The 220,000-nt window shown below is 43.6% G+C and overlaps 7 protein-coding genes across 16 annotated transcripts in view; 3 read left to right on the top strand and 4 right to left on the bottom strand.

Annotated features, from left to right (window-relative positions):
• The first annotated feature begins 32,427 nt into the window (after window positions 1-32,427).
• On the top strand, window positions 32,428-62,766 carry LOC106568314 (LIM/homeobox protein Lhx5). The gene is made up of 5 exons (XM_014138540.2): window positions 32,428-33,202; window positions 36,596-36,819; window positions 38,830-39,107; window positions 54,876-55,041; window positions 61,699-62,766. Exons 1-5 carry the CDS (start codon window positions 33,030-33,032, stop codon window positions 62,040-62,042), a joined length of 1,185 nt encoding a protein of 394 aa, XP_013994015.1. The 5' UTR covers window positions 32,428-33,029; the 3' UTR covers window positions 62,043-62,766.
• Window positions 62,767-68,470: 5,704 nt separating this feature from the next.
• mzt2b (mitotic spindle organizing protein 2B) lies at window positions 68,471-73,132 on the bottom strand. 2 transcript variants are annotated; one of them, XM_014138546.2, is made up of 5 exons: window positions 72,915-73,132; window positions 72,369-72,581; window positions 71,764-71,921; window positions 70,550-70,696; window positions 68,471-69,535 (listed from the first exon to the last, which is right to left on the bottom strand). In XM_014138546.2, the coding sequence occupies exons 2-5, from the start codon at window positions 72,560-72,562 to the stop codon at window positions 69,378-69,380; spliced, it is 657 nt and encodes a 218-aa protein (XP_013994021.1). In that variant the 5' UTR covers window positions 72,563-72,581; window positions 72,915-73,132; the 3' UTR covers window positions 68,471-69,377. The 2 variants fall into 2 exon arrangements, with proteins under 2 accessions (XP_013994021.1, XP_013994024.1); XM_014138549.2 differs by lacking the exon at window positions 70,550-70,696 and having other exon boundaries at window positions 72,915-73,131.
• A 228-nt stretch (window positions 73,133-73,360) lies between these two features.
• LOC106568315 (E3 ubiquitin-protein ligase TRIM23) lies at window positions 73,361-80,399 on the top strand. Of its 4 annotated transcripts, none has more exons than XM_014138545.2 (11): window positions 73,361-73,469; window positions 74,279-74,441; window positions 74,634-74,755; window positions 74,957-75,235; window positions 75,727-75,909; window positions 76,202-76,417; window positions 76,635-76,769; window positions 76,872-77,001; window positions 77,083-77,193; window positions 77,877-78,001; window positions 78,644-80,399. In XM_014138545.2, the coding sequence occupies exons 1-11, from the start codon at window positions 73,374-73,376 to the stop codon at window positions 78,821-78,823; spliced, it is 1,740 nt and encodes a 579-aa protein (XP_013994020.1). In that variant the 5' UTR covers window positions 73,361-73,373; the 3' UTR covers window positions 78,824-80,399. The 4 variants fall into 4 exon arrangements, with proteins under 4 accessions (XP_013994020.1, XP_013994018.1, XP_013994019.1 ...); XM_014138543.2 differs by having other exon boundaries at window positions 76,848-77,001; XM_014138544.2 differs by having other exon boundaries at window positions 76,181-76,417.
• A 578-nt stretch (window positions 80,400-80,977) lies between these two features.
• On the bottom strand, window positions 80,978-85,594 carry ppwd1 (peptidylprolyl isomerase domain and WD repeat containing 1). The gene is made up of 11 exons (XM_014138550.2): window positions 85,296-85,594; window positions 84,986-85,088; window positions 84,475-84,578; window positions 84,230-84,350; window positions 83,631-84,078; window positions 83,240-83,430; window positions 82,509-82,698; window positions 81,886-82,067; window positions 81,649-81,730; window positions 81,362-81,544; window positions 80,978-81,201 (listed from the first exon to the last, which is right to left on the bottom strand). The coding sequence occupies exons 1-11, from the start codon at window positions 85,426-85,428 to the stop codon at window positions 81,058-81,060; spliced, it is 1,881 nt and encodes a 626-aa protein (XP_013994025.1). The 5' UTR covers window positions 85,429-85,594; the 3' UTR covers window positions 80,978-81,057.
• A 69-nt stretch (window positions 85,595-85,663) lies between these two features.
• On the bottom strand, window positions 85,664-89,020 carry LOC106568318 (protein SREK1IP1). The gene is made up of 5 exons (XM_014138551.2): window positions 88,731-89,020; window positions 88,295-88,339; window positions 86,793-86,951; window positions 86,297-86,369; window positions 85,664-86,192 (listed from the first exon to the last, which is right to left on the bottom strand). The coding sequence occupies exons 1-5, from the start codon at window positions 88,741-88,743 to the stop codon at window positions 86,027-86,029; spliced, it is 456 nt and encodes a 151-aa protein (XP_013994026.2). The 5' UTR covers window positions 88,744-89,020; the 3' UTR covers window positions 85,664-86,026.
• Window positions 89,021-89,077: 57 nt separating this feature from the next.
• Window positions 89,078-138,364, top strand: LOC106568334 (spliceosome-associated protein CWC27 homolog). Of its 3 annotated transcripts, none has more exons than XM_045692500.1 (8): window positions 89,153-89,499; window positions 90,032-90,113; window positions 90,300-90,443; window positions 90,589-90,687; window positions 114,059-114,166; window positions 126,812-126,911; window positions 127,688-127,783; window positions 138,089-138,364. In XM_045692500.1, exons 1-7 carry the CDS (start codon window positions 89,492-89,494, stop codon window positions 127,738-127,740), a joined length of 594 nt encoding a protein of 197 aa, XP_045548456.1. In that variant the 5' UTR covers window positions 89,153-89,491; the 3' UTR covers window positions 127,741-127,783; window positions 138,089-138,364. The 3 variants fall into 3 exon arrangements, 2 of the variants coding, with proteins under 2 accessions (XP_045548457.1, XP_045548456.1); XR_006758409.1 differs by lacking the exons at window positions 89,153-89,499; window positions 138,089-138,364 and adding exons at window positions 90,787-91,065; window positions 91,191-91,431 and having other exon boundaries at window positions 90,090-90,113; window positions 127,688-127,705; XM_045692501.1 differs by lacking the exon at window positions 90,032-90,113 and having other exon boundaries at window positions 89,078-89,499.
• A 44,738-nt stretch (window positions 138,365-183,102) lies between these two features.
• The window catches only part of LOC106568319 (A disintegrin and metalloproteinase with thrombospondin motifs 6), a 190,635-nt gene continuing 153,737 nt past the window's right edge, over window positions 183,103-220,000 (bottom strand). For 3 of the 4 annotated variants that reach the window (XM_045692496.1, XM_045692497.1, XM_045692498.1), the window contains exons 21-24: window positions 215,240-215,369; window positions 205,751-205,955; window positions 205,395-205,571; window positions 191,030-192,239 (exon numbers count right to left, since the gene is read on the bottom strand). In XM_045692496.1, the coding sequence (XP_045548452.1) occupies window positions 191,826-192,239; window positions 205,395-205,571; window positions 205,751-205,955; window positions 215,240-215,369 (926 nt within the window). In that variant the 3' untranslated portion in view covers window positions 191,030-191,825. Of the gene's footprint in view, window positions 186,672-191,029; window positions 192,240-205,394; window positions 205,572-205,750; window positions 205,956-215,239; window positions 215,370-220,000 lie in introns of those variants that run through there. The other variant, XM_045692499.1, reaches the window with a different exon arrangement.

Raw genomic sequence — 220,000 nt, 5'->3', positions numbered from 1 at the left:
CTTACTTTTCTCTATTATATCCCCTTGCTCTTCTCTCTTCTCCCTCTCTATTTTCTCTCATCTTTTATCATCTCTCTGTATTTTACCATCAATCAGCCACCCACCTACTCTCTGAAAACCCCCGTCACAGACATGAAGCTCAGCATCTGATAAGACAAAGATATTTTACTGCTTCAGATGCATCTAATCAGACTGTTGGAGAGTCTATGATGTATAATGTGAACAGGCTTATGACACTGTACTGTAGTCAGTTGAAAGGTAGTGTTTTTATGTGTAACGCTGGCCTTAAGTGTGTGTCTTATACTACAGTTTGAACAGGGGCATGAACTGAACCATCAACCTGCTTGTCACGTCAAAGGACAGAGAAAGTGTGGTGTCAGAGAGATGAAGATAGAGACAAAGAAATAGAGGGAAGGAAAGAAAGAGAGAGAGAGAGAGACAGAGGGAGTGTGTGAGAGAGAGAGATAGAGGGGTTGTATTGAGAGAATGGAATCACTTGATTAATCTTTCTCTCTCTCTCTCTCTCTTTCTCCTGCTCAAAGTCCAATCAAAGCGGCGGTGGCGGCTCAGGACTGCAGCTCCGCGGGGCCAAATCCTCTTGTTGCTCCGGCGGGAGCATGAAAAGCCAGGAGGGGAGTCTCCTTTTGTCCTCATACAGAACAAGCCTAACACGCTTTTACAGGGACTAGGAATGGGAGGGCTGTTTTGGTGAGCTGAGAAACAGCCAACAAGAGGTGCGAATGAGACGCCCATTCATCTCCTGAGCTTTACACTAATTCCCCCACCGTCGCCTTTTCTTTCCCTCTCGTCTGCTCCGCCACAAAACAACAAACAGGGATAGAGGAGTGAAAACAGGGGGTCCGGGGGGCTTAGGACCACGTTGTAATCCCTCGCCACTTCTGACCTCTTCATTGAAGGGCTGCGGTGTGCATCTATAGGACCAGTGACCCTCCCACACACACATTTACACACACACACACACATAATCAGAAACACACATACACACACACACTCCAAGTCCCCTTTAGAAAGCTTATCCCCGGAATTCGTTCTTTGGAGCCGCTCGCGGGTGAAGGGAGGGAGGTGTGCTGAAAAGAGGGAGTCTGTGAGGAGTCTATAAGTAGGGCTAGCTCTGATCGTGTTTCTTTTCTCCTACCATTTAATTCATCTTTAGAGGCCATCTCGTTAACACGATCTTCCCTTGCTTTTTTCATCACCCCCTCCCCAACTCCAAGACTCCAGACCCCATCCCGCACCAAACTTCAAAGACCCTCGTCTGCCGAAGGAGAAAGTCACCTCTTTCTTTCACTCTATCCTCTCTAGCTCACTCCTCTTGCCATGGCTTTCTTTCTTTCTCTCCTCTCCTGTCCTCCTCCTCTCCTCTAAGCAGCTGTGGAGAAATCATTATCTCACTTTCTGCTGCTGCTTTGCATCTAAAAAAAGGGAGGGAGGGAGGGAGGGAGGGAGGGAGGGAGGGAGGGAGGGAGGGAGGGAGGGAGGGAGGGAAGGGAAGGAGGGAGGACAGACCCCTCTGCCACACACTGCGCCCCTGTCCCCCATCAGATCCAGAGGAAAGGCTCCAAGCTTAATCTGATACACATGTTATACTTCTAGAATGTTATGCTTCTAGAATATTATGCTTCTAGAATGTTAAGCATCTAGAATGTTATGCATATACAATGTTATGCATATACAATGTTATACATCTAGAATGTTACGCTTCTAGAATGTTATGCATCTGGAATGTTAAGCATCTGGAATGTTATGCATATACAATGTTATGCATCTAGAATGTTATGCTTCTAGAATATTAGACATTTACAATGTTATGCATCTAGAATGTTCTGCATCTGGAATGTTAAGCATATACATTGTTAAGCATCTGGAAGGTTATGAATCTAGAATGTTAAGCATATCAAATGTTATCCATATACAATGTTATGCATCTAGAATGTTAAGCCTCTACAACGTTATGCATCTGGAATGTTATGCATATACAATGTTATGCATCTAGAATGTTATACTTCTAGAATATTATACATTTACAATGTTATGCATCTAGAATGTTCTGCATCTGGAATGTTAAGCATATACATTGTTAAGCATCTGGAATGTTATGCATCTGGAATGTTATGCGTCTGGAATGTTATGCTTCTAGAATGTTAAGAATCTGGAATATTATGCATCTAGAATGTTAAGCATCTGGAATGTTAAGCATATACAATGTTAAGCATTTGGAATGTTATGCATCTAGAATGTTAAGCATCTGGAATGTTATGCATATACAATGTTAAGCATCTGGAATGTTATGCATCTAGAATGTTAAGCATCTGGAATGTTATGCATCTGGAATGTTAAGCATATACAATGTTAAGCATCTGGAATGTTATGCATCTAGAATGTTATACATTTACAATTTTATGCATCTACAATGTTATGCATATACAATGTTAAGCATCTGGAATGTTATGCATCTAGAATGTTATGCATCTGGAATGTTATATATCTAGAATGCTAAGCATATGCAATGTTATGCATCGGGAATGTTAAGCATATACAATGTTATGCATCTGGAATGTTATGCATATACAATGTTACGCATCTGGAATGTTATGCATCTAGAATGTTAAGCATATACAATGTTATGCATCTGGAATGTTATGCATCTAGAATGTTAAGCATATACAATGTTATGCATATACAATGTTATGCATCTAGAATGTTATGCATCTAGAATGTTAAGCATATAGTATGTTATGCATCTAGAATGTTAAGCATATACAATGTTATGCATCTGGAATGTTAAGCATCTAGAATGTTATGCATCTAGAATGTTAAGCATCTAAAATGTTAAGCATATACAATGTTATGCATCTGGAATGTTATGCACATACAATGTTATGCATCTACAATGTTAAGCATCTAGAAAATTATGCATCTAGAATGTTAAACATACACAATGCTATGCATATGCAATGTTATGCATCTAGAATGTTAAGCATATACAATGTTATGCATATGCAATGTTATGCATCTACAATGTTATGCGTCTACAATGTAATGCATCTCGAATGTTAATCATATACAATGTTATGCATATACAATGTTATGCATCTACAATGTTATGCATCTAGAATGTTAAGCATATACAATGTAATGCATCTGGAATGTTATGCATCTAGAATGTTATGCATATACAATGTTATGCATCTAGAATGTTATGCATCTGGAATGTTATGCATCTGGAATGTTATGCATCTGGAATGTTATGCATCTGGAATGTTAAGCATATAGAATATTATGCTTCTAGAATGTTATGCATCTAGAATGTTATGCATCTAGAATGTTATGCATATACAATGTTATGCATATACAATGTTATGCATCTGGATTGTTAAGCATATAATATGTTATGCTTCTAGAACGTTATACATCTACAATGTTATGCATTTAGAATGTTATGCATATACAATGTTATGCATATAGAATGTTAAGCATATAGAATGTTATGCATCTAGAATGTTATGCATCTAGAATGTTATGCTTCTAGAATGTTATACATTTACATCCCTATGATTAAGTATAGTCTGGCCCAGGAGTGTGAAGGTGAACGGAAAGGCTGGAGCAACGAACCGTCCTTGCTGTCTCTGCCTTGCCGGTTCCCCTCTCTCCACTGGGATTCTCTGCCTCTAACCCTATTACAGGGGCTGAGTCACTGGCTTACTGGTGTTCTTCCATGCCGTCCATGGGAGGGGTGCGTCACTTGAGTGGGTTGAGTCACTGACGTGGTCTTCCTGTCTGGGTTGGCGCCCCCCTTGGGTTGTGCCATGGCGTAGATCTTTGTGGGCTATACTCTGCCTTGTCTTAGGACGGTAAGTTGGTGGTTGGAGACATCCCTCTAGTGGTGTGGGGGCTGTGCTTTGGCAAAGTGGGTGGGGTTATATCATGCCTGTTTGGCCCTGTCCGGGGGTATCATCGGATGGGGCCACAGTGTCTTCTGATCCCTCCTGTCTCAGCCTCCAGTATTTATGCTGCAGTAGTTATGTGTCAGGGGGCTAGGGTCAGTCTGTTACATCTGGAGTATTTCTCTTGTCATATCTGGTGTCCTGTGTGAATTTAAATATGCTCTCTCTAATTCTCTCTTTCTCTCTTTCTTTCTTTCTCTCGGAGGACCTGAGCCCTAGGACCATGCCTCAGGACTACCTGGCATGATGACTCCTTGCTGTCCCCAGTCCACCTGGCCGTGCTGCTGCTCCAGTTTCAACTGTTCTGCCTGCGGCTATGGAACCCTGACCTGTTAACCGGACGTGCTTTTTGCACCCTCGACAACTACTATGATTATTATTATTTGACCATGTTGGTCATTTATGAACATTTTAACATCTTGACCATGTTCTGTTATAATATCCACACGGCACAGCCAGAAGAGGACTGGCCACCCCTCATAGCCTGGTTCCTCTCTAGGTTTCTTCCTAGGTTTTTGGCCTTTCTAGGGAGTTTTTCCTAGGGAGTTTTTAATAGCCACCGTGCTTCTTTCACATGCATTGCTTGCTGTTTGGGGTTTTAGGCTGGGTTTCTGTACAGCACTTTGAGATATCAGCTGATGTACGAAGGGCTATATAAATACATTTGATTTGAATGTTATGCATCTAGAATGTTAAGCATATACAATGTCATGCATCTGGAATGTTATGCAGCTACAATTTTAAGCATATACAATGTTATGCATCTAGAATGTTATGCATATACAATGTTATGCATCTACAATGTTAAGCATATATAATGTTATGCTTCTAGAATGTTATGCATCTGGAATGTTAAGCATATACAATGTTATGCATCTGGAATGTTATGCATCTAGAATGTTATGCATCTAGAATGTTATGCATCTGGAATGTTATGCATCTGGAATGTTATGCATCTGGAATGTTAAGCATATACAATGTTATGCATCTGGAATGTTATGCATCTAGAATGTTATGCATCTGGAATGTTATGCATCTAGAATGTTATGCATCTGGAATGTTATGCATCTAGAATGTTATGCATCTGGAATGTTATGCATCTAGAATGTTATGCATCTGGAATGTTATGCATCTGGAATGTTATGCATCTAGAATGTTAAGCATATACAATGTTATGCATCTGGAATGTTATGCATTTGGAATGTTAAGCATATAGAATGTTATGCTTCTAGAATGTTATGCATCTAGAATGTTATGCATATACAATGTTATGCATATAGAATGTTAAGTATATAGAATGTTATGCATCTAGAATGTTATGCTTCTAGAATTTTATACATCTACAATGTTATGCATCTAGAATGTTATGCATTTAGAATGTTATGCATCTAGAATGTTAAGCATATAGAATGTTAAGCATATAGAATGTTAAGCATATAGAATGTTATGCTTCTAGAATGTTATACATCTACAATGTTATGCATCTAGAATGTTATGCATTTAGAATGTTATGCATCTAGAATGTTATGCATCTAGAATGTTATGCATTTAGAATGTTATGCATCTAGAATGTTATGCATTTAGAATTGTATGCATCTAGAATAGATAACTCCGTAATCTCCATTGCAAGTTTATTTGTAAATCCTTGAAATTGTTGGATAATTCCCAAATGCTCCTTGCACATGTGCGTGCACACACACACACACACACACACACACACACACACACACAATATCTTAATTTGTTCATTCACTAGGCAACTGATGGTTCACAATGCACCCCATGCACGTTCACTTCTCAGTTCAATTCTAAATTCTATTCCAATATTCTACGACGGTACGTAATATATAGCCGTGAAGCGGCGACAGACAGGCTGAGCCGGAGCGTGTCTAAAGGTGCAGTGTGTAATCCTGTAATATGTAGAGAGAGCAGTGAGGAGAACTCACCCCCCTTTCCCGCTCTGCTCCCTCGCCCTCCAGGACCCACAGCCTCTGATGCACAGATAACACCTCCCTGTTATCTCTAAAGAGCAGAGCCGTTTAACACACACACACAGAAATACAGACACACACACATACAGAATCACACACACACAGAAACGCACACACGCACACACACATCAATGCAGACACTCATCCTAACGCACATACATACACACACAAAAAAATCCACACAGACACATGTGGAATGGTAGACACACATGAAACTGTGCCCAACATATACAACACATAAAAATGCTATTGGTTTAGTCTGCGGCAGCCAAGATTGTGTGTTTAGTCTGGTTCTGCTGTGTGTAGAGGATTAAGACATTTGGCATTATTAGGTCTGGTGGGACTTTGACTGGTTTTGATTTCATCTTTGATTCAATTCTGGCTTGTATCATGATTTTAGCTGGCTGTATGTAGTTCTTTATCCCTGTTGATTGTTTGATAATAGTCTTGTTTCTGGTTTTGTGTCCATTGTTAGAAGTCCAATACGTAGATACTGGCTAGTGTTGGTTGTGGCCTGTTCTATATACACTCTTAGAAAAAAGGGTTCCAAAAGGGTTCCTCTGCTGTCCCCATAGGATAACCCTTTTTGGTTCCAGGGAGAACCCTTTTTGTTTCTAGGTAGAACCCTCTTTGGAAATGGGGACAACGGAAGATCCCTTTTAGGTTCTATATAGCACCTTGTTTTCTCAGAGTGAAGCTGTAATGCTAATCATTCTGCTTGTGTGTTGATTCCTTGGCCCTGAATACAGTCCACTAGCTGTACTGTTGATGTTGTTGTGTAGGATGATTATTAGCACCAGATTCTGGACTGTTTTACTGTAGATCTTGGCCATTGTGTTGATTCTGGTATTGTGTTGACTGTGGCGGCAGCGCTAGCTGTTGATTATGGTACTGTGTTGACTGTGGCAGCAGCACTAGCTGCTAGCTGTTGATTCTGGTATTGTGTTGACTGTGGCGTCAGTGCTAGCTGTTGATTCTGGGGTTGTTTTAATTCTTCCTCAGCCCTGTAATTGTACTGTTGACTCTGGTACAGTGTGTAGTGTTGACTCTGGTGAATGGCTAGCTGACGCTAGTTGTTGATTCTGCTGTGTACATCTGCTGTCAGCTCTCCCAGCAGCCTTCTGCTGAACGGGTAGTGTCTGGATGGCGAAGGAGGGTTGTTTGTCTGCTTCCAAACATATTGATCTCCTGCAGAAGGGAAAACATTAGCAATGGTGTCTGCCATGGCGAGAAGGGAGGACGGATCCAAGGTGGGTAAATAGCTTTGTCAGGTCTGGCGAGGAAAACCTCCTGAGAGAGAGAGAGAGCGAGAGAGAGAGCAAGAGAGCGAGAGACAGGACAGACACAACCACAGGACATCACAGCAGCTCCCTCACTCACTATACTTTAATGTGCTGTGTGTGCGCGTGCGCACCCACACCAGAAGCCTGTCCCTACTCCACTCGGCATTGATGTGAACTCAAAGTAACAGAATTTGGACTGCTGTGGGATATGTGTTGGGGGATGTGTGTTGTGGGATGTGTGAAGTGTGCTGTGGACAAATACTTTTTCTTTAATTAGTCTAACGCGAAGGATATAATGCTGCTCCTGGACAAGGCCCAAATCCCTGTCATTCACATGAAGTAAATAAGAAAATACAGGGGGCGCAGATCAGGGTGCCTTGTGAGAATTTGTCGGTGAGTGGGTAATCCACCTCTACCATCCGTTCTATTGGCCAAAGTGCAATCACTGGAGGATAAACTGGATGAGCTCCGTTCTCATGATAAGTTGTAGACCACACTATCTATATTTTTCGTAGCTGTCTATTTACCACCACAAACCAATGCTGGCACTTAGGCCGCACTCAATGAGCTGTACAAGGCCATAAGCAAACAAGAAAATGCTCATCCACAAGCGGTGCTCCTAGTGGACGGGGAACTTAATGCAGACAAACTTAAATTTTACCTCATTTCTACCAGCATGTCACATGTGCAACCGAGGATAAAAACTCTCGAAAACCTTAACTCCATCCAGAGATGTGTACAAAGCTCTCCTCCACCATCCATTAGGCAAATCTGACCATAATTATTTCCTCCTGATTCATGCTTACTAGAAAAGACTAAAGCAGGAAGTACCAGTGACTCGCTCAATACGGAAGTGGTCAGATGACGCGGATGCTACACTACAGGAGTGTTTTGCTACGTACACCACGGTCGTAGTTGAAAACAGCAGGTCTGGGACAAGGTAGCACATCCGGTGAACAGGTCAGGTTTCCATAGCCATAGGCTACGCTATGGTCACAAGACGCAGGCATCCTTACTGTCTGTAGCAGGCATCCTTACTGTCTAAGCAAACAGCCAGAGGCAGGGCTTTCTCCTATAGAGCTCCATTTTTATGGAATGGTCTGCCTATCCATGTGAGAGACGTCGACTCGGTCTCGACCTTTAAGTCTTTATTGAAGACTCATCTCTTCAGTAGGTCCTATGATTGAGTGTAGTCTGGCACCGGAGTGTGAAGGTGAACGGAAAGGCACTGGAGCAACGAACCGCCCTTGCTGTCTCTGCCTGGCCGGTTCCCCTCTCTCCACTGGGATTCTCTGCCGCAAACCCTATTACAGGGGCTGAGTCACTGGCTTACTGGTGCTTTTCCATGCCATCCCTAGGAGGGGTGCATCACTTGAGTGGGTTGAGTCACTGACGTGATCTTCCTGTCCGGGTTGGCGCCCCCCCCTTGGATTCGTGCCATGGGGGAGATATTCGGGGCTATACTCGGCCTTGTCTCAGGATAGTAAGTTGGTGGTCAAGATATCCCTCTAGTGGTGTGGGGGCTGTGCTTTGGCAAAGTGGGTGGGGTTATATCCTGCCTGTTTGGCCCTGTCCGGGGGTATCGTCGGATGGGGCCACAATGTTTCTCTCTAATTCTCTCTCGCTCTCTTTTTTTTCTCTCTCTCAGAAGACCTGAGCCCTAGGACCATGCCTCAGGACTACCTGGCCTGATGACTCCCCAGTCCTCCTGGTCATGCTGCTGCTCCAGTTTCAACTGTTCTGCATGCGGCTATGGAACCCTGACCTGTTCACCGGATAAGCTACCTTGTCCCAGACCTGCTGTTTTCAACTCTTAAGAGACAGCAGTAGCGGTAGAGAAACTGAATGATCGGCTATAAAAAGCCAACTGACATTTACACCTGAGGTGCTGACCTGTTGCTCCCTCTACAACCGCTGTGATTATTATTATTTGACCCTGCTGGTCATCTATGAACATTTGAACATCTTGGCCATGTTCTGTTATAATCTCCACTCGACACAGCCAGAAGAGGACTGGCCACCCCTCATAGCCTGGTTCATCTCTAGGTTTCTTCCTAGGGAGTTTTTCCCTAGGCACCGTGCTTCTACACCTGCATTGCTTGCTGTTTGGGGTTTTAGGCTGGGTTTCTATACATCACTTTGTGACATCAGCTGATGTAAGAAGAGCTTTATAAATATATTTGATTGATTGATTGAGTGATTGATTTTGCTAGCACAGACTAGAATATGTTCCGGGATTGATCCAATGGCAATGAGGAGTACACCACCTCAGTCACCGGCTTCATCAATAAGTGCATCGACAACGTCATCCCCACAGTGATCGTACGTACATATCCCAAACAGAAACCATTGATTACAGGCAACATCCGCACTGAGCTAAAGGCTAGAGCTGCCGCTTTCAAGGAGCGGGACACTAATCCGGACGCTTATAAGAAGTCCCTCTATGCCCTTAGTTGAACCATCAAACAGGCAAAGCATCAGTACAGAACTAAGATTAAATCCTACTACACCGGCTCTGACGCTACACCGGCTCTGACGGAGGGCTTGCAAACTATAATGGACTAAAAACGGAAACCCAGCCGCGATCTGCCCAGTGACACAAGCCTACCAGATGGGCTAAATGCCTTTTAAGCTCGCTTCGAGGCAAGCAACAATGCATGAGAGCACCAGCTGTTCCGGACAACTGTGTGATCACGCTCTCCGGAGCAAGACCTTTAAACAGGTCAACATTCACAAGGCCGCAGCGCCAGAAGAATTACCAGGACGTGTACTCAAGCATGCGTGGACCAACTAGCAAGTGTCTTCACTGACATTTTCAACCTCTTCCTGACCGAGTCTGTAATACCTACATGTTTCAAGCAGACCACCATAGTCCCTGTGCCTAAGAAAGTGAAGGTAACCTTCTTAAATGACTACTGACCCGTAGCACTCACGTCTGTAGCCATGAAGTGCTTTGAAAGGCTGGTCATGGCTCACATTAACACCATGATCCCAGAAACCCTAGACCCAATCCAATTCGCATACTGCCCCAACAGATGATGCAATCTCAATCGCACTCCACACTGCCCTTTCCCACCTGGACAAAAGGAACGCCGATGTGAGAATGCTGTTCATAGACTACAGCTAAGCGTTCAACACCATAGTGCCCACAAAGCTCAGCACTAAGCTAAGGACCCTGGGACTAAACACCTCCCTCTGCAACTGGATCCTGGACTTTCTGACGGGCCGCCCCCAGGTGGTAAGGGTAGGCAACAACACATCTGCCATGCTGATCCTCAACACGGGGCCCCTCAGGGGTGTGTGCCTAGTCCCCTCCTATACTCCCTGTTCACCCACGACTGTGTGGCCAAGCACGACTCCAACACCATCATTAAGTTTGCTGACGACACAACGGTGGTAGTCCTGATCACCAATAATGATGAGACAGTCTATAGAGAGGTGGTCAGAGACCTGGCAGTGTGGTGCCAGGACAACAACCTCTCCCTCAACGTGAGCAAGACAAGAAGATGATCGTGGACTACAGGAAAAGGAGGGCCGAACATGTCCCTATTCACATAGATGGGGCTGTGGTGGAGCGGGTCGAGTGTTGCAAGTTCCTTGGTGTCCATGTCACCAACAAACTATCATGGTCCAAACACACCAATAAAGTTGTGAAGAGGGCACAACAACACCTTTCCCCCTCAGGAGACTGAAAAGATTTGGCATGGGTCCCCAGATCCTGAAAAAGTTCTGCATTTGCACCATCGAGAGCATCCTGACCGGTTGCATCACTGCATGGTATGGCAACTGCTCGGCATCCGACCGTAAGGCGCTACAGAGGGTAGTGCGTACGGCCCAGTACATCACTTGGGCCAAGCTTCCTGCCATCAAGGACCTATATACTAGGCGGTGTTAGAGGAAGGCCCAAAAAATTGTCAAAGACTCCAGACACCCAAGTCATAGACTGTTCTCTCTTCTACTGCACAGTAAGCGGTACCGGAGTGCCAAGTCTAGGTCCAAAAGGCTCCATAACAGCTTCTACCCCCAAGCCATAACATTGCTGAACAATAAAATCAAATGGCCACCTGGACTATTTGCATTGACATCCCCCCCCTCGTTGTTTTTTCCACTGCTGCTACTCGCTGTTTTATTATCTATGCATAGTCACTTTACCCCTACCTACTAAAATTACCTCAACTGACCTGTATCCCCAACATTGACTCGGTCCCGGTACCCCCTGTATTAATTTTATTGTTATTTTTTTGTGTACTTTTTACAATTTAAATTTATTTTACTTTAGTCTATTTAGTAAATATTTTCTTAAAATGGCATTGTTGGTTAAGCATTTCACAGTAAGGTCTACATCTGTTGTATTTGGCGCATGTGACAAATACAATTTGACTTGATTTGAAAATAATCCATTATCCACATTTACATTTTGATGGAGAGGGAGCGAGAGAGGTAGAGTGTAAGTGAGAGAGACAGAAAAAGAGAGCGATATTAGAAGTCACCCCCCCCACACACACACACACACACACACACATATGCGATGCCAACACCCTCCCCCCCCACACACACACACACTCACCACACACAAACAAACACTCCACACAATCACAAACACCCTCACACAGCCAGGATATGAATATTGAACAGTAGCCTCTGTCTGGGCGGCGAGCCTGCCAGTCATTGTCAAATAGGACTTAATCTTTTCAATTTCTGGGTGCAAATATTCACACTGGCCGTTGTTTGTCCCTCAGATTAATGAACCTCTCTCCCATAATCCTTGGCTGCTAATTCAAGTGGCCGCCAGAGCGGTTAACCAGGGGAAGCTGGGGAACATACATAGCCCAGATTATTCACACTCTGGTTTGGGATTCGGCACCCCACTACCCACACACACATCAACACACACACACAGGCGGACATCCTGCCTCCCAACCCACTCCTTTACCAAGTCTCTCTCTCTGGAAGTGTGAGGCTGCTCTGATACTCTGAGGATGGGGTTCCTGAGGTGCATCAAAAACTATTGTGATTAGATTTTGTAATATGATTTTGTGAACACCGGTTAGAGGGTTTTTCAACTCCGTCGGTGGAGACTACTGCAGGAGGATAATGAACTGGATGAATGTTACAGACAGACCTGATGAAATCATGTCAATCGTGAGAAAGAGACAATCGACCTCTCTCTTTATTTCTCCATCTCCTATCTGTCGCTTTCATTCCCTCTCCCACACGCACACAAACACCCTCTCACGTAAAAACAATATATTTCAAACCCCACACACCTACACAATAAATCTATTTCTCCCCCCCCCTTTTTCTCTCTCTCGCTTGGTGCCACTGTCCTTCACTCTGACTGCCTATATAAATGCCTGTCACAATCCCAACCTATCGTGGGCAGCTATAGATAACCAGCTGAACCCTGACCCCTCTCTCCAGGGTCACTGTGAGATTATAGGTCAGCCTGACACACTCAGAACACACACCATCATAAATGAGGGAGGCTTACTTTTCACACACATACATATAACACCTGTTACGCACGCCTCTTGGAGGGAACACAACACCCTGCTACACTCAACTCCCCGTGGAGTGAAAGCGGTATGTGATTGTAGGTGCAGGAAAGGATGACAGAGGCAGAGAATATTACCGTTTACTGGGAATTTATTTCCTTAACAAGGTAATGTGGGGAAAAGGGTCTGGACGGAACCAAAGCAAAGAAAGTAAAAGAGTCCTCTCTCCTACCTTACCTGCCTACCCAGCTAACCTTATCACCACCTGGCGCGCTAACCAAACTACAGGGGGTGGTGCGCCCAGGTCTTACCTAGTGTGCATAGACAGAGTACACACTACGGCTATATGTTTGCCTGCGGGCCTCTTGCCTAAGCACTCCCTGGGTGCCTTCCCCTTCCCCCCTGGGAACAAATGAAACAGAATAATAACTAACGTAAAGTGAACAATTTCAATAATCAAAAATACTGAGTCCTACTGACACACGTACCTCAGAAGTAGCAGCTACAAACTACTTTCAACAAAACTGTCTCTGAGCAACAACCAACACAGGACATCCAAGAAGCTCTCTCTACTCAAAGGAACACTGGATTTTCAAGCTGCAGAAGGAGTTGGTAATTGCAGACAGCTGTATCTCCTGACGAGAGGGTGGGGTCAAAGCTCCAATCTGCAATGGGGCTGACCAATCAGCTGCTTTGGACTTCAGGAAGCCATTTCCTGAAATACACACATTCAAACACATACAAACCCGTAACACAGAAACTGAGGAAAGTAACACGCCCACTCCACAACCTGCAAACTTCCAGTTTGCAATAACAAAAACCATCACGCATCCCCAGTTACTAAACCCGTGATAGAGCATCGGCAACCACATTCGCCGAACCCTTCACATAGTTAATCTGTATATTGTATCCTTGTACAATCAGATCCCAATGCATAAGGCGGCGGTTCTGACTGTGCATTTGCTTCAAAAACACCAATGGCTTATGGTCCGTGAAGACCAGTACAGGCAAGGCACTGGAGCCCACATATACCTCAAAAAACTGCAAGGCTAGCAATAAAGCTAGCGTCTCTTGTTCAACGGTGAAGTACCTTGACTGACACGAGTTGAACTTACAGGAGAAGAAACTGACGGGCCGATCTATCCCCTCTTCATTTACCTGCAAGAGAACCGCACCCACCCCCACTATACTAGCATCTACCTCCAACTTAAAAGGCTTGTCAAAGTTGGGGGCGGCAAGCACTGGGGCACTACAAAGTAACGCTTTGGCGGACTCAAAACATAGTTACAGTCCTGGGACCACTTAAATGGTACTTTGGGACTAAGCAGAGATCTCTCCTCTCCTTTTCTTTTCTCTTCGCTTCTTTCCTCTTCTCTTCTCCTTTTCTCTCCTCTCCTCTCCTCTCCTCCCTCTCCATTTCTTTCCTATTCTCTTTGCTTCTCTCCTCTCCTCTCCTCTCCTCTCCTCTCCTCTCCTCTCCTCTCCTCTCCTCTCCTCTCCTCTTCTCTTCTCTTCTCTCCTCCCCATACTAACCACCATGAGAGAGCTCTTTAATTAAAAGCACCTTCCATCCCTCGGTCTTTCCATTAGCACCACCAGATGGGGGAGGTTGTGTGATGGCTGCTGACTGTTTCTCCAGTCTGATTAATGGAGTAGGTGAGGGCAGAAGTGCGGCACACCCCCCCGCTCATTAGCTCATTAGTATGGGCCAGTGGCGGGAGGTGATATCCCTCATTAGGGGTCAATAACAGGGGCTGAAACTCTGAGCCTCGCAGGGTGACATCCACTCACACTTGATTTTCACTCTTACTCACACCTCCATCTCCACCTCTATTCCCACCTCTATCTCCCCCTCATCTCCCCCTCATCTTCACCTCTATCTGCACCTCTATCTCCACCTCTATCTCTAACTCCATCTCCAGCTCCCCACCCATCTCCATCTCTATCTCTACCTCCATCTCCACCTCCATTTCCACCTCATCTCTACCTCCATCTCCACCTCTATCGCCAACTCCACCTCCCCACCCATCTCCACCTCCGTCTCCATCTCCAACTCCATTTCCACCTCATCTCTACCTCCACCTCCATCTCCACCTCCACTCCACCTCCATCTCAACCTCATCTCCACCTCCACCTCCCCATCCACCTCCATCTCAACCTCATCTCCATATTTTTATTTACCCAGGTACGTTTTTTGAGAACAAGTGACCTTTCACAATAACAACTTGGTTACATACAGAGAGGTGTGGCAGACAAGTCTGTACACCTGTAGGGGATACAGACTAAAAAACAGCTTCTATCTCAAGGCCATCAGACTATTAAATAGTACCCTGCCCTGAACTTATCACTGTTAATTATTTTTTTAACTAGGCAAGTCAGTTAAGAACAAACTCTTATTTACAATGATAGCCTAGGAATAGTGGTTTAATTGCCTTGTTCAGAACAACAGATGTTTACCTTGTCAGCTCAGGGATTTGAACTAGCAAACTTTCAGTTACTGGCCCAACACTCTAACCACTAGGCTACCTGCCACCCATAGCCAGCCAGCACCCCGTACTCTACCTTGCACCTTAGAGACTGCTGCCCTATGTCCATAGTCATTTAACGCTGGTCACTTTAATAATGATTACATACTGTTTTACCCACTCAATATCTATATACTGTATTCTATTCTAGGCCTATCCTATATAACTACTGCTGCTGTACACACCTGTTCTATTCACATATCATCCCTACAGTCTTTATATGAGGCGGAAGGTAGCCTAGTGATTAGCACATTAGATAAGTAACTGAAAGATTGCAAGATCAAATCCCCAAGCTGACAAGGTAAAAAATCTGTCTATTGCGAACAAGGCAATTAACCCACTGTTCCTAGGCTGTCATTGAAAATAAGAATTTGTTCTTAACTTGCTTGCCAAGTAAAATAAAGGTACTATATATATATATATATACACACACAGTTGAAGTTTACATACACTTAGGGGTGAGTCATTAAAACTCATTATTCAACCACTCCACAAATTTCTGGTTAACAAACTGTAGGTTTGGAAAGTTGGTTAGGACGTCTAATTTGTGCATGACACAAGTAATTTTTCCAACAATTGTTTACAGACAGATTATTTCACTTATAATTCACTGTATCACAATTCCAGTGGGTCAGAAGTTTATGTCATGGCTTTAGAAGATTCTGATAGGCTAATTGACATCAGTTGAGTCAATTGGAGGTGTACCTGTGGATATATTTCAAGGCCTACATTAAAACTCAGTGCCTCTTTGCTTGACATCATGGGAAAATCAAAAGAAATCAGCCAAGACGTCAGAAAACAAGTTGTAGACTACCACAAGTCTGGTTCATCCTTGGGAGCAATTTCCAAACGCATGAAGGTACCACGTTCATCTGTACAAACAATAGTACGTAAGTATAAACACCATGGGACCACGCAGCCTTCATACTGCTCAGGAAGGAGATGCGTTCTGTCTCCTAGAGATGGTGCGAAAAGTGCAAATCAATCCCAGAACAACAGCAAACGACCTTGTGAAGATGCTGGAGGAAACAGGCACAAAAGTATCTATATCCACAGTAAAACAAGTCCTATATCGACATAACCTGAAAGGCCGCTCAGCAAGGAAGAAGCCTCTGCTCCAAAACCACCATAAAAAAGCCAGACTACGGTTTGCAACTGCACATGTGGACAAAGATAGTACTTTTTGGAGAAATGCCCTCTGGTCTGATGAAACAAAAATATAAATGTTTTGTGCATAATGACCATCGTTATGTTTGTAGGAAAAAGAGGGAGGCTTGCAAGCCGAAGGACACCATCCCAACCGTGAAGCACGGGGGTGGCAGCATCATGTTGTGGGGGTGCTTTGCTGCAGGAGGGACTGGTGCGCTTCACAAAATAGATGGCATCAAGAGGTAGGAAAATTATGTGAATATATTGAAGCAACATCTCAAGACATCAGTCAGGAAGTTAAAGCTTGGTCACAAATGGGTCTTCCAAATGGACAATGACCCCAAGCATACTTCCAAAGTTGTGGCAAAATGGCTTAAGGACAACAAAGTCAAAGTATTGGAGTGGCCATTACAAAGCCCTGACCTCAATCCTATAGAACATTTGTGGCCAGCACTGAAAAAGCGTGTGTAAGCAAGGAGGCCTACAAACCTGACTTAGTTACACCAGCTCTGTCAGGAGGAATGGGCCAAAATTCACCCAACTTATTGTGGGAAGCTTGTGGAAGGCTACCCAAAACGTTTGACCCAAGTTAAACAATTTAAAGGCAATGCTACCAAATACTAATTGAGTGTATGTAAACTTCTGACCCACTGGGAATGTGATGAAAGAAATTAAAGCTGAAATAAATCATTCTCTCTACTATAATTCTAACATTTCACATTCTTCAAATAAAGTGGTGATCCTATCTGACCTAAGACAGGGAATTTTTACTGGGATTAAATGTCAGGAATTGTGAAAAACTGAGTTTAAATGTATTTGGCTAAGGTGTATGTAAACTTCTGACTTCAACTGTATATATATATATATATATATATATATATATATTTATACTACCGTTCAAAAGTTTGGGGTCACTTAGAAATGTCCTTGTTTTTTAAAGAAATGCTTATTTTTTGGTCCATTAAAATAACATAAAATTGATCGGAAATACAGTGTTGTCACGGCAGTTTGAAAGAGCAGACCAAGATGCAGCGTTTTCATAGTTCCACATGTTTATTTAAATCAGTGAAAGCGAATGCAACAATTAACACTTTAAGTAAATACAAAACAACAAACCGTGACGCTGGAGGAACATAAACCTCACGAAGAACAATCACCCACAAACACCTGTGGGACAAACCTAACCTTAAGTAGGACCTCCAATTAGAGACAACGACAACCTGCTGCCTCTAATTGGAGGTCGTGCCAAATAACACCAACATAGAAATACAAATCTAGAACCAAAACATAGACATACAAAAACCAGACAAACACCCCCTGTCACGCCCTGACCGAATCTACCATAGAAAATAACACTCACTATGGTCAGGACGTGACAAGTGTAGACATTGTTAATGTTGTAAATGACTATTGTAGCTGGAAACAACTGATTTTTAATGGAATATCTACATAGGCGTACAGAGGCCCATTATCAGAAACCATCACTCCTGTGTTCCGATGGCACGTTGTGTTAGCTAATCCAAGTTTATCATTTTAAAAGGCTAATTGATCATTAGAAAACCCTTTTGCAATTATGTTAGCACAGCTGAAAACTGTTGTCCTAATTAAAGAAGCAATAAAACTGGCCTTTATATAGACTAGTTGAGTATCTGGAGCATCAGCATTTGTGGGTTCGATTACAGGCTCAAAATGGCCAGAAACAAAGAACTTTCTTCTGAAACTCGTCAGTCTATTCTTGTTCTGAGAAATGAAGGCTATTCCATGTGAGAAATTGCCAAGAAACTGAAGATCTTGGACAATGCTGTGTACTACTCCCTTCAGAGGACAGCGCAAACTGGCCTAACCAGAATAGAAAGAGGAGTGTGAGGCCCCGGTGAACAACTGAGCAAGAAGGCCAGCATCCCGGAGTCACCTCTTCACTTTTGACGTTGAGACTGGATTTTGCTGACAGCCGTGGTATATACCCCGGGTATGACAAAAATTTCATTTTTACTGCTCTAATTACGTCGGTAACCAGTTAATAATAGTAATAAGGCACTTCATTTATATATATATATATATATATATATATATATATATATATATATGAGAAGAGAGAGAGATGCTGTATATATTTATATGTACTCTATATATTTATACTCTGGATATTGTTCGTTATGATATTTTTACCTTTTATTTATTTTTGGGGGATTATATGTGTATTGTATTGCTAGATAATACTGCACTGTTGGCGCTAGAAACTAGCATTTCCCTGCACCTAAGATAACATCTGTGTACGCATCCAATAAAATTTGATTTGGTATGTGATCGTCATGGTGGTGATCTGACTTCCTGTGTGCCTGTGCCTTTATGCATGTCAATGTTTGTATCTGTGTGTGTGTGTGAAAATCAGTGTGTGTATCAGCGTGATGAGATTCCCCCAGGCATGTGTGTTTGCCCTGATCCACCCCCTGATGAGACATCATTAGTTTGTCCCAATGTCTTCAAATTATGGACGCATACATTTATTTAGACTTGTGCAAATGTCTCCAGAGTGTTTTCATATGTGGGTTGTTAATCAACTACAGTATCTGGTAAAAAGCTTGACTTTTTGCATGACCAATGTCTACACAAATTGGGCCTTCTTATTTCTGCCTTTTTCATGAAAAATGTAAATACAAATCTAAAAGAACAGAAAGGCCCACTCACTGTTTATGCTCCCAACTAACTCAAGACTCCTAAAGTAGAAAAAAATACAAAGCTGTGGTGATAAAAGTTCTGATCAAGGCTGGAACGCACTCAGTCCATTTGACCTGAAGAAGATCCTTGTGGATTGAAATGTTGTTCGTAAAGGTGTTAATAGGGGCCATATACACTGTGCAGGCCTCTCTGTTATTTTCCTCTCTGTTATTTTCATGAAGGCTGGAACTCACTACGGTCAAAGAACGAATTTGGAAAGCAAGGTTTTCAGACTTTCATTCAAGCTTTAGAAAAGCCTATACTACATTATCTTTTTGTCTACTTGGTATTATGGACAGTCTATTTCAGCAGGTAACATAATGTGCTCTCTTTATGTAGATATATTTTTATCTACAGTCGTGGCCAAAAGTTTTGAGAATGACACAAATATTAATTTTCACAAAGTCTGCTGCTTCAGTTTGTATGATGACAATTTGCATATACTCCAGAATGTTATGAAGAGTGATCAGATGAAAGTCCCTCTTTACCATGCAAATTAACTGAATCCCAAAAAACATTTCCACTGCATTTCAGCCCTGCCACAAAAGGACCTGCTGACATGTCAGTGACTCTCTCGTTAATACAGGAGTGAGTGTTGACGAGGACAAGGCTGGAGAACCCTCTGTCATGCTGATTGAGTTCGAATAACAGACTGGAAGCTTCAAAAGGAGGGTGGTGCTTGGAATCATTGTTCTTCCTCTGTCAATCATGGTTACCTGCAAGGAAACACGTGCCGTCATCATTGCTTTGCACAAAAGGGCTTCACAGGAAAGGATGTAGCTGCCAGTAAGATTGCACCTAAATCAACCATTTATCGGAGCATCAAGAACTTCAAGGAGAGCGGTTCAATTGTTGTGAAGAAGGCTTCAGGGCGCCCAAGAAAGTCCAGCAAGCGCCAGGACTGTCTCCTAAAGTTGATTCAGCTGCGGGATCGGGGCACCACCAGTACAGTGCTTGCTCAGGAATGGCAGCAGGCAGGTGTGAGTGCATCTGCATGCACAGTGAGGCAAAGACTTTTGGAGGATGACCTGGTGTCAAGAAAGGCAGAAAAGAAGCCACGTCTCTCCAAGAAAAACATCAGGGACAGACTGATATTCTGCAAAAGGTACAGGGATTGGACTGAGGACTGGGGTAAAGTCATTTTCTCTGACGAATCCCCTTTCTGATTGTTTGGGGCATCCGAAAAAAGCTTGTCCGGAGAAGACAAGGTGAGTGCTACCATCAGTTCTGTGTCATGCCAACAGTAAAGCATCCTGAGACCATTCATGTGTGGGGTTGCTTCTCAGCCAAGAGAGTGGGCTCACTCACAATTTTGCCTAAGAACACAGCCATGAATAAAGAATGGTACCAACACATCCTCCGAGAGCAACTTTTCCCAACCATCCAGGAACAGTTTGGTGACGAACAATGCCTTTTCCACCATGATGGAGCACCTTGCCATAAGGCAAAAGTGATAACTAAGTGGCTCGGGGAACAAAACATCGATATTTTGGGTCCATGGCCAGGAAACTCCCCAGACCTTAATCCCATTGAGAACTTGTGGTCAATCCTCAAGAGGCGGGTGGACAAACAAAAACCCACAAATTCTGACAAACTCCAAGCATTGATAATGCAAGAATGGGCTGCCATCAGTCAGGATGTGGCCCAGAAGTTAAATTACAGCATGCCAGGGCGGATTGCAGACATCTTGAAAAATAAGGGTCAACACTGCAAATATTGACTCTTTGATTCAACTTCATGTAATTATCAATAAAAGCCTTTGACACTTACGAAATGCTTGTAATTATACTTCAGTATTCCATAGTAACATCTGACAAAAATATCTAAAGACACTGAAGCTGCAAACTTTGTGAAAATGAATATTTGTGTCATTCTCAAAAGTTTTGGCCACGACTGTATGTCGTTTACATTTTTATTCAATATATCTTTATTGTCCCCAAAGGCCAATTCACTTTGCAGCATAATATAAAACATGAAAATGCAGGACATTGTGAAACACTGTAGACACAATACATAGCAGGGGATGTGTTACATAGAGACAGTGGAGTGTATACACAATTTCACATTGTATCTTTTAACCTGGCAGGATTTGTGAGTACATCAATGGAGAGAGTGGGTGTATTAAAATAATGGCGCTGGAGGGGATGGCTGCATTTTACGAGCTCCTGTGCTATTTTGTATGTTTTTTCGCAATGTTTGTAACTTATTTTGTATATAAAGTTGCTGCTACTGTCTCTAATGACCGAAAAGAGCTTCTAGACATCAGAAAAACAATTACTCACCTCGAACTGGACAAATATTCCTTCTTTAATGAGTCCAACGCGAAGGATATACTGCTTTCCAAGCCCAAATGCCCATTAATTCACATGAAGAGAAGACAGAGATACACAGGGAGAAGGTCGGGGTGCCTTGTGAGGATATATTAAAGAATTCTCGAGGTATTGCTCGCCTGAGGTAGAGTACCTCATGATAAGCTGTAGACCACACTATCTACCAAGAGAGTTCTCATCTATATTATTCGTAGCCGTCTATTTACCACCACAAACCGATGCTGGCACTAAGACCGCACTCAACGAGCTGTATAAGACCATAAGAAAACAAGAAAATGCTCATCCAGAAGCGGAGCTCCTAATGTTTTACCTCATTTCTACTAGCATGTCACATTTGCAACCAGAGACAAAAAACTCAACATTACCTTTACTCCACACACAGAGACGCATACAAAGCTCTCCCTCACCCCCCATTTGGAAAATCTGACCATAATTCTATCCTCCTGATTCCTGCTTACAAGCTAAAACTAAAGCAGGAAGTACCAGTGACTCGCTCAATATGGAAATGATCAGAATTCTACTCATAGACTGGAATATGTTCTGTGATTCATCCAATGGCATTGAGGAGTATACCACCTCAGTCACCAGCTTCATCAATAAGTTAATCGACGACATCGTCGCCACAGTGAGCATATGTACAAATCTCAACAAGAAGTCTTGGATTACAGGTAACATCCACACCAAGCTAAAGGCTAGAGCTGCCGCGTTCAAGGAGCGGGACACTAATCCAGACAATTATAGGAAATCCCACTATGCCCTCAGATGAACCATCAAACATGCAAAGCGTCAATACAGGACTAAGCTTGAATCATACCACACCGGCTCTGACGCTCATCGGATGTGGCAGGGCTTGAAAACTATTACAGAGTACAAAGGGAAACACAGCCACGAGCTGCCCAGTGACGCGAGCCTATCAGATGAGCTAAATGCCTTTTATGCTCACTTCGAGGCTGTAAGGATCTACGCTAGTGACGAGAATCAGGTACAGGGAGTGAATATTTAATAACCACGGACAGGAACAGAATACGGACAGCGTCTGGACAGGAGAAACGGAAATAACTATAATGCTGACACGGGGATGAAACAGAGAAAACAGACAGACATAGGGAAGGCAATCAAAACGTGAAGGAGTCCAGGTAAGTCCAAGGACCGCTGATGCGCATAATGATGGTGACAGGTGTGTATAATAAAGGGTCTCCTGGCGCCCTCGAGCGCCAGAGAAGGGGAGCGGGAGCAGGCGTGACCGAGGCAAGCAACACTGAAGCATGCATGAGAGCACCAGCTGTTCCGGACGACTGTGTGATCACACTCTCCGTAGCAGATGTGAGCAAACCTTTAAACAGGTCAACATTCACAAGGCAGCGGGGCTGACGGATTACCAGGACGTGTAGTCAGAGCATGCGCAGACCGACTGGCAAGTGTTTCAACCTCTCCCTGACCGAGTCTGTAATACCTACAAGTTCCAAGCAGACCACCATAGTCCCTGTGCCCAAGAACGAGAAGGTAACCTGCCTAAATGACTACCGCCCTGTAGCACTCACATCGGTAGCCATGAAGTGCAATGAAAGGCTGGTCGTGGCTCACATTAACACCATCATCCCGGAAACCCTAGGCCTACTCCAACTTGCATACCGCCACAACAGATCCACAGATGACGCAATCTCAATCGCACTGCCCTTTCCCACCTGGACAAAATGAACACCGATGTGAGAATGCTGTTCATAGACTACAGCTAAGCATTCAACACCATAGTGCCCACAAAGCTCATCACTAAGCTAAGGACCCTGGGACGAAACACTTCCCTCTGCAACTGGATCCTGGACTTCTTGATGTGCCGCCCCCCAGGTGGTAAGGGTAGGCAACAACACAGCTGTCACGCTGATCCTCAACACTGGGGCCCCTCAGGGGTGCGTGCTTAGTCACCTCCTGTACTCCCTGTTCACCCATGACTGCGTGGCCAAGCACGACTCCAACACCATCATTAAGTTTGCTGACGACACAACAGTGGTTGGCCTGATCACCGACAACGTTGAGACAGCCTATAGGGAGGAGGTGAGAGACCTGGCAGTGTGGGTCGAGAGTTTCAAGTTCCTTGGTGTCCAAATCACCAACAAACTGTCATGGTCCAAACACACCAAGACAGTCGTGAAGAGGGCACGACCACACCTTTTCCCCCTCAGGAGACTGAAAAGATTTGGCATGGGTCCTCAGATCCTCAGAAAGTTCTACAGCTGCACCATCGAGAGCATCCTGACCAGTTGCATCACCGCCTGGTATGGCAACTGCTCGGCATCTAACTGTAAGCGCTACAGAGGGTCATAGACTGTTCTCTCTGCTACTGCACAGCAAGCGGTACCGGAGCACCAAGTCTAGGTCCAAAAAGCTCCTTAACAGATTCTACCCCCAAGCTATAAGACTGCTGAACAATTAATCAAAAGTCCACCTGGACTATTTACATTGACACCCCCTTTGTTTTTACACTGCTGCTACTTGCTGTTTATTATCTATGCATAGTCACTTTACCCCTACCTACATGTACAAATTATATACAGGGGGTACTTGGTACCGGTACCCCCTGTATATAGCCTCGTTAATGTTATGTAATTTTATTGTGTTACTTATTTATTTTTTACTTTCGTTTGTTTAGTTAATATTTTCTTATCTCTGTTAAGGGCTTGTAAGTAAGCATTTCACGGTAAGGTTTACACCTGTTGTATTCTACATTTGTGTGTATGTTTATGAAGATGGCAAGTCTGTTGTCCTATACAGTATTTGTGTGTAAATATGTTAAGAAAAGCATGTTTTGTTTTTTATGGTGGGCGGGTGTGTTTATATGTATTTACAATGCTGTCCATATCTACAGAGATAGCATGTTTATGTTTGTGTACATAATGTTTGACAGTCTATCTACTCACTCATTCTCTCTCTTTTTATTTATCTCTCTCTCCCTCTCTGCAGAGCTCCAGTGGTGGGTTCAGCAATTCAAAACAAGGCTCAGTGAGGGAGAGATAGTGAAGGAATGAAGAGCGAGAGGTAAGGGAATGGAATGGAAGGAAAGGGAAGGTAGAGAGAGAGACAGAGATTGCGAGAGAGAGACAGAGAGAGAGAATTGAATTGAAATTGAATTTAGAGAGAGAGAGAGAGAGAGAGAGAGAGAGACAGAGAGAGAAAGAGAGAGAGAGAGAGTGAGAGAGAGAGAGACAGAGAGAGAGAGAGAGAGAGAGACAGCCCCCCAGGCATGTCCGGGCAGTGATGGCTCCCCTGACAGCCTCCCCAGTAATGGCCTCTCTCTCTCTCTCTCTGAGTGCTGTGAAATTGCAGGCCTGGTCTGTGCAGCTGAGGACTCGCAGGTGACAAACAGCCTTTTAATTCAGAGCGTGGAGATGTGGAGGGAGAGGTGGAGAGGTGACGGAGAGGGAGGCCCTAAGGGAGGCCTACCAATCACACATCAATCACACTAACCTCTCCCCTGGGAGCCGCCCTGACGGAAAGGGGACATGGGGGGCTGGAGAGGTGGGATGGAGGGGAGCAGGGGAGATGTGGGGTGTATGGGGAGGGGGAGTTGGGGGCATGCATATATTTGCCAGAGAGGGAATCTGCCTGGGGTCAGGGGCTGGAGGGATGCTGAGAGGGTGTATGGTGGGGTGCGTGTATGGGGCTGTGTGTATTAGGTGTGTGTGACAGCGTGTGTAAGAACTTTGGGGGTGGAGGGGAGGTGTGTTCCCCCTCAGGTGTCTCAGCTGTCCCTCTGTGAGGTATAGGGAGCAGAGGGAAGGGGGAGGGATGGAGAGAGGGAAATGAAAGAGTGAAGGTGCTCTGCTTAGTATTGAACCCCGGGACACAGAGAGACGTCTGAATCGGGCCTTCCTTCACCTCCAAGTGTTATTCTCTCGCTCCCTCCATCTTCATCTCTCCCTCCCCCGCTTTCTCTCTCTACCTCCATCTCCATTCCTCCATCCTATTACTTACGCTCCCTATTGCCTACATTTTGAATCAAAAGTTTTCTTTCTGCAACAGTCTCAATAGACAAGTCAGCAAGGTACGAATATTTATTGAAAATGTATGTAGTGACGTTCACCTCTGCTTGGCCCTGTGAACAAAAAGTGTTTTCCATTTGATGTTTTGATCAGTGAATGACATTAAACCACAGTAGTTGAACAACTATTCACACATGCATTCTACTATTCTACCTCAGTTGTTGCTATCAATATGTATTTGAGACACAATTTCCTCTTGTCTCATGACTCAAACATCTTGCAAGGACATGGTCAGATTGTGTGTTTTGTTAAGTTGAACTATTTTAGTAAAAACCTAAATCCTGAAGAAGACACTGTGTTGCTGAAACGTTGGTTATTAAGATGTGTGACTTTCTTTTATTTTTATACAACACTGAACAAAAATATAAACGCAACATGTAAAGATCCCAGAAATGTTCCATACACACAAAAAGCTTATTTCTCTCAAATGTTGTGCACAAATTTGTTTACATCCCTGTTTGTGAGAATTTCTCCTTTCCCAAGAGAATCCATCCACCTGACAGGTTTGGCATATCAAGAAGCTGATTAGACAGTATGATCATTACACAGGTGCACCTTGTGCTAGGGACAATAAAAAGTCACACAAATGTGCAGTTTTGTCACACAAGATAATGCCACAGATGTCTCAAGATTTGAGGGAGCATGCAATTGGCATGCTCACCCCAGGAATGTCCATCAGAGTGGTTGCCAGAGAATCTAAAGTGAATTTCTCTACTATAGGTTGCCTCCAACGTCGTTTTAGAGAATTTGGCAGTATGTCCAATCGGCCTCACAACCACAGACCACGTGTAACCACGTCAGCCTAGGACCTCCACATCTGGCTTCTTCACTTGCGGGATCGTATGAGACCAAACACCCGGACAGCTGATGAAACTGTGGGTTTGCACAACCAAAGAATTTCTTCATAAACTGTCAGAAACCGTCTCAGGGAAGCTCATCTGCGTGCTCGTCATCCTCACCAGGGTCTTGACCTGACTGCAGTTCGGCGTTGTAACTGACTTCAGTGGGAAAATGCTCACCTTTGATGGCCACTGGCACACTGAAGAAGTGTGCTTTTCACAGATAAATCCCAGTTTCAAATGTACCAGGCAGATGGCATCATGTGGGCAAATGGTTTGCTAATGTCAACGTTGTGAACAGAGTGCCTCCACGTTGGTGGTGGGGTTATGGTATGGGCAGGCATAAGCTACGGACGATGAAAACAATTGCATTTTATCAATGTCAATTTCAATGGAGAGAGATACCGTGACGAGATCCTGAGGCCCATTGTTGTGGCATTCATCCGCTGCCATCACCTCATGTTTCAGCATGATAATGCACGGACCCATGTCGCAAGAATCTGTACACAATTCCTGGAAGCTGAAAATGTCCCAGTTCTTCCATGGCCTGCATACACACCAGACATGTCACTCATTGAGCATGTTTGGGATGCTCTGGATGACCATGTACGACGTGCGTTCCAGTTCCCGACAATATGCACCAACTTCGCACAGTCATTGAAGAGGAGTGGAACAACATTCCACAGGCCACAATCAACAGCCTGATCAACTCTATGCAAAGGAGATGTGTCGTGCTGAATGGGCAAATGGAGGTCACACCAGATACTGACTGGTTTTCTGATCCACACCCCTACCTTTTTTTTAAAGGTATCTGTGACCAACAGATGCATATCTGTATTCCCAGTCAAGTGAAATCCATAGATTAGGGCCTAATGAATTTATTTCAATTGACTGATTTCCTTATGAACTGTAACTCAATAAAATCTTTAAAATTGTTGCATGTTGCTTTTATGTTTTTGTTCAGTGAATATAAACAGTTTAAACACTCATCCTCCTCTCTTCTCTCTCTCTCTCTCTCTCTGTTTACCATCTGTAAATGCTTGTACTAAGCTGCAGGAGGAGGGCTGAAAGAGGAAAGTTAAAGAAGTCAGGAGGAGCAGAGTGTTTCTGAAAGAGATGCCATTTTCCCTCCAGCTCCCACAACACAACAGAACTGAGGAGAGCAGACTCAGATAGACACACAGACACACACACGCACAAAGACCGACATACACACACAGACAAACACAGACACACTGACACACACACGCACACACAGACACACAAATCAAATCAAATCTAATCAAATTGTATTTGTCACATGCTTACTTACAAACCCTTAACCAGTTTTAAGAAAAATACCTAAAAATTTAAATAAATAAAAGTAACAAATAACTAAAGAGCAGCGGTAAATAACAATAGCGGGGCTATATACAGGAGGTACCAGTACAGAGTAAATGTGCAGGGGCACCGGTTAGTCGAGGTAACTGAGATAATATGTACATGTAGGTAGAGTTATTAAAGTGACTATGCATAGATAATAACAGAGAGTGGCAGCAGCGTAAAAGGGGGGAGGGCAATGCAAATAGTCTGGGTAGCCATTTGATTAGATGTTCAGGAGTCTTGTGGCTTGGGGGTAGAAGCTGTTTAGGAGCCTCTTGGACCTAGACGTGGCAGTCTGGTACCGCTTGCTATGACTAGGGTGTCTGGAGTGTTTGACAATTTTTAGGGCCTTCCTCTGACACCGCCTGGTATAGAGGTCCTGGATGGCAGGAAGCTTGGCCCCAGTGATGTACTGGGCTGTACTCACTACCCTCTGTAGTGCCTTGCGGTCAGAGGCCAAGCAGTTGCCATACCAGGCAGTGATGCAACCTGTCAGGATGCTCTCGATGGTGCAGCTGTAGAACCTTTTGAGGATCTGAGGATCCATGCCAAATCTTTTTAGTCTCCTGATGGGGAGTAGATTTTGTCGTGCCCTCTTCACGACTGTCTTGGTGTGCTTGGACCATGTTAATTTGTTGATGATGTGGACGCCAAAGAACTTGAAGCTCTCAACCTGCTCCACGGCAGCCCAGTCGATGAGAATGGGGGCGTGCTCGGTCCTCCTTTCCTGTAGTCCACAATCATCTCCTTTGTCACACAGACACACACACAGACACACACAGACACACTCGCACACACACACAGACACAGACAGACACTCACAGACAAACACAGACACACACAGACAGAGCAGAGCTTGGGTTGTGTGTTGTATATGACCAAGGCCACCGTGGACAAAGGGGACGGCTGCTCAACCTGCCCTGGATGGGAGGCTGCAGCTGGAGGAAGAAAGTCCTTGAAAATGGTGTGTGTGTGTGTATGTGCGTGCGTGCGTGCCTGCGTGTGTGTTCTTCCAATTCCACACTTGCTTATGTGCAGTATTTTGCTTATTGTGCTGTGTAACAACGTGTACCACCTTTACTGGAAAGACAGTGGTATTAAGGACACATTGTAAAATGTTTCTAGAGCTTTATTCCCATTGTGTGGTCACGTGAGTAGACTAGTTCCTCTCTCACATCCAAGGCTTTTTTTTGGCGTATGACATCCTGCCCAGTTGTATACAATTGTTTTATAAAGATACAGTTTATTTTAAACAGAATGTATCATTGAAAGATATTGCATTTGGGAATCAGTGCGTCTTCAAGAAATGTTGATGCATGCATGACCAACAAGTTCTCACAAAATCACTTCAGAATTAGTCTTTCATCCACGTTCTCCAAAAGTCCAATTTCGAAGTGTTTTTGTTGCTCCTGCTGCACTGTATCATTCCATTTTTCCAAACATCAAATTTCTAATTTAATGGTTAAGTTTAGGCACTCATTCTGAATGGTTAAATTAAGGGTTAAGGTTTGGGATAGGGTTAAAACCAAATATATAAAAAACCAGTGTCCATGACTGGGATTCAACACACAATCGTCTGAGCCAGAGTCATGGGATTACGCTCGACAACACCCTAGCAAAACCCAAGGCGACATGATGGAAATAGCGCTCACTGTTGTCCCTAGTGGCCGGTTTTGAAAGCATTTCCCGACGTCCTCAGGACATGGATAGATTCCGACTTCGATGTTTATCTTGAACGACCTGGCTGTGCATGACGCCTCAACAGATTCAAATGTTGAAAGCCTCACCCGATTCAGAGTTGTAAGAATGTTTTCTGCTGTTGCAGAAGATGTACAACCCATGAATCATCATACCACACCTGGACAATCATAATAGAATAGCATAATAACAGAGCACGCCAGTGTAAATTGTTTACTTCTGTCAATACATTACAACACCTAATCCCTTGTTGATAATCTGCATATTGTCATAAAATCATATCATGCATCCCAACGCGTTTGATTGATGGAGAAAACAAACAACTAATTCATAGATTCATATAGGTCACTATACAGACCTATTCAGAATCAATGCTCACTACTTTTAGAAATGCTAAACAAGAAATTGGCGTGTTGTCTAGCTTCTGCACCTTGGACGCTTCCTCTCTCTCCAGGAGTTCCTAAACCTAGCGCGATGGCTCGGATAGGTATGGCGCGGCACTGTTTGGCTTGCAGGAGAGAGAGAAGGAGAGCGACAGAACAGTACGTGGTGGGATAAAGGAGAGAACACAGCTCTCTACACAATAAAATGGGTCCCTATACAATGACCTGTGTGACGCAAACAAGAGGCGAAAGAGAAGCTGTGGCAAGAGTTCTCTTTACCCAATATGTTCTTTTTCCCACGTACAGGGTGATAACGCTTTGTTTGTCCCCAAAATAAATTATTTTTTATCTAAAATCACCGTTTGTATTATTATTTGGATAGGCCTATAGCATACGACTATCTTCACACACCTTATCATATACGTGAATACCTGGTTGGATTAATAGGCTATCATCAAAGGCATAAAGGGAAATATGAGGTAGATACAAACCCATGTTGACTCCTCAACAGTTGGCAGGTTGAACGAGAAATTTAACCCTTTCAGAAGTGTGAAATGAGGTGCCTGTGAAGTCTACAATTTGCACCTTATTTGTTTGTTGTTGACAGGGCACTGGAGAGTTGGCCTATAGGTTGGTAACATTCGAACAAAATGTTAAGGAGTTTTTAAACGGAGAGTCAAGAAAACAAGACTCGGTGAGAAAAATAAATAGCAAGCCCCAAAAGCTTTGGGATTAAGACCGTGAGCGGGGCCAAGCTTTGCTGCCACTGTCGCCTGCCAAGAGCGGCGGGGGTCCCCTCGGGCGGCCCGGGCTCTCCCTTTCTCTCCCAACAAGCTAAACGGCCTCCCCCCGACTACAGAAATTACTGCTTTATTATCATGTAGAGTCACCAGTTAATACTAACCAGCACCACGGAAAACATTTCACATTCTACAATCTTCAGATGGATGGATGGATAATCATGCATGCACGCGCTACAACTTCACTGTGGCTATCATGTTGTTTTGTTGGCTCAAGTTTAGGTTCGGTAATAACATGACAGTATGCTATGGACCTGCTTTTATCACTGTGATATGGTTTTGGTTGAAAAAATGTACTGATGATGATGATGATGAGGATGATGGTGGTGGTGGGGATGATAATGATGATGATAGTGGTGGTGATGTTGAAAAATTGTGAGGATGAGGATGTAATAATAATAATAATAAAACTCATACAAACTCACACAAATATGATGATGGTCCTTTATTTTGCGTAAAAACATAAATATTGGTAGCTTCTTGCCATAAATCAGACTATTTACACATTCTTCTTAAACAAAAGGCTACTTTTCTTTGAATAATTGTTGAATTGACCTTAATAATTCACTAATTTCTTCAGACGAATTCTTAGACGAGTTATTTATGTACAGCAACAATGTGCGATTCAATTGATATTATTATGAATGCATAAAGTTGCCAATGTTGTTGTAATTGTTAATGTTGTTCTTGTACTGATTTTAAAAGTTATCTTAAATGAAAATTTGCAGTGGGTCAAAATGAACACCTATTGGGCTACTTAACCAACTCATTATACAAAACAATTGCTCAAACTTAGTTTTAAACCAGCCTCGCCTCTCCACTAACAACCATTAGTGTATGCATGATGTTTGCACTGCCTCGACTAACTTAAATGATGATCAGGGTAAATATTGAAATTCCCCTCGATTGGTGGCTATACTCTGTTAAAGCGGCGGGCGACCAGGCTCTCCCTATTGATGAGGCCCGCTATCTTAATCCTTTGCATTTCCCTGTAAATAGCTTTCTGTATGAGAAAGGGCATGCCTGGGTCCCCCTCCCCTCTCGTTCCCTCCACTCCACACACACACACACGCATACTGTAGAGAGCCAAATGACAGCCTAATGCAGGAAGGGTTTTGTAGCCTTAACTCTTGTTCAGCTACTCCCGTCTCCCATTGCATCCCATTCAGGGTCATTTAAGGCGGGTACATGTCATGTAAGACGGCCCCCTCACTTTGTAGGCCGCTTTAAGGTGATGGCTGTTGGCATCAACTCCACTAAGTCATCTTGTCACAGACAGAGGACGAAGAAGAGCTGAAAATAAGAATTAAAATGGAAGATGATCCGCAGGTTTTTGTTCTGTGCCTTGGTGTCATCAGAAGTTTAATTTAGATTAAATTGAAACAATCAAAGCTTTAATTTCACCTAAATAACATGTCTAATTGGCATAATTGTATCAGAGAAAGATCTTGTTGATTGGTGATATTAGCCAAAAAGCATGTTTGGTTTCGTATAGGGCCCAGCCGAGGCAGTAAGCTTAGCCATTATAATTCGTCGGTTGGTGCCCTAGTTCTTGAAGCGTTCCATGGGGATAGTCCCTAAAATCCATTCACCCCACGAGTTTGATGGGAGCTACAGCAGGAAAATAGAAAATGTAAGATTATAGACCTGTTTACGCCGTTTAGGTCCATTCTGTAACGAGGCAGTAACAAAACGAGAGTGACCATCATTTGCCAATGTCTTTAAAAAAAATCGTGTCCCTCTTAGCAGAATTAAAGTTTATTAGCCTATTTATGCTAGTATGTTCAAGGTTTAGGTCGACCTGAAGGTAGGCTACCGACCATTATTTAAATTGATAACCATGACAACTGAGTCCTGATTGGCCACCCAGGCACAGGAATTAAAGGAGAGCGTCACCCAATCTGAATACGGACGTGCCTCGCGCCAGCACAGCCGGGCACAGTGATGCGAAAAGTGTCCACGTGAGGTGAGCGGAGGCGAAGAAGTGGAACCTAAAAACAAAAGATGACAGAATAATAAAAGAAAGGGCTGTTTACAACAGCAACAAAATAATAACTTTGCTACAGCCCATGCAACGTATTCTCTACAGCGGGGATGAACAGGCTTTTCAGGTGACCATTTTTACGCAGCCCGTCAATGAAGAGGACTAGGTGCTTTTTAAATTCACCTTTCTATCTTCTGGATTCCGGATTGTGACAAGTGCCAGAACAGGACAGGGGCGTCCAGAACCAGAAGTACAGAAGAGGAACTTCGGGGAGTGTTCACCTATAGCCTGCCTTTAAACGGTAGGGGATAGGGTCTTCTCACCGCCCACCCACCTGACGGAACATTCGCGTCTGCTTTGTCCCAAACCCCGGAGCCAAGACGTTGCTGCGCAGAGAGCCGTGTGGCCCCAGACCCAGCACCGGAGCCCGCGTGGGAAGGTCGGCCCTCGGTGTCCTCCAGACAGGCGGGATGATGGTCCACTGCGCCGGGTGCGACAGGCCCATCCTGGACCGGTTCCTACTTAACGTGTTGGACCAAGCCTGGCACGCCAAATGCGTCCAGTGCTGCGAGTGCAACTGTAATCTGACAGAGAAGTGCTTCTCCCGGGATGGGAAGCTCTATTGTAAAATTGACTTTTTCAGGTAAGGATTCAGAATGGGGATTCAGGCGTAAAAGCAGGGCTTGCCAAAAACTCAGTAAGGAGAATTATAAACATCCTGCTTCTGAAGGTTGTCATTCTGGATTTTGTTTTCTTGTTTTTTGTTCGTCAGTGTATTTGTTTCAAATCAAATGCTGAAATGGGATTTCATGTCACAATGCTCAAAATAGCTCTCGTTTAAGCGTCAATCACATAATTAACCAGATATTATTATGTAGGCCTACACATTGTTTTGTGGAAATGGATATGGTTTACCAAGGCCTATTTCACAGGATGTATTTCCCCTATAAGCGACATAGCATACATATAAGTTACTTGAAATGTTTAAGAATGTCACTTCAAAATAATAATATTTATAGCCAAAATAAGTAATATTGCAGCCATGGCACATTGGCATCTTGGCAATTAGTGTCACATTGGTTTTGCAACAAAAATCATATAATTATTAGGCTAATAAATAAATCATAGTTATAGGTTCACTTTGAATACCACAACAATATTTAGCATTTTGACAGAACCATATAATAATTGCCTAATATGGCCACGTTATCACTCTTTGTCCGCATGATGTGTGTTTTTAAAGAAACAAAGTGTGTGTTCTGACAATACGAAGCATTAACTTATAATTGAAATATTTTCAATTCCTGCATTTTTTTCGTTCTGGAGGCGACTCCATATTGATGAGAGAGAGATTACCAAATCAGCATGAGGCGCATGACGAGGTTTCTGGCTCGTGATGAGGTGGATTAGGCCTATTTATTAGGGGGGAAAAAAATGTATGAAATGAAATGTATGCATTCACTACTGTAAGTCGCTCTGGATAAGAGCGTCTGCTAAATGACTAAAATGTAAATGTAAATGTAAGTTGCTCTGGATAAGAGCGTCTACTAAATGACTAAAATGTAAAATGTAAAATGTTAATAATTGTTATTATGACACCAATAATATCACTTGTATTTATAAATTCATATTATGGGAATATTCTAAACATTATGTGGGCTTGAATATTCAAACTTCTCTTAATCCATTCATGCAGACATGACAGTTTAAATCTATTTCTAAATCAGCTCCACTTTCCTCAAACCCGTACTCTGTTTCCACTTTTGTTTGTTCCGTATATATTTTAAAACCTCTCCATTAGACCTACACCATCCGCTCAGTTCTTCAAAGTGTTCCATGTAATTCAGTGATAAGTACAGGCCCTTGTTTGTAGCATCATAGCAATTATTTATGTGTCAGCTTTTTCCCGTCTCCCCAAACAAATTGTTTAATGACATGTAAGGCCCAGTGTTTAAGCCTTTGTGATGGCATTGTTGCCCCCAAACGACCTTGACCATCATATTAGCCAGCTCCCATCAAGCAGTGGATTTAAATGGCCCAACCATTAGCCAGGAGAAACAGTAATCACCCTAATGTGGCCATTTGCTGTGTAAGTAGAGCGGTGGCCTGCACTCGCCGCACCGGAGGAGGCTGGGCCCGGGCCGTCCATGTAAAAGGCTACAGTGGAGCGATACTATTGCAAATGGATCGAGAGAGAGATTCCGTAGACTACATTAGTGTTCAAATAAAGGGGCTTGCCTGAACCGCTCGTTCAGTAGTGCCCTCGTGCAACCGCTTCCCAAAATCCAAAACAACAGCCCCCCTCTCACACCCTCAAACACACGCTATCTCCAACACTCACACCCTCAAACACAGCTATCTCCAACACTCACACCCTCAAACACACACTATCTCCAACACTCGCACCCTCAAACACACACTATCTCCAACACTCGCACCCTCAAACACAAACTATCTCCAACACTCGCACCCTCAAACACAAACTATCTCCAACACTCGCACCCGCAAACACACACTATCTCCAACACTCGCACCCTCAAACACAAACTATCTCCAACACTCGCACCCTCAAACACACACTATCTCCAACACTGTCACTCTCAAACACAAACTATCTCCAACACTCGCACCCTCAAACACAAACTATCTCCAACACTCGCACCCTCAAACACACACTATCTCCAACACTCGCACCCTCAAACACAAACTATCTCCAACACTCGCACCCTCAAACACACACTATCTCCAACACTCTCACCCTCAAACACACACTATCTCCAATACTCGCACCCTTAAACACACACTATCTCCAACACTCGCACCCTCAAACACAAACTATCTCCAACACTCGCACCCTCAAACACACACTATCTCCAACACTCTCACCCTCAAACACACACTATCTCCAATACTCGCACCCTCAAACACACACTATCTCCAACACTCGCACCCTCAAACACACACTATCTCCAACACTCGTATTATAATTGAAATATTTTCAATTCCTGCATTTTTTTCGTCCTGGAGGCGACTCCATATTGATGAGAGAGAGATTACCAAATCAGCATGAGGCTCATGACGAGGTTTCTGGCTCGTGATGAGGTGGATTAGGCCTATTTATTTCACATCCGAGAGAGAAACACCAAAATAAGGCTTCCCATTCTCCATCACTTTATGTAGGCCTACATTAGCATACATTTTCTTCCAATGCAACACAGGCATTTTCAACCATTTACCTTGTCGAGTTATCCCTGGAAATGTTGAGACGTTGAATTACGCTATTGTATTCGTCTGTCTATCTAAATAACAAAAATCTGTCCACCAAGGTTTTTGCATGTGAAGAGGGTGAATGTGGATTAACAGGAGATTTTCACGGTAAAAACGTCCTATTCGGTTTAATCCTCGGATATCTCCGTGGTCACATTGTGCTGACTGTCACTAATGCGTTAGCGTGGGTTTATTAATATAACAACTCCATAAAGAATGTGAAAATGTATGGTTTTCTATTCAATGTTGAAAATCTGTCTAGCGCACATTGTAGGCTATTTCGTATCAAGTAGAATGTTAGATTTGAACGAAAAGTATTTCGAAATAGGCTACCCTTTCTTCAATTATGGCAAAGATGTAATAGCCTGCAATAAAAAAATATATTTAGTATGTTATTGATTATTTATTAAGATGATGGTTATTGTTACTACTATTGTTATTATTAGGCATATTATTATTAAAGGCTATCTATCTATCTGTTGTCATTGTTGAAACAGGCATTTTATCTTGTTATGTAAAATCTCTTTACGACAGATTTAGTTAGATTTCGTGGTTGCAATTTTAAATTCAGGCTACTCACAAAAACATATAGGCCTGTAATTTTCCTTTCTTTATTAAGACTCACGCTGGTTGAACGCCGTCTACTTATTTCCATAAGTAAAAACTGTACAATTTCCTGCTCAAATTCAGGATGTTGATTAGTATTTTAGTCTCAGAGTGATTTTACATCAACATGCTTGTTGTCTCTGTCCTCTCGCTTTCTTTTCAGGAGGTTTGGGACGAAGTGCGCAGGATGCCTCCAAGGCATCTCTCCCAGTGATCTGGTGCGCAAGGCGCGCAGCAAGGTGTTCCATCTCAACTGCTTCACGTGCATGGTGTGCAACAAGCAGCTGTCCACGGGCGAGGAACTCTATGTCATCGACGAAAATAAATTTGTTTGTAAAGAAGACTACCTGAGCTCAGGGGCGATCAAGGAAGTCAACTTGAATTCAGGTAATTATTCTTAAAGGGCCAGTGCAGTCAAAAACGTGATTTCCTGTGTTCCACACTATGAAGTTGGAATACTATGAACTTGTGAAAAAGATTATAATGCCCATTTAGTGGAAGAGCTGTTTGAAAATACATTTCAGCCTGTTTTGGTGGGATGGAGTTTTGGACTGCCTGGTGACATCACCAGGTGGTAAATGACTTAATAGACAAATAAGAAAGAGAGTTCCAAACCTCTCTGCCAATAACAGCTATTTTTCAATTGTCTCCTCCTCACTCAGACCACTCCCAGACAGTCCTAGCAAAATTCTTGCTTGAGAAGAATAGCTAAGAAGCTATTTTTGTTTCTTTTTTTTACCATTTTAATTTAAAACAATCACAGTAAGGTACCTAATTGTTACCCAGAGATGATTTGATTTTGAGATTTAAAAAAAAAACGGCTGCATTTGACCTTTAAGGGTTTCAATAGTGAGTCTTCTTATATTACTACATGGATACAAACATATCAATGTTCTGTTGGTCTTGGAAAATGTCTATAGGCCCACTGATGTCTGAAAATAAGGGACCGTTTTTCTTTGTTGATTTTCTGATTGTTTCAACGTGGGATCTCGTTACCATACACTGGTATACATCCAATCAAACCAAAACCATAGACTGCTTATGGTGGAGAATGAAATGACTTGTTCATGATATGAAACGCCACTACTGCTTGGATGTATTTGTTGGCATCCTGAAATGGGATAGGCCTATATCACATATTTACAAATCCCACGGCAAACTAAGATGTATGAATTCGAAAAACTATGTTACTCACCTTTAAAAAAAAAAAAAAGAAGTATCCAGAGGCATAAGCTATATAGCCACCGGCCGCCGTAGCCGTGTTGAGTCTACACACCTCGGTCAGGAAATTCAGAACCATGGACAGGGTTGGTGTCTGAGCGTTAGCTCTGGCTCTGCATGATTTGGGGTAGGCTGTCGCCTGCGTCCAATCTCACCGCTGTTGAAGTAGTCTTATATATGGATACATAATTTTTTATTCTATTCTGTGTCGTATAGCACCTAACGTCACATGGTCAAACATGTGTAGGCCTATATGGAGAATTCGTCTGCAAGTGACTTCTCCTCTATTTATCTCAAAACAAATATCTCAAAAATGTAATTATTTAAAGAAGTTGATATTGATAAGAGATTACGCCTATATATTGGGTGTTTGGAACCAAAATTGATAGGCCTAAGTCAACAACAACAACTGTCGGAAAAGCGTATTGTGTTCGAGGAGTTGTCAGGCTCCCATCACTGGCACTCGATTTTGTCTTTAGATCAACAAGGTGACGGATAACATGTGTATCATCGAAAGACGTGACATTGATTTTAACCCCTCGTTGCGTGTCTGTTGCTTCAAATATGAACAACATATGACTACTGACATTCTTGCCGGCTCAATGGACCGCATATAGAGCATGTGTAGCCTAGTGTTTGATGATGTTCCAGAACAAAGCATCTCCGCGTCGCTGAATGCATCTGACCATATAGTTAAGGCTTATCAATGCTATAATATCCTGTTTGGTACATTTCTCAAACAGCCATCCCCTCGGACAATGGCATGCTGTTATCGTGCGACGCAGCGGGTCCTTGGGGATCCTAGCTCCCTTGAGCCTAGCTCCCTTTTTTTGTTTCACGTCACATGCATAATTTCTATTTCCATATGTCGATCCGCTTCAGGTCACACGCGGGCAGGGTTGAGTTAAGTTGGTTACACCTGTTTTATTTGTGACTAGATTTAAATGGGTAAATCCAGGCATTTAGACTGTTTCATATGGACTTGGTAAAGTGTATTTTTTTAATGTAAATGACACTCAAAGGGCTTCCATAGGCTATTTGTATTTTGTGAGGCATCATTGTTCCACGTATTCTGGTTTATTTCTGATTAGACAGACTACAGAATTAATCTAGCGGCACACAGAAGGCCTCATGATATCTCCGATTGAGACCTTTCCATTCTCTCTCGTTCCCCAGTGTCATCATGCACAGACAGAAGTTTATCGCCGGATCTCCAGGACCCGATGCAGGATGACACAAAAGAGACGGACAATTCCACATGCTCAGATAAGGACACGAACAATAACGAGAATGAGGAGCAGAGTTCGGGTACGAAGCGGCGAGGTCCGCGAACCACCATCAAAGCCAAGCAGCTGGAGACGCTGAAGGCTGCCTTCGTGGCCACGCCGAAACCCACCCGACACATCCGGGAACAGTTGGCCCAGGAGACGGGACTCAACATGCGGGTTATACAGGTAGAATAGTATTATATACTTTACTTGAGACTATACATTTTTGGTTGATAAAGAGCCTGGTTTTTATTTGGCCAAGTTAGAATTTCTACTCCCATATGGAATAGAATACAATTGAATAGAATAGAAGCTGGGTGGATCTGTTGATTTCCCAGGTCCAGTGGAGAAAACGGTATGGGTTTTTTCTATTTGTGTTTGATGAGCACCGCTAGGTTTTGATAGACTACTGGTGTTGTAAGCAACGTGGGCCTGTCTGCTGTCTTCGACATTCTTGATGAATTAGAATAGATTGGATTTTAATTTTCCCTGAAATTAGAGCGAGATTTAATTGAAGACTTAATTGACAAAGTGAGAGTGAGAAGAAGAAATGTCACAACAGGTTACTATGAGGTTATTATCTAGTCCAGATCCCTAAAACTATGTGTACATTGAAATAGGCCTATAACTGATCTACCTTTCTATGGAGGGAAAAACATATTTTGAATAAAATATGAGAAAAATACCTTTTAATGAAAACGTTGAAAACAAGACACATTCATATGAAATGTTGATTGACAAATCCATAGGATCGTCATAAGATCAACTCGAGAGTTATTGAACATCCCTCCCTGGGAAATAGGAATGGGGTCTAGAAACCACAATATTAATTCGAGATGTTTATAGCGTTTGGGATATTTTTGTAATATTTTGCTACACTATCATGCGATAAAATAGCATAATTGAGATTGCTATTTCTTTAAAATACATTTTTAGTAATCACACATTGGCAATTGGCTAGGCTATTTATCTTCTATTGTATATTGACTTCTGTTTGATAGTTATTGTTCTTTAAAACAACACAGAAATGATGATTTGAATAATATGAATGAAAGATGGAAGACGTTTGTTTTTTTAATAATATGACAGGAATATTATATTTTCTGTTGATTTCTTATTTATTCTTAAAGAAAGTATAATGACCAGATGGCATGCACTGTCAAAAGTGGGACAAGAGGCTTTGTATAAAAGGCATAGGCATTCCAGTATGTACATATTTAAATATGTATCTGTAGCCATAGTCATTTAAATGTTGGAAATATCATGCACTGTTAATGGTTTTAACAGCCAATAATTTAACAAGTGACATTACAAAAAAAGCCCACAGCACTGCACAGAAATACTGTGAACAGGTGATACAGGAAGGTGTTATAGAGATATAGTAAAACAGTTTATTAACATCCCAACCAAGACAATGGAGATGTTTTAGGGAGCAGTAGTTCAGTTCAGTCAAGGAAGTGAAAATACTCCTTTATTTTCAATAAGGATTTCTCACTTCCTGAATTGACTGAAATGAAAACTGAATTGACCTCTGTTAGGGAGAGCTGATGTGAGATCATGATCACTGTGAGTGAGAGGGACATAACATTACTGTTTACGTCCTAGAAGTGGAAATGTGGAATTTATCATCACTGCTGCCCAACACACTCAGGTCTCCAGGCTTTTAGTCTTAACCTCTATAATTCTCTGATCTTTGTCACACACATACGCACACGCATGAACAAACTCATGCACAGACACACTCTCAAGCACGCACGCACGCACGCACGCACACTCACACACACTCTCTCTCTCTCTCTCTCTCTCTCTCTCTCTCTCTCTCTCTCTCTCGGTGTCTGGGTTCAGACTGTGTTAGGGTGATTAGCACCGTCTCTGCCAGCTGAGATGTGGCTTTTTGTGCGCTTACAGTAATTATCACTGATTTCCCAGATTTACATATCGTACACCCCCCTCGCTCCTCTCTGTCCTCACTCATTTACTGCCAGACAGTCTCCTCTCTTCTCCTCTCCTCTTAGACCAGGCCATGCGTAGTGTAGCATAGCACCTTCCCAGTTTCATGTCTCCACAACACTGAATCGATCCCATTCATCTCTGATTAGCAACATCATAATGCACTGTGATATATAAAACCAAGATGGTGGCCAGTTTCATGGCCATCATCTCCCCCCTCATTTGCTGTGTAGTAACTGCCGATGCACCCTGAGCAGGGAGCCCTCTGGTGTGTGTGTGTGTGGTAATCCCTAAGAAATGCTCTCTCAAGGGGAGTGAAAGCATTTCCATAAAAATGTACCCAACAGTTAGACAATTGTTCTCAATAGGCAGGTGTCGTCTTTGATGGGAAAAACATGGAGAGGAATGTGTGTGTTTTGTTTGTTAGCCTTCCCTGTAGCTCAGTTGGTAGAGCATGGTGTTTGCAACGCCAGGGTTGTGGGTTCGATTCCCACGGGGGGCCAGCACAGAAAAAAAAAAAAAATGTATGAAATGTATGCATTCACTACTGTTAGTCGCTCTGGATAAGAGCGTCTGCTAAATGACTAAAAAAAAATAAAAAAAATGTTAATCTCCAACGCAGTGGGATTGTGCCTTTGGTGTAGCCTAGCTGGTGTTAACATGCATTATTATGCAGTGCCGATGCAGAGGCACAACAAGAAATGGGTTATGTTTTTAGAATGCGAAGCTCCATATGTTGGACATTTTTACATGTTTCTCTTCTCTTTTGTTCCCGTTCAAATACTTTATTTGACTCCAGTGATGAATGTGTTTCATTTCTCTGCTTACTAAGTTGTGTTGAGTTGAGGCCTGCTGAGTTGTGTTGTTGTAATAAGGCCCGCTGAGTTGTATTGTTGTAATAAGGCCTGCTTAGTTGTGTTGTATTGAGGCCTGCTGAGTTGTATTGTTGTATTGAGGCCTGCTGAGTTATTGTATTGAGGCCTGCTAAGTTGTGTTGTTTGATTGAGGCCTGCTGAGTTGTGTTGTTGCATTGAGGGAGGCCTGCTCAATTGTGTTGTTGTATTGAAGCCGGTAGAGTTGTGTTGTTGTATTGAGGCCTGCTAAGTTGTGTTGTTTGATTGAGGTCTGCTAAGTTGTGTTGTTTGATAGAGGCCTGCTGAGTTGTGTTTTTGCATTGAGGGAGGCCTGCTCAATTGTGTTGTTGTAATGAGTCCTGCTGAGTTGTGTTGTTGTATTGAGGCCTGCTGAGTTGTGATGTTGCATTGAGGCCTGCTCAGTTGTGTTGTTGTATTGAAGCCTGCTGAGTTGTGTTGTTGTATTGAGGCCTGCTCAGTTGTGTTGTTGTATTGAGGCCTGTTCAGTTGTGTTGTTTTATTGAAGCCGGTAGAGTTGTGTTGTTGTATTGCGGCCTGCTAAGCTGTGTTGTTGTAATAAGGCCTGCTGAGTTGTATTGTTGTAATAAGGCCTGCTGAGTTGTGTTGTATTGAGGCCTGCTGAGTTGTATTGGTGTATTGAGGCCTGCTGAGTTATTGTATTGAGGCCTGCTAAGTTGTGTTGTTTGATTGAGACCTGCTGAGTTGTGTTGTTGCATTGAGGGAGGCCTGCTCAATTGTGTTGTTGTATTCAAGCCAGTAGAGTTGTGTTGTTGTATTGAGGCCTGCTAAGTTGTATTGTTTGATTGAGGCCTGCTCAATTGTATTGTTGTAATGAGGCCTGCTGAGTTGTTGTATTGAGGCCTGCTGAGTTGTGATGCTGCATTGAGGCCTGCTCAGTTGTGTTGTTGTATTGAAGCCGGTGGAGTTGTGTTGTTGTATTGAGGCCTGCTCAGTTGTGTTGTTGTATTGAAGCAGGTAGAGTTGTGTTGTTGTATTGAGGCCTGCTCAGTTATGTTGTTGTATTGAGGCCTGCTGAGTTGTGTTGTATTGAGGCCTACTGAGTTGTGTTTGATTGAGGCCTGCTGAGTTGTGTTGTTGTATTGAGGCCTGCTGAGTTGGGTTGTTGCATTGAGACCTGCTGAGTTGTGTTGTATTGAGGCCTACTGAGTTGTGTTTTATTGAAGCCTGCTAAGTTGTGTTGTTGTATTGAGGCCTGCTGAGTTGTGTTGTTGCATTGAGGCCTGCTGAGTTCTGCATTTGTATTGAGGCCTGCTGAGTTGTGTTGATGCATTGAGGCCTGCTGAGTTGGTGTTGATGCATTGAGGCCTGCTGAGTTGTGTTGTTGTATTTAGGCTTGCTGAGTTGTGTTGTTGTATTTAGGCATGCTGAGTTGTGTTGTTGTATTTAGGCCTGCTGAGTTGTGTTGTTTGATTGAGGCCTGCTGAGTTGTGTTGCATTGAGGCCTGCTGAGTTGTGTTGTTGTATTGAGGCCTGCTGAGTTGTGTTGTTGTATTGAGGCCTGCTGAGTTGTGTTGTTGTATTTAGGCCTGCTGAGTTGTGTTGTTGTATTGAGGCCTACTGAGTTGTGTTGCATTGAGGCCTGCTGAATTGTGTTGTTGTATTGAGGCCTGCTGAGTTGTGTTGTTGCATTGAGGCCTGCTGAGTTGTGTTGTTGTATTTAGGCCTGCTGAGTTGTGTTGTTGTATTTAGGCATGCTGAGTTGTGTTGTTGTATTTAGGCCTGCTGAGTTGTGTTGTATTTAGGCCTGCTGAGTTGTGTTGTTGTATTGAGGCCTACTGAGTTGTGTTGTATTGAGGCCTGCTGAGTTGTGTTGTTGTATTGAGGCCTGCTGAGTTGTGTTGTTGTATTGAGGCCTGCTGAGTTGTGTTGTTGCATTCAGGCCTGCTGAGTTGTGTTGTTGTATTTAGGTCTGCTGAGTTGTGTTGTTGTATTGAGGCATGCTGAGTTGTGTTGTTGTATTTAGGCCTGCTGAGTTGTGTTGTTGCATTGAGGGAGGCCTGCTCAATTGTGTTGTTGTAATGAGTCCTGCTGAGTTGTGTTGTTGAATTGAGGCCTGCTGAGTTGTGTTGTATTGAGGCCTACTGAGTTGTGTTTTATTGAAGCCTGCTAAGTTGTGTTGTTGTATTGAGGCCTGCTGAGTCGTGTTGTTGTATTGAGGCCTGCTGAGTTGTGTTGCTGTATTGAGGCCTGCTGAGTTGTGTTGATGTATTGAGGCCTGCTGAGTTGTGTTGTTTGATTGAGGCCTGCTGAGTTGTGTTGCATTGAGGCCTGCTGAGTTGTGTTGTTGTATTTAGGCCTGCTGAGTTGTGTTGTTGTATTTAGGCCTGCTGAGTTGTGTTGATGTATTGAGGCATGCTAAGTTGTGTTGTTGTAATAAGGCCTGCTGAGTTGTGTTGTATTTAGGCCTGCTGAGTTGTATTGTTGTAATAAGGCCTGCTGACGTGTGTTGTTGTATTGATGCCTGCTGAGTTGTGTTGTTGCATTGAGGCCTGTTGAGTTGGGTTGTTGTTTTGAGGCCTGCTGAGTTGTGTTGCTGTATTGAGGCCTGCTGTGTTGTGTTGCTGTATTGAGGCCTGCTGAGTTGTGTTGCTGTATTGATGCCTGCTGAGTTGTGTTGTTTGATCAAGGCCTGCTGCGTTGTGTTGCATTGAGGCCTGCTGAGTTGTGTTGTTGTATTGAGGCCTGCTGAGTTGTGTTAATGCATTGAGGCCTGCTGAGTTGGTGTTGATGCATTGAGGCCTGCTGAGTTGTGTTGTTGTATTTAGGCTTGCTGAGTTGTGTTGTTGTATTTAGGCATGCTGAGTTGTGTTGTTGTATTTAGGCCTGCTGAGTTGTGTTGTTGCATTGAGGGAGGCCTGCTCAATTGTGTTGTTGTAATGAGGCCTGTTGAGTTGTGTTGTTGTATTGAGGCCTGCTGAGTTGTTGTCTTGAGGCCTGCTGAGTTGTGATGCTGCATTGAGGCCTGCTCAGTTGTGTTGTTGTATTGAAGCCGGTGGAGTTGTGTTGTTGTATTGAGGCCTGCTCAGTTGTGTTGTTGCATTGAAGCCGGTAGAGTTGTGTTGTTTTATTGAGGCCTGCTCAGTTATGTTGTTGTATTGAGGCCTGCTGAGTTGTGGTGTTTTATTGAGGCCTGCTGAGTTGTGTTGTTGTATTGAGGCCTGCTGAGTTGTGTTGTTGTATTTAGGCCTGCTGAGTTGTGTTGTTGTATTTAGGCATGCTGAGTTGTGTTGTTGTATTTAGGCCTGCTGAGTTGTGTTGTATTTAGGCCTGCTGAGTTGTGTTGTTGTATTGAGGCCTACTGAGTTGTGTTGTATTGAGGCCTGCTGAGTTGTGTTGTTGTATTGAGGCCTGCTGAGTTGTGTTGTTGTATTGAGGCCTGCTGAGTTGTGTTGTTGCATTCAGGCCTGCTGAGTTGTGTTGTTGTATTTAGGTCTGCTGAGTTGTGTTGTTGTATTGAGGCATGCTGAGTTGTGTTGTTGTATTTAGGCCTGCTGAGTTGTGTTGTTGCATTGAGGGAGGCCTGCTCAATTGTGTTGTTGTAATGAGTCCTGCTGAGTTGTGTTGTTGAATTGAGGCCTGCTGAGTTGTGTTGTATTGAGGCCTACTGAGTTGTGTTTTATTGAAGCCTGCTAAGTTGTGTTGTTGTATTGAGGCCTGCTGAGTCGTGTTGTTGTATTGAGGCCTGCTGAGTTGTGTTGCTGTATTGAGGCCTGCTGAGTTGTGTTGATGTATTGAGGCCTGCTGAGTTGTGTTGTTTGATTGAGGCCTGCTGAGTTGTGTTGCATTGAGGCCTGCTGAGTTGTGTTGTTGTATTTAGGCCTGCTGAGTTGTGTTGTTGTATTTAGGCCTGCTGAGTTGTGTTGATGTATTGAGGCATGCTAAGTTGTGTTGTTGTAATAAGGCCTGCTGAGTTGTGTTGTATTTAGGCCTGCTGAGTTGTATTGTTGTAATAAGGCCTGCTGACGTGTGTTGTTGTATTGATGCCTGCTGAGTTGTGTTGTTGCATTGAGGCCTGTTGAGTTGGGTTGTTGTTTTGAGGCCTGCTGAGTTGTGTTGCTGTATTGAGGCCTGCTGTGTTGTGTTGCTGTATTGAGGCCTGCTGAGTTGTGTTGCTGTATTGATGCCTGCTGAGTTGTGTTGTTTGATCAAGGCCTGCTGCGTTGTGTTGCATTGAGGCCTGCTGAGTTGTGTTGTTGTATTGAGGCCTGCTGAGTTGTGTTAATGCATTGAGGCCTGCTGAGTTGGTGTTGATGCATTGAGGCCTGCTGAGTTGTGTTGTTGTATTTAGGCTTGCTGAGTTGTGTTGTTGTATTTAGGCATGCTGAGTTGTGTTGTTGTATTTAGGCCTGCTGAGTTGTGTTGTTGCATTGAGGGAGGCCTGCTCAATTGTGTTGTTGTAATGAGGCCTGTTGAGTTGTGTTGTTGTATTGAGGCCTGCTGAGTTGTTGTCTTGAGGCCTGCTGAGTTGTGATGCTGCATTGAGGCCTGCTCAGTTGTGTTGTTGTATTGAAGCCGGTGGAGTTGTGTTGTTGTATTGAGGCCTGCTCAGTTGTGTTGTTGCATTGAAGCCGGTAGAGTTGTGTTGTTTTATTGAGGCCTGCTCAGTTATGTTGTTGTATTGAGGCCTGCTGAGTTGTGGTGTTTTATTGAGGCCTGCTGAGTTGTGTTGTTGTATTGAGGCCTGCTGAGTTGTGGTGTTTTATTGAGGCCTGCTGAGTTGTGTTGTTGTATTGAGGCCTGCTGAGTTGTGTTTATTGAGGCCTACTGAGTTGTGTTATATTGAAGCCTGCTATGTTGTGTTGTTGTATTGTGGCCTGTTGAGTTGTGTTGTTGTATTGAGGCCTGCTGAGTTGTGTTGCTGTATTGAGGCCTGCTGAGTTGTGTTGTTGTATTGAGGCCTGCTGAGTTGTGTTGTTGTATTGAGGCCTGCTGAGTTGTGTTGTTTGATTGAGGCCTGCTGAGTTGTGTTGTTGTATTTAGGCCTGCTGAGTTGTGTTGTTGTATTGAGGCCTACTGAGTTATGTTGTATTGAGGCCTGCTTAGTTGTGTTCTTTGATTGAGGCCTGCTGAGTTGTGTTGTTGTATTTAGGCCTGCTGAGTTGTGTTGTTGTATTTAGGGCTGCTGAGTTGTGTTGTTGTATTGAGGCCTACTGAGTTGTGTTGTTGTATTGAGGCCTACTGAGTTGTGTTGTTGTATTAAGTTGTATTGATGCATTGAGGCCTGCTGAGTTGTGTTGTTGTATTGAGGCCTGCTGAGTTGTGTTGTTGTATTGAGGCCTGCTGAGTTGTGTTGTTGTATTTAGGCCTGCTGAGTTGTGTTGTTGTATTGAGGCCTACTGAGTTGTGTTGTATTGAGGCCTGCTGAGTTGTGTTGTTGTATTGAGGCCTGCTGAATTGTGTTGTTGTATTGAGGCCTGCTGAGTTGTGTTGTTGCATTGAGGCCTGTTGAGTTGGGTTGTTGTTTTGAGGCCTGCTGAGTTGTGTTGCTGTATTGAGGCCTGCTGTGTTGTGTTGCTGTATTGAGGCCTGCTGAGTTGTGTTGCTGTATTGAGGCCTGCTGAGTTGTGTTGTTTGATTGAGGCCTGCTGCGTTGTGTTGCATTGAGGCCTGCTGAGTTGTGTTGTTGTATTGAGGCCTGCTGAGTTGTGTTAATGCATTGAGGCCTGCTGAGTTGGTGTTGATGCATTGAGGCCTGCTGAGTTGTGTTGTTGTATTTAGGCTTGCTGAGTTGTGTTGTTGTATTTAGGCATGCTGAGTTGTGTTGTTGTATTTAGGCCTGCTGAGTTGTGTTGTTGCATTGAGGGAGGCCTGCTCAATTGTGTTGTTGTAATGAGGCCTGTTGAGTTGTGTTGTTGTATTGAGTCCTGCTGAGTTGTTGTCTTGAGGCCTGCTGAGTTGTGATGCTGCATTGAGGCCTGCTCAGTTGTGTTGTTGTATTGAAGCCGGTGGAGTTGTGTTGTTGTATTGAGGCCTGCTCAGTTGTGTTGTTGCATTGAAGCCGGTTGAGTTGTGTTGTTTTATTGAGGCCTGCTCAGTTATGTTGTTGTATTGAGGCCTGCTGAGTTGTGGTGTTTTATTGAGGCCTGCTGAGTTGTGTTGTTGTATTGAGGCCTGCTGAGTTGTGGTGTTTTATTGAGGCCTGCTGAGTTGTGTTATTGTATTGAGGCCTGCTGAGTTGTGGTTATTGAGGCCTACTGAGTTGTGTTATATTGAAGCCTGCTAAATTGTGTTGTTGTATTGAGGCCTGCTGAGTTGTGTTGTTGTTTTGAGGCCTGCTGAGTTGTGTTGCTGTATTGAGGCCAGCTGAGTTGTGTTGTTGTATTGAGGCCTGCTGAGTTGTGTTGTTGTATTGAGGCCTGCTGAGTTGTGTTGTTTGATTGAGGCCTGCTGAGTTGTGTTGTTGTATTTAGGCCTGCTGAGTTGTGTTGTTGTATTGAGGCCTACTGAGTTATGTTGTATTGAGGCCTGCTTAGTTGTGTTGTTTGATTGAGGCCTGCTGAGTTGTGTTGTTGTATTTAGGCCTGCTGAGTTGTGTTGTTGTATTTAGGGCTGCTGAGTTGTGTTGTTGTATTGAGGCCTACTGAGTTGTGTTGTTGTATTGAGGCCTACTGAGTTGTGTTGTTGTATTAAGTTGTATTGATGCATTGAGGCCTGCTGAGTTGTGTTGTTGTATTGAGGCCTGCTGAGTTGTGTTGTTGTATTTAGCCCTGCTGAGTTGTGTTGTTGTATTGAGGCCTACTGAGTTGTGTTGTATTGAGGCCTGCTGAGTTGTGTTGTTGTATTGAGGCCTGCTGAATTGTGTTGTTCTATTGAGGCCTGCTGAGTTGTGTTGTTGCATTGAGGCCTGCTGAGTTTTGTTGTTGTATTTAGGCCTGCTGAGTTGTGTTGTTGTATTGAGGCCTGCTGAGTTGTGGTGTTTTATTGAGGCCTGCTGAGTTGTGTTGTTGTATTTAGGCTTCATGAGTTGTGTTGTTGTATTTAGGCATGCTGAGTTGTGTTGTTGTATTTAGGCCTGCTGAGTTGTGTTGTTGTATTTAGGCCTGCTAAGTTGTGTTGTTGTATTGAGGCCTACTGAGTTGTGTTGTATTGAGGCCTGCTGAGTTGTGTTGTTGTATTGAGGCCTGCTGAGTTGTGTTGTTTGATTGAGGCCTGCTGCGTTGTGTTGCATTGAGGCCTGCTGAGTTGTGTTGTTGTATTGAGGCCTGCTGAGTTGTGTTAATGCATTGAGGCCTGCTGAGTTGGTGTTGATGCATTGAGGCCTGCTGAGTTGTGTTGTTGTATTTAGGCTTGCTGAGTTGTGTTGTTGTATTTAGGCATGCTGAGTTGTGTTGTTGTATTTAGGCCTGCTGAGTTGTGTTGTTGCATTGAGGGAGGCCTGCTCAATTGTGTTGTTGTAATGAGGCCTGTTGAGTTGTGTTGTTGTATTGAGGCCTGCTGAGTTGTTGTCTTGAGGCCTGCTGAGTTGTGATGCTGCATTGAGGCCTGCTCAGTTGTGTTGTTGTATTGAGGCCTGCTCAGTTGTGTTGTTGCATTGAAGCCGGTAGAGTTGTGTTGTTTTATTGAGGCCTGCTCAGTTATGTTGTTGTATTGAGGCCTGCTGAGTTGTGTTGTTGTATTGAGGCCTGCTGAGTTGTGGTGTTTTATTGAGGCCTGCTGAGTTGTGTTGTTGTATTGAGGCCTGCTGAGTTGTGTTGCTGTATTGAGGCCTGCTGAGTTGTGTTGTTTGATTGAGGCCTGCTGCGTTGTGTTGCATTGAGGCCTGCTGAGTTGTGTTGTTGTATTGAGGCCTGCTGAGTTGTGTTAATGCATTGAGGCCTGCTGAGTTGGTGTTGATGCATTGAGGCCTGCTGAGTTGTGTTGTTGTATTTAGGCTTGCTGAGTTGTGTTGTTGTATTTAGGCATGCTGAGTTGTGTTGTTGTATTTAGGCCTGCTGAGTTGTGTTGTTGCATTGAGGGAGGCCTGCTCAATTGTGTTGTTGTAATGAGGCCTGTTGAGTTGTGTTGTTGTATTGAGTCCTGCTGAGTTGTTGTCTTGAGGCCTGCTGAGTTGTGATGCTGCATTGAGGCCTGCTCAGTTGTGTTGTTGTATTGAAGCCCGTGGAGTTGTGTTGTTGTATTGAGGCCTGCTCAGTTGTGTTGTTGCATTGAAGCCGGTAGAGTTGTGTTGTTTTATTGAGGCCTGCTCAGTTATGTTGTTGTATTGAGGCCTGCTGAGTTGTGGTGTTTTATTGAGGCCTGCTGAGTTGTGTTGTTGTATTGAGGCCTGCTGAGTTGTGGTGTTTTATTGAGGCCTGCTGAGTTGTGTTATTGTATTGAGGCCTGCTGAGTTGTGTTTATTGAGGCCTACTGAGTTGTGTTATATTGAAGCCTGCTAAATTGTGTTGTTGTATTGAGGCCTGCTGAGTTGTGTTGTTGTATTGAGGCCTGCTGAGTTGTGTTGCTGTATTGAGGCCAGCTGAGTTGTGTTGTTGTATTGAGGCCTGCTGAGTTGTGTTGTTGTATTGAGGCCTGCTGAGTTGTGTTGTTTGATTGAGGCCTGCTGAGTTGTGTTGTTGTATTTAGGCCTGCTGAGTTGTGTTGTTGTATTGAGGCCTACTGAGTTATGTTGTATTGAGGCCTGCTTAGTTGTGTTGTTTGATTGAGGCCTGCTGAGTTGTGTTGTTGTATTTAGGCCTGCTGAGTTGTGTTGTTGTATTTAGGGCTGCTGAGTTGTGTTGTTGTATTGAGGCCTACTGAGTTGTGTTGTTGTATTGAGGCCTACTGAGTTGTGTTGTTGTATTAAGTTGTATTGATGCATTGAGGCCTGCTGAGTTGTGTTGTTGTATTGAGGCCTGCTGAGTTGTGTTGTTGTATTTAGCCCTGCTGAGTTGTGTTGTTGTATTGAGGCCTACTGAGTTGTGTTGTATTGAGGCCTGCTGAGTTGTGTTGTTGTATTGAGGCCTGCTGAATTGTGTTGTTGTATTGAGGCCTGCTGAGTTGTGTTGTTGCATTGAGGCCTGCTGAGTTTTGTTGTTGTATTTAGGCCTGCTGAGTTGTGTTGTTGTATTGAGGCCTGCTGAGTTGTGGTGTTTTATTGAGGCCTGCTGAGTTGTGTTGTTGTATTTAGGCTTCATGAGTTGTGTTGTTGTATTTAGGCATGCTGAGTTGTGTTGTTGTATTTAGGCCTGCTGAGTTGTGTTGTTGTATTTAGGCCTGCTAAGTTGTGTTGTTGTATTGAGGCCTACTGAGTTGTGTTGTATTGAGGCCTGCTGAGTTGTGTTGTTGTATTGAGGCCTGCTGAGTTGTGTTGTTTGATTGAGGCCTGCTGCGTTGTGTTGCATTGAGGCCTGCTGAGTTGTGTTGTTGTATTGAGGCCTGCTGAGTTGTGTTAATGCATTGAGGCCTGCTGAGTTGGTGTTGATGCATTGAGGCCTGCTGAGTTGTGTTGTTGTATTTAGGCTTGCTGAGTTGTGTTGTTGTATTTAGGCATGCTGAGTTGTGTTGTTGTATTTAGGCCTGCTGAGTTGTGTTGTTGCATTGAGGGAGGCCTGCTCAATTGTGTTGTTGTAATGAGGCCTGTTGAGTTGTGTTGTTGTATTGAGGCCTGCTGAGTTGTTGTCTTGAGGCCTGCTGAGTTGTGATGCTGCATTGAGGCCTGCTCAGTTGTGTTGTTGTATTGAGGCCTGCTCAGTTGTGTTGTTGCATTGAAGCCGGTAGAGTTGTGTTGTTTTATTGAGGCCTGCTCAGTTATGTTGTTGTATTGAGGCCTGCTGAGTTGTGTTGTTGTATTGAGGCCTGCTGAGTTGTGGTGTTTTATTGAGGCCTGCTGAGTTGTGTTGTTGTATTGAGGCCTGCTGAGTTGTGTTTATTGAGGCCTACTGAGTTGTGTTATATTGAAGCCTGCTAAATTGTGTTGTTGTATTGAGGCCTGCTGAGTTGTGTTGTTGTATTAAGGCCTGCTGAGTTGTGTTGCTGTATTGAGGCCTGCTGAGTTGTGTTGTTGTATTGAGGCCTGCTGAGTTGTGTTGTTGTATTGAGGCCTGCTGAGTTGTGTTGTTTGATTGAGGCCTGCTGAGTTGTGTTGTTGTATTTAGGCCTGCTGAGTTGTGTTGTTGTATTGAAGCCTACTGAGTTATGTTGTATTGAGGCCTGCTTAGTTGTGTTGTTTGATTGAGGCCTGCTGAGTTGTGTTGTTGTATTTAGGCCTGCTGAGTTGTGTTGTTGTATTTAGGGCTGCTGAGTTGTGTTGTTGTATTGAGGCCTACTGAGTTGTGTTGTTGTATTGAGGCCTACTGAGTTGTGTTGTTGTATTAAGTTGTATTGATGCATTGAGGCCTGCTGAGTTGTGTTGTTGTATTGAGGCCTGCTGAGTTGTGTTGTTGTATTTAGCCCTGCTGAGTTGTGTTGTTGTATTGAGGCCTACTGAGTTGTGTTGTATTGAGGCCTGCTGAGTTGTGTTGTTGTATTGAGGCCTGCTGAATTGTGTTGTTGTATTTAGGTCTGCTGAGTTGTGTTGTTGCATTGAGGCCTGCTGAGTTTTGTTGTTGTATTTAGGCCTGCTGAGTTGTGTTGTTGTATTGAGGCCTGCTGAGTTGTGGTGTTTTATTGAGGCCTGCTGAGTTGTGTTGTTGTATTTAGGCTTGCTGAGTTGTGTTGTTGTATTTAGGCATGCTGAGTTGTGTTGTTGTATTTAGGCCTGCTGAGTTGTGTTGTTGTATTTAGGCCTGCTAAGTTGTGTTGTTGTATTGAGGCCTACTGAGTTGTGTTGTATTGAGGCCTGCTGAGTTGTGTTGTTGTATTGAGGCCTGCTGAGTTGTGTTGTTTGATTGAGGCCTGCTGCGTTGTGTTGCATTGAGGCCTGCTGAGTTGTGTTGTTGTATTGAGGCCTGCTGAGTTGTGTTAATGCATTGAGGCCTGCTGAGTTGGTGTTGATGCATTGAGGCCTGCTGAGTTGTGTTGTTGTATTTAGGCTTGCTGAGTTGTGTTGTTGTATTTAGGCATGCTGAGTTGTGTTGTTGTATTTAGGCCTGCTGAGTTGTGTTGTTGCATTGAGGGAGGCCTGCTCAATTGTGTTGTTGTAATGAGGCCTGTTGAGTTGTGTTGTTGTCTTGAGGCCTGCTGAGTTGTTGTCTTGAGGCCTGCTGAGTTGTGATGCTGCATTGAGGCCTGCTCAGTTGTGTTGTTGTATTGAGGCCTGCTCAGTTGTGTTGTTGCATTGAAGCCGGTAGAGTTGTGTTGTTTTATTGAGGCCTGCTCAGTTATGTTGTTGTATTGAGGCCTGCTGAGTTGTGGTGTTTTATTGAGGCCTGCTGAGTTGTGTTGTTGTATTGAGGCCTGCTGAGTTGTGGTGTTTTATTGAGGCCTGCTGAGTTGTGTTGTTGTATTGAGGCCTGCTGAGTTGTGTTTATTGAGGCCTACTGAGTTGTGTTATATTGAAGCCTGCTAAATTGTGTTGTTGTATTGAGGCCTGCTGAGTTGTGTTGTTGTATTGAGGCCTGCTGAGTTGTGTTGCTGTATTCAGCAGGCCTAAATACAACAACACAACTCAGCAGGCCTCAATACAACAACACAACTCAGCAGGCCTCAATGCATCAATACAACTTAATACAACAACACAACTCAGTAGGCCTCAATACAGCAACACAACTCAGCAGGCCTCAATACAACAACACAACTCAGCAGGCCTCAATACAACAACACAACTCAGCAGGCCTCAATACAACACAACTCAGTAGGCCTCAATACAACAACACAACTCAGCAGGCCTCAATACAACAACACAACTCAGCAGGCCTCAATACAACAACACAACTCAGCAGGCCTCAATACAACACAACTCAGTAGGCCTCAATACAACAACACAACTCAGCAGGCCTAAATACAACACAACAAGGAGTGTTGGAGGCCACACATTTTCATGATGTGTCTGGGTTGGACAGTGTCCATGTTTGTTAGTTTACCTCCACCGCCTCCATCCCACTTTGTCCCTATTCCTCCCATTTCTCCAGTAATCTAAATTATATCTAAGTGGAGCCCTTTATTTCTATAGGTGATGTGCCTGAGTAAAGCTATTTTCTGGATTTTAATCTATTTGCTGTGTTGACACCGGTATCAAGACAGCAAACAAAACAAAAAACTATCATTGCAGAACGTACATAAAATGAGCAATGCTACAGAATTAGAATTCCTGTATGAGAATAAAAAGCATAGTTAAATAGCACTCCAAGTCTGTGGAAGGGACAAAACAATGAAGGTCTGAAATGAAGGTGGATTTAATTTGATGGTGATTTGATTTGATGATGATAGGAGTGGGCCTTTTAACTTCCTTGTCATTTAACTACCTTGTCATTTTAACTTCCTTGTATGTAGTTTTTAATTTGTTTTTAATTCTCTGCAAAGTGTGTTGTAACGCTAATGTGAAATGGATTATGAATACATCTGGTGAGGATTACTGTCCATTGTAGACAAGTAATGGACTAGAAATAAAGTTACATTTGATTCAACTTTGATTACGACATTCTGTGTGCTTGACACGCTTGTCTAAAATGCAGTATAAATAAAGTTGGTTCATTCCGTGAAAATGAAAATGATCTAAACTCAAAGAAAAATAGTTTCACTTAATTTGATCTGATAACAATCTTTGATCTTTTTCTTGGTCCTAGTTGTGTAACTCTTTCCTCTCCGTCCTCTTAGTTGTGATGTCATTTGATAACTCACAATCTCTTCCTCTCCGTCCTCTTAGTTGTGATGTCATTTGATAGCTCACTGTCTTTTCCTCTGTCCTCATAGTTGTGATGTAATTTGATAACTCACTGTCTCTTCCTCTGTCCTCGTGGTTGTGATGTCATTTGATAACTCACTGTCTCTTCCTCTCCGTCCTCTTAGTTGTGGTGTTATTTTGTAACTCACTGTCTCTTCCTCTCCGTTCTCATAGTTGTGGTGTTATTTGGTAACTCACTGTCTCTTCCTCTCCGTTCTCATAGTTGTGATGTCATTTGATAACTCACTGTCTCTTCCTCTCCGTCCTCTTAGTTGTGGTGTTATTTGGTAACTCACTGTCTCTTCCTCTCCGTTCTCATAGTTGTGATGTCATTTGATAACTCACTGTCTCTTCCACTCCATACTCTAGGTGTGGTTCCAGAACCGTCGGTCTAAGGAGCGGAGGATGAAGCAGCTGAGTGCTCTGGGGGCCCGGCGGCACGCCTTCTTCAGAGGGCCCCGGAGGATGAGGTCCATGGGGGGACGACTGGAGGACCCAGACATACTGGGCCCTGGGGCCTACGGATACTACACAGGTAAAATACACTCCCTGTTTGAGTGGTAAAATACACTCACTGTTCATTGTATTACATCAGACATTATGAATCTGTCGGTTTGGTCTGCGCGTTGAGTAAGAATGACACCACCTGTTGGAAGACAATGCTCACTGTTAGCTTACAAGTGATCCTTGGTGAAGATTTTAGTGATACACAACACACATTACCCCCGACATGGTTTTCGTCAGGAATGCCATTGCCCACCTCTGTGCTGTCCAGCTCTGTCTAAACTGTGGGGAGACAAGGGTGTCGAATGCTCATCAAGTGACCTACTGGAACAATGTAGAGGATTCTTGTCACGTCCTGACCAGTATAGAGTATATTTGGTTATTGTAGTTTTGTCAGGACGTGGCAGAGGGTAGTTTATTTATGTATTACGGGGTTTTTTGGTCACTGGTTTATGTTTGTATTTCTATGGGTAGGTTCTAGGTTAGTTTTCTATGTGTAGGTTGGGTGCTGGACTCTCAATTGGAGGCAGGTGTTTCTAGTTGCCTCTGATTGGGAGTCCTATAAGTAGGTGTGTGTTTTGTTTGTTCAGTTGTGGGTAGTTGATTTTGCACTGCTATATGTGAGTACCTAGTCTGTAAAACTGTCGGTCTGTCGTTCTCTTTTGTTTATTGTTTTTCCGTGTTCACGTTTAGTTAATAAATTATCATGATGAACACGCAACCCGCTGCGCCTTGGTCTCATCTCTACGACGACAGCCGTGACAGAACTACCCACCATAACAGGACCAAGAAGCGGAGGATATCTGGCGAGGACCGGGGAACACGGCTGATAAGGGAACCCGAGAGGCAGCCCCAATACTCTTTTTGGGGGGGGGGCACGTGGGCAGTTTGGCGGGGCGAGGATGGAGCCCCAGGCCAGCTCCCCGTACCCTTTTTAGGCAGAGACGAACTGGACAGGTCCCGTGCTTTGGGGTAATGGGTACGGTGGCGAGGCCGAGCATTTTCAGGCCAGTATGCGCAGTACCAGCGCCCCGCATGTGCCAGGGGAAAGTGGGCATCCAGCCAGTAGGGGTGATGCCAGTCCTGCGCTCAAGACCGCCAGTGCGCCTCTACGGTCCAGTGTTTCCTGCTACACGCACGAGCCTTGAGGTGCGTCAGCCCAGTCTGACTTGGCCTGTTCCCACTCCCCGCACTAGCCCTAAGGTGCGTGTGCCCAGACTGGCACATCCTGTACCAGCCCCACGCATCAGGCATCTAGTGCGTCAGCCCAGCCTCGCCAGTCTGGTGCCGCCAGAGCCGCCCGCCAGTCAGGAGTCGCCAGAGCCGCCCGCCAGTCAGGAGCCGTCAGAGCCGCCCGCCAGTCAGGAGCCGTCAGAGACGCCCGCCAGTCAGGAGCCGCCAGAGCCGCCCGCCAGTCAGGAGCCGCCAGAGCCGCCCGCCAGTCAGGAGCCGCCAGAGCGGCCCGTCTGCCCGGAGCTGCCAGAGCGGCCCGTCTGTCCGGAGCTGCCAGAGCGGCCCGTCTGTCCGGAGCTGCCAGAGCGTCCCGTCTGTCCGGAGCTGCCAGAGGGGCCCGTCTGTCCGGAGCTGCCAGAGTGGCCCGTCTGTCCGGAGCTGCCAGAGTGGCCCGTCAGTCCGGAGCTGCCAGAGTGGCCCGTCTGTCCGGAGCTGCCAGAGTGGCCCGTCTTTCCGGAGCTGCCAGAGTGGCCCGTCTGTCCGGAGCTGCCAGAGTGGCCCGTCTGTCCGGAGCTACCAGAGTGGCCCGTCGTTCCGGATCTGCCAGAGTGGCCCGTCTGTCCGGAGCTACCAGAGTGGCCCGTCGTTCCGGATCTGCCAGAGTGGCCCGCCGTTCCGGATCTGCCAGAGTGGCCCGCCGTTCCGGATCTGCCAGAGTGGCCCGCCGTACCGGATCTGCCAGAGTGGCCCGCCGTGCTGGATCTGCCCGAGTGGCTCGCCGTTCCGGATCTGCCAGAGTGGCCCGCCGTACCGGATCTGCCAGAGTGGCCCGCCGTGCCGGATCTGCCCGAGTGGCTCGCCCAGCCGGATCTGCCAGAGTGGCCCGCCGTGCCGGATCTGCCCGAGTGGCTCGCCCAGCCGGATCTGCCAGAGTGGCCCGCCGTGCGGATCTGCCAGAGTGGCCCGCCGCGCCGGATCTGCCAGAGTGGCCCGCCGCGCCGGATCTGCCAGAGTGGCCCGCCGCGCCGGATCTGCCAGAGTGGCCCGCCGCGCCGGATCTGCCAGAGTGGCCCGCCGCGCCGGATCTGCCAGAGTGGCCCGCCAGCCGGGCGCAGCCAGGGTCGCCCGCCAACCGGGCGCAGCAAGGGTGGTCAGCCAGCTGGGCGCAGTCATCGCCTCCCGCCAGCCGGGCGCAGCAAGGGTCGCCCGCCAGCCGGGCGCAGCAAGGGTCGGCCGCCAGCCAGGCGCAGCCAGAGACACCCGCCAGCCGGTCGCGGCAAGAATCGCCCGTCAGTCGGGCGAGGTCAGGGGCGCCACTTAAGTGGACTACGTCAGGGATGGAGCGGAGTCCACGTCCCGCACCTGAGCCGCCTCCCATATAGGTGGGTTGGGGGGGGGTGTAGCACTGTGCCGTCGTTGACGGCAGCCACCCTCCCTTCCCTCCCTTTTTGTTTAGGGGATTTTTCTGGTTGTTTTGGGGTTTTTCGGTGTTTTGTGTAGGTGCATTCCGGGGTCTGCACCATTGGGGGGGGGGAATCCCTCTATACTGTCATGTCCTGTCACGTCCTGACCAGTATAGAGTATATTTGGTTATTGTAGTTTGGTCAGGACGTGGCAGAGGGTAGTTTATTTATGTATTACGGGGTTTTTTGGTCACTGGTTTTAGTTTGTATTTCTATGGGTAGGTTCTAGGTTAGTTTTCTATGTGTAGGTTGGGTGCTGGACTCTCAATTGGAGGCAGGTGTTTCTAGTTGCCTCTGATTGGGAGTCCCATAAGTAGGTGTGTGTTTTGTTTGTTCACTTGTGGGTAGTTGATTTTGCACTGCTATATGTGAGTACCTAGTCTGTAAAACTGTCGGTCTGTCGTTCTCTTTTGTTTATTGTTTTTCCGTGTTCACGTTTAGTTAATAAATTATCATGATGAACACGCAACCCGCTGCGCCTTGGTCTCATCTCTACGACGACAGCCGTGACAATTCTGAAATCTAGAAGGGAAAAAGAATGTTAAAATTAAGGCAGAGCATTCTGGAATGGGCTGAAGTGAACAACCATAGAATGATAAAAACAAGAGCATTTGTTAGTTAATTGTCAGTACAAAGCCGAATTATTAGATTTTTTTATTTAACCATTATTTAACTAGACAAGTCAGTTAAGAACAAATTATTATTTAAAATGATAGCCTACTGGGGCACAGTGGGTTAACTGCCTAGTTCAGAACGACAGATTTTTACCTTGTCAGCTCTGGGATTCAATCCAGCAACCTTTCAGTTACTGGTCCAATGCTGTAACCACTAGGCTACCTGCCTGCTGAAGAGAGATGTGTCTGAGGAATGAGTCCTATACTGCAGGGGTTCCCAAACCTTTTCACTCAGGCCCCCCTTCCAGCATTGGGGAACATCCTGCACCCCTCCTGCGCCCGAGAGCACCATGTATATTTCTCTGGGCACAAGCACTGTTCATGACACAAACTGTTCACATCCCTCTTCTTGGCGGAGAGAAAATGTTGCAGGTTTAAACTTATTTCCTGTAATTCTACAAATCTTGTCATGGGGTGCAGATACATGGTTTCAGTTTTATAGCAAATTTTCATGCAATTCAATACATTTTGCCATGTCTAATGGGTATTCATGTGACATTTGAGTGGCTCAAACATTACAACAACATCTATGGGTTAAAAAAACCTAGCTAAACAACGTTAGCTGACATGGCTGACAAGTTATAAATAGCTCTCTCTAAGGTACACAATGACTAACATGACAAGAGGAACTGATGATGCACTTCCCAATTTACAAATTACACCTTGTAAAAAGAGTTCCTTAAAAAATGTATTATATACAGTATATATATATATATACACTGCTCAAAAAAATAAAGGGAACACTTAAACAACACATCCTAGATCTGAATGAAAGAAATAATCTTATTAAATACTTTTTTCTTTACATAGTTGAATGTGCTGACAACAAAATCACACAAAAATGATCAATGGAAATCAAATTTATCAACCCATGGAGGTCTGGATTTGGAGTCACACTCAAAATTAAAGTGGAAAACCACACTACAGGCTGATCCAACTTTGATGTAATGTCCTTAAAACAAGTCAAAATGAGGCTCAGTAGTGTGTGTGGCCTCCACGTGCCTGTATGACCTCCCTACAATGCCTGGGCATGCTCCTGATGAGGTGGCGGATGGTCTCCTGAGGGATCTCCTGCCAGACCTGGACTAAAGCATCCGCCAACTCCTGGACAGTCTGTGGTGCAACGTGGCGTTGGTGGATGGAGCGAGACATGATGTCCCAGATGTGCTCAATTGGATTCAGGTCTGGGGAACGGGCGGGCCAGTCCATCAATGCCTTCCTCTTGCAGGAACTGCTGACACACTCCAGCCACATGAGGTCTAGCATTGTCTTGCATTAGGAGGAACCCAGGGCCAACCGCACCAGCATATGGTCTCACAAGGGGTCTGAGGATCTAATCTCGGTACCTAATGGCAGTCAGGCTACCTCTAGCGAGCACATGGAGGGCTGTGCGGCCCCCCAAAGAAATGCCACCCCACACCATGACTGACCCACCGCCAAACCCGTCATGCTGGAGGATGTTGCAGGCAGCAGAACGTTCTCCACGGCGTCTCCAGACTCTGTCACGTCTGTCACATGTGCTCAGTGTGAACCTGCTTTCATCTGTGAAGAGCACAGGGCGCTAGTGGCGAATTTGCCAATCTTGGTGTTCTCTGGCAAATGCCAAACATTGCCAAACACCTGCAGAACCAGTCCTTTATTGGGGGTGTCTTGCTAATTGCCTATAATTTCCACCTGTTGTCTATTCCATTTGCACAACACCATGTGGAATTTATTGTCAATCAGTGTTGCTTCCTAAGTGGACAGTTTGATTTCACAGAAGTGTGATTGACTTGGAGTTACATTGTGTTGTTTAAGTGTTCCCTTTATTTTTTTTTGAGCAGTATATATATATATATATATATATATATATATATATATATATATATATATACCGTATATAATAATAATAATAATAATAATTGGGGGGGAACCCACAATCCCCCGCCGACCCCTCACTCCCCCAACGTGTTTGGGAACCACTGCTATACAGGAACAGAGCAGCGTCTGTCCACTGTAATTACAAGGGAGCCTTGAAGGATGGAACAGGGAGGGAGGGAGGGAGGGAGGGAGGGAGGGAGGGAGGGAAGAGGACAAAACCTTTATCCCTCGCTCCTAGCTCCCTCCGTTCTCAGCATTCCTCTTTTCAGCATTCCTCTTTTCACGCCCTTTTGTGCCTTGGTGGAGCAGTGGCACCTGTATTAGCACCACTACTCCCTCCATCCCTCTGGTCTTCTACTGCTCCTGCTGTGTGTGTGTGTGTGTGTGTGTGTGTGTGTGTGTGTGTGCGTGCGTGCGTGCGTGCGTGCGTGCGTGCGTGCGTGCGTGCGTGCGTGCGTGCGTGCGTCCATATGTGTGTGTTATTCTAACACCTCTCTCTCTCTGCCCCTCCCCCCTTTCTTCCCAGGGCTGCTTCAGGTTCAGGTTGATTCTCAAGGTCTGACGTAGCTAGCAGGGTTCTGTTTGTGGGACTCAATAATTAGCTTGTTTATTCAGTTTGGAGAAAAAAAACAGGGTCATCATTCCATTGCTAGTGGATTTATTCTTCCCCTCATTATCACAGTTTGTAACATAAGGTTGGCGTGCTGCTGATGTCGTAATGTAAAGGAGAAACATTTCTCTGTCTTGTTAGAAACAAAGCTTGATAAAATGCTGACTACATTTAACTGATCTTGACACAACGTGTGTGTGTGTGTGTGTGTGTGTGTGCCAGATTGATGATTTAAGTTGGATTAGGTAGTAAAAACAACATCATATACTATACAGTACATTAAACAAGACGTTCATATATTTCATGTGTTTTGGTTAATTATTTGAGCTCTTTCCCTCTGTAATACTGACATAAAGAATATCCACTAAAAGAAAAAGAGTATGGTGCCTAACAGAAATGTAGAGCATGTGATTTTAAATTCCTTTTTAAAGTGTAGTCGCTTTTAATAATAAAATAAGAACAACTCTAAAGTCAACTCACAAAAGGATGAGTGGAGCACTCAAAATCTTGGAAATATAGGAGAAAAAAATACATTTTTTTTAAGCGCGTTTTCACTTTAACAGAAAGAGTGAACCAAACCATTCCCTAACCCATTTCGTCCCTTCACCTAGTACCAGGGTGAATTTAAGAAGTATAGGCGTGTTTTGCACTTTTACTTTTCAGCTATACCAGTGAACTAAACCGCTCCCTTCCCCTCCTTGAAATGTTATAATGTACCTTAGGCTACTAAATAATGCAATTATTTACAAAATCTTGAACCTAGATGCAGGTCCATTTTTAAAAAGACGGTGAGATTCAATGTCAGTGATTTTGAATGTTGCTATATCAATTGCTTCATCTGTGTGCTGCACAATGAATTTCCTCATTAGATGATTTGTTTTCTAATCAAATCGTCTCTCCCCTTACAGAGTACCAGGGTGACTACTACGGAGGGGGAAACTACGAATTCTTCCCCCACGGCCCTCCCTCCTCTCAGGCTCAGTCTCCAGCAGAATCCCCCTACATCCATGGAGGGGCCATGGAGGGCTCTGTGTCAGCCCACCACCCCTCTGACGACCAGAGGTTCACGGACATGATCTCCCACGCAGACACCCCCAGCCCAGAGCCCGGCCTGCCCAGCTCCCTGCATCCTGTCCCTGGTGAGGCATATGGAGGGGGGCCCAGCCCACCATTCTCCCTGGCTAGTAACTCCAGCTACAGCACCCCCATGTCCCACCCTGGACAGGAGATGGGAGAGACCACCGTCTGGTAGACTAGAGCCTGGGTCTGGGTCTGCGAAAGGGATGAGGGTTTCGTTGGGGGGAGGGTGAACTTCCCATTTTCGATTCAATCAACACGGGAGATGAATTTGAAGACATTATGAATAAGTAGTTATGAATTAAAAATGGCGTTTATGTATTTGTTAATGGGGATTTTTCTATTCACGGATTGCTATTTTTTAATTGACTTGCTGAATTGATGGAGTTGAAATGGAATTGTTCCCCCTGACTCTTATCCTTCACGTGAAGGACTGAGGATGGAAGATGTGGTGGCTTCGCTGGACATATCTGAACTTTGTTGTGCTATTCGCTGCCCTGTTCAGCCCCGTTAGTAGAAATACACTCCCACCACCTCTGGGAAAAATGAACTGGGATTGGAGAAAGAAAGACGCTTCAGCGGTTGCTCTTGCCCCCGTATCACCCCACACCCTGAGAAGCGATCGAGGTATCCAATGATGGAGACTAAGGACACTTGATAAGAACACTTGATATTGCAGAGAGAGATAAAGAAAGAATACAAGCCAAAAGGGACGATTTATGTATTTAATTTTTTGGTTTCAAAACTGTCTTGGTTTTTTATTCTAGCCTACTGTTTCTTAAAGGCACAGTGTTGTAGGCCTAACTGGTCAGTTCCTCTTCTGCATAACAGATGTTTTACTGGTACACCAGTCTCCTATTGTAATATTGCTTCCAATACAAAGCTCAAATACAGACAAATACACTTGTTCGGTGTTTTAACTGTTTCTAAGCACAACCACCTTTGATTTTAGCTTCAACACCAACAAGATAAACCCTTCAGGGGGCTATAGTGCAGAGCAGATATCTGCTTGATGACAGAGATGACAACAGTCAGTTTAGTGTGAAGGCAGGAGAGTCATTTGCGGTAGCCAGATAAACATGTTAGATACCAAAGACATTCTCATTGACAACATTTATGTGATCCCTTTGATAGCCTTTGAACAACTCTACTGCAGCTTTCATAAAGGCTCATAGTGACATACATGAATTCTTCTGGAATTCTATACAATATACATGCACATACATTCCTCACCATGTTGACCATCAATTCTAGTGAGGTGTTCCTGATAGATGGTCTCACTGTTCTCGTATAGGATCTCTATATGGTTATTCAGAACACACACATGCATAAGCCGCGCATACACACACACCCACACCCACCCCTCTCTAATCAAGGCCCCCTCCACACACATATCCCTCACGCCCATCCAGGCACCCCTGTCAGTCCCTCTCTTTTCCTCTCCTCCTCTCCTTCTCCACTTCTCCTGATCTTCCCTTTGTTAGTGTCCCTTTAAAAAAAAGCATGTTTTAATGGAAATGATTTTCAAAAGAACATTGAAGCCATAATGGAGAACGTCCTTCAGCAGCTGAGGTCTCCTTCTTCAATAGACAGAAAACTAAAGGAGGAGCCAGACAACATCTGTGACTTGCTACCCATCTGTCTGCCTAGCAGCCTGGCAACCATCGCCACCTAGTGGTCAGATAAGACAACTAAAGAGAAGGCTTTCCATCAGCCGTGTGTCAAATCAAATCAAATTGTATTTGTCACATGCGCCGAATACAACAGGTGTAGCCCTTACAGTGAAATGCTTATTTACAAGCCCTTAACTAACAATGCAGTTTTAAGAAAAGAGAGTTAACAAAATATTTTTGAAATAAACTAAAGTAAAACATAAAAAATGTAAAAGTAACACAATAACATAACAATAATGAGGTTATATACAGGGGGTACCGGTATTGAGTCAATGTGCGGGGGTACAAGTTAGTCGAGGAGTGTTTGTGATGTGTGCGTGACTGTGTGTGTGTGTGATGTATGTGTGCCTTAGGACTAGGCTTCAGGGACGCATATTTAGGCATGCAGGGACACACACAGACACACACACACATCCAAACTGAAGGACGACAAATTAGCCACAAAATGACAAGTACTCTGTCTGGGCAAGTGACAAAGAAAATACCAACCGCATACACAGCGTTTGGATTTCAAGCAATGTAATGCATACTATCTGTTCCCTATGAGTTATTATATCTATCCTATTATTGAAATAATAACTTAGTTGGTCTCTGTATGGGATCAAAACGAACATTTATTGAGGTATATCTCCACAATGTAAATGAGAGAGAACAAGAGAGAGAGAGTGTGTGTGTGTGTGTGTGTGTGTGTGTGTGTGTGTGTGTGTGTGTGTGTGTGTGTGTGTGTGTGCGTGCGTGTGCGTGTGCGTGTGCGTGTGCATGTGCATGTGTCTGTGTGTGAGAGAGAGAGTGTGTGTGAGAGAGAGAGAGTGTGTGTGTGTGAGAGTGTGTGTGTGCGTTCGAGCGGCTGAAGGAAAATGGGTGGGGGGGTATTGTTTCAGTGTAAATAGTACTGATTATAAAACATCTCCTCTTGCACTACATTGGCTCTGGCTTTCTCAAGCCTCTGTTTGATACAAGGAATGGAGTCACCCAACACTTACTTGCTGGTAGGAGAGGATTCTATGCTATTTGGGCAAGCAATAATAAAAGCTCAACCTTTTCCTTTATTACTAACACCTAGCCAATCATTTCAGATCAACACTAGTGCCTAGGGGGTAGGGGCTAGGGGGTAGTTTGTGGACGGGGCATACTTCTCTTCCACCTGCTCAGGGTAGAATTTGTCCCTAAGGTACAGGTCTTGGATCAGCTTACCCTAACCTGAACCATTACGAGGAAAACCACAAACTTGACTTTAGATCAGCATCTAGAGGCTATTTCATCCCACTCGTAGTGGGGCACCAGCCTTATCCTCCTCCCTCTCTTTCACCCCTTTATCCCCTCCTCCGGCTGCATCCTTCTCTCCGTGGGCCCAGGTGGACTCACGGTGGCTTAGGTCTGCAGTAATTTTCCCCCCGACTGGTTTTAATGTAAGGGGTAATGTGAGAGGAGACAGGCTCCGCACACACGCAGACGCACACCTCCCCCCTGCAGGAGTCTGGAGCAAGCCGCGGTCTGCACACACACACACACACACACACACACACACACACACACACACACACACACACACACACACACACACACACACACACACACACACACACACACCACAGCAGTGGACATGGTCCTCACCCACCGCTGGGTCATTACCAGCGTCCCTCCATCCCCTTTATTTATTCCTCCTTCACTCCTGTTTACTCCCCTGAGCCTCTCCTCTCCTCCGCCCAGAACAGAGGCCTGTATCACTCCATCTCTCAGAGAGAGTGAGGGAGAGAAAGTGTGAGAGAGCAAGAGAGAGAGAGAGAGAGAGAGAGAGAGAGAGAGAGAGAGAGAGAGAGAGAGAGAGAGAGAGAGAGAGGGAGCAAGAAGAGAAGGAAGCAGCTGATTCTATAGGAGCACCAACACAAACAGTGCTGTATATAAACACACACACACACAGGCCGGGGGCTCAGCGACTGACCTGCTGCAGCGTGGCAACAAACACCTCGAATAACTTCCACCTTCTTTTCACCAAACATTCCTTGTTTACCATGTGCGCTGTGCAAAAAAAAAAGAACACTGGTCCTTTTTAATTTATTTCTTTACTGTTGTGGGAGAGAGCAGAGTAGAGGAGGAGCCCTCGTGGAACTGCAATAAATCACCTGCTTGTTCCCCCCCAACTTTCCATCCAACCCATCCCCATTCCAGTGGCGGCTGGTGGGAGGAGCTACATGAGGACAGGCTCATTGTAATGGCTGGAATGGAATGGATGGAAATGAGTCAAACATGTGGTTTCCATATGTCTGATGTGTTTGATAACTTTCCAAATATTCCATTCCAGCCATTACAATGAGCCCCTCCTCCTACAGCTCCTCCCACAAGCCTCCTCTGCGCCAGCCTCTTCTTGGTTCCCAGGCCCTAAACCCCCCTCTCTTCATCACATACTGATGGATGTACCCCTATCCTACTCCCCCTCGTCATTGCCGGCTGGGCGGGGAAATCGTTTCACCCTATGAAGAAGACACATTAAGAGTCTAATCCTGGTGGGGGGGGGGGGGGGGGTATTTTATTTTGAATTTTAAGACCCATTTTAGGTATATAAAAAAAAAATTGACAAAAAACAATTATTTGATAAAACATTGAATTAGCCCTTACTGCTATTAGCCCATAGAAACACATTGAATAACAGATTCATACATGGAAAAACACTTTTTTGCGGCGCTAAACTACTTCCATATACACTTCAATAAAACGTTTTAACTGGTACCTGCTACCTTCAGATGCTGCAACATGGTCTCAGAGCATTTTGTATTATTCTGTACGTAGCATAAATCTGAGACATGCCAAAGAGCCCCACAGTGGAGGTGCCATAATACCCATAAAACCTAGCGGTCAAACAAGGAAATGGTTCCAATAGTTTTTCCACAATTAATTTTTCCGAGAGGGGATTTTTAGAGACACTTAAAATAATGTCTGTGTTTCGTATAGGCTCAGCCTGGCATGGCATTTTGATAACCATGTAAATCTCTCTCAGACAAAGGGACTTTTATCAATATATTCGTCTCTATTTACTCTCAGATTCGAAAATGCTAATTAGCATCAAAGTAGACATCATGCAAAACTACAAATCCCTGCAAGCTCCTGCACGTCATCTCTAGCTGATACCTTTGCTAACAGGTATTGTGGCAATTTAAAACTTGCACAAGACAGTTCACCGAATGTAGCCTATCTTTTAATTTCTACATTTAGCTAACATTAGAGAGTTAATCCAGAGGTTCTTACCTTTGCCTCAATTCGTCAGTCTGGGCCAGATCATCATGGCATTTGTAGTTCTTTATGATAGCCACATTAGCAGCTAATTAGTATGCGAATATATTGATAAAAGTCACCTTGTCCTAAAGAGATTTACACAGTATTCAAAACAGGGTAAGCCTACACGAAACACTGCCCTTATTTTAAATGTTTCTTAAATCCCCTATGGGGTAAAATGTATGGTGGAAAAAAGATTGGAACCATTTCCCTGTTTGATCTCTAGGTTTTATGGCTGTATGCGGTGGATTAACACCAGATATCTATCTCTAGTTTAAACAAACAGATTTTTATGGGGATTATTTATTATGATATTTAGATTTCCGCAGGTGCGCAAACATCGACTCTAGGGGTCTTACACACACACACACACACACACACACACACACACACACACACACACACACACACACACACACACACACACACACACACACACACACACACACACACACACACACACACACACACACACACTTTTACGAATGTGCACACAAGTGTCCCTGAAACACAAATATGTGTAAACAAACAAACAAACACTACTTCCTTATACACAGACAAAATGTAGATTCAAAGTAATGGTCACTGTAAAGTCAGATAAAAGGCAAATGCTACAGAACGTAGAATATAATTGTCATGTAAAATATGGAATCGTGTTGGCCACACATTGGGCCACCACATCTGCAATGTTATGAATGTTTCATCTCATTGAATACAACCTAGAGCTACATAATATGCTTAGGGTGTGTGTGTGTGGGTTTACATTTTGGATTATATTTTTTTAAACCTTTATTTAATTAGGCAAGTCAATTAAGAACAAATTCTTATTACAATGATGGCCTAACCCAGCCAAACCCTAACCCAGACGACACTGGGCCAATTGTGCATCGCCCTATGGGACTTCCAATCACTGCCGGTTGTGAATCAGCCTAGGATCAAACCAGGGTCTGTAGTGACGCCTCTAGCACTGAGATGCTGTGCCGTAAACCGCTGTGCCACTCGGGATTTGGTGTGAGATTCCTGGCAGGCACACCCCATGTGCCTTCAGTTCCCCCTAGAGGCCAAAGAAACCAGAGACACATCTCAGTAAATGTTTGAGTCTGTCCCTGAGTGAAGACAATACAGTGTCTTCCATTGCCACATCACACCAGCCGTTTAGGGAGAGACCATAAGGTCACCACATACCTTACAGGCCCAACTCATTCAACAGACAATGTTGCACTGGCGAAAAGTCTTTATTAGAGTCAAATAGACGATGAACAGTACACATTTCAAACAGTAATAATCGTTGTCCTGTATACAAGATTCACTGGAGGATGTCAGAACCATGAACCTGAATAGATATAGTGCATATAACTTATCTATTCAGTATTTACAGACAGGGAGAGATAAAGGAAGAGGACACCTTTAGAATATCAGTGGTATGAATAAGAACATTATTGAATTGAACCAATGCTATACGATGAGGCATTGTTAAGTCCTAGAGAGGTGATCTGTGCAGTGCTTTGTTCTGTCTCTTCCCAGCTGTAGCATCACAAGAGACCGAACATTACAAAGCCCACCACATTTTACTCACCATCTCCTAGGTACACACATGATACAGTAGACTGTATTGTGATGGGTTTCATTATGGTGGACAGAGAAAAGAACACGCAGTAGCTCGTAAAAGGTTTCTTTTTTATTTTGACAACATTTTGGGACCAGCATGTGCAGCATTAACTGCTGCCTCTTCACTCACCTTCTCCTGGTGGGTATCAGGCAGAATACAACAGCAGTCTGTTGTGTTGGACAAGAGAGGCAACAGAATTGGCTGTACTCTAGTAACTCTCGCTAAGCGAATGGAAATTACAACAAGAGCCCCAGTATTGTGTTGGATTTCAGCATGGTAGACAAAGACAACCAACACACCTTGTATAGAGGTCCCCAAAAGTGTTCTTTTTTTTATTGTGACAAGATGGTATGAAAATGTTTGGTTCCACAAGTGCTGTAACGGTGAGCAATTTAGACAACTCTTCTATGTATGTTAATGGTATAAAAACAACAACAATCACAAAACATATCATTATAAAACAGTATTTTCAGATGGCACCCCTCTTATAAGACAGAACGGTTTATATCCTATCTAAAGTATGAGCCCATGGTACTGTACCAGAAAACGTTTCTGTCAACCCATATCCTCAACCCAACCATTATACGCCAACATATCCCAATGGACTCTGGACCCAAAGAGGCACTTCTCCCAGCCTTTTGGCAGGTCGAAAATCAGCACTGGTGATCAAGAGGTAAGCATTAGAGGTCAAACGGATTCTGACTTTCAATACTGTATCTGAAACAAGGTTCCTCCTCTACTCATCTGACGTGGAAGCATATGAAAGGTGAAAGCAACATGGTGGACTAGGTTCATACCTTCACTAAAAAAAACTGTCTTATATTCATTTATCTTAATTCAACCACGGAGGAGAGGAGATTAATTAGCCGTTAACGTAGATGAAGGAAAGAAGATGAGGAGAGGAAGCAACTTAAGACTTGTGAGGTGCCCCATCAGTCATCCCTCCTTCCTATGGGGTCTAGTTGGTGGTAGTTGGGGTGATCTGTGAGGAGGAGCTGCTGCTTCCAGAGCTCTTGGTGGTCTTCTGCCCCCTGGTGGCGCTGGGCTGGCGTGGCACCCTCTGGCTGGAGCCCTCTCTGCTCTTCTCCCCGTGGCCCGCACCCGCTTTACTACGCACTGCAAAAACAAAGAGAAGGGCAAGAGGGATGGTTAGCGTTGTGTGTGTGTGTGTGTGTGTGTGTGTGTGTGTGTGTGTGTGTGTGTGTGTAGCTGTCATGCAAGCCAAAATGGCTGTGTTTGGGGTGCAATAAGAACATGCAGATGAGCATGTTCAGATGAGAGACCAATGAGACACTTATGAGAGCATGACAGACAGCAATGAAGATGGAACACTTTATTCAGTCTCGACTCTTCCTAAATCGCCCTATGGGGAAAATGCCTCCCCCTCAGGCAGGTGAATCAAATTCAAAACCATGCAGTCAAAAACTTTTTGTCAAATATAGGGCTGCAGTCGACATGAGTAGAGAAAACACAAAAACAGCAAGATGAGGTTAACGAACAAACGCACATACACTCAGAGTCCAGTTTATTAGGTACACCTATTTAGTACCGGGTCGGACCCCCCTTTGCCTCCAGAACAGCCGGAATTCTTTGGAGCATGGAAATGTTGCTCAATTGGTATCAGGGGACCTAACGTGTGCCAGGAAAACATTCCCCACACCATTACACCACCACCACCAGCATGTATCCTTGACACCAGGCTGGATGAGGCCATGGACTCATGCTGTTTACACCAAATCCTGACTCTGCCATCAGCATGACGCAACAGGAGCCAGGATTCGTCGGACCAGGCAATGCTTTTCCACTTTAACATTCAATCGAACAGTAACTGAATGTCTCGATGCCTGTCTGCCTGCTTTATATAGCAAGCCACAGCCATGTGACTCACTGTCTGTAAGAGCAACCCATTTTCATGAACAGGGTGGTGTACCTAATACACTGAGTATACCTGAGTCCACACGCGCACACACACTGTGAAGCTCCTACACACTCTACAAGTAAAGTCAGTGCACAAGGTGAAGACATTGAAGTACTGGAGCCAGACGGGCAAAAGAAACTGAGAGGTTGAAGAGTTTCTGGAGAGAGATGGAGGGATAGAGGGAAGAAAAGGAGAGTGAGTGAAAAGGGGACCTTGAGAATGAGGAGAGGAGGTGTCGTAGACCATCTTAGAGTTGACCCTGGTGGGCCTGGGGCCAGCAGAGGAGGTGGTGGAGGAGGTGGTGGGGGGAGGTGCAGGGGGCTTAAAGCTTTTAGGGCCAGACACAACAGAGTCCTCTTCTTCAGCAGCGAGATAGATACGCACACAGAGTGTTTGTGCATACACACCACAAGTACACAGAAACACACATAGAGAAGAATTGGAGAGGAGTTAGAGTGCAAACTGAAATATACAGGTAACATTGTAAAGTTACTGTTTGACTGGAGACCAATGTATCCTATTCTCTTCTCCATTCATTTCTATTCAGCTGGCTGGCCAAGACCACAGTGGAGTGAAGTGGAGAAGAGAATAGCAGCAATGTATTAGTTAGTGAGGGGAATAGGAGACATTGGAAGATTAGGTGTAGAGACTCAGCTGGGGAAGTGAAAGGGGGGTATATCTTGTCTGAGCAGGATACAAGGGTTTAAGCAGAAAGCTGCAAAGCAACAGAAAGAGATCTATATTTTCTATTCCACCTAAATAATAAAAACAATAACTATCCGACAGACAGACATACAGGTACCGTTATGGTATGGTAGAGTCTCCCGTGGCTCTCCTTCCAAATCTTGTTGACTAAACTTGTGGAAGTCTGGAGAACTTTAGTATTGGTTTTTGCATTACAATGGGAGTGCTAGCATTCAACGCTCACATTTGATTGGCTTTGAGTAGAAATTACATTTCCCCTCAGGAGAGGTATTTCGTTGTGTCTCGGTTTTCCTACTTCGTCAGCCAACGTTTTAGTAAGCTATACGACGTTAGTTTTCAATCTTATGCATGTAGGTTGCAAGTCTGAAAATGTTTCAGAAACACAACTTCTGTTTGGAGCACCATCCACGCTAAATATTTAATTGGTTTGATAACAGGAAAACGCGACACTAGTTTCTATCTTGACTCCACCACATTCCACCCTTTTTTATCATCTTCATAAAGGGAAATTCCCAAGGCTTTCTAACATAACTTCTGAGGCTATAGAAACATTAACGCTCTTCCCTGTCTGTCCCTACCCGACAGACATGTACTGTTATGTAGAGGAAACAATGAGCTATATACTCTGGCTGGACTACCAGTGAGAAAGCAGTATTGTTGCAGAACGGGAAACCACAACCCCGCTTTAGCTCTCTCACCACCTGATCCAGACCCTACTGACCTCTGGGTTCTGTAGGGGCTGTGGTGGTGTTGGGGTAGGAGGTGGTGGAGGAGTCTCCCATGGAGGTTTCAGCTATCCTCTGGCCAGCACACATGGCCTTCAGTGTCTGGAACACAGCCAGTGGAGCCACGTTCATCTTCAACAGGTCCACAATGATCCTACAGGAGAGGACAAGGATTAAACTAAGAATACAGTGTACAGACTCGCTCTCTCACACACACACACACACACACACACACACACACACACACTCGCTCTCACACACACTCGCTCTCACACACACTCGCTCTCACACACACTCGCTCTCACACACTCGCTCGCACACACACTCGCACACACACACACACTCGCTCACACACACACACACTCGCTCACACACACACACTCGCACACACACACACAAAAATCAGTCAGTGTACTGGCCTGATCAATGCATTAGTCAGAGTCTAGGTCTGTAGTATAAGATGGGTTAAAAATAGCTCAGAATAATGTTATTGGCCAGACAGAAAGACAGGGGATTGTGTATTCAGATCAGAGGAAAAGGAGAGGATTGATGAGGAAAGGAAGCCAAGTTAGACTATTGAGATGCCCCATCTCAGACGTACTTGAAGACCTCCTGGTCCATGGCGATGCCTGCGGCCTGCGTCAGCTCAAATAGCTCACTCTCCTCGGCGTTGAGGATCTTCTTCTTCTTCATGGCATACTTGGTGACGTTGCCGCTGACCGTCACGCCCATGGCAGGGGAGTCTGGGGCCGTGGGGAGGGGCCCGGGGGCGGTCTGCTGCTGAGAGTGAGACATGACAGGTCACCTCAGTTACCTGGGGGCCAAGAGAGCGGGAAGAGATCAGTATGAAGGAATCTCATTAGCAATTCAATCAACAACAAAAGAATGTCATGCATTTGCTCCATTGTTCATTTTTTTTTGATGAGCCCACTCATTGGTGGTATGCACGCCTCTAGTATCATACAACATTTAAATGTAATTTTAGCAACTTCGTCAGCTAGCTAGCAATCTATGTTTGTTTGGCAAGAATTGTGAATATGGCTACGAAACGTAGCTAAAGTCGCTATCTAACTAACTTGGCCCTATTCGGCGCGGCGTCCGCTTGCCAATACCTCCTATAACATTATTGCAATGAAAAGCTTCTTACCTCAGCGCTAAGTGGGGGTAGACGTTATTGAATTAGTGTAGTACTTATTTAGGGGGAATGATCAGCCTATTTGCGTTGACGGTTGTCATTCGTATTGTTCAAAACATAGGCGCGGAATAATCACGTCACGGTTATAGAAAAAAGGAAAGTGCGTAAGTGTTGCAGAAAAAACGCAAGAGGACGTTAAAATCTAAAAACCCTGGAACCGACGCGAACAGATAACGGACTCTTCCATGTCCATATAAGGGGTTATGGATAGTCGCCAGTTTCATTGTACCTTTAAAATATATATATATAACCGAAACGTATTTTCTAATTCTTATCGATCCAACACAAAATAAGCACCAAAGTTACATTTTATAGTTCCATTTTGTCAAATTAACTTTGTGGCCTACAGATATTCCGTATATGCATTTTCGAATCCACACTAACTGTAAATGGTTTAGTCCTAGGTCTAGGATGGCCGCTGCTGTGGGTGTAAACAAGCAGGGGACCGCAGCAACGATGGACGTCTGTGTTCGGCACGTCAGGGGGGCCACAAGCAGCACGGTGAAGGTTGGTTGAATACTTGCACGTCTAAATAAGCATATAAACAACGTTTGAAGGCGATACGTCGTTTGCTCAAATTACCGACAAGGGCGCTCGGATCGGGGGAACTTTCAATTCTGCTGTTTTGCGGCCGGGCCGTAAACGCATTGTCAAACGATCGGCCTGGATTTTTTTGTGTGTATGCGTAGACAATAGACATGCAATCCACAAGATTACAGACAGAATCACCATCTGGGTTAAGTGCCATGATCACAGCTTTTTGTATCAACCATGCAACTGCATCAGCTAACTTCACCTCTCATTAGCAGCATAGCATGCTAACGTTAAGGCGCTAAGCCGCTAGCTATAGCTAACTACTGCTGATACCCAGTCTAACATTTTGTTAACTTGCTACTTCTTTGTGTAGAACATTGTGTGCCATCTGAAAAGTCACTAGCTGGGTGCAGTTGATTCAGGAATCACCCTCAAAATAACATTTAACACCTTCATAAAATTGTGCGGTTTTGCATGACAACTTCAATGAAATGGAGATTTCGCAGGCAGGCTAGTGTTGTCGCACTAGCTAGCTACGCACTTTAATAACAAACCACCATTGTGTAGTTAGCTGTGTGTCTTTTCGTCAACACTACACTAACCAAATGAGTTCCATGAGAAGCCAGATGAATTTACCAACGGGAAACATGACACAGACACCATCTCAGTCTATGCAGAAATAAGTCAATTTTGAATTGATATGCAATGACAAGGGGTCCATCTAAGTAAACTCAACCTATGTGTGCGGTTGACGCGACCTGCATGTGTGTTGTTGTCCCCAGGTGTTGGAGTGTGGGGTGTGTGAAGATGTCTTCTCTCTCCAGGGGGACAAGGTCCCCCGGCTGTTGCTCTGTGGTCACACAGTCTGTCATGACTGTCTGACCCGGCTGCCCCTGCATGGTAGAGCCATCCGCTGCCCCTTCGACAGACAGGTTACAGAGCTGGGTGAGTTCCGTAGGGTTTAGTTTCTATACAGGCCTTTTGTGTTCCTGTGTCAGTGAGCGTGATGTAACATCCATCACAATATAAGGTCTAACGTCTCACTTGTTTACTTGAAAGCTTTTAGTCCATCGCCTCTGGGAAATGTGTGAATGATTTGATGATGAATGAATGCGTTTTATTGACTGTCTCTCTCAGGGGACTCTGGTGTGTGGGGTCTGAAGAAGAACTTTGCCCTGCTGGAGCTTCTGGAGAGGCTGCAGAATGGAGCATCCAGCCAGTTGAGCATGGCAGAGGATGCACTAACAGGCATGGGAGAGGTAGGCAGTAGTTAGCCCCACCCTGGGTTCCCATCTTTCATCTGCAATTATCTGAAAACACAGAAATGATAGGTGAAAGCTATATGGGAATTGGCTTTGATCTGCCTAGTTCTTTCACATCCATCCATCCAATTCTCAAGGACACTTACTTAATGACAACGACACATGAAATGTAACACTATCGTATGTCCTCCCCTCCAGTCTATAATCCGCTGTGACGAGGACGAGAGCCACACGGCGTCTATGTACTGCACGGTGTGTGCCACCCACCTGTGTGCCGACTGCTCCCAGCTCACCCACTCCACCCGCACCCTGGCCAAGCACCGGCAGGTACCCCTGGCAGACAAGCCCCACGAGAAGACACTATGCCCGCAGCACCAGGTCCACGCCATCGAGTTCGTCTGTCAGGAGGAGCTCTGCCAGCCTGGGCCGCTCATGTGCTGCGTGTGCAAAGAGTACGGCAAGCACCAGGGACACAAGGTACGGAAGGTGGAGGAGGACGAGTCAGCTGGGAGTAGCCTCACTGGTTGTTGTATTTATTGACTGACAGGTCAATCTCTGAAGCAACGTTCCTAGCAACACTAGAGACAACAAGCAAATCAGAATAGCTAAATGAATGGTCACTTGTCGTTGTACTGGTTGGTAGTTCAGGTGGTGTGATTTAGGGCTGTGACGATCCCAGTATCGCAATATTTTGTCCATGGCGAAAATGATAGTACAAAGCAGACCAAACTCTTTGGTGCTTTAAAAACCTGCTGTATGTAAAATATTGTGTGATATACTGTAGCTAAATAAATAAATGTGACTCTGGATGACAACATAATTATGTTTGTTTTCAACATTAGGAATGTTTTCCTAAAGAAGTTGAATCCGCTTCGTGTTTTGTTTCCTTGCCACGATACTAATGAGGATTGTCCTGGCCCTACTATGATTGTGTTCATTTCTCCTTGCTGATTGCTTCTTTCCTGTAGCATGCAGTTCTGGAGGCAGAAGCCAATCAGATCCGTGCGTCTATCCTGGACATGGCCCACTGTATCCGGACGTTCACAGAGGAGGTGTCGGAATATTCCAGGAAGCTGGTTGGGATCGTACAGCAGATTGAGGGAGGAGAACGGATAGTGGAGGATGGCATCGGCATGGCACACACTGAACATGTAAAAACAGCTGGCTGTGGATAACAACTTTTTGCATACTAAACAACAGATTAACTTTAGATTTCAAAGTGGATAGATAGGCTATTCAAATGTAATTGAGGTATAATCGCTGTAAAGCTGTTACTGTATTTACAAATTATGGTAGCTACATCTCAAAGTCCTGGGAAACATCATTGTATTTCCTTCCAAAAAGTCATAACATTGCTTATGGTTTATCATAGTGTATATTTCATGATGCGGTGTGTAATCTGTGTATTCCTGATGGACTCAGTCGTCTGTGGGTGTTCCCCAGGTCCCAGGCACGGCAGAGAGCGCCCGGTCCTGCGTACGGGCCTACTTCGCCGACCTCCACGAAACGCTGTGCAGACAGGAGGAGATGGCGCTCAGTGTAGTGGACGCACATGTCAGGGAAAGGCTCATTTGGCTCCGGCAACAGCAGGAAGACATGACCATCCTACTGTCCCAGGTCTCCACAGCCTGCCTGCACTGCGAGAAGACACTGCAGCAGGTAGGAGCCAAAATGGGCCACTGGTGGGCATAACATCTCTAGAGCACACTGTAGGAATGCAATCTCTGCTTGCACTGGATGGTGCCCTCATTTTCAATAAGAACCACCAAGGTCTTCCTAAGGACCTTTTTATGGTCTGAAATCAGATATGAAAATCACATTTGCAAATGTGATTTTCCTAAGTCATGACTGATGTCTTCCCTGTGTCTCTCTGTAGGATGACTGCAGAGTGGTCCTGGCCAAGCAGGAGATCAACAGACTGTTGGAGACTCTACAGAAACAGCAGCAGCAGTTCACTGAGCTGGCTGACCACATCCAGCTAGACGCTGGTATCCCCGTCACATTCACCAAGGTACAGCACTCTGCTCTACTCTGTAGGAATACAAAATGTCATACACTCCATTGAAAAATAATTAGTAACTTCATTTAGACTACATTGTTTTCTCTGTTCCAGGACAACCGGGTCCACATCGGCCCTAAGATGGAGATCCGGGTGGTGACCCTGGGATTGGATAGTGCCGGGAAAACCACCATCCTTTTCAAGCTGAAACAGGACGAATTTATGCAGCCCATCCCTACCATAGGTAAACCCACAACAGTGTCTGTCATTAAAATGTACCTTAATTGTATTGCCACTAGCCACTCCTCGTCCTTGTCATCTGTAGGTTTTAATGTGGAGACAGTGGAGTATAAGAATCTCAAGTTCACCATCTGGGACGTTGGTGGGAAACATAAGCTACGGCCTCTCTGGAAGCACTATTACCTGAACACACAAGGTATCTGTTTACCTCTTTCTTTCATATTACATGGTTCCCTAACATGTACTGTATACTAAACGTTAGGAACACCTTCCTACTATTGAATTGCCCTCAGAACAGCCTCAATTCGTCAGGGCATGGACTCTACAAGGTGTTGACAGTGTTCTACAGGGATGATGGCCCATGTTGACTCCAATGCTTCCCACGGTTGTTTCAAGTTGGCTGGATGTCCTTTGGGTGGTGGACCATTGTTGATACACACGGGAAACTGTTGAGTGTGAAAAACCCAGCAGCGTTGCAGTTCTTGACACAAACCGGAGCGCCTGGCACGTACTACCATACCCCGTTCAAAGGCGCTTTACTTTTTTTTTTTGTCTTGCCCATTCACCCTCTGAATGACACACACAAACAATCCATGTCTCAACTCTCTCAAGGCTTAAAAATCCTTCTTTAACCTGTCTCCTCCCCTTTATCTACACTGAATTTATTGGATTTAACAAGTGACATCAATAAGGGATCATAGCTTTCCCCCTGGATTCACCTGGTTAGTCTCTCATGGAAAGAGCAGGTGTTCCTAATGTTTTATACACTCGTATATCAATAACTATGACAAATGTACTGATTTTGAAAAGAGAATTGTAAGGATGATTTGAGTGAAGAGGGCCCTGACTTGTTTTTTTCTGTCTCCTTTCGCTCTCCAGCGGTGGTGTTTGTGATTGACAGCTGTCACAGGGATAGGCTGATGGAGGCCCACAGTGAACTGGCCAAGCTTCTGACAGAGAAGGAGCTGAGAGACGCCCTGCTCCTCATCTTCGCCAACAAACAGGTACGCGCACACAACCCCTTGGTCCAACAAACAGGTACGCGCGCACACAACCCCTTGGTCCAACAAACAGGTACGCGCACACACAACCCCTTGGTCCAACAAACAGGTACGCGCGCACAACCCCTTGGTCCAACAAACAGGTACGCACGCACACAACCCCTTGGTCCAACAAACAGGTACGCGCACACAACCCCTTGGTCCAACAAACAGGTACGCGCACACAATCCCTTGGTCCAACAAACAGGTACGCGCACACAACCCCTTGGTCCAACAAACAGGTACGCACACACAACCCCTTGGTCCAACAAACAGGTACGCGCACACAACCCCTTGGTCCAACAAACAGGTACGCGCGCACACAACCCCTTGGTCCAACAAACAGGTACGCGCGCACACAACCCCTTGGTCCAACAAACAGGTACGCGCACACAACCCCTTGGTCCAACAAACAGGTACGCGCACACAACCCCTTGGTCCAACAAACAGGTACGCGCGCACATTGATTAATTAGCCCAGGGGGTAAGTATCCGAGCTGGTACTTAACCCTAACTGCTCCTGTAAGTAGCTCTGGATAAGAGTGTCTGCTAAATGACTCAAATGTTGATTGACTGATTAGCTCATTGATTCGTCTATCACCTGCAGGACGTCCCTGGGGCTGTGTCGGTGGAGGAGATGACGGAGCTGCTGAGTCTCCACAAGTTGTGCTGTGGGAGGAGCTGGCACATCCAGGGATGTGACGCCCGCAGTGGCATGGGGCTCCACGAGGGCCTGGACTGGCTGTCCCGACAGCTGGTGGCTGCAGGTGTACTGGATGTGGCCTAGACCTCCCCTTGCAGCAGGGGGGCTGGACGTGGCCTAGACCTCCCCTTGCTGCAGGGGGGCTGGACGTGACCTAGACCTCCCCTTGCTGCAGGGGGGCTGGACGTGACCTAGACCTCCCCTTGCTGCAGGGGGGCTGGACGTGACCTAGACCTCCCCTTGCTGCAGGGGGGCTGGACGTGACCTAGACCTCCCCTTGCTGCAGGGGGGCTGGACGTGGCCTAGACCTCCCCATGCTGCAGGGGGGCTGGACGTGGCCTAGACCTCCCCATGTTGCAGGGGGGCTGGATGTGGCCTAGACCTCCCCTTGCTGCAGGGGGGCTGGACGTGGCCTAGACCTCCCCTTGCTGCAGGGGGGCTGGACGTGGCCTAGACCTCCCCTTGCTGCAGGGGGGCTGGACGTGGCCTAGACCTCCCCATGCTGCAGGGGGGCTGGACGTGGCCTAGACCTCCCCTGATGACTGACTTCTGTTACCAAGTAAAACCCTCTTACCATAGATCCCAGAACGATCTTCTTAAACCATCCACACCATAAAGACCTGTCCACCATAGACCTGCACCAGTCACATCTACCTAAACCTTTTACCTGATGATTGGCTTATGGTATACCCAGTCCTACCAAACCCTAAATCCCATACCTTTCACCCCATACTAAGGCCTTAGCCCTATATTCTATAGCCGTTCTACCCTTCTCACCCCTAACCCACAGCCAGTGAATCCATCATTAGTCGTAATGCTTTGTACTCTGCTCTGCCGTGGGTATGCTAACAGGGATTCCCTCAAGCTTACTAAACTAACCTGCTTATAAGACTACACATTCCCATATTGCCTCAATGCAGATGAGATTAATTTCATGGCGAAACTCCATGTTGTAGATTTTTTTCCGTTGGTACCAATGTACTTGACTTGTGATGATTTCATGTAATTCAGCATCAGGTCTTGAAATGACACCGGTAGTGAGCTGAGTTCAGCTATTATTGACGTTGGTTAAATAGTGCAGTTGAGTGAAAAATCTATTTATGTTGGGTAGGTAGGGGACATTGTAGTAGCTGTGGTGGGAAACGTCTAAAGTGTTATATGAAACCTTTCTCCCACCTGTTTTGTGGAGTGTCTTGCATGCAGAATTCATTGGATGCACTTTTCTGCCGCTTTAATACATCTGGGTTGTGCTCATGAGGGTGCAATGTTTGACTCATGTTGCAGATGTATAGACTAGACATGATTCCTTCATCTAATTGACAGAGGATGATCTACACACTATATTTCTGAATGTTCCAGAATGTTGTGCCCTACAGAATGTGATACTGGCTTCTTTTGAAACCAGGACTCCTGGTTTAAATTTTTTCATCACAACCTGTGATGGTCTTCTGTTTTAGCCCATCTGTCTGGAGTGCTGATTGTTACATTCTACATTAACGTTACCCACATGTAGATGTGAAACTTAGTCAAAACATTAACCAAACACCTTTCAACTCCTGTTATTGTATGGAGGAACTATCCTTTGGTTTGAATTCACTTTCCTCATTGCTATGTTGTTACTACTTCTATGTAAAAATAAAATGCATGTGTGAAGAACCTTCCCTCTGTTAAAGGATCTCTCAGATTCTGACATTAGTTTTTGAAACATTTAGAAGCGCAGTGCAAATCCACACGTTACTCGTGGATTTGATAAAGGCTTTTGTAAATCATAATTAATGTGATGCTATTAAATAAACTGTCTGGATGTTGCTTTTTTAAATTTAACTAGGCAAGTCAGTTAAGAACAAATTCTTATTTACAATGGACGGCTAAACCAGGATGACGCTGGGCCAATTGTGTGCCACCCTATGGGACTCCCAATCACGGCCGCATGTGATACAGCCTGGATTCGAACCAGGGACTGTAGTGAAGCCTCTTGCACTGAGATGCTGTGCCATTTGGGAGCTTATATGGTCCAACCCATTCAGAAAAGTTGCAGCTAGATAACTAAAATGATTCTATATCCTGTCAGACTCCATTGCCAGTAACATGGACATTTCTATCTGAACGTTCTGTAATGAATGTTAATAAGACACTGGTTTATTCAAAGTACAGCTCTGTTGACAACTATGTTACTAAGCAACCAACAAATTCTTAATTTCTCACATCCAAGAGAAAAAAATGCAACAGGCGGCAAGATGCATTCTTGAATAATCCAACACTTTACTTTAAAAATGGAACGTAATAGTACACAACATACTGGTGAGATGGAAACATGATTACTTGATGGTGATGTTAATGATGCTGATGTCTTCGTAAGGTTTGTCTGTTTTAGGGTTGACTTTGAGGTTGGAGATCCGCTGAACCACCTCCATTCCTTTGGCACTCCTTCCAAACACGGTGTGTTTGTTGTCTAGCCAGGGCTTTAAAGACAAGTAGGGAGAGGTGTTCACTTAGGTTTCTTTGTACATAATGCAGAAATGTACAATACTTGATGAAACAAGGATAAAGATATTACTTCAACTGAAGGAATGCAGAGAAAGTAAAATATCAGACTTCACAGAAAATGAGCCCCTTAGTTACCGTTGGCACGACGGTGATGAAGAACTGTGATCCGTTGGTGCCGGGGCCTCCGTTGGCCATACTGAGTGTGTAGGGCCGGTCGTGTCTCAGCGTGGCATGGAACTCATCCTCAAACTCCCCTCCCCAGATACTCTCCCCTCCCATGCCCGTCCCTGTAGGGTCCCCTGTCTGGATCATGAAGCCCTGGGTGGAGAGGAAAGACAACAGTCAAAACATAGGAACTTAATCACAAGATGTGACGGACTACTACAAAGTCAAAACAATGAGCAGTGATTAAAATGTCCTACCTTGATGACGCGGTGGAATATGTGGCCATTGAAATAACCATTCCTGCTGTGAACACAGAAGTTCTCCACTGTTTTGGGACACCTGAGATACACAAAGTAGTCTATAAACATAAGTAAAATTGTCCAATAAAATATCATAATTGCAAAACTGTATAGGTTCTGAGGAAAGTTAACAGACAGAACCCATGGCATTGCAAATGGAAAGGAAGCCCTCTAAAACAACAGAGGGTGACCTACTCGACAGGGAACAGTTTGATGTGGATGTCTCCCATGGTGGTGTGGATGATAGCGCTGTCTGACACTCTCTTGGGCCCCTCTGCCTGGGTAGCAGCCATCACCTCCTCCTTAGACGGCTTCTCGTTGAACACGTCTCTGTCTGACTCGGCACTTTTAGTGTCCTCCGGCTCCCTCTTGGAGAACTACCAAGACAAAAGAAGGGATCGTGACAAAAATGCTGAGGAAATTATGTAATGCGGGTGAAAATATGGCAAAGAATGAAGCGATAAGGCACGAGGGGGTGTGGTATATGGCTGGTATAAGGGCTGTACTTATGCACGACGCATCGCGGAGTGCCTGGACACAGCCCTTAGCCATGGTATATTGGCCATATACCACAAACCCACGAGGAGCCGTATTGCTATTATAAACCAGTTACCAACGTAATTAGAGCAGTAAAAAGAAATGTTTTGTCATACCCGTGGTATACGATATACCACGGCTTTCAACCAATCAGCATTCAGGGCTTGAACCACCCAGTTGATAATAGCAAATAAATAGCACTGCTAGGGAACAACAGTAATAGACCATTTCTCTTTTGGACGGGCTACAATTGCACTGCAGGGACAAATAAAGTTGATTACCATGTAGAAGCGGTTCTTCTTGAAAGCAGTACAGAAGATGGTGGGGTCTGGCATTGTGCTCTGCAGGGCCGGGTTGTCTGATGCCTTCATCTCGATGGTGGGAGCTGTGTTGCATGCCTTGGCAACCCCCTGGAACAGGCTCAGCTTCACCACACGAATGTTCTCCAGCTTCCCCAGGATACGTACACACCTGAACACACACGGGTGGGAAATAAAAACATGTTAGACTAATGCTCTTGTCACTTTCACAAGACAATAAAGGGGTTTCATGAAAACATTGTTGGTGCAAGGGTTAGAGGCAGTCCACAACCCTGGCCCTAGAGAGCAACAGTGTGTGCAAAATGTTTCCATCCAGACTTAAAACATCTGATTAATTTAATTTATCATCAAGAAGCCACAGGTCTTCCCTGTGGCTCAGTTGGTAGACCATGGTGTTTGCAACGCCAGCATGGTGTGTGCAACGCCAGGGTTGTGGGTTCGATTCCCACGGGGGTCAGTACAACATTTTTTTTTTAAATGCATGAAATGAAATGTATGAAATCACTACTGTAAGTCGCTCTGGATAAGAGCGTCTGCTAAATGACAAATGTAAATGTAAGAACTTGATAAGTTGAATTTGTGTTTTTTTGGTGCAAAAAGCCTGCTCTCCCTGTAGCTCTCCGTGGCTGACAACCACTGTGTTTTTAGAGGATATTACTGTCTGAAGTCCATTTTGACCATTTAAACGCTACCTGTTGGTCTCCACATTGATGACCTTGATGCCCAGCATGGTTCCGTAGAGGACAAAGTGACCCGTCTCATCAAAGATGATGTTGGTCAGCCTGATGCCATCCACTTTCTCCAGTTCCCTCTCCACCGCCATCCTCCGGCCAAACTCCATGTCTGGCAGCTGTTGCTTCATTTGCTGCAGCTCTGTGAACTTCTACAGGATCAGGTCAGAGATGGGTCATGATGAGAGAAATGAGCACAGTTCAGATAAATGCACTGGGGAAATGTGGGAAACGGTGAATACTACGCTACCAATGTCAGTATCTTGTGATAAATTATAACAAGATGTAGCACAGTTTATTAATAGCAATATGAAATAAAGTAAAGTCCCGATTCTGAAAGTTGGACACTTACCGATAACGACTCATCAAACACCCTCATCAGTTTTCCCGTCAGGAAGCGGAAGATCCTGACTTTCCTGTCGGTTGCGATGGTAGCCATCTTCTTCCCGTCGTGGGAGAAGGCCAGGCTGGTGGGGTAGGTTTTGTTTTTGGCAAACTCATAAAGGTCTGTGTCAGTCTTATACTGCCAGTCCACGTGCCTGGGGAATTTGAACTCGCTGGGGAGGCCGGTCCAATACTCCAGCATTCCAGCCTTGTCTGCGGAGACGATAACCCTGTATCTAGGGTTGAGGCGGATCTGGGACAGTGGAGAGGAGTGCATCTTGTCAAAGGTGTGGAGCTTCTCGTTGCTTCCCCGTCCATCATAGACGAAGATCTTCCCAGTGGATTTCTCTGAGCAGGCCACGCAGCAGATGGCATCGCCTGGGTTGTAGATCCACTCACACTGGCCAGGGTGGAAACTACACAACACACAGAGCAGAGGAATGGCAGATCATAAACTCGTATGGTGTTTTTGAAGTGGGAGAAGGGATATCTTTTGGCTTTAAGGAAACAAGCTAAATTGCTAAACGTTTCACCTGAAAAAACAATAAGCAAAAGATGCAAACTCACCCCAGCTTCAGCATGTTGATCATGTCAAAGTTGACCACATCAAAGACTTTCATGGCCTGGTCGTCCCCAACAGAACAGAAGAGAGCTCCATCGGCACTGACAGAAATACACTCTATAACTCCTGTAACACATAGAACAAGAAGAACAGTGAATTATAGCCCTGAAATTACATTTCAGTCAGTCTAAAGCCCAATCTGAGGTTGCATAAAGATACATGTTAATTCATACAGAGGCATTATTCGTACCCAGATGACTGCGGAAGTGTTTGACAAACTCTACCCCCTCATCTTCTTTCTTTTTCCAGAACTTCACATGGCCGTCCTGACTGGCTGTGATGATGAAATCTGTCCTGGAAATGAAAATAATACAAGAGTTTATGAGGCAGACTGATCAACATTGGTGTGTGTGTGTGTAACATTTGGCATCCAGGAAAACACAAATCAATGTACCAGGAAGTAAACAAATCAGCACGTGAAAGTGTCTCATGCAGGACCAAGACGGAACCACAGCCTCAGTCAAAATTGGCAATATCGTAAATATTCATGAAAACCCTAATTTAAAGGTTAAGCATAAGATTACCTGTGTGGTTAAGGTTACTGTTAAGGTTAGGTTCAAAATCCGATGTTAAGAAGATAAATTGTAGATATAGGCAGGGTTTATGACTATGGCTGTGATAACTAGTGATGATCGACAAAGAGCCATATACCTGTAGCTAGAAAACTGCAATAGCTAGTTATCTAATGTTACAATACTTACTTGGAACAGACAATGTGCGTTATAACATCCCTATGCATGTAGCTCCTCTCGTACATGGCTGCCGATGGCAAGTTGTCCAAATACACACGTTCATACTCCAGCACTGTACAAAAACAAAAACACTATTGTTAAAAGCAAGCACAATGAGAGCAACACGATTTTCAGCTTTGTTCTGGGACATTGTTTTAACAATAGGCACTCTAGCTAGCTTAATAGCGAGGAGCACAGAAGTTAGCACACATCCAGCAATGCAACATAGCTCGCTAGCTCAAGTTGTTTTAACTCGCTGGTTAGCTTTTCCATCATAAACCTTTTCTCTTCTTGGTCTGTGTCGCCTCGCTTGGCATGGGTCCAACCCATTCCTCCTCTTCTCCGGCTTCTCCTTCATCCTGATTATCGTCTAGTTTTCGTTTCAGATCTGCGTTCTCTGTGGTGGCCGCCATAGCTGCCGAATTCACTGTTTTCCCCTCGGTTTCCGTATCCGTTCACCGCGGGCTTGGAGAAAAACTCAATAGCTTAATACCGCTCCCTGCAGTACTGACGTGGAATTAAAGTACATGGCTCTGCATCTATCCTTTCTTTCATCTGCCTTTTCCATTCTGGTAACTTACTTGAAAGATCAATACTTGAAAATAAAAAGTTCAAACGGTTTGCTAATAAATCAGATAATCTACAAGCTTTCTATGTATAGAAAACCTTTAATATACAAATTCCATCAATAACAAAAAATAAAATACTTTCAGCATTCACCAAAGTCAAACAAGTAACAGTAAATGTGGGTCCATTATTTCAATTGTAGCAGAGGCTATATTGACCAGACCTTGAATCTGTGAAACACGAGGGCCAGATACACTCAGTGTCTGCACCTATTATTTTCCATAGGACATAAATCATAGAACAAAATATCAAATTAAAGTTTCAAAAAACTATAATATTTTATGGTAAAGTGTGTCTAAATACATTTTCATGTCTTAGTTTGATTCCTCTGTTAAATGACAGGTGCAAATACTCAGTAAATCTGTCCCTAAATGTTCCATCTTCTCAATCAGTGTCAGAGGACCTGCTGGAGCTGTCAGATGAGGAAGAATCATGTTTCTTCTTCTGCTTCTTCTTGTGACGTTCCTTCTTTTCCTTCTTGCCATTTTTCTTGTGGCTTTTGTGCTTCTTTCTCTTCTTGCTCTCATCTTCGTCACTTGATGAAAAGGACCTGCAAAAAATTACAACATCCACAGTTATTAAACATACAACACCACTGAGACTAGACATAATTATTTCTCATAGATACTGGAATAAGAAGACAATGTGACGTACCTCTTCCTTTCAGACTTTCTGACTTTACTTTTCCTCCTCTTGTGTTTAATTTTCCTGGCGTCCTCCAGGGAACCTACAGCAACCAGGACAAATACACAAAACCATTCAGACAAAAAAAAAACACTTGAATAAAAGTGAGCGCAACACAGGTGATGAAGCCAAGACTAGGTCATATAACTGTGTATGTTATAACAGAGTAATACAGCAGTGCTAAGTCTGTTATAACATAACTATTGTTCTGTTATTTGTGGAACAAGCTTCAAAATGTTCTTAAATGTGATGTTTTGGTGCCTCTAAGACAATTCAGAAATCTTATTACTGATGAATGTGTTTATTGTTTATGACCGTGTTTTTCCTTCTGCTTGCATTTTGATGTGTGTATTTTCTGTAATTCAGGGCTCATCTGCAAAAGAGACCGTGGTCTCAGTACGACTCCCTGAGAAAATAAAGGTTAAATAAAAATAAAATAAAAAATTGTCTGTTGTACTGTATTGACCTTTTGAGTCTTTTCCTCCCCGGCCCAGCTTGTCGTTAGGCAGATCCTCCTGCTCGTCCTCAGTACTCTCTTCGCTGCTTGTACTGCTCACGTCCAGGACAATGTCTTTCCGGGGGTCCACACGCACAAAGTTACGGCACTCGAACGTCAGGTGGCCCGCTGATGAAATGACAAGGGTACAGAAGAGAGTAATGAAGGGAAGTACTTTAGAGAGCAGCTGTATCTAGCACAGTATGATTGTGACAAACAACATCTCCACTTCACTGATCCTCAACACTGGGGCCCCACAAGGGTGCGTGCTCAGCCCCCGCCTGTACTCCCTGCTCACCCATGACTGCGTGGCCATGCACGCCTCCAACTCAATCATCAAGTTTGCAGACGACACAACAGTAGTGGGCTTGATTACCAACAACGACGAGACAGCCTACAGGGAGGAGGTGAGGGCACTCGGAGTGTGGTGTCAGGAAAACAACCTCTCACTCAACATCAACAAAACAATGGAGATGATTGTGGACTTCAGGAAACAGCAGAGGGAGCACCCCCCTATCCACATCGACGAGACAGCAGTGGAGAATGTGGAAAGTTTTAAGTTCCTTGGCGTACACATCATGGACAAACTGAAATGGTCCACACACACAGACAGTGTGGTGAAGAAGGCACAACAGCACCTCTTCAACCCCAGGAGGCTGAAGAAATTTCACATAAAACCCTCAAACTTTTACAGATGCACAATTGAGAGCATCCTGTTGGGCTGTATCACCACCTGTACGGCAATTGCACCACCCACAACAGCAAGGCTCTCCAGAGGGTAGAGTGGTCTGCACAACGCATCGCTGGGGGCAAACTACCTGCCCTCCTGGACACCTACAGCACCCGATGTTACAGGAAGGCCAAAAGGATCATCAAGGACAACAACCAACCGAGCCACTGCCTGTTCACCCCGCTACCGTCCAGAAGGCGAAGTCAGTACAGGTGCAACAAAGCTGAGACCGCGAGACTGAAAAACAGCTTCTATCTCAAGGCCATCAGACTGTTAAAGAGCCATCACTAACACAGAGAGGCTGCTGCCTACATACAGACTTGAAATCATTGGCCACTTTAATAAATGGATCACTAGTCACTTTAATAATGTTTACATATATTGTATTACTCATCTCATATGTATATACTGTATTTTATACCATCTATTGCATCTTGTCTATGCCGCTCGGTCATCGCTCATCCATAAATGTATATGTATATATTTTTATTCCATCCCTTTACTTAGATTTGTGTGTATTAGGTAGTTGTGGAATTGTTAGATATTAGCGCACTGTCGGAAATAGAACACAAGCATTTCGCTTCACTCGCAATAACATCTGATAACCATGTGTATGTGACCAATAAAATTTGATTTGACACACTCAGGGGTCAGGGGACAGCAAAGAATATGGTGTAACTGTATTCACAAGGCTTGAATATGTAGAGTTAGAGACATGACATAAGCAATAAAGATTACTTACGATAACCACATTTCTTACACCCAGCTCTGATGTCCTTATTGGGACCTACAAATTAAGTGAGAAATCAAATCATTTAGAAATGTCACAACTTCTTGCTTTGTTGATGTGTAGCAAAAACGTAGGCCTGTAACGTTATATTCCACGCCTAAAATAATTGGATTACTTCTATGAATCACATTGAGACTAGCTATAACATAACACAACTATTATCAAATGAATAGGGAAGCTAAACTACCATACACAAACTATTGTCGAAATAACTTTAGCTAGCTATCTAAACATTGAGCACAATCATGCTAGCTAATCGGAGGTGCAAGGCAAGCTAACCTAGCAGTCCATAAAAAAGGCAAGTATTCGACAGTTAGGCTATAGCTAGCTAACTCCAATTGCCATTATAATATGACATCCGATTAGTTTTAAGTTGGATCAAACATACCTGATGCAGCCATTATCACACTTTATCGACAAAAACCTTGTTGCGTTCATAAATTTCAAACCACAAAGTTCCCAGTGGGTCCTCTACAAAATAGCTCCGGTAGGAAATATCAACTGGTTCGTTCCCTCTACCGTCTTTGGTAAAACCGCATTTTGAGCGGATTTCACTCACAACTTGAGAAATAATTCTAATTTACTAGTATTTTTGACTCTCTTCTTTTTCATACATCTTTCATAATGAGGGTTTTCTTGATATAAATGTGCAAGCCTCCTTCAAGCTAACTTATGTTCTGTGCGATGTTTTAGTGGGATTGTTTACAATGTAACACACGGACCACATTTTTGAGATGAATATGAAAATAATGATTCATCTATATTTTAACAGATTTGTGTAATTACGTCATTTTCCTACAAATATGTAATAATAGTTCGTTACTATTTGAAAAATATCACCCTCGAACTAATATTTGGGGAAAATGCTTCCAAGCATTGACTTGGCAAATACCCTTCACCTCCCATTGATTTGGGGTAAATAAAACACCCATGTTTAAACAACATGGCGGTTGACAGTAATCTGGGTTAGCAACAAATGTAGACATTTATCTCTACATCTTTGCAAACCACTGAGTGCTGAATTCTCGAAAAAAAGTAAATTAGCTATCTATTCTACTGCTGAAAAAATACAACGGATTTCCGGTTTCTAGTTGTTCGTTAATCTCAACGACAGAATGAGCAACATCTACATTCAAGAGCCTCCATCAAATGGAAAGGTGAGCGCAAGCATTTGTTCCCCTGACGACCCTTAATAATATCTCACTGTCACTACAATGGCTTGCATGATAATTTGTTCTGTATGATCATAGTTTATCTTTGTCTAGAAACCCGACATTGAATTGCATTGAATTCTACGTGGGGCAGAAATGAGCGTTTGTATCAGGAAAGTTTACTCTTACGACCTCTACAAGCCAGGTTGTTAAATACCCGTTGTCGGTGCGGTTCGGCCTTTTGGCGGTAGGGATTTGAGACAATATATCACAGGAAGGTATAATTACATCAAATGTTCAAAGCGCTGGTAGTACGTTCAGATTTCTATCATCTGAATTATATGCACAATATAAAATGCACGAGATGCATGCGTACTTGCCTAACTCGTGCACCTGTTTACATGGTTCTGCTAGAAATCTGAACTAGCACTTTGAAAAGTTGATGTAATTATACTTTCCTGTGATGTCTCACATCACTACCAAAAGGACCAACCGTATGGACAACAGGTTAAGTAAGTTAAAATATTATTCCATATAGTGGTGCCAGAGTTCATTGTCCAAGGAGGAGATCCCACAGGCACCTGGACGGTGGAGAGCCCATCTATGGACAGCAGTTCAAGGTTAACTTTCACTGTCTCCATCACCTCATTATCTCAGATCATGTTCAATCCCCCCAAAAGATAGACTAGACATAAACGGAACTCATCTACTTGGAACCTTTGCCAACGCACCCATACTACTGCTACTAATGATGAAACAGTGGGGCTGATTCTTGTTTTTCTGTTGGTTCTTTCCCATGTTCTCAGGATGAGTTCCACTCCAGACTGCACTTCAACAGACGAGGCCTGGTTGCCATGGCCAACGCAGGGCCCCATGACAATGGCAGCCAGTTCTTCTTCACCCTGGGCCGGGCAGATGAGCTCAACAACAAACACACCATCTTTGGAAAGGTAAAACGCCAAAAGAAGATCCATGCATGTTGTAAATCTTTTAGTATGCAGCATTTGTAATCTGAGCCAACTCAGTTGTAATTGCAGCAAACAGATTCTAGAAGCCATCTTTTCCTGTAAATGAATCTTCCTTTCCTCAATGCAGGTGACGGGTGATACAATGTACAACATGCTCAGGTTAGCAGAAGTGAAATGTGATCAGGAGAAAAGACCTTTAAATCCACACAAGTTACGAACCACTGAGGTATGGGTTGGGTTTACATCACACAATAGTATTTTAGCACTTTGACCATTCATTTGTTCCAATTCCGCCAGACTCTGTTTCCTTAAATCTTCTCTGCAGGTGTTACATTCTCCTTTCGATGACATCATTCCACGTGAAACATAAAACATCCCAAAAGGATGAAGACAAAAATAGGGCAAGAAATCTCAGTCCAAAGCAACAAAGTGTTTAATTTACTATTATACACACTTTCTCTGCTCCTCACTCTCAATCTGTTGCTGACTTGGAAGCGTGGCACTGTAGTTATGAACGGTCGACCATACTTGTTTTGTCAGGAACTTTAGTCTGTTGTCATTCGGAGAGGAAGCTGAAGAGGAAATGGTAACTCAAGTCAACCAGGTAATTAGAACATGACCTGTGTTATTCTTATTCTGCACTTCAAATCAAGCTCGCCGTCTTATGTATTGTGTCACCCCATCTCTGTCTGTCAGATATATACACCCACCTTGTTTCTTTTCATCCAGACACTGAAGAGGAAAAGCAAAAGCAGTCATGACCTGCTAAAGGATGATCCACTGCTTAGCTCTGTCCCCACAGTCAACAAGTCAGTACACTAAGACGTAGTACAGACAGCATTTTCTGCTGCCTCAACTTATCTTGTTTTGACAATGAATTAAATTCATGAGTTAAGCTGAAGAAGATGGAGGAGGAGAAGAAGAGTACAGACCCCAGCGATGAGGACAGAGGGAAGAGGGCCAACCGCAGGTAGATTACACAAAAATGATATACCATCCACAGCATAGCCTAAATGCCGTTTACACACCTTTTTTTAATTTGGGGAATGTTTTCTCACATGTTACGCTATAATAGCGTTGTTTACGTTACTTGTTCATCAGTGTTCAGAGTTTATGCCACTTTTTCTTAAACGCCCAATGCAGCTGTTTTTATATTTATTATAAAATAATTTCTGGATAACAGTTAAGTACCTTACTAGCTAGGTGTCCATCCAATTGTCGACAGATTTTTATGCAAATATTCTATTATTTTTGTTGCATAAAAACAATATTTTCCCACCAGAGATGTGTTTCCGTCAAATTGACTTGTTGCAGATAAAAGGCTGAGCGTGATGATGTAGTGCACATAAAAATACCCTTTGCGGTTAAATTTCCATTTACCCGGAAAAAAATAAAATTTCTATTGCATTTTCAACGCTACTGATGGATTTTCTCAGAATATGCTGTGTTATAGAGTGAGTATGCCCACTCTGGTATTGGCATGTGCACTCTAGCCAACAGCTCACAAATACTCTACCTGTATAGCCTGTATGATATTATTATGGACGAAGGAGCAAGATTATTTTTATTGGTCAAACGGCAGCCAAGCATCGATGGTCATGTCACCAGAATAAAACCCTCAATATTTATTGGAAAGGAGCATCAAGCTCATCACCATGCACTTTCACCACCCTGTGAAGTTCATTACTGACTTCATCTGTAGCCGAATAAACTGCAGGCTTTCCTGAGTCGTTGTGGGAGGACCTCACGTCATTGCGTGACTCCAAGTTTACTTCGATACAATGGTTATTATATCAATATTTGCACATAAAAGCATTTCAACCGACATTTCTCGCATATTAATTTTAGACTAAAAAAGATCCCACCTTCTCTAGCGTGTTTTGTCGACATTTGGAAAGTTTACCGAAACGTTTTCTGTTTCTATTAGGCCTGTTGTTAAAAAAAAAAAATATTCAACATGTACTTTATTTGTCAAAGAAATGTTTAGTTCTTTCACCACCACCCCCCTCTTCTGAGGACAAATTTCTTTTAGCTTTTGCTCAACATGTAATTTGCTCATATAAAAAGGTTGTGTAATAGATTTCCATTAAAATGGGCAAAAATAGTTTTTTAGCAGAGAACTATTTCTCAGGCAAGAATTTTGCTAGGACTGTCTGAGAGAGTTCTGTGGGAAAAGGAAAATGGAAAACTAGCTGTCATGGGCAAAAGTTTTGAACTTTTTGTTATTGGTCAGCAACTCAGGAAATAACACTGATCACATTTTTTTTCACACTTTTCCAGTTTTAGTTTCATCAACTCTTATACAATAACTGCTACATTTCTTATAAGAGAGCTGACTAGGTGTCCAACAAGTGGCGCTATTGTACAAGAGAAAGTGATGTCAAATCAGTGGTACGAGGTAGTTGTAATTCTGTAGACTAGCCATGCAGAGGTGCTGTTGTACTGCGTAGGCCTATGGCGTAGACAACGGAGCCCAGTCTGACAGGTTGGTTCAGTTCACAAGGAAATCAGCGATGAAAGACAGATCATTTCATTTGCTCTTTTCTAACAAAAATAGGTGTCCTTCAAAGGAATCTTGTGATAAACATTATGACGCAGTATTACTGAACACACAGAAATAGATTGAATAGAACTAATAATAGACTTGAATGGGGAAGCCTGTTCTATTCATTCTATGACTGAAAATACCAGAGGTCCTCTTCATAGAAATACAACAGTGTGGTTCAGCAGCTTTGCGGTAATGGCATTGGGCATCATTAATCCGATGGACAGGCTGCATGCCGACACTGATAACTCAACAATGACTCTTCACTCTCCACATTTAACATTTTTGTCATTAAGCAGATGCTCTTATGCAGAGCGTCTCAGGGCTCAGACACTCCAGTAGCGTTTGCTGGCCGAGAGTACTGAGCACCTCTGAACAGAGTGCGTCTGTCATTTTGCCAACCGAGTGCGCACCGACTTTTAAATCGAAAATCTGTGAAAAATGTCGGCTGTAAGACGTCTACAGCGGGTGATCCCTAAAACACTGTGCTGAATGATCGGCAGACAAACTCTAGATCCACATTTGGTGCGATGTGTGCGAGCCTTTACACTTAGCTACACTAATGTAGCAAAGTTCAAGATAATTACAATGACAAACACCATATCTGATTGATTGAACACTATCTGTTGTAAAAGTACACACTAACATTTTCAAGACAGTGGCTTTTTGGTGACCTTGAATGAATGAATGAATCAGAGGGTTGGCGGTACTGATGCTAGGGTGTTGATGAGGACTAGTGACACCCTGTCAGCCAAGCAGAACCCCCACCTCCCCCGCTGCTGCTGCTAACACACACACCTCGGTCCACTGGCCCCACATCAATGAACCCGGCCTGTCCACTGCAGCCAGTTCCTGCTAGGTGGAAGAGAAATGCTGGCACCCACACTACATGACTTACCCTGCTGTAGTAGAGAGGATGGCAGACAGGACCCCGAAAGGGAGCACGAGACCGAGAGAAGCCCCGACGAGGAGAGAGAGAGAAGGGAGTGAGAGTTGGGTAGAGAACCGTTGGGATAGTTTTTGTAATCTAGATTGAAAAGATACATCACAGACCTCGAGTTCATTGTCTAAAATCAGTTACTGAGAGAATCCTGTAATCCATGTCGTAATCTCACAATGCCACTGTGCTGATTGCCATACAACAGCAGCTTTATCAGAAACTCTGTTATCTAGCTGCGGGTTGTTTTGCCTCTTAACCCCAATGGGATAAGGATTCGGCCCTGCCAGTCAGCTGTGTGTGTGTGTGTGTGCGTGTGACTGACAGGTAGGCCAACGCTAACAGACTATAGTATATTAAACACTAGTGTAGATTGTTTGACTGTAGACCTGTACCCCAGCACCGTGGTTTGTGTTGGCACAGAATCAAAGAGGAGGCTGGTCGGTACAGTGTTGGGCCTGGGACAAAGGGGCAATTGTTGTAGAGCAGATCTCCTCTCCTGTCTCTTTTCTCTGAGATATTGTTTTAGACCACAAGGGTTTATTTTATTGTTTTGTCCACTGAGTTATTCCTTTATGTTCAATTGCAGGGGATAAAACTGAAGGACAGTTGTGCTGCACGTGTGTGTGTGTATGGCGTGAAAATTAGGAATCTCGCTGAAAAACAAAAATATTTTTCACATCTGCACAAAACGTCTTTACCATATTACCAGGCAATTGCTTCCCATAGTTGCCAAGTGACCAGACAACATTCCATTTACCTCATCAAGTGACGTAATCAGTCTGAGGTGTGTGCTATTTTCACAAGAGAGGTCATCATAATACAGTATATATTTCCAATGCCCGGATTGGAATTGAAGAGGAAACCTCAATTTGGTCCTGTACGTTACAGGAAAGATGAAAAACCTGCAAACCTCTCTAGATATACTCTGGTGGGGTGCAGACAGTATTTAATGTGAACTTAAAGAGCCTTTATCAAACTTACAACACAGGTATATACTTATCACATCATTATCCATTATTATAAACTGGGTGGTTCGAGCCCTGATTGCTGATTGGCTGACAGCTGTGGTATATCAGACCGTATACCACAAGTATGACAACATTTTACTGCTTTAATTGCATTGGTAACCAGTTTATAATAGCTATAAGGCACCTGGGTTTTTTTGGTATATGGCCAATATACCACGGCTAAGGGCTGTGTCCAGGCACTCTGCGATGCGTTCTGCATAAGAACAGCCCTTAGCCATGGTATATTGGCCATATACCACACCCCCTCTTGCCTTATTGCTTAACTGTATATCAACCTCATGATACAGCTATATACAGTGCATTTGGAAAGTATTGACCACCTGACATTTTGTTATGTTACAGCCTTATTCTAAAATGTATAAAATATTTTTTCCCCCTCATCAATCTACTCACAATACCGCATAATGACAAAGCAAAAACAGGTTTTTGCAAATCTATTACAAATAAAAAATGGAAATATCACATTTACATAAGTATTCAGACCCTTTACTCAGTACTTTGTTGAAGCATCTTTGTCAGTGATTATTGCCTTGTTTTCTTGGGTATGACGCTACAAGGTTGGCAGACCTGTATTTGGCCAAGACAACGGAGGAGTGGCTTCGGAACAAATCTCAATGTCCTTGAGCGGCCCAGCCAGAGGCCGGACTTGAACCCGATGGAACATTTCTGGAGAGACCTGAAAATGCTCCCCATCCAACCGGACAGAGCTATAGAGGATCTGCAGAGAAGAATGGGAGAAACTCACCAAATACAGGTGTGCCAAGCTTGTAGAGTCATACCCAAGAAGACTGGAGGCTGTAATCACTGCCAAAGGTGCTTCAACAAAGTACTGAGTGAAGGGTCTGAATACTAATATAAATGTGATATCAGTTTTTTCTAAACCTGTTTTTGCTTTGTCATTATGGGGTATTGTGTGTGTATGTATGTATGTATGTATGTATGTATGTATGTGAGGGGGAAAAAACAATTAAATTAATTTTAGAATAAGGCTATAAAGTAACAAAATGTGGAAAAAGTAAAGGGGTCTGAATACTTTCCAAATCCACTGTACATCAATCCCACTCACCTCCACAGTATTTGCCAGAGAGAGATCTGAGCTCAACACCTCATCACCATTCCTATTGATTAAGTCAGGTCTCAGTCTGTATGAAGTGCCTGGGGCCTCTTTGCGGTAGTTTGTTAAAAAAAAAAAAGATTATATATATATATACTATTGAAGTGAGTCCTAAAAGCAGGGCATGTGGTAGCCGCCACTTTTGTTAAACCCGACTGGGGAAGCAAAACGCTTCCATATGGGTCTATGTACACTATGTTGCTAACGAATAACCATGACCAGTCTTTTCCAATCTTAGTCATGGTTTAACTGAAAAATGTCTTGGTTAGGGGGTTCAAATCCATAGGATGTAGTGATCACTATATAATAGCCATATCTTGGAAAACCAAAGTTCCAAAGGCTGGGTGTAATATAGTGTATAAGAGGTCATATGAGAAGTTTTGTAGTGATTCATATGTTGATGATGTAAAGAATATTTGCTGGTCTATGGTGTGTAATGAGGAGCAACCAGACGCTGCACTTGACACATTTATGAAATTGCTTATTCCAGTTACTAATAAGGATGCACCCATTAAGAAAATGACTGTAAAAACTGTTAAATCCCCTTGGATTGATGAGGAATTGAAAAAGTGTATGGTTGAGAGGGATGAGGCAAAAGGTATGGCAAATAAGTCTGTCAGCCCAACTGATTGGCAAACGTACTGCAAATTAAGAAATCATGTGACTAAACTAAATAAAAATAAACAATGATAGTAAAAAGCTTTGGGGTATCTTAAATAAAAACAATTTGGGGGGGGGGGAGCCAAGTCGGCTCCATCATTCATTGAATCCGATGGCTCATTCATCATAAAGCCCACTGATATTGCCAACTACTTCAATGACTTTTTCATTGGCAAGATAAGAAAGCTTAGGGATGACATGCCAGCAACAAACACTGACACTACACATCCAAGTATATCGGACCAAATTATGAAAAACAAGAATTGTAGTTTTGAATTCCGTGAAGTCAGTGTGGAAGAGGTGAAAAAATTATTGTTGTCTATCAACAATGACAAGCCACTGGGGTCTAACAATCTGGATGGAAAATTACTGAGGATAATAGCGGATGATATTTCCACTCCTATTTGCCACATCTTCAATTTAAGCCTACTAGAAAGTGTGTGCCCTCAGGCCTGGAAGGAAGCCAAGTCATTCCGCTACCTTGTTAGACTTCAGTGCAGCTTTTGACATTATCGATCATAGTCTGCTGCTGGAAAAACGTATGTGTTATGGCTTTACACCCCCTGCTATATTGTGGATAAAGAGTTACTTGTCTAACAGAACACAGAGGGTGTTATTTAATGGAAGCCTCTCAAACATAATCCAGGTAGAATCAGGAATTCCCCAGGGCAGCTGTTTAGGCCCCTTGCTTTAAAAAAATAAAAATACATTTTTACTAGTGACATGCCACTGACTTGGAGTTTTCTAAATTTATTTTAAATTTCACCTTTATTTAACCAGGTAAGCTAGTTGAGAACAAGTTCTCATTTACAACTGCAACCTGGCCAGGATAAAGCAAAGCAGTGCGACACAAACAACAGCACAGAGTTACACATGGAATAAACAAGCGTACAGTCAATATCACAATAGAAAAAAAAGAAAGTCTATATACAGTGTGTGCAAAGTTTGGACAGACCTACTCATTCCAGGGTTTTTCTTTATTTTTACTATTTTCTACATTGAAGAATAATAGTGAAGACATCAAAACTATGAATTAACACATGGAATCATGTCGTAACCAAAAAAGTGTTAAACAAATCAATATATTTGAGATTCTTCAAAGTAGCCACCCTTTGCCTTTTTTTCAAAAACAAGGGCATTTCTAAGTGACCGCAAACTTTTGAATGGTTGTGTGTGTGATACATACATACATACATACATACATACAACTAAAGACACAATGTACACCTTTTTATTTTTAGGGGAGCTACTGGGTCGTCCTCGTGACCACTTTACAGTCAGTCAGGCAGTAAAATGCCACATCTAAATCAAGCTCCAGGGTTAAAGAATAACAGTCATTAGACTTTTATTCACAAAGATAGTCTACCGTTGTTTTTTCAGTAGACATTCCTTCAGCCCTGCAGACAATGGAACTCGCGCTTAAAGGGCAATTCCACCACTTTTCACCCTCATTTTCATTATCTCCAGCACATTACCAGTGTCTACATACACTATATATACACAAAAGTATGTGGAGACCCCTTCAAATCAGTGGATTTGTCTATTTCAGTCACACCCGTTGTTGACAGGTGTATAAAATTGAGCACACAGCCATGCAATCTCTATAGACAAATATTGGCAGTAGAATGGCCTTACTGAAGAGCTCAGTGACTTTCAACATGGCACTATCATAGGATGCCACCTTTCCAACAAGGCAGTTTGTCAAATTTCTGCCCCGGTGAACTAAGTGCTGTCTTTGTGAAGTGGAAACGTCTAGGAGCAACAACGGCTCAGCCGAGAAGTGGTAGGCTACACAAGCTCACAGAAAGAGACCACCAAGTGCTGTAGCACACAGCCGCACACAAGCCTAAGATCACCATGTGCAATGCCAAGCGTCGGCTGAAGTGGTGTAAAACTTGCCACCATTGGACTCTGGAGCAGTGGAAACGCATTCTCTGGAGTGATGAATTGCACCTCACCCTCTGGCAGTCCAACAGACGAATCTAGGTTTGGCGGATGCCAGAAGAACGCTACCTGCCCCAATGCGTAGTGCCAACTGTCAAGTTTGGTGGAGGAATGCTGTTTTTGGTCTGGTGCTGTTTTTCATGGTTCGGGCTTAGCCCCTTAGCTCCAGTGAAGGGAAATCTTAACACTACAGCATACAATGACATTCTAGATGATTTTGTGCTTCCAACTTTGTGGCAACAGTTTTCCTGCTTCTGAATGACAATGCCCCCATGCACAAAGCGAGGTCCATACTGCTATCTGCTAGCCCCGGCCTGCTAGCTCCCTGAACGCAGAGTCTCCCGCTCGCCTAGCATAGTAATCTGCTACCGAACAGCTCCCTGTTTCATCTATTGCTACTCATTGGACCTTATGATCACTCGGCTACACAGCCAATACCTGTTGGACTGTTCATTAACACGGTATTTCATTTTGTTCATCTGTCTGCCCCAACCTCGAACTCAGGCCTTGTGTGTAGCTAACTGACCCTCTCTGCCCTTTCATCGCCATTTACCGTTATTGTTGTCCTAGCTGTTTACCCGTTGTTGTCTTAGGCCTTCCAATCAACACCTGTGATTTCTTTATGCCTTTCTCTGTCAATATGCCTTGTATACTGTTGTTTAGGGCAGCTCTCATTTGTTTTATTTTACTGCGGAGTTTCTAGTCCTGCTCAACATGTCTCAGATAGCCCCCTTGTCATCCCCCCCCCCCCACACACATGCGGAGACTGCGTTTAGCTTAACTGGCGCCTCCAGAGATACAACCTCTCTCATCGTCACTCAGTGCCTAGGTTTACCCCCACTGGACTCGCACCCTACCATACCTGTACACTATGCCCTGAATCTATCCTACCACGCCCAGAAATCTGCTCCTTTTATTCTCTGTTCCCAAAGCACTAGACGAACAGTTCTTATAGCCTTTAGCCGTATCCTCATCCTACTCCTCCTCTGGTAATGTAGAGGTTAACCCAGGCCCTGTGTCCCCCCCAGGCGCTTTCATTTGTTGACTTCTGCAACTGTAAAATCCTTGGGTTCATGCATGTTAACATCAGAAGCCTCCTCCCTAAGTTCGCTTTATTCACTGCTTTAGCACACTCCGCCAACCCTGATGTCCTAGCCGTGTCTGAATCCTGGCTTAGGAAGGCCACCAAAAATTCAGAAATTTCCATCCCCCAATTACAACATTTTCCATCAAGACAGAACTGCTAAAGGGGGCAGAGTTGTAATCTACTGTAGCGATAGCCTGCAGAGTTCTGTCATACTATCCAGTTCTATGCCCAAACAGTTCGAGCTTCTACTTCTTAAGATCCATCTCTCCAGACATAAGTCCCTCACTGTTGCCGCTTGTTATAGACCCCCCTCAGCTCCCAGCTGTGCCCTGGACACCATATGTGAATTGATTGCCCCTCATCTATCGTCAGAGTTCGTACTGCAAGGTGACCTAAATTGGGATATGCTTAACACCCCGACCGTCCTACAATCTAAGCTAGATGCCCTCAATCTCACACAAATTATCAAGGAACCTACCAGGTACAATCCAAAATCCGTAAACATGGGCACCCTCATAGATATCATCCTGACCAACTTGCCCTCGAAATGCACCTCTGCTGTTTTCAACCAGGATTTCAGCGATCACTGCCTCATTGCCTGCGTCCGTTATGTGTCCATGGTCAAACGACCACCCCTCATCACTGTCAAACGCTCCCTAAAACACTTCTGCGAGCAGGGCTTTCTAATTGACCTGGCCCGGGTATCCTGGAAGGATATTGACCTCATCCCGTCAGTCGAGGATGCCTGGTTGTTCTTTAAAAGTGCGTTCCTCACCATCTTAAATAAGCATGCCCCTTTCAAAAAATGTAGAACTAAGAACAGATACAGCCCTTGGTTCACTCCAGACTTTGACCAGCACAAAAACACCCTGTGGCGTACTGCATTAGCTTCGAATAGTCACCGCGATATGCAACTTTTCAGGGAAGTCAGGAACCAATACACACAGTCAGTTAGGAAAGCAAAGGCTAGCTGTTTCAAACAGCAATTTGCATGCTGCAGTATGCAAATGGGGAATAAGAGAATAAGAGTACCTCCTCCCAGCTGCCCACTGCACTGAGACTAGGAAACACTGTCACCACTGATAAATCCACGATAATTGAGAATTTCAATAAGCATTTCTCTACGGCTGGCCATGCTTTCCACCTGGCTACCCCTATCCCGGCCAACAGCTCTGCCCCCCCCCCCCGCCCCGCTTCTCATTAACCCAAATCCAGACAGCTGATGTTCTGAAAGAGCTGCAAAATCTGGATCCCTACAAATCAGCTGGGCTAGACAATCGAGACCCTCTCTTCCTAAAATTATCCGCCTCCATTGTTCAAATCAAATTTATATGTCACATACACATGGTTAGCAGATGTTAATGCAAGTGTAGCGAAATGCTTGTGCTTCTAGTTCCGACCATGCAGTAATATCTAACAAGTAATATAACCTAACAATTCCACAACAACTACCTTATACACACAAGTGTAAAGGAATGAATACGAATATGTACATAAAAATATATAAATGAGTGATAGCCGAACGGCATAAGCAAGATGCAGTAGATGGTATAGAGTACAGTATATACATATGAGATGAGTAGTGTAGGGTATGAAACATATAAAACGGCATTGTTTAAAGTGGCTAGTGATACATTACATCAAGATGGCAAGATGCAGTAGATGGTATAGCGTACAGTATATACATATGGGATGAGTAATGTAGGGTATGTAAACATTATATAAAGTGGCTAGTGATAAATTGATTACATACATTTTTCCATTATTAAAGTGGCTGGAGTTGAGTCAGTATGTTGGCAGCAGCCACTCAATGTTAGTGATGGCTGTTTAACATTCTGATGGCCTTGAGATAGAAGCTGTTTTTCAGTCTCTCGGTCCCCGATTTGATGCACCTGTACTGACCTCGCCTTCTGGATGTTAGCGGGGTGAATAGGCAGTGGCTCGGGTGGTTGTTGTCCTTGATGATCTTTTTGGCCTTCCTGTGACATCGGGTGGTGTAGGTGACCTGGAGGGCAGGTAGTTTGCACAACATGCATTGTGCAGACCTCACTACCCTCTGGAGAGCCTTGCTGTTAAGGGCGGAGCAGCTGCCGTACCAGGCGGTGATACAGCCCGACAGGATGCTCTCGATTGTGCATCTGTAAAAGTCTGTGAGTGTTTTTGGTGACAAGCCAAATTTCTTTAGCCTCCTGAGGTTGCTGCGCCTTCTTCACCACGCCTTCTTCACCACGCTGTCTGTGTGGGTGGACCATTTCAGTTTGTCTGTGATGTGTACGCCGAGTAACTTAACTCTCCACCCTCTCCACTACTGTCCCGTCAATGTAGATAGGTGGCTGCTCCCTCTGCTGTTTCCTGAAGTCCAAGATCATCTCCTTTGTTTTGTTGACATTGAGTGTGAGATTATTTTCCTGACACCACACTCCGAGTGCCCTCACCTCCTCCCTGTAGGCCATCTCGTCGTTGTTGGTAATCAAGCCTACCACTGTAGGGTCGTCTGCAAACTTGATGATTGAGTTGGAGGTGTGCATGGCCACACAGTCGTGGGTGAACAGGGAGTACAGGAGAGGGCTGAGAACGCACCCTTGTGGGGACCCAGTGTTGAGGATCAGCGGGGTGGAGATGTTGTTACCTACCATCACCACCTGGGGGCGGCCCGTCAGGAAGTCCAGGGCCCAGTTGCACAGGGCGGGGTTGAGACCCAGGGTCTCGAGCTTAATGACGAGTTTGTTGCAACCCCTATTACTAGTCTGTTCAACCTCTCTTTCGTATCGTCTGAGATCCCTAAAGATTGGAAAGCGGCCGCAGTCATCCCCCTCTTCAAAGGGGGAGACACTCTAGACCCAAACTGTTACAGACCTATATCCATCCTGCCCTGCCTTTCTAAAGTCTTCGAAAGCCAAGTGAACAAACAGATCACCGACCATTTCGAATCCCACCGTACCTTCTCCGCTACCCAATCTGGTTTCCGAGCTGGTCACGGGTGCACCTCAGCCACGCTCAAGGTCCTAAACGATATCATAACCGCATCGATAAAAGACAGTACTGTGCAGCCGTCTTCATCGACCAGGCCAAGGCTTTCGACTCTGTCCATCACCGTTTTCTTATCGGCAGACTCAACAGCCTTGGTTTCTCTAATGACTGCCTCGCGTGGTTCACTAACTACTTCTCATAGTTCAGTGTGTCAATCTGAGGGCTGTTGTGCGGACCTCTGGCAGTCTCTATGGGGGTGCCACAGGGTTACATTTTCGGGCCGACTCTTCTTTGTATATATCAATGATGTCGCTCTTGCTGCGGGTGATTCTTTGATCCACCTCTATGCAGACGACACCATTCTGTATACATCTGGCCCTTCTTTGGACACTGTGTTAACAAACCTCCAAACGAGCTTCAACGCCATACAACACTCCTTCCGTGGCTTCCCACTGCTCTTAAATGCTAGTAAAACCAAATGCATGCTCTTCAACCGATCGCTGCCCGCACCCGCCCGCTCGATTAGCATCACTACTCTGGACGGTTCTGACTTTGTGGACAACTACAAATACCTAGGTGTCTGGTTAGACTGTAAACTCTCCTTCCAGACTCATATTAATCATCTCCAATCCAAAGTTAAATCTAGAATCGGCTTCCTGTTTCGCAACAAAGCCTCCTTCACTCATGCTGCCAAACATACCCTCGTAAAACTGACTATCCTACCGATCCTTGACTTCAGCGATGTCATTTACAAAATAGCCTCCAACACTCTACTCAGCAAATTGGATGCAGTCTATCACAGTGCCATCCGTTTTGTCACCAAAGCCCCATATACTACCCACCACTGCGACCTGTATGCTCTCGTTGGCTGGTCCTCGCTACATATTTGTTGCCAAACCCCAAACCCAGGTCATCTATAGGTCTTTGTTAGGTAAAGCTCCGCCTTATCTCAGCTCACTGGTCACCATAGCAACACCCACCCCTAGCACGCTCCAGCAGGTATATTTCACTGGTCATCCCCAAATTCAACACCTGCTTTGGCTGCCTTTCCTTCCAGTTCTCTGCTGCCAATGACTGGAACGAATTGCAAAATTCACTGAAGTTGGAGACTTATATCTCCTTCACTAACTTTAAGCATCAGCTGTTGTAGCAGCTTACCGATTGCTGCAGCTGTACACAGCCCATCTGTAAATAGCCCAACCAACCAACTACCTATCTCATCCCCATATTTGTTTTTGTTTTTCTGTTCTTTTGCACACCAGTATTTCTACTTGCACATCCTCATCTGCACATATCACTCCAGTGTAAATTGCTAAATTGTAATTACTTCGCCACTATTGGCCTATTTATTGCCTTACCTCCTTACTTCATTTGCACACACTGTATACTGATTTTTCTTTTGTTATTGACTGTACGATTGTTTATCCCATGTTTTGCTTTATCTTGGCCAGGTCACAGTTGTAAATGAGAACTTGTCAACTGGCCTACCTGGTTAAATAAAGGTGAAATTTAAAAGAAATACAGAAATGGTTTGTCCAGGGCAGTGTGGAAGAACTTGACTGTCCTGCACAGAGTCATGACCTCACCCCCATCAAACACCTTTGGGATGAATTTGAACGCCGACTGCGATCCAGGCTTAATCGCCCAACATCAGTGCAAGACCTCACTAATCCTCTTGTGGCTGAATGGAACCAAGTTTCTGCAGTAATATTCCAAAATCTAGTGGAAAGCCTTCCCAGAAGAGTGGAGGCTGTTATAGCAGCAAAGGGGGAACCAACTCCATAATAATACTCATAAAAAAAATATAATGTTAAAACATTATTCCTGACAACATCAAGTTAAGATATATTTTAAACAGTGATTTTTAAACACTATGAGATTCATAGTGACGTAGAGAGCAAAGAAAAACCCTCCCATCTGGCTAGAAACTTGTGGCAGGTTTTAAAAATCACTGTTTTTCTTTTAATTCTACCCTGTGATGTCACAGATAAACATTTTTTAGGACCTTAGCTTTTTAACCACAGATCATAGAAATGTGGTGTTTTCACATGTAGACACTGGTATAGTGCTGGAGATGATGAAAATGAGGTTGAAAGTGGTGGAGTTACCCTTTAACTGGGACACGACACCAATTATCCAAGCCCAAGTGGCCTTACCCTCGACACACACACACCGGTGACACAGTGTGGCTAATTGGCTGCACCTGTCTGTTGTGATTGGTCATAACCCAGCGGACTCTCAGCGAAAGGTCATGGGGGTCAGGAAGCACTGGACTCTGTTCTCTAGTTGAGAACCACTAGAGGTAATCCAGTTCCTGACCCCCTCCTGACAGTCTGTCTGTCTACACATCTCAGCTGGCCTGACCTAGCATGTCTACCCAGCATGGGGCTCTCTCTCTCTCTGGAAACAGATGTGCGTGTTTAGCACTCTTTGTGTTTGATGGGCTGAATGGAATGAAGAACCTGTGGGGAATTTAGCCTACTTGGTAGCAGAGGGATCCACATTGCTTCTTTCCTTCTCTGCACAGTCATGCAGATTCCTGCCTGTGCTGGTGCTGCGGTAAGATCCCCCCCTCTCCGTCTCACTGTACTGCTTGGCTGTGAACCAAGCCATGAAGCGTCCCCCTCCAACCCCCCTGAGGGGAGTCAGTCAGTCCACCCAGACACCTTGTTATTCCAGCACATTCATACAAATCTCTATGGCAGTCATAGTAGTGGGTTTTCATTTGGCTAGATTCCAGCCCTGGCCTGGTGCTTCAGTCTAGTCCAGGGACAGACACAAAAGGTTTAGATGTTGTTGTCTTCCCACTCTCTATGGTATACCAGAGACCTGGCTTAGACTGCTGCTCTGAGGCAGTGGAATCCCTCCCTCTGTGTCTCTGTCTGTCTGTCTAAGCTGAGGGTTCCTTCTGGCCGCTGGAGGGTTAAACGCTGCCGGCTGAGCCCTCTGATGCAGCAGAGACAGCGAGAGCAGCTGGCTGGGCCGTAGCCAGTCACTTTGTGTGCTTTCTTTATGAAAAGTAAATCATCCACAGCACCCTAGGTTTCGCTTATTTGAATTGTCTGAATGAGCGACAATTGCTGGCAGCCCCTGAGAGGCTGAGAGCCACCCGACCCAGCGGAGAGGAGTGACAAGGACCTGTTCCTTCTTCACTCTGCTCAGAAAAGGAGAGGAGAGGGAGGAAGTTTAATGTATATAGGTTGGTCCTAGCCAAACGTCTAACTGGCTGTCTCTGTCTGCCTGTCTGTCTGACCACATCTCATCTCCTCACTCACTCTTCCTCCTTCTCCTCACTACTCCTTATGGTGTTGTGGGAGGACAGTCCGAGTTCCAGGAAAGGTGCTGCTGAATGGCTGGCATTGTGCTCCGGTTGGGAAGGTGGGAAGAAGGAGGGGTGGGGTGGAGTAGGAGAGGATGGATGGGTGTCTGTCTCTCGACTCTCCCCCCCCCCCTCCCCCGGCTGATGGCGGGAGGGGTAGGCAGTCGGAGAGAGTCAGCGCACTCTGGCGTCTCTTCAAAGCCTGGTCTCATTAAGTGTGTGTGAGAGAGGCTGGGATGGTCCTGCTAACACAAGGCCACTGTATTCACTAATATGTTATTCAATGAAGTGTTATTCTTCATCTGGCTGAATGAATACCCACTGAGACCTCACATTGGGCAGGCTGAAACTAGGGCACACCTTGTGGTGTTTCTGCTATTTTTAACTGTACACCTCCACTCAGGCTCACTCTCAATCATTAGCTGAGGGGTATACTACAAAGCAGTATCAATGAGTTAGCCAGCTAACTTTGATTAACATTCAGAGAGTTAGCCAGCTAACTTTGATTAACATTCAGAGATATAAAAATAGTTTCTGGTTCATTCATTAACTTAGACTTGAATGTTGGTTGTTTGTTGAAACAATCGAATCAATCCATGCCCATTTTAAGCATATTTTTCTTAAAAATGTTAAGTTATTTTGGAACATTGAAGCAAGTTAGCTGTCTAACTCATTGATGCTGCTTTGTAGTACACCCCTCTGGTCAATTTTTGAGGCTGTTCGTGACAGTTTGCCACTTCTTGAAATAAGATTATGCGTAGTTACTGCGCTATACACTCTTTATATGTAGCTAGTCTATATATGAGGCTATAGGTTACATGTCTATTTCTTGTAAAGTAATATAGAATTAACCATTTCCACTCACACACCCTGTCATCCCGTGTATATGGCAGATTGTGTCATTGATAATCGCCTAAATTGGTAAGGTTCTCTGCTTCACAGCCTGTAGAAGTTTTAACTGACAGTCATTATAAACGTGTCCCCATCCCTCCCACTAATTGTGTCGTCACTAGTTACCACAGCCACGAAGTAATAAACCCCACCTAATTCTATGTGATTTTGTGATTTAGTGTTTTTACCTTAACCACACTGCCAACCTTATGCCTAACCTTAGCCAATTTTGACTTCTGGCTGTGCTATCAAGTGGAAGCCCTCTGGGCTACTTTTACACATTTGTTGTTCTCGGAGGGAGGACAATGCTTTAAATCAAGAGGAGTCGCTGTGTTCTGAAAGATGAGATGTTGAGGATTATAATAAATATTGTTTTGATATTGTACAACCAAACCACACCCATAAGTCTAAATGTGCGCTTCACATTTCCATATTTGAAAACTCCTGTAATTTACAATATCAACGATTATGACCTCCATGTTTGATCCACAGTTACAAGATGGCATGAGTTATACCCTGGGTTGTCCTGAACACAATGAGTTTCTGTTTGTCGTATTGTGAAGAAAATTAGACGCGGAACACGCACTTGAATGCATTCATGACCATTCTATGCACACCAAAATTACACTCTGTTTGTCTTAAGTGCCTTTTGAAAGCCTGACACTGTAAGATTGTATTTTATAACTTAGCTAGCCATGTTGGCAGTAGAATAAGCTTTAAAATGTGCCCGCCTGACCCAGATTGCGATTTATAATGGAATGTTTTTGGATTGCTACAGGAGTGCTTGCTTCAGTTCCTCAATGGCAAATGTTCTAAAATTAATACAAATGTTTAAATTATTTTGGTCCCCACACCTTGCTATTGGATTTAAGGTGATCTAGAGTTTCTTTCCCTCTAGTTGCACGTGTGACATGCTGGTAGAAATGAGGTTAACCAGACTTCAGTTTTCCTGCATTAAAATCACCAGCCAATAGGAGCGCTGCCTCTGGATGAGCATTTTCTTGTTGGATTATGGCCCTATATAGCTCGCTGAGTGCGGTCTTGGTGCCAGCATCGGTTTGTGGCGGTAAATGGACAGCTACGAAAAATAGTTGATAGGATACTCTCGAGCGGAACTTGTCTAGTTTGTTCTGCAATAGGATGGAGGAGATTTATCTACACGTCGCCGTAGTTACATCAGGCTCCCCCCACATCAGCCTCTATAGCGGCATCTTCTCCTCTACCAAGTGTCATGGATTAGGCCCTGGTTCCGGGTGAGCAGTATGTCCTGCGCGGCAGAGTCATGGAAGTAGAATTCTTAATCCAAATCAAGGTTAGTGATTGCGCTTCTGATCATAGGAATCGCTCTTTTCAATCATAGGGAACAATGGCGGAAACATTGTGTACAAAAAAAGTTCAGATCAATGCGAAACACCACAAAAAAGTGTGATTGGTCAGGAGCCCGTAAAATGGCCACGTAGAGTCATGAGTGTATTCAAGTGAGTGTTCGGCACCATTCACAAAGAACAGCGCGTTGGTGGAGAGTACCCCTATATCATTGACGAATTAGTGCATTTTGCTGCTGAAGAGTGGTCCACATTGCCAGAAAGGTGCAGCAAGCTCATTGATGGCTACAAGAAGAATTTGTTGGCAGTTATCTTGGTCAAAGGTTGTGCAAGCAAGTACTGGCTCAGGGGTGCCAATCATTTTATCCATTCCGTTTTTTTTTGGTTTTTTTATTGTAAACTTAAGTTTACAAAAATATAATTGTTTCTGCAATGTTAAAAATCCAATAACAAGGAGTGGAGACCAAAACTTTTGTTTTACAAGAAATAAGGAATTATTTGGTCACAACTGTAGTGCTTCTGTTAGAAACATTTCAATTTGGCCCTATCCATATAGGCCAATTTCCACGATTCTAAGGGGTTAAAATGTTTTCACGTTGTCTAATTTTATCTTATGACTCTCAATGCAGGTGGCTGCCAAGTCAACCAGTCTGGTCAAGAATAGTGTTTTTCGACTTCATTGATACTGTCATCTCTACAGGCAGGCGGATGGAGGCAGACAGATTAGGTAGTTTACCTGTGTGTTAATGAAGGAAACAAACGTGTCAGTGTAGCAGTATTGTAGGGCTTTGTGTGGAATGTGCTGAGCCCCCAGGATTGAATTAACAGGTGTTGCTGGCTGGGTCTCTTCCCTCCCTTCGTTCCCCTCCTCTCTGGCCTCAATCCTTTATCTGGCCTCTCTCCTGCCATCGTTTCCCCTCTCCTTTATTGGCACGGGGAGCTGCCAGCCACGCCATGGTTTGGCTGTTGCCTTGGAGATGTCTCTTGTTTTTCAAATGGCAGCGTGTCAAGACAAGCAGCAAATGATCACTCCGTCAGAAGTGTGTCTCCCCTCCCAGTAGAATATATATAGCCTATGGTCTGTCTCCATCCAGATCTTTGTGTTGATAAAGCAGAGCTTGTGTAGTTACCGTATCAACAGCTAGCAGGCCCAGAGTTGTTTTGCCAGTTAAGATGATGCCATCAAGTTATGGTACCTGCTCTCGCTGAACTGGACATGACTAAGTCCTTAATTACTAAACAATGCATTCTGATTGATAATTACATTTTTCTACATGGTTAACATGATCAGCAAACATTATACTGTTCATTGAACATAGTCTCCTGGTCTCCATATTTTAAGATGGACTGGAGTTCCTTCATCTTGAGCCAATGTGACCTGATCGTGCCCTAACTCCTTATGTTTGAGTCCACTCAGCCCGGCTCCCCAAAACAAGCTCTTCCAGGAAATGAGCCTGCCAGCCCGTCTCTGACACAGAGAGATGGTTTTGAGACACACTGAGACGTGGCACTGGGCAGGCGACGGTTTTCAGAGGCCTCCAACAGAGATCCAGGCTGCTCCTGTCTGCCACCTCCGCTGTGAGGACCCGCTCTGGAATCAGCTCTGACAGTCTCTCTGCTGGATGGAGAGAGGAAACATAGCAACACCATGCTAAGCTGTGTTTGAGTCTCACAAACCTCAAATACCTCCTCTACCTGAGACCCAATAGAGGAAAAACATACCAACACCATGCATGCATGCATGGCTGGCTGGCTGGCTGGCTGGCCGGCTGGCTGGCTGTGTGTGTGTGTCCAAGCCTCACATGCGTACATCGTAGACCTCCCATACCTGAGCCTTTAAAGAGGAGAAATAACATTAAACAAACCAACACCATGTCCAGCTGTGTCTGGAACTCGCTACCTCATATACAGTATACATCCCATACCTGAGCCCCTACGGAGGGGAAACATCTCCACCATGCCTAGCTGTGTCTGGGCCACACCTACAGTACCTTATAGACCTCCCATACCTGAGCCTCTACTTGGACACATCAGGGAGCCCATCAAGGAAGAGACACGACGGGATCAAGTCAATCACTATAATACATTTTACTGAGGCAAACATATCAGACGTCGCTAAGTTTGATGCCTCCATTTCTCCCCCGCCTCCCCCTGAGAGCTTCTGATGAGCAATGGAGGGTTGAGGGAGTGCTGGGGAAGTACAGAAGGAGGAATAAAAGGAAGAGGGAGAGAGAAAGACTAGAAAAAAGTGTCAGTTCAGAGAAGCAGCTGTGAGGAGAAACAAAGGCAGCCATTGTTTGGAGAGATGCTTCCTTGCTGTGTTTCTGGACTGGGGCCCAGCCAGACTGAAGTTTACCTGTGTTACCTACCTGTTTTACCTGTGCTCTGCAAAGGGACCCAAACAAAGCTGTCAGGCTGTGTATAAATGTTATCTCCCAACATCACATACCTGAGTGGTAAACTACGAAGCAAGCTAGCCTCTTAGGGATCCCGTAACGCTCGAATCCCGTTAGCGGGATAGATTTGACAACATCCGGTGAAATTGCAGAGCGCCAAATTGAAACTACAGAAATATTAATATTTAACATTCATATAAATACAAGTGTAATACATTAAAATAAAGCTTAACTTCTTGTTAATCCAGCCGCTGTGTCAGATTTCAAAAAGGCTTTACGGCGAAAGCACACCATGCAATTATCTGAGGACAGCGCCCCGCATACAAAGACATGAAAACCATTTTTCAACCAGGCAGGTGCAACACGAAAGTCAGAAATAGCGATATAATAATTTCCTTACCTTTTATCTTTTTGCAATCCCGAATGTCTCAGTGACACAATGAATGGTCGTTTTGTTCGATAAATTCCTTCCCTATATCCCCAAAATGTCAATTTATTTGGCGCGTTTGATTCAGAAATACACCGGTTCCAACTCGCCCAACATGACAACAAAGTATCTAATAAGTTACCTGTAAACTTGGTCCAAACATTTCAAACAACGTTTCTAATCCAACCTCAGGTACCTTAAAATGTAAATAATTGATCAAATTTAAGACAGAATAAACTGTTTCCAATACAGGAGAAAAATAACGAGGAGCGCGCTCCTGTTCACGCGCACCAAAAGACTTGAGTCCATCTGAGTGACACATGGAAGGAATAGGACTACTTCTTCATTTCTCAAAAGAAAAACATCAAACAATTTCTAAAGACTGTTGACATCTAGTGGAAGCCATAGGAACTGCAATCTGGTTTCCCATAGAAAATCATTGGAAAACACAATGACCCCCCCCCCCAAAAAAAAAATCCCTGGATGGACTGTGCTCGGGGTTTCGCCTGCCAAATCAGTTCTGTTATACTCACAGACATTATTTTAACAGTTTTAGAAACTTTAGAGTGTTTTCTATCCAATACTACCATGCATATGCATATCCTAGCTTCTGGGCCTGAGTAACAGGCAGTTTACTTTGGGCATGCTTTTCATCCGGACGTGAAAATAATGCCCCCTAGCCCGAAGAAGCTAGATCTCCTCAGTTTTTTTCTAAAGCTAGCCAGCTTCAGTTAGCTTCACATTCCAGGGCAGGCTTCATCCATACGACGACGATGGATATTGCTTGTTCATCTGCCACTAACTCAAGCAGGCTTGTAACTGTCACACGTGGCTAGTCGAACACCGAACTCTTCATTGAGACAGTGCTGAAACATCAATCCATAGGTGAGGCATTGCTACATTTTCATTTGTGCTGAAATGAAAATGAAGGTTCACTTGCAAATTCAGCAGGCTATGGTGTGAAGTAGGCTTTTAAAGTGCCGTGTTTTTTATTTTATTTCTTATAGTTAATGCCGTCTTTGGTGTGCTTATCAATGCACAAGCACCTTTCCCCACTCCTATCAACTCATATTGCTGCTTCTGAACAGCTTGTTACGTTGTGGCCATAGACATTGAATCCATGGATGGCAATTTGATTGTTAAACTCATGGGTACACTTGCAAGACTGCCAGTCTTGACTTGAATGTGAACTGCCATCTATGTATAAAAACATCTATGGTTGGTTCTGGCTGTCAATTTGCCTTTAGAAAATATCAAAATACAATTGTGGGAAGAACATACAGTTTGGCAAACAAATGATGTCATTACTAAATGTGTAATGTGAGCGGTATTTTAACATTACTCTTTTTTTACACAAATATTTGATTAATAAAATATTTAATCAGTCCTTTCTCAATCTTTGTGAGAGGGAGGGTATCTGATTTCATTGGTCCTCAATTCGTGACTCAGACTCATCATTCAGGATAAATGGAGTTAGCCCTGAGTTAGCCTGCCCCGGAGCAGGTAAGTTCTGAATGATTTGTTGCCACAGAAATGTACCTGGTGAGCCACTTTTGTGATACCAGTTATCCTGAGTTGAAATCAGAGTTGACCAAACTTGCCCCACTAACTCCTCAAACCTGGTTTGTAGTATAGGGCTCTGGTCTGGCCCTTGTAGCCTCAGCCTCAGTCAGTCATGTTAAAGGGAACAGTATGAGGAGGAGTATTGGCATAGGGAGCATACTTCCTCTCCAGTCTCTCTATCTCTTGATCTTTCTCTCTCTTGATTTTCCTTCTTCCTTTCCTCCCTCCCTCCCTTCTCTAGCTGGGGGTTTGGGCAACCAGCCAGCACACCCATCATGTCTGGACCTGTCTTGGCCTCAATGGCCTGACTTTATCACTGTTGGAGGACTTCTCATTCAGGGTCAGAAAGGCTGGACAATCACACTTGATTGAACATTTGCAGTTTAAATGAATGTGCAGTCAGGCTCAGCACAGTAATTGTAACATACTTGATTTGTAGATCCAGTACATACCACTGCTTGTGTCTTGAAGTCTGTTCCTCTCTCTCTGTATTGTTGGCTGCTGTATCTTTACATTTATTTGAGTTCATCTGAAGATAACACCGCTTGTTTTTTTTTATTACTGTAATTGCAATCTATAGAAATAAACGTAGGAAGCAAGTTATGACAAGGGGAGTGATTTTTGAACAGGGTCTGAGTCCTTCTTTGCGAAGGGTATGAATACAGCCAGCCAGACACAATTTAAAAACAAACCAAGGGCATGTATTTTTAACTGGGAACAAATTGAAGGCAGTTTGAGCACCAGTTTCCCCGTCTCAAGCACTTCATCAAGTTAATTTGGTCAACGGCCGCAGTAGGGATCAGTAACTTGTTACCCAGAGAGATATGGACTTTACTCTGCAGGAGTTTTATGGCACTGTGTTGTACTCACTCAACCACAACATCCCTTCTAGTGGTGCCAGAACCCTGGCCTGCTTGGAAGGCCGTTTCAACATCCCTTCTAATAAGGCGCCACTCGATTTATTCGAGCCAAGCTAGTTTTTAATGTACATATTTCAACCCTTAAACTGTATAGAACTGCTGCCTATGATCATTGTGTTTTTATGCTTGTTTTACGACAGCTCAGTGAACACACACACACACACACACACACACACACACACTCCATATGATAATTATATTGTGAGAAGCTTGTAGTATGTGTCTTTGAACAATAAGTGTTTGTCAAAACCCACAACAGTGGATTGCTATTTATCCTATAGAAAGGTCTGGATAAATAAATGGTCATTTAAACTATGACATTAGACCACATGCCAAAAGCTAGTAACCTTGGATCTCTTCAGTCCGCATGATTGACTGGGTGACATCAGTAGTAATGGCTGCGACCTGTGGTATTGACCTGTTGATCTGTGGTATACCTGACTGTGAACTCCTCTTCTCCCTCCACAGCGACGAGCTTCGTCAAGAGGCTCGCTAGTTGAAGAAGGACCTACTGGACATCAAAAAGAGAAGAGAAGACCTCGCCAATCCTCCACAGAAGGAGGAGGGAAGATGAGGGTATGTCACTACCTCAATTACTGTTTCAAATGCCATGTACAGTGCCTTCAGAAAGTATTCACACCCCTTTACTTTTGACACATTTTGTTTTGTTACAGCCTGAATTTAAAATGGATTAAATTGAGATTTTGTGTCACTGGCTTACCCATAATGTCAAATTGGAATTGTGTTTTTAGATACATTTTTTTATATTTTATAAAAAATGAAAAGCTGATATTTCTTGCGTCAACTATTTAAGCCCTTTGTTGTGGCAAGCCCTTTGTTATGGCAAGCCTCAATAAGTTTAGGGGTAAAATGTGCTTAACAAATAGCATAATAAGTTGCATGGGCTGACTCTGTGTGCAATAATAGTGTTTAACATGATTTCTGAATTACTACCTCATCGCAGTACCTCACACATACAATAATCTGTAAGGTCCGTCAGTCAAGCAGTGAATTTCAAACACAGATTCAACCACAAAGACCACAGAGGTTTTCCAATGCCTCACAAAGGGCACCTATTGGTAGGAAAAAAAAACAGACATTGTATATGAGCATGGTGGCGTTCTTCATTACACTTTGGATGGTGTATCAATACACCCAGTCACTACAAAGATACAGGCGTCCTTCCTAACTCAGTTGCCGGAGAGGAAGGAAACCGCTCAGGGATTTCACCATGAGGCCAATGGTGACTTTAAAATAGTTAGAGTTTAATGACTGTGATAGGAGAACAGAGGATGAATCAACAACATTGTAGTTACTCACAATACTGATCTAAATGACAGAGTGAAAAGAAGGCAGCCTGTACAGAATAAAAAATATTCCAAAACCTGCATCCTGTTTGCAATAAAGTGCAAAGAAATTAACTTTATGTCCTGAATGCAAAGCATTATGTTTGGGGCAAATCCAATACAACACTTTACTTAGTACCACTCTTCATATTTTCAAGCATAGTGGTGGCTGCATCATTTTATGGGTATACTTGTCATGGGCAAGGACTAGGGTGTTAAACTTTTTTTTTTTTTATAAACGGAATAGGGCGAAGCACAGGCAAAATACTAGAGGAAAACCTGGTTCAGTCTGCTTTCCAACAGACACTGGGAGACTTTCAGCAGGACAACAACCTAAAACACAAGGCCAAATATACACTGGAGGGGCTTACCAAGACGACATTGAATGTTCCTTTGTGGCCTAGTTACAGTTTTGACTTTCATCGGCTTGAAAATCTATGGCAAGACTTGAAAATGGCTGTCTAGCAATGATCAACAATCAACTTAAATAATTTTTTATAATAATGTGCAAATATTTTACAATCCAGGTGTGCAAATCTCTTCGACCTACCCCGAAAGACTGCCAAAGGTGCTTCTACAAAGTATTGACTCGGGTGTAAATACTTATGTAAATTAGATATTTCTGTACATCATTTTCAATTATAACAAGTTTTCACTTTGTCATTATGGGGTATTGTGTGTAGATGGGTGAGGGGGAAAAAATTATTTAATCCATTTTGAATTCAGGCTGTAACAACAAAATTAGGAATAAGTCGAGGGGTATAAGTACTTTCTGAAGGCACTGTAGGCACCATGTTATAGAAGGGTTTTGTGCATACTTTATATAGACTGTTAAAAAAGTACTTCTTTACCTTACCCTTTATACTCTTTTCTAAAGTGAAGTGTTACCGAAAGTTATTTACTCTGGCTTTGTCCTCTTAAATCTCTCTTTGTGAGATAAGTCTCGAAGAGGGTGGTCTTCTCTGGGCCACATTTTCTCTAATGGCAATGTATGTAAGCAGACCGTCCTCTTGTCTCTGACATTTTAAAGCAGACATCGTTGTCTTGTTTCTTCTATCCAAGGCTCTGCATTTTGTGTAAAAAAATAAACAAAATTGCTTGAGTAACAAATTGCTGAGTTGCCTATCCCTTTGGTTGAAAACCAAAGCCCTTGGTGTAGGTTGGTCACCAGCTTTGCCCAAAGTGATGGGGCAACACAGTGGTTGTTTTTTCCGTCGTTACCACACAGGACTGTAGCCTCAGATAATGCCGGCGGTCTCCTAAGTCTTTGTCGGTACTCCCGGAGATGATGAAACCTATTTCTGGACAATTATCGAAACCTCATTGGCTCAGAGTTAACTATGGATGAGAAGGTCCAGATTGTGTGTGTCTTGTTTTGAAACTAAAGACATGGACCATGGGGTCTTGTGGTAACATAAGTGCCAACTGAACTGTGGGGTTGAGATGATCTCATCTCCTCCACACTGTTTGTCTTTTTTACCAACACTGCCTCTTACTTAGTGCTTCCCACATGGTGGGTACCACTCAGAACCCACTATTGGGTCTCAGCTGAGACTGGATCCCAGCTAGAATCAATTCAGTTTTTCTGTCTATTTGGCATCTCGCAAGGAAACTACAAAAACTTCAGTTCTTCCTAATGGTGGAGCCAGGGTTATCCAGCCTAACGCTGTAGCCAGGGTTATCCAGCCTAACGCTGTAGCCAGGGTTATCCAGCCTAACGCTGTAGCCAGGGTTATCCAGCCTAACGCTGTAGCCAGGGTTATCCAGCCTAACGCTGTAGCCAGGGTTATCCAGCCTAACGCTGTAGCCAGGGTTATCCAGCCTAACGCTGGAGCCAGGGTTATCCAGCCTAACGCTGGAGCCAGGGTTATCCAGGAAGCCTTTGTGTGTCTCTGGCAGGGCAGCAGCCTCTGAAGGTTCCTCTCATTACATGGATGTTTTGGATATGAGGCTTTATTCCGTAGGATGGAATGTAGAAGAGAAGTCACGGGCCAGTAGCCTGCATGGGGCTGGATGTCTGCTTAAACACTGTGGATCCTGAGACTCAGCTGAGGGAGAGGAATGCACTGTTGTGTGGTGTGGTGGGTTAGATACTGGAGGAGGTGGTTTTATCTCATTCTCGTCATTCCGGATGGATGGTGACTTTGGGTTTAAAGCAGTGGAACAGCAACTGCTACACATTTTCCATGACCGAAATGGCACCGTATTTCCAATGAAGTGCTCTGACTACTTTTGACCAGAGCCCTATTTGACCTGATCAAACTAGACCAGTGTATAGTGAATAAATAGGTTGCCATTTTGGACTCAGACTTTGTCTCCACTCCACTTTGCTCTGACAAAGACCTTGAGGCCGATACGTAAAGTTTAATAAAGAGCGGGTTTCTTCTTTTTTTCTCTCAGGTTATTCAACTGTTACCTTGCACCTGCAACAAAGATAGCTTAGATGTCCGAGTGCCTTTTTAGAATTTTGTATTTTGCCGTTACTAAAAAAACAAAATCAGTGTGACCCAGACATGGTCAGTAAGTCTTGGTTTATTAATAAAACATGCCCTCTCTGCATGGTAAGGCAGGTTTCTGCCCTAAGGATTAGTGTGGGCTCAGGAAAACCTTTTGACCTTTTTAAACCGCTTCCAATGGGGAGACTGTTGTCTGTCACAGTCCTCACATTGAATTCCCAGAGGGAGCCAAAGATCTGACCCCTCAGCCTAACCTCTGGGCAGCGGTCAACTGAAGAAGCCCAGATGCTGAAGAAGCCCAGATGCAGCTGTGCTGTGGTGGGTTTGTCTGTAGTTTCTAGAGAAAGTCCAGATATAATCTGGTGAGTGAACTTGCTGACATGATGTTCTGTATCATCATGACCTCACTGGTCTGCTATTAAGACAGAGACATCTCTTCCAAAACATACCTACATTGACATGCACTTGAATACCCTGTCAACATTCTTCACATTCTTGTGTCAAAGAAAGGGCTATTGTTCTTTTATACTTTCAAAAGAGAGAGGACATTTGGAGAGGACCATTAGACCCAAAGACGGTTTGAATTTCTGACTGTTGGCAGAAGACTGGTGTATTTGCAAAGCTGTTTGCCCTCAAATGTTTTCAGAGCGGCTTTTGATAAATTTCAATTGTGACCGGACGGTTTGCTCAAGAACAACAACAAAAAAATCTAGATAGTTTTTTCAGCTTGCCAAACACACTGTTGATGAACACACTGTTGATGAACACACTGTTGATGAACACACACAAGAAGATGGAAGTGTTCTAGATTTCTCTTTGTCTTATTTTTGAAGAGAATGAAATCTCAGAGAATGGAATTCCGGTCCTGCTTGCGCACGTTGTGCTTGGATGGAGTCCTCGCCAGCTGTGTCCCAAATGGCACCCTATTCCCTATATAGCGCACTAGGGCACTGGTCAAAAGTAGTGAACCTATGTAGGGAATTGGGTGCCATTTGGGACGTACACCCCACCTTGGCTGCTTGGCCAAGATGGGTCATGGACTGTTTGGAGGAGGCATGTTCACCATGTACCCTGCAATCTCCAACAAAATACCAGGAAAATCAAAGAAGGGGAACTCCATCTATTTGGGTCAGTTAGGCTAGTGGCAGACGAAAGCCTGGGCCCGTATTCATAAAGGGTTGCTCAGGAGGAGTGCTGGTTTCGGATCAGTTTGTCCATTCAGATCATAATTGATTAGATTAAATGGATCCTAGATCAGCAGTCCTACTCTGAGACACTTTGTGGATACCGGCCCTGAAGTTTAATCACAGAGTTTGTAATTGTAAGAATATGTTAAAAACAGCTGTTTTTCTGACCTGAAATGTCTTGCCTATTTCTAGCTGTAAGGTTCTCGTTTTAACTTATCACCTCAAATCACTAATGCAATTTAGAATGGAAAATATTGTATATTAAATTAGATGTTAATGCAATGTGAGAGAACCATCATTCAATGCATGTTATTGTCCTAGGTGTGAGTTGAGGCTATTTTCACTGGCAACGGATCTGATCCCAGACACAAACGGATCTGATCCCAGACTCAAACGGATCTGATCCCAGACACAAACGGATCTGATCCCAGACACAAACGGATCTGATCCCAGACACAAACGGATCTGATCCCAGACACAAACGGATCTGTTCCCAGACACAAACGGATCTGTTCCCAGACACAAACGGATCTGTTCCCAGACACAAACGGATCTGTTCCCAGACACAAACGGATCTGATCCCAGACACAAACGGATCTGTTCCCAGACACAAACGGATCTGATCCCAGACACAAACGGATCTCATTTTGTTTTCTAACAGCATGCCTTCAATCTGGTCCCCCTGGATTTCCTATGTCCACAAAGGTTACACGTCTTTGTGCTCAGTCCCAAAAGCAAACGCATTCCTCCTTCATGCACTAGCAACAGCAGCAGCCACTACTCGCTCTTGGCATGCGGAGTCATATTGAAATGAAAAAGCCAACTGTCTCCTCAGAATTCACCCAGCAGAGTGCTAAAAGAGACATTAGGAACCTTTTTGAGTTATAATTTATTTTTTATTATCTCTTCAATTTTCAAGATGAATTATAGCATGTTCCTTTAGTCTGGTTTTTTCTTTCTTGGAATAAGTGTTGGTTCTGAGAGCCAAAAATAAGAGCGTCACTGTCTGTTTTATACCCACCCTCAATGGTGTGGCAACATTCTTTTGACCACTCTGAGTTATTTATACAGGTTATGCCTGTGTGCACAGCGTGTTTTATTTCAATGGTGCCTTGTCAGTCAAATTGTGGATGTGGAAGAAATTAATAAAAAAAACATCAATTGACTTAGATTTAACTTAGGTTTCTGTCAGTTCACAGGTTTCTGCCTCGTCTTGAAAAGGCATTGGTTGGGGAAAGAGAGGAGCCTGCTTCCCTAATGAAGAGGTGTCTGTCATTCACAACAACCCACACCAGGCCTGGGATTTGTAGCTCTCCAAGGCCAAGGGGACAGCTAGGGGAAGAATGTAGTTAGAATGGCCATCAAACTCAAATATAGTAGTTAGTGACAACAGCTGGAGAGGGTGAAGTGAGTTCCTCGTGTAGCGCCCCGAGGGAGTCATCATTCAGCCTGCAAGTCCCGGGCTGCTGCGAAGGGGCAGAGCGCTAGGGGTGAATGGGAAAGATGGAAGGAGATCACTTCTTGCTTTCATAAATCAAAGGGAAAGATTTGCACCTCGAACAGCAGAACAGACATCCGTGTTGACTCGGGAGAGGAGGCCTCTAGAGTGGCCCCAGCCCAACACTTCACAAGTCTCTGCTAAGGGATTCCCATGATTGGTCAGAATTTGGTGTATTCGTGGGCTAAATGCCTTGTGAAATAAGAATAATTGCATGGTTTCCTCGACCTAAATGATAGCCATCCAACCCCAAATACCCCCTTGGACTTGAGCTTTTTGTTACTCAGTGAAGTTCCTCCTGAAGTGAACTGACATCTTCTCTGAGAAACTGCCTGTTCGCTCTAAACAGACTATATAATAACCGTTAGAATGATGGTAGTTCTACTGTAGGAGTTGTAGTCACAGCATAAGAGTCTTGTTGGCCTCCAGTAATTAAGGCACGACACAGGCACCAAAATTATGACCGTTGTGTCAGTTGATTCTCCTCGTAACTTCATACAATTGGGTTTCTTTTTGGTTTAGATGGTAAACATTGTTTCATTGCTGTCATTAATACAAATGTGCATTGTCGCAGTGTACTAACCCTGGGAACCCAATATCTGGAGGGATTGAATCAGGCCCCATATGTTATCTGCAAACCAGAGAGGCTTAATTGTCATGTTGCAGCAGAGTCGTTGCTACAGAGGTAGGTTCTTGATTCGATAGTTTCTACAGCAGGAAAATAATCCTGCAGCAACAGGAAATGTTAATTATTATGTAGATTATAATTAATGGACATTTTTGTAGGGTACATTTTTTTGATACATTTTTCATAAGGTAAAATAAAGTCTGAAATTTCTAAGTGGAAATTACAAACCTCAGAGGCCTTTTTAAACCTTAAATGCACTACAAGTAAATTAGATAGTAATGATACTATACTTGGGTAGTAGAGGAAGTATACAATCTACTCAAAGAATATTTTGATGAATGAAGGATGTTGTCCAAGTTGGTGTTTGACTTCACTGTCCAGAAAGTATAGACTAGTGTATGTTTTTTCTTGTAATAATACTCTTTTTAGTATTCTATCCAACTAAGTACTGCAGATTTATAGTTTGCATGTATTTATTTTTAAGAGCAGAACTTTGCTGCTGAAACGGTTTACAAATTCAACGTTCAACGTTCAAATTCAACGTTAAAGAAGACTAAAGACCAAAACACCACTCAGTAGAGTTTACAGATGTCAGTTTGTGCCGTTTCAGTAGAGGAAGTGTTTACATTCCCCCCACAAATAAATGACAAAATTGTACATCTAAATGTTGGGAACTTTTGTGTATTTAAGTAGAGACGAACATAGAGGCTGACCGTATGTTTAGAAAAGACTGTTGTATGAACTCCGTCAAATTAGGCGTTTTGAGAAAACAAACTCATGGGCTGTGTCTGAAATGGCACCCTGTTCCCTGTGGCGCACTACCTTGGATCAGGGCCCATAGAGCTCTGCTCAAAATTAGTTCACTATATAGGGAATAGGGTGCCATTTCAGACACACCCATGCTGCAACTGCTTTAAAATGAGTTGAGACTGTCTGGATGAATTTAGAGTTTAGCCTAGATGTCTGAAGTTGTGTGAGGACACCGTGTACCGTACAGCCCGGCCTCACAGCACTTAAAAATAGTTTGGAGAAAGAACAAGCAACATTTTGTTTATGGATCGGTTTGGTCAGACTCATTACTCCCTGGTAAAGCAGGTCTGTATGTTTTGCTGGCCATATAATTCAGGCCTATGCTTGGCTATACACACCAAGTAGTGGAAGGTAAAGAACAGTTACAGCATTATGATCTAAAGAAGAGCTATTTATTTATTTTTTTATCTCTCTGAAGAATAGGCCTCAACCTGTGATCATGGGTGCTAAATACCATTTCTCACATCCTGGAATGATGATCACATGCCTAACATACCATCCTCTCTGACAGCGGCCCAGTGTTCCAGCCAGAAGGATTTATATAGTACTACAGTAGCTCTTAATAAATGACAGGCCCAGACACAGGTCGTCTGTCCTCGACACGTTACGTTGTTTATTTTGTCCCCCATCAGTGTGTCCTGTCAGGGTCTGGGGCCGTTACCTGCTAGTCAGAATAACCATGACTCCAGTAGCCAGGTGACTGAGCCTGCCTGCCTGTCTTCTCAGTCTGTGACATCAGAAGGCTGTTATGGAAATAAGTATGCCACTGGAACGGATTGGCTCTTTTCTCACTGTCTGCCCACGCTGTGACATCACTGCCTGGGCGTCTGATCGTAGAGATTAAAACAAGCACATTAACGCCTCGAGTCACCAAACGTCAACATACATGCCGGTTCCCCCCCACCCACCACACGCTCATCTCTCTCTCGCTCTGTTTTTCTCTCATCTCAGCATCTCTCTCATCCCTTCCCATCTCTCCCTCTCATTAATTCATTATCAAAGTAGAGTCCCATTCACACAGAAGATCTAGATCACAAAATGGTGAAAAATCTCCAGTATTTTATGTGCTGACTCCATTCGGTCACACTGCCTTACTCCACACCAGTTTGCCTCATTCATGCTGATCAGGGGAAGGCCAGCCGGGCTTGTGCATCCTCTCCAGTCAGTACATTTTATTTTATTTATTTAACTATCAAATCAACAACACAAGAGTAAGTGTTGCTAGGCAAGTGAGTTAAGAACAAATTCTTATTTACAATGACAGCCTACCGGGGAACAGTGGGTTAACTGCCTGGCAGAACAACAGATTTGTACCTTGTCAGCTCGGGGATTTGATCCAGCAACCTTTTGGTTACTAGTCCAACGCTCTAACCACTAGGCTACCTGCTGCCACTAAACAGAAGTTAGCAAAACTTTAAAATTATTTCATGTCAGAAATGGTTAATTTCCACAAATGCAGTACCAGTCAAAAGTTTGGACACACCTAGTCATTCAAGGGTTTCCTTTATTTGTACTATTTTCTACATTATAGAATAATAGTGAAGACATCAAAACTATGAAATAGCACATATGGAATTATGTACTAACCAAAAAAGTGTTAAACAAATCAAAATATATTTAAGATTCTTCAAAGTAGCCACCCTTTGCCTTGATGACAGCTTTGTACACTCTTGGCATTCTCTCAACCAGTTTCACCTGGAATGCTTTTCCAACAGTCTTGAAGGAGTTCCCACATATGCTGAGCACTTGTTGGCTGCTTTTCCTTCACTCTGCGGTCCAACTCATCCCAAACCATCTCAATTAGGTTGAGGTCAGGGGATTGTGGAGGCCAGATCATCTGATGCAGGACTCCATCACTCCTTTTTGGACAAATAGCCCCTACACAGCCTGGGTGTGTGTTTTGGCTCATTGTCCTGTTGAAAAACAAATGATAGTCACACTAAGTGCAAACCAGATGGGATGGCGTACCGCTGCAGAATGCTGTGGTAGCCATGCTGGGTAAATGTGCCTTGAATTCTAAATAAATCACTGACAGTGTCACCAGCAAAGCACCATCACACCTTCTCCTCCATGCTTCACGGTGGGAACCACACATGCAGAGATCATCCGTTCACCTACTCTGCGTCTCACAAAAACATGGCGGTTGGAACCAAAAATGTCTAATTTGGACTCATCAGACCAAAGGACAGATTTCCACCGGTCTAGTGTCCTTGCTCGTGTTTCTTGGCCCAAGCAAGTCTCTTCTTCTTATTGGTGTCCTTTAGTAGTGGTTTCTTTCCAGCAATTCAACCATGAAGGCCTGATTCACGCGTTCTCCTCTGAACAGTTGATGTTGAGATGTCTGTTACTTGAACTCTGTGAAGAATTTATTTGGGCTGCAATTTCTGAGGTGCAGTTAACTCTAATGAACTTTATCCTCTGCAGCAGAGGTAACTCTGTGTCTTCCTTTCCTGTGGCGGTCCTCATGAGAGCCAGTTTCATCATAGCGCTTGATGGTTTTTGCGACTGCACAAATGTTTCGTCGTTTCTCTTTGCTTATTTGAGCTGTTCTTGCCATAATATGGACTTGGTCTTTTACCAAATAGGGCAATCTGCTGTATACCAACCCTACCTTGTCACAACTGATTGGCTCAAACACATTAAGAAGGAAAGAAATTCCACAAATTAACTTTTAACAAGGCACACCTGTGAATTGAAATGCATTCCAGGTGACTATCTTATGAATCTGGTTGAGAGAATCCCGTGATTACAGCTTTGCACACTTGTAACAATTTTTTGGGGTTACTACATGATTCCATATGTGTTATTTCATAGTTTTGATGTCTATTTTCTACAATGTAAAAAAAAAAAGAAAAACCCTTGTGTCCAAACTTTTGACACGTACTGTATGTCAAAGCAAACATGAACCATTGAAAGAACAAAGAAGTTGGTTTCTTTCTCTCTGCCCAATGTGCAGTTGCTACATCCGTTTTTGGACTTACACATTTATGAAATGTACCCATTTGATTTCGAAGTATGTAACTTTGAAATGCCTTGAGCGTAGTTAAAAGAATTATGTTTATCATGGATGGTCAGTCCATGCATCCATAACTTTGTCTATGAATTTGAGAGTGGTTAATTTCTCCATCCCCAGTCCTCAGCTTTTTACCAAAACGGGCAGGAATAATGCTTTGTTATTGTTTCAACTGCAGATGGCCCACTGTAGCTTATAGAATCCATTGGAAGATTATCCTTTACACCCAAGGCCTGCATGTGGAATTTGACCTAGTATAGAAACAGTGTTGCAACACTGAGCCGTGATCTATACCCCCCACTTCATTCACCCCTCACAGATGACAATTTGTTCTCAGGTCTTACCTGGTTCCAGTCAATTTATGTCAGGTTTCACCAGTTACCCCTCTGCTCCACGTTTCATTCAGCACCTGCACCTGTACAAGGGTTTCAGGCCCTATAGCCCCTGTAGCCTTGGCCCTGTCAGTCAGTCAGAGATGAGAGTGGACTGGGTATGATGGTTGTCCTGATCCAGATTGTCTCGCTCTCATCTCATATCAACCGGTCTTGATCTGCTCTCTCCCCTCGCATGTTGGGATTTTTACTGTTTGTCATTAACATGTTCTGTGTTTTGCTAAGTGTGATTGTTAGTTGCGTCTCGGGTGTGGGAAACGTTCCTTAAGTCTTTCTCTTTCATCTCGCTCATTCTCTCCCTTCTCTTTCTTTCTCTCGCTCATTCTCTCCCTTCTCTTTCTTTCTCTCGCTCATTCTCTCCCTTCTCTTTCTTTCTCTCGCTCATTCTCTCCCTTCTCTTTCTTTCTCTCGCTCATTCTCTCCCTTCTCTTTCTTTCTCTCGCTCATTCTCTCCCTTCTCTTTCTTTCTCTCGCTCATTCTCTCCCTTGTCTCTTTCTTTCATCTCGCTCATTCTCTCCCTTGTCTCTTTCTTTCTCTCGCTCATTCTCTTTCACACACACACCACACACACACACTCTCTATCTCATTTAAATTCAAATGGGCTTTATTGGCATATGTTTACATTGGCAAAGCAAGTGAAGTGAAGTAAACAAAACTGAGAATAAACGAATTTAACAGCAACAATAAAATATTAGAAATGAACAGTAAGCATTGCACTCAAGGTTTCTCTCTCTCTCCTCTCTCATATATTCTGTGTGAGTACTCTCTCCTGTCTTCCCATGGCCACTTGGCCAGCCAACAGGCTTGTCCCTCACCTGTCATCAGCTGATACCTTGAAAGAGCAGGGCCAAAACCTGCGTCAGTGGAGGCAGTACGCTCTGTCCTTCATTTAGACTTCATCCAAATCTTAACTGACACTGTTTATGGATGCTTCCATGTTTATCTCTTTAAGGGCACTACATTCTACAGAGTTTGGATGTGTTGTATTCTGTATCCTCTCTTGGCAAAGTACCAAGGTTCATTTCAGTGTGCAGATACTGAATTGAAGTAGTAAGTAGACCTGCTACTGTGCTTTGTATGTATCGTTATGCTTGAATAATACAAGGTTATATCCACTTATTTGAGCCACTTGTTTTTCTCATTGAAACCCTCCTTGCCCAGAGGTATACTTTCCCTTTGCAGTCTCATCCAGTCTCAAGGCTGAAGTTGAAGAATTCAGCCCCTTTTTCCTCCTTTCTTTTTCATTGGGAACATTTCCAATACGTTGGATGTGGCTGGCTCTGGCACAGAGCAGAGCAGGAAAGAGGGGTTTCCTTGTTAAACTGGGAGCCCATCATTCATCCTGCTGGATCTGTTGGCCATGCAGCAGGCGCTGTAGTGGAGCTTTCCCTCAGATCACATCCGTTCACCTTGTGTTTGTCACTGTGACCCAACGGGTCTCTCGCTGCGTTTGAAATGGCACCCTGTTCCCTATGTGGTGCACTACTTTTGATCAGGGCCCATAGGGCTGTGGTGAAAAGCAGTGCACTATATAGGGAATAAGTGGGGCGCCTTTTCAGACACATCCTCTGTCTTACTAATGATGAGGCAGCGCTTCAGATGATTATTTACATGTTGGATGTTATTTTCTCTGCATTCTGTCCCAATTACCTATTCTCCCAATTAACGGGGATACGCATTAATGAACTGTTTAATAACTAAACGTAGTAAGTTCCTGTAGGAGACAAGAAGCCAGACAGACAAACTATTAATTACTATGTTTTTAACTTCCTGTAGAGGAAATTAAGCCATGGCTGAGGATCTCCTAGTTAACAAACTCCTCTGTTAGTTAACAGACAGTTTGGTAATAGTTTAACTATGAACAGACTGCTAACTACTGTGTCCCTATAGAGGAAAATAAGCCGGGTAGCGAGGCGGTGGCGGAATATCTGGAGTGCAAGAAGAAATATGAGGAAACAAACTGAAGAAGGGATCCAGCAGAAAGACGCAGGTAACAGACCGGTGTCATTACTCAAACTGGGCCGTTCATATCTGGTGTCATTACTCAAACTGGGCCGTTCATATCTGGTGTCATTACTCAAACTGGGCCGTTCATATCAGGTGTCATTACTCAAACTGGGCCGTTCATATCTGGTGTCATTACTCAAACTGGGCCGTTCATATCTGGTGTCATTACTCAAACTGGGCCGTTCATATCTGGTGTCATTACTCAAACTGGGCCGTTCATATCTGGTGTCATTACTCAAACTGGGCCGTTCATATCAGGTGTCATTACTCAAACTGGGCCGTTCATATCAGGTGTCATTACTCAAACTGGGCCGTTCATATCTGGTGTCATTACTCAAACTGGGCCGTTCATATCAGGTGTCATTACTCAAACTGGGACGTTCATATCTGGTGTCATTACTCAAACTGGGCCCTTCATATCTGGTGTCATTACTCAAACTGGGCCGTTCATATCTGGTGTCATTACTCAAACTGGGCCGTTCATATCAGGTGTCATTACTCAAACTGGGCCCTTCATATCTGGTGTCATTACTCAAACTGGGCCGTTCATATCTGGTGTCATTCACTCTCTACACTCCATCATTCAATGAGGTCAGTAGGAGCTTACTGTATATCACAGTGTTGATGCCGTTAATGATGACATCATTCAGTCAAATACATATAGATTACCAGCAATGTCTCTCTTTTTGATACATCCGGGGGTTGAGGTGAAAGATTTGTGTTAGTGACCCAATGACCTTTAACCTGCTTGTCCCGTAGACGATGGCGCTGCTGGACCGTTTCAAGTCCAAGCTGTCTTCAGCCATCCCTGAGACAGGACCCTGAGGAGCTGGCGGAGGATGATGACAAAGGATGGTATGTTGTGGTTACATTAAAAACTCAATGTTTTATTTAAGCAAAGTTAAAAAGCTTGACTTTTCGGCCATTTTGTCTGATTTGAGATGAAATATATTTTGCAAGAGAGACCTACATTAATTTTTGGAGTTCAGCAGAGACTAATCTTATGATTAGTGACTTCTAATACATCCTGAACAAAGTGTCAAATGACCTGTACTCTCAAACAATTGAATTTGACTAATTTGGTTACCATGGAAAGATGAGAGAATTTGCATAGTGCCTTGGTTCCGATCTAACCTTTATGCACTAACTGTTGGACCAGGCGTCCACTTTTCAATACACTCATATAATCTAATGAGCTTTACACATCTGGAAAGCACTATAAAATCCATTCACTTATTATCATGAATTACTTGGGGCAACTCTATCCTGCAGTTGTCCTCTATCTAAGACCAGAGCTTCTCTCCCACCCTGGGCATGCTAGCAGCAGTACTACGACACTACCACTGCATCCCAGATGGCACCCTACTTTTGGCCAGGGGCCATGCATCCTGTTCCCTATATAGTGCACTACTTTTGACCAGAGCCCTATGGGCTGAATAGGGAATAGGGTGCCATTTGGGATGTAACCTACTACCAGTTCCAATGGGCCAGCCACAGCAGCCCATCCACCATCCATCTGCCCCCTGCCCTGTAACACGATTCCAACACCATCATTAAGTTTGCTGATGACACAACAGTGGTAGGCCTGAACACCGACAACGATGAGAGCCTTTAGGGAGGATGTCAGAGACCTGGCAGTGTGGTGCCAGGACAACAACCTCTCCCTCAACGTGAGCAAGACTAAGGAGATGATTGTGGACTACAGGAAAAGGAGGACCGAGCACGTCCCCATTCTCATCGACGGGACTGTAGTGGAGCAGGTTGAGAGCTTCAAGTTCCTTGGTGTCCACATCACCAACAAACTATTATGGTCCAAGCACACCAAGACAGTCGTGAAGAGGGCACGACAAAACCTACTCCCCCTCAGGAGACTGAAAAGATTTGGCATAGGTCCTCAAATCCTCAAATCCTATATTTTAAAATAAAACGAAATAAAGTTTTTATATAGCTGATACCAAGATTGCTTAGTCAGTCACTTTTAACCTTCCCATAAGCCACCTTGGTTATCTACACAGGATGGTCTTTTACTTAGTTTCCCAGATGCCAGGAAGATGAGATAATGATGCATTGTTCTTAACTCTTCCAGGCTCTCTCTATCTGGAGTCCCTCACACCACATCTGGTCTATAGAATGCTGGCTTTTAGGTTTTTATCACCAACACAAGTCAATTCTCTAGTAGGACCCTACAGAGGGTAGTGCGTACGGCCCAGTACATCACTGTGGCCAAGCTTCCTGCCATCCAGGATCTCTATTCCAGGTGGTATCAGAGGAAGGCCCTAAAAATTGTCAAAGACTCCAGCCACCCTAGTCATAGACTGTTGTCTCTGCTACCGCACGGCAAGCGGTACCGGAGCGCCAAGTCTAGGTCCAAGAGGCTTCTATATAGCTTCTACCCCCAAGCCATAAGACTCCTGAACAGCTAATCAAATGGCTACCCAGACTATTTGCATTGCCCCCCCTCCCCTCTTCTATGCTGCTGCTACTCTCTGTTATTATCTATGCATAGTCACTTTAATAACTCTACCTACATGTACATATTACCTCAATTACCTCGACACCGGTGTCCCCGCACATTGACATTGACTCTGTACCGGTACCCCCTGTATATTGCCCTGCTATTGTTATTTACTGCTGCTCTTTAATTATTTGGTATTTTTATCTCTTACTTTTTGGGGGGGCTTTTTTCTTGAAACTGCATTGTCGGTTAAGGGCTTGTAAGTAAGCATTTCACTGTAAGGTCTACACTGTAAGGTCTACACTGTAAGGTTGTAAGGCTGTTATATTCGGCACATGTGACAAATAACATTTGATTTGATTTTTGACCTGTTACGTCTGTTAATGGTCAGTGTGTTGTTAATTCAGTACTGTGTGAGACTTGGTCATTTCTTCAAACAATCATCTTTATTTATTATGGATTAATTATTGCAATAATGAGACCGTCAGCCCACCAGTCTTGACTGACTGTTAGGCTGAGAGTCTAGCCTTTACAGACGATGCACAGTTTTTATATAGCTGATACTAAGATTGCTTAGTCAGTCACTTTTAACCTTCCCATAAGCCACCTTGGTTATCTACACAGGATGGTCTTTTACTTAGTTTCCCAGATGCCAGGAAGATGAGATAATGATGCATTGTTCTTAACTCTTCCAGGCTCTCTCTATCTGGAGTCACTCACACCACATCTGGTCTATAGAATGCTAGCTTTTAGGTTTTTATCACCAACACAAGTCAATTGTCAGCTTCAAGCTCTCTCTAGTAGAGCCCATGTCCTCAACACCCAGACTAGCTGCAGGGTGCTAGAGTGGAGACCATAAAACACAGCATTAGCAGGACAGAAATATCTTACTGTTCGTTAAGTAAATAATTGTTACATAGCCAACAAGTAAGGTGAATACATCATTTTCCCCTCACACCAGTCATCACAACACAGGCTCCTAAACGACTTGACCCACTGCTGACTAACTGGTCTAGATTAGATAGATGTAACTGTATGGCCTGGGTGCCAGCTTTCGCTTTTAGTTTCCTTCATCTCAGAGAAACACAGACTGCCAGACAATTGAAAAGATGGCTCTAACAGGGGCATGTTTTCTCTCTCTTATTTAGAACTTTGTTTCCTCGTCTTTGTGTGTGTGTGTGTGTGTGTGTGTGTGTGTGTGTGTGTGTGTGTGTGTGTGTGTGTGTGTGTGTGTGTGTGTGTGTGTGTGTGTGTGTGTGTGTGTGTGTGTGTGTGTGTGTGTGTGTGTGTGTGTGTGTGTGTGTGTGTGTGTGTGTGAAGCTGTGTTGTAAAGGCCGTTCCTGAGCGCAGCACTACACTAACAGTGGACAACAAAGGAGCGGGTTGAATAATGCCCTGTCAGCAGCAGGGCTGAGCTCTGCATCAGTCTCTGCTCCGTACAGAAGATACATATTAGGTCTACTGGCTTTCATTCCACACCCACGCTGTTTACTAGCAAGACCTAATACTGCTGCTCCTTTACTACCTAAAACTAAAAACAGAACGGTCAAGTTTTCAGTGTTGTCTTTACCCAAGCCTGTAGCAGGACTGAAGGGTTTGTCATCCCTAATGCATGTTTTCACACAACACAACCTTGGGTTGCCACTGTGTAAGAAACTCACAGATGCATAGAAAACACACATGCGTTGTAAGTATAGGACATATAGGGATGTTAATGTAATGTTTTAGAGCATACAGGGTGAGGATATAGAATGTGATGAACCCTATAGTGAGGAGGCCACATTCAGGACTGTAGTCTGTTGGCTCACACCGCTTCTTCTGTCAGACAAATCAGACTGTAGTCTGTTGGTTCACACCGCTCCTTCTGTCAGACGAATCAGACTGTAGTCTGTTGGCTCACACCGCTCCTTCTGTCAGACAAATCAGACTGTAGTCTGTTGGTTCACACCGCTCCTTCTGTCAGACGAATCAGACTGTAGTCTGTTGGTTCACACCGCTTCTTCTGTCAGACAAATCAGACTGTAGTCTGTTGGTTCACACCGCTCCTTCTGTCAGACGAATCAGACTGTAGTCTGTTGGCTCACACCGCTCCTTCTGTCAGACAAATCAGACTGTAGTCTGTTGGTTCACACCGCTCCTTCTGTCAGACAAATCAGACTGTAGTCTGTTGGCTCACACCGCTCCTTCTGTCAGACAAATCAGACTGTAGTCTGTTGGTTCACACCGCTCCTTCTGTCAGACGAATCAGACTGTAGTCTGTTGGCTCACACCGCTCCTTCTGTCAGACGAATCAGATTCATATGCAATATCAATTTTTTTCTCCCCCAGCCAGTCACCTTTCTGGCCTTTTTCTGTTAGGTTTTTAAATGTAATGTTTCTCTTCTCTGCTGCTGCTGCTGCGTATGTGTGCGTGTGTGCGCGCGTGAGAGGCGCCTTGTGGAGCGGCTGCTGGAAGTTAAAACACGACTGTGTGTATTGGCACCTGAAGTTGTGCCAATACTTCAGATATAACAATTTATTGAAGACAATGACGACAGCAGTGTGCATGCATGTTTGCATAGCCTGGTCTCTCTGCCCAGACAGAGCTAGCATCAGAAAATCAGCTGTGACCATAGAAATACAATGAATAGAACTGGCATCCCCATTCAAGTCAATAATGGCATAATGGGTAGATTGGCGGCCATTGCAAGTCTACCCATGGGAGCAAAGCAGGAAGTGTACCCATCAATCTGTGCTGTGATTTGTTGAATCAACTCAACTGACATTACAAAAAATACATTCCATTGCGTGAGCCACATCAGTTAGCAGGGCTCTGGTCAAATGTAGTGCACCAACTAGGGAATAGGGTGTCATTTGGACTGTAGTCCTAGTCTAGAACAACACTCTGCCAGCCAGTAGAGTAGATGTCTGTGCCACTCTGAGAGCACTGGTACAGGAACTAGAGCATTACTACAGGTCAGACTCCCCAAGTCAAGTCTGGGCCAGGGGACTAGAAACTATTCCAACTGTGTCTGGGTCTACAAACTCTATTTTATAGATCGCTCTGCTAACACACACACACACACACACACCATTCTTATAACACACACAGACATACACAGGCTCACAGACATGTCTCTGTCAGTCTGGCTCTGTTGCTCTCTCTTTCCTCCCTCTTTTGGGTTTGATGAGCAGACTGTGGAGCTCTGGGTAGAGAGTGGGTTTGATGAGCAGGCTGTGGAGCTCTGGGTAGAGAGTGGGTTTGATGAGCAGACTGTGGAGCTCTGGGTAGAGAGTGGATTTGATGAGCAGACTGTGGAGCTCTGAACGGTGGGAGCCCAGAGCCTGACACACACTGTTCTTTAGTAAGTCTGAGCGGTGAGGCTGTGTGCCTGTCATCACTGAGGCTGCTAGATAAATGATGGTAGTGGTTGGCCTAATCCTAACCCTGTCTGCCAGAATAGAGCCATGACATCCTAGATGAGCTGTTACTACTACTGCCCAGTTCACATGAACACAGGAGGGGGACTGCAGAGCACACACATACCGCTTCACTGAAGGCAGACATACACACATGCACAGAGAGACAAGACAGCTGACACAAATACACTCATACTTAGCTTCGCACACAAACTCAAGTGCACACTCAGACACACTCCATCCAACACACACACGAGGAGGACAAACATTTTAATATGATCTTAGTGGCTGATTAAAGCGGTTCTGCCAGTGGTGTCTGACAGCATACAACACAACTCGTATGGCAATACATTGACTTGGATAACTTCCTGTAATACCCCCCCACCCACCCAAATAAAATAACTTCCTGTAATACCCTCCCCCAAATAAAATAACTACCCCTAATACCCCCTCCCCTCCCCCAATTAAAATAACTTCCTGTAATACCCTCCCCCAAATAAAATAACTACCCGTAATACCCCCTCCCCTCCCGCAATTAAAATAACTTCCTGTAATACCCCCTCCCCTCCCCCAATTAAAATAACTACCCGTAATACCCCCTCCCCTCCCCCAATTAAAATAACTACCCGTAATAACCCCCTCCCCTCCCCCATTTAAAATAACTACCCCTAATACCCCCTCCCCTCCCCCAATTAAAATAACTACCCGTAATACCCCCTCCCCTCCCCCAATTAAAATAACTTCCTGTAATACCCCCTCCCCTCCCCCAATTAAAATAACTTCCTGTAATACCCCCCTCCCCCAATTAAAATAACTTCCTGTAATACCACCTCCCCCAATTAAAATAACTTCCAGTAATACCCCCCTCCCCCAATTAAAATAACTTCCTGTAATACCCCTCCCCTCCCCCAATTAAAATAACTACTTGTAATTCCCCCCAAAATGTAATAACTTACTGTAATACCCCACCCCTCTCCCTCAAATGTAATAACTACCTCCTAATACCCCCCCGAATAATAAACAACTACCTGCAATACCCCCCCAATAATAAAATAACTACCTGCAATACCCCCCAAAATAATAAAATGACTACCTGTAATACCCCCCGAATAATAAAATGACTACCTGTAATACCCCCGAATAATAAAATAACTACCTGTAATACCCCCCAAAATAATAAAATAACTACCTGCAATACCCCCCCAATAATAAAATGACTACCTGTAATACCCCCCAAAATAATAAAATAACTACCTGTAATACCCCCCGAATAATAAAATAACTACCTGTAATACCCCCCAAAATAATAAAATAACTACCTGCAATACCCCCAAAATAATAAAATAACTACCTGTAATACCCCCCGAATAATAAAATAACTACCTGTAATACCCCCCAAAATAATAAAATAACTACCTGCAATACCCCCCAAAATAATAAAATAACTACCTGTAATACCCCCCAAAATAATAAAATAACTACCTGCAATACCCCCCAAAATAATAAAATAACTACCTGTAATACCCCCGAATAATAAAATAATTACCTGCAATACCCCCCCAATAATAAAATAACTACCTGCAATACCCCCCCGAATAATAAAATAACTACCTGCAATACCCCCCCAATAATAAAATAACTACCTGCAATACCCCCCGAATAATAAAATAACTACCTGTAATACCCCCAAAATAATAAAATAACTACCTGTAATACCCCCCGAATAATAAAATGACTACCTGCAATACCCCCCGAATAATAAAATGACTACCTGTAATACCCCCCAAAATAATAAAATAACTACCTGCAATACCCCCCCAATAATAAAATGACTACCTGTAATACCCCCGAATAATAAAATGACTACCTGTAATACCCCCCGAATAATAAAATAACTACCTGTAATACCCCCCAAAATAATAAAATAACTACCTGCAATACCCCCCAAAATAATAAAATAACTACCTGCAATACCCCCAAAATAATAAAATAACTACCTGTAATACCCCCCAAAATAATAAAATAACTACCTGTAATACCCCCCGAATAATAAAATAACTACCTGTAATACCCCCCGAATAATAAAATAACTACCTGCAATACCCCCCCAAAATAATAAAATAACTACCTGCAATACCCCCCAAAATAATAAAATAACTACCTGCAATACCCCCCCAAATAATAAAATAACTACCTGCAATACCCCCCAAAATAATAAAATAAATACCTGCAATACCCCCCGAATAATAAAATAATTACCTGCAATACCCCCGAATAATAAAACAACTACCTGCAATACCCCCCCCTCCCCCCCGAATAATAAAATAACCTCTCATCTTCTGTGAATTGGTGATAAAAGGGAAGATGTTATCTTGATTTTAATTAACCCAGTGTTCAGCTCGGTGACCCCTGTGTGACGCATGGTCTTCATCAGAACCCTCCAAACAGGTGTGTCGTGTCCCTGTAGGAGCATTATGCATGTGGTGCAAATCCCTCTGTGCCGGATAGATGAGTCCGCCTGATGGACACCGGTGACCTGCCTCACCCCATTGAAGTCATCTCTTTCTCCGCTTTCTTTACCTGCCTCCCCGTGGAGTTCCTGGTCTCTGTAGCTTTACACTGGTAGTTTGATGTTAACTGTTTGACTGATAGGCTTGGCCTATTAGGTAATGCATTGGAGTTTTTCGGTCAGTGTGTTCTAAGGGAAGCAGGTTGATAGAGGTTAAATCATTAAGATTTGACTTACAGCTGATCTAAGATACGTGTTCTCTCCAGAAGAAGAAGGTGATGTTGGGTAGATAACGTGTGAGGCTCTGGGAATATAGGCCACTGTGAGTGATTAGACGGACTGACTAAGCGGAGAAAAAAAAGCTTGATGAACACGACAGCTAAATCTATGTTTGTGTTATTGCTGTGCTTTCATTCATCTTCCTGAAAGGTAGCTGGCCATTGGCCAATCAGTCCCTGCTTTGGTCAAGACCTCGTTTTATGACATTTCAGACCCTTTGCTTCTCTTCCAATCCCTTTCCTCTCTAACCCTGGGATCTTCTCTCTAAAATATCGATTTTTATAAACCGATAAGTTTTTCTGTAAGCAGTGTCAGTTGAAAGATCAACATACAATATTTGTTGGTCTGATGTGATTAATAAGGAGCATCCAGATGCTGCACTTGATGAATTTATGAAATTGCTTCTTCCAATTATTGCTAAACATGCACCTGTTAAGAAACTGACTGTTAGAACTGTTGAGGCTCCAAGGATTGATGAGGAATTGAACAAATGTATGGTTGAAAGAGATGAGGCGAAAGGAGTGGCTAATAAGTCTGGCTGCACATCTGACTGGCTGACTTACTGCAAATTGAGAAATTGTGACTAAACTCAACAAAAAGAATAATAAACCGTATTATGAAGGAAAGATTTCCACCGGTCTAATGTCCATTACTCATGTTTCTTGGCCCAAGCAAGTCTATTCTTCTTATTGGTGTCCTTTAGTAATGGTTTCTTTGCAGCAATTTGACCATGAAGGCCTGATTCACACAGTCTCCTCTGAATAGTTGATGTTGAGATGTGTCTGTTACTTGAACTCTGTGAAGCATTTATTTGGGCTGCAATTTCTGAGGCTGGTAACTCTAATGAACTTATCCTCTGCAGCAGAGGTAACTCTGGGTCTTCCTTTCCTGTGGCGGTCCTCATGAGAGCCAGTTTCATCATAGCGCTTGATGGTTTTTGCGACTGCATTTAAAGAAACTTTAAAGTTCTTCACATTTTCCGGATTGACTAACCTTCACGACCTTCGTGTCATTTCTCTTTGCTTATTTGAGCTGTTCTTGCCATAATATGGACTTGGTCTTTAACCAAATAGTTCTATCTTCTGTGTACCACCCCTACCTTGTCACAACACAACTGATTGGCTCAAACGCATTAAGAAGGAAATAAATTCCACAAATTAACTTTTAACAAAGCACACCTGTTAATTTAAATGCATTCCAGGTGACTACCTCATGAAGCTGGTTGAGAGAATGCCAAGAGTGTGCAAAGCTGTCATCAAGGCAAATGGTGGCTAGTTTGAAGAATCTCAAATATCTAAATATATTTTTATGTTGCTGAATTTCTAAAATCCTGTTTTTGCTTTATCATTATGGGGTATTGTGTGTAGATTGCTGAGTTTAATTTTTTTCAATCCATTTTAGAATAAGGCTGTAACGTAACAAAATGTGGGAAAAGTCTGAATACTTTCCGAAGGCATTGTATGTGTAACTGATAGATACACACAGGCTACATGTTCATGTTTTTAAATGTATGTCAATTGTAAAGTCTTTCGTCTGTCATGTATCGTCTGTCATGCATCTCCTTTATTTACTAATGAGGCAGCTCTGATCCTAAAGGAATTTTCAATACACTTAGAATTAGCAGAACACACATTCCAGTTGAAAGCTTGTGGCCATATTGAATCTACCCTTTGGAATGATCATTAAACGGAATGCTTGTCAGTGAAACCATATAGAATGTGGAATTCTAGAAGTATGCTATATCCGTCCTACCTAGTCTTCCGGTGGCAGTTCAGTTCCATCGCGGATGTCAGTTGTAAACCTGTCCTATGTAGGTGGAATTCCATGTTAGCTGCTGTTCCTTCAGCTGCTTCTTGCTGGCTCCTTCAGATTCAACTGTTCTCCCTCTTTTTCTCTGCTGTGACGGTGCTGCTTGCTGCCAGTCCCTAAAGGACAACAGGAAAGCTAATCATGCTTCCAAATGCATATCAGTCAACTTCCTTCTCTTGTTCCTCTTCACCATCTACCTCCTCACCTTTTTATCCGTCCTTCTTCTGCTCCTCTTCCTCCTCCTCCATAAGAGAACAGAACATTTCGACCCCATATTTTGAATGTGATATTCTTCTTTAGCACACTTCTGTGTTAAGCACACTCATTACTGTGTTGTGCTGTGTAAAAGGTGTAGCCTATTCCTTTATCAGCAATACAATGTCATCTCTAACCACCATGACATCTTGATAACATGGATGCCTGTTGTGACTTAACATCCACTTCAGAGGAAGGGCATCTGTTCTCAGGAACCGATGGAGACGCATCTCTTTTTGTTGTGATTATTGATGTTTTTATTGTGGACATTGGGGCTTTAATATCTGTAGGGGAAGTTAGAATGGTATGAGTCTTTAGTCAGTAGAAACCTGGCCATGTTTTTGCAACTTTCACCATTTTGGATCTGTGCGTTAATGTCTCAGTGAAACCAGGTCTAGTCTGTTGGTTATAAATCGTCAACCTTTCTCTATTTCTTTCTTTCTTATATATTTAGGATGGCCCATGTTCTCCAGTTTGATGAGCAAACCAGAAAAGTCAAGGATGCCATCATGCAGGACGAAGACATGTTTGACATCTATGATCCACGCAACCCCGTCAACAAACGGCGGAGTGAGGACGACGGTCAGGAGTTAGGCCTGGAGGTTAACCCCAGCCATGTGACAGACCAGGCCTCACTCCTCTCTTCCGCTCTAACCCACCACTTCAAAACAACTGTCTCTCCTTCCTGTTAAACTGTGTGAACTTTGAACCCTGGAATGCCATGAAGCACCAAAACAGCTGTTATTGAGAAGCTGTTGGCCTCTGTTCACATCTGGACTGATGTAGCTAACACAGGGCTAACGTGACTCCAGCCCATCAGCATAATCCCTGATAAAATGGAAACGCTAGTGACCTGACAGCTATAGTTCATGTAAAGCTCTGTCATCAAGACATAGTATCCTTCTAGCATTTTGAACTGGAATCTGAACCCACATTTCCGGGAATGAATTTTTATCACCCTACACTACTGTATGTTTGTGTTGTGAGAATTGGGAAGGTAAGGTGAAGGGGTGAGAAATGCCCAGGTACCTAGGTAAAGTAGTAAGGTTGATGGAGGATGTTCCATGTCATTGATGTCAACATGTCTGATGAGCAATGTAATGAACATGTACTGATAATAAATTACCTTTCTCATAAGACGTACATGCCTTTTGATGTTTGCAGCTCCATTTCTGTTCCTCTCTGATTCCAGGAATCCTCCAACAGGGATTTCTGGGAATTTTAGGAAAGTTACCGGAATTTTGCAACCCTAACTGTGGTGAACAATGATCGGAAAGGGAGGAGAGGCAGAAGCTGCTGCAGTAGTTTCCCCAAGAGAATGACCTAAGGTCAGTTTAGCGTTGTTCCCCCTAATAGTTAAGATAATTGGAGAGGGTAAGCTGATCCTGGATCTGTACTAGAGGTCGACCGATTAATCGGTATGGCTGATTAATTAGGGCCGATTTTGAAGTTTTCATAACAATCGGTAATCGGCATTTTTGGACGCCGATTATAGCCGATTATATGCACTCCATGAGGAGACTTGACCACCTGTTGCGCGAGTGCAGCAAGGAGCCAAGGTAAGTTGCTAGCTAGCATTAAACTTATCTTGTAAAAAACAATCAATCTTAACTTAATCACTAGTTAACTACACATGGTATTGATGATATTACTAGGTTAACTAGCTTCTCCTGCGTTGCAAATAATCAATGCGGTGCCTGTTAATTTATCATCGAATCACAGCCTACATCGCCAAACGGGTGATTTAATAACAAGCGCATTTGCGAAAAAAGCACTGTCGTTGCACGAATGTACCTAACCATAAACATCAATGCCTTTCTTAAAATGAATACACAAGTATATATTTTTTAAACCTGCATATTTAGTTCAAAGAAATTCATGTTAGCAGGCAATATTAATTAGGGAAATTGTGTCACTTCTCTTGCGTTCTGTGCAAGCAGAGTCAGGGTATATACAGCAGTTTGGGCCGCCTGGCTCGTTGCGAACTGTGTGAAGACCATTTCTTCCTAACAATTTGCCAGAATTTTACATAATTATGACATAACATTGAAGGTTGTGCAATGTAACAGCAATATTTAGACTTATGGATGCCACCCATTCGATAAAATACGGAACGGTTCCGTATTTCACTGAAAGAATAAACGTTTTGTTTTCTAAATGATAGTTTCCAGATTTGAATATATTAATGACCTAAGGCTCGTATTTCTGTGTGTTATTATGTTATAATTAAGTCTATGATTTGATATTTGATAGAGCAGTCTGACTGAGTGGTGGTAGGCAGCAGCAGGCTCGTAAGCATTCATTCAAACAGCACTGTCATGTCCTGACCATAGAGAGCTCTTATTTTCTATGGTAGAGTAGGTCAGGGCATGACTGGGGGGTTTATCTAGTTTATTTATTTCTATGTTGGGTTCTAGTTTCTTTTTTCTATTTTGGGTTTTTTGTATGATTCCCAATTAGAGGCAGCTGGTCATTGTTGTCTTTAATTGGGGATCATATTTAAGTAGTTGTTTTTCCCACCTGTTTTTGTGGGATATTATTTTGAGTTAGTGCAAGTTGCACCTCTGTCGTCACGTTTTGTTTATAGTTTATTGTATGTCTTGCTAAGTTTCACATATTAATAAAGATGTGGAACGATACTCATGCTGCGCCTTGGTCCTTCTCTACAAACGTACGTGACAAGCACTTTCCTGCGTTTGCCAGCAGCTCTTCGCAATGCTTGAAGCACAGCGCTGTTTATGACTTCAAGCCTATCAACTCCCGAGATTAGGCTGGTAATACTATAGTGCCTATAAGAACATCCAATAGTCAAAGGTATATGAAATACAAATGGTATAGAGAGAAATATTCCTATAATAACTACAACCTAAAACTTCTTAACTGGGAATATTGAAGACTCATGTTAAAAGGAACCACCAGCTTTCATATGTTCTGAGCAAGGAACTTAAACGTTAGCTTTTTTACATGGCACATATTGCACTTTTGCTTTCTTCTCTAACACTGTTTTTGCATTATTTAAACCAAATTGAACATGTATTTATTTATTTGAGACTAAATAGATTTTTATTTGTATTATATTAAGTTAAAATAAAAGTATTCATTCAGTATTTTTGTAATTGTCATTATTACAAATATATATATATTTATATATATATTTTTTAAAAATCGGCCGATTAATCGGTATCTACTTTTTTGGTCCTCCAATAATCGGTATTGGTGTTGAAAAATCATAATCGGTCGACCTCTAATCTGTACCTAAGGTCAACTCTTCCTCAGATCTGATAAAACAGCAGCTGAGTAGACCGAGCCAGCCAGCGTTACTACACATGACTGGAATCATAAAAGCAGCTCTCCAGCACAAGTTGTGAAAAGTAGTATTAAAGCTCTATTAAGTCCCTGACTCCGTCTTTATTTGCACCCCAAATGGCACCCTATTCCCTATATAGTGCGCTACTTGCGACTTAAAAAGTAGTGCACTACATGGGTTGTTTCACGAAATGTGGTGCCTTTTGGACCTGCTAACCTTTAAGAAATGAACTATAAAATATCTCTTCTTTCAACACTCAATTGCATGGAGGATACATTGCATTCGAAAAGTACTCAGACCCCTTGACTTTTTCCACATTTTGTTACGTTACAGCCTTATTCTAAAATGGATAAAAACAATTAAATAATCCTCATCAATCTACACACAAGTGAAAACAGGTTTTTAGACATTTTTGCAAATGTGTATATATATTAAAAATAAAAAAACATCACATTTACATAAGTATTCAGACTCTTTACTCAGTACTTTGTTGAAGCACCTTCGGCAGCGATTACAACCTTGAGTCTTCTTGGGTCTGACGCTACAAGCTTGGAACGTCTGTATTTGGGGAGTTTCTCCCATTCTTCTCTGCAGATCCTCTCAAGCTCTGTCAGGTTGGATGGGAGCATCGCTGCCCAGGTATTTTCAGGTCAAGTTGTTTGCGTAACCTGTACTTTACCTTTACCAGATGTAAATGCGTCGCTAATCACAGTATCAATAATACTCTTCAGCAAAATAACTACGTTTTTACAATGATGGTGAAACTTGGAGATATTGTGGGATTAAGTGGGTTGAAATCTTCCTAGAAGTGACACAGGGTTGACTGAGGGCACTTTAGCAAGCCTTTATTCATATAAAACATCTGATTTAGTTATTTATCCATATTAAAGTGCACTTCAATTAATATAACCAGCTTTTAAAATTCATTATTGGTGCACAATTATACTTAAAATATCAAAGGGATGCAAAAGGCAGCCATCTTGTGGAACGACCCATAGGCTGAAACTTGGGATGCACTTTGAGTCTGTCTTTAGGGCTTCCTCTACTCTCTGTTCTAAAACTGTCAAGCAGATATGACCTGCCTTCACCCAGTCATTTCATTAGATTGACGCTAGGAACATATAGCTGTGGTGAAACTAGTGACAGTCAAACCCCCTTGCTTCCCTTTTTTCATTCTCCAACTGAGAGCCATAGACTGGTCGAAAGTAGTGCACCAATATTGTAGGGAATAGGATGGTTCCGGTCATAGTTAGAATAGGGTGTTACTGGTCGACAGTAGTGCACTACACAGAGAATAGGGTGCCATTTGAGACCAGCCTGGCCTCTCTGCCTTCCTGTAATAGTGGTTGGAGTAAATGCTGTAGCTCTCTACCATGTGTGACCAGGAGCTGAGTTTGGCCGGCAGGCCACTTTTTACTGCTCTTCTGGGTTACTGCTTAACTTCTCATATGGAACAGGAAGGAGAGGTAATGTTCCACTATGAGCCTGGTCGGCCGGCCGTGGCCTGGCCCGCGCCTGAGCTGCCGCTGCTAATGTAAAACAGGTGAGAGGCACCATGCTTCCCTCAGACTACCTACTGTAGCCATGCTAATGATGGGTTGCGGCCCATTCCTTTTTGGCTTGTGAGTGGCTGATATCAATATTGGCTCTTGGCAAGAAACAATTTCTGTTTCCAAAAGCGCTCACAATGTTGTGCAGAACAAAACAAACAAATAGATATGAAACAGTCAAATTCAAAATAAGGAGCTTGCTATTAGCCTGATATATGTATCTTCTGAAAATAAAAAGCAGCTTAGCTTTAACATACAGACTTCCTGTAGTGGTGGTTGGACAGAGTACAGAGGACAACACAATGTCACTGTCCAGTCCGGCAGCACCAGCAGAATCCTTAACATTCCCTGGCCTTGCAGTGCTCTGGCTCGCTCTGGGCAGGACATACTGCTCATCTGTCTGTCTGTCTGTCTGTCTGTCTGTCTGTCTGTCTGTCTGTCTGTCTGTCTGTCTGTCTGTCTGTCTGTCTGTCTGTCTGTCTGTCTGTCTGTCTGTCTGTCTGTCTGTCTGTCTGTCTGTCACTGCTGAGTATGAGATGGTAATAACATTATTATGATCCTTCAACACTACAACCATCACCACTATATCCTCTGCCCTTGTCCAGACTGAGCTGTCTGTCTGAGCTACTGTAAGGTGGCTGGAGGGATGCTCACATTACCATTCTCCTCTGTTATTTTACTTCTTGGCAGTGGGAGCTGGATGACACTACAGTCTACAGTAGACTCTACAAGGCTGGATGACACTACAGTCTACAGTACACTACAGGGCTGGATACAGTCTACAGTAGACTGCAGGGCTGGATGTCACTACCGTCTACAGTAGACTGCAGGGCTGGATTACACTACAGTCTACAGTAGACTACAGGGCTGGATGACTCTACAGTCTACAGTAGACTACAGGGCTGGATTACACTACAGTCTACAGTAGACTACAGGGCTGGATGACTCTACAGTAGACTACAGGGCTGGATGACACTACAGTCTACGGTAGACTACAGGGCTGGATGACACTACAGTTTACGGTAGACTACAGGGCTGGATGACACTACCGTCTACGGTAGACTACAGGGCTGGATTACACTACAGTCTACAGCAGACTAAAGGGCTGGATTACACTACAGTCTACAGTAGACTACAGGGCTGGATTACACTACAGTCTACAGTAGACTACAGGGCTGGATTACACTACAGTCTACAGCAGACTACAGGGCTGGATTACACTACAGTCTACAGTAGACTACAGGGCTGGATTACACTACCGTCTACAGTAGACTGCAGGGCTGGATTACACTACAGTCTACAGTAGACTACAGGGCTGGATGACACTACAGTCTACAGTAGACTACAGGGCTGGATTACACTACAGTCTACAGTACACTACAGGGCTGGATGACTCTACAGTCTACAGTAGACTACAGGGCTGGATTACACTACAGTCTACAGTAGACTGCAGGGCTGGATGACACTACAGTCTACAGCAGACTACAGGGCTGGATTACACTACAGTCTACATTAGACTACAGGGCTGGATTACACTACAGTCTACAGTAGACTACAGGGCTGGATTACACTACAGTCTACAGCAGACTACAGGGCTGGATTACACTACAGTCTACAGTAGACTACAGGGCTGGATTACACTACAGTCTACAGTAGACTACAGGGCTGGATGACTCTATAGTCTACAGCAGACTACAGGGCTGGATTACACTACAGTCTACAGTAGACTACAGGGCTGGATGACTCTATAGTCTACAGTAGACTCTACAGGTCTTGTTTCTGATCTACCATCACAGCACCCATTTGACATATGAAATACATCTTTCCTCCTCGTATACTCTTGCCCCTGTACTGCTCTGTCATATGTTTTTGACCCCCACACCTGCAGTGCCGAGGCTCACATGTCTGACCTTTAACCCCTAGCCATGAGTCCTCACAGCCTGGCCAAGTACCCTGTGTGAGAGGGAGCAAGCTGGCTGTATGGGGCAGGAGCTGTGTGTGTGCCTGTGTCCATGTGCAATTAGGAGGGATGGACATAACCCAACCGCCTTTTTTGTGCCTGTGTCTTTCTCTTGTGCTTGATAGGCCATCGGTAGGGATTTCTCATCGGAATAGGGTCAGCAGAGCATGTCCAAAAGAAGTGTTGATATTGGGGTTATTACTGAGTTGGAAAGAGAGAGAGCTCAAAGAGGAGACAGAGGAGAGAAATGCAACTGTAGGTCTCTGTCACCTATTGTAAAACAGTATGACCTTGGTGCAACATCCAGCACTGTTCTTTCAACCCCCCCGAATTAAACTATGATTACATTAAGTGACTCTGACCAACATGTACTGTGATTTTACAACCTCTGTCTGTCTGGGTCTCTGTGACCCTCTGCCACAATGTCCCTTCCTACCTGAGCTGTGTGCTGAAAGTCTATGGTCTAGTCATCTGAGTGTTTGTATTGTAATTGCCTCACGGTGAAAACAGAGGGGATAGTTAAAGACAAGCCGAGGCAGGCAGGCAGGGCCACTGTTCTTTAATATGGTTAACCTGTATAAATGTCTGTGTGTCACATCATATTTCACTGCCACTATGAGATGTATTTTTCAGCAGTGAGGTTTTAACTCTCTCTCTTCCTCTTCTTCCTCCCCTCCTTCCTCTTCTTCCTCTTCTCCTTAGTCCAAATGTGCTTCTTGCATTACAATGGAGACAAGTGAGCGTGCGTCCCTTGTAAAAGTCCCTGGATGATGTATTAGATAAGTCACTAGCTCCGTCCCTACACCTGACTGAAACCTGTTGCTCCTGTGCTGCTTGTCTTTCCTCATCTTATAACGCACAAACAACCGCTTAGTTGCTTTATAGGGCACTACTTTTGACCAGAGCCCACTATTTCTTGTAGTGCACTACTTTTTACCAGATCCCTTATTGTAGTACACTAGTTTTGATTTGATCACTTAAGGCTTAGTGGACTGCATGCACTATAAGGGGGATAGGGTTCAGAGGATGTCATTTGAGCCTCAGTTGAAGTGCCACTGGAGGGGTATGTGTCAGGAGAGATGCCAACCAGGGGATGTGATCTAGCATAATATCCTCCTTCTGAAGGGGGGTACTGGAGCAGTAACACCAACACCGAGATGAATTCCCCCTGCAAGGCCTTGCCAGACACTGCATCCAATAGAGGCAAGGCTGCCTCCCCACGAAACCACACACAACCTGAGGGATTGGACGATACTGATCAGGAGTGAAGACTATTTCCCCAAAATCTTAAATTAAAGTATAGAAAAGAACCAGTGAAAACAATCAATTAAGGCCAAGACTACAACCAAGGTTAAACTCTAAAAAGGAAATTTAAGAAATAGTTTACCTCGGACTGAATGAACATTTTGCATTAAATTGAACGCTGGAAGGTTATCTAACCCACCCGCTGGAGACTGCAAACATATTTCCATTTAAGATACTGCATGAATTCATACCATATTTCCATTTAAGATACTGCATGAATTAATACCATATTTCCATTTAAGATACTGCATGAATTCATACCATATTTCCATTTAAGATACTGCATGAATTCATACCATATTTCTGGGAGATGATTCTTGCAAAGGGGACGTTTTATTTGAAATGACTACATTGGTGCAATAATGTTAGTATGGTTATTGAACTCTGAATAAAGTCTTCAGAAATGAGACCAGGCTGTTGAAATCTGAGAATGACTCTGGTCCCCAATGGAAGAGGCCACGTTTGGAACCCACAGGGAATCCTGCTCATTGAAAAGGAAGAGGCCACGTTTGGAACCCACAGGGAATCCTGCTCATTGAAAAGGAAGAGGCCACGTTTGGAACCCACAGGGAATCCTGCTCATTGAAAAGGATGACCACGCCTTCTCCTTCCGAGAAAACAACGACTGAACATCTGATGAATTCATTGTATCATTGCTTCGGTCACACAATTGTGAGCATTAACAACATCAACTGCTGTTGTGGACCATTGTGGAATATAGGCCCACATATTTCATTGCAGGTTTGATTGAATAGAGATTGGATACTTGATGTGTTTCTACTGTGTGGGTGGTGGAGCCTGTAGACCTGTGTTGACTGACTGACTGATTGAATGAAGAACTCCACCCATGACTAGTGCCTCAGAACTCAGAGAAAGTTTTACAGGTGAAAGGTTATCTGACTCCAGTCATGACACTGGCCTCCTCTGAAACCTCTCCGGCCACCAACCACGCTTATAATTAATTATCTCTAAATACAGTATTGTATTTCTCGACTTTCTCCTACTGTATCTGTATTTTCTGCACCGACTGTTCAGTTGATTGATGCTAGAACAGACCTTTGCATTGGAACAAATATAAAACACAGGTAGGGGAGAGTTGGATAAGTTCATCCACCCTATAATTAATTAATCATTTGACCAAATATTTAGGAAGAGGGCATCATTTCATGGAGTCTGTGAAGGAAGAAACCACATGGAAAAAGCAAGTTGGTCTAAAAATCGGATTTTCACCAAGTCAAATTAATTTATTGTGTTAGAGGTTTCATGATGCTTGTATCTAAACCAAAGTAGAAACTTTTAAGATTGTTCTATTCATCAGCTGGGGTCTCTATAAGCTTCAGTTTGTCAAAATTGGATTTGTTTTCAAATTCTTTGTGGGCCTATGTAATATGAGGGAAATATGTGTCTCTAATATGATCATACATTTGGGCACATAGCCTGTATTCTCTCGAGAGCCAGGTCTGCCTTTCTCAATATAAAGGCTATGCTCACTGAGTCCGTATATAGTCAAAGCGTTCCTTAATTTGGGGTTAGTCACAGTGGTCAGGTATTCTGCCGCTGTGTACTCTCTGTTTAGGGAAAAATAGCATTCCATTTTGCTTTGTTTTTTGGTTAGTTCATTCCAAAGTGTCAAGTAATTACCTTTTATTTTCACATGATTTGGTTGGTTTTAATTGTGTTGTTGCCCTGGGATTTTGTGGGATCTGTTTGTGTTTGTGAACAGAGTCCCAGAACCAGCTGTCTGAGGGGACTCTTCTCTAGGTGCATCTGTCTGTCCGTGATGGCTTTGTTATGGAATGTTTGAAAATTGTTTGGAATTTGTGGTCTGTATATTTTATCATTTCATTTAGGATGCCATCGACACCACAATACTTTTGGGATTCGAAGGTTTGTATTTTGTTCTGTAGTTAATTTAATGTAATTGGAGAATCCAGTGGGTTCTGGTAGTCTTTAATAGCTGATTCTAAGATTTGTAATTGATCATGTATATGTTTTTGCTGTTTGTTCTTTGGGGCCAAAAATATTGGTGAAGTGGTTTATCTCCGTTTTGGATAGCTAGTTCTTGTTGTTGTTGTTTGTTTAGTGTGTTCCAATTTTCCCAGAAGTGGTTAGATTCTATAGATTCTTCATTTACACTGAGCTGGTTTCTGACGTGCTGTTTCTTATTTTTCCTTACTGTATTTCTGTACTGTTTTTGTGTTTCACTATAGTGAAGGCGTAGACTCAGGCTCTTGGTTTCTGTGTTTTTGGTTGGATAGGTTTCTAAAACTCTATCTTAAGTTTTTACATTCTTCATCAAGCCATTTGTCATTGTTGTTAATTTTCATATGTTGTCTGTTTGAAGTGTTTACATTTGATAAGGAAGCATAAAGGTCAAATATACTGTTTAAGCTTTCTACTGTCAAGTTCTCATCTTCACTATTGCAGTGAAATGTTTTGTCCAGGAAGCTGTCTAAAAGTCTCTCTCGCTCTGTGTCCCATGACTGGTCCCAGTCCAGATAAGTATCGAAGGTATGTAACCCTCCCAGCCCTGTGCAGTCCTGTGCAGTGGACAAAGCCCCAGGTCAGGATATAGAAAAGATTAATGGTCAGGAAGCTAGTGGTTGCCTACCTGCTATTGGCTGTGACTGAACACATACCTTCATTTGTGCGTGATATACTGTAACCCCCCCCCACACACACATTTTTGGTCATGTTCATTCAGGTAGGAACGTCGAAGAAAAAGCTCTCTGTCTTCTCTCTCTTTCTCGCTCCTTCTCTTTCTCATGTTTTAGCGTTTTATTGGTGTTTTGCATAGTACCAATGTCTGTAGTCCTGCTGGGATACAAATACCTTTGTGAATTTCCTGAAAAAAAAATACATTTTCTGTTGACCTCAAGACCTGATGTCTTTTCAAGACACGCCCAAACATCCTGCCACAGTCTTTCTGTCTCCACATCTAACGCACGCAACAATCAAAAGGAGTCTTTAAAACAAGAGCAGACAATATAAACAGAGAAGAGTTTGCCATGTAGAGATAGTACCTGCCAATGTATTCCTTCTGTGTATTTCTTCCTTATTTACACCCACATGATAGCAGCAGGTCCATTCCCATATCCACCCTAGACTAGTTTGGAGATAGTATCAACGTCAGAGAAACAGTGAGAGACATCGATCCGTCACCTAAGTAGATACTCGCATCTTTACTTTGAGGAATTATTTGAGGTATGTAACGTTTTGTACAGCATGCCTGAAATGGGTTACGAGCAATTCATGCAAATTTACTTCTTGGATTTTACCACCCAAAAAGAAAGATTAAAATGCATTTCTTTACATGACGGGTTGTGTTAAACTTAAATAAATACACACTTCCAAACATATCAGAATGTATATATTATAATTACGATTAATTGTCAGCATTAATCAGAAAGACCTGGTAGACAGCTTTTATCACACACACAGCACCAAGGGTGTTTCACCCCATAAAATGTTGTGTCATTCCTCTAATGTTATGTTTAATCACTTAGTCAGTTGATTGCACTTTTATGGCCTGGTATATGGACTCGTTATCAGGATAAGGTAAGACCCAGATGCAAACCGTGTCGCAGTAACAAAGCTTATTACAGCAGCAGAGGCAAAGGTACAGGACGGCAGGCAGGCTCAGGGTCAGGTCAGGCAGAGGTTGGAAATCCAGATGGGGCAAAGATACAGGACGGCAGGCTCAGGGTCAGGCAGAGTGGTCAGGCGGGTGGGTACAGGGTCAGGACAAGGGGGAAAAAACAAGTCAGGCAAGGGGGAAAAAACCAGGAGGATGAGAAAAGAGAGACTGGGGAAAAACCGGAGCTGAAACAAAAACGCTGGTTGACTTGACAACAAGACGAAATGGCAACAGACAAACAGAGAACACCGGTATAAATACACAGGGGATAATGGGGAAGATGGGCGACACCAGGAGGGGGGTGGAGACAATCACAAAGACAGGTGAAACAGATCAGGGTGTGACACTCGTTTACTTTGTCTAAGTGACAGTATTAGCCAGATTTATATATAGAGGCTTTATTTGGTTCTGTTTTTAGCCAGTAGCAGTAGACTCAGCCTCATTCAAAGCACACTAATAATAAAAGTAAAAGTAGTAAAAGGAGGCTCCAAAGGAGGAACATGTTAGGATTCACTGGCTATGTATGGTGTCACCGCAGTAGTTATTCTATGATGTCATTTAATTATTCTAGGATGTCATTTAGTTATTTTATGATGTCATCCTTTGATGTTCTGAGACTCCCAGGGTGGACGGAAACAACCTAAAACATGTTAATTAAGCTACAGCTCTTAGACTAGACACAGATCAAGTGCAGCATAACAATGAAGCAGAACTGCAAACAAGAGCACTAACCCAGAGACAGCTATACCGCCTACTGTAACTGTACAGTACCAAGAGTACCCACAGCCCCATCCTCACCATTCATCCCCATTAGGTTGCTGTCTGTCATTAGCTGTGTAGAGGAGGAGAAGGATGCGGAGGATGGCCTGTATAACTCATCTCTGATGGAGATTTAGATGTGATGGCCACTTGGCCAAGAGACAACATCCCTTTACTACTGTGGGGACTCAGAGTCCTTACTGCTGGCTTTAACACACACGCACATACGCACACACACACAGTCACTCACACACACACACCATCTCATCCAACCTCGGGCCGCTCAAGAACTCTCTCTTGCACGGCTCCATGGGGCTAAGTGATTGGCTATCGATTCGATGTGGACCTAATCTACTTACCTGCTTGCCTCTGCCTCTAAATAGGGACAGGAGACATGATGGGACTGGAGGCCTCTGGAAGCCTCTGAAGGTGACCTGCTGTACGGACAGCGAGGCCAGAGGAACCAGGGCAATCACTGAGAGACGAAGACTCAGTTTGGGGCCCAAACGTTCTCCTATTAAACACTTTGGGAGGATAATACCAGTGTGCAGATTCACTTTCTGTTCTACAGCTGCGACACACAGTCGTTTCTGTTCATCAGTACTTTGTATCACGTGGATTATCCTATAGTATCTTTAGCATGATAAACATACATCACGGTTTGTACTTGTTACCACAGCCACAAAGTCAAAATTGTCTATTCATATTAATTGTTATTTTATTTTTGGGTCTTAATTTAAGGTTAGGGTTAGGCATAAGTTTAGCAGTGTGGTTAAGGTTAGGCTCAAGGTTAGGGTTAGGTTTATAAATCACATTTTAAGAAGATAATTTCTGGAAATAGGCAGGGTTTATGACTTTGTGACTGTGGTACTAGTGACAACCATAAATCCCTTATCAGATGTTTTCCATCCTTTGTTACTGCTGTGTTTAGATTTACGTACAGGTGGAGGGAATGTTGGAACATAACTAACAAAATTACAGTTAACAAAAATGGACACTTACAAAATTCACAAATTCTACAGCACAACGGCAGAGTCATATCCGCAGTGTAAAACTAGCAACGACTCAATAATCCATGCCTTCTGGGAATGCTAGAAAGTCCAAAAGTTATGGGCGGAGTTAGAAAGTTGGCTGTCAGAAGTATTACAATGTATATTTACTTTTAATCCATCTATTTCAAGACATGGCATATGAGGGTGCAGTGAGATACCCGATGGGTTGGACGATACTTTTCTCTTGTTTACTTATAAACTGGAAATCAACCAATCCTCCATTGTTAACACAATGAAAAGTTCAAATGCTTTATTATCTAAATGTTAAGTGCGTCAGAGAGAAACAAGATGGTGCAGTTTGAGGCCATGTGGAAGAGAGTGATGCTGGAGATGGGAGTGTGAGCAGGTGGGTCTGGGTAGGGGTGATGGAGATGGGGTGTGAGCAGGTGGGTCTGAGTAGGTGTGATGGAGATGGGGGTGTGAGCAGGTGGGTCTGAGTAGGGGTGATGGAGATGGGGGTGTGAGCAGATGGGTCTGAGTAGGGGTGATGGAGATGGGGGTGTGAGCAGGTGGGTCTGGGTAGGGGTGATGGAGATGGGGTGTGAGCAGGTGGGTCTGAGTAGGGGTGATGGAGATGGGGGTGTGAGCAGGTGGGTCTGAGTAGGTGAGATGGGGTATGAGCAGATGGGTCTGAGTAGGTGTGATGGAGATGGGGGTGTGAGCAGGTGGGTCTGAGTAGGGGTGATGGAGATGGGGGTGTGAGCAGATGGGTCTGAGTAGGGGTGATGGAGATGGGGGTGTGAGCAGATGGGTCTGAGTAGGGGTGATGGAGATGGGGTGTGAGCAGGTGGGTCTGAGTAGGGGTGATGGAGATGGGGGTGTGAGCAGATGGGTCTGAGTAGGGGTGATGGAGATGGGGTGTGAGCAGGTGGGTCTGAGTAGGTGTGATGGAGATTGGGGTGTGAGCAGGTGGGTCTGAGTAGGGGTGATGGAGATGGGATGTGAGCAGATGGGTCTGAGTAGGGGTGATGGAGATGGGGGTGTGAGCAGGTGGGTCTGAGTAGGTGTGATGGAGATGGGGGTGTGAGCAGATGGGTCTGGGCAGGTGTGATGGAGATGGGGGTGTGAGCAGATGGGTCTGAGTAGGGGTGATGGAGATGGGGGTGTGAGCAGGTGGGTCTGAGTAGGTGTGATGGAGATGGGGGTGTGAGCAGGTGGGTCTGAGTAGGTGTGATGGAGATGGGGGTGTGAGCAGGTGGGTCTGAGTAGGTGTGATGGAGATGGGGGTGTGAGCAGGTGGGTCTGAGTAGGTGTGATGGAGATGGGGGTGTGAGCAGGTGGGTCTGAGTAGGTGTGATGGAGATGGGGGTGTGAGCAGGTGGGTCTGGGCAGGTGTGATGGAGATGGGATGTGAGCAGGTGGGTCTGAGTAGGGGTGATGGAGATGGGGGTGTGAGCAGGTGGGTCTGAGTAGGGGTGATGGAGATGGGGTGTGAGCAGGTGGGTCTGAGTAGGGGTGATGGAAATGGGGTGTGAGCAGGTGGGTCTGAGTAGGGGTGATAAGATGGGGGTGTGAGCAGGTGGGTCTGAGTAGGTGTGATGGAGATGGGGTGTGAGCAGGTGGGTCTGGGTAGGTGTGATGGAGATGGGAGTGTGAGCAGGTGGGTCTGAGTAGGTGTGATGGAGATGGGGTGTGAGCAGGTGGGTCTGAGTAGGTGTGATGGAGATGGGGGTGTGAGCAGATGGGTCTGAGGAGGGGTGATGGAGATGGGGGTGTGAGCAGGTGGGTCTGAGTAGGTGTGATGGAGATGGGGGTGTGAGCAGGTGGGTCTGAGTAGGTGTGATGGAGATGGGGTGTGAGCAGGTGGGTCTGAGTAGGGGAGATGTTGTGGATGTTTATGTGGGTCTGTATGTTGTCTTTTATATGTGTATGTTTTGTATTGTTAAAAAATAAATAATAATAATAAAATAAAATATTTACCTACAGGTGTTGACCCTAACAGGTCATGACATGCTATAGAATAAAACTTCCAGGATTGTGAGAGGGATGAGGTGTCACGTCCTGACCAGTAAAGGGGTTATTTGTAATTAGAGTTTGGTCAGGACGTGGCAGGGGGTATTTGTTTTACTAAGGCCTGAGCCTAAGCCACCTCCTCTGTAGGAGGTTTGGGGAGGGGGGGTGTAGCACGGGAGCCGTCGGTGACGGCAGCCACCCTCCCTTCCCTCCCTTTAGTAAGGGGTTTATTTTTGTAGATTTTTTTATTTTTGTGAGCTGCATCCAGGGTCTGCACCTTTTGGGGGGGGTACTGTCACGTCCTGACCAGTAAAGGGGTTATTTGTAATTAGAGTTTGGTCAGGACGTGGCAGGGGGTATTTGTTTTATATGGTTTTGAGTGTGTGTTTAGGTAGAGGGGCGTTTGATTTATGTTTCCGGGGTTTTCGGTTTAGTTCTATGTTGTATAGTTCTATGTCTGTTTCTAGGGTGTTTATTTCTATGTTTAGTAATTGGGATTGGGGCCTTCAATTGGAGGCAGCTGGTTATCGTTGCCTCTGATTGAAGGTCCTATAATTAGGAGTATGTTTGTTTTGGGTATTGTGGGAGGTTGTTTTGCACTGCTAGGGTTAGCCTGCAAACTGTTATGTTGTTGTCCGTGGTCTTGTTTTCTTGTTTTTGTGAAGGGTTCGTGGTTATTTAAAATAAACGTCAAAATGAGCACTCAACCCGCTCCGCCTTGGTCCAATTCATACGACGGCCGTTACACGAGGTGGACAGATGTCACCCCAGGAGACCCACATCTCATCCTTTGATGTCCTGTACAGTAACTCAGTCTGGCTGATGTCAGCTGTGGGAGAGAGCAGCGAACAGGGTTTTACACAGGAGAGAACAGACCAGGTCAGGGTTTAACACAGGAGAAAAGAGACCAGATCAGGGTTTAACACAGGAGAAAAGAGACCAGGTCAGGGTTTAACACAGGAGAAAACAGACAAGATCGGGGATTAGCACAGGAGAAAACAGACCAGGTCAGGGATTAGCACAGGAGAAAACAGACCAGGTCAGGGTTTAACACGGGAGAAAACAGACTAGGTCAGGGTTTAACACGGGACAAAACAGACCAGGTCAGGGATTAGCACAGGAGAAAACAGACCAGGTCAGGGTTTAACACGGGAGAAAACAGACTAGGTCAGGGTTTAACACGGGACAAAACAGACCAGGTCAGGGATTAGCACAGGAGAAAACAGACCAGGTCAGGGTTTAACACGGGAGAAAACAGACTAGGTCAGGGTTTAACACAGGAGAAAACAGACCAGGTCAGGGATTAGCACAGGAGAAAACAGACCAGGTCAGGGATTAGCACAGGAGAAAACAGACCAGGTCAGGGATTAGCACAGGAGAAAACAGACCAGGTCAGGGTTTAACACAGGAGAAAACGGACCAGGTCAGGGTTTAACACAGGAGAAAACAGACCAGGTCAGGGATTAGCACAGGAGAAAACAGACCAGGTCAGGGTTTAACACGGGAGAAAACAGACTAGGTCAGGGTTTAACACGGGACAAAACAGACCAGGTCAGGGATTAGCACAGGAGAAAACAGACCAGGTCAGGGTTTAACACGGGAGAAAACAGACTAGGTCAGGGTTTAACACAGGAGAAAACAGACCAGGTCAGGGATTAGCACAGGAGAAAACAGACCAGGTCAGGGTTTAACACAGGAGAAAACGGACCAGGTCAGGGTTTAACACGGGAGAAAACAGACCAGGTCAGGGTTTAACACAAGAGAAAACAGACTAGGTCAGGGTTTAACACAGGAGAAAACAGACCAGGTCAAAAACAGACCAGGTCAGGGTTTAACACAGGAGAAAACAAACCAGGTCAGGGTTTAACAAAGGAGAAAACAGACCAGATCAGGGTTTAACACAGGAGAAAACCGACCAGGTCAGGGTTTAACACGGGAGAAAACAGACCAGATCAGTGTTTACCACAGGAGAAAACAGATCAGGTCAGAGTTTAACAGGAGAAAACAGACCAGATCATGGTTTAACACAGGAGAAACAGACAAGATCAGTGATTAGCACAGGAGAGAACAGACCAGATCAGGGTCAGCGTCTGATCCCGTTAGCGGGATCAAAATCCAGCGAAAAATCATATCGCCAATTAGCATTAAAAAAAGTAATAATTTTTTGTTTGTTTTATAGATACACCTCTCCTGAATCGACCCACGTCGTCCGATTTCAAAAAGGTTTTACAGGAAAAGCAAATAATTAGATTATGTTAGATGAGTCCATCGTAAAAAGCAGCAACATAGCCATTTTCCGACCAACCACTTGCATCACAAATAACCAAAAAACAGCTAAATGCAGCACTAACCTTTTACAAACTTCATCAGATGACACACCTAGGACATCATGTTACACAATGCATGCATTATTTTGTTCAATAAAGGTCATATTTATATATAAAAACAGCATTTTACATCGGCGTCTGACGTTGACTGACTATTTTCCCCTCAAATGCGTCCCGGGAAACAATGCTACAATTCCCTAAATTACTATTCGAAAACGATTTTTTAAATTTATATTGTCAATCTAACATTTATAGATGAATATCTCTTGAGAACACCTGTCATACCAGATTTTAAATTAACTTTACTCGGTAATCACACTTTGCGATAAAAGGAGATGCGATACACAGAAAATGAGCTAATAAACCGAGCTCGGTGCCATCTTGGAACAATCGCATGTCACATCTCATCTTGTATAATATTGTCAATAATCGCCTACCTTTAGTTGTCTTCATCAGAAAGCACTTCCAGGAATCCCAGGTCCACAACAGATGTATTTTCGGTCGAAAAAGTCCATAATTTATGTTCCATTAGCTTTCTGTTGTTAGCGCGTCTGAATGCTGTATCCAAATACTCTGCCGGGCGCGGCACAGCCGTTTCAAAATAAAACATTTTTTTCCCATTTAGGTTCGTTCAAACATGTCAAACGTTGTAAAACATTAATCTTCAGGGCCTGTAACACCTAGAGAGCCAATAAGATTCGACGGGGACGGTTGCAGAGTGTTTTGAAACATTTCCAAAGGTGGGGGTAGACAGCGCCGCCGGCGTCATAATGGTGATGGCCCATCCCCTGTGACCAATTTCCAATGCGTCTCATTCACTGAGTTTCGACTGTATAAGGCTCAAACCACTGTGAAAAGACTGGCGACATCTAGTGGAAGCAATAGGAAGTGCTCATTGAACCATTGTTAACGGTGTGATTAATAGGGAAAGATGAGAAGTCGAGTCCACAATTCTGAATTCCACTTCCTGTTTCAATCGGTCTCGGGGTTTTGACTGCCATAGGAGTTCTGTTATACTCACAGACACCATTCAAACAGTTTTAGAAACTTTAGGGTGTTTTCTATCCATATATAATAAGTATATGCATGTCCTAGCTTCTGAGTTTGATTAGTAGGCCGTTGAAAATGGGAACGATTTTTTTTCAAAATGCGCTGTGGCGCCCCCTATCCTAGGGTATCCTTTAAGTGTCCTTCCTATTTTACATCATACTGGACAGTGGCCTCGCTCATGCTTACAGAAAGCTATGCGCCTTTACGCATCAGTTTGGACATATTCTGCTCTTTATTGCTAGAGATTAGTCTGGAAAATGCTCAAAGATTCACAAAATAGAATAGAATAGAACCAAATCCAAAAGGATTGCATTATATTCCAGGAGTCTGATTCTTATTTAGTATAGGCCTAAACAGTACCAAAGAAAAACAAATGCGACATGCTGGGAGAACGACCATGGTTTGGTTTCCTCCAAATCATTGATTAGTAATAATTCAGTAACAGAGACTCTTTCACTCATCGATGGTTGATAGACTGTTATTCTATCATTACAGAATTTAGCCGAACTACAAATGTATTGGCGATGCAGAGTGCAGTGCAGTGCATGACAAGAGTGCAGTGCATGACAAGTGTATGGCTCAAGTTATAATGTGTAGGCCAAATGTTCCCCTGTACCTTTAGATCTAGCCAGAGTGGAGTTCTATAACATTTCCATAGCCAAGCCACTGCATTATACCACTGTATTATACCACTGCATATACCACTGTATTTTACCACTGCATTATACCACTGTATTATACCACTGTATTATACCATTGCATTATACCACTGCATTATACCATTGTATTATACCACTGTATAATACCACTGCATTATACCACTGTATTATACCACTACATTATACCACTACATTATAACAATGCATTATACCACTGCATTATACCAGTGTTGTCACGTCCTGACCAGTAAAAGGGGTCATTTGTAATTGTTGTTGGTCAGGGCGTGGCAGGGGATGTTTGTTTTGTGTTTTGTGTTTTTTGGGTTCTAGGGGATTTTGGTTCTAGTTGTCTATATCTATGTTTCTTTTATATGTGTGGCCAGGTATGGCTTCCAATCGGAGGCAGGTGTCTTTTGTCGTCTCTGATTGGAAGCCATACTTAGGCAGCCTGTTTTTCCTGTGTTTTTGTGGGTGGTTATTTTCTGTATAGCCTGTGTGCCTTATGGAACTGTTTCGTCGTCTGTTTATTTTGTTTTGAGTGTTCTCTCTAAATAAAAGTAAGAAGGTGAGCACTATAACCGCTGCGCCTTGGTCTGTCCCTTACGACGCTTGTGACAAGTGTATTATACCACTGTATAATACCACTGTGTTATACCACTGCGTTATACCACACTGTATAGTACCACTGCGTTATACCACTGTATACTACCACAGCATTATGCCACTGCATTATACCACTGTATTATACCACTGCATTATACCACTGCATTATACCACTGCATTATACCACTGTATTATACCACTGCATTATACCACTGTATTATACCACTGCATTATACCACTGTATTATACCACTGCATTATACCACTGCATTATACCACTGCATTATACCACTGTATTATACCACTGCATTGGTACCACTGCAGTACTGCACTGCATTATTTTCATATCTGATACAGCAACTGAATTACACTGTTCACATTACCCAAAAAGTTGATAAAGTGCTTAGCAGCTTTCCCTCAATATTGCCACAGCACTGTCCAGAATGAACGGTGGGCGGGTGGTGGCATGGTCCCTCAATACCGCGTCCAGCTTTCAATCAAATATCCATTGGGTTCTCCCGTTTCCACTCCTGCAATTACGGGTATGACAAAAAATTTATTTTTACTGCTGTAATTACGTTGGTAACCAGTTTTTAATAGCTATAAGTTACCTCGGAGGTTTGAGGTATATGGCCAATATACCATGGCTAAGGGCTGTGACCAGGCACTCCACGTTGCGTCGTACATAAGAACAGCCCTTAGCCGTAGTATATTGGCCATATACCACACCCCCTCGGGCTTTATTGATTAATTTTGATTGGACTGTGGCATCTGACAACAGTGCCAGTAGGCAGTTGGTTTCTAATGAAGATGATCTTAATTCTGGAGGAATTGTAGACGTATCGTCCATAATTACTACCTCAACTGGGCAGTGTGGTTTTTGTTTGAGAACGAGGGAACACGGTGACGTTGGCCAAATGTACAAAAACAAATGCATGAAATGAAATGAAATGAAATTAAATGAAATTAAATTAAATTAAATGTATGCATTCACTACTGTAAGTCGCTCTGGATAAGAGCGTCTGCTAAATGACTAAAATGTAAATGTAAATGTATATGCTTCGTTGTCAGGATTAATTTAGACTTTAAGGCTATCTGTATAAGATGATGCGTCTTCGACTACCTCGGGAGGTGCCCAGGAAGATCTAATCATAGATCGCAATGTGTCTTTTGATTGTCTACACCTGTCGACAAATGTGGGCACGATCAGAATGTGGACAAGATCATGTGGACAGACGCATGTTAGAAGCAGGTATAAACGGGGCTTCTCTCTCTATTTGTCTATGCCTGTTGTCAAGGCTATAATATTAATCCCTGTGACATAGTCCATGTGTGTGAGAATGAATGTGCTGAAGTGTGTTGCCAGTATGTTAGCTGTCTGAAGTGACAGGATCTTTGGGAGATCTGCTCCTACTACTGATAAAGAGGTGCAACATAGACACCTCCTCTCGCAGGCTCTGCTTTGTACATGGGCAGACAATTATAGACAGTGAGAAAAGCCATTCCCCATTAAAAAACACGTGTGGCATTTAGACACACAAGAATGCACACACCCAGCCTCCCCTCTTTACACACATCGCTGGCATGCCTAACAAGTGCATCCTAGATTCTCCTTCATAGATTCCAAGAAAGTATTTGTTGCTTTAAGCTGCCTCCTTTCCTGCCAAGGGTTGGGAGAAAGACCAGTGTCATTGGCTGGTTCTAATCCTCCTCACCTCTATCTAGGCCTGGAAAGCCAGATCCTAGAGCAAGATCCTACCCTGACGGAAACCCAGACCCTACACTCCTAGAAAAAAAGGTGCTAGGCCCACCATGGAATGAGTTTGATACCCCTGCCATAGGATAACCCTTTGAAGAACCCTTTTTGGTTCCAGGTTGAATACTTTTGGGTTCCATGTAAAACCCTTTCCACTGAGGGTTCTACATGGAACCCAAAAGGGTTCTACCTGGAACCAAAAAGGGTTCTACCTGGAACCAAAAAGGGTTCTACCTGGAACCAAAAAGTGTTCTCCTATGGGGAGTGTAGAGCCAGATCCTTCCCTGACAGAAACCCAGACCCTAACCTGGCAGCGGGCCAGAGCACCAAAGCCCCTGTGACATGTCGCGGTGATGCCGTGACAGATAACAGGTTAGGGAAGGAAGCCTTCTGCCAGCCAAAGGGCCAAGGGTGCCTGAGGACAAACTGATACCAGCAAAGAACAGGGGTCTGGATTGTAAAGTTGCTGCTGGATGTTTTTTTTTTTTCTACTGGAGGGGTGAGGATTAACATGATGACAAATGGCATCTCTTCTCAGAGAAGAGATGATAACAAGATCCTCACTGCCTGCCCCCCTGTCTGGCTGTCTGCTGCCTGGGTTTGCTTCTCCCAATCAAAGGTAGCTGTGATAGGGGGGAGCGGAGTAAGTTAAGCCAAAGCGGTAAGTTGAGCCAAAGGGGTAAGTTGAGCCACACTTGTTTCTAGGAAACCAAACACAAAATTAATAATTTGACCAAATATTTAGGCAGAGGTATCAGTTAATGAAGTCTGTGAAGGAAGAAACCACATGGAAAAAGTGGTGAGCAAGTTAGGTCCAAAAATCAGATTTTCACCAAGTCAAATGAATTTATTGTATTAGAGGTTTCATGATGCTTGTATCTAAACCAAAGTAGAAACTTTTAAGATTGTTCTATACATCAGCTGGGGTCTCTATAAGCTTCAATGAGGTCCTAAACCTAGCATGAAAGTGCATCCTTGCAGCTGTGTGGGCTAATATAGTAAAAATGCTTGCCTTATGGTAAGTATAGCCAATGGCCATGGGGCAAGCTGACCCAATGGCACGTTTAACAAATTGAAGTGTTCATTCCCCAGGCATAATGCAAGGCATTACCACTGGATTATGAGGTAACAAAAAGGCCTGGACTATGTTGAAAGTGTTTCAAAAAGTACAAAGTGTTTGTTAGGTGTTAAGCCTGTGTTAAAATATGCTTAACATTATTACAAGACAAAAAAGGGATTGTGATTGTGTTGAATTATGTATGGGGAAATAAAGATAGACATGGTTTTAAAAAAGTAGTGGTAATATTTAATTCAGTGCATAAATATGAAGGCGGCTTAACTTACCCTGTCCCGCGGCTCAACTTATCCCATACCCAGGGTAAGTTGTGCCTAGAGACCAATTTTTTGGGACAAGCTATGTTTTCAAAACTGTAATTTACATGAATTCTGATTATTTCCAGGGATACACTTACTGAAATACACAGTATGTGTATTCTTGTTAGAAAGAATACTATATTTCCTTTTACGGAGTGACGCTGACTGTAAAACATTGTTCAACTTACCTCACTCTCCCCTAATAACACGTATCAAACTATACCACGCACAAAGGTATGCAGTACTCCTGGTGTTGCCGATGAGATTCTGAAGTGCTTTGGACACGATTCCATTTAAGCAAACCGTGTCACGACTAACAACTAGAAAAGGTGTTGGAGACAGGAGACAGTGCATGTGTGTGGGTCAGTGGCGGTCAGTGCCGTTTAAGATGAGGGAGGACACGTTTTTTTTCATGACCATGGCCTTATTTCTATTACAGCATATAAACTCAGCAAAAAAAGAAACGTTCTCTCACTGTCAACTGCGTTTATTTTCAGCGTGTATATATTTGTATGAACATAACAAGATTCAACAACTGAGACATAAACTGAACAAGTTCCACAGGCATGTGACTAACAGAAATTGAATAATGTGTCCCTGAACAAAGGGGGGGTCAAAATCAAAAGTAACAGTCAGTATCTGGTGTGGCCACCAGCTGCATTAAGTACTGCAGTGCATCTCCTCCTCATGGACTGCACCAGATTTGCCAGTTCTTGCTGTGAGATTTTACCCCACTCTTCCACCAAGGCACCTGCAAGTTCCCAGACATTTCTGGGGGAAATGGCCCTAGCCCTCACCCTCCGATCCAACAGGTCCCAGACGTGCTCAATGGGATTGAGATCCGGGCTCTTCGCTGGCCATGGCAGAACACTGACATTCCTGTCATGCAGGAAAGTACGCACAGAATGAGCAGTATGGCTGGTGGCATTGCCATGCTGGAGGGTCATGTCAGGATGAGCCTGCAGGAAGGGTATCACATGAGGGAGGAGGATGTATTCCCTGTAACGCACAGCGTTGAGATTGCCTGCAATGACAACAAGCTCAGTCCGATGATGCTGTGACACACCGCCCCAGACCATGACGGACCCTCCACCTCCAAATCGATCCCGCTCCAGAGTACAGGCCTCGGTGTAACACTCATTCCTTCAACGATAAACGCGAATCCGACCATCAGCCCTGGTGAGACAAAACCGCAACTCGTCAGTGAAGAGCACTTTTTGCCAGTCCTGTCTGGTCCAGCGACTGTGGGTTTGTGCCCATAGGCGACATTGTTGCCGGTGATGTCTGGTGAGGACCTGCCTTACAACAGGCCTACAAGCCCTCAGTCCAGCCTCTCTCAGCCTATTGCAGACAGTCTGAGCACTGATGGAGGGATTGTGCGTTCCTGGTGTAACTCAGGCAGTTGTTGTTTGCCATCCTGTACTTGTCGTGCAGGTGTTGTTACACGTGGTCTGCCACTGCGAGGACGATCAGCTGTCCGTCCTGTCTCCCTGTAGCGCTGTCTTAGGTGTCTCACAGTATGGACATTGCAATTTATTGCCCTGGCCACATCTGCAGTCCTCATGCCTCCTTGCAGCATGCTGAAGGCACGTTCACGCAGATGAGGAGGGACCCTGGGCAGTTTTTTTATTTTGGTGTTTTTCAGAGTCAGTAGAAAGGCCTCTTTAGTGTCTTACGTTTTCATAACTGTGACCTTAATTGCCTACCGTCTGTAAGCTGTTAGTGTCTTAATGACTGTTCCACAGGTGCATGTTCATTAATTGTTTATGGTTCACTGAACAAGCATGGGAAACAGTATTTAAACCCTTTACAATGAAGATCTATGAAGTTATTTGGATTGTTTCGAATTATCTTTGAAAGACAGGGTCCTGAAGAAGGGATGTTTCTTTTTTTGCTGAGTTTAGGATGACTCTCATTCGTATTCTATTCACCCAGTTCAATGTAACAGCGATAGGTTTAGGCTACTACATGATACTAGAATTTTCCCTATACCCATCATGCTACAACCTAGCCTATGAATTCAAGTTTTCAATGTAGGTGCACACAGGTCGAGAGACAAATTTGAGGTGACAGACAGTGACACATGGACAGACAGTGACATTCAATACTGCCTTGCACACTCTTGCCTGCAAATTCATGTATGTTTATCCCCGTTTTGTTCCGTTTGCTTCCGTTTACGAATTTATTTTCAACAGAATCGGCGGAATGAATACACCCCTGACCACACGTAAACACAGTTCACTTTCATAGGAGCCAAGTTGTATTTCTTCTCGCATCTCTCCTCCTCTCACCTCTTCCATTTGCTTGTGGACTTCAATGCACAACACATCAGCTGTATGTGACCAGTAAAAAAAGAAAAAAAATCCAAGCCAAACCATGTCATAAAGCATGTAGTAAACCTGCTACAATCATGCAGTAACGACACAGTGGGCTCCCGAGTGGCACAGCGGTCTAAGGCACTGTTCTTAACTGACTTGCCTAATTAAATAAAGGTTAAATAACTAAAATAAAATGAATAAAACAGTGTACAGTTACAGTAAGCAGTTACACAGGCGGGCCCCGTTGGCAATAAATTAGTAATACCAAAAGCTTACCTTGACATGGAAGAGTTCCAGTGTTGTGTTGGAAAGTCATAGCCAGCTAGCTAACATAGCATCCCCCTGTTTGAGCTGAGTGTTTCAGTAGGCTAAACTAGCTAGCTAGCTAAGTAAGTGAAAGTGAAAGTGGAAAAAAATGACAATCTCTCTCTATTTCTCTCATGCTGCTCCTTCATTATGGAAGAAATTTGACCAAAACTATTCAACTATTGTCTTTCTCTCTCTTTGAGTCAACTACTCACCACATTTTATACACTGCAATGCTAGCTAGCTGTTGCTTATGCTTTCAGTTCTAGATGAATTCTCTGATCCTTTGTTTGGGTGGACAACATGTCAGTTCATGCTGCAAGAGCTCTGATAGGCTGGCGGACATCCTCCGGAAGTTGTTCTAATTACTGTGTAAGTCTATGGAAGTGGGTGAGAACCATGAGCCTCCTAGGTTTTGTATTGAAGTCAATGTACCCAGAGGAGGACGGAATCTAGCTGTCCTCCGACTACCTTACAGAGTACTGTTGAGTCTACTGTAGACCTTCTTTGCAAAATAGTGTGTTTTAATCAATTATTTGGTGGTATGTGATTATATTTAGCATAGTTTTATCTAAAAAGGCTAACTTTTTTAATGTTTTACAATTTACATTTTTATGAAATTCACTGAGGAGGATGGTCCTCCCCTTCCTCCTCTGAGGAACCTCCACTGGTGTGTTTGTGTGTATGCATGTAAGTGTCTGTATTGGTTCCAGCAGCACCTGCTATCTGCTGTGGTCCAAACCTGTTCTCTCCTGGGTTAAACCCTGACCTGGTCTGTTTTCTCTTGGGTTAAACCCTGACCTGGTCTGTTTTCTCCTGTGTTAATCCCTGACCTGGTCTGTTTTCTCCTACGTTAAACCCTGATCTGGTCTGTTTTCTCCTGTGTTAAGTACTTTTAGATTGACAGTTTAGTCCTTTATAAAACCATAGTATTTGCTTTACATGCCTGCTCTTTTTGCACTTCATTGCCACTTTTTACACTCTCATCCTCACAGCCTATACTTGTTGTTTGTATGATAACCTAACTGACATTTTCATAATTTGAGCACGCGTCTTGCTATAGGTTAACACACAAACAACAAATATAGGCTGTAATGATGTTAGTGTAAAACTATTGACTATAAAAGTTCCTCATAATCCTGGACTATCGGACCACCATTTTATTACGTTTGCAATCTCAACAAATAATCTGCTCAGACCCCAACCAAGGAGCATCAAAAGTCGTGCTATAAATTCTCAGACAACCCAAAGATTCCTTGATGCCCTTCCAGACTCCCTCTGCCTACCCAAGGACGTCAGAGGACAAAAATCAGTTAACCACCTAACTGAGGAACTCAATTTAACCTTGCGCAATACCCTAGATACAGTTGCACCCCTAAAAACTAAAAACGTTTGTCATAAGAAACTAGCTCCCTTGTATACAGAAAATACACGAGCTCTGAAGCAAGCTTCCAGAAAATTGGAACGGAAATGGCGCCACACCAAACTGGAGGTCTTCTGACTAGCTTGGAAAGACAGTACCGTTCAGTATCGAAGAGCCCTCACTGTTGCTCGATCATCCTATTTTTCCAACTTAATTGAGGAAAATAAGAACAATCCGAAATGTATTTTTGATACTATTGCAAAGCTAACTAAAAAGCAGCATTCCCCAAGAGAGGATGGCTTTCACCTCAGCAGTAATAAATTCATGAACTTCTTCGAGGAAAAGATCATGATCATTAGAAAGCAAATTACGGACTCCTCTTTAAATCTGCGTATTCCTCCAAAGCTCTGTTGTCCTGAGTCTGCACAACTCTGCCAGGACGTAGGATCAAGGGAGACACTCAAGTGTTTTAGTACTATATCTCTTGACACAATGATGAAAATAATCATGGCCTCTAAACCTTCAAGCTGCATACTGGACCCTATTCCAACTAAACTACTGAAAGAGCTGCTTCCTGTGCTTGGCCCTCCTATGTTGAACATAATAAACGGCTCTCTATCCACCGGATGTATACCAAATTCACTAAAAGTGGCAGTAATAAAGCCTCTCTTGAAAAAGCCAAACCTTGACCCAGTAAATATAAAAAACTATCGGCCTATATCGAATCTTCCATTCCTCTCAAAAATTTTAGAAAAAGCTGTTGCGCAGCAAGTCACTCCCTTCCTGAAGACAAACAATGTATACGAAATGCTTCAGTCTGGTTTTAGACCCCATCATAGACCCCATCATAGCACTGAGACTGCAGGTGGTAAATGACCTTTTAATGGCGTCAGACCGAGGCTCTGCATCTGTCCTTGTGCTCCTAGACCTTAGTGCTGCTTTTGATACCATCGATCACCACATTCTTTTGGAGAGATTGAAAACCCAAATTGGTCTATACGGACAAGTTCTGGCCTGGTTTAGATCTTATCTGTCGGAAAGATATCAGTTTGTCTCTGTGAATGGTTTGTCCTCTGACAAATCAACTGTAAATTTCGGTGTTCCTCAAGGTTCTGTTTTAGGACCACTATTGTTTTCACTATATATTTTACCTCTTGGGGATGTCATTCGAAAACATAATGTTAAATTTCACTGCTATGTGGATGACACACAGCTGTACATTTCAATGAAACATGGTGAAGCCCCAAAATTGCCCTCGTTAGAAGCCTGTGTTTCAGGCATAAACTCAGACAAAACAGAGATGCTTGTTCTAGGTCCCAAGAAACAAAGAAATCTTCTGTTGAATCTGACAATTAATCTTGATGGTTGTACAGTTGTCTCAAATAAAACTGTGAAGGACCTCGGCATTACTCTGGACCCTGATCTCTCTTTTGACGAACATATCAAGACTGTTTCAAGGACAGCTTTTTTCCATCTACGTAACATTGCAAAAATCAGAAATTTTCTGTCCAAAAATGATGCAGAAAAATTTATCCATGCTTTTGTTACTTCCAGGTTGGACTACTGCAATGCTCTACTTTCCGGCTACCCAGATAAAGCACTAAATAAATTTCAGTTAGTGCTCAAATACGGCTGCTATTATCCTGACTAGAACCAAAAAAATGATCATATTACTGCAGTGCTAGCCTCCCTACACTGGCTTCCTGTTAAGGCAAGGGCTGATTTCAAGGTTTTACTGCTAACCTACAAAGCATTACATGGGCTTGCTCCTACCTATCTTTCCGATTTGGTCCTGCCGTACATACCTACACGTATGCTACGGTCACAAGACACAGGCCTCCTAATTGTCCCTAGAATTTCTAAGCAAACGGCTGGAGGCAGGGCTTTCTCCTATAGAGCTACATTTTTATGGTATGGTCTGCCTACCCATGTGAGAGATGCAGACTCGGTCTCAACCTTGAAGTCTTTACTGAAGACTCATCTCTTCAGTAGGTCATATGATTGAGTGTAGTCTGGCCCAGGAGTGTGAAGGTGAACGGAAAGGCCCTGGAGCAACGAACCGCCTTTGCTGTCTCTGCCTGGCCGGTTCCCCTCTCTCCACTGGGATTCTCTGCCTCTAACCCTATTACAGGGCTGAGTCACTGGCTTACTGGTGCTCTTCCATGCCATCCCTAGGAGGGATGCGTCACTTGAGTGGGTTGAGTCACTGATGTGGTCTTCCTGTCTGGGTTGGCACCCCCCCTTGGGTTGTGCCGTGGCGGAGATCTTTGTGGGCTATACTCGGCCTTGTCTCAGGATGGTAAGTTGGTGGGTGAAGATATCCCTCTAGTGGTGTGGGGGCTGTGCTTTGGCAAAGTGGGTGGGGTTATATCCTACCTGTTTGGCCCTGTCCGGGGGTATCATCAGATGGGGCCACAGTGTCTCCTGACACCTCCTGTCTCAGCCTCCAGTATTTATGCTGCAGTAGTTTATGTGTCTGGGGGCTAGGGTCAGTCTGTTATATCTGGAGTATTTCTCCTGTCTTATCCGGTGTCCTGTGTGAATTTAAGTATGCTCTCTCTAATTCTCTCTTTCTCTCTTTCTTTCTCTCTCTCGGAGGACCTGAGCCCTAGGACCATGCCTCAGGACTACCTGGCATGATGACTCCTTGCTGTCCCCAGTCCACCTGCCTGTGCTGCTGCTCCAGTTTCAACTGTTCTGCCTGTGGCTATGGAACCCTGACCTGTTCACCGGACGTGCTACCTGTCCCAGACCTGCTGTTTTCAACTCTCTAGAGACAGCAGGAGCGGTAGAGATACTCTCAATGATCGGCTATGAAAAGCCAATTGACATTTACTCTTGAGGTGCTGACTTGTTGCATCCTCGACAACTACTGTGATTATTATTATTTGACCATGCTGGTCATTTATGAACATTTGAACATATTGGGCCATGTTCTGTTATAATCTCCACCTGGCACAGCCAGAAGAGGACTGGCCACCCCTCATAGCCTGGTTCCTCTCTAGGTTTCTTCCTAGGTTTTGGCCTTTCTAGGAAGTTTTTCCTAGCCACCGTGCTTCTACACCTGCATTGCTTGCCGTTTGGGGTTTTAGGCTGGGTTTCTGTACAGCACTTTGAGATATCAGCTGATGTAAGAAGGGCTATATAAATACATTTGATTTGACTTGATTTGGGGGGAGAAAGAACCTTCTGAAACATCTATGTAAATCAAATCTAATCAAATCTTATTTGTCACATGGCGAATACAACAGGTGTAGACTTACCGTGAAATGCTGGCTTAAGAGCCCTTCCTAATGATGTGAATAAAAAGAAAAATACAGAAGAATGAAGCTATTTACAGGGAGTACCAGTATCATCAGATCTATGTGCAGAGGTATTTGAAGTAGATACAGTTGGAAAGTATTCAGATCCCTTGATTTTTCCCACATTTTCTTACGTTACAGCCTTATATTAAAGAAGATTAAATACATATCAATCTACACACAATACCCCATAATGACAAAGCAAAAGCAGGTTTTTAGAATTTTTTGTATTTTTATTTCACCTTTATTTAACCAGGTAGGCCAGTTGATAACAGGTTCTCATTTACAACTGCGACCTGGCCAAGATAAAACAAAGCAGTGCGACAAAAACAACAACACATAGTTACACATAGGATAAACAAACGTACAGTCAATAACACAATAGAAAAATCTGTATACAGTGTGTGCAAATTAAGTAAGGATGTAAGGCAATAAATAGGCCATATTGGCAAAGTAATTACAATTCAGCAATTAACACTGGAGTGATAGATGTGCAGATGAGGATGTGCAAGTAGAAACACTGGTGTGCAAAAGAGCAGAAAAACAAAAACAAATATGGGGATGAAGTAGGTAGTTGGTTGGATGGGCTATTTACAGATGGGCTGTGTACAGCTGCAGCGATCGGTAAGCTGCTCTGAGAGCTGACGCTTAAAGTTAGTGAAGGAGATATAAGTCTCCAACTTCAGTGATTTTTGCAATTCGTTCCAGTCATTGGCAGCAGAGAACTGGAAGGAAAGGCGGCCAAATGAGGAATTGGCTTTGGGGATGACCAGTGAAATATACCTGCTGGAGCGTGTGCTACTGGTGGGTGTTGCTATGGTGACCAGTGAGCTGAGATAAGGCGGAGCTTTACCTAGCAAAGACTTATAGATGACCTGGAGCCAGTGGGTTTGGCGACGAATATGTAGCGAGGACTAGCCAACGAGAGCATACAGGTCGCAGTGGTGGATAGTATATGGGGCTTTGGTGACAAACCGGAAGGCACTGTGATAGACTGCATCCGATTTGCTGAGTAGAGTATTGGAAACTATTTTGTAAATGACATCGCCAAAGTCAGGGATCGGTAGAATTGTCAGTTTTATGAGGGTATGTTTGGCAGCATGAGTGAAGGAGGCTTTGTTGCGAAATAGGAAGCCGATTCTAGATTTAATTTTGGATTGGAGATGATTAATATGAGTCTGGAAGGAGAGTTTACAGTCTAACCAGACACCTAGGTATTTGTTGTTGTCCACATATTCTAAGTCAGAACTGTCCAGAGTAGTGATGCTAGTCGGGAAGGGGTGCGGGCGGGTGCGGGCGGGTGCGGGCAGCAATCGGTTGAAGAGCATGCATTTCGTTTTACTAGCGTTTAAGAGCATTTGGAGGCCATGGAAGGAGTGTTGTATGGCATTGAAGATCGTTTGGAGGTTTGTTAACTTCTATGGGCTAGGTGGGACGTCCCACCTGCGGGACACAGCCAGTGAAATATCAGGGCGGAAAATTCAAAAACAACAAATGTCAAAATTCAACTTTCTCAAACATACGACTATTTTACACCATTTTAAAGATACACGTCTCCTTGATGTAACCACATTGTCCGATTTCAAAAAGGCTTTACAGCGAAAGCAAAACATTACATTATGTTAGGAGAGTACATAGACAAAAATAATCACACAGCCATTTTCCAAGGAAGGACATGTGTCAGTAAAACCCAAAACACAGCGAAATGAAGCACTAACCTTTGACGATCTTCATCAGATGACACTCCTAGGACATTATCTTACACAATACATGTATGTTTTGTTCGATCGATAAAGTTCATATTTATATCCAAAAACAGCATTTTACATTGGCGCGTGTATGTCCAGAAAATGTATTCCCACCAAAACGTCCGGTGAATGTGCACATCAATTTACAAAAATACTCATCATAAATGTTAACAAAATACAGAACAATTATTTTAAGAATTATAGATAGACTACTCCTTTATGCAACCACTGTGTCAGATTTTAAAATACCTTTACGGAGAAAGCACATTTTTCAATATTCTGAGTACATAGCTCAGCCATCACGGCGAGCTATTCAGACACCCGCCAAACTCGGGGCAACCTAAACACAGAATTAGTATTAGAAATATTGTATTCCCTTTGCTGATCTTTGTCAGAATGCACTCCCAGGTCTGCTACTTCCACAAGAAATGTTGTTTTTGTTCCAAATAATCCATATTTATGTCCAAATACCTCCGTTTTGTTCGTGCGTTCAGGTCACTATCCAAAAGCATGATGCGCGAGCGTGGAACGAGAGACGAAAAGTCATAATGTTCCATTACCGTACTTAGAAGCATGTCAAATGCTGTTTAAAATCAATCTTTATGGTATTTTTAACGTAGAATTGCGATAATATTCCAACCGGACAATAGCTTATTCATTCAAGAAGAAAAAGAATGAGGGGAGCGCTCGCGGGACCGAGCATATCCAATCCCTTTGTTGCCAGGCAGACCACTCAGTAACTGAGCTCCTATTATCTGCCCAGTGACAGGAAAATGCTCAAACCACTTTCTGAAGGCTTTAGACAGCCAATGGAAGCCTTAGGAAGTGCAACGTCACCCCACAGACACTGTAGCTTTGATAGAGAATCAAAAGAAGAACTACAATTTTCAGACTTTTCACTTCCTGCTTGGATTTTTCTCAGGTTTTTGCCTGCCATATGAGTTCTGTTATACTCACAGACACCATTCAAACAGTTTTAGAAACTTCAGAGTGTTTTCTATCCAAATCTACTAATAATATGCATATTGTAGTTTCTGGGCCAGAGTAGTAACCTGTTTAAATTGGGTACGTTTTTCATCCGGCCGTGAAAATACTGCCCCCTAGCCCAGACAGGTTTTAACACAGTGTCCAAAGAAGTGCCAGATGTATACAGAATGGTGTCGTCTGCATAGAGGTGGATCAAAGAATCACCAGCAGCAAGAGCAACATCATTGATATATACAGAGAAAAGAGTCGGCCCGAGAATTGAACCCTGTGGCACAACCACAGAGACTGCCAGAGGTCCAGACAACAGGCCCTCTGATTTGACACACTGAACTCTATCTGAGAAGTAGTTAGTGAACCAGGCGAGGCAGTCACTAGAGAAACCAAGGCTGTTGAGTCTGCCGATAAGAATATGGTGATTGAAAGAGTCGAAAGCCTTGGCCAGGTCGATGAAGACAGCTGCACAGTACTGCACAGCACAGTATTTTAGCAAATGTATAAAAAAATTATAACATGAATACATTATTTACATAAGTATTCAGACCCTTTGCTATGAGACTCGAAATTGAGCTCAGGTGCATCCTGTTTCCATTGATTATCCTTAAGATGTTTCTACAACTTGATTGGAGTCCACTTGTGGTAAATTCAATTGAATGGACATGATTTGGAAAGGCACACACCTGTCTATAAGGTCCCACAGTTGACAGTGCATGTCAAAACAAAAACCAAGCAATGAGGTCGAAGGATTTGTCCGTAGAGCTCCAAGACAGAATTGTGTCGAGGCACAGATCTGGGGAAGGAAGTGTGCCAAAGATGGCACCGAAGAACATGGCTGACATTTTACATTCTCCCAACCAATTGTGCTATTTTGTACTGGAATAGGTTCCGGGATTCATCCAATGGCATTGAGGAATACACCACCTCAGTCATCGGCTTCATCAATAAGTGCATCGATGACGTCGTCCCCACAGTGACTGTACATACATATCCCAACCAGAAGCCATGGATTACAAGTAACATCGGCATCGAGCTAAAGGCTAGAGCTGCCACTTTCAAGGAGTGGGAGACTAATCTGGATGTTTATAAGACATCCCGCTATGCCCTCAGATGAACCATCAAACAAGCAAAGCATCAATACAGGATTAAGATTGAATCGTACTACACCGGCTCTGATGCTCGTCGGATGTGGCAGGACTTGAAAACTATTACAGACTACAAAGGGAAACCCAGACGCGAGCTGCCCAGTGACGTGAGCCTACCAGACGAGCTAAATGCCTTTCATGCTCGCTTCGAGGCAAGCAACACTGAAGCATGCACGAGAGCACCAGGTGTTCTGGATGACTATGTGATAACGCTCTCGGTAGCCGATGTGAACAAAACCTTTAAAAAGGTCAACTTTCACAAAGCCGCTGGGCCAGACGGATCTCCAGGACGTGTACTCAAAGCGCAGACCAACTGTCAAGTGTCTTCACTGACATTTTCAACCTCTCCCTGACCGAGTCTGTAATACCTACGTGTTTCAAGCAGACCACCATGGTCTCTGTGCCCAAGGAAGCGAAGGTAATCCCTCTAAATGATTACCGCCCCGTCGGTAGCCATGAAGTGCTTTGAAAGGCTGGTCAAGGCTCACATCAACAGCATCCTCCCGGACACCCTTCCTTTCTCACCTGGACAAAAGGAACACCTATGTGAGAATGCTGTTCATTGACTACAGCTCAGCGTTCAACACAATAGTGAACATGAAGCTCATCACTAAGCTAAGGACTCGGGGACTAAACACCTCCTTCTGCAACTGGATCCTGGACTTCCTGATGGGCCACCCCCAGGTGGTAAGAGTAGGCAACAACACGTCCACCACGCTGATCCTTAACACTGGGGCCCCTCAGGGGTGTGTACCCACGACTGCGTGGCCAAACACGACTCCAACACCATCATTAAGTTTGCTGATGACACAACAGTGGTAGGCCTGATCGCCGACAACGATTAGACGGCCTATAGGGAGGAGGTCAGAGAACTGGCAGTGTGGTGCCAAGACAACGACCTCTCCCTCAATGTGAGCAAGACAAAGGAGCTGATCGTAGACTACAGGAAAGACGGGCCGAACAGGCCCCCATTAACATCGACAGGGCTATAGTGGAGCAGGTCGAGAGTTTCAAGTTCCTTGGTGTCCACATCACCAACGAACTATCATGGTCCAAACATACCAAGACAGTCGTGAAGAAGGCAAAACCTTTTCCCCCTCAGGAGACTGAAAAGATTTAGCATGGGTCCACAGATCCTCAAAAGGCTCTACAGCTGCATCATCGAGAGCATCCTGACCGTTTGCATCACCGCCTGGTATGGCAACTGCTCGGCATCTGACCATAAGGCACTACAGAGGGTAGTGCGAACGGCCCAGTACATCACTGTGGCCAAGCTTCCTGCCATCCAGGGACCTATGTAATAGGTGGTCTCAGAGGAAAGCCCATAAAATTGTCAGAGACTCCAGTCACCCAAGTTATAGACTGTTTTCTCTGCTACCGCACGGCAAGCGGTACCGGAGCGCCAAGTCTAGGACAAAAAGTTTTCTCAACAGCTTCTATCCCCAAGCCATAAGACTGCTGAACAATTCATAAAATCGCCACCAGAGAATTTACATTGACCCTCCCACCCCCCATAGTCTCTTCTCCCCCACCTACATGTACAGATTACCTCAACTAGCCTATACCCCCGCACACTGACTCGGTACCGGTGCCCCCTTGTGTATAGCCTCATTATTGTTATTCTTATTGTGTTACTTTTTAATATTACTTTTTATTTTAGTCTACTTGGTAAATATTTTCTTCTTCTTGAACTGCACTGTTGGTGAAGGGCTTGTAAGTAAGCATTTCATGGTAAAGTCTACACTTGTTGTATTCAGCCCATGTGACAAATAAAGTTTGATTTAATTTGATTTGAAAAAATGTCTGCAGCATTGAAGGTCCCCAAAAACACGGTGGCCTCATCATTAGGATCATGCTTCAGGACTACCTGACCTGATGACTCCTGGCTGTCCCCAGTCCACCTTGTCGTACTGTTGCTCCAGTTTGAACTGTTCTGCCTGCGGCTATGGAACCCTGACGTACTACCTTGTCCTGGACCTTCTGTTTTCGACCTCTGAATGATCGGCTATGAAAAGCCAACTGACATTTACTCCTGAGGTACTGACTGTTGCACCCTCTACAACCACTGTGATTATTATTTGACTTTGCTGGTCATCTCTGAACGTTTGAACAGCTTGAAGAACAATCTGGCCTTTATGGCCATCTACTCTTATAATCTCCACCCAGCACAGCCAGAAGAGGACTAGCCACCCCTCAGAGCCTGGCTCCTCTCTAGGTTTCTTCCTAGGTTCCTTCCTATCTAGGGAGTTTTTCCTAGCCACCCCTCAGAGCCTGGCTCCTCTCTAGGTTTCTTCCTAGGTTCCTGCCTTTCTAGGGAGTTTTTCCTAGCCACCCCTCAGAGCCTGGCTCCTCTCTAGGTTTCTTGCTAGGTTCCGGCCTTTCTAGGGAGTTTTTCCTAGCCACCCCTCAGAGAATGGTTCCTCTCTAGGTTTCTTCCTAGGTTCCTTCCTTTCTAGGGAGTTTTTCCTAGCCACCCCTCAGAGCCTGGTTCCTCACTAGGTTTCTTCCTAGGTTCCTGCCTTTCTAGTTAGTTTTTCCATCATGCTTCTACACCTACATCTGCTGTTTGGGCTTTTAGGCTGGGTTTCTGCTGATGTAGAAATAGCTTTATAAAAAAAAATGTGATTGATTTATTTGATTTGGAACCACCGAGACTTTTCCTAGAGCTGGCCTCCCGGCCAAACTGAGCAATCGGGGGAGAAGGGCATTGGTCAGGGAGGTGACCTAGATCCCAATGATCACTCTGACAGATTTCTAGAGTTCCTCTGTGGAGATGGGAGAACCTTCCAGAAGAACAACAATCTCGGCAGGACTCCACCAATCAGGCCTTTATGGTAGAGTGGCCAGACGGAAGCCACTCCTCAGTAAAAGGCACATGACAGCCCGCTTGGAGTTTGCCACAAGGCACCTAAAGACTCTCAGACCATGAAAAACAAGATTCTCTGGTCTGATGAAACCAAGATTGAACTCTTTGGCCTGAATGCCAAGCGTCACGTCTGGAGGAAATCTGGCACCATCCTTACGGTGAAGCATGGGGGTGGCAGCATCATGCTGTGGGGTTGTTTTTCAGCGGCAGGGACTGGGACACTAGTCAGGATCAAGGGAAAGATGAACGAAGCAAAGTACAGAGAGATTCTTGATGAAAACCTGCTCGAGAGCGCTCAGGACCTCAGACTGGGGCGAAGGTTCACCTTCCAACAGGACAATGACGTTAAGCACACATCCAAGACAACACAGGAATGGCTTCGGGACAAGTCTCTGAATGTCCTTGAGTGGCCCAGTCCGAGCCCGGACTTGAACCCGATTGAACATCTCTGGAGAGACCTGAAAATATTTGTGCAGCGACGCTCCCCGTCCAACCTGACAGAGTTTGAGAGGAACTGCAGAGAAGAATGCACGAAACTCCACAAATACAGGTGTGCCAAGCTTGTAGCAGCATACCATAGAAGACTCGAGGCTGTAACCACGACCAAAGGTGCTTCAACAAAGTACTGAATGAAGGGTCTCAATACTTATGTAAATGTGATTTTTCAGTTTATTATTTTTAATACATTTGCAAAAATTTATAAAAAACTGTTTTTGCTTTGTCATTATGCTTTTTTTAAAATCAATTTTAGAATGAGGCTGTAACGTAACAAAATATTGAAAAAGTCAAGGAGTCTGAATACTTTCCGAATGCACTGTGTGTACATGAAGTTGGCCTTATAGAGGGTTTATGGAGGATTCTTTGAGTCTAAGATATGCTTTGTTTCATGTGTAACCAGTATAAACCAAGTGTTTCTGCTGTATCAGGTAAGATTAACACTATACATACATCACTGAGTCCAGGAGAGGAACTTGGCAGGTGTGAGATTTGCATCTTGATACCATGCTGGAGTAACACACCACGTTTAAGGAGCCCCAACAATCAATCTTGTCATGGATATGTCTATATGTAGACAATTTAGGGCTTGATTAAAGTTCAGCATTATAGCACAACATTGAAATGTAAAGGTAATTTCCAACTTAATGGACATATGGAGCGTTTACCAGGAAGTCTCCACTAACACGGGAACACTGCCTTAACATTTCCACCAGGCTGTCGTGCATGTCTTCAATGCTACGGGTTGAGTCAATTTTTTTGTTGGCCTGATGACCTATTCTATGTAGTTTTCTGTCATGATATTTTGTTCTGAAAAATATCCAATTTTTCTACGTCATTTCAATGGTGGATCCCATTCATGCAAGCAGAGTCCTTTACTAAACGACCCCAATATGGAGCTGTGGGACTGGGACAGAAATTCTGCCCTGGCATTTGTGCCACACGAGCCCACATCAGTCTCTGCTAAGCCTAGGATCCTTTCCCACGGCACTGCTACCAGAAGACCAGGGGACCATCTTGGTAGGGGCCGGCCCACTGGTCAGCCAAATGCTCAATATAGATAATTGTGTTTGTTTTGTTGTTGTTGTCAATTTCGACAAGCCCACCCCAATAAAAGATGGTCCGGCCCTTCTGGCATAAGCCTGAATTGCCAGACGGCCAATCCACCCATGTCCCTAACCTTCTAAACTCTCTTAACATATTACTCATCCTGAACTGTACATACAGTGGTATTTCAGCTTCATACAGTCTATATAGGGTGTTTATAGTGATATAAGGAATGTCATTGTTTCTGGTAGAGTGTCTGTGGACCTTAGCTGTCCTCTGTGTGTTGTGGCAGGCATGTAAACCGCCAACTCAGGTCTGCTAGTTGGAGAGCAGCTGATGAATCCCTCAGCCTCAACTTTCTCACCTTTTTCCTCTTTCATCCTCCCCTCTTCATCACTCTCTCCTCTGTTCCCTCTCTTCTCCTCTCCTCTGATCCCTCTCTTCTCCTCTCCTCTGTTCCCTCTCTTCTCCTCTCCTCTGTTCCCTCTCTACTCTCCTCTCCTCTTTTCCCTCTCTACTCTCTGTTCCCTCTCTTCTCCTCTCCTCTCCTCTGATCCCTCTCTCCTCTCCTCTTTTCCCTCTCTAGTCTCCTCTGTTCCCTCTCTTCTCCTCTCTGTTCCCTCTCTTCTCCTCTCCTCTTTTCCCTCTCTAGTCTCCTCTGTTCCCTCTCTTCTCCTCTCCTCTTTTCCCTCTCTAGTCTCCTCTGTTCCCTCTCTTCTCTTCTCCTCTGTTCCCTCTCTTCTCCTCTCCTCTTTTCACTCTCTAGTCTCCTCTGTTCCCTCTCTTCTCTTCTCCTCTGTTCCCTCTCTTCTCCTCTCCTCTGTTCCCTCTCTTCTCCTCTCCTCTTTTCCCTCTCTAGTCTCCTCGGTTCCCTCTCTTCTCCTCTCCTCTGTTCCCTCTCTTCTCCTCTCCTCTTTTCCCTCTCTAGTCTCCTCTGTTCCCTCTCTTCTCCTCTCCTCTGTTCCCTCTCTTCTCCTCTCCTCTTTTCCCTCTCTAGTCTCCTCGGTTCCCTCTCTTCTCCTCTCCTCTGTTCCCTCTCTTCTCCTCTGCTCTTTTCCCTCTCTAGTCTCCTCTGTTCCCTCTCTTCTCCTCTCCTCTGTTCCCTCTCTTCTCCTCTCCTCTTTTCCCTCTCTAGTCTCCTCGGTTCCCTCTCTTCTCCTCTCCTCTGTTCCCTCACTTCTCTCCTCTTTTCCCTCTCTAGTCTCCTCTGTTCCCTCTCTTCTCCTCTCCTCTGTTCCCTCTCTTCTCCTCTCCTCTGTTCCCTCTCTTCTCCTCTCCTCTGTTCCCTCTCTTCTCCTCTCCTCTGTTCCCTCTCTTCTCCTCTCCTCTTTTCCCTCTCTAGTCTCCTCGGTTCCCTCTCTTCTCCTCTCCTCTGTTCCCTCTCTTCTCCTCTGCTCTTTTCCCTCTCTAGTCTCCTCTGTTCCCTCTCTTCTCCTCTCCTCTGTTCCCTCTCTTCTCCTCTCCTCTTTTCCCTCTCTAGTCTCCTCGGTTCCCTCTCTTCTCCTCTCCTCTGTCCCTCACTTCTCTCCTCTTTTCCCTCTCTAGTCTCCTCTGTTCCCTCTCTTCTCCTCTCCTCTGTTCCCTCTCTTCTCCTCTCCTCTGTTCCCTCTCTTCTCCTCTCCTCTGTTCCCTCTCTTCTCCTCTCCTCTGTTCCCTCTCTTCTCCTCTCCTATTTTCCCTCTCTAGTCTCCTCTGTTCCCTCTCTTCTCCTCTCCTCTGTTCCCTCTCTTCTCCTCTCCTCTGTTCCCTCTCTTCTCCTCTCCTCTTTTCCCTCTCTAGTCTCCTCTGTTCCCTCTCTTCTCCTCTCCTCTGTTCCCTCTCTTCTCCTCTCCTCTGTTCCCTCTCTTCTCCTCTCCTCGGTTCCCTCTCTTCTCCTCTGTTCCCTCTCTTCTCTTCTCCTCTGTTCCCTCTCTTCTCTTCTCCTCTGTTCCCTCTCTTCTCTTCTCCTCTGTTCCCTCTCTTCTCCTCTCCTCTGTTCCCTCTCTTCTCCTCTCCTCTGTTCCCTCTCTTCTCCTCTCCTCTGTTCCCTCTCTTCTCCTCTCCTCTTTTCCCTCTCTAGTCTCCTCTGTTCCCTCTCTTCTCTTCTCCTCTGTTCCCTCTCTTCTCCTCTCCTCTTTTCCCTCTCTAGTCTCCTCTCTTCCCTCTCTTCTCCTCTCCTCTGTTCCCTCTCTTCTCCTCTCCTCTTTTCCCTTTCTAGTCTCCTCTGTTCCCTCTCTTCTCCTCTCCTCTTTTCCCTCTCTAGTCTCCTCTGTTCCCTCTCTTCTCCTCTGTTCCCTCTCTTCTCTTCTCCTCTGTTCCCTCTCTTCTCTTCTCCTCTGTTCCCTCTTCTCCTCTCCTCTGTTCCCTGTCTTCTCCTCTCCTATGTTCCCTCTCTTCTCCTCTCCTCTGTTCCCTCACTTCTCCTCTCCTCGGTTCCCTCTCTTCTCCTCTCCTCTTTTCCCTCTCTTCTCCTCTCCTCTTTTCCCTCTCTAGTCTCCTCTGTTCCCTCTCTTCTCTTCTCCTCTGTTCCCTTTCTTCTCCTCTCCTCTTTTCCCTCTCTAGTCTCCTCTGTTCCCTCTCTTCTCCTCTCCTCTGTTCCCTCTCTTCTCCTCTCCTCTTTTCCCTCTCTAGTCTCCTCTGTTCCCTCTCTTCTCCTCTCCTCTATTCCCTCTCTTCTCCTCTCCTCTGTTCCCTCTCTTCTCCTCTCCTCTTTTCCCTCTCTTCTCCTCTGTTCCCTCTCTTCTCCTCTCCTCTGTTCCCTGTCTTCTCCTCTCCTATGTTCCCTCTCTTCTCCTCTCCTCTGTTCCCTCTCTTCTCCTCTCCTCTGTTCCCTCTTTTCTCCTCTCCTCTGTTCCCTCTCTTCTCCTCTCCTCTTTTCCCTCTCTAGTCTCCTCTGTTCCCTCTCTTCTCTTCTCCTCTGTTCCCTCTCTTCTCCTCTCCTCTGTTCCCTGTCTTCTCCTCTCCATTGTTCCCTGTCTTCTCCTCTCCTCTTTTCCCTCTCTAGTCTCCTCTATTCCCTCTCTTCTACTCTCCTCTGTTCCCTCTCTAGTCTCCTCTATTCCCTCTCTTCTACTCTCCTCTGTTCCTTCTCTTCTCCTCTCCTCTGTTCCCTCTCTTCTCCTCTCCTCTGTTCCCTCTCTTCTCATCTCCTCCATTCCCTCTCTTCTCCTGTCCTCTGTTCCCTCTCTACTCTCCTCTGATCCCTCTCTTCTCTTCTCCTCTTTTCCCTCTCTAGTCTCCTCTGTTCCCTCTCTTCTCCTCTCCTCTTTTCCCTCTCTAGTCTCCTCTGTTCCCTCTCTTCTCCTCTCCTCAGTTCCCTCTCTTCTCCTCTCCTCAGTTCCCTCTCTTCTCCTCTCCTCTGTTCCCTCTCTTCTCCTCTCCTCTGTTCCCTCTCTTCTCCTCTCCTCTTTTCCCTCTCTAGTCTCCTCGGTCCCCTCTCTTCTCCTGTCCTCGGTTCCCTCTCTTCTCTTCTCCTCTGTTCCCTCTCCTCTCCTCTCCTCGGTTCCCTCTCAGAGATAGACACACACACAGAGAGAGAGAGACACTCACACACACAGAGAGAGAGATAGACACACACACACAGAGAGACACACACAGACAGAGAGAGAGACACACACACACACACACACACACAGAGAGACACACAGAAACAGAGAGAGAGAGAGACACACACACACACACAGAGAGGCACACACACACACACAGAGAGAGAGACACACACAGAGAGAGACACTGAGAGAGAGAGAGACATACACACACAGACACACACAGAGAGAGAGAGAGAGAGAGAGAGAGAGAGAGAGAGAGAGAGAGAGACACACACACACACACACAGAGACACAAACACACACAGAGAGAGACACACACACACATAGACAGAGAGAGAGAAACACACACACACACACACACACACAGAGAGAGAGAGACACACACACACACAGAGACACAAACACACAGAGAGACACACACACACACAAAGAGACACACACACAGAGAGAGAAAAAGAGACACACACACAGAGACAGACACACACAGAGAGACACAGAAAGAGAGCGAGAGAGAGACACAGACAGAGAGAGAGAGAGACACACACACACACACAGACACATGCCCACACTAGACATAACAGCCTGTCTGCCTGACTGTCTGTCTGCCTGACTGTGTCTGTCTGTCTTTCTGTGTAACATGAGTCTGTGGATTATCATGAGGAGGAGCTGGTGTTACTGAGCCAAGTGATGAGGTAGATGGTGTTTGTTTAGACTTTATTACCAAGGAGTCCCAGAGAAAACCTCTGTGGGGACGGAGGAGGTACTGTAGCCAGACCAGACCTGGTCCGAGTGGGGACGGAGGAGGTACTGTAGCCAGACCAGACCTGGTCCCAGTGGGGACGGAGAAAGTACTGTAGCCAGACCAGACCTGGTCCCAGTGGGGATGGAGGAGATACTGTAGCCAGACCAGACCTGGTCCCAGTGGGGATGGAGGAGGTACTGTAGCCAGACCAGACCTGCTCCCAGTGGGGACGGAGGAGATACTGTAGCCAGACCAGACCTGGTCCCAGTGGGGACGGAGAAAGTACTGTAGCCAGACCAGACCTGGTCCCAGTGTGGACGGAGGAGGTACTGTAGCCAGACCAGACCTGGTCCCAGTGGGGACGGAGGAGGTACTGTAGCCAGACCAGACCTGGTCCCAGTGTGGACGGAGAAAGTACTGTAGCCAGACCAGACCTGGTCCCAGTGGGGACGGAGGAGGTACTGTAGCCAGACCAGACCTGGCCCCAGTGTGGACGGTGGAAATACTGTAGCCAGACCAGACCTGGTCCCAGTGGGGACGGAGGAGGTACTGTAGCCAGACCAGACCTGGTCCCAGTGTGGACGGAGGAGGTACTGTAGCCAGACCAGACCTGGTCCCAGTGGGGACGGAGGAGGTACTGTAGCCAGACCAGACCTGGTCCCAGTGGGGATGGAGGAGGTACTGTAGTCAGACCAGACCTGGTCCCAGTGGGGACGGAGGAGGTACTGTAGCCAGACCAGACCTGGTCCCAGTGGGGATGGAGGAGGTACTGTAGCCAGACCAGACCTGGTCCCAGTGTGGACGGAGGAGGTACTGTAGCCAGACCAGACCTGGCCCCAGTGTGGACGGTGGAAATACTGTAGCCAGACCAGACCTGGTCCCAGTGGGGACGGAGGAGGTACTGTAGCCAGACCAGACCTGGTCCCAGTGTGGACGGAGGAGGTACTGTAGCCAGACCAGACCTGGTCCCAGTGGGGACGGAGGAGGTACTGTAGCCAGACCAGACCTGGTCCCAGTGGGGATGGAGGAGGTACTGTAGTCAGACCAGACCTGGTCCCAGTGGGGACGGAGGAGGTACTGTAGCCAGACCAGACCTGGTCCCAGTGGGGATGGAGGAGGTACTGTAGCCAGACCAGACCTGGTCCCAGTGTGGACGGAGGAGGTACTGTAGCCAGACCAGACCTGCTCCCTGTGGGGATGAAGGAGGTACTGTAGCCAGACCAGATAGACTGAAGTGTGGACTTTCATCTTAACATTTCCTTAGTAACCAAGGGCGACAGTTACCCTGAGGAGAATAGGGAATTGTAGAACTATACCTTCTATAAGGGAGCTGTGGTCGTCACTGGATGGGCAAGTGGCAAAGTCAAAATCGGCTATATTTTAAACATTTATGAAAACAAAGGTTTCTGTTAACCTTAGTTGTAGGTTTAAAATTTGAAGAGTCTCAGAACGTCCTTAGAAGAGTCTTAGAATGTCCTTAAAAGAGTCTCAGAAAGTCCTTAGAAGAGTCTCAGAACGTCCTTAGAAGAGTCTCAGAACGTCCTTAGAAGAGTCTCAGAAAGTCCTTAGAAGAGTCTTATAACGTCCTTAGAAGAGTCTTATAACGTCCTTAGAAGAGTCTCAGAACGTCCTTAGAAGAGTCTTATAACGTCCTTAGAAGAGTCTCAGAACGTCCTTAGAAGAGTCTCAGAACGTCCTTAGAAGAGTCTTATAACGTCCTTAGAAGAGTCTCAGAACGTCCTTAAAAGAGTCTTATAACGTCCTTAGAAGAGTCTCAGAACGTCCTTAGAAGAGTCTTATAACGTCCTTAGAAGAGTCTTATAACGTCCTTAGAAGAGTCTCAGAACGTCCTTAGAAGAGTCTCAGAACGTCCTTAGAAGAGTCTTATAACGTCCTTAGAAGAGTCTCAGAACGTCCTTAAAAGAGTCTCAGAACGTCCTTAGAAGAGTCTCAGAACGTCCTTAGAAGAGTCTCAGAAAGTCCTTAGAAGAGTCTCAGAACGTCCTTAGAAGAGTCTCAGAACGTCCTTAGAAGAGTCTCAGAACGTCCTTAGAAGAGTCTTATAACGTTCTTAGAAGAGTCTCAGAATGTCCTTAGAAGAGTCTTATAACGTTCTTAGAAGAGTCTCAGAACGTCCTTAGAAGAGTCTCAGAACGTCCTTAGAAGAGTCTCAGAACGTCCTTAAAAGAGTCTCAGAACGTCCTTAGAAGAGTCTCAGAACGTCCTTAGAAGAGTCTCAGAACGTCCTTAGAAGAGTCTCAGAACGTCCTTAGATCTAAAATCTGGAAACACAGACACAAGTTTTGTTGGAGAAAACGGAAGCCAGCTAACACAGAGTCTCTTCAGAAGCTGCTGTTTTTATTGACCTGATGTATCTACATTAAAACAGTTTGGTTGAAGGGGCCTATTTCACTGTATTTCTTTGTCACTAGACTAACGTTGTTTGCATGCAGTGAACAAAAATCTAAAACAAGTGACACATGGCAATAAATTAGCATATCATTTACAAAAAAAATTGTAACAGTGTACCAACATTAATACTGAATATGAAATAAACATAACTAATCAAATAATGCTTTTTGTTTTTCATTCTCTCTTGCACTTGAAGGTACAGGGTAAAGCAGTGACATTGATAACATTGATAAGTCCACAGCTATGAGTACCAGTTTGATTGAGTGTCTTCTAGAGTGTCTCTATCAGTCCATCTGTCTCATTGTCTGTAGGCCCCGTGTCCCAATGCCAGTTGACGGTTACTTCAAGCCTCAGGATTTAAGGAAGGGAAAGGAAAGGAAGGAAAGGAACATAGAAACAGCTCTGGAAGAAGTACCAGCATGTTGAGTTCAATGCAGTTCAAATGCTTTAGTTTTCATCATCCACTAATGTCCAAATGTCCTGGTTCAACGTTTCATCACCAAAGATTAGATCACGGGTCTAACGTCCTTAGTTAAACTGGAGGTGGCTACCAAAAAGTAGCATAGTCCTATGATTTTAACAGTTCCCATGTGTTTCCTGACTCCTTAATTGTCTTTCCGATTGGTCTGGGGGTTCCATCAAGTCCTACTGGTTTATCCTCCACAGCATGGCTCCATCTGGGCCTGGTCTGTCTGGTCCGCTGGGTCAGTACCACACGGGTGGCGGTCCCTTTTCACAACCCCAACCAACGCCAGAAGCAATGTCACTTGGGGAGGGTTTATATTAGAAGAATGTTTGACACCACTAGGAATAATACAGGACACAACTGGGGAAGTCCATGTGAAGGGGTGAGAGGTGAGGGGTGAAGGGTGGTGTGTTGGTACTACACCATCAATGAACATTCCCAGTGTGAGGTAAGAAGATATCATTTTAAACAAACAACAACGTTTCTAGCATTAACCAACATATAGATATGAATGTCTTAGTGTTCATATTGTTCAGATCAGATCCAGCCTATAGCCACTGTATAGTAGTGGGAGTGAAAGCACCAATTCTATAGCACCATGGGCCAGGGAGAAGAGCCAGGGAGAAGAGCCAGGATGAATAGCCAGGGAGAAGAGTCAAGGAGAAGAGCCAGGGAGAAGAGCCTAGGAGAAGAGCAAGGGTGAATAGCCAGGGAGAAGAGTCAGGGAGAAGAGCCAGGGAGAAGAGCCTAGGAGAAGAGCCAGGGTGAATAGCTGGGGAGAAGAGCCAGGAAGAAGAGCCATGGAGAAGAGCCAGGGTGAATAGCTGGGGAGAAGAGCCAGGGAGAAGAGCCAGGAAGAAGAGCCATGGAGAAGAGCCAGGGTGAATAGCTGGGGAGAAGAGCCAGGGAGAAGAGCCAGGGTGAATAGCTGGGGAGAAGAGCCAGGGAGAAGAGCCAGGGTGAATAGCTGGGGAGAAGAGCCAGGGAGAAGAGCCAGGGTGAATAGCTGGGGAGAAGAGCCAGGGAGAAGAGCCAGGGTGAATAGCTGGGGAGAAGAGCCAGGGAGAAGAGCCAGGGTGAATAGCTGGGGAGAAGAGCCAGGGAGAAGAGCCATGGAGAAGAGCCATGGAGAAGTGTCAGGAAAGGCCTCCCACTTGAAGAGGAAACAAGAAGGAAACAACGGAAACAAACAGCACTCCACCTGTATATTAGTATTTTTTTAAGCACCATTGAGTTGCATAATATTACGTTTTTTACTGTTTGTTCTCTTTGGAGAGTAGAGTGGAAGAGGGGAGCGGAGAGGAGAGGGAGGGAAGGAGGAAGGAAGGACGAGGAGAAGGGTGACACTGTCTGGAGGTAGTCTGTCTGTGGCAGATTGGATCTGTGTGGTCTGGCAACACACCATGGTCTGCTGGGAGGGACTGCTGGGAGTGTGTGTGTGTGTGTGTGTGTGTGTGTGTGTGTGTGTGTGTGTGTGTGTGTGTGTGTGTGTGTGTGTGTGTGTGTGTGTGTGTGTGTGTGTGTGTGTGTGTGTGTGTGTGTGTGTGTGTGTGTGTGTGTGTGTGTGGTCAGTACTGTCCCTTCACTTAACTTCAGTCATAGTGCTGGAGAGGCTGTGAGTTCTTCCCATACTGATGAATTCTCAACACTACACAATATACTGTGAAAGGGCTGATACAGAGATCCTGTGTGTTTGATAACATTATAGTTCACTAATGGTTACTATCTCCAATGTTCACAAGAGGTGGAGTATCCAAACTACATGATAATAACAACAACAATAATAAACTAAGGACCTTCAAAGTCAATACAGTACTTCAATGCCAAACTGTGCAGTTTGCAATATTTGTGATTATTCACAAATCCACAATTTGCATCAACCGTGGGTCTCCTTTTTAAAGGTTCTGGCACAAAGTGAGTGTTGTTCAAAATGAAGGCACCCCTCCTTTAGAAAAAAGAAAGGGGAAAAGAGAAAGGACAATAAACAGAACAGAAGAACGAGTTGACCGTACCTGACCTCCTCTGATAACATGAAGTAGAAATAACCCCTAATGTAGCACCTTTATTCCAGTTCCAGTACAGAACATTCTAGAAACATGCCATCCCACTGGCCTCCAGGCCTCCACTGACAATATGTGACATAACCAAAGACAGATTTAATACAATTGCTTGAATGACACTACGGGCGATGACATCTTGAACAGTTCAGTCCAGTACTGGTGTGTTTTGTGATGTGTAATTTATGGAATATTCACACTGTCTGTCTGTCTGTCTGTCTGTCTGTCTGTCTGTCTGTCTGTCTGTCTGTCTGTCTGTCTGTCTGTCTGTCTGTCTGTCTGTCTGTCTGTCTGTCTGTCTGTCTGTCTGTCTGTCTGTCTGTCTGTCTGTCTGTCTGTCTGTCTGTCTGTCTGTCTGTCCATAGTACCATTACACGCTCCCATCCACTCTTCAGCTACACTCCCTCCTCCTCTCCCACTCTCCTCCCCTCCAGTGGCTACTCCTTCCATCCCTCCTTCCCTGCGGTGCTTCTGCTCTATGTGTGATGTGTCCAGCACTTTGGATTCAAAAACAACAAACAGATGACAATAAAATAATACAAATAATATGAATATTATTATTATAATAAAAATAAGATCAGTAACAACAATCCTCTAAGGTTTCCACTTCACAGAAGTGACAGTAATAAAGGTCTGTGTCAGCGTGTCTGCTGAGCAGTGGTTAGGTTTCCACGGTGATGGGGCGGGGGAGGAGGTGTGATGAATGGGTGAATCCCTCTTTTATTTTCTTCTCTTGTCTCTCTCCTCCTTCTCTTCCACTGGTCTTGAGTTGTTTTCACTCTGCCCGTTGCCTGTGTGTCTCTTTCTCTTCCAGCTCCCTCTGTTCCCCTCGTTATTTCTCTCGTTCTCTCTCTGTGTGGGTCAGCGTTCTTGGCACGTCTTGCAGCACATCTGTCTGAAGTACGCACGGCCACAGAACTTGAACTTCAGCACCAGTGGGCAATATGCCACTTTGTTTACGTCTTTGCATTCTGGAGAGAAAAATACAAAAGTTACACAGGAAATAAAGGAAAGAAGAAGAAGTGGAATGACAATGTCTATTAACCACCTGGGCTTGTGTGTGTGTGTGTGTGTGTGTGTGTGTGTGTGTGTGTGTGTGTGTGTGTGTGTGTGTGTGTGTGTGTGTGTGTGTGTGTGTGTGTGCATGTGTTTGTTTGTGTGTGTGTGTGTGTGTGTGTGTGTGTGTGTGTGTGCGTGTGCGTGTGCGCGTGTGCGTGTGTGTGTGTGTGTTTGTTTGTTTGTGTGTGTTTGTGTGCGTGTGTTTGTTTGTGTGTGTGTGTGTGTGTGTGTGTGTGTGTGTGTGTGTGTGTGTGTGTGTGTGTGTGTGTGTGTGTGTGTGTGTGTGTGTGTGTGTGTGTGTGTGCATGTGTTTGTTTGTGTGTGTGTGTGTGTGTGTGTGTGTGTGTGTGTGTGTGCGTGTGCGTGTGCGCGTGTGCGTGTGTGTGTGTGTGTTTGTTTGTTTGTGTGTGTTTGTGTGCGTGTGTTTGTTTGTGTGTGTGTGTGTGTGTTTGTTTGTTTGTGTGTGTGTTTGCGTGAGTGTGTGTGTGTGTTGTTGCGCGTGTCCACGTTGTAATATTGCTGTTCTGTTAAAATGTATTAAACGCATTCTAGACCAGTACTTGTTAACGTCCGGCTGGAGCACTGGCACCAGTCCCACAGATAGTTGTCTGACGCCTATTTAGTCAGTTCTCAGCTGTTAGTTTTAATATAAGCAGCCCTCCGGGCATGTCCCTGGAACAAAAAAGGTTGAGAAACTGTGGACTATTCCAAGTTTCTGTTGTCTCGGACAACGACCGGCCCATAATACATTTTCCCCTCCATGTCTCTGTGTAATGGTATGTTCCGTCTGATTAATGTAATGGTATGTTCCATCTGATTAATGTAATGGTATGTTCCATCTGATTAATGTAATGGTATGTTCCATCTGATTAATGTAATGGTATGTTCCGTCTGATTAATGTAATGGTATGTTCCATCTGATTAATGTAATGGTATGTTCCATCTGATTAATGTAATGGTATGTTCCATCTGATTAATGTAATGGTATGTTCCGTCTGATTAATGTAATGGTATGTTCCGTCTGATTAATGTAATGGTATGTTCCATCTGATTAATGTAATGGTATGTTCCGTCTGATTAATGTAATGGTATGTTCCGTCTGATTAATGTAATGGTATGTTCCATCTGATTAATGTAATGGTATGTTCCATCTGATTAATGTAATGGTATGTTCCATCTGATTAATGTAATGGTATGTTCCATCTGATTAATGTAATGGTATGTTCCATCTGATTAATGTAATGGTATGTTCCATCTGATTAATGTAATGGTATGTTCCATCTGATTAATGTAATGGTATGTTCCATCTGATTAATGTAATGGTATGTTCCATCTGATTAATGTAATGGTATGTTCCACCTGATTAATGTAATGGTATGTTCCATCTGATTAATGTAATGGTATGTTCCGTCTGATTAATGTAATGGTATGTTCCATCTGATTAATGTAATGGTATGTTCCATCTGATTAATGTAATGGTATGTTCCATCTGATTAATGTAATGGTATGTTCCATCTGATTAATGTAATGGTATGTTCCATCTGATTAATGTAATGGTATGTTCCATCTGATTAATGTAATGGTATGTTCCATCTGATTAATGTAATGGTATGTTCCATCTGATTAATGTAATGGTACGTCGAAGCTGATGGATGGCGTGCTGTAACGTTCCTGCCTCTCTCTCTCTCAATTCAATTCAAAGGGGTTTTATTGGCATGGGAAACAAATGTTTACATTGTCAAAGCAAGTGAAATAAACAATCAACCAACATACACAACGTCAAAAGAAAACTACTAGAATGTAAACATTACACTCACAAAGGTTTCAAAACCATAAAGACATTTCAAGTGTTATTGTAACGCCCTGGCCATAGAGAGGGTTTTTTTGTTCTTTATTTTGGTTAGGCCAGGGTGTTACATTGGGTGGGCGTTCTATGTTCCTTTTTCTATGTTTTTGTATTTCTTTGTTTTGGGCCGAGTAGGGTTCCTAATCAGAGGCAGCTGTCTATCGTTGTCTCTGATTAGGAATCATACTTAGGCAGCCTGTTTTCCTTTGGGGTTTTGTGGGTAGTTGTTTTCTGTCTTGTGTGTGTTCACCTGGCAGAACTGTTGGCTTTCGTTTCCCTGTTTGTTTTTGAAGTGTCTCATTAAAAATCATTATGACCACTTACCACGCTGCATCTTGGTCCCCTCTTCCAGACGATCGTTACAGTTATATTATCAGCTATGTACAGTTTCAGTAATGTCCAAATAGTTGTAGTAGGAATAGTGGGGGAATATACATACAATACCGTTCAAAAGTTTGGGGTCACTAAGAAATGTCCTTGTTTTTGAAAGAAAAGCAAATGTTTAGTCAATTAAAATAACATCAAATTGATCAGAAATACAGTGTAGACATTGATAATGTTGTAAATGACTATTGTAGCTGGAAACAGGTGATTTTTAATGGAATATCTACGTAGGCGTACAGAGGCCCATTATCAGCAACCATCACTCCTGTGTTCCAATGGCACGTTGTGTTAGCTAATCCAAGTTTATCATTATAAAAGGCTAATTGATCATTAAAAAACCCTTTTGCAATTATGTCAGCAAAGCTGAAAACTGTTGTCCTGATTAAAGAAGCAATAAAACTGGCCTTTAGACTAGTTGAGTATCTGGAGCATCAGCATTTGTGGGTTCGATTACAGGCTCAAAATGGCCAGAAACAAATAACTTTCTTCTGAAACTCATCAGTCTATTCTTGTTCTGAGAAATGAAGGCTATTCCATGTGAGAAATTGCCAAGAAACTGAAGATCTCGTACAAAGCTATGTACTACTCCCTTCACAGAAGAGCGCAAACTGGCCCTAACCAGAATATTAAGAGTGGGAGGCCCCGGTGCACAACTGAGCAAGAGGACAAGTACATTAGAGTGTAGTTTTAGAAACAGACGCCTCACAAGTCCTCAACTGGCAGCTTCATTAAATAGTACCCGCAAAACACCAGTCTCAACATCAACAGCGACGAGGCGAATCCGGGATGTTGGCCTCCGGGAAATCAGTCGTTTCCAGCCACAAAAGTAATTCACAACATTAACAATGTCTACACTGTTTCTGATCAATTTGATGTTATTTTAATGGACTAAACATTTGCTTTTCTTTCAAAAACAAGGACATTTCTAAGTGACCCCAAACTTTTGAATGGTAGTGTACATAAACAGATAAATATTGGTGGTATTTACAATGTTGTCTGTGTTCCACTGGTTGCTCTTTTCTCATGGTAACGGGCCACACTTCTTGCTGCTGTGACTGCACATTGTGGTATTTCGCCTAAAATATATAGTAGTTTTTATCAGTGTTGGATTTGTTTTCAAATTCTTTGTGGGTCTGTGTAATCTGAGGGAAATATGTGTCTCTAATGTGGTCAGACATTTGCCAGGAGGTTAGGAAGTGCAGCTCAGTTTCCACCTCATTCTGTGGGCAGTGTGCACATAGCTTGTCTTCTCTTGAGAGCCAGGTCTGCCTATGGCGGCCTTTCTCAATAGTAAGGCTATGCTCACGGAGTCTGTACATAGTCAAGGATTTGTAAAATGTTGGGTCAGTCACAGTGGTCAGGTATTCTACCACTGTGTACTCTCTGTTTAGGGCCAGGTAGCATTCCAAGTTGCTCCGTTTTTTTGGTTGATTCTTTCCAGTGTGCCAAATAGTAATCTTTTTGCTTTCTCATAATTTGGTTGTGTTGCTGTCCTGGGGCTCTGTGGGTGTCACGTCCTGACCAGTAAAGGGGTTATTTGTTATTGTAGTTTGGTCAGGACGTAGCAGGGGGGGTGTTTGTTTTATGTGGTTCGGGGTTTGTTTAGAGTATTCCGGGGTTTTTGGTTATGTTCTATGTTTTGTATTTCTATGCTCTGTCTATGTGTATTTCTTTGTGTTGGCCTGGTATGGCTCTCAATCAGGAACAGCTGTACATCGTTGTTGCTGATTGGGAGTCATACTTAGGTAGCCCTGTTTTCACCTGTCATTTGTGGCAAGTTGTTTTTGCACTGCTGTGTTTAGCCTGAAATACTGTGCGTTTGTTTGTTTTCTTGTTTTGTTTCGTTAAGTGTTCTAATAAAAGTTAATATGAGCACTCAACCCGCTGGGCCTTGGTCCACTATATACGACGACCGTTACAGTGGGGTCTGTTTATGTTGGTGAACAGAGCCCCAGATACTGGTGGAATGTGTGGGCATCGCTTCCTTTTAGGTGGTTGTTGAATGTTAAAGCTTTCTTCATTTTGATAACTAATTCTGCTCTGCATGCATTGTTTGGGGTTTCGCGTTGTACACAAAGTATATTTTTGCAGAATTCTGCATGCATAGTTTCAATTGGGTGTTTGTCCCATTTTGTAAATTATTGGTTAGTGAGTGGACCCGGGACCTCACAACTATAAAGGGCAATGTGTTTTATAACTGATTAAATTATTTTTAGACAGATCATAATTGGGATGTCAAGTTTTATGTTCCTTTTGATGTCATAGAAGGCTGTTCTTGCCTTGTCTCTCAGATCGTTACCTGTGGTGTTGATGTTTTGGCCAAGGTAGGTATAATTCTTGGTGTGCTCTCGGACAACAGTGTCTAGAAAGAATTTGTATTTGTTGTCCTGGCAACTGGACCTTTTTTGTATCTCTCTGTCTCTCTCTCTCTCTTTACACTCTTTATCCCCCCCTCTGCGTGCTATACATTTATGTAAGGAGAACACACCATACCAAAGGAACGTCTGGAATTATCTCACTTCAAATGAGCGGTGTACTTTTCTGTCAATCCCTTTGGCCCTCTCTTCTGAGGACTATCATTTCTGTTTTCTAAGCTCTTACTGTTATCGGTTTTGTGCATACATTTTATTTATCAATTCAGGTTGGTCTACTAAAAATGATTTTTTAAGAAAGACCATAATCATAAGCAACCCCCACGCTGCTGTCTGTCTGTCTGTTACGGTACAACTAGCCTGAATCTCTTCCCATTAGCCGTTAGCATCTCCACATGCCTTGCTCTCCCTACCGTTTCCATTCAGCTCCATCGACGTGTGGGCTGGGCCTGTCTCTATGCATCCTAACACACATCTGTCATAGCATGGAGAGGATGGAGGGTCCAGGCTGCTCTGACCAGCAGACAGCTCATCCTCACTGGGAAGATGAATGTGTTCCAGAAGAGCTGTGTCATCCCAACGGCTGAATGGAGCTGGGATGGAACTCTGGTATAGGGATGGCTGGATCGTTGTATGAGGGTTCTGTGTGGGTTTGTGTGTATGCATGTGTGGTGTGTTTCTGTGTGAGTGCGTGTATGCTTGCACACGTTTCTGTACTCACCGTCTCCGTTAGCGATGGGCGTGGCGCCACACTTGCTCTCACACTGCTGCATGTTGGGGGGTCTGAGGGCGTCGGGACAGTCACTGGAGGGCTGGCCTGTGTAGGAGAGACACTGCACTGTCCGCATCTGCTGGCCCAGCCCACACTGCGCTGAACACTGTTGTGAAACATACACACACACACACACACACACACACACACACACACACACACACACACACACACACACACACACACACACACACACACACACACATAAACACTATTAACCACCCTGCACCAAACACTGAACCACATAAACACTATTAACCCCTCTGCACCAAACACTGAACCACATAAACATTATTAACCCCTCTGCACCAAACACTGAACCACATAAACACTATTAACCACCCTGCACCAAACACTGAACCACATAAACATTACTAACCACCCTGCACCAAACACTGAACCACATAAACATTATTAACCACCCTGCACCAAACACTGAACCACATAAACATTATTAACCACCCTGCACTAAACACTGAACCACATAAACATTATTAACCACCCTGCACCAAACACTGAGCCACATAAACATTATTAACCACCCTGCACCAAACACTGAACCACATAAACACTATTAACCACCCTCCACCAAACACTGAACCACATAAACATTATTAACCACCCTGCACCAAACACTGAACCACATAGACACTATTAACCACCCTGCACCAAACACTGAACCACATAAACATTATTAACCACCCTGCATCAAACACTGAACCACATAAACATTATTAACCACCCTGCACCAAACACTGAACCACATAAACACTATTAACCACCCTGCATCAAACACTGAACCACATAAACATTATTAACCACCCTGCACCAAACACTGAACCAAATAAACATTATTAACCACCCTGCACCAAACACTGAACCACATAAACATTATTAACCACCCTACACCAAACACTGAACCACATAAACATTATTAACCACCCTGCACCAAACACTGAACCACATAAACATTATTAACCACCCTGCACCAAACACTGAACCACATAAACATTATTAACCACCCTACACCAAACACTGAACCACATAAACATTATTAACCACCCTGCACCAAACACTGAACCACATAAACATTATTAACCACCCTACACCAAACACTGAACCACATAAACATTATTAACCACCCTGCACCAAACACTGAACCACATAAACATTATTAACCACCCTGCACCAAACACTGAACCACATAGACACTATTAACTACCCTGCACCAAACACTGAACCACATAAACACTATTAACCACCCTGCACCAAACACTGAACCACATAAACACTATTAACCACCCTGCATCAAACACTGAACCACATAAACATTATTAACCACCCTGCACCAAACACTGAACCACATAAACATTATTAATCACATACTGCATTCAAAAGACACAGACAGAGTTATTACCCCTCAACACAGCCACACTGTTAAAACTCCTACCCACTACATGTGTTAGAAATTAGAGTAACTGAGTCACTGAGACAGTCAAACAGCACTTTACTCCTGGCTGTGTCATTCTGATGACGTCCTGTATGGGCCAAGCCAAGCTTAGCCTGAGTTTGCAGATTCTCACTGCCCCCTGTTTTACTTTCTCAGCAGACACTCAACAGTTCTGACTAATCACTAGGGATACTGTAGCTTATCATATATATATATGAGAGAGAGAGTGTTAAATAATATAATTAACATGCATAGAAATAGAATGAACATTCTACATGCACAGACGTTTATCAGGCCATTGGTTGAGAAGCATTCTGTGGAATTAAATTGTTGGCATGGTAACTCTTCTCTCTGTAATTATAATGACCAGGTGAATTGTTGCTATGGGAGAGGGCAGAACTGGTGGGTTCTCCTTCCTCACAGAGAGGCCTTAGTGTGTGTGTCTCTATCTCTTCTGTTCAGGCCAGTTGAACCTGGTATGAGCTGGGAAGAATGTCATAGTAATTGATAGTAATTCTTTAATGGGCATCAGTGAGACTGCAGTCTGCTGGACTACATTAGAAGAGAGAGGTGGTAGCTACCAGCTAGAGACACAAGAAAACCTGTAGTTAGTTGCATCAACTAGAAATATGTAGTCAATTACATCAGCTAGAAATATGTAGTCAATTACATCAGCTAGAAATATGTAGTCAACTACAGCAGTTAGAAACATGTAGTCAATTACATCAGCTAGAAATATGTAGTCAATTACATCAGCTAGAAATATGTAGTCAATTACATCAGCTAGGAATATGAGGCAATTACATCAGCTAAGAATATGTAGTCAATTACATCAGCTAAGAATATGTAGTCAATTACATCAGCTAGAAATATGTAGTCAATTACATCAGCTAGGAATATGTAGTCAATTACATCAGCTAGAAATATGTAGTCAATTACATCAGCTAGAAATATGTAGTCAATTACATCAGCTAGAAATATGTAGTCAATTACATCAGCTAGAAATATGTAGTCAATTACATCAGCTAGAAATATGTAGTCAATTACATCAGCTAGAAATATGTAGTCAATTACATCAGCTAGAAATATGTAGTCAATTACATCAGCTAAGAATATGTAGTCAATTACATCAGCTAAGAATATGTAGTCAATTACATCAGCTAGAAATATGTAGTCAATTACATCAGTTAAGAATATGTAGTCAATTACATCAGCTAGAAATATGTAGTCAATTACATCAGCTAGAAATATGTAGGCAATTACATCAGCTAAGAATATGTAGTCAATTACATCAGCTAAGAATATGTAGTCAATTACATCAGCTAGAAATATGTAGTCAATTACATCAGCTAGGAATATGTAGTCAATTACATCAGCTAAGAATATGTAGTCAATTACATCAGCTAGAAATATGTAGTCAATTACATCAGCTAAGAATATGTAGTCAATTACATCAGTAAGGAATATGTAGTCAATTACATCAGCTAGGAATATGTAGTCAATTACATCAGCTAGGAATATGAGTCAATTACATCAGCTAGGAATATGAGTCAATTACATCAGCTAGGAATATGAGTCAATTACATCAGCTAAGAATATGTAGTCAATTACATCAGCTAGAAAAATGTAGTCAATTACATCAGCTAGAAATGTGTAGTCAATTACATCAGCTAAGAATATGTAGTCAATTACATCAGCTAGGAATATGTAGTCAATTACATCAGCTAGGAATATGTAGTCAATTACATCAGCTAGAAATATGTAGTCAATTACATCAGCTAAGAATATGGAGTCAATTACATCAGCTAAGAATATGGAGTCATGTCACGACACCGACGGATGGTGGCACCCTCCCTCGACCGGGCGGGGCTCGGCGGTCGTCGTCGCCGGCCTACTAGCTGCCATCGATCCTTTTTGTTTCACTTTCTGTTGGTTAGGTCTAGGTAGGCACGCACCTGTTTTGGGTTAGTTATTAGTAGGGGGGTTATTTAGTTTAGCGTAGTATGTCTGTGTTTGTGCGTGATTATGTTCCTTGTCAGGTTTGTGTGCTTGAGGAACGTGTGTTTTTTCCCCCTCTGCCTGTGGTTGGGTTTTTGTGTTTTACCACCGCAGAAGTATTTGAGGGCTGCGTCCCTATTTTCTGACGACCATAACAGTTTTCTTGAATTAAAGTGTGTTCAAGAATTCACTGTCTCCTGCGCCTGACTCTACCTCTCCTGCTTTCTTGAGCCAGCCTTGACAAGTCAATTACATCAGCTAAGAATATGTAGTCAATTACATCAGCTAGAAATATGTAGTCAATTACATCAGCTAGGAATATGTAGTCAATTACATCAGCTAGGAATATGTAGTCAATTACATCAGCTAGAAAGATGTAGTCAATTACATCAGCTAAGAATATGTAGTCAATTACATCAGCTAGAAATATGTAGTCAATTACATCAGCTAGGAATATGTAGGCAATTACATCAGCTAAGAATATGTAGTCAATTACATCAGCTAAGAATATGTAGTCAATTACATCAGCTAGAAATATGTAGTCAATTACATCAGCTAGGAATATGTAGTCAATTACATCAGCTAAGAATATGTAGTCAATTACATCAGCTAGAAATATGTAGTCAATTACATCAGCTAAGAATATGTAGTCAATTACATCAGTAAGGAATATGTAGTCAATTACATCAGCTAGGAATATGTAGTCAATTACATCAGCTAGGAATATGAGTCAATTACATCAGCTAGGAATATGAGTCAATTACATCAGCTAGGAATATAAGTCAATTACATCAGCTAAGAATATGTAGTCAATTACATCAGCTAGAAAAATGTAGTCAATTACATCAGCTAGAAATGTGTAGTCAATTACATCAGCTAAGAATATGTAGTCAATTACATCAGCTAGGAATATGTAGTCAATTACATCAGCTAGGAATATGTAGTCAATTACATCAGCTAGAAATATGTAGTCAATTACATCAGCTAAGAATATGGAGTCAATTACATCAGCTAAGAATATGGAGTCATGTCACGACACCGACGGATGGTGGCACCCTCCCTCGACCGGGCGGGGCTCGGCGGTCGTCGTCGCCGGCCTACTAGCTGCCATCGATCCTTTTTGTTTCACTTTCTGTTGGTTAGGTCTAGGTAGGCACGCACCTGTTTTGGGTTAGTTATTAGTAGGGGGGTTATTTAGTTTAGCGTAGTATGTCTGTGTTTGTGCGTGATTATGTTCCTTGTCAGGTTTGTGTGCTTGAGGAACGTGTGTTTTTTTCCCCCTCTGCCTGTGGTTGGGTTTTTGTGTTTTACCACCGCAGAAGTATTTGAGGGCTGCGTCCCTATTTTCTGACGACCATAACAGTTTTCTTGAATTAAAGTGTGTTCAAGAATTCACTGTCTCCTGCGCCTGACTCTACCTCTCCTGCTTTCTTGAGCCAGCCTTGACAAGTCAATTACATCAGCTAAGAATATGTAGTCAATTACATCAGCTAGAAATATGTAGTCAATTACATCAGCTAGGAATATGTAGTCAATTACATCAGCTAGGAATATGTAGTCAATTACATCAGCTAGAAAGATGTAGTCAATTACATCAGCTAAGAATATGTAGTCAATTACATCAGCTAGAAATATGTAGTCAATTACATCAGCTAGGAATATGTAGTCAATTACATCAGCTAGGAATATGTAGTCAATTACATCAGCTAGGAATATGTAGTCAATTACATCAGCTAGGAATATGTAGTCAATTACATCAGCTAGGAATATGTAGTCAATTACATCAGCTAGGAATATGTAGTCAATTACATCAGCTAGGAATATGTAGTCAATTACATCAGCTAGAAATATGTAGTCAATTACATCAGCTAGAAATATGCAGTCAATTACATCAGCTAAGAATATGTAGTCAATTACATCAGCTAAGAATATGTAGTCAATTACATCAGCTAGAAATATGTAGTCAATTACATCAGCTAAGAATATGTAGTCAATTACATCAGCTAGAAATATGTAGTCAATTACATCAGCTAGGAATATGTAGTCAATTACATCAGCTAAGAATATGTAGTCAATTACATCAGCTAGAAATATGTAGTCAATTACATCAGCTAAGAATATGTAGTCAATTACATCAGTAAGGAATATGTAGTCAATTACATCAGCTAGGAATATGTAGTCAATTACATCAGCTAGGAATATGAGTCAATTACATCAGCTAGGAATATGAGTCAATTACATCAGCTAGGAATATAAGTCAATTACATCAGCTAAGAATATGTAGTCAATTACATCAGCTAGAAAAATGTAGTCAATTACATCAGCTAGAAATGTGTAGTCAATTACATCAGCTAAGAATATGTAGTCAATTACATCAGCTAGGAATATGTAGTCAATTACATCAGCTAGGAATATGTAGTCAATTACATCAGCTAGAAATATGTAGTCAATTACATCAGCTAAGAATATGGAGTCAATTACATCAGCTAAGAATATGGAGTCATGTCACGACACCGACGGATGGTGGCACCCTCCCTCGACCGGGCGGGGCTCGGCGGTCGTCGTCGCCGGCCTACTAGCTGCCATCGATCCTTTTTGTTTCACTTTCTGTTGGTTAGGTCTAGGTAGGCACGCACCTGTTTTGGGTTAGTTATTAGTAGGGGGTTATTTAGTTTAGCGTAGTATGTCTGTGTTTGTGCGTGATTATGTTCCTTGTCAGGTTTGTGTGCTTGAGGAACGTGTGTTTTTTCCCCCTCTGCCTGTGGTTGGGTTTTTGTGTTTTACCACCGCAGAAGTATTTGAGGGCTGCGTCCCTATTTTCTGACGACCATAACAGTTTTCTTGAATTAAAGTGTGTTCAAGAATTCACTGTCTCCTGCGCCTGACTCTACCTCTCCTGCTTTCTTGAGCCAGCCTTGACAAGTCAATTACATCAGCTAAGAATATGTAGTCAATTACATCAGCTAGAAATATGTAGTCAATTACATCAGCTAGGAATATGTAGTCAATTACATCAGCTAGGAATATGTAGTCAATTACATCAGCTAGAAAGATGTAGTCAATTACATCAGCTAAGAATATGTAGTCAATTACATCAGCTAGAAATATGTAGTCAATTACATCAGCTAGGAATATGTAGTCAATTACATCAGCTAGGAATATGTAGTCAATTACATCAGCTAGGAATATGTAGTCAATTACATCAGCTAGGAATATGTAGTCAATTACATCAGCTAGGAATATGTAGTCAATTACATCAGCTAGGAATATGTAGTCAATTACATCAGCTAGGAATATGTAGTCAATTACATCAGCTAGAAATATGTAGTCAATTACATCAGCTAGAAATATGTAGTCAATTACATCAGCTAAGAATATGTAGTCAATTACATCAGCTAAGAATATGTAGTCAATTACATCAGCTAGAAATATGTAGTCAATTACATCAGCTAAGAATATGTAGTCAATTACATCAGCTAGAAATATGTAGTCAATTACATCAGCTAGAAATATGTAGTCAATTACATCAGCTAAGAATATGTAGTCAATTACATCAGTAAGGAATATGTAGTCAATTACATCAGCTAGGAATATGAGTCAATTACATCAGCTAGGAATATGAGTCAATTACATCAGCTAGGAATATGAGTCAATTACATCAGCTAAGAATATGTAGTCAATTACATCAGCTAGAAAAATGTAGTCAATTACATCAGCTAGAAATGTGTAGTCAATTACATCAGCTAAGAATATGTAGTCAATTACATCAGCTAGGAATATGTAGTCAATTACATCAGCTAGGAATATGTAGTCAATTACATCAGCTAGAAATATGTAGTCAATTACATCAGCTAAGAATATGTAGTCAATTACATCAGCTAGAAATATGTAGTCAATTACATCAGCTAGAAATATGTAGGCAATTACATCAGCTAAGAATATGTAGTCAATTACATCAGCTAAGAATATGTAGTCAATTACATCAGCTAGAAATATGTAGTCAATTACATCAGCTAGGAATATGTAGTCAATTACATCAGCTAAGAATATGTAGTCAATTACATCAGCTAGAAATATGTAGTCAATTACATCAGCTAAGAATATGTAGTCAATTACATCAGTAAGGAATATGTAGTCAATTACATCAGCTAGGAATATGTAGTCAATTACATCAGCTAGGAATATGAGTCAATTACATCAGCTAGGAATATGAGTCAATTACATCAGCTAGGAATATGAGTCAATTACATCAGCTAAGAATATGTAGTCAATTACATCAGCTAGAAAAATGTAGTCAATTACATCAGCTAGAAATGTGTAGTCAATTACATCAGCTAAGAATATGTAGTCAATTACATCAGCTAGGAATATGTAGTCAATTACATCAGCTAGGAATATGTAGTCAATTACATCAGCTAGAAATATGTAGTCAATTACATCAGCTAAGAATATGGAGTCAATTACATCAGCTAAGAATATGGAGTCATGTCACGACACCGACGGATGGTGGCACCCCCCCTCGACCGGGCGGGGCTCGGCGGTCGTCGTCGCCGGCCTACTAGCTGCCATCGATCCTTTTTGTTTCACTTTCTGTTGGTTAGGTCTAGGTAGGCACGCACCTGTTTTGGGTTAGTTATTAGTAGGGGGGTTATTTAGTTTAGCGTAGTATGTCTGTGTTTGTGCGTGATTATGTTCCTTGTCAGGTTTGTGTGCTTGAGGAACGTGTGTTTTTTCCCCCTCTGCCTGTGGTTGGGTTTTTGTGTTTTACCACCGCAGAAGTATTTGAGGGCTGCGTCCCTATTTTCTGACGACCATAACAGTTTTCTTGAATTAAAGTGTGTTCAAGAATTCACTGTCTCCTGCGCCTGACTCTACCTCTCCTGCTTTCTTGAGCCAGCCTTGACAAGTCAATTACATCAGCTAAGAATATGTAGTCAATTACATCAGCTAGAAATATGTAGTCAATTACATCAGCTAGGAATATGTAGTCAATTACATCAGCTAGGAATATGTAGTCAATTACATCAGCTAGAAAGATGTAGTCAATTACATCAGCTAAGAATATGTAGTCAATTACATCAGCTAGAAATATGTAGTCAATTACATCAGCTAGGAATATGTAGTCAATTACATCAGCTAGGAATATGTAGTCAATTACATCAGCTAGGAATATGTAGTCAATTACATCAGCTAGGAATATGTAGTCAATTACATCAGCTAGGAATATGTAGTCAATTACATCAGCTAGGAATATGTAGTCAATTACATCAGCTAGAAATATGTAGTCAATTACATCAGCTAGAAATATGTAGTCAATTACATCAGCTAAGAATATGTAGTCAATTACATCAGCTAAGAATATGTAGTCAATTACATCAGCTAGAAATATGTAGTCAATTACATCAGCTAAGAATATGTAGTCAATTACATCAGCTAGAAATATGTAGTCAATTACATCAGCTAGAAATATGTAGGCAATTACATCAGCTAAGAATATGTAGTCAATTACATCAGCTAAGAATATGTAGTCAATTACATCAGCTAGAAATATGTAGTCAATTACATCAGCTAGGAATATGTAGTCAATTACATCAGCTAAGAATATGTAGTCAATTACATCAGCTAGAAATATGTAGTCAATTACATCAGCTAAGAATATGTAGTCAATTACATCAGTAAGGAATATGTAGTCAATTACATCAGCTAGGAATATGAGTCAATTACATCAGCTAGGAATATGAGTCAATTACATCAGCTAGGAATATGAGTCAATTACATCAGCTAAGAATATGTAGTCAATTACATCAGCTAGAAAAATGTAGTCAATTACATCAGCTAGAAATGTGTAGTCAATTACATCAGCTAAGAATATGTAGTCAATTACATCAGCTAGGAATATGTAGTCAATTACATCAGCTAGGAATATGTAGTCAATTACATCAGCTAGAAATATGTAGTCAATTACATCAGCTAAGAATATGGAGTCAATTACATCAGCTAAGAATATGGAGTCATGTCACGACACCGACGGATGGTGGCACCCCCCCTCGACCGGGCGGGGCTCGGCGGTCGTCGTCGCCGGCCTACTAGCTGCCATCGATCCTTTTTGTTTCACTTTCTGTTGGTTAGGTCTAGGTAGGCACGCACCTGTTTTGGGTTAGTTATTAGTAGGGGGGGTTATTTAGTTTAGCGTAGTATGTCTGTGTTTGTGCGTGATTATGTTCCTTGTCAGGTTTGTGTGCTTGAGGAACGTGTGTTTTTTTCCCCCTCTGCCTGTGGTTGGGTTTTTGTGTTTTACCACCGCAGAAGTATTTGAGGGCTGCGTCCCTATTTTCTGACGACCATAACAGTTTTCTTGAATTAAAGTGTGTTCAAGAATTCACTGTCTCCTGCGCCTGACTCTACCTCTCCTGCTTTCTTGAGCCAGCCTTGACAAGTCAATTACATCAGCTAAGAATATGTAGTCAATTACATCAGCTAGAAATATGTAGTCAATTACATCAGCTAGGAATATGTAGTCAATTACATCAGCTAGGAATATGTAGTCAATTACATCAGCTAGAAAGATGTAGTCAATTACATCAGCTAAGAATATGTAGTCAATTACATCAGCTAGAAATATGTAGTCAATTACATCAGCTAGGAATATGTAGTCAATTACATCAGCTAGGAATATGTAGTCAATTACATCAGCTAGGAATATGTAGTCAATTACATCAGCTAGGAATATGTAGTCAATTACATCAGCTAGGAATATGTAGTCAATTACATCAGCTAGGAATATGTAGTCAATTACATCAGCTAGGAATATGTAGTCAATTACATCAGCTAGAAATATGTAGTCAATTACATCAGCTAGAAATATGTAGTCAATTACATCAGCTAAGAATATGTAGTCAATTACATCAGCTAAGAATATGTAGTCAATTACATCAGCTAGAAATATGTAGTCAATTACATCAGCTAAGAATATGTAGTCAATTACATCAGCTAGAAATATGTAGTCAATTACATCAGCTAGAAATATGTAGGCAATTACATCAGCTAAGAATATGTAGTCAATTACATCAGCTAAGAATATGTAGTCAATTACATCAGCTAAGAATATGTAGTCAATTACATCAGCTAGAAATATGTAGTCAATTACATCAGCTAAGAATATGTAGTCAATTACATCAGTAAGGAATATGTAGTCAATTACATCAGCTAGGAATATGAGTCAATTACATCAGCTAGGAATATGAGTCAATTACATCAGCTAGGAATATGAGTCAATTACATCAGCTAAGAATATGTAGTCAATTACATCAGCTAGAAAAATGTAGTCAATTACATCAGCTAGAAATGTGTAGTCAATTACATCAGCTAAGAATATGTAGTCAATTACATCAGCTAGGAATATGTAGTCAATTACATCAGCTAGGAATATGTAGTCAATTACATCAGCTAGAAATATGTAGTCAATTACATCAGCTAAGAATATGGAGTCAATTACATCAGCTAAGAATATGGAGTCATGTCACGACACCGACGGATGGTGGCACCCCCCTCGACCGGGCGGGGCTCGGCGGTCGTCGTCGCCGGCCTACTAGCTGCCATCGATCCTTTTTGTTTCACTTTCTGTTGGTTAGGTCTAGGTAGGCACGCACCTGTTTTGGGTTAGTTATTAGTAGGGGGGTTATTTAGTTTAGCGTAGTATGTCTGTGTTTGTGCGTGATTATGTTCCTTGTCAGGTTTGTGTGCTTGAGGAACGTGTGTTTTTTCCCCCTCTGCCTGTGGTTGGGTTTTTGTGTTTTACCACCGCAGAAGTATTTGAGGGCTGCGTCCCTATTTTCTGACGACCATAACAGTTTTCTTGAATTAAAGTGTGTTCAAGAATTCACTGTCTCCTGCGCCTGACTCTACCTCTCCTGCTTTCTTGAGCCAGCCTTGACAAGTCAATTACATCAGCTAAGAATATGTAGTCAATTACATCAGCTAGAAATATGTAGTCAATTACATCAGCTAGGAATATGTAGTCAATTACATCAGCTAGGAATATGTAGTCAATTACATCAGCTAAGAATATGTAGTCAATTACATCAGCTAGAAATATGTAGTCAATTACATCAGCTAGGAATATGTAGTCAATTACATCAGCTAGGAATATGTAGTCAATTACATCAGCTAGAAAGATGTAGTCAATTACATCAGCTAAGAATATGTAGTCAATTACATCAGCTAGAAATATGTAGTCAATTACATCAGCTAGGAATATGTAGTCAATTACATCAGCTAGGAATATGTAGTCAATTACATCAGCTAGGAATATGTAGTCAATTACATCAGCTAGGAATATGTAGTCAATTACATCAGCTAGGAATATGTAGTCAATTACATCAGCTAGGAATATGTAGTCAATTACATCAGCTAGGAATATGTAGTCAATTACATCAGCTAGAAATATGTAGTCAATTACATCACCTAGGGGTTATCAGTGCAACTCAAAAGTTCTCCTGTCAATGTTGTTCTCTGTACCGTAGTAATTCTCTTTGTTGTCTGTAACATACTAGTCTTACTACAGAAAGAGTTTCTCTGGTCACGTTCTCTAGTAGACTTTATGGACACTTCTAGATATACCTGGATGTTATTTAGTGGCCTTGATGTGGGATTGCAGTGGTGGACTTTGTTGTGGTAGTAAAGTGGGGGTGAGAGGTCAGACTCCAGAGGTTAGAGGTCATGGGCTCTGGTTCAAGGTTCTAATGGAAACCATATGTACGCTCACACACAAACAACAACATCCGGTGCCCCAACTTCAATCAGACGGCCTGGGGCTCTATTCAATCCGTATCGTGGAAGTTCAGCACCAAAGCCCAATTGTATTTTAAAGGCAATTCTCCCTTGTTGGCGGAGAACCCAGTCACGGTAAACGCTGCATATGTCGGCTCAATCTGAAATGAGCTTAAAATGTATAGCAAACACTTCAGCGATACATATTGAATTGAGCCCATGGCTGATAACCTCTCTGTGGCCCGTCAAAGGAAAGGGTCAGTATCAGTGCGGCCTAATATACACCAGAAACACCAGTTTTAAATCTGTTTGGATTAAGGACTTTCTCACGCACTGGCCAAGGAGATGTCTCTCTCTCTCTGTCTCTCTCCCTCTCCCTCCCTCCAGCCTCTCTTTGCCTCTGTAATTACTTCCTTCACCTCCTCCTCTACTCCTGTCTCTCACCCGTCTCTTCCTGAGCTGTAGAAAGGGCAGATTGAAGTGAAGACAGTGCTTTCCTCCACAGTCTCGCTGGCGGAGGCCAAAAGGTCACTGGTTCAAATCCCACTTAAGACCATGCATTGACGTAGGCCATCTGTCATGGCCGGCCTGGGCTCTAATAAAGACTGTCTAATTTGGAGGGGATGACATGCAGGCTGGGATGTGAGGCTCCACAGAGCCTGATCTGAAGGGAGGGTAAGCCTGGTGGCCCGGTGGGCACAGAGGTCAGACACAAGTTGATGGGATGGCTGAGATCTGACTGGGGCCGCGGTACTCAATCACACACACACACACCGGCATGCACTCAAGCATAGGCAGGCAGACTGGTTGGACAGGCACATGTGATCAGCACTAGGGACACCAGTTTATGATCAGAGTGTAAATTCTGTTGACTGTTCACCAAAACAGGGGATGTGGTGTCTGTTCTTCTTACAACAGTTCATTTTAATTGCCTTTACAAAAATGTTGTTGTTTTGATATCCCCATGTCAAGATATTGAAGCAATGAAAAGTGAATGGAAAAGTGAAAGGAAGCAATGATTTCTGAAGGGGGGAACAATCGTACCTGTCCCCATTCCCCTAGGATCCATCTAGGTGGTGGACAGCGTCCCAGACTGCAGCGGGTCCTGATGGGGGGCTTGTTGTGGGCGGGACAGTGGGCAGGGGGGAAGGTCTTGGTCAGGTTGCTGCTCTTACACAGCACGATGCGGTGCTTGAACCCAGGGCCACATTTGGGTGTACACTGGGGGACAGAAGGAACAACACACAAGCTCAATAAAACTATTCAACTTATTCTAGGTCTCTATTGAAACCACTGCTGTAACTCAAAGCGATTCCAGCTGAAAGAACTGGTTAAAATGTCAGCATTATGTTTTTCCTGCTGGGATGTCAACAAGTGAAAAGGGGTAGTCCTTCTCTCACCTCTGACCAATCCAGAGTGACCCACTGAGGGGGGCAGGACTGGTTGTTGCAGGCTTCTCGTTCTATTGGTCGGTGCGTCAGACAGTGGCTGTCCTCCAGGGTCTCCTCCTCGGCAGGCCCAATTTTCCTGATACAGAGAACCGTCCGCGTCCGTATCCCACCATCACACGTCTTCCCACAGTCCAACCAGTCCCCAATAAACCACCTACAACAACACAACCACACAATGGTGTAAAGTACTTAAGTAACAATACTTTAAGGTACTACTTAAGTCGTTTTTATGGGTATCTGTACCCAACAACAACTTTTACATCACTACATTCCTAAAGAAAATAATGCACTTTTTACTCCATATATTTTCCCTGACACCCAAAAGTACACATTACATGTTAAATGCTTAGCAGGACAGGAAAATGGTCCAATTCATACACTTATCAAGAGATGGTGGGCTCACTAAACACGAACACTTTGTGACCATGGACCTCCTTAAATAAAATATTTGCTTAGTACATTACATTACATTACATTGCTTAGTATAAGGAATGTGAAATGATTTATACTTTTACATTTACTTTTGATACTTAAGTATATATATATATATTTATATTTATTTTATTTCACCTTTATTTAACCAGGTAGGTCAGTTGAGAGCAAGTTCTCATTTACAACTGCGACCTGGCCAAAATAAAGCAAAGCAGTGCGACACAAACAACAACACAGAGTTACACACGGAATAAACAAACATACAGTCAATAACACAATAGAAAAGTCTATATACAGTGTGTGCAAATGAAGTAAGTTTAGGGAGGTAAGATAATAAATAGGCCATAGTGGCGAAATAATTACAACTTAGCAATTTAAACACTGGAGTGATAGATGTGCAGAAGATGAATGTGCAAGTAGAGATACCGCGGTGCAAAGGAGAATTTAAAAAAAAATATGTGGATGAGGTAGTTCAATGGGCTATTTACAGATGGGCTATGTACAGATGGGCTATGTACAGATGCAATATCTGAAAGCTGCTCTGACAGCTGATGCTTAAAGTTAGTGAGGGAGATATGAGTCTCCAGCTTCAGTGATTTTTGCAGTTCGTTCCAGTCATTGGCAGCAGAGAACATGAAGGAAAGGCGGCCAAAGGAGGAATTGGCTTTGGGGGTGACCAGTGAATATTACCTGCTGGAGCACGTGCTACGGGTGGGTGTTGCTATGGTGACCAGTGAGCTGAGATAAGGCGAAGCTTTAACTAGCAAAAACGTATAGATGACCTGGAGCCAGTGGGTTTGGCGACAAATATGAAGCGAGGCCAGTCAGCGAGAGCATACAGGCCGCAGTGGTGGGTAGTATATGGGGCTTTGGTGACAAAACGGATGGCACTGTGATAGACTGCATCCAATTTGCTGAGTAGAGTGTTGGAGGCTATTTTGTAAATGACATCGCTGAAGTAAAGAATCGGTAGGATAGTCAGTTTTATGAGGGTATGTTTGGCAGCATGAGTGAAGGATGCTTTGTTGCAAAATAGGAAGCCGATTCTAGATTTAATTTTGGATTGGAGATGCTTAATGTGAGTCTGGAAGGAGAGTTTACAGTCTAACCAGACACCTAGGTATTTGTAGTTGTTCACATATTCTAAGTCAGAATCGTCCAGAGTAGTGATGCTAGCCTGTTAGGGCTAGGGGGCAGTATTGACACGGCTGGATAAAAAACATACCCGATTTAATCTGGTTACCACTCCTACCCAGTAACTAGAATATGCATATACTTATTACATATGGATAGAAAACACCCTAAAGTTTCTAAAACTGTTTGAATGGTGTCTGTGAGTATAACAGAACTCAAATGGCAGGTCAAAACCTGAGAGATTCCTTTACAGGAAGTGGCCTGTCTGACCATTTCTTGAACTTCTTTTCCATCTCTATCTTTTACTAAGGATCTCTGCTCTAACGTGACACTTCCCACGTCGTCCATAGGCGCTCAGAGCCCGGGGAAAAAACAGAATGTCGTCATTCCAGCCCCAGGCTGAAACACATTATCGCCTTTCTCAAGTGGCCGATCAAGGGACTCTGGGCTTATGCGCGTGACCCGACCGCCCCTGCCTTTGTGATTTTTTCCTCTGTTTGCCGAAAAGGAGATTCCCTGTCGGAATATTATCGCTTTTCTACGAGAAAAATGGCGTAAAAATTGATTTTAAACAGCGGTTGACATGCTTCGAAGTACGGTAATGGAATATTTCGAATTTTATTGTCACGAATTGCGCCATGCGCGCGACACTTCTTTACCATTTCGGATAGTGTCTGGAACGCATGAACAAAACGCCGCTATTCGGATATAACGATGGATTATTTTGGACCAAACCAACATTTGTTATTGAAGTAGACGTCCTGGGAGTGCATTCTGACGAAGACAACAAAAGGTAATCAAACTTTTATAATAGTAAATATGATTATGGTGAGTGCTAAACTTGCCGGGTGTCTAAATAGCGAGCCCGTGATGCCTGGGCTATGTACTTAGAATATTGCAAAATGTGCTTTCACCAAAAAGCTATTTTAAAATCGGACATATCGAGTGCATAGAGGAGGTCTGTATCTATAATTCTTAAAATAATTGTTATGCTTTTTGTGAACGTTTATCGTGAGTAATTTAGTAAAATGTTAGCGAATTCCCCGGAAGTTTGCGGGGGCTATGCTAGTTCTGAACGTCACATGCTAATGTAAAAAGCTGGTTTTTGATATAAATATGAACTTGATTGAACAAAACATGCATGTATTGTATAACATAATGTCCTAGGGTTGTCATCTGATGAAGATCATCAAAGGTGAGTGCTGCATTTAGCTGTCTTCTGGGTTTTGGTGACATTATATGCTGGCTTGAAAAATGGGTGTCTGATTATTTCTGGCTTGGTACTCTGCTGACATAATCTAATGTTTTGCTTTCGTTGTAAAGCCTTTTTGAAATCGGACAGTGTGGTTAGATTAACGAGAGTCTTGTCTTTAAATAGCTGTAAAATAGTCATATGTTTGAGAAATTGAAGTAATAGGATTTTTAAGGTTTTGAAAATCGCGCCACAGGCTGCAAGTGGCTGTTACGTAGGTGGGACGCCAGCGTCCCACCTAGCCCATAGAGGCTAGGCGGGCTGGCAGGTGTGGGCAGCAATCGGTTAAAGAGCATGCATTTAGTTTTACTTGCATTTAAGAGAAGTTGGAGACCACGGAAGGAGAGTTGTATGGCATTGAAGCTCGTCTGGAGGTTAGTTAACACAGTGTCCAAAGAAGGGCCAGAAGTATACAAAATGGTGTCGCCTGCGTAAAGGTGGATCAGAGAATCAACAGCAGCAAGAGCGACATCATTGATGTATACAGAGAAAAGAGTCGGCCCGAGAATTGAACCCTGTGGCACCCCCATAGAGACTGCCAGAGGTCAGATTGCCTAAAGGTACGGTGGGATTCGAAATGGTCAGTGATCTGTTTGTTAACTTGGCTTTCGAAGACCTTAGATAGGCAGGGTAGGATAGATATAGGTCTGTTACAGTTTGGGTCTAGGGTGTCTCCCCTTTTGAAGAGGGGGATGACCGCGGCAGCTTTCCAATCTTTGGGGATCTCAGACGATACGAAAGAGAGGTTGAACAAGCTAGTAATAGGGGTTGCAACAATTGCGTCGGATAATTTTAAAAAGAGAGGGTCCAGATTTTGCAGCTCTTTCAGAACATCAGCTATCTGGATTTGGGTGAAGGAGAAATGAGGGAGGCTTGGGCAAGTTGCTGTGGGGTGTGCAGAGCTGTTGACAGAGTTAGGGGTAGCCAGGTGGAAAGCCTGGCCAGCCGTAGAAAAATGCTTATTGAAATTCTCAATTATCGTGGATTTATCAGTGGTGACAGTGGATCGTGGATTTATCGGTGGTGACAGTGGATCGTGGATTTATCAGTGGTGACAGTGGATCGTGGATTTATCAGTGGTGACAGTGGATCGTGGATTTATCAGTGGTGACAGTGGATCGTGGATTTATCAGTGGTGACAGTGGATCGTGGATTTATCAGTGGTGACAGTGGATCGTGGATTTATCAGTGGTGACAGTGGATCGTGGATTTATCAGTGGTGACAGTGGATCGTGGATTTATCGGTGATGATATTTAAAAACAAATACTTTTACTCAAGTAGTATTTTACTGGGTGACTTTCACTTTTACTTGAGTAATTTTCTATTAAGATACCTTTACTTTTACTCAAGTGTGACAACTGGGTACTTTTTCCACCACTGCAACCACAATGGAACAACGACTTAACCACAATGAACTGTCACTTTAACTTATCTATTGGAACCATATGGATCAGATCATTATTCATACGGCTGACAGTACTATACAGTTGATTTAAATTGCATATTGTTTCAGGTGTACACTGAGTGCACAAAACATTAGGAGCAACATCCTAATATTGCCCTCAGGACAGCCTCAATTCGTTGTGGCTTGTCTCTATAAGGTGTCTAAAGCGTGGCACACGGATGCTGGCCCATGTTGACTTCAATGCTTCCAACAGTTGTGTCAAGTTGGCTGGATGCCCTTTGGGTGGTGGACCTTTCTTGATACACACTGAAAAACTGTTGAGCGTGAAAAACCCAGAAGTGTTGCATTTCTTGACACTCTCAAACCTGTGCGCCTGACACCTACTACCATACCCCATTCAAGCACTTAAATATTTTGTCTTGTCCATTCACCCTCTGAATGGCACACATGTCTCAATTGTCTCAATGCTTAAAAATCCTTCTTTAACCTGCCTCCTCCCCTTCATCTACACTGATTGAAATGGATTTAACATAAATAAGGGATCATAGCTTTCACCTGTATTCACCAGGTCAGTCTATGTCATGGAAAGAGCATGTTCCTAATGTTTTGTACACACAGTGTGTATTCTGTAGTAAATAAGAGTGTTTTCTTGTATATATACCAAGACTAATTCAGAACACAGCGACAGGGTCGTCTCCAGGGTCGTCTCCAGGGTCGTCTCCAGGGTCGCTCTTAGGCTCTGGAACTCCCTCTATCCAGCCATCTGTGACCCCTCCCCCCTTCTCTATTTATTCACATTTCTGTTTCGTCTGATGTTGTTTTTTTGTTTTATTTTCACAAGCGACTTTGGGTCATTGAAAAGCGCTGTATAAGTCACATGTAAAATATTATTATTATTATTACTATTATTATTATTATTACTACAACCAACACAGATATATAGACTGTGAGCCGTTACAGCCCTGAATCCATTTCACATCATCTACAGGAATGTATCCAAAATGAACAATGTCTCCCAATATCTGGGTTGCCAACAATCATGTTTACACGCTCATGTTGAGACAGTACTGTGAATACTATGTTAGTGTTCCTGATTGAAAAATCACAGCATGTGTTTGTTGCAGTTCAGTTAGATACTGCAATGGACAACAAGGGATTGTCTGAGATTCTGAGAAGAGAAGAAAGGAATCCGCTAACCAGCTGAATACACATAGAAAGTGGCCCTTAATGAAGTGAGTTGATAAATTCAAAGATAGCTTTCTTGGACATTGGGTGAAGCCAGGAACGGCTTAAGACCAGAACTTCACATCGGTTCATTACAGATGCCCATCCGTAATGACTCACTCATATACACCCCTATATACACACACACCACTATTGGCAGACTGCTTCAGCCCATTGGCCAACAGTATTTAATCCCTTCAACCTATTGGCCAACAGTATTTAATTCCTTCACCCCATTGGCCAACAGAATTTAATCCCTTCACCCTATTGGCCAACTATTTTTAATCCATTCAGCCTATTGGCCAACATAATTGAATCCCTTCAGGCCATTGGCCAACAGTAATTAATCCCTTCAGCCTATTGGCCAACTGTTTTTAATCCATTCAGCCTATTGGCCAACTGCTTTTAATCCATTCAGCCTATTGGCCAACAGAATTTAATCCATTCAGCCCATTGGCCAACAGTAATTAATCCCTCTTTTTCCAATGGAACATCTGAGACATGATTGAACTCTGTCTGACCGTTCCCCCAGCCCTCGGAAAGAAGCTAAGCACATTTGGCCACAACACACACACACACCTACACACACTAAGACCTCTCTGTGAGGAAGGAGAACCCACCAGTTCTGCCCTCTCCCATAGCAACAATTCACCTGGTCATAATAATTACAGAGAGAAGAGTTACCATGCCAACAATTTCATTACACAGAATGCTTTCTCAACCAATGGCCTGATAAACATCTGTGCATGTAGAATGTTCATTCTATTTCTATGCATGTACTTGTATTTGTGAGAGGTTGAATGCACCAAGCTGTCTGTTTTAACTACTGACACACAGCTCAGACACCCATGCATACCTCACAAGACATGCCACAAGAGGTCTCTTCACAGTCCCCAAGTCCAGAACAGACTATGGGAGGCGCACAGTACTACATAGAGCCATGACTACATGGAACTCTATTCTACATCAGGTAACTAATGCAGTCACTTTAAACCATTGGGGAAGGCCATTCTACTTAAATTGGCTTCTCAGCTCTCTCTCTCTCTCTCTCTCTCTCTCTCTCTCTCTCTCTCTCTCTCTCTCTCTCTCTCTCTCTCTCTCTCTCTCTCTCTCTCTCTCTCTCTCTCTCTCTCTCTCTCTCTCTCTCTCTCTCTCCTCTCTCTCTCTCTCATAGGATAAGCTACAGTATCCCTAGTGATTAGTCAGAACTGTTGAGTGTCTGCTGAGAAAGTAAAACAGGGGGCAGTGAGAATCTGCAAACTCAGGCTAAGCTTGGCTTGGCTTGGCTTGGCTTGGCTTGGCCCATACAGGACGTCATCAGAATGACACAGCCAGGAGTAAAGTGCTGTTTGACTGTGTCAGTGACTCAGTTACTCTAAGTTCTAACACATGTAGTGGGTAGGAGTTTTAACAGTGTGGCTGTGTTGAGGGGTAATAACTCTGTCTGTGTCTTTTGAATGCAGTATGTGATTAATAATGTTTATGTGGTTCAGTGTTTGGTGCAGGGTGGTTAATAATGTTTATGTGGTTCAGTGTTTGGTGCAGGGTGGTTAATAATGTTTATGTGGTTCAGTGTTTGGTGCAGGGTGGTTAATAATGTTTATGTGGTTCAGTGTTTGGTGTAGGGTGGTTAATAATGTTTATGTGGTTCAGTGTTTGGTGTAGGGTGGTTAATAATGTTTATGTGGTTCAGTGTTTGGTGCAGGGTGGTTAATAATGTTTATGTGGTTCAGTGTTTGGTGCAGGGTGGTTAATAATGTTTATGTGGTTCAGTGTTTGGTGCAGGGTGGTTAATAATGTTTATGTGGTTCAGTGTTTGATGCAGGGTGGTTAATAATGTTTATGTGGTTCAGTGTTTGGTGCAGGGTGGTTAATAATGTTTATGTGGCTCAGTGTTTGGTGCAGGGTGGTTAATAATGTTTATGTGGTTCAGTGTTTGGTGCAGGGTGGTTAATAATGTTTATGTGGTTCAGTGTTTGGTGCAGGGTGGTTAATAATGTTTATGTGGTTCAGTGTTTGATGCAGGGTGGTTAATAATGTTTTTGTGGTTCAGTGTTTGGTGCAGGGTGGTTAATAATGTTTATGTGGTTCAGTGTTTGGTGCAGGGTGGTTAATAGTGTTTATCTGGTTTAGTATTTGGTGCAGGGTGGTTAATAGTGTGTGTGTGTGTATGTTTCACCAGTGTTCAGCGCAGTGTGGGCTGGGCCAGCAGATGCGGACAGTGCAGTGTCTCTCCTATACAGGCCAGCCCTCCAGTGACTGTCCCGAAGGCCTCAGACCCCCCAACATGCAGCAGTGTGAGAGCAAGTGTGGGGCCACGCCCATCACCAACGAAGACGTTGGTCATTTTAAACATTTCCACTTTTTGACGTAAAACAAGCTCGGAAAATAGTAAACAAATAAAGTTCTAAATCATTGACGTTTTATTTGAGCATTTTCTTCAAAAAACGTTTCACAGCTTGCGGGCTCCTTGAAGGTAAATTAACATAGCAAGTCATAATCGTTTTCATGAAATATTTTTCTTATCCAGAGCCTTAACTTCTGGCGGAGCTAAATGCTTGTTCAGTCAGTCCTCTCAGGGCCAGCCCCAGGCATCTCAGGGCCAGCCCCAGGCATCTCAGGGCCAGCCCCAGGCATGAGACCCCCGGCCGCTAGGGGGCCCCGGACCAAATTATTATTTGTTCTTTTTTTTTTATTAGGAACTCAGTCGGGATCTCAACTTACTGTTAGAATACACAAGGGGCAGTTTCGAAATGTTATTGTGCATCAGAAATGTTTATCTTGTCATGTCAGTCCCTGACAGTCACTCAATTAGCCCATGTCAGAAAACCCTTTTTTAATTGGTAAATTAGTGTAGCCAGCTATGTAAACTTGGTAATCATGGCTGAATTACTGACCGGGCATGAAGGGCACGTGCCCAGGGCCCTGAGTTTCACCATTGATTGTGTTAGTCACTCTCACTCAGATATCATATTAACATCGCATAAGTCATGGCAGAATGTGTAGAATTGCAGGAAATTAGTACAAAAATTGCTAAATCTTGTTTCCGCCTCATGTCAAAATGTGTAGAATTGCAGAAACTTGCTTTAAAATTGCAACATTAAATCTCTCTTAGGGCCCCCAAAAGGCTGAATCTTCTGAACCCACTCCACTCACTAACTACTGTTAGTTGGTCTCTGGTTGTGTGTCATTAAAAGGTTGTATGTAATACATGTTCTGGACCTGAGGTCCAACAGTATTAGTATTTTCTCTGAGCCAAGTTAGCATGCAGTACACCCATCCAGCATAGTTTAGCACGATTATCTTTCTGTTCCAAGATGGACATGAGGTTCACAGCGTCTGAGGGTCTTACATACTGTAAGTGATCGCTGTATTGTATTGTATTGTATTGTACTGTATTGTATGTGATGTTGGTTGAGCGTGACAGGCATCTACTGTGCATGACCACTGTATAGTACTGTGTTGAGCTGTACTGTGCTGTATAGTGCTGTATTGAGTCGTATAGTACTGTATTGAGCAGTACTGTCCTGTATAGTACTGTATTGAGCCGCTTTGTCCAGTATAGTACTGTGTTGAGCCGTTTTCTCCTGTATAGCACTGTATTGAGCAGTACTGTGCTGTATAGTGCTGTGTTGAGCTGTACTGTGCTGTATAGTGCTGTATTGAGCCATATTGTCCTATATAGTACTGTATTGAGCCGTTTTGTCCTGTATAGTACTGTATTGAGCAGTACTGTGCTGTATAGTACTGTATTGAGCCGTATTGACCTGTATAGTACTGTATTGAGCCGTTTTGTCCTGTATAGTACTGTATTGAGCAGTACTGTGCTGTATAGTACTGTATTGAGCAGTACTGTGCTGTATAGTACTGTATTGAGCCATATTGACCTGTATAGTACTGTGTTGAGCCGTTTTGTCCTGTATAGTACTGTATTGAGCAGTACTGTGCTGTATAGTACTGTATGTGATGTGAAGGTCTTACAGTACGTACTCTGGGGGGCAGAGTTCAGTGTTGCAGGACCTCTGGTTCCCTGGAGGTTTGCTTTCTGCTTCACAGTAGCTGTTTTGCACCACAGAGTTATCATCCAGACGCTTACACACCACTCCCTGCTTCTGGGAACCTAGCAGGCAAGGGAGTACAAACACAACACCCAGTTAATATCCAATCTCTTACTGTGTGATGCACTGCTTCCTGAGAACCCTGACAGAGAAGTAGTCTGGGACATCCCTGACCTTGGAGCAACGTAAGCTTATAGGCAAATGCATTCAAAGATGTCAGAAGTAAGCCGCCTGGCTCAAGAGTTTAACAGAGAAGAGGAGCAAAAACCCACACAACAGCCATGTCCCTGATTAACTACTGATTCCTGAAAATGTAAGAAAATACAGTATCGAAATCAGTGTTATTCTCCTGCACGTGACCCATGTTACTCTCCTGCACGTGACCCAGAGTGCAGTGTGTCCTGTGTGTCTGTGTTTGGGTGGAGAAGTAAGGTATGGTTTCAGTCTGTAGTAGAAGCAGACGTGTAAATGCCTGGTACCTTGCAGGGTATCTTGGCAAATCACTTTTACAGAGCTGCAGCTCTTTACTTTGGCTGCTGGAGTCTGATGGCTACCATATCGCTGTCACCCAACCCTCTGTGTGTGTGTGTGTGTGTGTGTGTGTGTGTGTGTGTGTGTGTGTGTGTGTGTGTGTGTGTGTGTGTGTGTGTGTGTGTGTGTGTGTGTGTGTGTGTGTGTGTGTGTGTGCGAGAGCGTGTGTGTGTGTGTGTGTGTGTGTGTGTGTGTGTGTGTGTGTGTGTGTGTGTGTGTGTGTGTGTGTGTGTGTGCGAGAGCGTGTGTGTGTGTGTGTGTGAGAGAGAGAGCGTGTGTGTGTGTGTGTGTGTGTGTGTGTGTGTGTGTGTGTGTGTGTGTGTGTGAGAGCGTGTGTGAGAGCGTGTGTGAGAGCGTGTGTGTGTGTGTGTGTGTGTGTGTGTGTGTGTGTGTGTGTGTGTGAGAGCGTGTGTGTGTGTGTGTGTGTGTGTGTGTGGCCTCTCTATGGGGTCTAAATGGGACATATCCTACACCATACTGGTCTGACTGGTGTAACGAGATATGCATGTGTGTATGGTGACAGAGAGAGAGTGTGTGTCTGCCTGCTTGCCTGAGTGTCTGTCTGTGAGCGTGTGTACATGTGAAGGTATTTGTATAGTGGTACAAACACCAATAGTACAGCTGACATATGGATTGGTGGTAGAGTATCATGCTTGGAGAGGGTAGGGAAACTGAAGTGGCCAGGATGGATGTCAGAAGAGCTTGTATTAGCACAGCGATGTATTAAATGAAACTTTCTCATTAAGAGTGTCAGCTAAATTCACCGGCTATATGATTCAAGGCCCACATCCAAAGTCTAAGGATCTGTTGTGTTGAGTTTGATACGGTGTAAAAGGTATCCAGAATGTCATCTACATTGCAATACAACGGTATACACATCTACATGGCATCTAGAGCTCTTTGCTTTGGTCCAGCATAGATCTCCTTTCTCAAAAACGATCTTTTTAAAAACTTTTTTACTTCTGTGTGTTTTTTTTGTTGCTAGAATATTGCAGGCATTTAGTGGCCATTCTTGAGAGAAACAGTATTTATTGTTTCATAAAAGCCCATTGCTTTTGGTGGTAAAATGATTTGGTTTAGTCATTGTTGAGGCAGTGGTGGACATTTCACTGTGGTTTCAGAGTTAGGAGGTTTCAATATGCAGTAGGACAAGGGTTTTGGAGCAGCAGTCATCTGTGTGTTTGGCTTGTCTCTCTCTCACCACAGCCACTGTATCTCTGACAAGTCAGACTGTATGCTAGCTAGCCCTGGTTAACCAGAAGACATTCAAAGCAGCTCATTCATAGAAATTACACCATATTCTTGTGCTTGGCTTAAATATGTAAAACACATGTTCGTTTTTCCTTAAAAGCTAAATCTCCATTTAGAAAGCAATAACGTTATGATCCTACACACCCATGTCAAAGTATCTTTCTGGGTTAGCCCCAAATTATTCTCCACTATTTCCAGAAGTATTGGTTGGTCAGGATTGGAAAGACACAATGTATCTCATGTTGGAGAAAGATACTATTATTTAACAGAAAACAATAAATGGCCTCCCGAGTGGAGCAGCATCGCAGTGCTTGAGGCGTCACTACAGCCCCAGGCTGTGTCACAGCTGGCCGTGACCGGGAAACCCATGAGTTTGGCCCAGTGCCGTCAGGGTTAGGGGATGGGCTGGGCACCTGCAAGCCGACTCCAATCGCCAGTTGTATGGTGTTTCCTCCGACACATTGGTGCGGCTGGCTTCCGGGTTAAGCGAGCAGTGTGTCAAGAAGCTGTGCGGCTTGGCAGGGTCGTGTTTCGGGGGATGCATGGCTCTCGACCTTTGCCTCTCCTGAGCCCATACAGGAGTTGCAGCGATGGGACAAGACTGTAACTAACAAATGGGAAGAAATTGAAATTGAAAATAATTCAAGAATAATAATAAATAACTGAAAAACAGTCCCAGCCTGTAACCATATCCTAAAGAAAAGTAACATATGTTGTATTGTCACATACACCGGATAGGTGCAGTGAAATGTGTTGTTTTACAGCATCAGCCATAGTAGTACAGCGCCCATGGAGCAAATTAGAGTTACAGTTGAAGTCGGAAGTTTATATACACCTTAGCTAAATATATTTAAACTCAGTTTTTCACAATTCCTGACATTTAATCCTAGTAAAAATTCCCTGTCTTAGGTCAGTTAGGATCACCACTTTATTTTAAGAATGTGAAATGTCAGAATAATAGCAGAGAGAAATATTTCTTTCAGGTTTTATTTCTTTCATCACATTCCCAGTGGGTCAGAAGTTTACATACACTCAATTAGTATTTGGTAGCATTGCCTTTAAATTGTTTAACTTGGGTCAAACGTTTCGGGTAGCTTTCCACAAGCTTCCCACAATAAGTTGGTTGAATTTTGGCCCATTCCTCCTGACAGAGCTGGTGTAACTGAGTCAGGTTTGTAGGCCCCCTTGCTTGCACACGCTTTTTCAGTGCTGCCCACAAATGTTCTATAGGATTGAGGTCAGGGCTTTGTGATGGCCACTCCAATACCTTGACTTTGTTGTCCTTAAGCCATTTTGCCACAACTTTGGAAGTATGCTTGGGGTCATTGTTCATTTGGAAGACCCATTTGCGAGCAAGCTTCAACTTCCTGACTGATGTCTTGAGATATTGCTTCAATATATCCACATAACTTTCCATCCTCATGATGCTATCTATTTTATGAAGTGCACCAGTCCCTCCTGCAGCAAAGCACCCCCACAACATGATGCTGCCACCCCCGTGCTTTACGGTTGGGATGGTGTTCTTCGGCTTGCAAGCATCCCCCTTTTTCCTCCAAACACAACGATGGTCATTATGGCCAAACAGTTCTATTTTTGTTTCATCAGACCAGAGGACATTTCTCCAAAAAGTACGATCTTTGTCCCCATGTGCAGTTGCAAACCGTAGTCGGCCTTTTTTATGACGGTTTTGGAGCAGTGGCTTCTTCCTTGCTGAGCGGTCTTTCAGGTTATGTTGATATAGGACTTGTTTTACTGTAGATATAGATACTTTGTACCGGTTTCCTCCAGCATCTTCACAAGGTCCTTTGCTGTTGTTCTGGGATTGATTTGGCTGCGTGGTCCCATGGTGTTTATACTTGCATACTATTGTTTGTACAGATGAACGTGGTACCTTCAGGCGTTTGGAAATTACTCCCAAGGATGAACCAGACTTGTGGAGGTCTCCAATTTTTCTTCTGAGGTCTTGGCTGATTACTTTGATTTTCCCATGATGTCAAGCAAAGAGGCACTGAGTTTTAAGGTAGGCCTTGAAATATATCCACACGTACACCTCCAATTGACTCAAATGATGTCAATTAGCCTATCAGAAGCTTCTAAAGCCATGACATCCTTTTCTGTAATTTTCCAAGCTTTTTAAAGGCACAGTTAACTTAGTTTATGTAAACTTCAAACCCACTGGAATTGTGATACAGTGAATTATAAGTGAAATAATCTGTCTGTAAACAATTGTTGGAAAAATTACTTGTGTCATGCACAAAGTAGATGTCCTAACCGACTTGACAAAACTATAGTTTGTTAACAAGAAATTTGTGGAGTGGTTGAAAAACGAGTTTTAATGACTCCAACCTAAGTGTATGTAAACTTCCGACTTCAACTGTAAGTGCCTTGCTCAAGGGCACATCGCAAGATCTTTTACCTTCTCCGCTCAGGTATTCAAACCACCTTTTGGTTACTGGCCCAACGCTCTAACCACTAGGCTACCTGCCACCCTATTCCATTAACAGATAGCTAGAACAGCACTGTTAATAGAGAAAGGGGGATACCTAGTCAGTGGTACAACTGAATGCCTTCAACTGAAATGTGTCTTCTCTGAATCAGAGAGGTGCAGGGGCCTGCCTTAATCGGCATCCACGTCATCGGCGCCCGGGGAACAGTGGGTTAACTGCCTTGCTCAGGGGCAGAACAACAGATTTTTACCTTGTCTGTTCGGGGATTCGATCCAGCAACCTTTAGGTTACTGGTCCAACGCTCTAACTAATAAGCAATAGACGTCTGACACCTAAATGAATGCTCCCCAGAGTCTCCATATTTCCAGTGATGTGTTCAGTAGGCACAATGATGAGCGTAGCCAAACTGTTTTGCAACAGAAAGCAGAAATCCGCTTCTTTATTGAAGTAGTACCTCAAGTACC

The sequence above is a fragment of the Salmo salar genome, chromosome ssa13 (genome assembly GCF_905237065.1).
Source record: "Salmo salar chromosome ssa13, Ssal_v3.1, whole genome shotgun sequence".
In the NCBI taxonomy this organism is placed as follows: Eukaryota; Metazoa; Chordata; class Actinopteri; order Salmoniformes; family Salmonidae; genus Salmo; species Salmo salar.
This window is presented reverse-complemented; position numbering and strand designations above follow the sequence as displayed.

Bases quoted from the DNA above. Each gene is read 5' to 3' on its own strand.
- LOC106568314 (XM_014138540.2), top strand. From the start codon at position 33,030: ATGATGGTCCACTGCGCCGGGTGCGACAGGCCCATCCTGGACCGGTTC. The intron at 36,820-38,829 runs GTAATTATTCTT...CTCGTTCCCCAG, and splicing joins GGAAGTCAACTTGAATTCAG to TGTCATCATGCACAGACAGA. The intron at 39,108-54,875 runs GTAGAATAGTAT...TCCATACTCTAG, and splicing joins TCAACATGCGGGTTATACAG to GTGTGGTTCCAGAACCGTCG.
- mzt2b (XM_014138546.2), bottom strand. From the start codon at position 72,562: ATGTCTCACTCTCAGCAGCAGACCGCCCCCGGGCCCCTCCCCACGGCC. The intron at 71,922-72,368 runs GTACGTCTGAGA...CCTCTCCTGTAG, and splicing joins ATGGACCAGGAGGTCTTCAA to GATCATTGTGGACCTGTTGA. The intron at 70,697-71,763 runs GTCAGTAGGGTC...TCGCTGCTGAAG, and splicing joins AGCCCCTACAGAACCCAGAG to AAGAGGACTCTGTTGTGTCT.
- LOC106568315 (XM_014138542.2), top strand. From the start codon at position 73,374: ATGGCCGCTGCTGTGGGTGTAAACAAGCAGGGGACCGCAGCAACGATG. The intron at 76,770-76,847 runs GTACAGCACTCT...AACTTCATTTAG, and splicing joins TCCCCGTCACATTCACCAAG to ACTACATTGTTTTCTCTGTT. The intron at 77,194-77,876 runs GTATCTGTTTAC...TTCGCTCTCCAG, and splicing joins CTATTACCTGAACACACAAG to CGGTGGTGTTTGTGATTGAC.
- ppwd1 (XM_014138550.2), bottom strand. From the start codon at position 85,428: ATGGCGGCCACCACAGAGAACGCAGATCTGAAACGAAAACTAGACGAT. The intron at 82,068-82,508 runs GTAATCAACTTT...TTGTCTTGGTAG, and splicing joins AGAAGAACCGCTTCTACATG to TTCTCCAAGAGGGAGCCGGA. The intron at 81,731-81,885 runs GTAGGTCACCCT...TGTGTATCTCAG, and splicing joins ATCAAACTGTTCCCTGTCGA to GTGTCCCAAAACAGTGGAGA.
- LOC106568318 (XM_014138551.2), bottom strand. The intron at 86,370-86,792 runs GTCAATACAGTA...TGGTTGCTGTAG, and splicing joins GGGAGGAAAAGACTCAAAAG to GTTCCCTGGAGGACGCCAGG. The intron at 86,193-86,296 runs GTACGTCACATT...AATTTTTTGCAG, and splicing joins AGAAAGTCTGAAAGGAAGAG to GTCCTTTTCATCAAGTGACG.
- LOC106568334 (XM_045692500.1), top strand. The intron at 90,444-90,588 runs GTAAAACGCCAA...TCCTCAATGCAG, and splicing joins AACACACCATCTTTGGAAAG to GTGACGGGTGATACAATGTA. The intron at 114,167-126,811 runs GTATGTCACTAC...GTGTCCCTATAG, and splicing joins AAGGAGGAGGGAAGATGAGG to AGGAAAATAAGCCGGGTAGC.